The 260119-nt window shown below is 36.3% G+C and overlaps 2 protein-coding genes across 2 annotated transcripts; one reads left to right on the top strand and one right to left on the bottom strand.

Annotated features, from left to right (window-relative positions):
- The first annotated feature begins 50139 nt into the window (after positions 1–50139).
- Positions 50140–178068, top strand: CCDC73 (coiled-coil domain containing 73). The gene is made up of 17 exons (XM_047071203.1): positions 50140–50277; positions 79666–79737; positions 90427–90498; positions 92135–92170; positions 93047–93121; positions 108234–108272; positions 118612–118747; positions 119218–119297; positions 144819–144947; positions 145450–145509; positions 146648–146752; positions 155276–155386; positions 159786–159920; positions 169208–169385; positions 170897–172393; positions 174365–174498; positions 177847–178068. The coding sequence occupies exons 1-17, from the start codon at positions 50140–50142 to the stop codon at positions 178066–178068; spliced, it is 3219 nt and encodes a 1072-aa protein (XP_046927159.1).
- A 396-nt stretch (positions 178069–178464) lies between these two features.
- Positions 178465–201236, bottom strand: EIF3M (eukaryotic translation initiation factor 3 subunit M). Its single transcript, XM_047071204.1, has 11 exons — positions 201134–201236; positions 198517–198649; positions 197219–197357; positions 196814–196937; positions 196559–196653; positions 186427–186510; positions 185351–185450; positions 184666–184747; positions 180098–180241; positions 179122–179182; positions 178465–178661 (listed from the first exon to the last, which is right to left on the bottom strand). The coding sequence occupies exons 1-11, from the start codon at positions 201173–201175 to the stop codon at positions 178541–178543; spliced, it is 1125 nt and encodes a 374-aa protein (XP_046927160.1). The 5' UTR covers positions 201176–201236; the 3' UTR covers positions 178465–178540.
- Between the last annotated feature and the right edge of the window lie 58883 nt (positions 201237–260119).

Raw genomic sequence — 260119 nt, 5'->3', positions numbered from 1 at the left:
ATTGTGTTTAACTTTTTGTGTTTTCTGAAGTGGCTACACAATTTTTCATTCCCACTAACAATAGATACCAATTTTTCCACATTTTTGCTGACACTTGTTATTGTCTCTTTATTTTTATTTTTATTTTTATTATAGCCACTACAGTGGCTTGCTTTCCTTTCTGTTCTCACTTGCTGGCTAAAACTTGATATTTCATTTATTCTTAATTTTAAGTCATCTGAGGATGATTGAAAACGGCAGCCCACACAATGTTTTAAAAATCAGAAAACTTTCTAGCAAGACTAGAATATTTGGAAGTTTTGGTAATATTGGGCAATAATTGGCCATAGCTGTGTAGGGGCCCTGCAATCTTCACCATTTTCTATTGTCTTACACTTTGGTCTGCTTTTCACATTGATTTTTTTTTTTAAACTGGCTCCACAGATAATTGGATTTGCAGCTCCTAGTTAAAGCCATTTGGCATAATTTTTTTAAAAATTTAATTACGCTCCACATCCAACATGGTGGTTGAATTCATGACCCTGAGATCAAGAGTTGTGCACTCTACCGACTGAACCAGCAGCCAGGAGTCCCTGGCATAACTTAATTTTGAATGTTGACTTTCAGAGCAAGTATAATGTATTCCATATGAAAGTAGATTTAGAAATAAACCTAACCAGTGGGGTGCTTGGGTGGCTCAGTAGGTTAAATGTCTGACTCTTGATCTCAGCTGAGGTCTTGGTATCAGGGTTGTGAGTTCAAGCCTCACTGAGTTTGAACTCCATGCTGGGCATGGAGACTACTTAAAAAGGAAGAAAGAAAGAAAGAAAGAAAGAAAGAAAGAAAGAAAGAAAGAAAAGAAAAGAAAGAAGGAAAGAAAGAAATCTAACCAAAAAGGTACATAAACTTTATGGGGAAATTTATAAAATGTTACTGAGAGAATTCAAAGAAGGTTTAAATAAATGAGCAGAAATAACATATTCAAGGATAGAAAGATTGAATTCTCCCTAATATAATCAAATTCAGTACAATACAATAAGGATTCCAGCAGGATTATTTGTGGAAACTTGACAAAATAATTCTAAAATAGATTTGGAAAGGCAGAAGCCCAAGAATAACCAAGACATTCCTGAAGGAGAATATGTTAGAGGAGAATTTCCCTATCAGATTATCACATGACTTGTAAAGCTATAGTATTAAGATAGTGTGATATTAAACTAATAGATCAATGGAACAGAATCTAGAGGCCGGCAACAGAAAATGGGAAAGTTATGACTTAATATATTGGATATCATCCCAAATCATAAGGATAAAAAAGACCCTTCAGTAAATGGCCCAATTTCTCAGCCATATGAGGAAAAAATGCAGTTCTCATATAATACATGAAAATAAGTTTTAGGCTGTTTAAAGATTTACATATAAAAATCAATGTTTAAAACACTGAGAAATAGACATAGAATATCAAGGAGCAATCATTATCACATCAAGGAAGGGAAGGATTTCTTTTTTTAATTTCTTTTTCTTTTTTTTTTTTTAACATTTATTTATTATTGAGAGACAGAGAGACACAGAGCTTGAGCAGGGGAGGGGTAGAAAGAGGGAGAGACACAATATCTGAAGCAGGCACCAGGCTCTGAGCTGTCAGCACAGAGCCCAATGCGGGGCTCCAACCCACCAACTGTGACATCATGACCTGAGCCAAAGTCGGTTGCCTAACCAACTGAGCCACCCAGGCGCCCCAGAAGGGAAGGATTTCTTAAGCAAGACACAAAAAGCACACCCTCAGAAAATATTGATAAATAAAATAAAATAATGTTTTCAGAAAATATTGATAAATGAAATAAAATAATGTTTTTAGCAAAAGACATGATGAAAAAAATTGAAAAGATAACTCACAGGAAGAAATATTTTCAAAATAGATAACTGACAAACAAATGGTATTTTAAGAATTGTTTCAAATCAATAAGACAAAGACAAACAACCTAATAAAAACATGCAAAGGATGTCAGAATGGCCAATGAGTATATGACAACATGCTCAATATCATTATTAGCCAGATAAAAGTAAAATAAAACTACTATCTGATTGGAAGACATGAAAAAAATCTTATACTTCCAAGTGTAAGCAAGGGTATAGATCAATGGGAACTCATAATCACCGCTAGGTAGAGTAAAATTGGTAAAAATAACTCCAGAAAATTGGACATTATTTGAAATTTGAAGATGAACATAAACTCACCACTTAGTGACTCTACTACTGGAGTATTTTTGCCCCCATGCCACAGGATAGAGGTACAAAAATATTCTTGGCAGTTTTGTTTTTAATAGCAAAAAAATTGAGTTGGCTATCAATAGAATAATGGATAAATACATTTTGGTATATTCATTTAATGGCATCCAACATAGCACTGAAAACAAATACAGTTGACCCTGGATCAATGCAAACATTGGGGTGACACTCCCCTCTCCCCTGCAGTCAAAGATCTGCATATAACTTTTGACTCTCTAAAAACTTAACTACTAATAGCTTACTGTTGAAGCAGCTTTACCAACACATAAAGAATTAATATGTATTTTGTATGTTATATGTTTTACATATATAAAGTAAGCCAGAGAAAAGAAAAATGTTATTTAGGAAATCATAAGAGAAAATACATTTACAGGACTGTATTGTATTTATTTAAAAAATCTGCATATAAGTGGACCCACACAGTTTAAACCCATGTTGTTCAAGGGTCAACTGTACGTTAAGGTAACATAAAACAATTTTTAACCAATGAAATGTTGAATGAAAAAAGAGAGTTATAGGAATATATTTATGTTTATGTAAATTACATAAAATTTAAAATCATGCACAAACCAGACAATGTAATGATTAGGGGTACATTATGTAGTAAAATTATAAAAAAAACCAGAGAAATGATAGAAAAGGAAGAAATGACAGAAGAGTGGTTAGTTACCTCTGTGCATGGGAGACAAGATGAAATTAAGGAGGGATAAAGAGGCGGTGATATACTAGTGGTATGTTTTACTTCCTAAAATAAGTGACAGGGGCACCCAGGTGTGTGTGTGGGTGCGTGTGTGTGTGTGTGCGTGTGTGTGCATGCATGTGTGTTCATACACGCTGTTTATGTATGAAATAGTGAAATACACTCTCAGAGGAGTTTTCATAAAGAAGGATGGTGGGGAAAGGAAACAGTTGATTGGGAACTTGTTTTTGTAGGAGTATAAAATGGGGAAGGTGGGATCCAAGAAAGATCTCCAAAAGTGGACTTCAGAATTTTGCCCAAGGTTGGCCTTTTCCAAGATAGGGATTCTATTTCTTTCCACCTAAACCTCACAAAAAGAAAATTGGGAAAAGATACATATTTTCTTTTGTTATTTTGCACAGGAGATTACTACCCCTTGGGGCATAGGAACTGAAAACATTACATACAGTAACAATGTGAAAAGTAGATTAAAGGATTTTTCTTTCTCCTCTTTTAAATGGCTTGATGAATTTGAAAGAGCACTGGATTAAGAGTCAGAGACCCAAGTTTCTAGTTTTCCTCTGTCCTTAATTGATTGTGTGACCTTGGGTAACTAATTTAGTCTCACTGGATCTTAGTTTCCTTAACAAGATGATTTCTAAGTCTCAGCTTTAAGTTTAGTCATTCTAGGAGTTAGAGAGCCTCTCAACCAAAAAGAAAGTGGGCATGTACATTCATCATTTTAATAAAGATATATTCTATTAATTTGGGAAAGCTGAAGAGAGTATTAATTTTCCTCCCACAGTCTTAATGAAGAAATAAAGAAACTAATTTTCCATTACCATTCAAGGGGCAATCCACTCCTTCACAGATTGTGAAATTAATGTAACAGATCCAACCAACTGAACAGTCTATGCATCTTTCTTCCCCTCTCCAATTCCAAGCCCTAGAACTGTATTTTATATAAAGTTTAAAAAGTTAACTAAAAATTAGTGCAGTTTTAAGTTTATGTATATAGTAATGTAGTTAGAGCAAAATACTTGTAGACAGCTTCTAGTATCTTTGACTTCTTATTTATTGAGTGTTATCTATGTCTGAAGTACAGCAGATATTATGATCTCTACTAATTATAGTTTTCTTAATTAAAACCACTTGTATCTATAATGCATTCTTTTCCTAAGGTGTTCAGTGTAGTTAGCAGATATTAAATCATTTATCTTTACAACATACTAATGAAGCTAATAGGAACAAATATTACTGTCATAATTTAGAGGAGAATATTAAAAGTCAAAGAGTAGGTCATGATCAAATAGCCATTTTTTTTGGTCATGAATGTTAAGGTTAGATCTCAACTGATATATAATATTTCACATATTATATATGTATATAATATTCTGTCCTTCCTATATATCCCTCCCCCATCCACTTCCTATTAAGGTGCAATTTGCTATTTTGTGTAAACCTAGTGGGATACAGACACCTGCCTTCCACCATCAAAACCAAAGAAGGAAGATCTTCCCTTTCCCCAGCTTGGTGCACCAGGGTAAGGGCACTTTATCTAGGATCCAGAATTTGGCAATCAGCTCAGGGGGTTGAAAAAAAAATTTTTTTTTTGATGTTTATTTATTTTTGAGAGAGACAGAGTGTGAGTGGGGGAGGGGCAGAGAGCGAGAGAGGGAGACACAGAATCTGAAACAGGCTCCAGGCTCTGAGCTATCAGTACAGAGCCCAACAAGAGGCTCGAACCCATGAACCAGGAGATCATGACCTGATACGAAGTTGGATGCTTAACCAACTGAGCCATCCAGGCGCCCCTATATAGGGTTTTGAATCCTAAGGGAGATATGAGACACAGAGATGCAGAAACAATCTAGGAATTACTTATGATAGCAAAGACAGGAAGAGTCTATAATGGTGTTAAGTGTCTGATGTCAGTTGTGTCCTGTAGTGTGACTCTTCTCAGTGTCCTAAGTAATCTGCTTCTCTGGTTTTGTCTGGGTTGTGGCTCCTGCTGTTCAGGCTTCCTTAGCTTCTGTCTCTTTTGTGAATCTCCTTCAGGCTTCTCATAGATTTTGTGAGCTGCCCAACCCCCTTGCAACAAATTCTTTTATGCTTATGTTAGCCAGAGTTGATTTCAATCCCTTTCACACAAGAATATAGATTTCCTTAATCTAACTTCCTATTTATTTATTTATTTATTTATTTATTTATTTATTTATGTATTTATTTAGAGAGCAAGCAGGGGAGAGGGGCAGAGAGAGAGAGAGAGAGAGAGAGAGAGAGAGAGAGAATCCCAAACAGGCTCCCCTCTCTCTCAGCACAGAGCTTAACCAGGGTTGGATCCCACTACCCTGGGATCAGGGCCTGAGCCAAAATCAAGAGTCTGATGCCCAATTGACTGAGCTACTCTGGCGCCCCCCCTTAATCTTACTTCTATTGAAGATGCTGTACTTTTTAAAAAAATGTTTATTTATTTATTTTGAGAGAATGGGGGAGGAGGGACAAAGAGAGAGGAGAGAGAGAATCCCAAGTAGACTTTACAATGAGGGTGGAGCCCAACTCTGGGCTTGATCTCACAACCACAACATCACCACCTGAACTGAAGTCAAGAGTCTGATGCTTAACTGACTGAGCCACCCAGGCACCCCGAAGACACCATATTTTAATCACTGAGTTGTCCTATATACTTAAGATTTTTAAGTTTTGTATTCAATTAAAATTTTTCTTTACCATATTAGTCAAAGCCTAGCTGTAAGATCATAAGAAGCCTGTGTGTATGGCCTTTAGGATAATGCCAAACACATATTTTCTACTGGACCTAATTGATAACATTAAAAGGGAATTATAGATTGAAAATTTTTCTATTATATCAAGCAAAGAAAGGCAAGATACAAAGTAGTATATATGAAATGATCTTAATTTCATAAACATATATCTGAGTAGAAAAAAGTACTAAAGGATAGATAATGAAAATATTGATGGGGTAACATCTGGGCAGTGGGATTATAGGTTAGATTTCTTCTTTGTCCCTTATTTTGACAATTAAAAAATTAACATGCATTCTTATCATAATTATGAAAAACTCATAACTCAAAATTCTTTCTTTCTTTCTTTCTTTCTTTCTTTCTTTCTTTCTTTCTTTCTTTCTTTCTTTGTTTTTGTACACACGAAGGTTCTTAGTTTATTAATCCTCTCATGAAAAATCTACACAATCACCAGATAGTCACTGCAGAATCTTTACTCCTTCTGTCGTCTAATCTCCAGCTCACTTTTTGCTAGCACCAACATTGACTCAAAATTCTCTTATGGAAATTTACAAAAATGGGAAAAGTAGTTCTTATCCTACAAACATAGAAAGAAAAGTAGTCACTCTTCAGCTTCAACAATTTATCAGCACACGGCCATATCTAGTTTCACCTGTCCTACTCCCCACTAATGCTATATTATCAACTCAGAAAGTTTTTTCTTCTTTTAATTGATTATTCCTTCTCTCCCATATGTTACCTTTCCTTTTAGAAATTCTTATTTATTTTTATTTATTTTTTTTTAATTTTTTTAATGTTTATTTATTTTTGAGACAGAGAGAGACAGAGCATGAATGGGGGAGGGTCAGAGAGAGAGGGAGACACAGAATTGGAAGCAGGCTCCCAGCTCTGAGCTGTCAGCACAGAGCCCGACTCGGGGCTCGAACTCACAGACCGTGAGATCAGGACCTGAGCCGAAGTCGGAAGCTCAACCGACTGAGCCACCCAGGCGCCCCTAGGAATTCTTATTTAATATCTCTTTCTTCCATGTATGTATTCCTTGTTCTCAAATTTTTCTTTTCTCTTTCTTTTCTCTTTTTATTTTAGTTAAATTTCTAAGTTTTCTTCCTACTTTACTAATTCTGCTTCCAACTTTTGTTATGTACTGCTTTCAAGTGCAACTTTAAATTTGGTGAACATGTTTTAAATCCAATATTTTCTGTTCTCAAATTGTTTCATTTTTATCAATGCTTATTTTGATCTCATAAATACAATTTATTCTTAGACCTTATTGGGAATAAGAATCAGAAAATTTTCTAAACCTTTCTCTTGTTTTTGTAGAAAGTTTATCTTAAGTTTTTTAAATGTTTATTTTTGAGAGAGAGAGAAACAGCACACGTGGGGGAGGGGCAGAAGAGAAAGAGAGAGAGAGAGAGAGAGAGAGAGAGAGAGAGAGAGACAGAATCCAAAGCAGGCTCCAGGCTCTGAGCTATCAGCACAGAGCCCTACACAGGGCTTGAACCCACAAACTATGAGATCATGACCTGAACTGAAATCAAGAGTCCAGTGCTTAACTGACTGAGTCATCCAAGCACCCCTAAGTAGTAAATTTATTTTAGAGAGAACCATTTCTCTGATTATTCTAGGTCAAGGGTGGGCAAATTACAGTTCTCAGGGACTTGGTTTTGTAAATAAAATATTATTGCAATACAGCCACACCCCTTCATTTACATAGCATCTATGGCTGCATTTGCAGTATATAGGCTGCAGTAGTTGCTTTCCTGCTACAGTGCAACATTGTCTTATTGTCACAGACTGTATGGCTTGGGAAACCTGAGATATTTACTATCTGGCCCTTTATAGAAAAAGATGACCCTTTTTCTAGGTGGTTTCTTCTTTTTGAATTTTAGAATGTTTTCATAGGTCCAGAGATTTTACTTTATTGCACATCAATAAGTACTGTGAACAAAGTGTTAGTACCAGAATCACATGGGGGGTCCTTTTCAAATTTTGCTGGCCTTCAGTCCCACATTAGACCTACTGAACCAGAATTCTGTGTGGTGCCACCCTTCTTTCTCACACTGCCCTGGCTCTACTGTTCATACTGTTCTGAAGATGCCCTGACCATTCTGCCTGTCTGTCCAGTTCTGTGATTTGCACCTGGGGAGAGAGGGAGGGGGGCAGACTTCTGCCTGGAAAAAGTCTATTGGAAGACTAGTTTTTCTCTATGCTTCTTCCTATTTCTCCTCTCTGTTAACACAAACCGATAAATTTTAGGCTGTTATGGCTTGACATAAATAGCTATAATCAGTAACTGAAAAAAACTTGAATTTTTAACCTTCTTTAACTGGTTTTCTGTTCACAGCATAAATTATATACATATTCGGAAGCTCACACAGGGCAATGTGATTTAAACATTATTATCTTGTGTTAGATTGGCTTTCTATTTCATAACAAGATAAAAAGACTCTCTAAAAGGAGTCTGAGACCCTGAGTAGGCCACAGAATGAACCACAGATTTGGAATTAGTATTAGCCTATTTGACTGTGGGAAGAGTATTTGAATTTTCTGGCCTTACTATCAGAATTGTAATTGAAATTGAGAATTTTCTTTCCGTCTGGACCAAGATTCTTTAATGTTGTTCTTGAGCACGGTCTTAGAGGCTATAATAGTGGTCAGCTCCAGTGACTCTCCACACAGCAGCCTGTGGTGGCTCAGGGGGCTACTCACGAGCAGGGGAAAAAGGCAGAAATTAACTGAAAAATAGTGCCAGATTTTTCCCTAAGGCTGATCCAGGTCTCTCTTGCTAGGTCTTGTGAAATTGTTTCTTTTTTTTCTTAAATGTTTGTTTATTTATTTTTGAGAGAGAGAGAGAGAGAGAGAGAGAGAACAGCAGGGGAGGGACAGAGAGAGAGAGAGAGACAGAGACAGAGAGACAGAGAGAGAGACAGAGAATAGGAAGCAGGCTCCAAGCTCCAAGCTGTCAGCACAGAGCCTGACGCTGGGCTTGAACTCATGAACTGTGAGATAATGATCTGAGCCTAAGTCAGTTGCTTAACCAACTGAGCCACCCAGGCACCCCTTGTGAAATTGTTTCTAACTGACTTAATAAGGACATTTCAAGCCAGATTTGGCCAGAATATGAATTTGTATGTTAGATAAATTTGATCTAAAGAATCTTCTCCAGAAAATTACTTCAAGCTGGTCTTGTGTTTTATATTGTTATTTAACTTAGATCCATGTTTTAGATACAGTTTCATACATTTGATTTGACTTACTGAACTCTATGAATAAAGGGGCCCAACAAGCATTTTAGTATATTTTACAGCAGTATATATTTTAAGAGCTCTTTCATCCTTTTCCTACTTGTGTGGAATTCCTATTAATGTCATAAAGTTTTACTGTGATTGAAATGAAGTAAGTGTGTCCTTGAAAAGTTTGTAAGCAGTCTTTAGGTATATAAACGGTATTACCTATTTATGAACATCCTATAAAAGTTTAAGTAGCATTAACACGAACAGAATAAAACTGAAGAGAATGGGAGGGAAAATTGAATTATCTGGGTAACTGCCTCATTTTTTTGTTTCAAGGTTGGGACAGAGTATTAGAAGCATGCTACTCAGGCTGGGTAATGGAAATGCCTTCTTTTGGAAAAAAGTTTCTTTAAGTTTGAGGTGGTGTAGCCAGGTTTGCAAGAATAGAACCATTTCCTGATGAAAAACGTGTTTTGTTTTGTTTTGTTTTTCCTGTTCGGTTAAGACAATTTGTTTCTGCACCTACTCCTTTATCTCACAGTTGGAGTCAGGGAAAACCAGGTAAATGTCTTATCTACATTCTACAACTAATTCTGGAGGAAGAAGAGGGTGGGCAGAGGTAAACATTCCAAAGCATTATTTAGCAAAAGTGGGGGTCTCTTTTATCTCAATGTAAATACTTAGTGGGAAATATCGCTACTTCAGACATTAAAAGTATTCAATACAAATAGGGCTTAGGTAAACTTTTGCTTTGAAATTATGGACTAAATCTTTAACCACAGTATGAAAGAAAAAAGAGGAAAGAAGTGTGGAAGGCTCAGGGAAACCCATTCACACCATTCCTGGGAAAATATTTGGCTTATTGAAGAGACGAACAGTTTTTGTACTTGAAGCCCTAGGCAAAAAGTAACTCCGTTCTGCATCAGTTGACTATCAATGTGAACATGAAGCTAATCCAAATTCCCTGATCCTCTGTGGTGTTTTAAGCTGTTCTAGTTACAGAATTTATGACCATGAAGAGAAGAGACACCAGAAATGATATCAATTTGACAAGAATACCACATCTAGTGAATTACCCATATAATGATCACATAATGGACTTTTAGGTCATACTTGAATTAAAGAGAGTCAGTCATAACTAGAAGCTAATCTGCATATATAAAGATAAATCTATCGCATTATGTCACATGATAATATCTAGGAGAATCAATTAATGGATAGATACTATTTGAGTCATGGCAACACAGGATAGCTGCAACTTAATGACAACATACAAAGTTCAACGTCTAGTTAAGCTAAAGGTATACTAATTCAGCTTTATCTGTTCTCTCATGAAATTGATTTGACTAAAGAATTGACTTGGAGCACATGGGTGGCTCAGTCGGTTAAGCATGTGACTTCAGCCAAGGTCATGATCTCACTGACCGTGAGTTTGAGCCCTGCATCAGACTCTCTGTTGTCAGCATGAAGCCTGCTTTGGGTCCTCTGTCCCCCTCTTTCTCTGTCCCTCCCTTGCTTGTGCTCTCTCTCTCAAAAATAAATAAATATTAAAAAATAATTGAATCAAATGAATGAAATTAATAAGTGATTATTAATATTCGATAAGAGGTTCATGTGGTTTAATGTATGTCTATTGATGAAGACAGACTACAATCAGAAGTTGTTATGGTAAATAAGGTGTCAGAAAAAAGGGATGGTCTGAAGGTGTGATAGACAGGCATAAGAGTAGTTAGTAAATCAGTAATTATTAGAGAGTGGTTCACAAACTTTAGCATACTAATCACTAGGAATTTCTTTTCAGAACAATTTTATAAAGTAGAGTCAGTTTTTGGGGCACTGGGTGGCTCAGTTGGTTAAGCGTCTGACTCTTGGTTTTGGCTCAGGTCATGATCTCATGGTTTGTGAGTTTGAGCCCTGCATCAGGCTCTGTGCTGACAGCTCAGAGCCTGTTTGGGATTTTCTCTCCCTCCCTTTCTCTCTGCCCACCCCCCAAAATAAATAAACAGTAAAAAAAAAAAAAAAAGAAAAGAAAGTAGAATGAGTTTTTGTTAGCAGAATTCTGTATATACGTAAGCCTATTAACTACTTATTGATACTTGTCACTTACTTTTATATTTTGGTATAAAACTCTCCTTGATCTTTTATCATTTCTTTATAGTAATGATGATGTCATGTCACACTAACCAATATTATCACAGTTATACCAATAATATAATGAGTGCTATTAATGAAGACTGAGAGACATCAAGATGATGATAAATATTTTGAGTCATTAAACAAGATTAAATTATGGTTGATATGTTCTGATATTAAGCACATTTTACTGTGCTTGAAAACTGGTTGTACATTTATGATATTGGTGACTCTTCATAAATAGAATATTGAAATAAGCAGATATTCCATATAGCAATCATACTAGAGAAAGAGAGAATAATAAATGTTAGTAGAGTAGGCAATCATCCACAAACTATGATATTTAGGAGGCCTGCCTAATAGAAAATATCTTTCTATTGTGGTGTTACTGTGGCTCAAATGTGGTCATCAAAGATATTGGTTAACATATGATTAAAGATACTGAGTATTTGCTATGATCCAGTTCTTTTTTTTTTTTTTCAGGAATACAATTTAGTGATTCATCACTTACATATAACATCCAGTGCTCATCCCAACAAGTGCCCTCCTTAATGCCCATCACCCATTTACCCCATCCCCCCACCCAACACCCTGCCAGGAGCCCTCATTTCGTTCTCTGTACTTAAGAGTCTCTTTTGGTTTGTTTCCCTCTCAGTTGTTATCTTATTTTTGCTTTCCTTCCCTATGTTCATCTGTTTTGTTTCTTAAATTCCACATGTGAGTGAAGACATATATTTGTCTTTCTATGACTTATTTCGTTTAGCATAGTATACTTTAGTTTTATCCACGTTGTTGCAAATGGCAAGATTTCATTCTTTTTGATGTTATGATCTAGTTCCTTATGGTTATTATCTCAATTGACTCTTAAAATTATCCAAAAAGGTAGGTAATGTTATCGTCTATGCTTTAAAGATGACCAAATTAAGGCCCTCTTCTCTATATTCTGGGTGATATAATCTACTCTCAAGGATTAAACACGTTCTTTATGCTGTTGATTCCCAAATTTACATCTCCAGCTAAGATCCTTATCTGAGCTTCTGACTCATATTTCTAGTTGCCCTCTTGATCTTTTGCATGGATATCTGACAAATATCTTAAACTGAATTTTTGCAAAAAACAGAATCACTGTTTTTTTGTAACAGATGCTCTTGGTTGCTTATTCAAGTCTATTTCTTCCTTCTTTCTTATTGTCAGAGTCTCGAGTTTATTGGCTCTTCTATACCACTCCTCACCATGTGGCTCAGGAGAAGATGACCCTGTCCCTAGCTCTAGGAGTAGATCTTAATTAATCAAAGCCAATTGTGATGATCTCATTTCTCACATCAGTGACTGGTTTAAGATAGGCATGTGAGTTTGAGCGATGAGAGATGTATGCTGGCAGGATTTTTCTCCCTTCCAAGTAGTTACAAGACAATACGTCCCTTTTCTTCCTCTTTACATTGTTGTTCCTGGATATGATGCTCAGAACTGAAAGCTATCTTGCTACCAATGTGGGAATGGAGCCAACATTAGAGGAAGGCAAAACAAAGAGAACCACTGAAAAGTAGAGCAGAAGACTTAACAAACCAAATCTGGAGTCCTTCTCTTAACTTCCTGTTATCTAAGATTGACTTCCTGATATCTGTTGATTAACTCAATTGGGGTAGAAGATTTTTTTTTTTTTTTGTTTTTGTTTTTGGTTTTGGTTTTTGCCAAAGTTATCCTGATAACAATTTTCATCCCTAAAGTATTGACCCTCCTTTCTTCTCCGTTTTACTAAATGGCCACATGACCTACCTAGTTGCTTAAGTAGAAATTCCAGGATTCATTATTTTACTTCTCTTCATCTACTTCATCCAAAATCCACCACTAACTACTGCAAATTGGAGGAGAGGAGTAAGAGAGAGGGAAAGAGTAGAATACTGTTACTATGACATTTCTACTCTAATTAACTGGGAAAATGGTGCTGTAACATAACTAATGGTGTATGACATAAGTAAAGGATCAGGAAGAGGATCTGGTTGAGGGGACAGAGAAGGCAAATGTCATAAACTTGCTGAGTTTGTCTTGTTGCTTTTCATTAAGATTTGAATTAGAAGTTAAAAGAAAAACCTAGTATATTAGGAAAAAAGAGTAAAAGTCTTGGGAAGAATATGTTTAATGCAAATTGTCTAATATGAATAACTTTGATTTTTTTTCTCCGATGTAGTATATATATAAAATAAAGTCAAATCATAAGCTTGCAATCAATTTCTTCCACTGTATATGTAATACATGTAATACATCTTGTAGTTGATTAATTCATCATCCTGATATTGACACCTAAAATTTAACAACTAATTGACATGTTGCATTCATATATATTGTCAAAGTAAAAAGCCAGGGTGAAAACCCATATATCCAGCAAATTTTAGAGAGATTTCTATCACAATTTGTAGCACTACCAACTAAGACATGAAATTCTTTGAGGTATGAGATCTTTTACTTTAAATTATAGTGTAAATCCACAATCATTTATTATATGTATATCATTGACCAAGCCCTGTGCTGAGGTTGCAGATACAAAGATGAATAAGATACAGTCACTTCCCACAAGCATGGAAACAAATAACTGTAATGAAATGTGATAAGTACTGTAGCTGTAACAAGTTATAAGCACTTGTTTTCATTCTAGCATTTACTACCATAGGCTGTAGAAACCTGTTCATTTTCTCTGTGCATATAACATTATTCTTTGATGCAGATATTATCTCCTGTTATTCTCCCAGGGAGTCATTATGCTTATTCATGACAAATTCTAAGTAGCTCCAGGCCTATTAATATAAGATATGAAAACTCTGATTATAGAGAACCTAGTTTGGGAGACATGTAAATATGTTCACTCCCTTTACTACATCAAGTAAAAATGACATACATTCACTCTCTGACAATTATGGTTAGGGTTGGATTAGAGGCCTTAATCTAAGTCAAGTGTAAAAATTATTCTATGTTATAATAAAGATTCACATTCTATTCATAAAAAAGAACAGACTTTGTAGTGAGGAAAGCTTTTACTTTGCATATATGTAAAGTTATATTGGACTGACTGAGAGCACTGGGGACCGAGAGCTACAAAGGAGACTGCAGAAGAAAGAGAAAGATCTTACTACCAGCTGAACTTGGACTTAGATGCCTGATAGCCATTCATCTACTAATTCAATCAATCAGTAAATATTTACTGAGTTCTTAGAAACAATAGTCATGATAGCAATAGTAATGATAATAAAAATAATGTAAAGAAATAATGACAATAATAGTCATCACATATTGAATGCTTACTACTTGCCAGGCATGGTATGATGAACTTTATGCACCTTATCTATCATCTTTACACCTTAGAGGTAGGTACTATTCTTAGCTCCATTTTACTGATGTGGATTTTGAGGCATGGAGAGATTGAATGCCTTGCCCAAGGTCATGAGTATTAAATGGCAGAGTCAGGATTTGTATCAAGCCATTTGCTCTGAACCACTATGTATGTACCATTCACTGTGGTAGCTTTTAAAAGACTTAAAGGTAAATATAACCAGAGTTCTTGTCTTCGAGGAGTTCACAGTCTGTTAAGAGAAAGAAAGTGCAAATAATTGCAGTGCAGTGTGATAAATATTACAAAAAATATATGTGGAATGCAGTGATTGTACCAAGGGGGAATGATTAATTCTGCTTAGATGGGAGTGGAGCGTTGATAAAATTTCAAAGAGCTGAGACTTAAAGAATAATGAGGTGTTTTTACGCAGGCAGAGTGATAGAAAACAGTAGGGGGAGCAACATGTGCAAACACTAAGGGAACTTCAGGTTGGGGTGAGGTAGTGGGGAGGGAGAGCCAGGAGGAGAACTACAAGGATATGCCAGGCAAATGGCAGAAGTATGTGGAATTCTAAACATTTTAAATATGTGTGTTAATTTAATTTAATTTTTATTTTTAATATTTATTTTTGAAACAGAGAGAGAGAGACCACGTGTGCATGAGCGCAGGCGAGTGCAAGTGGGGGACGGGAGGGATGGGGGAGGGGCAGAGAGAGAGGGGCAGAGAGAGGGGGGGTGGGACAGAGGATCTGAAGTAGGCTCTGCCCTGACAACAGTGTGCCCATTGTGGGGCTTGAATCCATGAACCTTGAGATCAACTGACTGAGCTGTAGATGGATGCTCAACTGACTGACCCACCCAGGGGGGTGGGTGTTTGTTAACTTTTATATAGGACATGTCTCTTTCTCTCTCTTTTTTTAAAAGTTTATTTATTTTTGAAGGGGTGAGAGACAGAGCAGGAGCAGGGGAGAGGCAGAGAGAGAGAGAGACACAGAATCTGAAGCAGGCTCCAGTCTCAGAGCTGTTAGCACAGAGACAGATGTGGGGCTCGAACTCATGTGCCATGAGATCATGACCTGAGCCAAAGTCGGAGGCTTAACTGACTGAGCCACCCAGGTGCCCCTATGTAGGGCATGTCTCTATTAGCAACTTATTCAGAGACAAAAATCCTATTCATTAATAGAATTTGCTATAAAATGTAACAACTTTTTTAAAAATTTTAAAAATTAAAGGACTTTCCCCCACCATTATTTTCCCTCTGAGGATATCACTTTTAGACCATTGTATACATGGACATTTTTAAAAAACATAATTTCCATTTTATTATACTGTATTAAAATACCTTTGAGGTATTTTTATATAGATATCTGGACCAGGTAGTTTCTATCTGGTTACTAGAATGAAAATTCTGGTGTTCAGGGAAGTAAAAACAAAGTAGGCAACATATATTATAGAATGATATCTTAAGGCTTCTGTTTTTGAGGTAAGTGAAAGAAAATCTCTACTTGGGGAATGGTGTTTAGCTTAAAATGAGTTCTCACTTGGCTTTTCTGAGTTTCATAGGCCTTCCACAAAGAATCCTGGGCTGGGGTCAGATGCGTAGAGTAAAACCTCCTTTAGGGTTTTTCCCTTTTAGTCTCTAGGCTCTTCCTTTTACCCCTTCCCCACATAATTGACTAAAACCATGAATTAGATCACTGGCACACACAGAGGGGTAGCATTGTTCTACTATGAGTCTTTAAGTAATCATATGATAACTATGCAATTAGCAAATTATGTTAATCATATGATAAATACAAATTCTATATAATAACAATGTTATGGTTACAATAAAAAAGGGATTTGTTCCCTCACAATAGTTTCCTTATTATTTTTTGTGTAATCTTCACAATAGTTTCTTTATTATTTTTTGTGTAATCTTCAAAATACCATTTTAGTGAACTACAATTTATTCAATCATTCTTTTATTTTGATATTTAAGTTCTTTCCAATTTCATTCTATCATAGATAATGTGATAAATACCTTTGCATGGATATTTTTCCATATGTTATTTTCTTAGTAATTTTCTCAAATTCCCAGGCGTGAGAGAGAAAATAATATTTTCATAGCTTTTCTTGTGTATTACCATATGGCTTTCCAAAAAGATTGTATCATTTATAAAGGCACCAAAAGTATGAGTGACAAATTTAATCACATATTTCACCAGCAATCAGTATTATGAATTAGCAACAGCAAAAATTGCTAATATAGAGTAAAATAGTATCTCACCACAAAGATAGTCATTTTATATGGCTTCTATTACAGTGTCTAAAAGAAAATTTCAACTATGGCTTAATGCAAGTCTACATAGTTATAACTTGAAAGAATAAGGCTTTCGAATTTATTAAGTTTTGTTAAATACTTTAATAATTAAAAAAAATAATTCCATGAATTTAAATGATCAGTTACATTGTGCTAGAGTTTTCTCTGATCCCTTTCAGGTTCACAGATATATTTATAGGTTTATTCAGTGTACCCATTGCTGGATTCTGTCTTTCTAACTTGAGATTGCTCACGTTTTTGTGCATTGAAACAGCACACATATTTTTTATAGGTTGTGAAGTGTTTGAATGTATTGATATACTATGTATTTTTTAAAATATCCAATTCTTCTGAACATGGAGCCTCTTAAGAATGTCTCTCTTTCTCGACTCTTAAAAACAGAACAAACTGAGGGTTGATGGGGGGTGGGAGGGACGGGAGGGTGGGTGATGGGTATTGAAGAGGGCATCTTTTGGGATGAGCACTGGGTGTTATATGGAAACCAATTTGACAATAAATTTCATATATTAAAAAAAAAGAATCTCTCTCTTTCTCAAAAAGTAAAAAATAAAATAAAATATCCAACTCTTTCAGAATTATTTCAAAATTTTCATTACTATTAACACTTGTGCTATAAACACCTTTGTAAAAATTGTTATTCTTCCTTCTCCTGTCTCTATTTGATTATTCACCTTGGAATGTTATCTCAAAAGTGGAATTACTGGGTCGAAAGGTATGCCTAGTATTATTATTGTTCTTGTTAACATAATGCTGAAGTTATTTTTAAGTGATTAACTAAACTCTTATTTTAAAATAGGCACTTCAGTTGAAGTCAGGGTGTTTCCCATTGAAGTAGATATATCTATAGAGGATATTTTAAATATATACACATTTTAATTTTAGAGAGAGAGCGTGAGTAGGCTCTATGCTCAGTGTGGAGCCCAACATGGGGCTTGATCCCACAACCCTGGGATCAAGAGTCAAATGCCCAAGAGCCAAAATCAAGAGTCAGATGCCCACCAACTGAGTTATCCAGGTGCCCCTATAATGAATATTTTAGAAGAAGAGATATAGCAAAAAATTCCTGAAAATTATTTTAAATCTCTCTCCTAGAAACAAGTTAAATTTTGTACTTATCAGTCACTGAAAAATTTGCATAGAATTAGAAGGGGATCGGAGGTCATTAAGTTCAACTCCTTAACCTCTCTACACCTTATTGCCTAATGTGCAAAAAGAATAATCATATACAATATGATAATTTAATAATAGGATTGTTGTGGATACTAAAAAGAGATAATATATGTAAAACACTTAGCTCATTGTCACACATAATCAAATTATCAGTAAATATCAGTCATTGTTACAGTATAGCTGTTATACTATAATATGCATACAGTGTATCAAATGGTTATATTTATTGGTATTTATATGCCAGGAATTGTGCTAGAATTTTGTTTTTTTTTTTTATTTAATTTTTTTTTTTTCAACGTTTATTTATTTTTGGGACAGAGAGAGACAGAGCATGAACGGGGGAGGGGCAGAGAGAGAGGGAGACACAGAATCGGAAACAGGCTCCAGGCTCTGAGCCATCAGCCCAGAGCCCGACGCGGGGCTCGAACTCACGGACCGCGAGATCGTGACCTGGCTGAAGCCGGACGCTTAACCGACTGCGCCACCCAGGCGCCCCTGTGCTAGAATTTTGTATGCAGAACTGAACAAAAGTAGTTTCTGTTTTCATGGAGCTTATGTTTTAGGATATAGACAATAAACAAATATACTATGTTAGATGGTGATTGTGTTAGAGAAAATAAACTAAGGTGGGGGGGGTCAAGTATGTTGTATGGATGTTACTTCTTTAAATAGAGTATTTGGGGAAGTTCTCCCTCATATGGTGACATATGAGCAAAGTTTGGAAGGAAGGGAGGCAGGAAAATATGTTCCAGGCAGATTTATATTTGGAAATATGGTTAACATTTTGAGGACGGGGATCATTTCTTTCAGATTTTGGTAGCGCAGCAAAAACTATGTAGGAGGGCTGAAACATTTTGCATTCTGTACTAAGTGTGATCATCTGTTTATTTAATTTTTTTAATCACAATATGTGTAGAGCTCTAGTTTTTCTCTTTATTTCACTTAAAAAATAATCAACATTTAATTTTTGCACGAGAATACTTTCACATGATTCAACATAAAAAAGTATAAAAAAGTATTCAGCGAGGTCTCCCTCTCTTTTCTGGCCCTATCCACACAGTTCTCATTGCTTCCAACAGGTGACACATTAGATTTTTCTTTATCTTTCCAAAGATTTTTAAAAATATGTTTAGATAAGCTAATAAATATTTTAATTAAAGTGAACAAAGAAAAACCACAAACAATCAGAGAAACTTTCCAGGAGCTTGCTTTTTTTTTTTTTTTTTTAAATCAATCACGTTTTGCCCAGGTGCAGAAGATGCCCCACCCACTCCCAGCTAGGCAGCTTGTCAGAACCTGGAAACCGGAAGCAGCCAAAGGCGGGAAAGGTGAACCGGAAGCCAGGGGAATTAGAGGCGGTCAGCTGAGGTAATTCAGAGCAGTCTCCAGCTTGCAGGTGAGTTCTTTCGAAGCAGCCCTAATATTTTCAAACAGGGCCCATTTAAGGGTTTGACCTGCATTTCTGGCTACGTGACTTACCCCTTTTTCCCTCTGGTTGCCCTGGAAGTCTCCTGACTTGGGTTGGTGGTGTCTAGAATCTTCCACCCACCCGACCGGGGAGAAGTCTTTGCCCTTGGACCTCGCAGTCTTTGTCTTGGGCTTCTTACGGCTTTTCCTGAAGCGGAATACCGGTTAGTAATGTGATTCTTGTCTGTTAAAGAAATGCGCGGGAGCCGCCTCTACGTGCGCTTTCGGTTTTGTTTGTTTTGTTTTTAAACTTAAGGTTTGCATTATGATTGAAGGTAATGTTGGCCATTCTTGTGAAAATTTTCAAACAAATGTGGTGCGTAAATTTTGCATCATTTCGAACTGTTACCAGTGCATCTCGACTTTCTTTGGCGGATGTCACTTTGTAGAATGTTTGAAGCTTAGTGCCAAAATTCTGCGGTAGTAAGCAGTTGTGGAAGTGTTTAAATCCCCAAGGAAAATTTCTCCAGTTTTCGTTATTCCTATAGTAATGTTATTCTTAACGAGGTGCCTTGCACAATCAAACTGAAATGGAATTTCCCTGGGAATAAAATGTCCTGCCAATCCCCATATGGTAAAGTATAGATTTACATTATTTATGTTACTGTTTTATCTTCCACTTACCTTTGCTTTTGGAAATAATCAGTAGCTACTCTCAAGGCATTTGTGGGAACCTTTATAATCAGTACACTCATTTAGAAAGAAAATGTGAAGGTTCCATTAAGAATCTTCCACTTAGACTGTGAGATCCTTTTACTTTTGGTTATTTGCTATTTTGCCTTAGTTGTGAATACCTATGGCTGTCTTTGTTGTGTACCTTGAAGGAGAAACTCTTCTGAAGTTTTCCAGCTTGAAACTTCCATCATGTGGGTGGAATTTATTCTACAGTCCTTAACAACTTTCTTCTCGAGCCATTTTTTTTTCCAGCCAGTTTTTGTGTTTATAACCCTTTCTGGTTTCAGAGTTGACTTGAAGTGGTCCTTAAATTTTTAGGAATTAGATTACCCACTCGATTTATTAAGTGTGCTAATGTAACTGGAGAAAGTATTTTAATTTTTATACTGCTTCATACCATAGTATCAGGAAGGAACCTAGTATCAGTTTTTATATCATAGTCCCACTGGGTGGCAGCATAGCGTTTTTAGTTTCTTTGCTATGGATTTCGTAATTACTGGTGCGGTCATAGTGTTTTTCTGACAGTGATAGACATCTTTCATATGCTGAAAGTTTATTACATGCCAGGCACTGGACTAGATGCCTTATGAGCATTATCTTATTTAAAACTAAAACAAACAAACAAAAAAAAACTCCCCACACTCTAAATAATCTAAATATTTTCATTAGTCTCCTTGCACCATAGGGGGAAGCTGTGGGAAAGAGATTAAATAATAATCCAAGTCTGATAACTACATAGCCAATAACTAGTAGAGCCAGAATTGACAAACAGGTGCTTAAGTACTACTCTTCATGTAAATCAAATTAGGGTTGTTACGTTCGACTAAAATAGTGAAGAACTTGCAGTTAAGATGAGAAAACTGGATATTATGAAAGAGGTAAGAACTCAACATCAGTTTTATATGATGTGCCTCAAGACAGTTGGGGGTACATGGTTTCCAAAAAGAAGTATTTCCTAAATTGTGTTCCAAGGAACGCTAGTCCTGTGAGATGCTTCAGTAAAATGTTTAAATAAATTAAAAAGGTTTTTTTTTTTAACGTTTATTTATTATTGAGAGACAGAGAGAGACAGAGCATGAGCATTGGAGGGGCTGCAAGAGGAGACACAGAATCTGAAGCAGGCTTCAGGCTCTGAGCTGTTAGCACAGAGCCTGACGCAAGGGCTCGAACTCACAAACCACAGAGATTTCTTAAAGGTTCTCAAAAGTCCTGCAGTAAAAGAACCTGCTTAACTCAACATTTTTGGAACTTATAACATTCTTAAACTTTCTGATTACAGCCCACATTAAGAAATACATTTTACATACAGGCCAGTATAAATGTATATAAATGTATAAATGAAATACTCAAAACAAAAGAGGCAATATTTAACCTTTAGTATGAGCAATTTACTTTTTTTTTCTATTTTATTTTTTTGCTAGTCTATTAAAATTTTTTTTAATGTTTATTTTTGAGAGAGAGCACAAGTCGGGGAGGGGGTAAGGAGACAGAGAGAGAGGGAGACAGAATCTGAAGCAGGCTCCAGGCTCAGAGCTGTCAGCACAGAACCCAGTGTGGGGCTCAGACCCACCAACTGTAAGATCATGACCTGAGCTGAGGTCGGATGCTTAACCGACAGCCACCCAGCCACCATGTGCTCCTAGTCTATTTTTTTTTTTAATTTTTTTTTTTAACGTTTATTTATTTTTGAGACAGAGAGAGACAAAGCATGAACAGGGAAGGGTCAGAGAGAGAGAGGGAGACACAGAATCCGAAACAGGCTCTAGGCTCTGAGCTGTCAGCACAGAGCCCGACGCGGGGCTCGAACTCACGGACCGTGAGATCATGACCTGAGCCGAAGTCGGACGCTTAACCGACCGAGCCACCCAGGCGCCCCCTTTTTTTTTTTTTTTTAATTTTTTTAATTTTTAATTTTTTTTATTTTTTATTTTATTTTTTTCTAGTCTATTTTTAAATGATAAATATCTTTGTTGAAGATAATGTTCTATCAGTCCTGGTAATAGTTGAATGAACACATTTCTTATTGGGAAATTATCCTTTATAATCAACTCAGGCTACCAGCAAAGTAAGAACATAGAACAATTTCTTGTTAGAATTGTTAGAATTTCCCAAAATACATTCTTTGGGACACGTGTTCTCCAGAATGTTAGTTTGTATTTTGAATTATCAAAAAAAAAAGTGTTCCATAGTTAAGATAAACTTGGGAAATTGGGGTTAAACTTAAACAGGTTCTAAGTATGCTAACGGTACTGTTAATCTCTAAGATGGGGAGTTAGTATGCAGCTTTTTCCAGGTTTATTTGACAGTGGAACCTATTTTTACAGATGTATTTTGTGGACCTTGTAGATCCACAATGATCATGTAGATAATTAAGGAAAACTGTTTTTGTTGTAATATATTTTGGGTGAGAATTGTTACTATAAATTATTCATGTAATTTTCATAACTTATTCTATTTGCCAGTATTGTCGTGACAGAAGTGTGTTCAGCTTTCTTAGTTTTCTTATGACTCATGGAAACTTTCTGTTAATAATAAGAAAAGCCTTTATGAAATTGCCTGGCACTGATTAATATAAACTAAAACTTTTATTTTCAATTTAAATTCAATGAGCAATAAATTTCCAGCCATGTTAGAATCAATGTTATTAGGATATTTTGGAACTTTACTTTTATGTTTTCGTACTTGGAAAATTTTGGAGTTTAGTAAAATTAAAGGTTTTAAGTGGTTAAGAAATATTTAAAGAATTTTCCTACATCTTATTTATAAGGTGGCCAAAATTAGTATTTATGTATTTGATACAAAGATCTCTGTTGTGTTGCTTTAGATTAGTTGAATTTATAGTACTTTTAATAGTTTATTTCATGGTTGGTTTCATATAATGATCCTTATGGAGAGAATTTCCATTTCTCATTTCCTTCATATGTTACAGAGCATTCATTTTTAGAATTTAACTATTTTTAATTTTCTAAAATTTATATATGAAATCCCTAATTTTTCTTTAAACAAGGAGAAATTTGGCAAAGATTTTACTGTGAATAGAAAATGTTACTCATAATAGTGTAAAATATTTTCTTTCAAGAAACTCAAAGTGTTGGGGCGCCTGGGTGGCGCAGTCGGTTAAGCGTCCGACTTCAGCCAGGTCACGATCTCGCGGTCCGTGAGTTCGAGCCCCACGTCAGGCTCTGGGCTGATGGCTCGGAGCCTGGAGCCTGTTTCCGATTCTGTGTCTCCCTCTCTCTCTGCCCCTCCCCCGTTCATGCTCTGTCTCTCTCTGTCCCAAAAATAAATAAAAACGTTGAAAAAAAATGAAAAAAAAAATTAAAAAAAAAGAAACTCAAAGTGTTTTAATAATTATACGTGATTTATAGTAATTTAAGAAATTATCTATCAAGTGTTCCCAGATGCATTTCCCTCTGGAGCTTAATATACCTTCTAAAATTTCAAATACTTAATGAAAAAATACATTTATGGCAGCATTATAAATTGACATGATAAAGTGCACATATATGTGGAACAGACAATATAAGAATGGGTCAATAAATATAATAATCAGATGCTATGGGCAACAAGTACATTTCAAGAAAGGAGAAATGGTGTAAACTGGACTCATAAGAAAAGTTTCACAAAGGAGATGAAATTTGATTTGATTTTTTTATTTAGTTTAAATTATTTTATTTCATTTGTTATTAATTTTTGTTTTAGAGAGAGAGAGTGAGTGCATGTGAGCACGAGTGGGAGAGAGGGGCAGAGAGAGAGAATCTTAAGCAGGCTCCATGCTCAGCTCAGAGCCTGACATAGGGCTCCATCCCATGATCCATCATAACTTGAGCCTAAATCAAGGGTCAACCAGCTGACCCACCCAGGCGCCCCTGGTCTGATTTTTAAATTGCATTTAAACAGAAAAGATAGAGGAAGTCATTCTCTATGAGAGAGCAGGCTGTGAAGGTATTAATTAGTTCAAGCTTCTTAACATGGTATGAAAGACCTGAGACCTGTGTGCTTCTCATTTCTTATCTCATCTTCTCCTAGCCTTACATGTTAAACTCTAATCTTAAACCATTTTTAGTTCCTCATTTAAAATGATGTTGTGTCCATCTGTGGCTTTGCTTATGTGGTTTTTTCCTCTCTAAAAACACTCTTAACCTCATTATTTGCTTTGCTAACTTCATAACTTTTAGGATTTTTTAAACTTCAACCTAGAAGTCACCACCCCCAGGAAATCTCAGACCTTCTCAAGACTTCCTTTGTTTTTCCCTTCCTATGTTAGAAGGTTTCTGCTACCATAGTGCTTTCTAAGGATCTCTACTATTGCACATGACTATATTGTATTATAATTATTTTCTTATATCTGTATCTCTCTGCTAGAGTTCCTTGAGGACAAGGGCTCTGTATGGTTTTGTTTTGTTTTGTTTTGTTTTGTTTTGTTTTGTTTTTTTAATAATTACACTTTGAATATAGAACGGGCTCAATAAATGTTTCTTGAATGAATGAATTTTTTTCCCTTTGTTTACATTAATGTTTTCAGACTTCAAGATTCTCCTTAGGTTCTGGTATTTTGACATTCATTTAATAACACCAGGTTTACACCTGATTTTATTATGTTCTGTTTCTTTCTGGAACCTCAGTAATCTTTGTATCCTGGTCCTTTCAGTTTATTCTTCACTTGCTTTCTAAGAAAGAAAGGAATGTTGTACCTCCCCTGACCAACCAAGGCTAATCATTTATCAGTATATTTACTCTCAACTCAACTCTTAAATGTCACTTCTTCAATTATCCCCTCTCTTTTCTTATTTAATTACTTGATCTTTACTGACTTCTTTCTGTAAAATGTAAAATGTTCCAATTTCTCTCCTGTCCCCTACCTTTCCTTGATTACTTTTGACCTTAAACTGTCTTGTATCTCACTTCACACCTCATTTTGTGAAAACTGCTTATCAGTGACTTCCTACTTTCCAAATCAGTTTGTGTCAGTAAGAACTACCCTCCTATCCTTCAGCCAGATTTGATCTTCCTTTGCTCAGGGTCTATTTCAATATCCTCTTCTGAGAACTATTTCTTGAATTCCTCAATAGCCCAAAAATCTCTTCTTTATGGGGTAATTAAATCATAGTTATTACTGCTAGAAGTATTGCTAAACACTACTCCAATTTGCTGTTGCACTTATAACTATTTTGGTAATGATACATGCTATATTTACAAATTAACAAATAAAAAATTAAACTTAGTTTAGCATCTTTATTTTATAGATGAAGTAATTGAGGCTTGACTACTATGTACTTTGAATTCTTTGAACGTTTTAGAGCACCCCTTTTTTATCTGTCATGTCTAACATCATGTCTTGTATTATCATTTTTGGGGTTACACTTATTTGAATAAATGTTTTATCTACTTGTCTAGACTTTGAAGGTAAAGACCATTAACTCAATTTGTGTTACTTGCAGTTTCTTAAACAGATGTGGTAAATTATATAAGTCTTGATTCTTCACTGTGTCTGTATAACATGTCTAATTTAAAAAATCCATGCGTGGACACTTTTCCATTTTCCTTCATTACACAATTATTTTTCTGTAGGTCTTTTCTAGGTTTGTGACATATTTCTTATCACAGTTACAGGAAACACTGATCGTACATGCTACCTTATTTGACTCATGGTTTCCAAATAGTATCCTCTCCACCTTTTCCGAAGGATAGGAGTTGTCTATTCAATTCATTGCAACATGCAGTGCAGTAAATATCAAGTGCATGATTTTTGTAAATAATTGTATTAGGCAAGGTGAGGATACAGAAACGAGAGAGACTTTTCCACTAGTCAAGGAACTTACAGTAGAATGACTAACGTAACCATTGCTAATACAAGGTAGAATATGAGTGTATATGTACTCAGTTTTAATTTGGCACTGTCCTATACATAAAACACCTTTTGGTCCTTCACTTTTAGAGGGGATATGCTCTAGAAAATGTAATATTTATAATACCATTCTGTAATAAAGCGTCTTGATGCAGTTAAGGTTTCTCAATGAGTGTTGTAGCAATCCAAGAGCAGATAATTAAATAGTGTTTATATATTTTTAGATCATGTTCTGACATTTTTTTCTCAATCTTTTCCAATCTGTGTACACACCAGCTTGTGTATAATTAATGAATACAGTTTTTCACACAAACATTCACTTTTTTGTGACAAATGTGATCCATATTTTACATTTAAATATTAATAATTATGAAGGGGATAGGCTTATGAGACTGATTTAGCATTCAGTTCAAGTCATAAGAATGTTCCTAAGAATAAAAGGCAATATAATGAAACCAATTTAAGTGCCATTTAAGGAAAAAAGGAAACTTGGAAGTTCTAGCTCTTTAACAAGGAATTTTGGGGGGAAAATTTTTCCCATTTTAGTTACTGAAAAATCAAATTGTTTTTTATATTTGCAAAGCTGTTGTTGATGATTTTGCTTATACTCTTTGAATGTTTTAGCTAATGTCAAAGCCTACCAATTGTTATTATGTGAAATGATAGTGTGAAATTGATGCTGTTATAGTATAACAATAAGGACGTGACTCATGTATTTTATGTACACATGCATTCAACTGTAGTGACAAATGGCTTCATGCTGTGTGATTAAATGCATATTAGCGTTTGCCCTAGGCATTTGATTATTACCATCTTTACTTCATTACATTACCACACTGTATGGCCATATAATTTATAAGATAATACACACATCACTTTGTTGCTGATAGGAATTATTCTGTTTTATGGATGGTGTCCTTTAATTTTGCCTTTCATGGATTATAAAATTGGTTAATATCTGCTGAAGTGAATCACTGGAGAAGCAAATAAAGATGTTGGCCTCAGGTCACAGTGTCATTTGTGATACTGGCAAAATCTTAGAGGCTCATTTATCCCTGTACATGATTGATAACAGCATGGGTTAAATGGAGAAAGCTTTGCTTCTATTAAAGGATCATCATGAATGAAGACCTCCCACTTAAAAGTCAGGCATGATGAGAAGACAAGAGACTATCTACAGGTCAAATTAAATAACTTAAATAATTTAAGTAGAATGACAGTGTAATTTGTCCATTTTGTGTTATTACCCTGACCCCTATCAGGATTATAGGCTAACTTCCTTTCCTCTGTGAGTATTTAAGATGTAATTTTTAATAAATACTTTCACAGATATAAAAGCCTTTAGAGCTCCTAAATTGTGGTAAAATATAGATTTTTATTATGTGGTTTTAAAACTCTTTTTTTAAAAAAAATGGCAAAATATAAAATCAGTAATATGGTGAATGCTGAGGTAATGCTTCAAACATTTTATAATATTGGCTTTATTTTTAAGACTTCTAAATAATGAAATATTGTAAGTAACATTGTAAATATATTTATTATATTATAATCATATTTATTATGAATATAAATATTATAAATAATTTATTATAAATTACTATAAATAAATAAACTATAAGAATTTGTTAGTAATACTTTGAAGGTAATGTTAAAGATACAGTTAGCATTTTTTTAATGACTTCTTTCCTATTTGAGTTTATCCAAATTGTGTTTCAAAATAGGGAAAGGCATATGCATTTTTGGAGATTGCTGTAATAAAAGATTTTGAAGTGTGAGAGTATTTTGATCTGCAGAGGGAAATGTGAATGAAACGTGAAATTAAATATTTCATGTCTCCTTTAAATAACCAAAAAGGCATGTTTTGTCCATAGTAGCATCCTCATTTCTTGTTCATTGGCTTTTGAACCCTTACTATATGCCAGGAATTAAATATATTACCTCATTTAATCCTTGCACCCTATGAAGTATTATTACTGTTATATAGATGAGGAAACTGAAACCTAGAGAGGTCAAACAGCTAGTAAGAGAAGGCAGAATTTGAATCCACATCTTTGTGGATCCTTATAGGAATTGACAAAAATGCATGTCTTTTTCAAAAGCACATAGTAACAGAACACCTGCATTTCTCAATTTATCAACTGTCTGTAATACTATTGTAAGAACTATTTTTGGACTCTGACCCACAATACGAAATACATTTCACATCGTGATCCAGTACACACGCATGCATTTATATTTACATATAATTAGGATGAAAGTTACCACACGCAAAGATTGTGGATGTAGTCTAGTCTAATCTGTCCTGTTCTTTTCTCTTTTTCCTGATAATGAATGCTGCTTGCAGCTAACCTGATTTCATCTCTCTCCAAAGGTTTACAACTGAAGTAATTCTGTAGCAACTTAAAACAATGCAATTTTTTCTTCCATTACATATACTCTTTATAGAAAGAATTAAGGAGAAGAATATCACTGTGCTTTGATCACTGAAAGTTAATTACAGTTATCATTTTGTGTACTTCCTTTCAGTATTTTTCTGATGGCATTTATATGGGTATAGTTTTAACCATGATGCTTATGTAATTTTGAATCCCAATTTTTATTTGTTATTATTAACTTATTATTTATTTTATTTTATTTTTTAATGTTTATTCATTATTGAGAGACAGAGAGAGACAGAGCATGAGCATGGGAGGGGCAGAAAGAGGGGGAGACACAGAATCTGGAGCAGGCTCAGGCTCTGAGCTGTCATCACAGAGCCTGACGCGGGGCTGGAACTCACAAACTGCAAGATCATGACCTGAGCCGAAGTCGGAAGCTTAACCGACTGAGCCACCCAGGTGCCCCTGAATCCCAATTTTTAAAATTTAGTATGTATTTTCATTAGTTATGTGTGTACCCAATGTAAGTAATTAAAAATTTTTACAAGATTTTTTCAGAAAAGTAGAATTTACCCTGCCATTTTCTCCTCTTCAGAGCAGCTACTGTAAACTATTTTATTCTGTGGCCATTTACTTCCACATGGCTAAATAACACACTTACCATTGCAACTTTTTGGTTTTCCAGTTTTAGACATTATCTAATGACTATCCATAATCAGAGGTGAGGATTTAACTTTTATCTTGTATTCTAACTCCTCTCCCTTCATGTATTATCTATCTTCCCCATGTAGTTATATCATAATCTTGACTATTCAATATTTATAGTTGTATTATTAAGACTGCATGAATGCTGTTCATAACTAAACCATTGTAGTATGCTATGATTTTTTTTCCTTTCCTGTACAGCACCACCCCTAACCATTGTTTTGCTTCCTCCATTGCTTACTTTTTGATGTGTTCATTACTAATTCAACCCCAGACTTTTTTCATTTATGTAAAACTCTTATTAAGATTTAAAAACAGTTGGTAATCTGTTCATTTCATTCTACTGAGGAGCTTTTTACCAAAGTCTGCTAGACAACACCAATCTGGACTGGTTGCTGTGCAAGTGTCATCTTGGTATCTCACTTTACCATCCCAGACATTTGTTTCTTTTCTCTCTCACTTGGAATCCCCCGTTTCCTGGATTCCATGTCTTCCTCTTCCTTGGAGAAATCCTTAAATAGCTTCTTGAGAAAGGATGTATGGAAGGTAAATTGTTTTGGACATTGCTTGTCTGAAAATATCTTTTACCTCCACACTTAGCATGGCAATAAAATTCCAGTTTGGTAATAACTTTCCTTTATGTTTGAAGACTTAGTTTCTTTATTGTAGATTTTATTGTAGATATTGAAGACTAAATTTTCATTGTGTGGAAAAAATTTTTATTTTTTTCTGGAAGGTTATAGGACCTTTCCCTTTTCTCCAGTGTTCCATTATTTCACCACAATATGTCTTGTGCCAGCACTTAATGAGCTCTTTGCAAACTCATATTTTTTTGGTTCTGAGAAAATCAATCTTGACAACTTTTCATGATTTATTCTCTAATTTCTGTATTTCTCTGTTCTCTAATTTCTGTTAGACCTTCTGAATTAATCCTCTAGTACTTTTTTCTTCAGTTCTGTATTTCTTTGACTTTTGCTCTTCTTTTTGTAAGATTTCTTCAATTTTGTCTTTATATCTACTATTTCAGTGAATCTTCCTTTTATTGTAACATCTTCCTTTTTTCATAAGTGGAATATATGATCTTTTAATGAGAATATTAAAGATGTTTCTTTAAAAATTTTTTTTAGTGTTTATATTTGAGAGAGACAGAGCATGAGTGGGGGAGGGGCAGGGAGGGAGAGGGAGACACAGAATTTGAAGCAGGCCCCAGGCTCTGAGCTGTCAGCACAGAACCTGATGTGGGGCTTGAACCCAAGAGCTGTAAGATCATGACCTAAGCCGAAGTCTGAAGCTTAACCGACTGAGCCACCTAGGCACCCCATTTCTTTTGTTTTTCTTAAGTTTATTTGGGAGGGGGCAAAAGAGGAGGGAGAAAGAGAGAATCCTAAGTAGGCTCCTGTATCTGCCTGACAGAAAACAATATTTTTTGTTTTTGTTACATTCTCAGTCTCTTGGCCCAAGGTTTATTCTTAAATTGCCAACTGTTACTTTAGTGGGGGCTAAACTAAATACCTCTGTTGGACCTCCTGTCTTTTAACTGGAAGACTGAGTTCTGTTGTTGTTGTTGTTGATTGTTCACTTTTTATAAAACATTATAACATAAACATTTTATTATTATAAACTACACAGACACGATATTGAGAGGCAATATAATGCAGTGGTAAAGATTGCAAGCCTGGAACTGGATTATTTGGTTCATATCTAGAAGGTTCCATACCTTATGTGTAACCTTGGACAAGTTACTTAATCTCTTTATGCCTCAGTTTTTTCATTTCTGAAATGGGAATACTAATAGCAAATATTTCAGAAAGTGTCCTGGAGAACTGAATGTGGTTTTAAGAGACTGTCTTGTATATCATAAGTGCTCAACAAATATTAGCTATTATTTTCATTTTATTTTATTTAAAAAAAATTTTTTTAATGTTTATTTTTGAGACATACACACACACACACACACACACACACACACACACACACAGTGTGAGTGGGGGAGGGGCAGAGAGAGAGGGAGATAGAATCCAAAGCAGACTCCAGGCTCTGAGCTGTCAGCACGTGTGGCTCGAACCCACGGAGCCATGAGACCATGACCCATGCCAACGTCGGACACCCAACTGACTGAGCCACCCAGGCACCCCCTATTATTTTCATTTTAAGTGGCTGCATATATTTCACCAGGTAGTGATACCTTAAATTGATTATGATTTCTTATTCCTGGACATTTAGGTTGTTTGTTTTTATTCTGTCTTGTTTTTATTAACAAGTAGTAGTAAATATGTTAATGTGAAAATTTTTCTGCATTTAGGAGTTTTTTCTTTTGAATAGATTCTCAGAAGTGAAGTATATATCTGTATAGTTTATGACTCTTGAGACATTCTAAGTTGTTTTTCAAAGGATTGTTTCCATTTATATTTCTACCAGAACTGATTGAATGCCTGTTTCACCATTCCTTTACTAGTACTAAATAGTTTTTTTTAAACATGTGCTAATTTGATAGGTAAATATGTTATTTTAATATACTTTTTTTTTTTTTAGATTACTAGCATGTAAAGAAAAAAAAGCAATCAGTTTTATCGTGTATTTTAGCCCATTTAGAGATGTGTGGTAAGCTATTATGGAAAGCTGTTTCTATTGACCCACATAGATTCTTCCTTTTTTCTGCTAACAATACCTGATATTTCCCTATATAATCCTCACTTTCTCAGGCATGTGATGTTTGTCAGATTAACCTGGATTGACTTCACCTCCAGCTCCAGAGAGGGAGCTTGTTGAACTGTGCTTCCATCAATCCCCAGCTCAGTAATTGGTTCAGGGGTGGAAAGGTAACCCATGCAGTCCCAAATTGGTAACCTCCGGACTTTTATCAGGACACAGATTCTTTTTTTCTTGGGGGAAGAAGGAACAAGGAAGTATGTAGCTTTGGTAGCTGCTTACAACCGTTTGGGCATTATGAAGTGATAGCCTATTGAGAATGTAGCCAATATCAAGTTAACAGACAAAAATTAACAAGGTAATAACAATCTCAGTGCTGGTTACATTGCTTGCCTGCAGCCAAACCTAATTCTAGACCATTACATCAGAAAAGCCAGTAAATTTCCTTTTCTTTAAAATTTTTTTTTTACATTTATTTATTTTTGAGAGACAGAGTGAGACAGTGCGTGAATGGGGGAGGAGCAGACAGAGAAGGAGACCCAGAATCTGAAACAGGCTCCTGGCTCTGAGCTGTCAGCACGGAGCCTGACACAGGGCTCGAACCCACGAACCATGAGATCATGACCTGAGTTTAAGTCAGGATGCTCAACTGGCTGAGCCACCCAGGCACCCCTCCTTTTCTTTTTACAGCCAATTTGAGTAGTGTTTTCTGTAACTGCAACTGAAGTTATTTTACTCCCTGAGTTAGCAGAAATGGTTGGAAGTGTGCTTCCTACTTTTTTCAGCCCACATCATGGAGTAATTGGAAAATGATAGCACAGTATTTGTACAGTGTAGAGGAGCATGTGGACAAAATTAATCCTGGTTCTGGGTGTTTGGCTTTCCCATGCTGTGCCCAGCCTTCTGCACAACTGAGAAGAGTAATAATTACTCTCAAACCAGTAATTTATTCATAGGACACTGTCCTAGTGCACTAGTTGGAAATCTCTGGGTTAGAACAGAATATTTATAAACTTAGGACCCTGGGATTGATTCCCATATGCTTTCCTTATTTTGCTTCTTCTACAACACTTCTGACTCTGATCATAAATTTTAAGTGTACCAAATGGGGAAACAATTAAATCTTTTTAGTCATATGCCCTGGTTCAGATTTTGGGAATATTTGCATATTTTGGGTATTTAGCATTAATTTTCTCTGATTTTTAATGTAAAAGATTAGACTAGTCACCACATTTCTCCTTTTCATTGTTGAGGCCTGATTATGGCACTCAACATTTTTTATAGTCCTTTAAATCATCATTTGATAACTTAAAACAAGGAAGCAAAAAAAAATATTTTCCTAGATAGGACCTAAATTTCCTATCTATTTAGAAAATATTCAGTGACCAAGTAATTATGGCTTGCTTAGGTTAATTTATATCAGTGGTTCTCACACCTAGTGGACTTATTAAAGCAGGATTATTGGGTCCCGTCCTCAGTTCTTGATTCAATAGACCTGAGGCCCTGGATTTTGCATTTCTGAAAGTCCTCAGGTGTTGCTGATATGGTTGATCCAGGGACCACACTTTGAGAACCAGTGATTTATTTCACTACTCTTGTTGTTTAACACTAGTGATTATTAAACAGGTAATATAACTTTCTGCTTTTAACACAGAGATACTATTCCCAAATTTATAGATATTTGGCTAATGATTTTGAGCGTTGAGTATTTAAGATAAATAATGTTATGTTTAGCAATGAACTGAGTAACTAAAGTGTATTTCCAATAAATGAATAACATTTTGACATGGACTCCCCATGTAAAATAGAAGGAGTATTCTGATGAAAATAATTTAGCCTTCTCTAGTAATAAAAATCACAAATAAAAATGTAGCAAGCCTCTTTTTTTAAGTTAAAAATATTTTTTAAGTTCTTTATTTATTTTGAGAGAGAGCATGAGTGCAAGTGCATGAGGGGCAGAGAGAGAGGGAGAGAGAGAATCACAGGCAGGCTCCTCACTACTAGTGCAGAGCCTGATGTGGGGCTTGAACTTTTGAACCACTAGATCATGATGTGAGCTGAAGTTGGATTCTTAACTAGAGTGAGGCACACAGGCACTCCAGAGTGTAGCAAGCTTCTTGAAATCAGTACCTTAAATCTCTTGAGATGTGTTAGGATGTAAATAATAGATAAGATGTATTTAAAGAAGTACAGCTTTTTGGTAAAATGTTTATAGTATTTAAAACATATTATATATAATATGTTTAAAACTTTCAGTAGTGTAGAAATTGAAATCAGATAGTTATAGATTTTTCCTATATTCACATTTATTAATTTAACTGATTGGGGTTGTTAACTCATATAAAAATATGTTTCAAGCTTTCAACAGTGATGATCTCTTAAAATATGAGCTTATCTTTTTGGGATAAACTTGAAATTTATCATCAGATTAGGAAACTGCATCTCAGAAAAATTAGTCTTTTTCCTCCAAGGTTTCATAGTTGTCAGAGCGGTCAAGTTTTTACTTAAGTCTAGTCCTGAATACCTCAGAGAAGCAATTTAAGGATCAAGTGGAAAATACAGGTGAAATTGCTTTGTAATATGTAAGAAATTGTATAAAAATGAGCTCTTCTGATTGCCATTTAATTCACTGAGTTCTTACTTTGTGCCTAGAATTGTACTAAATGCTACAGAATAGTAAATGAAAGAAGTGTGGAATAATTCTTGCACTTAAAAAACATCCCATTTGAAGAGGCAGATTTGACACAGATAGAACAACTGGGGAATTCTTATTAAACTTTGTGGTGTTGAATTTAAGCACACAACAGGAACTTAGAGAATGGAGGGGTCAGAATGGTTCAGAGTGGTCAGGGAAGGATTCTTGGAGAAAAGGGGTTTTGAATTGGGCATAAAACATGGACACAATTGGGGTGCCTGGGTGGCTCAGTCAGTTAGGCATTGACTTTGGCTCAGGTCATGATCTTGTGGTTCATGGGTTCCAGCCCCATGTTGGGCTCTGTGGTGATAGCTCAGAGCCTGGAGCCTGCTTCAGATTCTGTGTCTCCCTCTCTCTCTGCCCCTTCCTGGCTTGTGCTCTGTCTCTCTCCCTCAAAAATAAGTAAACATTAAAAAAAAATTTAAAAAAACATGGATAGAGTTTAGATAAGGGGGGAGTTGAAAATTTATTCTAGGTTTAGAGGTGGGAATGAGCATGGATTAGGTAGGAGACAATAAGAAAATTATAGTAGAGAACATCTTGGTCCTCTGTTGGGACATCTACTGTGTGCAGAAGATGAAAGTTGAAAAGGAGAATGAAACAAGAAAGTGGAGAACTCTTAAAAATCAGGCAGGTGCATTTAGACTTAGTTTGTAGACAAGAGGAGCCCTCTTGAATTTGGAAATTAATGAAATTTAAGTGCTATTTTGAAAAATAATTTTGGAAAATTTCATACATTGAAAAAATAAAATAAAATAAAAAATTAAAAAATTAAAAAATAAAAATAAAAAGTAATATTGATCGGGAAAAAAAGAAAAATAATTTTGGAGAAAATACGCAGGTTAGATTGAAGTGGGGGAGAAGATTAAATAAAAGGATAACAGCAAAAAGTGATTATAACTCATGTCTGAGGTAATGAAGATCTGACTAGATTGATAGCAGTAGGAGTAGTGATGCAGAATGAATCTAAGGGCCAATTAGAAGGAAGAACAAGCAGGTCCATTTAGAGATTAGATTTAGGGAATGAAGGGGAGTGAAAGAGTGAGAGAGAAAGAGATCAAAGATTTTGTGAATGTTTATCATGGAGATTGATTTATTTATTTTAATTTTAATCTTTTTAATGTTTATTTTTGAGAGAGAGAGAGCAAGCAGGGGAGGAGCAGAGAGAGAGGGAGACACAGAATCTCTGAGCTGTCAGTACAGAGCCCGATGTGGGGCTTGAACTTATGTACTGTGAGATCATGACCTGAGCCAAATTCAGACACTTAACCAACTGAGCCACCCAGGCACCCCTATCATGGAGATTTCAATAAAATATGTGGTACTACTGACAGAATTGGAGTTTAAAATATTTGAGGGCGAAAAAGTACAAATTTTGATTTGTTAAATCAGAGGTTAAAAAAATGAGTACTTTTGAGATGACTGAAGATGTGTTGGAAATTGTTCACATGATAGTCACCACATAGAACTTTGTAGCTGGAAGTAAATTTAGAGATAAAGTAAGAAAGTAGATCCAGAAAGGTCAAGCAGTTTGTCCACAATCACATGACTACCTATGAATAGGTATGTTAATATCAACTGATTATCAGTCTGTTGCTCTTTGAATGATTATGTGCTTATAGCAAGTCACTAAATACCTTCAAGAACTAGGGAAATGAGTTAAGTTCATTCAGTATTCAATAAATATTTATGTAATCTTGGATATTACTTTATTATCAGGCCCTGTCCTAGGTGCTGAAGATATACCCTGGCCAGTACAGATGAGATTCTCACAAAGCTTACTTTTTAAAGGAGAAGATATAATAAAGTTAACAGATAATTAACAGATAATTTTGGTTAATGGTAAGTGATGTGAAGAAAATAAAACAGGATGATATACTGAAGAGTATTGGGATGTCATTATTGAAGAGGTAACATTTGACCTGAGACCTGAAAAACATGAAGGAAATTCTGTGTAAATGTGGATATAGAACATTCCTTCAAGAAGGAATAGCAAGTACATATGCATTAAAGCTGGAATAAATTTGCTATGTTTTTGACTGATAGAAGATTTGTTTAGTACCATTATGTGCCAGACATAGTGGGGGATAAGAATGAATAAAATAGCAATACTGGCTCCCAAAACTGAGTAGCAGATCATCTAGATTTGCACTATCTGATAGACATTTCTATTGGTAAGTTGATAAACAATGTAAACACATAATTATCATCTTACGTTATTTTCCCTCTGTAGTCTTTGCCAGACAATATTTAAGGTCTAGCATAGATACTATCTTTTCTGTAACATTCTTTCTAAGTCCTGTCAATAGAATCACTTGCATGGGTGTTTTGTATATGCTTCTGTTTTTGACACTGTTAGTTTCTGTGCCTGTCTTTCCAACCAGGTTGTAGGCTCATATCCTGAGAAACTTGCATCGTGCTCTGCAGTATGCTGGGAACCCAACTATAAAGTTTCTTTAATCATCTACTCTGTGCAATTCATCTTTTTTATTTCTGGGACTAACATTGTTCCATGCGCAGTAGAATTTATATAATTACATAGGAGGTGGGTTTTGAAATCTTGTTTAAGGCTTCTAAACATGATGGATTAACCACATACATTTGTTTTTCTCACTGTCATTAAAATGCATAAAAAGAGTATTGACTCACGGGAATAAGAGAATGGGAGATGATTCAGCCGTGTCTGTCAGAAAGCAAATAGAAGACTAGTGATTGACTTTAAAGTTTGGAAATATACTGAGCACTGGGAAATACCAAATAGTCTGAAAAACAGGAATAAGGCTTGGGCATAAAAAAGAAATTTGTATTACTTTTAAATGTGAACAGCCAGGGATCAGCAGACATTTGAGAAAAACATGAAAGAGACGAAAATGAAACAGAAAAAAGGAACTTGTAGAAAAGAGACAATGCAGAATTAAGATGTTAAAACAGGGGTGATTGGGTGGCTCAGTCAGTTAAGTGACTTCGGCTCAGGTTATGATCTCGTGATTCATGGGTTTGAGCCCCACATCGGGGCTAACAGCTAGGAGCCTGGAGCCTGCTTTGGATTCTGTGTCTCCCTCTGTCTCTGGTCCTCTCCTGCTCATACTCTTTCTCTCTCTCAAAAATAAATGAAATATTAAAAATTTTTAAGTGTTATAGCAAAAAATATTGAATATGTGGTTGCATAGCAAATCACCTCCAAAATTAATTGCTTAAAACAATGATTATTTCTTATAATTTTGTAGGTTTTATTTTGTTTTTTGTTTTTTGTTTTTTGGGTTTTTTTGCTGGTCTTGTCTAGGCTTACTCTTGCAGTTGCGTTCACCTTGTAGATTGTGGAGGATTGGGCCTCTCTGTTTCCGTGTAGGTTTTCGTTTTGTGCTTCTTCCTGGCATGGCAAGGCAAAGCAAGGCAGGTGCAGAGCAGCATTCTGAGAGAGCAAAGATTTCAAGGTCTGTTGGTTAAAGTGAATCCTAAGGCAATCCCTTGTGGGGAAATAGATTCCACCTCTGGAAGGAAGAAGTGACTGTATCACATTTCAAATGGGCATGATGGGAAGAATTTGTGTCCATTAAGCAGTTTAGCACAGTTTACCTGTTTTATATTTTTCACACAAGCAAAATATGCTCACCCCCTCCAGAGACCTGCAAAAATCTCACTCCAAAACAGTATCAGGCTCAGTGTCCAGAATCATTTTATCTTTACCAGGTATAAGTGTGGTTTGAGGCTCCTGGGCTGCAGCTTCTCAGATACAGCTCCTCTTGATTCAGAGACCTGCCGATTAAAAAACAAATCATCTGCCTCCCAATTCAATATATGGTGATGAGACAGGGATAGGATAACCATGATAGACTTTCATTTAAAAAGAGGAGAAAGAGCATTTAGTAGTCATTAGTACATAGCAATTCTGAAATGCATGTAGGCATGTTATGTTATGATGGGCATGGAATGTTCCCTGATTAGGTCTCTATGATATTGTGGTTTATAATAAGAATGTATTTATGGGCACCTGGGTGCTCAGCTGGTTGAGCATTCGACTTTGGCTCAGGTCATGATCTTGCGGTTCATGGGTTCAAGCCCTGCATCAGGCTCTGTGCTGACAGCTCAGAGCCTGGAGCCTGCTTCAGATTCTATGTCTCTCTCTCTCTGCCCCTCCCCCGCTTGCACTCTCTCTCTGTCTCTCAAAAATAGATAAATGTTAAAAAAAAATTTTTTTTTTTAAAAACTTGATCTTCATCTCATTTTTGGCACAGAACTCCTAAAACCTTTGGAATTTTCTAAGCAATAAGAACAATGGGAACATCTTTTGTTGGTATTTGGTCTTTTGTCTTCTGTTTCTGAAAATAGCTCTAGAGCCATAAAGGCAAAAGAAATGTCTTGTTATTCATAACAAGCCCTTCCAACCACAACTGAGTTTATGTTAATGAAGTGAATTTTGGAAAGCTCCTAAGAATGGGGGCTGGTTGCCAGGGGAGCCAACCATGTGATTAGACAGTTGGAACTTTCAGGTTCCCCCTCTTATCAGACCTCTAGGAAAGGAGAGGGACTGGAGCTTGACTTGGTCACTAATGGCCAATGATGTAATCAGTATGTCTATGTAATGAAGCCTCAAAAAAAAAAAAATCCCTGAACTTCAGGGGTTTGGAGAACTTCTGGGTTGGTGAACAAGAATGCCATGTCTGTGCCAAGAGGGTGGTGCACTCCAGTCTCTATAAGAACAGAAGTTCCTGTGCTTAGAACTCTTCTAGGTTTCTCCTTATGTATCTCTTCATCTGGCTGTTCATTTGTAACTTTTAATATCCTTTGTAATAAACTGGTAACCTAGTAAGTAAGCCGTTTTTCTGGGTTCTGTGAGCTGCTCTAGCAAATTAATCAAACCTGAGGAGGGGGTCATGGAAACCTCCAATTTGTAGCCAGTCATTTAGAGGTACAGGTGGCAATCTGGACTTGCATTTGGCATTTGAAGTCATGATGGGGGCAAGTCTTGTAGAACTGAACCCTTAACCTATGGGATCTGATCTGATATTATCTCCAGGTAGACAGTGTCAGAATTAAGTTGAAATGTAGGTCACCCAGCTGGTGTCACAGAAAAGCTTGGTGTGGGTTCTCCCTCACCCTCCATGCATTTGATGACTAGAAGTATCAGAAGTGAAGTATTGTGTGTAAAGGAAGGCAGTAGAGTTGTTCTTCATGGAGACAGTAGAGCATTCACCATTCTGCTCCCTCCAGGTGTTCTGCTAGTCCATTGTTTTCTTCTTGGCTCTACCTCTGGATTCTTAGCTCAGCTCTTATAAAGGTTCTTTATTTTCCTTAAGAAATGGTCTCTGATGGGGGCGCCTGGGTGGCGCAGTCGGTTAAGCGTCCGACTTCAGCCAGGTCACGATCTCGCGGTCCGTGAGTTTGAGCCCCGCGTCAGGCTCTGGGCTGATGGCTCAGAGCCTGGAGCCTGTTTCCGATTCTGTGTCTCCCTCTCTCTCTGCCCCTCCCCCGTTCATGCTCTGTCTCTCTCTGTCCCAAAAATAAACAAAAAGCGTTGAAAAAAAAAATTAAAAAAAAAAAAAAAAGAAAGAAATGGTCTCTGATGGGGCGCCTGGGTGACGGAGTTGGTTGAGCATCTGACTCCTGATTTCAGCTTGGGTCGTGATCTCGGTTCGTGAGTTTGAGCCCCGCATCTGGCTCTGCACTGACAGCACAGAGCTTGCTTCAGATTCTCTCTCTCTCTGCCTCTCTGCCCCTCCCCTGCTCATGCTCTGTCTCTCTCTCTCTCAAAAATAAACATTAAAAAAAATTAAATGAGTAAATAAATGTAAACAAGCAAACGAAATAAGGAATGATCTGCAACTGAGTAGTTGCTTCAGTCTTGTTTCCTACAAGTAGAACTTCGGTGGCCTAGAATCCTCTTCATTTTGAATTGTCTCAGTCCTTTTTAGTCTAAGCTGGCAGTGCTTCTACCAGTACCATTAGAACAAACAAGAATGAACAAAACAAAAAAAGCAGAAGCAAAGATATTGCAAGGAACAAACTAATATTGCTAGAGGAGAGGAACATGGAGGAATGGGCAGAATGGGTAAAGGGGAATGAGAGCTACAGGCTTCCAGTTATGGAATGAGTAAGTCATGGGGATGAAAGCCATGGTATTGGGAATAGAGTCAGTGGTATTGTAATAGCATTGTATGGTGACAGATGGTAAGTACACTTGTGGTGAATATAGCATAACATGCAGAACTATCAAATCACTGTTTGGCATCGTTCCATTTCCAATCTTGATTTCTGTTAGTTACCTCACCTATTGCCGAATAACAAACCAACCCAAACTTGGTAACTTAAAACAACAATAACTGATTATTCCTCATAATTTTGTGGATTGACTAGGGGTGTTTATCTACTTGTTTCATATAGGCTCTTTGATACACGTTTATCCATTTGGTGGGTTTGCATGGGGCTGAGCTCAGCTATTCTGGAAAAGCTGGAATTTCCTTTTTTTTTTTCACTACCAAGTCCATCTTATTAACATATCTTGAAATTAATATTGAGTTATATTTTTATAATGTTAAATGCTAAGATTTATTATTTCCTTATTTTTGTGGATAATTTAATATATTGCACTATATATTATTTATGGGTAAGTTAATCAGCAATGTTTATATTCCTTAGCAGTGTACCCATTAATCAACAGTGAAATCAATCATTTATATTATCATAATTCTCTAATAAAAAATATTCAGAAGAAAATCTTTTTTTTACTTTATTTTTTATTTTTTAAAGTTTACATCTGAATTAGTATATAGTGAAGCAATTATTTCAGTACATTCCTTAATGCCCCTTACCCGTTTAGCCCATTCCCCCTCCCACAACCCCTCCAGTAACCCTCTGTTTGTTCTCCATATTTAAGAGTCTCTTATATTTTTGTCCCCCTCCCTGTTTTTGTATTATTTTTGCTTTTCTTCCCTTATGTTCATCTGTTTTGTATCTTAAAGTCCTCATATGAATGAAGTCATATGATATTTGTCTTTCTCTGACTGACTAATTTACTTAGCATAATCTCCTCTAGTTCTATCCACATAGTTGCAAATGGCAAGATTTCATTCGTTTTGATTGCCGAGTAATACTCCATTGTATATATATACCACATTTTCTTTATCCATTCATCCATCGATGGATGTTTGGGCTCTTTCCATGCTTTGGCTATTGTTGATAGTGCTGCTATAAACATGGGAGTGCATGTGTCCCTTTGAAACAGCACACCTATATCCCTTGGATAAATGCCTAGTAGTGCAATTGCTGGGTCATAGGGTAGTTCTATTTTTAGTTTTTTGAGGAACCTCCATACTGTTTTCCAGAGTGGCTGCACCAGCTTGCATTCCCAAGTCTTAGCAACTTTCAAATAGATAACAACAGTATTATTAACTATAGTCACCATGCTGTATATGACATCCCTGTGATGTATTTATTTTATAACTGGAAGTTTATACCTTTCGTCCTCCTCCACCCGTTTCACCGACCCCCACCCCCATATCTGGCAGCCACCAATCTGTTCTTTGTATCTCTGTTTTTTGTTGTTTGTTGTTGGTTAGATACCACATATAAGTGAGATCATATGGTATTTGTCTTTCTATGTCTAATTTATTTCAGCTTAACCTAACATCCTCAAGGTCCATCCATGATATTGCAAATGACAAGATTTCCTTCTTTGTTTTATGGCTGAAAAACATACTGTTTTCTTTATCCATTCATCTGTTGATGGATACTTACAATGTTTTCATGTCTTGGGTGTTGTATATACTGCTGCAGTGAACATGGGATGCATACATCTTTTTGAGTTAGTGTTTTCATTTTCTTTGGATAAATACTCAAGTGAAATTGTTGGATCATTTCGTAGTTCTATTTTTAGTTTTTGAGGTCCCTCCATACTGTTTTCCATAGTGGCTGCACCAGTTTACATTCCTACTGATAGTGCCCAAAATTTCCCTTTTCTTCACATCCTCGTCAACACTTGTTATTTCTTGTTTTTTTGATTTTAGCTATCCTAACAAATGTGGGGTGATAATCTCATTTTGGTTTTGATACCCATTTCTCTGATGATTGGTGATATTGAGCATCTTTTCATGTACTTGTTGGCCATGTGTATGTCTTCTTTGGAATAATGTCCATTCAGATCCTTTGCCCATTTTTTAAAAATTGGATTGTTTCTGGGATGCCTGAGTGGCTCAGTCGGTTAAGCGTCTGACTTCAGCTCAGGTCATGATCTCACAGTTCATGAGTTCAAGCCCTGCATCAGGCTTTGTGCTGAAAGCTCAGAGTGTGGAGCCTGCTTTGGATTCTGTGTCTCCCTCTCTCTCTGCCCCTCCCCTGCTCATGCTCTGTCTTTCTCTCTGTGTCTCAAAAATAAACATTAAGGGGCGCCTGGGTGGCTCAGTCGGTTGAGTGTCCGACTTCGGCTCAGGTCATGATCTCGCGGTCCGTGAGTTCGAGCCCCGCGTCGGGCTCTGTGCTGACCACTCAGAGCCTGGAGCCTGTTTCAGATTCTGTGTCTCCCTCTCTCTCTGATCCTCCCCCGTTCATGCTCTGTCTCTCTCTGTCTCAAAAATTAATAAACGTTAAAAAAAATTAAAAACATTAAAAAAATTTTTTTAATTATATTGTTTTTTTCTAGTGAGTTGTATGAGTTTTTAAATATATTTTAGATAGTAACCCCTTATCAGATATTACTTGCAAATCTTTTCTCCCATTTGATAAATTGGCCTTTTCATTTTGTCGACGGTTTCCTTTGCTGTGCAGAAGCTTTTTAGTTTGATACATTCCCATTTGTTTTTATTTGCTTTTGGTGTCAAATCCAAAAATCATTATTGCCAAGACTCACATCAAGGAACTTACCACCTGTTTTCTTTAAGGAGTTTCATCATTTCAGATCTTATGTTCAAGTCTTTAATCTATTTTAATTTTTGTGTATGGTGTAAGATAGTGGTCCAGTTTCATTCCTTTGCATGTGGCTGTCCAGGTTTTCCAGCACCATTTAATAAAGAGACTGTTGTTATTGTAGTTTCTTGGTTCCTTTGTCATAAATTGACCGTATCTGAGTGGATTCTCTATTCTGTTCCATTGATCTATATGTCTGTTTAAAAAAAAAAAAAAGAGGGAGGCAAACTAAGAAACTGACTCAACTTTAGAGAGCTGTATGTCTGTTTTTATGCCAATACCATACTGTTTTATTATAGCTTTTAAAAAAATGTTCATTTGACACAGAGTGAGTATGAGCAGAGAGGGAGAGAGCAAGAGAATACCAAGCAAGCTCTGTGCTGTCAGCTCAGAGCCTGATTTGGGGCTCAGTCCCATGAACTGTGAGATCATGACCTGACCCAAAATCAAGAGTTGTACACTTAACCAACTGAGCCACCCAGGCACCCCAGTTATAACTTTTTGTGGTATAGTTTGAAATCAGGAAGTGTGATACCTCTAGCTTTGTTCTTTTTCTGGATTTCTCTGGCTATTTGGGGTCTCTGTGGTTCCACAGATTTTAGGGTTGTTTGTTCTATCTGTGAAAAATGCTACTGAAGTTTTGATAGGGGTTGCATTAAATCTGTAGATTGTTTTGGGTAGTATGGAAATTTTAATAATAATTCTTTCAATCCATGAGCATGGAGTATCTTTGCTTTTATTTGTGTGTTCTTCAGTTACTTTCATCAGTGTCATATAATTTTCAGTGTACAGATACACAGTGTACAGGTTTGCCTCCTTGGTTAAATTTATTCCTAAGTGTTTTATCCTTTTTGATGAAATGTAAATGAGATTTTTAAAATTTCTCTCTCTCTCTCTCTTTTTTTTTTTTTTGCTTATTTATTTTTGAGAGAGAGAGAGAGAGAGAGAGAGAGAGTGAGTGAGCCAGGAGGGGCAGAGAGAGAGGGAGACACAGAATCTGAAACAGGCTCAAGGCTCTGAGCTGTTAGAATAGAGCTTGACACGCGGCTCAAACTCATGAACTGTGAAATCATGACCTGAGTCGAAGTTGGACGCTTAACTGACTGAGCCACCCAGGTGCCCCCTAATTTCTCTTTCTAGTAGATGGTTATAGCATATAGAAATGCAACGGATTTTTGTACGTTGATTTTATATCCTACAAATTTACTGAATTATTAGTTCTAATGATGTTTTGGTCGTGTCTTTAGGGTTTTATATATATGTGTCATCTGCAAACAGTTACAGTTTTACTTCTTCCTTTCCTATCTGGATACCTTTTATTTCTTTTTCTTGCCTAATTGTTCTGGGTAGGACTTCCAATACTATGTTGAATAAAAGGTGAGAGTTGGCAACCTTGTCTTGTTCCTAATCTTAATGGAAAAACTTTCAGCTTTTCACCATTCAGTATTATGTAATTGAAATGCAACCTGTGAAATGCAACAGGAACCCAGACCCCTGGATGTATGTTCCTGTTGCATTTCATAGGTCTGTTTCCTTCTCCTGCATTATCTTCACACTGTCTTGATTGCTCTAGTGTTATAAATGCTATAGTGTTGCAAATGTTTTTTATTGATTGATTTGATTTTGAAAAAAATGTTTATTTGAGAAAGAGAGTGAGCAAGTACATGCGTGAGTAGGGGAAGGGGGAGAGGGAGAGAGAGAATCCCAAGCAGGCTCTGTGTTGGCAGCACACCGCTTGATGCGGAGCTCAATCTCATGAACCATGAGACCATGACCTGAGCTGAAATCAAAAGCCAGGTGCTCAGTTGACTGAGCCACCCAGGTGCCCCACAAATGTTATTTTAAATTTTATTTCCAAGCTTTTTTCTTAGTGTATATGAATATAGTTGACTTATTGTATATTGTTTCTGTTTCTGGTTTGTTAAATCCTCTTATTAATTCTAATACTTAATCCATAGTCTTATTTATTTTTTAAGTTTATTTATTTGAGAGAGATGTGAGCAGGGGAGGGGTAGAGAGGGAGAGGGAAAGAGAGAGAGAAAGAGAGAGAGAGAGATTGAGAATCCCAAGTAGACCCCACACTGCCAGCACAGAGTCCAATGTGGGGCTCAAACTCATGAACTATGAGATCATGACCCAAGCTGAAACCCAGAGTTGGGTGCTTAATTGACTGAGCCACCCAGGCACCCCTTAATCTGTAGTTTTAAAAAGATATCCTGTATTCTCAATTATTTCATTAGTTAATTATAGTTTTATTTCTTGCTTTTTGGTCTATGTATTTTTTATTTCTTTTTCTTATTGTGTTACCTTTAATAAAATGTTGAAAATTGCCTTATTCCTGATCTCAGGGTGAATGCTTTCAACTTTTCACTGTTAAGTATGATGTTGCTGAACATTTTTTTATAGATTCTGCTGACCAAATTAAGGAAGCTCTCTTTTGCTTATTGTTTTCTGAGAGCTTTTTATTTTTTGAAGTTTATTTCTTTAAGCAGTCTCTACACCCAGTGTGGGGCTGGAACTCATGACCCTGAAATCAAGAGCCATGTGCTCTACTGACTGAGCCAGGCAGGAACTCCCTGAGAGTTTTCTTTTTTAATATTTTGAGCAGTTGTGTATTTTCACATGCTTTTTCTTTATTATCATGTAATTGTTTTTCTTTTACCATCTTAATGTAGAGAATTATAATGATTGATTTTTAATGTTACACTTTAGATTTCTGCGAGAAACCCAACATGGTTATGATATATTATTTTTATCTGTTGTCACTTTCAGTATGCTATTATTTTGTGTAGAATTAGGATTTACTTTGTGAACTATATTGGCCTGTAATTTTTCATTCTCATATTTTCTTTGCTTCCTTGTTTTGGTAATATTTATATGCTTTAAGTCCTTTGAGATTTAGTTGTAATCTTTTAAGATTTTTTTCATATATTTTCTTTTTTTCATATTTTTTTCTGTCACTTGACTGTGATATGTGTAGATATGGGTTTTTAAAATACATTTTGGATTCACTACAATTCTTTTTTTTTTCCTGTGTAGCATAATAGAATTTATGTGAATTAAATACACACATAACACTATGTGTGTTAAAAGGATATTGAGGAGGGCACCTTTTGGGATGAGCACTGGGTGTTGTATGGAAACCAATTTGTCAATAAATCTCATATATATAAAAAAAATAAAAAATAAAAAAATAAAAAAAACCACAAAGTACTAGATAAAAAAAAAAAAAGGATAACTATAGATTTAAGGATGCATATCAAAAGCATTAGGGGTGATCTGTAAAGATTGGGAGTGAACTAGAAAGCAAGCATAAAAAAGAATAAAACGGTATTAAAGGATGGAGACTCGCATGAACCAAAGATGTTGGTGACTCCTTTCTCTTCAGTTTCTCAGTGCATCCCATATGCTGTTTTCTTTTCAGTCAGGATTAAATCAAATGAAGTATTTTTGGATTCACTGAGCTTCTTGATCTGAAACTTGGTGTTTACTTTAGTTCTGGAAAATTCTCAGCTGTTATTTCTTCAGAATATAGTTTATGTCTCTTTATTTCTCTCTTCTTCTTTCTGGAACTGTTACACCCTCTGACTTTATATTCTTTTTTAACCATTTTTTCTGTAGTTTCCATTTTTATATTTTCTTGCTGCATCCTTGATATTGTATTTAATCTTTTTTATAGTACACTAAATCTCTCTTCAGCTATGTACGGTCTTTGCCAAACATATTGAGTTATCAGTTGTCAATTATATACTTTTTCTACCTAGAGATTATACTGGGATATTTTAAAAATCTGCTCTTCTTCGCAAATAGTTTAAAGCTTGACTTTATTTCTTTAAACATAGTAACCATAGCTGTTTTAAAGTTCTTTTGTGTGATAATGGAAAAATCTGCAGTGTGTGTGTGTGTGTGTTTCTATTATCTATTTTTTTCTGCTTGTTCTCATAATGCAGTGTTGTGTCCTATGCCTGATTATCTTTATGTGCTGCTCATTGTCCTTGAAAAATAATTTTTAAAGATTTCTTGAGTACCTACAATAAAGTTACATTTCTCTAGAAAGAATTTTTATTTGCTTCTGCTAGATTCTTATGGGCACTACCAGTTTGAAAACATTTGCGATCCTATTCATAAGTTGAGGTTTCTTTCACAGTCCTATGAAACCACCTTTGTTAACAGACTTAACTGAAATTAAGTTAATGGCAACTTTCTGGGATGAGACAGTTTTTACTTTCTTCATATCTCCGCCTCCCTTTCTTCTCTTTTATGCTTTATCTACTTGGCACCTGGCCAGCTATCCTATAGAAGGTGGTTATTTTTGCTTCAACCTTAAGTTAGTTTAACTCTTCTGAATTCTGTTTACTATAATAGGTCTCTTATTAGACTTCATACTTTGTCAGACCCTAGGTTTGCACTCCCTGTCTCTCACACCAGAGGTCATCAGTGTTGTTATTTAATTTTACTCAATTTGGCAGATACCCACAGGATGAACATGGCTTTCTCTGTTTAGCTTAGTTCTTGGCCCATGGTCTTTTTAGAATTTAGAATTTGGATTTATAATTTTTTACTATTTTGCTAGGTCTTTGATACTTTTAGGAAGGTTTAAAAATATTTTATTCAAAATTGTAATTGTTTTTAGCTGGAGGGTTTATCCAACTAATGTAGCCCATCGTTTTCAGGAATGGAAATTTCCCTTTTAGAAAGTTTCTTGCATGCACACCTGTGATGGTTAATTTTATGTGTCAAGTTGGCTAGGCTATGAGGGTAAGCCAGTTTTATTTTATTTTATTTTATTTTATTATTTTTAAATGTTTATTTTGAGAGAGAGAGTAGGGGAGGGGCAGACAGAGAGAGAGAGAGAGAGAGAGAGAGAGAGAATCCCAAGCAGATTTTTCACTGTCAGCTTAGAGCCTGACACAAGGCTTGAACTCATGAACCATGAGAGCATCACCTGAGGTGAAATCAAGAGTCTGACGCTTATCCAACTGAGCCACCCAGGTGCCCTAGGGTAAGTTAATTTTAAAAAAATACAAAAAAATATATTGATCAAATGTATTTGGTCAAACACCTGTTTAGACATTGTTGTGAAGGTAATTTTTAGATGAGATCAACGTTTAAATCCGTAGACTTTCAGTAAAGCAGATTATCCTCCATAATGTGGGTGTTCCTATCCAAATAGTAGAAGTTCTTAAGAGGAAAAACTCATGTTCCTAAAGGAAGTCTGCTTTGAGACTGCCTTTGGTCAAGTTGAAATATCATCTCTTCTTTGGGTCTTCAGCCTACTGGTCCTGCCCAGAGGATTTCAGGTTTGCTGGACTCCCAATCACATGAACCAGTTCCTTAAAATGAATTTTTTTTTCTCTCTCTCTGTACATATACATCCTACTGGCTCTGTTTCTTTAGATAATGCTTACTAATATAATACCTATCAGAATGGCTAGGATAAAAAAAATAGTGATGACACCAAACACTGGTGGGGATTTGGAGAAGCTGGATCACTGATACATTGCCAGTGAGACTGTAAAACGGTATTACCATTCTGGAAAATAGTTTGGTAGTTTCTTTCACAACTAAAAGTGGACTGTATTCATTCAGCCCAGCAATTGTTCTCTTGGACATTTATCTCTAAGAAATGAAAACTTATGTAGAAACTTGTATATGAATGTTCATGGTAGCTTTATTCATAAAAGCCCAAAGTGAAAATGACTCAGATGCCTTTCAGTGAGTGCATGGTTAAACCATAGTATGTCCATACTATGGAATATTACTCAGCAATATAAGGAGTGAACTGTTGATACAACAGCTTGGATGAACCTCAAGGTAATTATCATGAGTGAACAAAATCTGGTCTTTTTTTTAAATTAGATGAGATTGATTGATTCATTGATTTTTCAAAGTAATCTTTACACCCAACGTAGGGCTTGAACTCACAACCCTGAGACCGAGTCACATACCCTACTGACTGAGCCAGTGAGCCACCCCTGAAAAAAATTCAATCTTAATAGGTTACGTGATGTAGGATTCCATTTTGTGTATAACGCTGTTGAAATAAACAATTATAGAAATAGAGAACAGAGTAGTGTAGTGGGTATGGAAACAAGCTGCATGAGGGAGCTACTGTTGATGATACAGTACTATATTTTGATTGTAGTGGTAGCTACATGAAGCTATACATAAAATAAACTTGCACAGAATTATACACACACCCACACACAAATGAGTGAATGTATAGGTGGAAGAATTTTATAAGTTCTGTGTATTGTACCAAAGTCAGATATACAGTTTTTATAGTGTACTATTATTATGCAAGATCTTAACATTGGAAGAGGCTGAGTGGTGTATGGACACCCTGTACATTTCTTTCCAACTACCTGTGAATTGATATTTATTATTATGAAAAGTTGAAAAGAGAAGTTTCTTGTAGCCTGACTCATACTGAGAAAGATATTTAAGTCTTGGCTTTTAGTAAAAGGCAGTTACTTCATTCTTTCTCTTTCAACTCTGTAGGGTTTAAAGATTGAAATACTATTAGTATTCATAGCATCCTTACAAAATGCGATACATCAAGGCAAAGTTAGGAAGCACATGGTCTGGCAGCCTTGGTATGAAGCAGTTACTGAAGGGTCACACCTTGCCTGCAATTTAGGAATCCAGCTTTTAAGATGTGGTGTTTAGGGGAAGAAAATTTAGTTTGTGCAGGTACTAAGGTAACATAAAAAGCCTCAGCCACAGAAACTATGGATGCATCACAAAACACAAGTGGTGTCAAGATTAGAATATTATTGATGACAAAACTGTTATTCAGTGCTAAACCTGAAGTATTATGGGATACAGGTGGTTATATCTTTATGGTAAATGTACTTTTACTTGAAAAACCTAGATAAATGATTTTTTTCAGTTAAAACCTTTTTATATTACAGGAAGTAAATGTTAATATGGAGAATCATTTTAAGACTGATTCATCATCCTCTACCTTTGCTCTTCAAAGTTCTTCAGAGACCATGTTTTCTATTCAGCTACTAGATTTCAAAACGAGTTTGCTGGAAGCATTAGAAGAATTACGTATGAGAAGGGTAAGATCATTTTTATAATGTTTAAAAAATTTTTAATTATTTATCTTTTAGTTAATATACAGTACACTGTTGGTTTCAGAAGTAGGATTGAGGCTCCTGGGTGGCTCAGTTGGTTAAGCATCTGACTCTTGATTTCTTCTTAGGTCATGATCTTACGGTTCTTTTTTTAAAGTTTACTTATTTATTTTGAGAGAGAGAGAGTGAGCACACACACAATCATGGGAGGGACAGAGGGAGGGAGATAGAATCCCAAGCAGGCTCTGCACCCACAGTGCAGAGCCCAGTGTGGGGTTCAAACTAATGAACTGTGAGATCATGACTTGAGCCAAAATCAAGATTTGGACCCTTAACCAACTGAGCCACCCAGGCACCCCAAGATCTCACAATACAACTCACGAAGATATTGGCAAAGGACATATCTGATAAAGGGTTAGTGTCCAAAATTTATAAAGAACTTACCAAACTTAACACCTGAAAAACAAACAACCCTGTTAAGAAATGGGCAGAAGACATGAATAAATACTTTTCCAAAGAAGACATCAGATGTCTACCAGACACATGAAAAGATGATCAACATTAGTCCTCATTAGGGAAATACAAATCAAAACCATGATGAGCTACCGCTGCACACCTGCCAGAATGGCTAAAATTAACAACACAAGAAACAACAGGTGCTGGCAAGGATGTGAAGAAAGGGGAACCCTCTTGCACTGCTGGTGGGAATGCAAACTTGTGAAGTCACTCTGGAGAACAGTATGGAGGTTCCTCAAAAAACTAAAAATAGAACTACTCTAGGATCCAGCAATTGCACTAGTAGGTATTTACCCAAAGGGTACAGGAGTGCTGTTTCCAAGGGACACATGCATATCTGCATAAAATTGTAAAAGATGTTTGGTTTCAGCAGATATGTATTGTTCAAAACTCCTTAAAAGCATTACACTTCTGAGACTCTTTGTGTCTAAATTTGAAGCATATGTTGTTAACTCTCTGTAAGATAGATTGGAGTTGGTACAATTTTGGAGAGAAGAAAATAAATTATAAAATTGTTATAATCTAGGGATGAGGTCATTAGGATTTATATATAACTGTGAAGATAGAACAGGAGAGACAGGAAGGAGAATCAATAGAATTTGGTGATTTCTTGAAAATGAGCTGTGAGAAAAGATCTGAAACAACATTTTTATTATGTGAACTTTGTTCTAGGATTTAAAAATATTGAAATTTGTTATATTAAGAAAATTTAATTACCATGATCATCCTATATAAAAGCTATTTATTATCTGTATAACAAAAGCCTATTTAATAAAGAAGAAATCCTGCTAAAAAAGGGTGTGTTGGATAAGCATTAAAAAGTGATTTTGTAAAAATAGCTTAAAGTGGTATCTTTTCTAAGTTAAAGCAACTCTAGGTAACAATTTAAAACCTCATATTCATGTTTTACTATGTTCTAAGCATTATATTTGGTCTGTTTCTATTTCCATTAAAAAAAAATAAACTTCCCTTAAAAATCTTTTGAAAATTTCAGGGTAGCAATAGAAATGGTGTTTTTAATAGCTAAATGCAGAACTAAATACTACTTTAAAAAATGTTTTATTTATTTTTGAGAGAGAGGGTGGGGGGGGGGGGAGCGTCAGAGATGGGGACAGAGGATCCAAAGCAGGCTCCATGCTGATAGCAGTGAGCCTGATGCGGAACTCAAACTCAGGAACCATGACAGCATGGAGCCTGATGTGGGGCTCTAACTCAGGAACTGTTAAGATCATGACCTGAGCCAAAGTTGATGCTCAACCAACTGAGCCACCCAGTAAATACGACTTTTAATAACGTTCTTTATTGAAAGAACTTGTATTTGTAAGAAGGGGAAAAATTCCTCCTTTTTATTGGAAGAAGATACATGTTGATTTAGTATGGTGGGAACACTTTATCCCTATTGCTGGATTTTAACTTTTCCCTCATATTTTATTAGGAAAATTTCAAAAATACATAAATGGTGAAAGAATTGCATAGTAAACACCCATATACCCACCATGGTAGGTAGAATAATGGTATCCCACTGATGTCCACATCCTAATCCTGAGAACCTTTGAATATGTGACCTTACATGGCAAAAGGGATTTTGCAGATGTGATAAAATTATGAATTTTGAGATGGAGGGATTGCGCTAGATTATTCAGGTGGACCCAATGTCTTCACAAAGGTTTAGAATAAGAAGCAGGATAATCAATATCAGAGAAAAGGATGTGATGACAGAAGTAGGGGCATGGTCAGAAAGAGATTTGAAGGTGTTATGCTGCTGCTTTGGAAGATGGCAGAAGGAAGCCATGAGTCAAGGAATGCAGGTGGAAGCTGGAAGAGGCAAGGAATTTTTCTGTGGAGACTTCAGAAGCTCCGCAGTCCAGACAATATCTTGATTTTAGTTAAGAACATATCAGACTTCTGATTTCCCAAACTGTAATAGAATCAATATGCGCTGTTTTAAGCCAAAAAATATGCTGTAGTTTGTTACAGCAGTAATGGGAATCTAATACACTCACTGCCCAGATTCTACTCTTGGTCTCATATATATTCTTCTATCATTGGTCTTATTTTTTTGATGCATTTCCATGCAAGTTTGAAATAAGTGTACTTTAGTATGTATATCATTAACTGAAGTTCAGCATTTATGTATTTTTCTTTTAATATAAGGTGTATATACAGTTGACCCTTGAACATGGGTTTGAACTGCACAAGTACACTTTTATATGCAGTTTTTTTTTCAATAAATACAGTACAATGCTGTAAACATATTTGTCTTATAAATTTCTTAACATTTTTTTCTCTAGCTAATTATTGGAAGAATACAGTATATAATACATGTTACAAACAAAATATGTGTTAATAAAGTGTTTATGTTATTGGTAAGGCTTTTGGTCAGTAGTAGACTATGAGTAGTCGTTTTGGGGTAGTGGAAAGTTATATGTAGATTTTCAACTGTGCTGGGGGTTGGTGCCCCTAACCTTCATGTTCAAAGGTCAACTGTGCAATGAAGTGTATAGTTCTTAACTGCACCATTTCATGAGTTTTAACAAATGTCATCCGATTCTTTGTCAAGATATAGAACATTGCTAACTCCCCCAGAAAGTTCCTTCATGTCCTTTGTCACTTATTCCTCATCCTTATCCATCCAGAGTCAACTGTTGTTCCAGTTTTTTCCACCGTGGATTAGTTTATCTCTGTTCCAGAAATTAATGTAAAAGGAATCATTATAATGTATGTTCTTATGTATAAGGCTTATTTTATGCAGTATAATATTTTATTTATTTTATTTTTTATTCACAGTATAATATTTTAAAGATGAATTTGTGTTGTACATATCAGTAGATTTTCCTTTTTATAGCAGAGTACTATTCCGTTGTATAAATGTAAAACAGTTGGTCCATATGTTGATGGTTACTTAAGTGGTTACTAGTTGTTGGCTATTATGAATAAAGCTATGGGAATATTTTTGTACAAAATGTTGGGCAGGCATGTATGACATACTAAGCAAGAAGAGATCTTATTTGGGAACTATTTATGGGATGTTGATTACCTCACATGCCCTCTCTGCTGTCTTCAGTCTTCATTGAAAAATTTTAATATTTCCCCATGGTAGTCTGAAGAAATATTTTTGTTTAGCATTTTAAAAAGCAAAAAATATGCAATTAAAGGTAATAATTGTATTTAATTTGTAAAGCTAAAAAAGGGAGAACTAAAATACTGAACTACAATTATTAATGCGCTTGGATGGAATTGATTGTTAGGTCCTTGTATTGTTTAGGAAGTAAGACATTGACCAGCTGTAGACTTTGTTTAGTTATGTAGGCATATTAAAGTTTTCAGGATAATCAGCAAATCAATAGAAATAGGGTTTGTATCATCCCAAATAGTAGAGAGAGAGTATGCAATCATAAATTATCTTCAATTTGATATTGCAAATAGCTGGAAAGAAAGAATAATTTTAGGTTTTAGCTGTCTCTGAAGCTTTATCCTGGTAAAAATGTTGATGCTGTCTTCTGTGTATTCCAGAAACTGGCCCAGCTAATTACATTTTTCTAATTAGTTTTAATACTGACAAGTCTGTTAATAGTAAACTCAAGGCTTTCTTTTCTCTTTCCTTTCTCCCTCAAATGTCTTTATTTTGCCATGGATTTGTAGATTGCCATTTATGTTCTGTCAGTATTTTAAAGAGATTATTGAATTCTTTTGTTGTAGCTGAGAAAGTTGATGTTCATTTAATTGCCCCTCTGTTTCTTTCTATTTGCTCATTAGAGCTTCTTTTCCCCTTTATTTGGCTCCAGGTTTAATGAGTCTAGGTGAGAATTTATTTACATTTTGTGAGACTCATTTTGGTTCCTGAATCTTAGGAAAATTTTCACCCATGATCTTTTTGAGTACTGCCTCTCCCCTATCTTCTGTTGTCTTCTTCTGGAACTCCCATTAGATAGCATATTGGACCACATCATTTTATCTTTTATGATTCTTAACTCTTTTATATTTTTTATCTATTTGCCTCTCTATTGCATTCTGTGTAATTCATTTTGTTGTTTCCTAATTATCTCTTCAGATGTTTTTACTTGCTAGCTAATTGCTTAGAGTTTTAAATTTCAATAACTATATTTTTCATTTCTGTGGTTCCTTCAAAGAATCTGCTATGGGAGCCTGGGTGTTCAGTTGGTTGAACGTCTGACGTCTGCTTAGGTCATGGTCTCATGGCTTGTGGGCTTGAGCTCTATGTCAGTCTCTGTGCTGATAGCTCAGAGCCCAGAGCCTGCTTCAGATTCTGTGTCTCCATCTCTCTCTGCCCCTACCCCCACTCTCAAAAATAAACAAACATTAAAAAAAAAAAAAAAGAATCTGCTATGGTCTGAATATTTGTGTCCTCCAAAATTCAAATGTTGAAACCTAATGTCCAGTATGAGGGTATTAGGAGGTGGGGTCTTTGTGAGGTGATTAAGTCAGGAGGGATAGAGCCTTCATAAATGGGGCTAGTGCCCTAACAGAGTTCCCTAGCCCCTTATACAATGTGAGGTTATGAACGGGGGAGCACCTCTCATCAGAAACAGAACCTGACCATGTGGGCACCCGGATCTCAGACTTCTAGGTTCCAGTACTGTGAGAAATAAATTTCTGTTTTTTATAAGCCACCCAGTCTGTGGTATTTTGTTTTAGCAGATTGAACAGATAAAGATAGCATCTAAAAATTTAAAGTAATGTCAATCAAAACCCAGTGGGATGTTTTACAGAATTTGACAGGATGATTCTAAAGTTATATACATAATAAAAATGTATGATTATATATGTAGATCATTGCCTTGTACACCTTAAGCTGATACATCATTATATGTCAGTTATATCTCAATGAAACTGGAAAAATAAAAAAGTGTGAGTATAGACAAGAACCTTTTCAAAAGATAAGAATGAAGTGCTACTTGCTTTATTAGATATTTAAAACATGCTCTACTATAATAATTAAAAATGTGATGCTGTTGTAGGAATAAGTAAATCAGTTAAAGAATAAATCAAGTGGGAGAAAAGAAGGATAGTCAGTCAATAAATGACATTTGGATAATTCATAATACTTCACATGCAAAAATAACTTTTGGAGAAAAAGTAAAATGCCAAGAAAAGTATATGTATGCTAGAAAATATAAGACATAAATTTTGTAGTCTAAGGAATAGAGATTAGCTTACCTGAAAGAAAAAATGGCTAGATAGGATGACATACAAATTATTAGCTTCTATGGGATAAAATCTGCCATAAACAAAGTTTAAAAATCAGTGGTTGAGAGAAGATATTAGCATCATGCAAAATTGAAGAAAGGATCAATATCTTACTTACAAACATACAAATCAAAAATACCACAATAGAAAAATAAAAAGTAAAAACATAAATAATAATAAAATATACAAAAATATGCTTAACTTTACTATTAATAAAATAAATGCAAATTATTGAAAATACATAAAAAAGATGAACAATCCCCAGTGTTGGCAAGATTTTTTAGGAGTATTATTCTATCCTTTCTTTACTGATATGAATTAGTACATATGATAAATAGAAATTGACTTCTCTCTAAATTTAAAATGTAGAATTTCCTGATTGTTAAGTATGAAGAATTTATACTTTTATCTAGGATAATATCTTCTTTGGGCTTAATTGGGTAAAGATTTTTTACAATGATAATATCCTATAGTGTTTTAATGGGAAAAATTATAAACAGTATAAATGTCTACTAACAGAGGGTAAATAAGTGATACTATTACATTAGTGACTTTCAATAAAGGATACTTCTTGGTATTCATACCCTTGAGTAGATTACTCCCATATTATCTTAGTCCTGGTCATGTGACTTGCTTTGGCAAACGATACATTCATAAGCATGAAACAAACCAGAGGCTCGATGAGTACATTAGAGCTTGTTCTCTTGGAAGATACCCTTTTGGAAGTCAGTTGCCATGCCGTAAAGTCAGAACAGATTATTTAATGATGGAAGGTACATGAGGAGAGACACTGGAGTGGGAGAACATTATGATCATTGCAGCCCCAGCCAAGCTACCAAGTAAATGCCTTTGCATGAGTAACCTGATCCATATTACGTGAAGCGGAAGAACTGTCTGAGCTCAATGTATAGAATTGTGAGGCTTAATAAATTGTTATTTAAAAAATTTTTTAAGTTTATGCATTTATTTTGAGATTGAGAGAGAGAATGAGTGAGCAGGGGAGGGGCAGAGAGGGAGGGAGAAAGAATCCCAAGCTGGCTCTGTACCGTGAGCACGGAGCCCGATGTAGGGCTCGAACTCACAAACTGCAAGATGATGACCTGAGCCAGAACCAAGAGTCAGATGCTTAACTGACTGAGCCACCCAGGCACCCCAATAAATTGTTATTTTAAATCACTAAGTTTTAGGGTTTGATATGCAGAATTAGTGACTGAATCAGATACGTAGAATATTATGTAGCTCTTAAAAAGAGTAAGGTAGGTACATATGCACTAACATGGGAGATGTAGATGGTACATGGTAGTGTAGGACCATAAAAATGACCCTGCAAGCAAAAATTTTTTTCTTAAAAAAAAATTAAAATTTGTGATTGTTCTGTGACTTAAAAATATTTTTGGAAACGGTATATACTCTCTTCTATTATAAATAAAGAAAAATGAAAAAAATATTTAGTATACTGTAATTTAAAGCATTAGATACATTGAGGATTAAAGTGTTTTATTTCTTTGTGAAAAACTGATCATGATAACTTGGACAGTGCTTACCTTATTGTTGTGTCACTCACAATATGGAGTTAGCATTATTTCTCTGCCTTTGCAAATTATAATACTCCTGTTCAGGTTTGGATCAGCTTCCCATCTTTTACCTTTTGCATTTTCAACATTGTCACATATCTTTGAGAACTCCTTCAATGTGCTATTTTTGCTGGCATTACTAATTCTGGGACCTCTTCATCCTTTTTATCACACTCAGTTTCCTTCCACAGTCACTTTTCATTTATGTTGATATGTCTATCTTTTTTCCTCTGGCTTCGTTTCTAGGGTCTCTCAAACGGCAGTAGTGTTAACATTATTATGGTCAGCTATTCTCCTTCTCCTCCTCCCCCTCCTCTTCCTCCTCCTCCTTCAATTCCTCCTTCTCCTCCCCCTCCTTTTATAGCAATCTGATTTTTATTCCAGTATTTAGAATATATAATATATATATTTGAATGGATATGCAATGATGTATGAAATAATTTTATAAAAAAAAGCTTTCCAGAGGAACATATTTAAACTTAAGAAAAATTCCACAAATGGTTGACACATATTCTACATTTAAATTTGAATATTTTTTCACATGAAATAATTACAGCTAATCATTCAGTAAAATATAAAAGCACAAAAATGGAATTCAGCTCAGGTATATATCAGATAGTCTTTCTCAATAAGACTGAAGTCAAAGTAAAAATAGAGAGGTATATGATCGTATTGAATTTTGTGTCTACCAAAAGGAAAGGAGCACGAAATTGCAAACTGGCCAATTGACCATAGAGATTTTCTAAAGGTACATATATAGTACCATAAAATTTCACCTTTCCATGGAGAAATAAAAGATAAATAAAATGTTAATTTTTAAAAATGTTTTAAACTGCTTTTTTTTGGAGAATATTACTGTGTTGACAAATCTAATTTTATTTTGAAAAATTAGTGAGAAATGAACGTTCACAACCCAAATGAAAAGTATTAAGAATAAACTATATGAAACCAAAGTAGTCTTACATAACCAAAGGTTAATAATTAATATATAAGATATCACTGCAGTCAGAATTAACTTATGTGTATTTTCCCCACTTCTACTTCATGTTTCTCTTTCAGAGTATTCTCTTCTATTGAAAGTATTAAGTGTGAATTTTACAGTATGTTTTAAAAATCTAAAACATACCATATTTTTGCTCAAATTATAATAAAATTTACAGGGTAATATGAATCACATTCCTTTATTATATATGTAACTATATTATAATTATTGTAAATTTATTAATATATCCCATTGATGGACTGACAATGTAGCTATTCTTTAACTCCATTTATATTTTATTTGAATTTTACTTCCAATGTTATTCTCTTTTTTCTTTTTCTGCACTTCCGTTTTTTGGGCTAATTCCCTTTTTGGATTATCTGTTTTTATAAAATGTTATGTGGATTTATCACTAGGAGACAAGAAAGGAAAACACCTTACATGCTTTACTGTCTTGGCATAGACTGAATAACAGACACACATGACTAGTCATTGACAGACTGTGAGATAAGTGACATGATTGATCACGGATCATGATCTGTTATTTAGAAGCAGTTTGTGGATTGAAGAGTTACCAGTGAAGTTTGTGCAATTACTCACAGTCTTGTTCAACTGAAATTTGAACCATGTTGCTGGGGAACTGGTGGTGTTTGACCAAATAAGCCAACTGAAATTTGTGTGTATTGGAATTTTGAGGGTTGCTTGTATATCATTAAGTGAAAAATGCAAGTTGTTTTTTAAAAATAAAAGTAAATGTATAGTCACAGAAAGCAGTTCTGGAAGGATATATATTTAACCATTAACTATGGTTATTTCAGAAGAGTAAAAGTTCTTTATAGTGTTCTTGTACCCATTGTGTAATTTGAGGCTGTTTTACAGTAAAAGATATAACATCATAGGGGTGCCTGGGTGGCTCAGTTGGTTAACCCGACTTCAGCTCAGGTCATGATCTCATGGTATGTGAGTTCAAATCCCACGTCGGGTTCTCTGCTGATAGCTCAGAGCCTGGAGCCTGCTTCAGGTTCTGTGTCTCCCTCTCTGTCTACTTCTCCTCACACACTCTCCCTCTCTCTCAAAAATAAATAAACATTAAAAATTTTTTTTTTTTTTTTAATCAGGGCGCCTGGGTAGCTCAGTCAGTTGAGCGTCTGACTTCAGTTCAAGTCATGATTTCATAGTTTGTGAGTTCGAGCCCCATGTCGGGCTCTGTGTTGACAGCTCAGAGCCTGGAGTCTGCTTCGGATTCTGTGTCCCTCTCTCACTGTGCCCCTCCCTCGCTCATGCTCTCTCTCTGTCTCTCAAGAATAAATAAAACATTAAAAAATTTTTAAATAAATAAAAAATAAATTTTTTTATCATTATATAAAGTATTTGGCATGCCATGAGATACTATGTTATCTGTTAACACCAATATAAAAACCAGACAATAAAAAACAATATGTGATTTGGATATTTGAATTTAAATAGAAAATGGGCATTTTAAGTAGAAAAGGAAATTTATATTATAATTAATACATTGAAGAAATTAGAATTGAGAAAAAAAGGTAAGAGATGGAGAATTTTATCTGAGGCTTGAAATCTTAAAAAAAATAACCAAATGGAAATTCTGTAAGTAAAATATACAATACTCCAAATTAAGAACCCCATAGATTTAACAGCTCCTTAGACACAGCAGAAGAGAAGATTAGAGAACTGGATGATAGTAGATAATAGTAAAATGCCACCTGCAGATTTAGAAAACTCTGTAAAACCCAAGTGTGATGAATACAAAGGAAATCACTCCCAGATGTATCATAGGACTACTGAAAAACCAAATGGAAAATCTTAAAGGCAGCCCAAAGTGGTAAAATATCCATTAGTTTCAAAGGCACAGTAATACAATTGGTAGTGGACTTCTCAATAAAAATCATTCTGCCCAAAAGACAAATGAGAATTTAAAGTGCTAAAAGAATAACTAACAACGTAGAATTCTATTCTTCCAAAATATCTTCAAAATGAAAGTGTGAATCTTAAGTGAATTACATTTTAAATGATTTTTTTCTAAGTGGAAGAAGCCAGATTCAAGAAGCTATTGTATTATCCAGTGCATTTATATGACATTCTGGAAGAGACAAAACTATAGGGATGAAAACAAATCAGTGGTTACCAGGTGTTGATAGGGATTGACTATAAATGGAATGCATAAGAGAATTTTTGGGAGTGATAGACCATTCTGTATGGTAAAGTGGTGGTGGAAACATTACTCCACACATCTGTCAAAACCTGTAAAACTAACACCACAAACAGTGATACTATACAGTATGCATAAATACTATACAGTATGCAAAAATTCAGTCAGGATTCAGAAGAATTCCAAGATGGAATGCAGACTGTGAAAATATACGTAGCTGTTTCACTAACATATGACATCACTTCAGGGAAAGAAATGGGTGAGAAAAGAAGTTGACTTAAGTAACTTTGAGAAACTGTATTTTGACTAGATACTACAAGGATAAAACCAAAAAGGTACATAAACACTGTCTCTAGTTGGTAAATTTGTTTCTTGTGGGAGTAAGACTGAAACTACAGGTATGCTAGGGTTGAACAAATTAGCAAACTGTAATGAGGGCTAGGTAGAATGTTTTTCTCTGTTGAAGGAAGAAGTTACACATAAGAGGAGAGGCTAGAATGAGCTCTGTGGTGCTAGATTAGAGTTGGAGGTCTCACTATGAACTTATGATTTCATTATATGCAGATAGAAACATACAGAATTATAGACATACATATGTACATGGGTTAGTATATTCTGCTGGAAAGGCCTAAAAATAGTGACAACTCAGTATCAGCAACTATATATAGTGCCCAGATCTTGGTTCTAAATATCATTATCTAATAAAAGCAACCAGGACTTCTTGGAGAAATGGTTATTCTAGGGTTGGGCATCTTGTAGTGCTGCAAAGTATGAAATAGCATGTCAGAAGGATACAGAGGCTAGCCTGAAAGAGCTCCCCATGGACAAAGCTGGAACAATTTGGGCAATGAAATAAATAAGAATAGTATTGGATTATAACCCAAAGAATAAACTAAATATCCATTATTTCCTACTAATAGAAATAAATGATTGAAATAAATGGGGGAGACAATAAGTCTTCTTTACGGGAGATTACAATTAACGTAGGAGAAAGGAGAGAAATAGAATATTGCCCTTAGAACATTACAGTAATAGCGGCACCTGGGTGGCTTAGTCGGTTAAGCATCCGACTTCAGCTCACAGTTCCTGAATTCAAGCCCCACATGGAGATCACTGCTGTTAGCACAAAGCCATCTTTGGATCCTCTGTCCCCCTCTCTTTCTGCCCCTCCCTCTCTTTCTCTATCTCTCTCTCAAAAGTAAGTAAACAATAAAAAAATAAGAAAAAGAACATTACAGTAATAATTGCTGCAGGCAGGATCCACTGATGAAGGCTAAAATTAGTGGATGAAACTTATAGGTGAAACAGAATAGTTGTATAGTCACACAATATCTTCCCCAAATGATTTGGTAAGTTAACTGTTTTTTTCCCCCAAGGTTTTATTTATTTTTTAGAGAGAGAGAGAGAGAGAGAGAAAAGGAGGGGCAGAGAGAGAGGGGGGCAGAGGATCCAAAGCGGGCTTTGTGCTGACAGCAGCCTTCTCCATGCAGGGCTTGAACTCAGGAACTGTGAGATCATGACCTGAGCTGAACGCTCAACCAATTGAGCCACCCAGGTGCCCCTACTGTTTTTTTTTTCCTTTTTTTAAATTGAAGTATAATTAACATACAATGTTATATTGGTTTCAGGTATACAACATACTGATTCAACAGTCTTGTATGTTACTCATTGCTCACCACAATCAAGTGTCCCCATCTGTCATCATACTATGTTATTACAATATTGTTGACTATCTTCCTCATGCTATACTTTTCATCTTCATGACTTATTTTATACCTGGAAGTTTATTTATTTATTTTATTTATTTATTTATTTTTCAATGTTTATTTATTTTTGGGACAGAGAGAGACAGAGCATGAACGGGGGAGGGGCAGAGAGAGAGGGAGACACAGAATGGGAAACAGGCTCCAGGCTCTGAGCCATCAGCCCAGAGCCCGACGCGGGGCTCGAACTCACGGACCGCGAGATCGTGACCTGGCTGAAGTCGGACGCTTAACCGACTGCGCCACCCAGGCGCCCCATATACCTGGAAGTTTAATACATCTTAATTCCCTTTATCTATTTCATCTATCCCTCCACCCACTTCCCCTGTGGAAAACACCAGTTTGTTCTCTGTATTTAAGAGTCTATTTGTTTATTTCTTTGTTCATTTGTTTTGTTTTTTAGATTCCACATATAACTGAAATTCTATGGTACTTGTCTTTTGGTATCTGAATTACTTCACTTAGCATAATACCCTCAAACCCATTCACATGGTCCCAAATGATCTCATTCTTTTTTTTTTATGGCTGAGTAGTAGTCTATTGTATATTCATATCACATCTTTATTTTTTTATTTTTATTTATTTATTTTTTAAATTTACATCTAAGCATATAATGCAACAAAGATTTCAGGAGTAGATTCCTTAATTCCCTTTACCCATTTAGCCCATCCACCCTCCCACAACCCCTCCAGTAACCCTCTGCTCTCCATATTTAAGAGTCTCTTATGTTTTGTCCCCCTCCATGTTTTTATATTATTTTTGCTTCCCTTCCCTTATGTTCATCTGTTTTGTGTCTTAAAGTCCTCATATGAGTGAAGTCATATGCTATCTGTCTTTCTCTGACTAATTTTGCTTAGTATAATACCCTCTAGTTCCATCCACATAGTTGCAAATGGCAAGATTTCATTCTTTTTGATTGCCGAGTAATACTCCATTACACACACACACACACACACACACACACACACACACACACACACACACATCTTCTTTATCCACTCATCCATTCATCCGTTCATCCATCGATGGACATTTGGGCTCTTTCCATACTTTGGCTATTGTTGATAGTGATGCTGTAAACACATGGTGCATGTGCCCCTTTGAAACAGCATCCCTTGGATAAATACCTACTAAAACAGTATCCCTTGGATAAATACCTACTAGTGCAATTGCTGGGTTGTAAGGTAGTTCTAGTTTTAATTTTTTGAGGAACCTCCATACTGTTTTCCAGAGTGGCTGTACCAGTTTGCAAAAGTGCAGAAGTGTTTCTCTTTCTCTGCATACTGGACAACATCTGTTGTTGCCTGAGTTGTTAATGTTAGCCATTCTGACCACGTGAGGTGGTATCTCATTGTGGTTTTGATTTGTGTTTCCCTGATGAAGAGTGATGTTGTGCATTTTTTCATGTGTTGGTTGGCCATCTGGATGTCTTCTTTGGAGAAGTGTCTGTTCATGTCTTTTGCCCATTTCTTCATTGGATGATTTGTTTTTTGGGTGTTGAGTTTGGTAAGTTCTTTATAGATTTTGTATACTAACCCTTTATCTGACATGTCATTTGCAAATACCTTTTCTCATTCTCTTGGTTGCCTTTTAGTTTTGCTGATTGTTTCCTTCGCTGTGCAGAACTTTATTCTGATGAGGTCCCAATAGTTCACTTTTGCTTTTGTTTCCCTTACCTCCGGAGATGTGTTGAGTAATAAGTTGTTGCTGTCTTTATTTATTTTTTAATTTTTTTTTTTTTACATCTTCTTTATCTTCCTATTAGTGGACACTTGGGTTGCTTCTATATCTTGGCTATTGTAAATATAGTGGTGCATCTGTCTTTTTGAATTAGTGGTTTTTTTTTTTCCTTTGGGTAAGTACCCAGTAATAGAATTACTAGATCTTATGGTATTTCTATTTTTAATTTTTTGAGGAATCTCCATACTGTTTACCATAGTGGCTGCACCAATTTACATTCCCACCAACAGTCCACAAGGGTTCCTTTTTCTCCACATCCTCACCAGTACTTGTTATTTCTTGTCTTTTTGATCCTAGGCATTCTGACAAGTGTAGGGTGATGTCTCATTGTGGTTTTGGATTGTGTTTCTCTGATGATTAGTGATGTTGAGCAGCTTTTCATGTATCTGTTGATCTTTTGCATGTCTTCTTTGGAAAAATGACTATTCAGGTCCTCTGCCCATTTTTTAGTTGAGTTATTTGTGTTCTTTTTGGCTTTGGGTTATATACTTTCTTTTAAAATAAATCTATAAATATATGGATTATATATGTAATTAATGTTACACTAGTTTCAGGTGTATAACAGTGATTTGACAAGTTTACTTTATGCTTTGCTCGCTACATGTATAGCTACTATCTGTCACTATACAACATAATATAAGTTCTTTATATCTTTTGAATATTAACCACTTATTAGATATATTATTTGCAGATATCATCTCTCATTCAGTAGGTTGCCTTTTAATATTGTTGATTTTCCTTTACTATGCAGAAGCGTATTATTGTAGTGCAGTCTCAATAGTTTAGTTTGCTTTTTTCCCTTATCTGAGGAGACATATCTAGAAAGATGTTGCTAAGACTTATATCAAAGAGATTATTGCCTATGTTTTCTTCTAAGAGTTTTTTGGTTTCATATCTCACATTTAGGTCTTCAATCCATTTTGGGTTTATTTTTGTGTATGGTGTTAGAAAGTGGTCCAGTTTCATTCTTTTGTGTATAGTTGTCCAGTTTTCCCAGCACTATTTGCTGGAGAGACTGTCTTTTCTCCATTGTATATTCTTGCCTCTTTTGTTGTAGGAATCAAGAGTCAGGCACTCAACCGACTGAGCCACCCAGGTGCCCCCAGATATTTTCTTATAATTGATTTCTAGTTTCATAATATTATGCTCGGAAAGGATGCTTGATATGATTTCAGTCTTTTTTAAATTATTGAGACTTGTGGCATAATGTGTGACTCCCTGCTACAGTCTTTGTTTTAAAGTCTATTTTGTCTGAGGGGCGCCTGGGTGGCTCAGTTGGTTGAGCATCCGACTTTGGCCCAGGTCATGATCCCACACTTTGTGGGTTCAAGTCCCACATCAGGCTCTCCTGACAGCTCAGAGCCTGGAGCCTGCTTCAGATTCTGTGTCTCCCTCGCTGTCTGCCCCTCCCCCACTCTGTCTTTCTGTGTCCCAAAAATAAACATAAAAAAAAGTCTATTTTTTCTGATACAGGTATTGCTACACTGACCCTTTTTCCCCCTCCATTTGCATGTACTATGCTTTTTCAGCGCTTCACTGTTGGTCTGTATGTATCTTTAGGTCTGAAGTGAGTCTCTTTTAGGCAGCATATAAGTGGGTCTTGTTTTTTAATCTGTTCGGTCACCTCTACATCTTTTGACTGGGTCATTTAGTCCAGTTACATTTAACGTAATTACTGATACTTGTGTATATATTGCTATTTTGGTCATTGTTTTCTGGTTGTTTTTTATAGTTCTTTGTTCCTTTCTTTTTCTCTTGCTCTCTTCCCATGTCATTTGATGGCTTTCCTTAGTGTTTTACTTGGATTACTTTCTTTTTGTGTGTGTGTGTATCTATTATAATTATAGATTTTTGATTTGTGGTTGCCATTAAGTTCATATATAGCATCTTATGTGTATAGCAGTTTATAGTAAGTTGATGGTCACTTAAGTTTGAACACACTCTAAAAGTATTAAATTTTACTACCTCCTCCACATTTTATGTATGTCATATTTTATGTCTTTTTATTCTTTGTATCCCTTTGATTTTTGTAGATATAATTGATTTTACTACTTTTGTGTTTTAACCTTCATACTAGTTTTATATGTGATTAATCCTACTACCTTATTATATGTTTGAAAATTTTTTCTTTTGTAATTTTCTTCTAAGCTATGACCTTTCTTTCCCCACTCTTAAGTATTTCTTAAACATTTCTTAGAAGGCTGGTTTCTCCTTCTATTCTGAATGACAATCTTGATGGGTAGAGAAATCTTGCTTGGAGGTTTTTTCCTTTCAGCATTTTGAATATATCATGCCACTTCCTTCTGGCCTGCTAAGTTTCTGCTAAAAAATCATTTGATAGCCTTGTGGGGTTTCTCTTTTATATATCTATTTTCTTTTCTCTTGCTGCTTTTAAAATTCTTTATCATTATCTTTTGCCATTTTAATTATTAACATATCTCTGTATGGACCTCTTTGGGTTAATCTTGTTAGAATCTGTCTGTAATTCCTGGATGTGGATGTCTGTTTCCTTCCCCAGTTCAGGAAGTTTTCAGCTATTATTTCTTCTCCTCATTCTCTCTCTTCTCTTTCTGGGATCCCTATAATGCAGATGTTCTTACACTTGATAATGTTGTGAGTTCTCTTAATCTATTCTCATTTTTTTATTTTTTCTTTTTGCTCTTCAGCCTGGTTGCTTTTTATTACCTTGTCTTCAGATTGCTGATTCTTTATTTTGCATCCTCTAATCGGTTGTTGATTCCCTGTAGTGTATTTTTTTTTAATTTCAGCTATTGAATTCTTCCTCTCTGATTCTTTTTTTTTTTTTATTTAAAAAAAAATTTTTTTTTTTAACGTTTATTTATTTTTGAGACAGAGAGAGAGAGCATGAACAGGGGAGGGTCAGAGAAAGAGGGAGACACAGAATCTGAAACAGGCTCCAGGCTCTGAGGAGACACAGAATCTGAAACAGGCTCCAGGCTCTGAGCAGTCAGCACAGAGCCCGACGTGGGGCTCGAACCCACGGACCACAAGATCATGACCTGAGCCGAAGTCGGATGCTTAACCGACTGAGCCACCCAGGCGCCCCTCTGATTCTTTTTATATTTTCTCTTTATTAAAGTTCTCAGTGAGTTTATCCACTCTTTTCTTAAGTCTAGTAATATCTTTAAGACCATTACTTTGAATTCTTTATCAGGGATATTGCTTATCTCAATTTCATTTAGCTCTTTTGCTGTCATTTTGTCCTTTCATTTGGGACATACTCTTCTGTTTCCTCATTTTGTCTAACTCTCTGTATTTGTTTCTGTGTATTAGGGGGTTCAGATACATCTCCAGGTCTTGAATTTAGTGGCCTTGTGTAGAAAAGGTCCTGTGGTATCCTCTAGCACAATGCCCACTGTTCACCAGAACAGTCATTCCTAGGGTGTGTCCTGTGTGGGCTACATTTGCCCTACTGTTGTGGCTGAGTTGCATTTGTCTTTAGTCCAGTTGGCTGTAGTGACCCGTTTTGCTCACTGTGAGTACACTGGGTAAGTTCGGTTCCTGCACTGTTTTTCATTTTTCATTTTTTTGTTTTTTAAGTAATTTCTATTCCCATTGTGGAGCTCAAACTCAAGACGTTGAGATCAAGAGTCAGATGCTGTACCGAGTGAACCAGCCAGGTGCTCCTGGTCCCTACACTATTGAGGGACATGTCTGAGGCTGTCCCAGGCTTGTAGGGGTGGCAGGGGCAGTAGTCAGGCTAGTTGTTGGCAATTAGTCTCTCTGCCACAGCTGTGGGCACTCAGAATGGCAGGACTTTCTCCCTGCACAGCCAGCTAAAAGGCTTAGCTGCTATAACTACAGATATAAAGGTGTGTGTAGTTGTCTTCCCATCTCTCCAGGGCAGGAGTCACTTTGGAGTGGTGCAAGTCCCTGCCAGGGCTGCTTTCAGGGTGTGGCAGGTCAGGAGCTGCTTTGGAGGGATGTCTCTTGAGTAGGGTGAGTTGGATTGGGTGAGTCCTCAGAGGAAGTGGGGGGGGGCATTCTAGCAAGATAGGTGGAGAGTGATAGTGCTGGTTTTCAAAAGTGACTGGCTATCTAGACTGAGGGAGGGAAAGGGAAATAGTGCCCATGAGCATTTTTGTTCTTGGAGAAGCTCCTGAAGATCTCTGTCCCTCAGTGTACATCCTGAGATTAGTAAATAAATCTTCTTCACTTATACGCCATGTGCTTTTTATGCTACTTCTGTGCTGTGTCTTGGGCAAGTTATTCATTACACTGGCTCTTTAAGGGTAGACACTCAGTTTCCTATTGCCCTCTGGCTTTCTTGGAGGTAAGCCTGCTGAGTTTAAAGTACCCAGAGTTAAGCCCCACTGATTTTAAAAGCTTCTGTAGTTAAGCACCTGCCTTGTTTTCAAAGCCAGGTGTTATGGGGACTCATCTTCCCAGTGCAGGTCCGCAGTGCTTGGGGTGCCTGGTATGAGGTCTGATCCTCTTGCTTCTCCATGCCTGTAGTGTCCCTTCCATTTGTGGTTAGTCTTGCTGAGGGTTTGTTCCCATCTTTGTCTCCACCTTTTCTACTTTTTAATGTGGCTTCTTTCTGTGATTAGCTGTGGAAGGTCTCTTCTGCCAGTCTTCAGGTTGTTATCAGAGTTAGTTGGTCAGATGTCGTTGTTATCATTGTGTGGATTGGGATGAAACGAGCTCAGGATCCTCCAACCTCACCATCTTCCTGACCTAATCCCTAGTGTGGTGGTTTTATACTTGTTCACAAATTGTTTGATAATTGTCCTTCAAGGAAGTGTAGTTTAATTTTCCCTGTTTTGCTTGCACTAAGTTCTAATGACTAGATGATACAAAGGGAAAATAAGTTACTGTGCAGAAACCTGACAGATACCACCTTAACTAAGTGATTAAAGTTAATGTCTTTAGAAATAATTCATGTGGTGTCAACAATTTGTGTGAATATCAAATATTCATGATATGATATGATGAGAAGGAAACTTTACCTCTATACTATTCTTCCCCCAAATGTATTCTAATAATGAGAAAAATATCAGAGAAACCCCATGTGTGGGACATTCTACAAGGTATCTCAATAATACTTGTCAAAAGTGTCAAAGTCTTAAAAAAAAAAAAAGGAACTGAGAAATTATCATAGACAAGAAAAGCTTAAGGAGACATGATGACTAAATGCAACATAGTGTCCCATATTGTCCTGGAACAATTGGTGGAAAAATGAATAAACTCTAGTGAAATCTGAATAAGCTCTGTAGTCTAATTAATGGTATTGTAACAATGTTATTTTCTTACCTTTACTTATGTAAGATTTTAATGTTATGGAAGCAGGGTAAAGGGTATATATAAACTCCACTTTCTTTATAAGTCTTCTGTAAATCTAAAATTATTTCAAAATAAAAATTTTGTAAAAAAATTCAGACTTTGAAACACTGAAAGTCAAGAAACACTGTAGTACAAATTAAGGGTTATTTTTTTATTTTAAAGAGATATTAAGCATGTAAGACTGTATTTGGTCATTATTTAATATTTACTATGAATTTACTGTGCCAGGTTTTAGAGATTATAAAACCTTATAAGCAAGGAGTGCACAATATACTATATGGAGAGTATGGATAAGGACATGGCTAACTTTACTAGGTGGGTAATGAGAAAAGCGTCATGGAAGGAGTAACTCATGTAGAGATTATGAATGAGTAGGAATTTGGGGTCAGTCTTTCTAAGGGTCTATCAGTTGTGTTAGTCTTTTGAAGGAATTAAATTTTGGCATTGCTGATTTTCTCTATTGCATATTTGTCTTTTATTAATATTTGCTCTTTCCTTATCTAATTTCTTTCTTTTTTTTTTTTTTAGAGAGCGAGAGCAAGTGGGGGAGAGGGGTGGGAGGGAGAGAGAGGGAAAGAGAGAGGGAATGAATGAATGAATGAATGAATCTTAAGCAGGCTTCACATTCAGCATGGAGCCCAATGTGGGACTTGATCCCATGACCCTGGGATTACGACCTGAACTGAAGAGTTGGGCGCTCAACCTACTAAGCCACTCAGGCTTAGTGGCTCTAATTTGGTGTCTCTAGACATTAGGTGTCTCTAATTTGCTATTCTTTTTGTTTTGAACTTTTGGAGATGGATATTTAGTTAATTAATTTAAACATTTTTTCTTTAACATAAAGCACTTAAGGCTAAAATCTGCTCTCTTGGCATATGGCTTTAGTTAAATCCCACATATTTTTATATATTTTATGTTCATTATCACTCAGTTCAAATTATTTTCTTATTTCCATTGTAATTTCTTCTTTGACTCATGATTTATTTAGAAATATACTACTTCTTTTACAAATATTTTCTTTTTTGTTAACTTTAAACAATTGATTCAAGCATAATTTTGTTATACCAGATAATATGTTCTTTATATAATCTCAGTCACTTAATATTTGTGGAGTTTTGCTTTCTAGCCAAGCATATAATCAATTTTTGTAAATATGCCAGCATAAATGAACTTGAAAACAACACATACTCTTTTTTTCTTTCATGCAGTGTTCTATGAATATGAATTTGGGCAACTTTGTCAATCTTGTTCAAATCTCCTATGTCATTATTGAGTGTTTTGTCTATCTTTTTCTTTTTCCTTTTCTGTCCATGTTTCAGTCTTTTTTTTTTTTTTTAGTGTTTTTATTTTTGAGAGAGACACAGTATGAGCGTGGGAGGGGCAGAGAGAGAGACACACACACACAGAATCTGAAGCAGGCTCCAGGCTCTGAGCTGTCAGCACAGAGCCTGATGCAGGGCTCAAACTCATGAACCACAAGATCACGACCTGAGCTGAAGTTGGATGCTTAACTGACTGAGCCACCCAGGTACCTTCAGTCTGGTTATTTTCTTCTGTCAATTTACTAATCTCTTCAGTTTATTTAATCTACTGATAAAGTCCGTTTATTGAGTTCTTAATTACACTTGTATTTTTCAATTCTGAAATTTCTATTTGGTTTTTCTTTTATAATTTTCATTCCTGTGCTGAAATTAATTTTGTCATATAATTTATTTAGCATATTAGTTTTATATATTTTAAAGTCTGTGTGTACTCCAATATCTGGACCTCTTACAGATCCATTTCTATTATGTCTTTTTTTTCTCTTGGTCATTTAGCTTACCTCCTGGGATGTAGGGTAAATTTTGATTGAATGACTTCATTTGTACATGAAATATTGCAAAGAAAATTTGAGGCTTTGGATGATGTCATCTTCATCTAGAGAGTTTCATTTTTGCTTTTGGAAATTAGGATGGGCCAGATCATTTTACCCATCAGAGACTGAGCTTATTGGAAGTTGTTTCCTTGTAAGGGATAGTTTATTTCTATCTTCTGTTCTAAGAGTGTAGTTCCTTGGGCTTCCAAGTAAAATCATAGGGTATTTTCCAGAATCACTCCTTCTTGGTGGGTCCTGAACACTAAGTCAGTCAGTCCCCATACGACTGCTGGTGAATCTGCCTCAATTTCTCAACCTCTAGTGATCTGATAAATGGTGATTGTCAGGGTCATCTTTCTGTACTTTCTTCTCTCTATGATCTTAGAGGTGTATTCTTAATGATTAGTCTTTTCTTCAGGATCATGAAATTATAGAATTTTAGAGGTGGAAGTGACTTGAGATAGCTTCTAGTCCAACCTAAAACCCAGAGCTTTTAAGAGACTAGTACTCTGACCTCTCTACTCCTTGTCTAAAGCTCTTTCTTTAATATATATAATAAATTAACTGGAGTGAATAATGCAGTGAACATAAAATTAGGCCATACCATAAAGGGTTAGATAGTAAAGTTTCTTTATTTTTTTAAGTTTATTTATTTATTTTGAGAAAGAGAAAGAGTGCCATGGGTGGGGGGCAGAAAGAGAGGGAGAATCCCAAGCAGAGATGCAGGGTTCGAACTCACAAAACTCTGTGTTCATGACCTAAGCCAAAATCAAGAGTGGGACGCTTAACTGACTGAGCCTCCCAGGTGCCACAGTAAAGTTTCTTTAAAGAAGCAAAATACAACAGATAATAAAATAAAGTCAAAGAAAGAGACTTTCTTACTCCACTAAACTGTATTTAAGTACCTAACTATACTGTAATTAACAAAGTTACTCATTTTTTTTTACATATGGATCTAAATTGGTGATGATATTTTTTAAAAGTTCGAATGTTTTAAATTAATGATCTTTTTTTTTAAGTTTATTTATTTTGGGGGTGGGGAGCAGAGAGAGAGGGAGAAAATCCCAAGCAGGCTTTATGTGGGGCTTGATCCCACAAACCATGAGATTATGACCTGAGCCAAAACCAAGAGTCAGACACTTAACTTACTTAGCCACCCAGGTGCCCATAAAATAATGATCTTTAAATAAATAATCTGAGTCAACAGATAAATTTATATTGAATCCATAATGTATGTTTTTTAGAAGTTAGACAACAATTCTTGTGATTCTCTTACCAGATTATAGAGATGAATCTATAGCAGAGGGGTCACAAATTCAGCTTCCTTTAGATAGTTGATATGTGATACCAATAGGACAGGAATTGTGTTGAAGTAGAGAAGCTCTGTCTTCAGTTTGACCTATATTTGTCGTTCAGCTCCCAAAATGTGTTGCCATATAGAAAAATGGGCTCTGTACTATCATTTCTTCTAATTATTGAAGAGAAACTAGAAATCTAGACTTTAATATGAAATCTATTCGATTCTAAAAATAGGAAGTGAGTTGAAAGTTTTTAAACAAAATTATTTCTTTTTTAAAATGTGTTTATTTTGAGAGAGAAAGAGAGAGAGAGTAGGGGAGGGGCAGAGAGAGAGGGGGAGAGAGAATCCCAAACAGGCTCTGCCTTATCAGTGTGGAGCCCAGTGTGGGGCTCCAACTCATGAACCATGAGATCTGACCTGAGCCAAAATCAAGAGCCAGATGCTTAGCCAACTGAGCCACTCAAGCGCCCCAGAACAAAATATATTTCTCAGCCAAATCATCTATACAATGAGGATAAACAGATCTCTATCTAGAACTTTCACTTTTAAAATATACATTCATTTGATAACCTTTGAAAAACCTCTACTCAGTCTTGCCCTAAGAGAATTTAGAATTTAATCATCATGACATACCATGCAAATTAATTACTATAGTTTCACATAGTATATATTATGTATGTAATAGAATTTTGAAGAAAGTATGGGAGTTGAGAGAAAGCACACATTAAATATATTAAATATCTGAACAGAAGGAAAGCTTAGAAGTTTAAATTAGCAATAAATAAAAGGCAGTGGAAATTTGGGTTTTCTAAAATAGCAGTGATTTGCTAAGGAAATTGTAAAGGAAAACTGGGTATAATTAATGGCATAGTGTGTGGTAAATAACATTAAGTAGCATTTTAGTGCCCCATAAAATTAGTTATGTTGTGAATAGAATCATACCTGTTTGTAATTATAATGATTTGTAGAATATATATCTCTACACCAGGAAAACTGATAAAATGGGTGTTATCTACAATACTGAAAGGTAACATTATAATACACTTTTACTCTATTAGGATTCTAACTTAACTTCATGATTTATAATTAAAAAGTATCTTTTTATTGGAACTTTTCATTTGTATCTTTCATTCTTTAAGCAGCTCTCAAAAGTTATTAATAAAAATTCTTACTGTCAATGAGAAAAATGTATTAAATTTGGTAAGAAAATCCCATCTGTAACTTCAATAAAGTATCCAAGAATATAGAACCTTAAAAGTGTTTATTTTTTATTATCTGCCTTAGGACTACAAGGATTTAAGTGTTTTTATAAAAACAATAAAAGAGGAGTAATTTGATGGTTTATTTACTCTTTATAACCTTTAGAAAGTGTCATGCTTTTTTTAAAGTGCTTGCTTCAGGCTGTAGTTTTACAAGATGTGCTCTGTATTGGTCAGGCCTCTTCAATTCTTGACCCTGAACAGATTTAGGGACATAGTACATACAGCAGGCACATGTCCAAGCAGCCCAAACTGTAACTGGGTACTTTTATTCTCGTTTTCAGACTCATAATCCACCTCCTACGAAATTGCCCTGTTCAGTTTCTCATGTTGTTTAATAAAATACTAATCTCTCTTTGATTAGCTACAAAGTATTCGAGATAAATATCACTAATAGGCATGGAATAGCTTAAAAGTTCATATTTTACAAAATTTCTTTCCTAATCAGAATTTAAGCTACTGTTTTCATATTATTCAACTTAGTCTATTACAAAGATTTCTATTACAAAGAAATAGAAAATATTTAATATGAGAATATTTGTAGGAATTCTTAAATTTTTTGCTTTTCCATTCAACAAATATCTCTGGTTGTTATTTTGAAATGTTCTACCAAATTAATAATGTTTTACCAAATAAAATAGGTAATATGGGGGTACCTGGGTGGCTCAGTTAAGCCACCTGACTCTTGTTTCAGCTCAGGTCATGATCTCACAGTTTGTGAGTTTGAGCCCTGTGTTGGGCTCTGCACTGCTGGTGTGGAGCCTGCTTGGGATTCTCTCTCTCTCTCTGTCTCTCTCTCTCTCTCTTTCCCTCCGTCCCTCTCCCTCTCCCTCTCCCCTCTGCCCTTCCTGCTTGTGTGTTCTCTCTCTCAAAATAAATAAACTTAAAAATAAAATACGTAATATGATCTTGAGTGTCTTGCTAACTTCTGTGTGACGTGAAGATTAAATTCTGCTGTCCAACAGTACCCACAGTCTCTTAAAGGTAATAAAGTGGTATGTTTAAGAGACTCTGGAGACAAATCATATAGGTTCAAATACTGACTCTGATGTTTACCTGCTATGTGAATTGAGGCAAATTACTTATTCTCTTGCTAACCCAGTTTCCTCTTCTATAAAATGGTGATAATAAGAGTACTTACTTCAGAAAATTATAACTAAGATTGAGTTAATTAATATATAAAAAGTGCTTAGAACAATATCTAAATTGTAAAGAGTAAGATGACAGAACCCATTTAGCCACTAAGAGAGAAGTGTATAACCAGGACCACATGAAGAAAGCAGTATCTTGCACATTTTCAATCCAGCTGCTTTGGGAAGATACACATGTAATAGGAACCCCATCTCCAAACAAATGTATATATACTTATTTTATTTTTCAGTATGTTCTGACCATAGATAACATATTTTGCAGGAGCTTCTATTTTCTCATCACTTTGTTTATTGCACTGCATACCCTATTGGTATATATTCCCTTGCTTATTCCATGTTGGAAGAACTGTGATTGTGTCTTAGGGTCCACCTTTCACCAATGTGAGTCAGGTAGATCCTGACTGATCTTAACTACACATAAAGGTCCAGTGTATTCCCCTTGCCAATGACTGGTTTAGGAGTGGGCACGTGACCAGGTTATGGCCAATGAGATATTAGAAGATGTGTTGAAAGTTTCTGGGAAAAGTTTATTTTTTATTTTTTTTAATGTTTATTTTTGAGAGACAGAGCACTAGTGGTGTAGGAGCAAAGAGAGAGAGGGAGACACAGAATTCAAAGCAGGCTCCAGGCTCTGAGCTGTTAGCACAGAGCCAGATGCAGGGCTTGAACTCATAAACCAGGAGATCATGCCCTGAGACGAAGTTGGATGTTTAACCAACTGAACCACCCAGGCGCCCCCGTTATTCTTTTTTTTTTTAATTTTTCTTTTTTACATTTATTTATTTTTGAGAGACAGAGAGAGACACAGCACAAGTGGGGGAGGGGCAGAGAGAGGAGACACAGAATCCAAAGTAGGATTCAGGCTCCGAGCTGACAGCACAGAGCCCAACGCAGGGCTCAAACCCACAAACCGTGAGATCATGACCCAAGCTGAAGTCGGACGCTCAACCGACTGAGCCACCCAGGTGCCCCGCCTGTTACTCTTTTATTAAGAGATTACACTTTTTCTACTGCGGGTTAATGTCCTTTCTGTCCATAATGCTTTCAGTTAAAGCAGCCACGGGATGTAAAGCCTAAGGAAAATCACTTAGATAATGGCAAGATGAAAAGATGAGCAGAATCGTAGTCCTAAATGATATTGTTGAACCACTGAAAGTCAGTTTTAGAAGCACTCTGCATTTAAAGTCATTGTCATATGAGGTAAGCCATTGTGAGTTGGGGTTTGTTGTTGCTCCTTGCTGCTGAAAGCATTTTAAATAAATGAGACAACTTTTGTGAAAGCCTATCTTTGAATACGATAGCATGAATAAGTGTGTTTGTGTAAAAAAAAAAAAAGTCATAAGGAAAATATTTCATAACAAAAACATGTATTTTATATGTTAACATTCTCTTTGATTTCTCTGAAACATTTCATTGTGGAAATTGTCCAGCATACAGCAAAACTGAAAGAATTTGACAGTGAACACTCAAACACCATTAACATATTACTTTACTTGCTTTGTCACCTATCTATCCATCAATTTATCCCTCTTTCAACTTCATTTTTTGTGATTTCAGAGTAAATTGCAGACATTGGTGTTCTTCCAAGTACTTCAGACTGCGTATCATTAAGTGGAGTTCAATATTTGTTTACAGCTTTTTCCCCCCCTTAAATTTACATACAATTAAAGACACAAATCTTAACTGTACGTTTGGTGAGATGCATACATCTGATAATGTAAACCCTTATGAAGATACAAAATGTTTCTATCCATTCAGAAAATTCCTTCATGCCCCTACTTAGGCCAGTTCTACCCTTACTTCCTCCCCAAGAGGCAACATTCTTTTGATTTTTTCCCACAATTAGTTTTTTTCCCCCCTAACATTTCATATGAATGGAATCATACAGTATGTACTCTTTTAGGTAAGGCTTCTCATTCATCCATGTTGTTGTATCTATCAGCATACAGATCCTGAACATGTTCTTTAAGTACACACCTATGTATTTCATTTTCTCTGGAGTGATTATAAGTTGTGTTTTAAATTTTGTTTTCTGTATTTTTATTGTTAGTGTATAGAAACGTGATTGATACTTTAGGTGTTGCTCTTGTATCCTGAGACCTTGTTGAATTCAGTTATAAGTTCTGGGAGATATTTTATGGATTCCTTGGTTTTCTTTGTATACAATTATGTTATTTATAAATAGAGACAATTTTACTTCTGATTGTTTCCTCCCTTCTTTCTTTTTTTTTCTCTCCTTCTCTCTTTGCCTCTCTTTCCTCTTTCCCTTTCCTTGTCTGTCTATCCATCCATCCAGTCTTTTATCATTGAATATGATGTTCAGTGTAATGTTTTTATGAATACTCTTTATCAAATTGAGATAATTCTCTCTGTTCCTAACTGAGAGTTTTTATTATGAATGAGTGTTGGGTTTCATCAGTTGCCTTTTCTGTGACAATTGATGTGGTCATGTGATTTTTCTTCTGTAGGATATTGATATGGTGAAAAACATGAACTTACTATTGATATTGAATCAGCCTTGTATATTTGGAACAAATTCTACTTGGTCTTGGTGTATAACATTTTATACATTGTTGGATTCTGTTTGCTAATATGTTACTGAGATTTTTTCATCAAAACTTGTGAGAAGTATTGGTTTTAGTTTTCTGTTTTTGTACTGTCTTTGTCTAGTTTTGGTGTCATAGTAAACAGGCATTATAAAATGAGTTGAGGTGTGTTTCTTCCTCTTTTATTTTTCTGGAAGACTGTGTAAAAGTGGTGTTAATTCTTTATGTATTTGGTGGAATTCTCTAGTAATGAAACCATGTGGGCCTGGACATTTATTTTTTGGGAGCTTTTTAACTAGTGGTTATAGGGCTATATAGATTGTCTATATTGAGGTTTGAAGAATTGATCCATTTCTGTAAGTTGTCAAATTTATGAGCATAAGCTTGTTTGTAGCATTTCCTTATTAACTTTTTAATGTTGCAGTATCTTTGTACGCGGTTTCTTTTAGCTCTTAGAGCGTATTTAAATTGTTGACATAAAGTCTTTGTCTTGCTCAGAGACCATTCTTTTTAACTTTTTATTTGCTTGTATAGGGATCACACTTTCCTGTTTCTTTGCATCCCTTGTATTTTTTGTTGAGAACCGGACATAGACATTTTGAATGTGTGGCAGCTCTGAAAATCAGATATTTTCCCCTCCCTACAGTTGCTGCTTATTGTTGGTTTAGTGACTTTTCTGAAATAATTTTGTAAAGTCTGCTGTTTCTGTCATGTGTGGCCATTGAGGCCATTCTGCTCCTAACTTAATGATCAGCTAGTGCTTTGATTGGTGGAGATTTCCTTAAATACCTGAAACCAAAAGTAAAAAACTCTGTTTTTACAGAAGTGCTTTCTCTCTGTGTTGGGGCATATCTTCAACACTACAGGCACTTTTTCTCTTGTGATACCTTGTGTTTATGGGGTAGGCTAATTCATGAGTATTACTACGTGATTTTAAACAAAATCAGAGAATTTTTCTAAATAACTACTTCCTGCTTGGCTTTGGGTCTTCCTTTTGTGCTGCTTCCCAGAGAGAATCTGTCTTTGCAGCCCTCCCAGCTGATCTCCCTGTTCTTTTTATTTGATGCTTGTTCTTCAGATGGTGGCTGCAGGTGGGGCAGTAGGGGAATTCTCTGATTTTATTAAGCTTCAGTTCTTAGGTTCTGCGTCTCAGGGTGAGGTCTTCACAGGGGTTCTGATCCCTCCTTTGTTTTTAATGCTGGACCTCCCACGTATTCCTGCTCCTACCCCAGTGATAGAGCTGTTTTCTTATTTTCCTAGCCTATTTCCAGCTACAATGGTTTTCCACAGGTGCTCTCCTACTGTAGTTTTTATTGTCCCTCCTTCTGTAAATTAGGCTTTTTTTCCTTATGGGAGATGAGGAAGACAGGGCTGTCTAGGTGGAGTTTTCAATGGTGGCTCTTACTCCCCTTTACCAGCTGCAGAGGGTTTCCACTAGTGTTCTTAGATATAGTTATTGTCTTTCCCTTGCAGATTAAGATTCTTGCTCTGTAGGGGAAATAGGGAAGATGGGTTGTGACTGCTCTTCTCTTCCCCAGCTAGTACCACAGGGCAGAGCTTCTCAGGTTGTTGGATTCTTCCCATCCTTCCTTGTAAGCACCTGGTGGGCTTCCTGGAACAAAAACCTGATAAAAGATATAACACCTCCTTATTTCTGGGGTCCCTGGGAATTCACATTCTTAAACTAGTACACATTTTGCCTTTAGCAATTTATGAAGAGCTTGTAGCTGAATTTTCTTATCACTACTCAGTGGTTTACATCCCAGGTAAGTAAATGCTTTAGTTCTGTTCTTCCTGCAGGAGAGAGTTATCCAGAGCTTGGATTAATTGAATGATCTGGAGCCTCAGTTCTCTGATAGGCTTGTCTATTTAATTTGCAGTTTGTCCAGACGTGGGAGGATATTTTAAGTGTGGGATGATGCTCTTTTTTTTTATCTCTCTAGAAAGAGCTGAAATGAAAAGTTTTAAAGTCCTAATTTTCCTAGCATTTTTCTTTTTGATTTAGGAAACAGAAACTCAGTATGAAGAACAGATTGGTAAAATTATTGTGGAGACACAAGAACTTAAATGGCAAAAGGTAAGTATTTTTAATTTTTATTTGAGATTAGTGTTTTTAACATCTATTTAAAAGTGTATTCTAATCCTTAATAGCAAAATTAATTTTTAAATTTCCTAAACATATTTGGGGGATTGTGCATCATTTTAAACAAAGTCTCAAGAGGGGTGCCTGGGTGGCTCAGTCAGTTAAGCATTCGACTCTTGATCTTGGCTCAGGTCATGATCTCACAGTTTGTGGGATTGAGCCCCATGTTGGGCTCTGTGCTGCCAGCTTGGGATTCTCTCTCTCTCCCTCCCTCTCAAAATTAAAAAAAAAAAAGTCTCAAGAGAATTCTCATTAAAATTGTTTTAATAATATTTGAGCCTCCAGAACACTGAGAATGAAAGTTATTTTCAGGCTTTCTGATGATATTGCTAAAATCTACTATGATCTATTTAATACCCGAGAAACACATGTGTTATAGAGGAGTCAAAATGTTTTTTAAGAAAACCTCAGAATAGTACTTTATTTTCACAGGCTGTCGTTACATGCTGTAACTAAATATTAAAAAACAGTATCAAATCTAATTCTCTTTTAGCCGATCTATATAGAAGCAGTTTTGATAGTGCTTCTCATGTGTTTCCACCAAAGTAATCTTAATAGCTAAAAATTGAAATCTTAATTTTGATGGCCCCCTCTTTTCACTGTTTGGCAATATTGAAACAGGAATTTAGAGGTAGCATATCAGAATCAGAATTCAAGTGACAGAGGATAGCTCAAATTGGAAATGATGGGAATTTGAAACCAGACAGACCCACAGGTGTGTAGAATTTGGGAGTAAAACTAGAGTTGGATTTTATGAGGGACAGGTCTGAATCCTGTCTGTGGAGAGAAAAAAACAGATAAACATCAAATACAAACAAACTCCATGCTGATTTCAAAATGTAAAGTCATATCTTGCTTTTGGGTAGAGAGAGTCAACAATATAAAGTTATCCAAGTCCTTGAGTTAGTAGGTTTAATACAATCCAATTTAAACATGCAAGAGTGTATTTGTGGTAGTTAAGTTGATTCTAAGGTTTATGTGGGAATAAACATATAGGAGTGTCTGGGAAGTTTTTAAAAGAGAACAGGATGAAGTAGCTACGCTAGATTCTTAAATATATTATTATAAACTATAATAATAATTAAAGGAGCTTGGTGCTACTTTAATTGTCTACATGGATAGATATTACTTGGCTACTTTAATTGTGTACTTGGATAGGTATTCCTTGGAACATAATAGAATCTCAGAATAGATCCAGATCATAAGATAAATTAGTGACTGATAAAGGTGACATTGCAAATTAGTGAGGGGAAAATAGATAATTCAAGAAATGGTATTAGAACTGCTTTTTTCTGAAGAAAAATAAAGCTAAATTCCTCCCTTACTTTACAAAGTTGTAGAAAATAGGAACTTTCATATATATATATATATTCTTGTTGGCAGTATAAATTAGAAATGCCTGAGTGGTTCAGTCAGTTCAGCATCCAACTTGATTTCGGCCGATCATCATGGTCTCACAGTTAGTTGGTTTGAGCCCCTGCTGTGAGCATGGGGGGTGGTGAGGGGAGGGCTGGGGGGGCTGCCTGGGAACTTCTCTTACCTTCTCTCTCTCTTCCAACCCCACTTGCGCTCTCTCTCTCTGTCAAAAATAATAAAAAAAGAAGTTCCTTGTTGTATTCCTAATAAAATAAAACTATTTTTATTAGAACTCATTGCAGTGAGAACATTACCTTGACAGTCTTAGTATGTCTCAAAAGGGGTAAGTCAGAATTGGGATATATAACAGGTTATTGGGGTGTAGGCTCAAGTGGCTTCAGGAAGAACTTTTTCTCCCAATATTTTTTATTGTGGTAAAATACACATAAAATTTGTCATCTTAACCATTTGGGGGTATACAGTTTAGTGGTATTAAATATATTTTTAATGTCCTGCCATCATCACCATTCATCTACAGATGACTCTTTTTACTTTGTAAAACTGAAACTCTATACTCATTCATTAAACTCCCCATCCTTCACTTCTCCCCAGTTCCTGGCAAACACCATTATACTCTGTATGATTTTGACTATTCTAAGTTTCTTAAGTAAGTGAAATCATACAATATTTATCTTTTTGTGACTAGCTTATTTCACTTAGCATTAATGTCCTCAAGGTTCATCCATGTTGTAGTATATGTCAAAATTTTCTTCCTTTTTTTTTTTTAATTTATTTATTTTGGGAGAGAGAGGGAGCACAAGCACACAGGAGGGGAAGAGAGAGTGAGAAAGAGAGAGAGAGAGAGAATGAGAATGAATCCCAAGCAAGCTCAGCACTGACAGTATGGTGCTCAAACCCAAGAACTGTGAGATCATGACCTGAGCCGAACCTAAGAGTCAGATGCTTAGCCAGCTGAGCCACCCAGGTGCCCCAGAATTTTCTTCCTTTTTAAGGCGGAAATAATATTCCGCCTTAGACATTTTGTCTATCCATTCTTCCATAGATGAACACTTGGTTTGTTTTCATGTTTTAGCTTTTGTGAATAATGCTGTTATGAACATGGATACAGAAATATTTGTTTGAGTCCCTACTTTAATTTCTTTTGGGTATATACTATGAAGTAGAATTGTTGGATCATATGGCAATAATATTTCTAGTTTTTTCAGGACCATCCATAATGTTTTCCACAGCAGCTGTACCATTTTAAATTCTCACAATTATGCCCAACGGTTCTAATTCCTCCCATTCTTGCCAGCACTTGTTGTTTCCTGTGTTTTGGTAATAGCCATCCTGATGGGTATGAGGTAGTATATTATTATGGTTTTGCTTTGCATTTCCTTAATAATTAGTGATGTTGAGCATATTTTCATGTGCTTTTGGCCATTCACATATTTTTTTTGAAGAAAGTCTATTCTTGTCTTTTGCCCATTTTGAATAGGGTTTGTTTTTTGTTGTTACATTCTAGGAGTTCTCTATATATTTTGAATATTAATATCTTATCAGAAATATGATTTGCACATCCTTTCTTCCATGGGTTGCCTTTTTACTTTGTTAATAGTATCTTTTGATGCACAAGATTTTAAATTTTTCATGGAGTCCAATTTGTCTTTTTTGTGTGTGTTGCTTGTGCCTTTGGTATCATGTCCAAAAGATTTTGCCCTATGTTTTTTTCTAAGAGTTTTATGGTTTTAGGTCTTACATTTAGGTCTTTGATCCATTTTGAGTTAATTTTTATGTGCAGTGTTAGGTAAGGGTCCAACTCCATTCTTTTACATGTGTATATCCAGTTTTCCCAGCCCCATTGTCCTTTCCAAGACTGAATAGTCATTTAACCATGTACATAAGGATTTATCTGTGGGCTCTTTATTCTCTTCTGTTGGTGGATGTGTCTGTCATTATGCCAGTACCACACTGTTTTGATTACTTGAGAATCCTAGAAAGTTTTAAAATCAGGAAGTTTGAGTGCCCCAGCTTTATTCTTTTCTGAGATTGACTATTTGGGGTCCCTTGAGATTTCGTATGAATTTTAGAATGGATTTTTCCATTTCTGCAAACAATGTCATTTGGACTTTGGTAGGGGTTGCACTGAATCTGTAGATAACTTTGGGTAATATTGACATCTTCACAGTATGAAGTTTTCTAATCCATGAGCATAGGATTTGTTTCCATATATTTGTGTCTTCTTTAGTTTCTTTCAGCAGTGTTTTGTAGCTTTCATTTTATAGATCTTTTATCTCTTTGGTTAATTCCTAAGGGTTTGTTTGTTTGTTTGTTTGTTTGTTTGTTTTTTGGTGCTATTGTAAATGGAATTATTTTCTTAATTTTGTTTTCAGCTCATTTATTGTTAGTATATAGAAATATAAGTGATTTCTGTGTAACTTTGTCTCTTAGTAGGTTTTGCTAGTTTGCTAAACCCATTTATTCTAGCATTTCTTTTTGTGGAATCTTTAGGGTTTTCTATGTTTAAGATCATATCATCAGCAAACAGATAATTTTAATTTTTCCTTTCCAATTTGGATGTCTTTTATTTCTTTTTCTTGCCTCATTGCTTTGGCTAGGACTTACAGTACTGTGTTGAACATAGTTGTGAAAGCAGGCATCCTTGCCTTGTTCCTGATCTTAAAGGAAAAGCTCTCAGTCTTTCACCATTGAGTATGATGTTTGCTATGGGTTTTTCATATATAGCTTATGTTGAGGTCATTACCTTCTGTTTGTAGTTTGTTGACTGTTTTTATCATGAAAGGGTGTTCAGTTTTGTGATGGTCATGTGCTACCCCCTTCATTCTGTTAATGTGGTGTGTATTACATTGATTGATTTTCATATGTTGAACCATCCTTGTATCCCATGGATAAGTCACTTGGTCATGGTGTATGATCCTTTTAATATGCTGCTGAATTTGTTTTGCTAGTGTTTTGTTGAGAATTTTTGCATCAATGTTCATCAGGGATATTGGTCTGTAGTATTCTTGATGTGTCTTCATCTGGCTTTGGTATCAAGGTAAGACTGGTCTCAAAGCATGAGTTAGGAAGTGTTCCCTCCTATTCAAATTTTGGAAAAGTTAGAGAATTCCTGTTAGTTCTTTTTAAAATGTTTGATAGAATTCACTGTGAAGTTATTAAGTACAGAACTTTTATTTCTTGGGATATTTTTGATGACTGAGTCACTCTCCATACTAGTTAAAGGCCTATACAGATTTTTTCTTTGTTATTTGGTGTTGGTAGGTTTTGCATTTCTATGAATTGTCCATATTATCTAGGTTATCCACTTTCTTGGTATACAGTTCGCAGCACTCTCATACACCTGCCTAGTTCTCCAGAATCAATAATGATGTCCCCACTTTCATTTCTGATTTTAGTAATTTGAGTCTTTTCTTGATCCATCTAGCTAAAGGCTTGTCAGTTTGATCTTTTCAAAGAACCAATTTTGGTTTTACTGCTTTTCTCTATTTCTCTATTCTTTTTTCTGTTTATCTCTGCTCTGATGTTTATTATTTTCTTCCTTCCACTACCTTTGAGTTTAATTTGTTCTTTCTGTGTAGTTCCTCAAGGTATAAAGTTAGATTGTTGATTTGAGATCTTTCCTTTTTTTTTTTTTTTTTTTTTTTCAACGTTTATTTATTTTTGGGACAGAGAGACAGAGCATGAACGGGGGAGGGGCAGAGAGAGAGGGAGACACAGAATCGGAAACAGGCTCCAGGCTCTGAGCCATCAGCCCAGAGCCCGACGCGGGGCTCGAACTCACGGACCGGGAGATCGTGACCTGGCTGAAGTCGGACGCTTAACCGACTGCGCCACCCAGGCGCCCCTCCTTTTTTTTTTTAATGTAAACATTTATAGCTATAAATTTCCCTGTAAGCACTGATTTTGCTGCATCCCATAACTTTTGGTATGTTGCATTTTTGTTTTCATTCATCTGTAAATATTTTCTAATTTCCTTTGTGATCTTTTCTTTAATCCATTGGTTAAGAGTTTATTGTTTAACTTCCACAAATTTACAGATTTTTCCAAGTTTCCTTCTTCTATTGATTTCTTCATCCCATTGTGGTCAGAGAAGACACTTTGCATGATATATATCTTTTCAAATGTGTTGAGACTTAATTTGTGGCCTAACATATGATCAATCCTGGAAAATGTCCCATGTGCCCTTGAGAAGAATATGTATTCTGTTGTTTTGGGGTAGGGTGTTTTTTATATCTGTTAGCTCTAGTTGGATTACTCTGTTGTTTAAGTCCTCTATTCCTTTACTTCTGTCTGTTTGTCCTATCCATTATTGAGAATGTGTTATTGACATTTCCAACTATTATTGTAGAATTGTCTGTCTCTCCCTTCAATTCTGTCCATTTTTGCCTATTTTTATAGGTTTATCATTAGGTGTGTGTTTGTAATTGTTATATCTTCTTGTTGTATTGAAGCTTTTATGAATATATAATATCCTTTGTCTTTTGTCACCTTTTGAAAAATTTTTTAATTTTTTTTTTTTTTTTTTTTTTGAGAGAGAACGTGTGTGTGTGCATGGAGGAGGGGCAGAAAAAGAGGGGGACAGAGAATCCAAAGAGGGCTCTGTGCTGACAACAGTGAGCCGGATGTGGGGCTCTAACTCATGAACCATGAGATCATGACCTGGGCTGAAGTCAGAGGATTAACCCACTGAGCCACCCAGGCACCCCACCCTTTTTTGAAGTCTATTTTCCATTGTGTCTTTTTGTTTTGTTGTTTGGTTATTTGCTTGGAATATCTTTTTGCATACTTTTACTTGTAACCTGTTTGTGTCTTTGGATATAAAGTGAATCTCTTATAGTTGAGTTATGTTGTTTATTCATTCTGCCAATATTTGGTTTCTGATTGGAGAATTTAATCTATGTACATTTAAGTAATTCCTGATAAGGAGTGACTGCTTTCTTTCGTTTTGGTATTTGTTTTTTAATTGCCTTACCGCTTTTTTGTCCCTCATTTCTTGCATTACTGTTACCTTTTGTGTTTAGTTGTTTGTTGTAGTAAAACATTTAAATTTAATTCTCATTTCCTTTTGTGTATATTCTGTCGCTGTTTCTTTTTGATTACCATGGGAATTATAGTTAGCATCTATCATCAACATTCTAATTTGAATTTATATCAGCTTAACTTCAACAACATAAAAGAACTCTGCTTCTTTACAGCTCTATCCAGTTGTTGATACTACATCTTTATATATTGTGTGCCTCATAGCATAAATTAAAAACAATTTTTTTTTCACACTAACAGAGACTTGTCTTTTTTGCCCTTATTTTAGGGGCTGACACTGGGCAGGCAGCAGGAAGAGGGCAGGGCTAGGACGGGGCCTGAGCAAGGACTCAGACCCCAGACTGCCCTGGGCACTACAGACAGGGCAGCTGCTGCGGGACAACTGTACCAGGGGCAGGGGTGCCCGGCTGGCTCTGTGCTTGCATGGCAGCCCTTGGTCAAGATGCTGGCTGCATGGTTACCATTGGCCTGCAGGAGGTGCAGCAGCTGGCCCTGAAGGTCCAGGGGCCCGACTGCCTCTTGCCCAGCGGTGTGGTTGCCCGTGCAGTGCAGCAGCTCCTGGAAGTGGCAGCTGGGTAGGGGCTGCGTGGCTGCATTGGATGACAGCAGCATGAGCCGAAGCAAGAACAGCAGCAGTGTCACCATAAATTAATAATCTTAAAAATGCATTCGTCACTTAAATTATGTAGAAAGCAAAGTGTGGACTTGCAAACCAAAGTTATAATAAAACTAGCTTTTTAAATTGCCCGTGTATTTACCTTTACTGAGATCTTTATTTCTTCTTATGCCTTTGACTTACTGTCTCCTGTCCATCCTTTCCCATTCCTAAGGGAGAGGTTCCATTATTGAGGACTTAAATTATATAGAGAGATGTCATTTTCAGAAATGTTTGGAACCCAGTATCTATAGTGGCTAATGAAATCCAGAAAACTTAATTGTCTGTTAGTAATCACCTTCTTATTTATCAGGAATGATAGATTTATCCCCACTGGATAAATCATACCCTAAATAATGTATTTTATTCTGACAAAATTCTAAACTTTCTTTGGAATTTGCATGTCCTTTTTGAGCTAAAGCAGTAAGTAGTTAAATGGAGTTAGTTTTAGAGCTCTTCTCATCTTTAGAATAATGAAAACTTGCCCATATATTGTATAAGAGTAGAGTTACAGAGAAATTTAACTTCCTTAAGCTTCTTCAGTAAACCCTTGAGGCATAGCTATCTAGATAAATTGTTGACTTTCCCAAGACAAAATAGTCACACCATCTTGATCTAAAGGGACACTATAGAAAGCAGAATGTGTATTTATAGTGGTAAAGTATGTAAAGTCGGGTAGCACTGAAGATAAAATAGTATTTGGGCTTAGTACTGCAAAGAATTGGGGCCACGGTTATTTTATTTATTTGTCTTGAACAGATCTTTATCTTCACCCTTTGAGTTTCTTGACTGGAAAACAACAATGTTCAAAGACTGGCATAAAGTGTGATTCATCCGTTCTCTATTAGGTTTTGGACTATTCATTTTAATTCTTAACTTCTGGTTTTAGAGATATTATGTAAAGTTAGGTGGAGGTTTGCTGCTAATATCAGTAAGACATTTTGCCCACAAAGAGTGCCACTTCATAGAGATCTTAATTTGGTTTGATCATGTCAAAGGTACCAGTAGTCAATATTCAAATATAGCTGTAATCTGATTACAAATAGAAAAATCCTCAGAGATCTAAAAAAAAAAAAAAAAAATCAGGCAAGAATTTAATTTTTCAATTCTAGTTTACATACTAGATTCCTTTCTCCGATGCTAATGGGTGTGGTGACATAAAGGAGAAAATAATATGTCTCACTTGAGAATCCAAGGATAACAGTTGTAGGCTAAAACAGTAGGGAATATCTCTGGATTATTAGAGATATTCACTATCTGAGTAGTTCATTGACTCTGAGGAAGAGATTATGTGATGATGGCAGGATTAATGGTATGAGTAAAATGTTTGCAAGGTTTCTTTTAATATTTAGAGAAATTTCTCTTTGCAAGTTTGAGGATAAAATGGGAAGTTGGATACATGATTTTCCCTCAGAGCAGTATCATTGATTTGTCCACTTGATTTTTTCCCCCTTCATTTTCTTAGTTAGTTCAGGAGAGTTTTTTCCCCAGTGGCCTTTCCGATTATAATAAATATCTACAAGTGTCTTTACCAAAAGGCTCACTCCTTCAGTGCTTGATGACTGAAGTGGGAACATTAAGCTGTTTTATCTGTAAGACTTCCAGTTCATTTTGCTTTTGTTGTAAGGCTTTTTGAACAGCTGGATTTGGAGATCTAGTGATGGGGCTATTTCCCATTCTAGTTTTGGTTGCGCATTAAATCTCCTATTTCCAGATTTAAGGCTGTTCACAAAAAAGTGAGGAGAAAGCTAGAGGTCACATGTACTTCAGAATGTACTCCTCAACGAACTGTCCCTGAGGTCTTCAATAAATTCTTTTCTTGCTTGCGGGAGTGCTTTAGAGTGTAAATTATTTTCACAGAAAACTGGCCAACAGCCTCTGAAAGATTTTGTCCAACATCTACAGCTTGTCTAAACCTGTCTGGTTTCCTGTGCGGTTTGTGATTTCCTAAGCCATTCTTGGGATCTTCTCACTTTGCTTTTTCCATTCAATTTATTTTTTCATTTGAGAATATGAATCATTGGTACACATCTGGGAACTGGCAGTATTATTTTTAAAATTTAGCCTGTAAGAATTAAAATATTTTTTTAATTTTAATTTTTTTTTTTTTTTTTTTTTTTTAGTAATCTCTATACCCAGTGTGGGGCCCAAACTCACGACCCCAAGGCTGAAGAGCTACTCAGATAGTGAATATCTCTAATAATCCAGAGATACTCCCTATTGTTTTAGCCTACAACTGTTACCCTTGGATTCTCAAGTGAGACATATTATTTTCTCCTGTAGGTCACCACTCCCATTAGCATTGGAGAAAGGAATCTAGTATGTAAACAGAAGTCACATGTTCTTCTGACTAAGCCGGCCAGGTGCCCCAATAATTAAAATATTTTAAAGTAATTGCTAACTTTAGAAAAAATAAAAAGCTGTGTTAGATAGAAATGTAATTATGGTATATTATATGGCTGAGCACTGAATAAAAATTGCACAGTCATGATAGTATAATTATTGAAAAGTGAAATCACAATTTTTAGTGACTGTTGGAAGAATAGAGGGAGCAGATGTTAGGTAATGGTTGTACAAGAAAGCTAACCTCCCACCTATCATAATAGGAAGTCAGTAGATAAAATTTTTAAGTAGATAAATCAACATATACTTAGAAACACGGAGTCAAATAACAGAAACATTTGAAGTGGTTCCCACTTTTAGATCTAATGGCTTTAAATTATGAGAATTATTCAGTAACATAGAAAAAGAAAGTTTGAAGTCATCTTGAATCTAAAGGACAGAACACAACTTCTATCAAAAAAGGAGGGAGAGAAGGAAAAAAAAGAAATGGAATCATATATGTGTATTTTTAAAAAAAGCCCTGTAGTGGTTTTGGTTTTTTTTTTTTTTTATAAATTTTTTTTTTTCAACGTTTATTTATTTTGGGGACAGAGAGAGACAGAGCATGAATGGGGGAGGGGCAGAGAGAGAGGGAGACACAGAATCGGAAACAGGCTCCAGGCTCTGAGCCATCAGCCCAGAGCCCGACGCGGGGCTCGAACTCACGGACCGGGAGATCGTGACCTGGCTGAAGTCGGACGCTTAACCGACTGCGCCACCCAGGCGCCCCGTGGTTTTGGTTTTATAAAAAATTATTTTGGTGAATTTAAAGAATTATGTCGTCATGTGAACATTTGTGCCTAGATAATAAAATGGGTTTCTTTGGGAACTCTAAAGGATTATAGGCTAATTGTATACTATTAATTTTAATAACTTTTGATGAAAGGTATTTTCTTGAAGAAAGCTTTGGAGTCAGGCATGTTTAGAGTTGTTTAAACAATTTTAAATCAATGCGTTTTATCATGAAAAGCAACTGGAAGCAAAATTATTGTATGCTGATTCCATGACAGGTAAAAAATCATAGACTTGGATTAAAGTTGCATTTCAAGAGCATACAATAATACATACAATAAATATGTTTAATTTTTATTTAAATTGTGAACTCATTAAAAGTTAAAACTTTCAGTCGCTCAAATTTATGTTTTAACTTTTCATGATTTTTAAAATAGGAAACTCTTCAGAATCAAAAGGAAACATTAGCAAAGCAACACAAAGAAGCAATGGCAGCTTTTAAAAAGCAGGTAAAGGATAGACAAACACCAGTTTCAAATATTTCATCTCCTGTGCTCCCATATGAATATTATGCTAAGTTCTGCATACTCACTGAAGACAAAAGAGTACTAATGGAAGCAGGAAATAAAGTCATTTTGAATCACAACCAACAATAAAGAGTAATGTAGTTAGAAAGAGCTAGTTAAGGAAACAAATTAGAAAATTGTTTTCTTTGGAGATATGTTTTCATCTGTCCTAAGTAAATTAGGTTAGTTTTTGTGTGCTCTTCTTTCTCTCCATTCTTCCCTTTCTCTTTGGTTAGAGTATCCTAGGATCTTACCTTTTTTGCTTTCTTCCTGTATCCAGGCCAGAAATAGAATGAGATGCACGTAGAGCGATGTGAAAGATGAGCAGATGTGACTATTATGCACCGAAATCTCCATAAATACTATCAGCATCTAAGAAAGAGCAGAGAAAAACATATACATACATACGTACATACATATGTACGTATGTATGTAAAAGATTTTTTAAAAATGAATAGCAACTCCTTCAGTTGTTTTGAGTTTTATAGCTCTACTACTTCAAATGTGCTCATGGAAAATATTCTCAGGAAGTGTTTTTCCTTATAGCCATTCTAGCATCACCATTTTCCCCCTTTTTCCTTCCCTCTCTTTTGTCTTTATTTAAGTGTGTGTGTGTGTGTGTTTAGAAAGAGAAATGCATAAAAAGAAATACATCCTGTATAAAGTAAGTCACTAGTTGACCAAAGTTATTTGTAATTCACACTGTAGTGTGGTTTTGTTTAAGCAGATGATAAACTTTCTTCCTTTTAGTCTGAGATGGCCTCACCAAAGTTATGGAAGTTTTATTTGAAGACTAAGCCAAATATACCACATAGTATTCTCTAGGAAAAGGCAAGTTTGTGTCTCTCTTACTTATCACAGGGGACTTTGGGCAAGATAAGAATATCCAGATATCTGAATGGTAGTTTAAAAGTGCTCTTGAGCTCTTTTTCTCCTATGTTTTTGTTTGTTTTTTCTCCTCTTCTCCCCTACCTACCACTCTCCATTTCTTGATTCTTGAATGAGCACTGTAAGGGATATGGAAAATGAGACGGAGAAATTCCAAGGAAAATTGTACTTCTTGACAGTCTTGCCTGGTATCCTTGTGTTGCTTGGGATATTTAATTAGTTTTCTTTGTCATGTTGACTTTGGTTCCTCTGTTTTAGAATATCCCTATTTATTTATTAGACTGCTACATGCATATTTTAAAAAATTTCAGAAAATATGTCAATGCCAATTCAAATGATAGTCATTTCATAAAAGTGTGCCTTCAGAAAATGTTGCATGTCATTATTTATGAGTAGATGGCAAAATATTGAAACATCGAAGAAAAAAAACTTCTGGAAGGAAAAACTAAATTTTCAAGGGTGATTGGTGTCTCTAATCAATTTGATTAAATTGTTCATTTCTTTTGGTGACTGGCTTTTTGCCCCCTTTTATATATTTCATTATTTTCTCATGTGTGAAAGTAGCACATTCACGTTGTATTAAGTTCAAACAATATAGATGTGTAAAATATTTTTGTAGTCTCGCTGACCAGTGTAAATCACTGTTAACTGTTTACTTACCTGTATTTTAATTTTTAAAATTGTTTATCAGTTGAAAATGAAGATGTGTGCCTTGGAAGAAGAAAAGGTACTTACTAATTTTTTAATAATTTAAACCATAGTTAAATGCATTCATTATTAGTTGTGCACCATAATGAAAAACATTAATAATAGACAAATGGAGAATGTTAATTGTTTGAAATCTTAGAAACGGAAAGACCCAAGGAACTCATGTTACCTGTTAGTTTACAGTTGATAATACTGAAACCTAGCAAGATTAAAGAACTTGCTGAAGCTCCCATTTTAAAGTGGCAGAGTTGAGACTAGAACCCATATCTCTTCAGCCTCCAAATTAATGCTCTTTATACTCTATTGCAATGTTTCTGTTAACCATATTTTTAGTGCTTTATCAATGTAATTACGTATTTAAAAAAATTAAAATGATTTTCATCTGGATGCAGACCAGATGCAACTGGAAAAGAAGATACAACCCTGAGCAATCCTAGAAATTCACCTGGCATTAAATATTTTCCCTACTTAATAGTTAATATATGTTTTTATTATATCAATGAACATACTATTTATAAACACCTTTTAAAAAATTCTCCTATATCTTTATAAGACAAATATACTTGTATGTATCTTATTAATTAGGATATATTTATTCTAGCTATATGAATTAAATAATTATATAGTGTCCATAAATTCTCAGGAATGCTCTACTGATAAAATGATTTGTTATGACTTTTCATTTCATGATATTTGTCATCTTGTAAAGGCCTTATGGTAATTTCATGATATTTTGAAGTCATTAGAAATGTAAGTTTTGGTGCAGATCCAGGTTTAAAGCCTGCAAGGTGTTAAAGTAGAGGTTTTGGTTCTTGAGCTTTTGTATTTTCCCCATTAATAATACTTCATTTACACTGGAAAATACTGAAATATAGGTTTTTTTTTTTACTTAAAGGGAAAATATCAACTTGCTACAGAAATAAAAGAGAAAGAAATAGAAGGATTGAAAGAAACATTAAAAGCATTACAGGTAAAGTAACTGAGCATTGCTTTAAAAAATAGTTTGGTAGTTTAGCATTGTATTAGTAAAATGTCCACTAAACATGTAAATTAGCAAAACAAAGCTGGTAAAAGTTCGTATACAATGGTAATTTTTTCCTGAAAGCCTTGAATTTCAAATTAGGATTTTTCCTCATCTTTTATTTTATAAAGAAATATTAGGGGCACCTGGGTGGCTCATGGGTTGAGTGTCTAACTCTTGATTTCTGCTCAGATCATGATCCTGGCCGGGGCTGTGGGATTGAGCCCATGTCAGGCTCCATGCAAAGTGTGGAGCCTGCTTAAGATCCATCTCTCTCTCTCTCTCTCTCTCTCTCTTTCTCTCTCTCCCCCCATCCCCAGTTGTGTTTGCTCTCTCTCAAATAAAAATGTAAAAAATGAAAAAGAAACTAAAATAACTTCATTATTTCTTACTATAATATAATTAAATAGACGTGTGTTATTTTTAACACTCTGTAGATGAAAAAACCAAGTCAGGCCTATATATTAAAACTGATTACCTGTGGTCCTTAAAAGTTAAAATAAAATAGCATTAAGCAAGTCATCATTACTTTCTCAGTACTGTGCGTATTTTCTGCCAATACCGAGATGACAAAAACATCACATTTGCCTTTAGGTTGTTCACAGCCTCATACAGAATATAGATGATATCAACTGATGATAATCAACTCATCAATTATCAACTAATGATGATTCATTAAATATACTTATTGAAGGTGTACAGTGTGCCAAGCAGTGTTCTAAGCCCTGGAGATATAACAATGATAAAAAGGGACAAAAATTTTGCTTTTATGGAGTTTCCATTCTAGGGGGGAAAGATAAGCAATAAAATGAGAGACAAGGAAAAACGAAGATTGTTGGGGGAGAAAATACCTGGTTTTGAAGTATCACCCTATAGGGCACTTGTACTCCAGTGTTTATAGCAGCACTCTCAACAATAGCCAAATTATGCGAAGAGCCTAAATGTCCATCAACTGATGAATGGATAAAGAAATTGTGGTATATATACACAATGGAATACTATGTGGCAATGAGAAAAAATGAAATATGGCCTTTTGTAGCAACGTGGATGGAACTGGAGAGTGTGATGCTAAGTGAAATAAGCCATACAGAGAAAGACAGATACCATATGGTTTCACTCTTATGTGGATCCTGAGAAACTTAACAGGAACCCATGGGGGAGGGGAAGGAAAAAAAAAAAAAAAAGAGGTTAGAGTGGGAGAGAGCCAAAGCATAAGAGACTGTTAAAAACTGAGAACAAACTGAGGGTTGATGGGGGGTGGGAGGGAGGGGAGGGTGGGTGATGGGTATTGAGGAGGGCACCTTTTGGGATGAGCACTGGGTGTTGTATGGAAACCAATTTGTCAATAAACTTCATATATTGAAAAAAAAAAGTATCACCTTATAGATAACATTAATCACAAAGAGTAAAATATGTTTTTATGATGGAAGGATCCTGATGGTCACTACCTTAATCAGGTAATTCACACCATAGTGTGGATTTGTTTAAACGTATGATACACTTTCTTTCTTTAGTTGATTAAGGTAGGACAAAGTTTCCCTTCACATTCTCACAAACCTTGTTATCTCTTGTCTTTCTGATCATGCCATTCTAATAGGTGTAAGGTGATACCTCATTGGGTTTGACCTTGTATTTCCCTGATGAGTAGTGATGTTGAGTAACTTTTCATATATGTGTTGGCCATTTGTATGTAGTCTTCCTAGAAAAATCTTTCATGTCCTTAGCCTGTCTTTTAAATTGGTTTTGTTTTGTTGCTGGGGAGTGTACAAGCTCCTGATACATTGTGGATGTTAACCCCAGTCAGATACATGGTTTGCAAATGTTTCTCCCATTCTGTAGGTTGAGTTTTCAGTCTGTTGATTATTTCCTTTGATTGCAGAAGCTTTTTAGTTTCATGTAATTCCAGTAGTCTGTTTTTGCTTTTGTTGTTTGTGCTTTTGGTGTCATATTCAAAAAATCACTGCTGGGGTGCCTGGGTGGCTCAGTCAGTTGGGCGTCCGACTTCGTCTCAGGTCATGATATCGCGGTCCGTGAGTTCGAGCCCCGCATCGGGCTCTGGGCTGACAGCTCAGAGCCTGGAGCCTGTTTCGGATTCTGTGTCTCCCTCTCTCTCTGACCCTCCCCTGCTCATGCTCTGCCTCTCTCTGTCTCAAAAATAAATAAATGTTAAAAAAAAATTTTTTTTAAAAATCACTGCCTAGACTAATGCCAAGAAGTTCTTCTCCTATGGTTTTTCTTCTGGTAGTTTTATGGTTTCAGGTCTTATGTTTAAGTCTTTAATCCATTTTGAGTTATTTTTGTATATAGTATGAAATTTTGTATATGATGCAAGATAAGGGTCTGATTTCATTTTTCTGCATGTGGATATCCAGTTTTTTCAGTACCATTTTTTGAAGAATATCTTTTCCCCATTATATATTCTTGGTACCCTTGTTGAAGATCAGTTAGCTGTAGTTGCATGGATTTCTATTCTCTCTATTCTGATCCATTAACCAGTATGTGTGTTTTTGTAGCAGTATCATACTGTTTGGATTACTATAACTTTGAAATGGATTTTGAAATCAGGAAGCATGATGCCTCTAGCTTTGTTCATCTTGCTCAGGATTGCTTCAGCTATGATTTTCTGGTTTTAGGGCCTTTCGTGGTTTGTATGAATTTTAGGATTATTCTTTGTAGAAATCAACGTTGTGATTTTGATGGGGATTCCATTGAATTGGTAGATCATTTTGGGTAATAGGGACATTTTAAATATTAATTCTTCTATCCATGAACATAGGATGTTTTTCTTCTTATCTGTCTTTTTAAATTTCTTTCATCAATGTTTTATAATATTCAATGTACAAACATTTTACTTCTTTGGTTAAATTTATTCCTGAAAAAAATTTTAATTACTGTGAATGAGATAGTTTTCTTAATTTCCTTTTTGGATAGTTTGTTGTTTGTGTTAGAAATATGGCTGATTTTTGTATGTTGATTTTGTGTCCTACAACTTTACTGTATTCATTTATTCTAAGAGCGTTTTTGTTGAGTCTTTAGGGTTTTCTATATATCTGATCATGTCATCTTCAAATGAATAATTTCACTTCTTTCCGATTTGGATGCCTTTTATTTCTTTTTCTTGTCTAATTGCTCTAGCTAGGACTTCAGCACTGTTTTGAATAGAAGTAGTAAGAGTGAGCATCCATGCCTTATACTGAATTGATTATGATGTTTACTGTGGACTTTTTGTAGGCTTTTATTGTGTTTAGGTGTTACCTTGTGTACCTATTTTATTGAGAGTTTTTATCATGGATGGGTGTTAAATTTTGTCAAATGCATTTTCTATATCATATTGAGATGAACATGTGGATTTTTTTTTATTTTGTTAATGTGATATATCACATTGAATGATTTGCATATGCTGGACCATCTGGCAGCTCAGGGATAAATCCCACTTGGTCATGGTGTATGAAACTTTAACATGCTGTTATTTGGTTTGCTAGAATTTTATTGAAGATTTTTGCATCTGTGTTCATCAGGTATATTGGCCTATAGTTTTCTTTTCTTGTGTTGTCTTTGACTTTGTTATAAGAGTGATGTGGACCTCATAAAATGAGTTAGGAAGTATTCCCTCCTTTTCTGTATTTTAGAAGAACTTAAGAAGGGTTGGTGTATTAATTCTTCAAATGTTTGGTAGAATTCATCCATGAAGCTATCTGGTTTGGGGATTTTCTTTCTTGGGAGATTTTTAATTACTGATTCAATTTCCTTCTTAGTTCCCACTATATTTACGCTTTCTGTTTCCTCTCTCTTCAGTTTTGTTAGACTGTGTGTTTCTAAGAATTTATCCATTTCTTCTAGGTTATCCAGTTTGTTGATGTGTGGTTGTTTCTTTTTATTTATGAGTCATCCATTGTTATGTCTCCTTCCATTTCTGATTTTATTGATTTGGATCTTCTCTCTTTTTGTTTAATTTATCCTTTCAAAAGAATAACTCTTAGTTTGGTGATTTTTTTTCTGATTGTTTTTCTATTTATTATTTATTTCTGTTCTAATATGTATTATTTTCTTTTGCTGGTTTTGGGATTCTTGCTTTTTCTAGTTCTTTGAGATGTAAAATTAGATTGTTTATTTGAAATATTTCTTTTTTCAAGGTAGGCATTTATATTATAAAAACACCCATTAGTACTGCTTTTGCTGCATCCCATAAGTTTTGGTATGTTGTGTTATTGTTTTTGTGTATCTTAAGATACTTTTTAAATTCTCTTTTTTTTTTTTTTGACATGATTGTTCAAGAGTGTTTAGTTTCCACATAGTTGTCAATTTCCTGTTTGCTTACTGTTGTTGATTCTTGTTTCATTCCACTGTGGGTAGAAAAGATATTTGGTATGATTTTGATCTTCTTAAATTTGTTAAGACTTATTTTGTGACCCAACATGATCTATCCTGAGAATGTTTCATGTGTACTTGAGAAGAATGTATATTCTGCTGTAGGGTGAAAAGTTCTGTGTATATCTGTTAGGTCCGTTTGACCCATAGTGAGGTTTAAGTCAACTGTTGCATGATAGATTTTCTGTCTGGATGTTCTGTACATTATTGTAAGTGAGGTAGTAAAGTCTCCTACTATTATTGTATTTCTGTCAATTTCTCCCTTCAGGTCTGTTGATATTTGCTTTATGTATTTAGGTGCTCTGATATTGAGTGCACATATAATTGTTACAGCTTCTTGTTGAATTGACTGATGATTTAGCATTATATAATGACCTTTTTTTGTCTCCAGAGACAGTTTTTGACTTAAAGTCTATTTTGTATGATGTAAATATAGCCACCCCTGCTTTATTTTTGGTTTCTGTCTGGTATCTCTTTCATCTCTGTACTGTCAGCTTATTAGTGTCCTTAAATCTAAAGTGAGTCTCTTGTAATAGTATAGTAGTCCCCCTTTATCTATGGAGGGTATGTTTCTAGACCCCCAGTGGAGTCCTGAAACCATGGAGAGTACTGAACCCTAAATATACGATGTTCTTTTTCTACACATAAATAGCTATAATCAAGTACATTAGGCACAGTAAGAGATTACCAAAAATAACTAATAATATAAAATAATTATAATAATATAAATGTTATGTGAATATGATTTCTTTCTTTCCCTTTTTTTTCCTCTCTCAAAATGTCTTCTTGTACTAAACTACTTTTCTTGTGATGATGTGAGATGATAAAATGCCTATGGGATGAGATGAAGTGAGGTGAATGATGTGAGAATCAGTGACATAGTGTTGGGCTCCTATTAACCTTCTGATGACACATCAGAAGGGAATCATCTGCTCCCAACTGCATTTGACTGTGGGTAATTGAAACCATGGGAAGTGAAATCACAGATAAGTGGGGACTGCCATATATCACTTGATCATGTTCATTTTTTGAAACCATTCAATCACTCTATGTCTTTTGGTTGGAAAGTTTAATCCATTGACATTTAAAGTAACTATTGCTAGGTGTAGAATTACTGATATCATTTTATAAATTGTTTTCTGTCTGTTTTGTAGTTGTTTTGTGTATCTCTTCTTGTCTTCCTTTGTTATGTGATGTTTCTGTAGTGATTTTGATTTTTTCTCTTTATATTTTGTCTATATATTGTAGGTTTTTATTCTTATGCTTATATGAAGACTTACATAAAATATTTTGTAGTTATAGTTGCTTTAAGTTGGTAACAACTTTAATTGCATATGAAAACACTACACTTTGACTACCCCTGAACTTTGTGTTCTTATAGACCAGGGTTTGCTTCTTTTTATATTGTGTATTCATGAACAAATTTCAATTTTTGTAACTTTTATATAAGGGTTTTATAAGTACATATAATTTATGTACTAACATATCAGTCTTCAATTATTCTGTATTTGTCTATATGTTTACCTTTACAAATGAGAATTATTCTTCCATATGCTTTTGCATTACTGCTTGGCATGTTTTTGTTTCAATTTGAAGAACTTCCTTAAGTATTTTTTTTATAAGGCAGGTCAAGTGGTAACTGATTCCTTAGTCTGTTTGGGAAAGACTTTATCTTTCCTTCAGTTTTTAAATGATAGTTTAAAAACTAGGTATAGTTTTCTTGCTAGGTATAATATTCTTGGTTGGCAGATTTTTGTTTTGGTGCTTAGAATATATCCTCCCACTCTCTCCTGGCCTGTAAGGTTTCTGCTGAGAAGTCTATAGATAATCTTATTGGAGTTCCCTTAAATGTGACAAGTTGCTTTTCTCTTGCTACTGTCAGAATTCTCTCTTTGACCTAGACAACATGATTATAATGTGTCTTATTGTATTCTTCTTTGGGTTCATTGTATATAGTCCTCTGAGTCTCATGAATCGGGATCCATTTCCCTCCCAAGATTTGGGAAGTTTTCAGCCATTTTTTTTTAATGTTCTTATTTATTTTTGAGACAGAGACAGAGCATGAACGGGGGAGGGTCAGAGAGAGGGAGACACAGAATCTGAAGCAGGCTCCAGGCTCTGAGCTGTCAGCACAGAGCCCGATGCGGGACTCGAGCTCACAGATCGTGAGATCGTGACCTGAGCCAAAGTCGGAAGCTCAACCAATAGCCACCCAGGTGCCCCAGCCATTATTTCTTTATATAAGCTTTCTGCTCCTTTCTCTTTTCTCCTTCTGGGACTCCAGTAATGCTTATATTGATTCCTTTGATGCTGTTTCGTAAATTTTGTTGGCTTTCTTCACCCTCTTTCAATTGGTTTTCTTCTCTGATTGAATAATTTCAAATGATGTCTTCAAGTTCAATGGTTCTTTCTTCTATTTGATTCAATGTGCCCTTGAAGCTCTCTGTTGCATTTTTTTTTCATTTCATTAATTGCATTTTCCATCTCTACAATTTTTTTAGTTCTTTTAAAAATGATTTCTGTGTCTATTGAACTTCGTTTTATACATATATTTTCCTGATTTTGTGGAATTTTCTATCTATAGATTTTAAGTAAATTATTTTTTCCTATTAATGACTTATTACATGATCCTGTGGTAAGACACTTTGTCTTTCTGAGCCTCAATTTTCCTTCAGGTAAAATGAAGAAATTGAAATACATCAGAATTTCTCAAATAAGTTCGCTTCATGAACCAGTAGCATATCTACATTATTTACTCTGGATGTCAGGAATAAGGAATTTTGGGAGAGGTATTCATTCATCCACCCAAAAGAGACATGAATAATAGAGCATAGATAGAAGGTGGTAAAAGTTGGGTTGGGAGTAATGACCTGTCACGTTTTCAGGTCTATAGCTCTATGATGTCATGTTATTTCACTAAATTTTAAACTTACTGAATTTTATAAATTAGGATAGTAATTATTCCTACAGAACTGAGGGCATATTTAACACATAATGTATTATTTGTACTATTGGAAACAATTTTATTAGGCCTTACCTAACCACAGTGACAAAAGGGAATTAAATTATAGTAGTGTGTACATTTATCCATAAGGATTTCTTAGACATTTGGGTACTTTTATAGTTTGGAGAGTCATAAACTTACAGAGGTGTTGAAAATACAATACAAAGAACTTTTTTTTTAAATTATTTAAGAGTATTTTGCCAATCTAATACCCTTTTGCCCCCAAAACTGTAGTTTATCTGTCCTACAATCAAGGACATTCTTTTAAAAAACCCTGACAACATCATCAAAATCAGCAAGTTAACATTAACACATAACTATAATCTCTCAGGCCCCAGTAAGGTTTTACTAGTTGTCCTAATAATGTGTTTTATAGCAAAAAGATCTAGTTTAGAATCTTGTGTTGCATTTATTTGTCATACCTCTTTAATCTCTTCTATCTAGACTAGTTCCTCAGTCTTTGTGTGATTTTTATGACTTTGATACTCTTGAAGATTAAAGACCAGTTGTTTTGTAGAGTGTCCCTCCGTTTCTGTTTATAATGATGTTTCCTCATGATTAGATCAGTTATATATCTTTGGTGGTAATATACAAAGAAATGTTTTGTTCTTATAATTGAATCCTATCAGTTCATAATTTTAATTTCCCTATTGATGATGTTAACTTTGTTTATTTGTTTAAGGTAGTATCTGACAAATTTCCTCACTGGAAAGGTACTCTTTTCCTCTTTGTAATCAGTATTTCATAGGGAGGTACTTTGAAATTATGTAAATATTCTCTTTCTCACCAAACTTTTAATATATTCATTTATTTATATCAGTATAGACTCATAGTTTTTGTTTTATTTAGTGGATTAAAATCTATGACTGTCATTTATTTCGTTGCTCAAATTACCCTTGATTTGGCTACTGGGAGTCTATAAAGCTGATTACTTAGTCTTTTGGATATGCCTTCATTCTTTCAGCATTTTCCTGCTTTTAGATAAAAACAAATATGCCAGGATCATTTTATAATTTATCTGACCTCACACTGGAATGAGCCATTTTTCCATTTTCTATGTTGCCATGGTTCCTTTTAGTGGAAAATAATATGTAGAAGCAAAGATCTGGGCACTATTACACTTGTTACTATTGATATGTCACTGCTTTCAGATTTTCTTGGTGGACAGAGATCTATGTATGTATTTACATACACACAGATATCATTTATATTTGTGTTTATTTATAACTTATAATGTTTATTTCTCTAACAACCTAGGTATATAAAAAAACATGAATTCACATTATCTCCAATTTTAATACAAAACCACAAGGTTAATTTTCATTTATTTTCTCCCTGTATGTGTACATTTATTTCCTCTTACAATGAGAAATATGACATTCTTTATCCTTAACATATTTACTTGTTCAATAAACTACCCTGTGTAAACCAGTTTACCATTTTGCCGTGCCTTCCTTCCTAAATGAATGCCTTCTTTTCCCTACTTGGACTCTGACCCCTTGAGCTTGGTTGCCCTTTTTCAGTGTTGCCCTCCTCACCCTCCTCAGCTTTTTAAATTTTATTTTATTTTCATTCCAGCTTAGTTAACATAAAGTGTTATATTAGTTTCAGGGGTATAATATTGTTATTCATCCATCCTGTACATCACTCAGTGCTCTTTACAACAAGTGCACTTCTTTTTTTTTTTTTTTTTTTTAATTTTTTTTCAACGCTTTTTATTTATTTATGGGACAGAGAGAGACAGAGCATGAACGGGGGAGGGGCAGAGAGAGAGGGAGACACAGAATCGGAAACAGGCTCCAGGCTCCGAGCCATCAGCCCAGAACCTGACGCGGGGCTCGAACTCACGGACCGCGAGATCGTGACCTGGCTGAAGTCGGACGCTTAACCGACTGCGCCACCCAGGCGCCCCAACAAGTGCACTTCTTAATCCCCATCACCTTTTTTGCCCATCTCTCCCTGCCCCCCCACCCCCGCATTTCCTCTCTGATAACCATCAGTTCTCTATAGTTAAGAGTCTGTTTCTTGGTTTCTTTCTCTCTCTATCTCTCTCTCTTTTGCCTTTGCTTATTTGTTTTGTTTATTAAATTCCACATGATTGAAATCATATAGTATTTGTCTTCCTCTGACTGACTCATTTTGCTTAGCATTATACTCTAGCTCCATCCATGCCATTGCAAACAGCAAGATTTCATTTTTTTTTTTTATGGTTGAATTATATCCCACTTACACATATATACAACACTTGGGTTGCTTTCATATCTTGGCTATTATATGTATCCCTTTGAATTAGTGTTTTTGTATTTTTTGGGTAAATACCCAGTAGTGTGATTGCTGGATCAAATAGTAGTTCTGTTTTTAACTTTTGAGGAACCTCCATACTATTTTCCACAGTGACCGCACCAGTTTGCATTCCCACCAATAGCGCATGAGTGTTCCTTTTTCGTCATATCCTCCCCAGCACTTGGTGTTTCTTGTGTTTTTGATTTTAGCCATTCTGACAGGTGTGAGTTGGTATCTCATTGTAATTTTGATTTGCATTTTCCTTATGATGAGTGATGGTGAACATCTTTTCACGTGTCTGTTGGCTATCTAAATATCCTCCTTGGAGAAATGTCTGTTCATGTCTTCTTTCCATTTTTAAATTGGATTATTTGGTTTTTGGGTGTTTTATAAGTTCTTTTTATGTTTTGGATACTCACCCTTTATCAGATGTGTCATTTGCAAATATCTTCTCCCATTCTGTAGGTTGCCTTTTAGTTTTGTTGATTGTTTCCTTTGCTGTGCAGAATCTTTTTATTTTGATGTAGTTCTAACAGTTTGTTTTTGCTTTTGTTTCACTTGTCTCAGGAGACATATCTAGAAAAATGTTGCTATAGCTGATGTCAGAGACATTAGTGCCTGTGGTCTCTTCTAGGATTTTTATGGCTTTAGGTCTCACATTTAAGTCTTTAATCCATTTTGAGTTTATTTTTGTATATTGGTGTAAGAAAGTGGTCCAGTTTTCTCAACACTGTTTGTTGAGGAGACTGTCCTTTTTCCATTGGATATTCTTTCCTGCTTTGTTGAAGATTAATTGGCCATGTAATTGTGGGTTTATTTCTGGGTTTTCTGTTTTGTTTTTCTGATGTATGTGTCTGTTTTTATGCCAGTACCATACTGCTTTGATTACTACAGCTGTGTAATATAACTTGAAGTCCAGAATTGTGATACTCCCAGTTTTGCTCTTCTTTTTCAAAATTGCTTTGGCTATCAGGGTCTTTTGTGGTTCAATATAAATTTTAGAATTGTTCTACTTCTGTGAAAAATGATTATGTTATTTTGATAGGGTGGCATTAAATGTGTAGGTTGCTTTGGGTAGTATAGGTATTTTAACAATATTTGTTTTTCCAATTCATAATCGTGGAATGTCTTTCTGTTTATTTGTGTCATTTTGAATTCATTTATCAGTTCTAGTAGTTTTTTGGCGGAGTGTTTTGGGATTTCTTTTATTTCTTTTTTTTTTTCTTCAGTAATCTCTGCACCCAACATGGGGCTCGAACTTGTGACCCCGAGATCAAGAGTCGCATGGTCTTTGGACTGAGCCAGCCAGGTGCCCTTAGGGCTTTCTGTATATAGTATCATGTCATCTACAAATAGTACCCTACTCAGCTTCTGATTCCTCACAATAGATTTCCCTCAGTTGGGATTGTCTTCCCCATTCAGGCCTGATACCATGTTCTGGACTGCTGCTACTACGACCTGTTCACCCCTTTCCCATGGATACCTACCTTGCCCTACTCTACCCCCATTGACTTAGGACTGAATTGTTCAGGAAAAGGGGAAAGGTTAAATACTTTTTAACATAATTTTGAGGGACTTTATTCCCAAGTAACATAAAGCCAGTTAATGGAAAATTAATGGGAAAATAAGGTGTGCTGTAAAGAAAGGTACTTTACAGTCAGTTTTTCATGATATTTTCTATAAAGTAAGGGATAACTATAATAGCAAAACATTTGCACTCTGTCTTTGAAATTGGCTTCTGTAGTTAATAATTAGTGTCAGTATAATTCCTGTATTAGAAAGGTGTCTGTATCTGATACTATAATCCAGTTCAGTGTAATTTAAAAAAAACTATTTTTAATGTTTATTTATTCTTGAGAGAGAGAGAGAGAGACAGAGCACAAGCGGGGGAAGGGCAGAGAGAGGGAGACACAGAATCTGAAGCAGGCTCCAGGCTCCGAGCTGTCAGCACAGACAGAGCCTGATGCGGGGCTCGAACTTGCAAACTGTGAGATCATGACCTGGGCTGAGGTTGGATGCTTAACTGGCTGAGCCACCCAGGCGCTCCCAATTCAGTGTAATTTTAACATGAAAAAAAAATCATATATATATGTAGCCTGCATAAAAAGATTTCATGTCAGCCTAATTATATTGCTTTCAAATTCTACTTATGTTTCATTGGAACACAACTATGTGGTAGCTTTTTAAGGTGGAAAGTGCTCTAGAAATGTTGATAAAATAGAGCTATGAATCATGATTCAGAAAGAATTAATGTTTGAAGAATAGTGACCAGAAAGAATTTTGTAAATTTGCTCTAGATGTATGGCTTTTATCTTTAGCAGATGGTAGCTGTGTTAGGGTTCTTCAGTGAAACAGAGCCAATAGCATATATATATTGGGAGAAATTTATTATGAGGAATTGAGTCACCCAATTATGGAAGCAGAGAATTGCGATAGTCTAATGATTCCATTGCTTCAAATGCTGATCTCATCCAGAAACACCCTCACAGATACACTCAGAAATAGTCTTTTGTTTCAGTTAAGTTGCCATATAAAATTATCACATTAGCAGATACGAAATTCAGGGTTAGAGTGAAAGTGTTTCTCTCTTATCTTTCCAGATGACTTCTATCCTTTTACTTTTCTTTTGTCGGAATGCCTTAAAAAATACTCTGATCTCATCCCATCTCATGTCTTTCAAATGGGACGTATGTTCAAGACTTTCAAATATGTATCTCCAGCCTAGATTGACATGAAACATGGTATGTTCAAAATCATAAACATGATTTTTTTTGTTTTAGAAAATATTCCCCTACCAGGGTGCCTGGGTGGCTCAGTCAGTTAAGCATCCAGCTTCGGCTCAGGTCATGATCTCCTTTTCTGTGAGTTCAAGCCCCATATCAGGTTCTGTGCTGACAGCTCAGAGCCTGGAGCCTGCTTTGGATTTTGTGTCTCCTCTCCCTCTGCCCCTCCCCTGCTCGCATTCTCTATCAAAAATAAACATTTAAAAATAAATAAATAAATGATAGAAAATATTCCACTCCTAAAAACTGACTTCTTTGTCTTTTCTTTCCTTAGTAATTTTTAATTTTTTTTATTTTTTTTTTAATTATTTTTTTTATTTTTTTTAATTTTTTTTTTATTTTTTTTAATTTTTTTTTTTTTTTTTTTTTTACTTTTTATTTTTGAGAGAGACAGAGACAGAATACGAGTGGGTTAGGGGCAGAGAGAGAGAGGGAGACACAGAATCCGAAGTGGGCTATAGGCTCCGAGCTGTCAGCACAGAGGCCGACTCAGGGCTCGAACTCACGAGCTGTGAGATCATAACCTGAGCCGAAGTTGGATGCTCAACCGACTGAGCCACCCAGGCGCCCCTTATGACTCCTTTTTTTTCCTGTTGCAGATTTGTCAACATTTCCCTCAGATTATATCCAGTTCTGGCGACTTCTTACTACATCCATTATTAAAACCCTAGTCCTCTTTCATTATCTTCTTTCATCTGGATTATCACAGTGGCTTATTAACTGGTTTTCCTGCTTCCACTTTTGTTCCCTGTTAGTGTTAACATAACACTCAGAGTGATCCTTTAAAAAAGTAAGTCAGGCTATGTTATACTTGTGCTTAGAACTTTTCAATGTCTTCCTGTCTCATTTAATATAAAAACCTAAGTCTATATCCTGCATTACAAGACCTACAATGAATTGGCCCTCTCCCCACTCCTACTTTTCTCTGAACTCCTCTATTGCTGTTCTTCTCTTTGCTTATTCACTTCCAGCCACACTTTCTTGTGGTTTGAACACACCAGATGTTTTCCCCACCTTAGGGCCTTTGCACTTGCCAAAATACTCTTCCTCATTCCTGTCAAATCTGGACTCAAAAGATGTCAACCTAGAAAGAATTTTCTTGCGTATCTCATGTAATCTCTTTCCTTGATTTATTATTTTTCTTTACTGCTTATCAATATTTAATAGACCTTATATTTTAACTTATTTATATTGCTTATTTTCTACAATATCCAGAATTTAAGCTGGGTGAGATTTTTTTGGGGGTTCAATATTATACCCCCTGTGTGTACATTAATTATTTACTTATAGTATGCATTCAATATTTGTTGAAGAAATAAATCACACATAACCTCTTCCAAAAAAATAAAAGAAATAAAATTACCAGCTTATTCAAGGCAGCATGCTAAAAAATTGATTTCATAGGAAATGTGAAGTAATTTATTTTTGCTAAAAATTTAACAAATATAAACAGAGTTTAAGAAAATGAGTACTCATACACAGCTGGTTGGAATTTAGCTTGGTCAGACATTCTGGAGGACTATGTAAGAATTGTTAAAAGTCTATAAAAAGGAACAAATATTAGGAATTCTGCTTATTGGAATTTATTGTGCTAAAATACATAACTACAGTTCTTAGTACAAGCATGTTTATCTTATAGTAGTGTCATAAAACTGTAAACTGGGTAAACCTACAAAAATGAGAGTGATTTGGTAAAGTGGAATACTATGTAACCATTAAAAAGTTGTGTTGTAGATTAATTCGTCATAGAAAGGTGTTTGTTATATATTAGGAAAAAATAGGCTACAAAATAGTTCATATATTCTTATTCCACTCCCCACTCACCCTCTTTTAAGGTGTAAATGCATAGCAAAATAACTGAAGTACCAAAGTATTAGTGATTGTTATTTCTGGTTTCTGAGATGATTTTTTTTAAAACAGCTTTTTCCCTATGCTTTTCCATTTTATCAGATTTTCAACAAAGATCTGATACTAAAAAGCAAACTCTCCTAGAAATGCTGTTCCTATCCTGCTTGCTTTATTTTTCTTCATAGTTGTCACTCTCTAACTTCTGTACTTTTTACTTATATTTTATTGACTATCTCACCATTACCCTCACTAGACAAATTCTAAAGGGTAGGGACTTTGTCTTGTTCAGTGCTGTATCCCAGAGTGCTAGGAAAGTGGCTTGTATATAGTAAGTGCTCCATAAATATGTGTTGAATAATTAATGAATGTATTGGTTTTGTTTTAAGGAAGAAAGCTATGGTAAATATCATCTTGAAAAAAATGTCCTAAGAAAAAAATACTGCATGGGAAATGAACACCACATTTTATAGCATATGGTTTTATTTATTTTATTTTTTTAAAGTTTACTTATTTATTTTGAGAGAGAGAGAGTGATGTATGAGTTGGGGAGGGACAGAGGGAGAGAGAGAATTCCAGGCAGGCTCTGCACTGTCAGTGTAGAGCCTGTCACGGGGCTTGATCTCACCAACTGTGAGATCATGACCTAAGCCAAAATCAAGAGTCAGACACTTAACTGACTGAGCCACCTAGGCACCCAATGGCATACAATTTTAATTTCAGGCAGAATTTATAATAGATAAAGATTTATAATAAATTTTCTCTTTGTTTTTTCAAGGTTTCTAAATATTCTTTACAGAAGAAAGTAAGTGAAATGGTAAGGAAATTATAGAATATACACCCACTCTCCAGATTGGCACATCATATGTGTTGTATTTTTGTCAATATAAATGTGGCATTTATAGTAAAAAAAAGTATTTGCAATTGGATATTAATATCCCATTTAAAGAACTGAATTACAGTTTCAAATATAGCTTAAATTAATGTATTTCACAAATTTATTTCCAGATTACATAAATTGTTTATATATCATAAAATAAATTTAACCCAGTCCCAGATTACTGATAGAGGTCTTATTTCAATATCAAACAACAAGGAAATAAGAATAACAAAACCTCTTATTTTATTATTTTTTCTAGATATTTATACAAACGTAATTATTAACGATTGCCTGAAAAAATAATATGAAGTAACATTTGAATACAAAACTTGGGCTATGGTACTCATTCTTTACTCTTCAACAAGTGTTTTTCACATATTTCTCTTCTATATATTAAAAATTCATATTTGTATTTTTATAGCATAGTATTTTATGGAATATTTAGTTGATACTCTCTCTATCCCTCTTTGATTCAGAAGGACTTTTTTCCTGTATTTTTGATTAAGCAAAATTCTCCCATATCCACTGAAATCTTCTGAGGGTTTTTGGGTAGGCTTATGCTATTTCAGTTGTCATCTTTGGAGCAGACCGTAAGGCAAGTAAAGTAATTTTTGAGTAAGGTTTATATATTATATATATGAGAAGTAAGAAATGAGATATCACTCCTTATTAAATACAGAAAAATAATGTAACTGTTTTGCTTCTTGAAAATGTTTTTGGTGTGTTAGAAAATAAAAAAACATTGAAAGATTGCTAAGCTTGATTGAATAAGAGATGTGAAAATTCTGTCGCTGTTCAACTGGAAAGAATAAAGATAATATTGTCAGACTATTTTAAACTATGATTTTAATTAAGAAGCTGAAAAACTAGATTCCAGTTTAGCTTTAAGTACCATGACATTTGTACTGAAAGTCATCTTCAACGCTACAGTGGTTTTACACAAAATATAGTGAAATTGAATAATGTGCACTCTGACCTGGGAGATAAGGCTACAAGTTAAAGATCAAAGGCAACATAAAATGTATTTATTTTATTCCACTTGAAAATTTCATCAGATACTTATAGTCTTAGAAAAAATGGAAACAAGTTTTTAGTAATTTCTGAGTATTTTGTTAATATGAATGACAACCTCTTAAGAACCTTTTAAAATGATATTTGAGTTATAGTTATAATCTTATTTTCTAACAGTTCAAAGCATTAAATAATTTTGCATTAAAGTAATTTTATATGTTGATATGTACATTTAATATTTTATGTCCATTCTGGCAGAGTAGTAAATGTATTTTAGATAATTGATTAAAGAGTTTAAAATAATCTTTTTTTATAAGCAGTCTTACATTATTCTTTTTACATTATTTTTATATGATTCAGATGACCTGTATTCAAAGTACTGTATTCGGTAATTAACTTAATCTTATTTTATTCAAATCATTTTTCTTTTATGTAACTTAACTCTGTGGTAATTTCTTTTAGGAATTCAATAAGTTGATTTGTGTATAGGTGGTAGAGGTGGTGATATGTCTCTAGATAAATTAACACAATTATGAATTGAAAGATTTACCTATCTCTACAAGTACCCTACCCTTCTATGGAGCAAATGATCACATTGATCATTACGAATAGAAAGAATGCAACAAAAAATAATAAAAGTAAACTGTAGAACATCAAATTAACTGTTATTGTAATTTGATCATTGGTGAAAATCTTTCCGGTTGTGTTCTTATCGTTAGGTGACTACGTTGTATAACGAGTAGCTAATAGGACTTAGTAAATGAAGTAAGAACTTATCTAGCTGGCTCTTATTTATGTTTTGTTTTTTTGTGTATTGCTTTCCTTTAAAGAAAAGACTTATAAGAAAGATTTCTTTTTCTTTATTAAATTATAGTTTAAATACTGAAGGTTTCATATGATTTAAAATTACTACATTTTTTTCTTTCATAGTAGAATGTTTTTAGAATGAAGACTTATCTGGAAAAATTATAAATATTATGTATATCTATACACACAAAGTATTGTAACTTTAAGTTAGTTTTTTTTTTCATGTTTATTTATTTTTGAGAGAGAGAGAGAGAGAGAGAGAGAGAGAGAGAGAGACAGCATGAGCAGAGGAGGGACAGAGAGAGGAGACACAGAATCTGAAGCAGGCTCCGGGCTCTGAGCTGTCAGCACAGAGCCCGACGCGGGGCTTGAACTCACAAACTGTGAAATCGTGACCTGAGCTGAAGTCAGACGCTCAACTGACTGAGCCACCCAGGCACCCCTAAGTTAGTTTTTTAAAGTAGTATATACCTTCTCTTTGTGACTAAAAAAGGTAAAAATATCTTTTAAAATGTTTAAAACATGAGTTTTATAATCCCAAATTGATTTATTTTGGGTTCATATTGAAGAAATTGAAAGGTAAGTTGCAAAATAGTTTTGAAGAATGTATGAAGTTTATTTTTGTGCTTTTATCTTTTTCCCTAAAATTAACTTAAAGTTAATTATTTTAAGGGAAATTGTTTTTATAAAGGTTTTCAAGTTGGTCTTCATAAGGAAATAAGAAAGGGGGAAAATGAACAATTATGCTTTTAATTAGTAAATATAGTTGTAAAAAGTTGTAATTAGTAAAGACAGTTGTATAAATACTATTTTTTAATTATTCCTATTTTAAATGTCTTGAGGCTTCAAAGTAATCTTTTAGACCACACACGCACACATGCTCTTAATTATGCAGGAGCTGTCTTTTTTTCCTCTAATCTTGATATTCATAGATTAAGTTTGTTAAAATTTAAGTTTGTATTTGGAAAGCAATGAATCCTAACATTTTCTTATGGACACAGTCCTTGCATTTAGTAGTAAAATTGTGTTAAGGAAGAAAATAGCTTGAATCAATTCACAGAGTTAAAAAAACCCAAAAAACAAAAACAGTATGTTCTTAACTATTTCTTAATCATCTCAATAAAATTATCTTTATTTATTATATCATGTGTAATATTAAAGTTTTTTTTTAATTTTTTTTTAATGCTTATTTATTTTTGAGACAGAGAGAGACAGAGCATGAATAGGGGAGGGTCAGAGAGAGAGGGAGACACAGAATCTGAAACAGGCTTCAGGTTCTGAGCTGTCAGCACAGAGCCTGACACAGGGCTTGAACTCACAAACCGCGAGATCATGACCTCAGCTGAAGTTGGATACTTAACCGACTGAGCCACCCAGGCGCCCCTAAAGTTTTAATAATAAGACTATAAAGTTATTTATATTAGTCTTTAAACAGAGTAATTCTATTCTTGGGTTTCTCATGCAAGTGTCACCAATCTGTTTTTGTTGTTGCTTCCCAAAGAATTTAAGCTATTTGCTGGCATGCAATTAGTGACAAACTTGACAACTGGTTTCTTCATCTGATTATCAAAACTAAATCAGAGCAGCCAACTAGGTTCATATGTGAACAGTCCCATATGGGCCTGTGTGGGCTAATGAGCTGTAGGTGCTCATGTAATTTGAAAGTCTTTATAGTATTTATCATGGCAACTGAATAGGCTAATATATTTGGAAATTATGTAATGCAAACAAATGAAACTGCATTTTACTTGAATTGACTTTGGCTTCAAGCAAAGCAAGTTGGATTAGAGTATATCACAAATTATTTTATGTAGAGAAAACCTATGAAATCACTTTAATCTTTGCTCTAGTTTTAGTTATCAGGATTGTTAATCTTTGCAGGCATTGACAGCCTATTATGACTTTTTAACTGAAAGATTGAGGAAACCTATATTAATATGTAGTGGACAGTAGTCATAAAGGCTATATAAAAATAGATCTAAACTGAAAAATTGAAAAATTCCTGGTCAACAATGCTATGAAACTAAAAGTCAACCACAAGAAAAAAATCTGGAAAGACCACAAATACATGGAGGTTAAATACCATGATACTAAACAATGAATGGGTCAATAAGAAATTAAAAAGTACATGGAAACAAATGAAAATGAAAATACAATGGTCAGAAACCTTTTGGATGCAGCAAAAGCAGTTCCAAGAGGGAAGTTTATAGCAATACAGGACTACCTCAAGAAACAAAAATCTCAAACAACCTAACCTCATACCTAAAGAAGCTAGAAAAAGAACAAACAAAACCTGAAACCAGCAGAATGAAGGAAATAATAAATTTTAGAACAGAAATAAATGATCTAGAAACTAAAAACAAAAAACAATAAAACAGATCAATGAAATCAGAAACTGGTTCTGTGAAAAGAATCAATAAAATTGATAGACCTCTAGCTAGACCTATCAAGAAAAAAAGAGAAAGGACTCATAAAACCACAAATGAGATGAGAAGTGACAACCAACACCGCAGAAATACAATTAGATATTATGAAAAACTATGTGCCACCCTAGAAGAAATGGGCAAATCATAGAAACATATAAACTACCAAAACATTTAAATCAGAAATAGAAAATTTGAACAGATTAATAACCAGCAAATGAATTGAATAAGTAATTAAACTCTGAACAAACAAAAGTCCAGCACTAGATGGCTTCACAGGTGAATTCTACCAAATATTTAGAGAAAAGTTAATACCTATTTTCAAACTATTTCAGAAAATAGAAAAGGAAGGAATACTTTCAGATTCATTCTATGAAGCCAGCCTTATTCTGATACCAAAACCAGATAAAGACACCACAAAAAAAGGTGACTACAGGTCAATATCCCTCATGAACACAGATGCAAAAATCAATGAAATATTAGCAAACTGAATTCAACAATACATTAAAAAAAATCATTCACCATGATCAAGTGGGATTTATTCCTGCATTGCAAGGGTGGTTTAATATTTGCAAATCAATCAACATGATACATCAGCAAGAGAAAGGTTAATGACCATTTCAATAGATGCAGAAAAAGCATTTGACAAAGTATAATATCCATTCATGATAAAAAAAAAACTTCAACAGTTAGGCTTAAAGAGATATCTAAACATATTAAAGACCATATATGAAAAACCCACAGCTAACATCATCCTCAGTGGGGAAAAACTGAGAGCTTTCCCCCTAAGGTCAAGAACAAGACAAGGATGTCCACTCTCACTACTTTGCTTCAACATAGTGTGGGATGTCCTAGCCACAACAGTCAGACAACAAAAAGAAAAGGCATCCAGATTGGTAAGGAAGGAGTAAAACCGTCACTATTTGCATATGACAGGGTACCATATGTAGAAACTTGAAAGACTCCACCAAAAATCTGCTAGAACTGATAAATGAATTCAGTAAAGTCACAAAATAGAAAATCAATGTGTGTTGCATTTCTATATACCAATAATGAAACAGCAGAAAGAAATTAAGAAAACAACCCCATTTACAATTGCACAAATAATAATAAGATCCCTAGGACAAACCCAACCAAAGAGATGAAAGACTTATACTCTGAAAACTATAAAACACTGATGAATGGAATTGAAGATGACACAAAGAAATGGAAAAACATTTCTGTGGTCATGGATTAGAAGAAGAAATACGTAACGTTTACTTATTTTTGAGGGAGGGAGGGTGGGAGACACAGAATAGAGAGCAGGCTCCAGGCTCTGAGCTGTCAGTGCAGAGTCCAATGCAGGGCTCGAATCCATGAACAATGAAATCATGACCTGAGCCAAAGTCAGATACTTAACCAACTGAGCCACCCAGGTACCCCAGAACAAATTTTATTAAAATGTCTATACTATCCAAAGAAGTCTACAGATTTAATGTAACCCTATCAAAATACCAACAGCATTTTTCACAGAACTAGAACAAATGATTATAAACGTGTATGGAACCACAGAAAACCCTGAATAGCCAAAGCAATTTTGAAAAAGAAAAAGCCGGAGGCATCACAATTCCAGACTTTAAGTTTTATTACAAAGCAGTAGTACTCAAAACAGTATGTTACTGGCATAAAAGCAGGGGAAATGGGAAAAGGACAGTTTCTTCAGAAAATGGTGTTCCGAAATCTGTACAACATGTAAAAGAAAGAAATGAATCACTTTCTTACACCATACACAAAAATAAATTCTAAATGGATTAAAGACTTGAATGTGAGACTTGAAACCATAAGAATCCTAGAGGAGACCACAGGCAGTAATTTCTCTGATACCAGCTGTAGCAACATTTTTTTTAGATCTGTCTCCTGAGGCAAGAGAAATAAAAGCAAAAATAAACTATTGGGACTACATCAAAATAAAAGTACTTCTGCACAACAAAGGAAACAATCAACAAAACTAAAAGGCATCCTACAGAATGGGAGAAGATATTTGCAAATGATACATCTGATAAAGGGTGAGTATCCAAAATTCAGAAAGAACTTCTAAATCTCAATACTCAAAAACCAAATAATCCAACTAAAAAATGGGCAGAAGACATGAACAGACATTTCTCCAAAGAGGATATTTAGAAGGCCAACAGACACATGAAAAGATGCTCAGCATCACTCATCATCAGAGAAATGCTAGTTACAATGATATCAACTCAGACCTGTCAGAATGGCTAAAATCAAAAACAAAGGAAACAAGTGTTGGTGAGGATGTGGTGAAAAGGGAACACTCATGCACTGTTGGTGGTAATGCAAACTGGTGCAGCCACTGTGGAAAAGAGTACAGAGGTTCCTCAAAAGTTAAAAAGAGAACTACTGTATGACCCAGCAATTGCACTACTGGCTATTTATCCCACAAAGTCAAAGGGAAATATGCACCTGTATATTTATAGCAGCATTATTTATAATAGCCAAATTATGGAAGTAACCCAAATGTCCACCAATAGGTGAATGGATAAAGAAAAAAATGTGGTGTGTGTGTATATATTTAGTATATGTGTCTGTGTGTATACACACAGTGGAATATTATTCAGTCGTAAGAAAGAATGAAATCTTACCATTTCCAACAACATGAATGGAGCTAGGGAATATAATGCTAAGCAAAATAAGCCAGAAAAAGACAAATACTATATGATTTCACTCATATGTGGAATTTAAGAAATAAAATGAACATAGGAAAAAGACAAACCAAAAAACTGACTCTTAACTATAGAGAACAAATTGATGGTTACAAGATGGGAGGTGGGTAGGGCGGATGGGTGAAATAGTGATATGGATTAAGGCATGCACTTGTTGTGATGAGCATCAGGTGATGTATGGAATTGTTGAGTGACTATTGTACACCTGAAACTAATGTTACACTGTATGTTAACTAACTGGAATTAAAGTAAAAACTTAAAGAAAAATTCCTTGAATTAAAATAATGCTTTTAGACTAATTTTAGTGAAATTGTATTAGGTTTCTACCCATCTTCTGAAAGCAAATATAATTCTCTACATTAGAGAATTAAGTGGTGTCTTTAAAAAAATTTTTTTTAATGTTTATTTTTATTTTTTATTATTTTTTTTAATTTTTTTTTCAACGTTTATTTATTTTTGGGACAGAGAGAGACAGCATGAACGGGGCAGGGGCAGAGAGAGAGGGAGACACAGAATCGGAAGCAGGCTCCAGGCTCTGAGCCATCAGCCCAGAGCCCGACGCGGGCTCGAACCCACGGACCGCGAGATCGTGACCTGGCTGAAGTCGGACGCTTAACCGACTGCGCCACCCAGGCGCCCCAATGTTTATTTTTTTTTGAGAGAGAGAGAGAGAAGAAACAGATCCCAAGTGGGGGAGGGGCAGAGAGAGAGGGATACACAGAATCTTTAGCAGGCTCCAGGCTCTGAGCTGTCAGCACAGAGCCCAATGCAGGGCTCGAACTCACAAACCATGAGATCATGACCTGAGCCGAAGTCAGATGCTTAACTGACTGAACCACCCAGGGGCCCCAATTAAGTGATATTTTAGAGGAATGGAATTTGGTTTATTATTGTTCATTATTTAGTTATTAATCATAGTAACTACCCAGATAGACATAAGATCTCTGGGGTAAGTATACTTGTCAGCTTTTTGAGTTAATAAATGCTATGTGATTAATTCAAATGACTCCACAGTGAATTTGAAGAGCCCATAGAAGTGCATAAGAAACTTTCAGTTGATCCGTTGTGATCATTACCAATGATATTATCACTTTGCTTAAAATCATTAAAAAGTGGGGTGCCTGGGTGGCTCAGTCGGTTGAGCGTCTGACTTCGGCTCAGGTCATGATCTCACAGCTCATGAGTTTGAGCCCCGCATTGGACTTGGTGCTGACAGCTCAGAGCCTGGAGCCTGCTTCAGATTCTGTGTCTCCCTCTCTCTCTGCCCCTAACCTACTTGCATTCTGTCTCTGTCTCTCTCAAAAATAAATAAACTTTAAAAAAAATTTTTTTTAAATCATTAAAAAGTATCTTTGAAAAAGTTAAGATTATTATCAAATTTGCCAAGATAATACAGTTAGGTACAACTTATGTATGTATTCTCTATTAATATGAGGGCTAATGTTATTCCAAATAAAACTATTGAAGGCACTTTTATTGGTTAAGGAGTAATAACAAAACATATTGTACTTATTCAGTGACAGGCGTTGTTCGTTGTGTTTTATTTGTATTATTTCATTTTATCCTCACAGCAACCCTCTCTGGGAGATACTTTTAGAATCTTTATTTTAAAGATAGGGTAGATTTCCCAAGGTCACACAGCAACTAAATTACAGAGGCAGGATTTAAACACAGGCCAACTAGCTTTTGACTAGTATACTGCCTGTACTTTGATTTTAAAGCAGTAGGAAATGGCTCTTTATTTTATGCGAAAGAGAATTTAGTGGAGGCATTCATAATCAATTAGAGAGTGAAGAATGGGTTTGAGAAAGAGCAGGGATCAGGGTAATTCCAGAGTTTGTGAAGCAGGATGTAGGAACCCGGGACAGAAGTCTTATCAGCTGGATAGGATCACTGCCAAACTTTAGTTTTATAGTCCTTTTTTGCTCGAGTTTCAGATTCCAAAAAGGTAGAAATCAGTTGGTTTATTTTGAGCAATATGCCCTTCACTTGACTAGGGGAGAAGAGAACCTGCAAATTTTAATCCTCCTAGATTATAATGAGGAAGAAATATTTGAAGTAAATACTTGAAATTGTGATAATATTGGATAGGGGAAACAGCTACTGGCCAGGTATATCTAACAAATTTTCACTGTTGGAGCCCCAGAGGACAACAACAATTCACTCATAAAACAATTACTGAGTGTCAGTCCATAGACATACACTGGTTTTTATCACTGCTTATCATCATAGGTGCTGAAGCATGTGACATAAATGAAGGAAAGTTGTGAAACCAATCAGTGAGTCTACTAGTACCAAGTCAAGATCAAAACCTTTAAAAAATGTTATTCTATTAACCTTATATTTCTTTTTAAAATTTATTAATGACTTTTTTTTTTTTTTAGTAGACTCCACACCCAATGTGGGGCTTGAACTCACAACTCTGAGATTAAGAGGCATATGCTCTACTGACTGAGCCAGCCAGCCAGGCAATCCCTCTTTTTAAAAGTTAAAGTCATATTTCTAAGTGTGACAAAACAATCTTCTTTAGCTGAAAGTAGTAAAGGCCCATATTATACCTTGGGTCCAATTTTTGCCAATTGTGTCTCTCAGCTAAGTAGACTTTCTACTATACTGTATTGCCTCCCTGCTTCTGATAGATATTATCCTCATCATTCAATTTTTTAAGTTTAGTTTTGAGAGAGAGAGAGAGAGAGAGAGAGGCAGATAGAGAATCCCAAGCAGGTCACATACCATCAGCACGAGCCCTACGTGGGACTCAAACTCATGAACTGTGAGATCATGACCTGAACCAAATCCAAGAGTCAGACACTCAACCAACTGAACCACCCAGACTCTGCTCATCATTCAATTTTTTAATGCAGTGAGAAGGTGCTATACTCATTAAAATTAAAAATACTTGAGTTTTGATAATGCACTCATAATTATGCCCCCAAACTTAGAAAAACAAATTATTTTCCTTAATTATAAAGAGTATTACTTTAATATTCTCGTGATTTTGCTTAGTGCTGGCTTGGACTGATTATCTTTTTTATAAGTGAAACCAGTTGCTTTTTTAAAAAGAAATTGTAAATAGGGGCAGCATAAATTTAAGTGACCATTTTGTTACAAGAAAAAAAAATGTGCTTTTATTTTACACAGGTTTAGAAATATCTCCTAACATTTCCTCCTTGTTGTGTTCTCAGCACTTTTTCATGGCCTATTTCATAACAATAGTTACTAAAAACAGTACAATTGTATGTATGTTTAAACATGTGTATGTGTATATATATGTGGGTATATTATAGGTTTATAACATTTAAAATAACTTCACAATAGGAACAAAAAGTCCAGTTACATCTTCTGGCTAAAGAAGATCATCAGAAGCAACTGAATGAAATTGAGAAATATTATGCCACAATAACAGGTCAATTTGGATTGGTAAAAGAGAATCATGGAAAATTAGAACAAAATGGTAGGTGTTACCTTATTTAAACTTATTTTTTTTTATTAAAAAAATTTTTTTTAATGTTTTATTTTATTTTTGAGACAGAGACAGAGCATGAGCAGGGGAGGGTTAGAGAGAGAGGGAGACACAGAATCCGAAGCGGGCTCCAGGCTCTGAGCTGTCAGCACAGCCCCCTCCAACGCGGGGCTCGAACTCACAGACGGTGAGATCGTGACCTGAGCCGAAGTAGGAAGCTCAACCGACTGAGCCCCTAAACTTATAGTTTTAATAGGAGTGATTAAATGGGCTTACTTATAATGAGGAAATTGAAATTATCTGCTACTGGTAATAGTAAATAACATTTTAATAAATATTATTTATGTTCAATAATAATTATATATATTGCATTGAGGCTGCTTTCACTGTCCATTGTAGTGATACTTTCCTTAAAATGTATGTTGAATATAATATTTTTCTAAATGTTTTTCATATTGCAGTACAGGAAGCAATACAATTAAACAACAGACTTTCAGCTTTAAATAAAAAACAAGAATCTGAAATATGCAGTTTAAAGAAGGTATGATTGATACAGTTTCATAGTATTAGAATTACAGTGTAAAATAATTAGTTTTATGAAATATTACTAGAAAAAGTTGGGTAGATATTTTTTGATGTAAGAAAAATAAAATGTTTTAAATATAGATTCATAAACTATGAGTTATGATTCCTGTAAATGTAATGAATGAGTTTGTTCTAAACCATTCAAAATATTGTTCCTTGGGGCGGCTGGGTGGCTCAGCTGATTAAGCATCAGTTGGTTTCATCTCAGGTCATGATCTCATGATTTGTGAACTCCAGTCCTGCAGTTTGTGAGTGAGTTCAAGGCCTGCATTGGGGCCGCACTGACAGTGCAGAGCCTGTTTGGGATTCTCTTGCCCTCTCTCTCTCTGCCCTTCCCCTGCTCATGCTCTCTCTCTCAAAGTAAATAAACTTAAAAAAATATTGTTTGACTCTCACCAGTTGCATGCATTTTTATGGTGACATGAGTAGCCAATAAACATTTACTATATGTCAATCTCAGCACCATTTATTCATTCATTCTTTAGTATTTGATTGTGTCAAGTCTATGTAATGTAGCACTACGGGTACAAGTCTGAAGAAAATAACACATTTTGCTGCTTTTTTGAGGTTTATAGTCCAATGGAGGAATTAGACACAAAATACATAATCACACAGATCAATTTAAAACTGTTATAAATGATATGAAGAAAAAGGATGTGATGACATTATAATAGGTGAATTTATTATGTTGGTGGTAAAGGGGTAGGGGAGAGAAAAGAAAAATGTTTCAGGCAAGGAGAATAGCATATGCAAAAGCCCTGAGACAGGGAAGATTTTTAGTAATAGCTTCTCAGACTTTTGGCTAGGATTAGGTATAGGAAAGAGTTTAGTATATGTGAAGGACTGGAGAAGTCTGGTATGGCTGGAGTATCGTGAGTGAAGGAGTACTTGAACATTGAACTCTAAATTGGCATAAAGCCATAAACATATTTTATTCCTCATATCACAGTCATTGGCTCAGAAGTGGACAGATGACCTTAGCTAGTGGCTATAAACCAATAAGAATGTAACCCTCACTGTGGCTCTCAGTCATTTCTCTACATGAGAAACCAAAAAGGAGGAACCTGAGAATGTGGATGTCAGATTGGTGTGAAGTAAAGAAACCTGTTCTTTGATGACATTTTTGAGTCCTTGGATCCACCAACCCTACCATTCTATACCTCTAGACTTTTCAGTTATGTGAATCAATAAATCCCCATTATTATTTAAGTTAGTTTGGTTTGGACCAGTTTAATTTTCCATTATTTGCAACTAAAAATACCTTCACTCATACAAGGTAAGAGGAGGGAGAAATAGGAAGGCCTTATTCTTATTTTCTCAGCAAATGACCTCTTGTTTCCTTTCCCTACTCCCTTCAAAGCCCCATCTGAAATAATGCCACTTTGGACCACCTCCCTATCCCTGAGAGTATTATATTTTGTGTGTGTGTGTGTGTGTGTGTGTGTGTGTGTGTGTGTGTGTGTGTAGAGAGAGACAGAGACAGAGACAGAGAGAGATGCCTATCTTTACTGACGCTCAGTAAATGCTCTAAACTAACATTTACTGAGTGCCACTTAAATATTTACTAGTAAGTTACACTTTGTAATTATTTATCAATGTGCAAAATACCTTCCATTTGTTCCTCCAGATTCAGATGTATCCATCCTTTTCTCCTTGTAAGGCTTACCTATGTGGATTCCATCAGTGTTCCCATATCTTCTGGCTTCCTGTTGAGTTGGGCCAGTGGAAAGCAGCCTGGACAGGAGATAGGAGGAAAGAGAGTGAATTAGAGGGAATTCCCTCTATGTGAGGTCACTTTAGTGTGGCCTTGTCCCTCAGTATATCACTAGTTCTCTCAAACTGGCCTACTCTGTGTAATGCTCTCTTTCTGGGTTCCAGTAACTTACCTTTTTGTTGTTTTTTGGGTCCAGTGTAGTGACATCTCCATTGCTGCTGGCCCCTAGAACTTGCACCATATTTTATGGTTCCTTTATATTGTGTCTACAGTTTTGTGAATAAATCATCTTCAAATTATCCTAATTTATGTGTACCATCTGTTTCTTGTTGGGATACTGATTATACACTTGGTCAGAGTGTTAACATTAGTGAGGCCAAGCTCCCCAATTCAGTTTCTGTATAAGCTGATTGGTTGATTTAGTACAAAGAAATTTCTTTTTTACAAGGATTATACCCCAAACCTCAATAAATCATTTTTGCAGTATGTATTTTGGACTCAATAAATAAATGAATATGGATGATATTATCCAGATACTTCATTACTTTTGAGGAAATTTTAAATTTTGGGTCAGTGTTGTTGCTTTTTTTTTTTTTTAAGTTTATTTATTTTTGACGGAGATAGAGTGTGAGCATGAGCTGGGGAGAGCCAGAGAGACAGGGGGATACAGAATGCGAAGCAAGCTCCAGGCTCCGAGCTGTCAGCACAGAGCCCAACGTGGGGCTTGAACTCACGAACCATGAGATCATTACCTGGGCAGAAGTCGGACGCTCAACCGACTGGTGCCCCTGGGTCAGTGTTTCATCTCGGTTTTAAATGGATTCTGCTTTTAAAAGGGAAGAAAAATACCCCAAGCATTTATAGCTATATGTATACATTGAATTTCACTATTTTTATTTATTGATTTAAATTAACAAACTTTATTTTTTAAAGGGGTGCCTGGGTGGCTCAGCCTGTTAAGCTTGACTCTTAATTTCAGATCAGGTCATGATTTCATGGTTGTAAGCTTGAGCCCTGCCCTGAGCTCCGTGCTGAGTGTGGAGCCTGCTTGCAATTCTCTCCCTCTCTCTCTGCTCTTCTGCTGGTGTGCACATGCTCTGTCTCTCTAAAAAGAATAAAATGAACTTTATTTTTTTTAGAGCATTTTTAGCTTCATAGCAAAATTTAATGGAAAGTATAGAGAGTTCTCATATACTCCTTGACCCACACATGTACAGTCTCTCTCACTGTCAACATCCTATACCAGAATGGTGCATTTGTTACAATTGATGCACCTACATTGACACATCAGTATCATCCAAATTCCATTATTTACATTAGGATTCACTCTTGGTTTTGTACTTTATCTGGATTTGGACAAATGTTTAATGACCTGTAACCACCATTGTAGTATCATACAGAGTAGTTTTACTGCCTTGAAAATCCTCTGTGCTCTGTTTTTTCATCTGTCCCTTCCTATAACCCTTCGCAACCACTAATCTTCCTACTATCACCATAGTGTTGCCTTTTCCAAACTGTTATAGAGTTGGAATCATATAGAATGTAGCCTTTTCAGATTGGCTTTATTAGTAGTGTGCATTAAGTTTTGTCTAATGTCTTTTCATGGCGTGGTAGCTCTTTTATTTTTTTAATTTTTATTTTTTTTTAGTACTGAATAATATTCCTTTGGCTGGATGTACCGCAAACTATCCATCCTCCTGTTGAAGGACATTTTGGTTGCTTGCAAGTTTTGACAGTTATGAATAAAGCTACTATAAATATCTGTGTACAGATTTTGTGTGCACGTGTTTAAAACTTTTTTGGATTAATACAAAGGAGCATGATTGTTTGGATTGTATGGTAAGAGTATGTTTCATTTTGTAGAAACTGCCAAACCTTATTCCAAAGTGGCGATATCATTTTGCATGTCCACCAGCAATTGCACATTCTACATGGTTGTGTGGTGGTATCTCTCTGTTGTTCTTATTTACAATTCCCTAATGACATATGATGTTGAGCATCTTTTTATATGTTTACCTCCCATCTGCATATCTTCTTTGGTGAGGTGGCTGTTCAGACCTTTTATCCATTTTTTAATTTGGTTGTTCATTTATTGTTGGCTTTTAAGAGTTCTGTGTATAATTTGGATAACAGTCTTTTATCAGATGTATCTTTTTAAAGTACTTTCTCCCAGGGACGCCTGGGTAGCTCAATTGTTAAACGTCTGAATCTCACAGTTCATGGGTTCAGACCCCACATGGGGCACTGTGGTGACCGCTTGGAGCCTGGACCCTGCTTCAGATTCTGTATCTCCCTCTCTTTCTCTGCCCATCCCGTTTGCACTGTTTCTCTCAAAAATAAACATTAAAAATAAATAAATAAATAAATAAATAAATAAATAAATAAATAAATAAAATATTTTCTCCCAGTCTGTGGTTTGACTTCTCATGTTCTTGATATTTTGGAGATAAATATCCAAAGCAGAAGAGAGAGCAGAAGGTTTTAATTTTAATGAAGTGCAGCTTATCAATTTTTTGAGTATGTGGATTTTAACTTTGGCATTGTACCTAAAAAGTCATTGCCATACACAGTGTCAGCTGGATTTTCTCTATCTGTCTTATCTTCTAGCAGCTTTATAGTTTTGCATTTTACATTTTGGTCTGTGATCCATTTGAGTTAATTTGTGAAGGATCTAAGGTCTTGGTCTATAGTTGTGGGGTTTTTTTTATTTTTTGTTTTTTGCATGTGAATGTCCAGTTGTTCCATCACTATTTGTTGAAAAGATTACTTTTGCTTCCATGTCAACTATCAGTGGGTTTTTTCCTGGGCTCTCATTTATGTTCCACTGATCTAATTGTCCATTCTTTCACCAATACCACACTGTATTGATTACTGTAGCTTTATAGTAAGTCTTAGAGTTGGGTACTGAAGGTCCTTGACTTTATTTTGAATTAGCTATTCTGGGTCTTTTGTCTCTCCATAGAATCACTTTGCTGACACTCACAAAATAACCTGCTGAGGTTTTGATTTAGATTGTAATGAATCTAAGATCAAGTTAGGAAGAACTGACATCTTGAAAATATTGGGTTTCCCTATTCATGAATGTGGAATATCTCTCCATTTGTTTAGTTCTTCTTTGATATCTTTCATCAGAGTTTTGTATTTCTTCTCACATAGATCTTATATATAGTTTGTTAGATTCTTACCTAAAGATTTAATTTGGGGGGGTACTAATGTAAATGGTAACATGTTTTTATTTTCAAATTATATTTGTTCATTGCTAGCGTATAGCAAATTGTGAGATCATAGAAAATATTATCTACTCCCATTTTCAATCACTTGTGATTTCCTAAGTGATAAAAGCACTTACAACATCTCTTGTTTTAAGATATATCTGTATCTATATCATCTATTTCTCTGTCTCTATCTATCTATCTATCTATCTATCTATCTATCTATCTATATAATTTAAGTTGGCTTCACACCCAGCATGGAACCCAGTGTGGGGCTAGAACTCATGACCCTGAGATCAACACCTGAGTTGAGATCAAGAGTTGAACACTTAACCAACTGAGCCATCCAGGTGCCCCAAAACATCTCTTGTTCTAATATTTGGTCTTTCACCCTGCCCCTGACACTGGGCTGCTAAAACCCTTATAAATTCCTAAGTGATAAAAGCACTAAGTGCATCATTTGTTCTGATAATGTTACTCTGGATGGGCTCCTGAATGGGGGCTGGTGACCAGAAAGAGCAAGCCATGATTAGAAGCTTAAAATTTTCAGCCCTGCTTCTTTCCCACCTCCCTCTACACCAAAAAGGGAAGAGGAGCTGGAAATGGCATTAGTAATTGATCAGGCCTTCATGAGGAAGTCTCCATAAAATCCCAGTAGTGCCCATCTCAGAGGGAGGGTGACACACCTCAACTCCACCAGGGCAGAATCCCCTGTGCTTGGGACCCTTCCAGATCTTGCACTTTGGATATCTTCATCTGGCTATTCATCTATATCCTTTATCACATCTGTTAATAAACTGGTAAACTTAAGTATTTCTCTGAGTTCTGTGAGCTGGTGTGGCAAATTAATGGAACCTAAGAGGGGATAGTGGGAACCTCTATTTATAGTCAATTAGTCAGAAACACCTGGCCTTGAGATTGGCATCTGAAGTGGGATGGGAGCTGTCTTATGGGACTGAGCTCTTCACTTACAGGATCTGACACAGCCTTCAAGTAGATAGTGTCAGAAGTGAATTAAATTGTAGGACACTCAATTGATGTTGCAGAGAATTGCCTGGGGCCGGGCAGGGGGGGGGGACACCCTCAAACCCTTGGTGACCAGAAGCATCAGAAGTGAAGTGTTCTGTGTAAAGGAGACACACAGGAAAAAAACACAGGAGGAAGAACTGGGTTTTTCCCTGCACCAGAGGGAAGAACTGTAGGTTTTTCCAGTACAGAAAGTGATTGACTTTTGTATATTAATGTTATATCCTACAACCTTATTATAATCACTTATTAGTTCCAGGAGGTTTTTGCTGATTCTTTCACATTTTCTACATAGTCAATTATGTCATCTGTGAACAAAGATAGTTTTATTTCTTCCTTCTTAAATCTGTGTATCTTTTTTTTTTTTTTAATTTCCTTTTCTTATTGCACTAGCTAGGGCTTCCAGTATGGTGTTGAAAAGTTTTAGTGAGAGGGGATATCCTTGGCTTATTCATAATCTTAGTGGGAAAGTGTGAAGTTTCTCATCATTAAGTATGATGTTATCTGTAGGATTTTTTTTAGATGTTCTTTAGCAAGTTGGTTCCCCTCTATTCCTAGTTCTTTATCAAGGAGGTTACCCTCTATTCCCAGTTTGTTAAGAGTTATTATCACAAGTAGGTGTTGGATTTTATCAAATGCTTTTTCCACATCTATTGATATCATGTGATTTTTTTCTTTTGCCTGTTGATATAGTGGATTACATTAATTTTTGAATGTTGAACCAGCCTTGCATAACTGTGATAAATCCCACTTGGTCATGGTATATAATTATTTTTATATATCGTTGGATTTAATTTACTGTTATTTTGTTGAGGATTTTTGTATCTGTGCTCATGAAAAATACTAGTCTGTAGTTTTCTTATAATGTCCTATTCTTGTTTTGTTATTAGAATAATGCTGGCCTTGTAGAATGAGTTCAAACTATTCTTTCTATATCCATATTTTGAAAGAGATTATACAGAATTGGTATAACTTCCTCCTTAAATGTTTGGTAGAATTCACCAGTGAACCCATTTGGGCATGGTCCTTTCTGTTGTAAGCTTCTTATTGATTCAATTTCTTTAATGGATTTAGGTCTATTTAGATTGTCTATTTCTTCTTGTGTGAGTTTTGGCAGATTGTGTCAAGGAATTAGTCCATTTCATCTAGGTTATCAAACTTGTGAGCATAGAGTTGTTTATAGTATTTAAAAAAAAATTTTCCCTTTAATGTCCATGGGATCTATAGTTACGTCCAATTTTTCATTTCTGATATTAGTAATTTGTGTCCCTTTTTTTTCTTAACCTGGTTAGAGGTTTATCAATTTTATTGATTGTTTCAAAGAATCAGCCTTTGGTTTCCTTGATTTTCTCTATTGATGTATTGTTTTCATTTTCATTTTCATTTATTTCTCTCTAATTTTTATTACTTCTTCTGTTTATTTTTATTTTACTTTGCTTTTTCTAGTTTCCTAAGTTTAAAGTTTAGATGTTTTAGATTTTTTTCTTTTTCTTTTTTAAATAAAATTGTATTTGACATATAATGTTACATTAGTTTCAGGTATAAAACATAGTGATTCAATAAGTCTATACACTGTGCTCTGCTCACCACAACTGTAGCTACTATCTGTCACCATACAATGCTACTACAAGACCATTGACTATATTCGCTATGCCGTATGTTTTATCCCTGTGACTTATTTATTCCAAAACTGGAAGTCTGCATCCCCTACTCCCCTTCATCTATTTTGTCCATACCCTAACCCGACTCCTCTGGTGACCATTAGTTTGTTCTCAGTATTTATGGGTCTGTTTCTGCTTTTTATTTATTTATTTTTTTAGATTCCACATATACGTGAAATCTTCTGGTATTTATCTTTCTCTTTTGACATATTTCTCTTAGCATAATACCTTCTCGGCCCATTGTGTTTTTGCACATGGCAAGGTGTTATCCTTTTTATGGCTGACTAATATTCCATTGTGTATATATATCACCTCTTTATCCATTCATCTGTCATTGGACACTTCGGTTGCTTCCACATTTTGGTATTTTTTCTTTTCTAACATCTGCATTCAATGCTATCGACTTCCCTGTAACCATTGCTTCCATTGCATTCCACAAATTTTGTTTAGTTGTATTTTCATTTAGCTCAAAATATTTTAAAATTTCTCCTGAGATTTCTCCTTGACCCATGTGTTATTCAGAAGTGTGCTGTTTAAGCTCCAAGTATTTTCAAGCTACCATTTATTGATTTCTAGTTTAATTTTATTGTAGTCTAAGAGCAGACATTATATAATTTTTGTCTTTTAAATTTTTTAAGGTGTGTTTTACAGTCCAGACTGGTGAATGTTCTATGTAAGCTTGAGAAGGATTTGTAATCTGCTGTTTTTGGATGCAGTGGTCTATACAGTTTACTGGACTGTGAACTTCACAGTACTTCTCAGTTTTTTCTCTCGAGTGGTACAGGATGGTTAGAGGGGGCTGGATTTGGGTATCACCCTTTCCCTAGGTAGTTTAGGCTCAGGTCCAGTAGCTTCTCCTGAGGTCAGCCCTTGTTAGAAGAACAGAATGCCCTGGCATACTTCACAATGGTTCCTTCTCCCCTCCTCCTCTTGGAAGCAGGAGGAAATATTTTTTTCTGATATTCACTGTGAGAAGACTTGGAAGTGAAATTCACAAAAGTGTTTGGGCGGGGGGTTCCCCCATGACTGTGTCCCCCTAAATTTTTTTTTTGTTTTAACTCTCAGGGTTTTCCACACTGGGCCTCTGGTAGTCAGTCAGTCACAGTTCAGCTTTTCCTGTACTGGCATTAGTTCTTGCAGAGGTTTCTGTTTGTGGATTTCTGCTCTGGTAGTTTATAATTCTCCATATTCACCCATCTGTCTCTCCAATCATTGAGGTAGCTGTTTCCTTTATGACCTCATTTCTCTGACAGATCTAAGAAGAGTTGTTGATTTTCAGTTTGTTCAGCTTTTATTTGTTGTCAGGATAAAGTTGTCGGGACGAAGTTTAAACTCCTTACTTGTTTGACTGGAAATAAGAAGCCCTCCGTTTTTACTGACAGACTTAGTTTTAATTTTACTGAAATTAAAACTAAGCCTAGAGTGACAGACCTAAGTTTCGAAGAGGAGTGTTTTGTGCTGTGAGATAAATAACATATAGTTTAAAGCATAACTCAAGAAATCAGGAAATTTTGTTATTTTCTGTTTTAGCATCATTTCAAGGAAAGCAGGATTACTTAAAATAAAGATTGAAGTGGATTCTAAATGCTAAGCCAGAGCCCAAAGGCCATTAATATTTGTAACACTATTGTATCTAGTTCTTTGGTCTTATAACTTTCTTATAAGCCAAGAAAATGGTTTTATATTCCCTGGATTCTATCCTTATACCTGAAGCATCAGAAAGGAAGCGCATAGTGTAGCTCAGTATAAAACATTAGAAGCATATGTTCCTAGCCCTTGAAAGTTTTAAGTCTATCTAGAAAACTAGACAGTTTTTATGTAAAGAACATTTATTTTCAGTCACATCCTAGAATATTAAAGATGGCTTTTTTAATATAAGGAGAAAATATGTAATTTAAAAATTTGTAGTCTCTAATCAGCGGATTGTTAAAAGGACCATTCATTTTTGTCAATATTAATTGCGAATGCAAATAAATATAAATAACTAAATACTGACTACTTGTGCATAAGCACATTTTTGGTGATGTCTCTTTGATTCATTTATATTTTAATATTTTTCTCAGTGAGTTAATCACATTAATTTAGTGATTATATTAAAATATTCATATGCTTTTGTTCAGTTTTTACATTATTTACATTACTACATTATACCTCATAAGTTTCTGTATTAAGTTATATGGGTTTTTTTCATTAAATAAGGACAAATGTTTCATTATAGCATAATAATAATATATTTCTAACATATAGTTTAAGACTGGCCTGTAGATGGAGACGAGGCTCTTGTAAAACCATTGGCGGATTAGGTTAAAGAGAATGTCTCTTTCTTTGCACAGGTAGAATAGTGTTGCTCATGAGCACACTTACCCATTTTTCCCAGGTCTTGGAGCCCTACCAGGGCTAACTAAATGTACTGATGTGTCCTGCAGTGGTGGCCTATCTCTCTAGAGAGCATTACAGTCAGTGACCATGCTATTGTACCTAGTAGTTCTTGGAAGAGAGAGTGTACAAACAGGTAAAGTGAGAGGATTTTTTTACATTGAGAGTTTTAAGTCTGAGTAGCTGAAAGAGTAAAAATTTAAAAATACATTTTAATAGCCATTTGTAATATTTCAGGCATTCTAGGTATAAGAATTTTGTATTTTTTATGTAGTCTTAATTTTTAACTTTCAGAAAAGCTTTTTCATTTTTTATTTTCTTTTTCAGAAGCTAATCAAGTCTGGTAACATTGGCTATATCACTCACTTAAAACTTTTAATCATTTTCCCAAAGATAATTTTTATTTTTTTATTCTGTTTTATGATTTTATTTAGAACAGTTAAGCTATTGGTTTGTGATGAGATGGATTTTTTTTTGGGGGGGGAAGCAAAGTTAAATACACCAAACTTAGCTGTTAGATTAAACTAGATATTACAGTTTTGAATGCTGGGTTCACTATTATGGCAATCATGAAGAATTCCTGATACTATCTATGAGCAGCATTCATAACCTCTGGTATTTGTCTGAGTAAACGTCAGAGCACTCAAGGAGATAGTGATATTTAACAGACTACCCTGTACCAGAAAAGGAGGGGTAAAGGAAAAAAGCACAATATTTATGACTCTAGGAACTATAAGTTGTAATTTAATGAGATCAAAGCTTGTGCTGTTTATTCGCTGTGCTAACAGCTTTGAATAAAATGGTTAGAAAACAGACAATGTACTAAAAGTTCAGGATATTTAAAAGCTATAAGGGCTATAAAATCAAAAGCATATTTTCAGTGGAAAATCATTTCGTGGAGGTCTCTGATTTTAATTTATTATGTTCTTAAGATTAAGTAATTAATATAAGAAAAAGAAAGACATAAGAAATGATTAGCTTTTACTTTTGTCAGCCATATACTGGATTTTCACTCTTACCCTCCCCTTTCCCACTTTCTTGTTTCAGAACAATTATTGTAATAGGAATTGATGCATTTTAGAGTATCTCCTATAAAACTTAGCTAATTACAACAGCTCTATGTTTTCAGTTGAAAAGCGTAGAAAGCCATAGGAGTTTGTTGCACTTTATAACCTTGACAGAAGAAATAATTTGTAGAAAAAGGATTTTCCTTTATTAATTCAGATAATTGTAAGCCACTTCATGTGAGTATAAGTTTTAGTGACATACACTTCAGTTTAATTATACTTTTATCAGTAGAACATTGTGTCTTAGGAGTAAAACTAGACTAGATCATTAGTGTGAAACTAGCATTAAAAGGCATCCAATAATTTACTTTCTAAGTTATTAGAATGTTTGTTTACTTCTTATAAGTGTATCTTGCTTTAGGAAAATACAATATAAAAAATTAAAAGTTAAAAAATTGTTGCAAATTTTAAAAATTATCATTTTAGTGCACCAAAAAAAGCAGCTTGAAAGCAAGTTTTTGAAAACACCATTTTGTAAAGATGTACCTTATTTTAAATCCAGTATTATTGGTGGCTTTTTTAAAAAGAATCAATTGAGCACAAAAGATTTGTTTTTATTTTGTATTTATTTAATTTTATTTAATTTTTATTTCAGAGGGAGAGGGAGGGCGCAAGCAGGGAGAGGGGCAGAGGGAGGGAGAGGGAATCTCAGGCAGGCTCCACACTTGGCAGGGAGCCTGACCTGGGGTTTGATCCCATGACCCTGGGATCATGACACGAGTGGAAATTAAGAGTTGGGTGCTTAACCGACTGAGCCACTTAGATGCCCCAAAAGATTTGCTTTTAACATTCAGATGATACTTGACTAAATACTGAGTAACAATATAAAAATTAGCCAAATATCCTGTAAATCTGAATTGAGATTAAAACTTTAAGGTCCTCTAACACATATTTTCCTTTGAATTAATCTCCTAATTTTTTTAAATGTTTATTTATTTTTGATAGAGAGTGAGCAAGCGAGCACAAGTGGGGGAGGGGCAGAGAGAGAGAAAGGAAGACACAGATTCTGAAGCAGGCTCCAGGCTGTGAGCTGTCAGTGCAGAGCCCGATGCGGGGCTTGAACTCACAAACTGTGAGATTATGACCTGAGCCGAAGTCAGATGCTTAACGCAGGCATCCCATAAATTTTTAAGAAATTAAATTAATTGCTGAAATTACTAGATTTTTTTTTTTAATACCCTTCAGTAACCATAGTCAGTTTAGCTCCCAACCCTTGTTTTTAAATGTTTATCCAGGGTGGAAATAATAAGAGCAATACATTGTTTTGTTCAATAAGTTTAAGTCAAAGACCCTCTAGTTCTAGAGTAATGTTTTATTATACCATCTTATTTCTGTAATTGTTGTTTTCTAGCATATTCTTGGATCTGTACTTATAGTGAAGAATTAACCTATTTTAAGGTCACAAATTTAGGGCTGTTGATTACAGCAGTCAAAGTTATCTAGCCAAAAAAATACACTGGGGCAGAGGGAGAGAGAACGAGAATCTTAAGCAGGCTACAGGCTCCAGGAGCCTGATGCAGGGCTCAATCCCATCTGATCCCATTTGATTTCATTAAATCTTATTTTAGGTAAAGATAAGTCACATTTTTTTCATAATCATGTTCATCACTTTTTTCTTATTAGAGTCATTATAATGTTTAGTTCCTTTTATTTATTTAAAAAAATTTTTTTAACATTTATTCATTTTTGAGAGAGCACAGTGGGGGAGGGGCAGAGAGAGAGAGAGAGGGAGACACAGAATCCAAAGCAGGCTCCAGGCTCTGAGCTGTCAGCACAGAGCCTGATGCAGGGCTTGAAATCATGGACCACGAGATAATGACCTGCGCTGAAGTCAGATAGTTAACTGACTGAGCCACCCAGGTGCCCCTGTTTAGTTCCCTTTAGATTCCTGAATGTATTAAGCTGCTATGGGATAAGTATAAAACATGGCACCTTTCCTTGAGGAGCTCATGGTCCACAGGAAAATTCTTATTGTTTTTAGTTGTGAAAGAAGGAATCTTAATTCTTTAAATAAATAAAAGGATATTTAATTATACCATTATTAAGACACAGAATCTGAAGCAGGCTCCAGGCTCTGAGCTATCAGCACAGGGCCCAATGTGGGGCTTGAACCCATAAACTGCAAGATCATTACCTGAAGTTGGATGCTCAACCAGCTGAGCCACCCAGATGCACTAGATGGGATTGTTTTCTTTATTTCACGTTCTGCTGCTTCATTATTAGTGTATAGGAATGCAGCAGATTTCTGTGTCTGTTTTTGTTTTGTATCCTGTGACCTTACTGAATTCATTTATCAGTTCTAGTAGTTTTTTGGTAGAGTCTTTAGGATTTTCTATGTATAGCATCATTTCATCTGCAAATGGTGAGAGTTTTATTTCTTCCTTACAAATTTGGATCCCTTTTATTTCTTTTTGTTGTATAATTGCTGGGACTAGGACTTCCAGTACTATGTTGAATAAAAGTGAAGAACCTGCTCAACTTTGGACTCCCTGTTATGTGGAAGAATAAATGTCCTTAGTATTTGATGGTTTAAATATGGTTTTCTGATACCTGTAACCAAAGCATCCTAATTGATACTGCTGACACTTTGTGTTTTAATTACAGAATATTGTGTTTTGCAAAATATTGGATGTCTAAAATGTAAAATGGGTTCATTTTATATCATCTGTGTGATAAACTCACTTTTTAAGTGTCTTTTTTAAAAGAATTATTTATTTTTATTTTAGAGAAAGTGCAAGCTGGGGAGAAGGGCAGAGGGAGAGAGAGAATTTTAAGCAGGCTCCATGCTCAGCTCAGAGCCCAATGTGGGGTTTAGTCTCATGACCCTGGGATTATGACCTGAGCTGAAATCAAGAGTTGGACAGTCAACCAACTGAGCCACCCAGGTGCCCTTTAAAGTTCTTTACAAATGCCTTTGGCTCCCTGATCATCATTTTTCTTCCATTCCTCCAAAGTTCTATCTTAAGGTCTCTGTTATTCTTTTCTCGTATTATCTCTTTCAGTTAGCTCATATTCTGTGATTCAGTGATTCACTTCATGCAGATGACTTTACGTTTCCAGCCTCACATTTCCCTTAATATCAGTTCTATATTTTCAGCTACCTGAAGGGTCGTCTCTTTCTATGACTTATTGTAAATTCAGGGTCAGCAGAGCACATATTGGATTGATTCTTCATTCTCAACATCCCTCCTCTCTCCCCCGGCCATCTCCCAAATTCATACAACTCTCCTTTCAAAGGAAATCTTCTTGCTGACAGTGAAGATGAACCATTGCTAGGACATTGGAACTTCATTTGGGGGAATTTATCATGGGTAGCCTTTTATAATTTGAAAAAAAAAACATGAATGAAAGACTTTTATATACATATATATATATATCTATATAAAGACATATATATCTATATCTAGATATAGATATAGATATAAAGATATAAATATAAATAATAACCTCTGGCTCAGGCTTAGTCATTTGTGCTTTTTTCGCTTGCTTGATAGTCTCAGATCGTTAACCTCTTGTCTCTTGTCTTAAATACATTTTCGGAGATACTAGGAAGATGGCGGCGTAGGAGGACGCTGGGCTCACCGCGCGTCCTGCTGATCACTTAGATTCCACCTACACCTGCCTAAATAACCCAGAAAACCGCCAGAGGATTAGCAGAACAGAGTCACCGGACCCAAGTGCAGACGAGAGGCCCACGGAAGAGGGTAGGAAGGGCGGCGAGGCGGTGCGTGCTCCACGGACTGGCGGGAGGGAGCCGGGGCGGAGGGGCGGCTCGCCGGCCAAGCAGAGCCCCCGAGTCCGGCTTGCAAAAGCGGAGGGGCCTGACGGACTGTGTTCCGACAGCAAGCGCGACTTAGCGTCTGGGAGGCCATAAGTTAACAGCTCTGCTCAGAAAGCGGGAAGGCTGGAGGACAAAGGGAGGGGGAGCTGCGGAGCCCCCGGACGACAGAGCTCAGTTTGGCGGGGAACAAAGGCGCTCTCCAGCGCCATCTCCCCCGCCCATCCCCCAGCCAAAATCCCAAAGGGAACCGGCTCCGGCCAGGGAAATTGCTCGCTCCGCGCGAACACCCAACTCTGTGCTTCTGCGGAGCCAAACCTCCGGCAGCGATCTGACTCCCTCCGGCTGCACAGGGCCCCTCCTGAAGTGGATCACCTAAGGAGAAGCGAGCTAAGCCTGCCCCCCCTGCCGCCGTGCACCTTGCCTTCCCACCCCAGCTAATACGCCAGATCCCCAGCATCACAAGCCTGGCAGTGTGCAAGTAGCCCAGACGGGCCACGCCACCCCACAGTGAATCCCGCCCCTAGGAGAGGGGAAGAGAAGGCACACACCAGTCTGACTGTGGCCCCAGCGGTGGGCTGGGGGCAGACATCAGGTCGGACTGCGGCCCCGCCCACCAACTCCAGTTATACACCACAGCACAGGGGAAGTGCCCTGCAGGCCCTCACCACACCAGGGACTATCCAAAATGACCAAGCGGAAGAATTCCCCCCAGAAGAATCTCCAGGAAATAACAACAGCTAATGAGCTGATCAAAAAGGATTTAAATAATATAACAGAAAGTGAATTTAGAATAATAGTCATAAAATTAATCGCTGGGCTGGAAAACAGCATACAGGACAGCAGAGAATCTCTTGCTACAGACATCAGGGGACTAATGAACAGTCACGAGGAGCTGAAAAACGCTTTAAAGGAAATGGAAAACAAAATGCAAACCGCCACAGCTCGGATGGAAGAGGCAGAGGAGAGAATAGGTGAACTAGAAGATAAAGTTATGGAAAAAGAGGAAGCTGAGAAAAAGAGAGATAAAAAAATCCAGGAGTATGAGGGGAAAATTAGAGAACTAAGTGATACACTAAAAAGAAATAATTTACGCATAATTGGTATCCCAGAGGAGGAAGAGAGAGGGAAAGGTGCTGAAGGGGTACTTGAAGAAATCATAGCTGAGAACTTCCCTGAACTGGGGAAGGAAAAAGGCATTGAAATCCAAGAGGCACAGAGAACTCCCTTCAGACGTAACTTGAATCGATCTTCTGCACGACATATCATAGTGAAACTGGCAAAATACAAGGATAAAGAGAAAATTCTGAAAGCAGCAAGGGGTAAACGTGCCCTCACATATAAAGGGAGACCTATAAGACTCGTGACTGATCTCTCTTTTGAAACTTGGCAGGCCAGAAAGAATTGGCACGAGATTTTCAGGGTGCTAGACAGCAAAAATATGCAGCCAAGAATCCTTTATCCAGCAAGTCTGTCATTTAGAATAGAAGGAGAGATAAAGGTCTTCCCAAACAAACAAAAACTGAAGGAATTTGTCACCACTAAACCAGCCCTACAAGAGATCCTAAGGGGGACCCTGTGAGACAAAGTACCAGAGACATCACTACAAGCATAAAACATACAGACATCACAATGACTCTAAACCCGTATCTTTCTATAATAACACTGAATGTAAATGGATTAAATGCGCCAACCAAAAGACATAGGGTATCAGAATGGATAAAAAAACAAGACCCATCTATTTGCTGTCTACAAGAGACTCATTTTAGACCTGAGGACACCTTTAGATTGAGAGTGAGGGGATGGAGAACTATTTATCATGCTACTGGAAGCCAGAAGAAAGCTGGAGTAGCCATACTTATATCAGACAAACTAGACTTTAAATTAAAGGCTGTAACAAGAGATGAAGAAGGACATTATATAATAGTTACAGGGTCTATCCATCAGGAAGAGCTAACAATTATAAATGTCTATGCGCCGAATACCGGAGCCCCCAAATATATAAAACAATTACTCATAAACATAAGCAACCTTATTGATAAGAATGTGGTAATTGCTGGGGACTTTAACACCCCACTTACAGAAATGGATAGATCATCTAGACACACGGTCAATAAAGAAACAAGGGCCCTGAATGAGACTCTGGATCAGATGGACTTGACAGATATATTTAGAACTCTGCATCCCAAAGCAACAGAATATACTTTCTTCTCGAGTGCACATGGAACATTCTCCAAGATAGATCATATACTGGGTCACAAATCAGCCCTTCATAAGTTTACAAGAATTGAAATTATACCATGCATACTTTCAGACCACAATGCTATGAAGCTTGAAGTCAACCACAGGAAAAAGTCTGGAAAACCTCCAAAAGCATGGAGGTTAAAGAACACCCTACTCACGAATGAGTGGGTCAACCAGGCAATTAGAGAAGAAATCAAAAAATATATGGAAACAAACGACAATGAAAATACAACAATCCAAACGCTTTGGGACGCAGCGAAGGCAGTCCTGAGAGGAAAATACATCGCAATCCAGGCCTATCTCAAGAAACAAGAAAAATCCCAAATACAAAATCTAACAGCACACCTAAAGGAAATAGAAGCAGAACAGCAAAGGCAGCCTAAACCCAGCAGAAGAAGAGAAATAATAAAGATCAGAGCAGAAATAAACAATATAGAATCTAAAAAAACTGTAGAGCAGATCAACGAAACCAAGAGTTGGTTTTTTGAAAAAATAAACAAAATTGACAAACCTCTAGCCAGGCTTCTCAAAAAGAAAAGGGAGATGACCCAAATAGATAAAATCATGAATGAAAATGGAATTATTACAACCAATCCCTCAGAGATACAAACAATTATCAGGGAATACTATGAAAAATTATATGCCAACAAATTGGACAACCTGGAAGAAATGGACAAATTCCTGAACACCCACACTCTTCCAAAACTCAATCAGGAGGAAATAGAAAGCTTGAACAGACCCATAACCAGCGAAGAAATTGAATCGGTTATCAAAAATCTCCCAACAAATAAGAGTCCAGGACCAGATGGCTTCCCAGGGGAGTTCTACCAGACGTTTAAAGCAGAGATAATACCTATCCTTCTCAAGCTATTCCAAGAAATAGAAAGGGAAGGAAAACTTCCAGACTCATTCTATGAAGCCAGTATTACTTTGATTCCTAAACCAGACAGAGACCCAGTAAAAAAAGAGAACTACAGGCCAATATCCCTGATGAATATGGATGCCAAAATTCTCAATAAGATACTAGCAAATCGAATTCAACAGCATATAAAAAGAATTATTCACCATGATCAAGTGGGACTCATTCCTGGGATGCAGGGCTGGTTCAACATTCGCAAATCAATCAACGTGATACATCACATTAACAAAAAAAAAGAGAAGAACCATATGATCCTGTCAATCGATGCAGAAAAGGCCTTTGATAAAATCCAGCACCCTTTCTTAATAAAAACCCTTGAGAAAGTCGGGATAGAAGGAACATACTTAAAGATCATAAAAGCCATTTATGAAAAGCCCACAGCTAACATCATCCTCAACGGGGAAAAACTGAGAGCTTTTTCCCTGAGATCAGGAACACGACAGGGATGCCCACTCTCACCGTTGTTATTTAACATAGTGCTGGAAGTTCTAGCATCAGCAATCAGACAACAAAAGGAAATCAAAGGCATCAAAATTGGCAAAGATGAAGTCAAGCTTTCGCTTTTTGCAGATGACATGATATTATACATGGAAAATCCGATAGACTCCACCAAAAGTCTGCTAGAACTGATACATGAATTCAGCAAAGTTGCAGGATACAAAATCAATGTACAGAAATCAGTTGCATTCTTATACACTAACAATGAAGCCACAGAAAGACAAATAAAGAAACTGATCCCATTCACAATTGCACCAAAAAGCATAAAATACCTAGGAATAAATCTAACCAAAGATGTAAAGGATCTGTATGCTGAAAATTATAGAAAGCTTATGAAGGTAATTGAAGAAGATTTAAAGAAATGGAAAGACATTCCCTGCTCATGGATTGGAAAAATAAATATTGTCAAAATGTCAATACTACCCAAAGCTATCTACACATTCAATGCAATCCCAATCAAAATTGCACCAGCATTCTTCTCGAAACTAGAACAAGCAATCCTAAAATTCATATGGAACCACAAAAGGCCCCGAATAGCCAAAGGAATTTTGAAGAAGAAGACCAAAGCAGGAGGCATCACAATCCCAGACTTCAGCCTCTACTACAAAGCTGTCATCATCAAGACAGCATGGTATTGGCACAAAAACAGACACACAGACCAATGGAATAGAATAGAAACCCCAGAACTAGACCCACAAACATATGGCCAACTCATCTTTGACAAAGCAGGAAAGAACATCCAATGGAAAAAAGACAGCCTCTTTAACAAATGGTGCTGGGAGAACTGGACAGCAACATGCAGAAGGTTGAAACTAGACCACTTTCTCACACCATTTACAAAAATAAACTCAAAATGGATAAAGGACCTAAATGTGAGACAGGAAACCATCAGAACCTTAGAGGAGAAAGCAGGAAAAGACCTCTCTGACCTCAGCCGTAGCAATCTCTTACTCGACACATCCCCAAAGGCAAGGGAATTAAAAGCAAAAGTGAATTACTGGGACCTTATGAAGATAAAAAGCTTCTGCACAGCAAAGGAAACAACCAACAAAACTAAAAGGCAACCAACGGAATGGGAAAAGATATTTGCAAATGACATATCGGACAAAGGGCTAGTATCTAAAATCTATAAAGAGCTCACCAAACTCCACACCCGAAAAACAAATAACCCAGTGAAGAAATGGGCAGAAAACATGAATAGACACTTCTCTAAAGAAGACATCCAGATGGCCAACAGGCACATGAAAAGATGTTCAGCGTCGCTCCTTATCAGGGAAATACAAATCAAAACCACACTCAGGTATCACCTCACGCCAGTCAGAGTGGCCAAAATGAACAAATCAGGAGACTATAGATGCTGGAGAGGATGTGGAGAAACGGGAACCCTCTTGCACTGTTGGTGGGAATGCAAATTGGTGCAGCCGCTCTGGAAAACAGTGTGGAGGTTCCTCAGAAAATTAAAAATAGACCTACCCTATGACCCAGCAATAGCACTGCTAGGAATCTACCCAAGGGATACAGGAGTACTGATGCATAGGGGCACTTGTACCCCAATGTTCATAGCAGCACTCTCAACAATAGCCAAATTATGGAAAGAGCCTAAATGTCCATCAACTGATGAATGGATAAAGAAATTGTGGTTTATATACACAATGGAATACTACGTGGCAATGAGAAAAAATGAAATATGGCCTTTTGTAGCAACGTGGATGGAACTGGAGAGTGTGATGCTAAGTGAAATAAGCCATACAGAGAAAGACAGATACCATATGGTTTCACTCTTATGTGGATCCTGAGAAACTCAACAGGAACCCATGGGGGAGGGGAAGGGAGAAAAAAAAAAAAAAAAAAAAAGACGTTAGAGTGGGAGAGAGCCAAAGCATAAGAGACTGTTAAAAACTGAGAACAAACTGAGGGTTGATGGGGGGTGGGAGGGAGGGGCGGGTGGGTGATGGGTATTGAGGAGGGCACCTTTTGGGATGAGCACTGGGTGTTGTATGGAAACCAATTTGTCAATAAACTTCATAAAAAAAAAAAAAAATACATTTTCATCTATTTCATCAGTGAAGTAGACTTCCCATTTCTTTTCCATTTTCATGCTTTCTCTTCCACATTTTATGGTTTTTATTTTCATTTCTCCTAGCTTCACCTAGATATTCTGGAATAATTTTTTTCCTTCATTCCCTTTGTCTACTCAATTATATCTTAAAATATCTCATATATTCCATTCTCCATTTTCAGTAATATAGACATTTATCATCTCATGCCTGGATTAATAAAACAGCCCCTTAGCCAAAGTTCTTTTATCTGTTTTTTATTCACTTTTGTTGCCAAACTAACTTTATTAGGTTACTAGTGTAATGCATTGCTTCTCTGTGCTGGACATGCTAGATATTTAGTATATATAGAAGGAACGATAGATTGAATAACTTCTCTTTTGCCTAATGAATCAAGTCCCAAATTTTTTCTACTTTATTGAGACAAATTGACATATAACATTATGTAAGTATAGGTGTACAACATATGATTTAGTCCCATACTTCTTTAATTGGCCTTCCAGAACTTCCAAAGTCTGGCCACATTCTACATCTTCAGCATTGTTTCCTACTATTTATTAAGCATCTTCTGTTCTATTTAATGCAAAATCTTTGTTGCAATTATTATAATTCTTCACTATGCCTTTCTTTTTTTGCCTTTGCTCCCCTCCATTTCTCCTGTCCACACTCAAAATGCCTTCTCTCAGTTTACTTGTATTAAACAGGATTGAGTCAGGAAACAGATGGCACATTGGAATAGGTAAAAGAGAAAAGTTTGATGAAGAAGCTGTTTACAAAGTTATGGGCAGGGTTCAGGGGAACTAACAGGGATAATGAATCACCACAGCGATAGAAGCAGTGGGGGAATGATTATACCACATAAACCCCAGGGGAAAGGGAAGGAAGCAGCTACTGGGAACCTGGAGACAGCTATAGGCACAGCTGTAGAAGAAAGCTGAATTCAGAAGCTGTGACCTTTGGCAAAGGTACAGAGCTATTGTCATTTCGTGGCCATATAGGGAGAAAACTGGGGAAATACCTCTATCTGTCTGTCTTCCCAGGATACTGATTTACTGGTGCCTTCCAGAGATTGAACCCAGCCAGAAGCAAGAAAAACTGCTACATCCACAGATATCAGCACACAGGGGACAGAGCAGTATGGAGAAAGGGTGGAGAGTGAGTCAGGAGAGACAAATGGAGAAAATCCAGTATATTACTCATTCTTCAAGGCCTGCCTTCTTTGTTCAGACTTCTTTCATTATTCAGTATATGCTGATTGTTCTCCTTGTACCAGCCATTAATTTGCCTGCTTTTCTAAGCATGAAGTCCTGTCTCTTGACCCATGTTTTAAAAAAATTTTTTTTTTATTTATTTATAAACATTTATTTATTTTTGAGACAGAGACAGAGCATGAACGGGGGAGGGTCAGAGAGAGGGAGACACAGAATCCGAAACAGGCTCCAGGCTCTGAGCTGTCAGCACAGAGCCCAACGCGGGGCTCGAACTCATGGACGGCGAGATCATGACCTGAGCCAAAGTCGGTCACCCAACCGACTGAGCCACCCAGGCGCCCCTCTTGACCCTTGTTTTACTTTAGCAGTCATTTTAGTCAGTGCACATATCTAAAAGGGACATGTGAACTAAGACCAGTTAATCCTTTCTTCTGGATTTTGAACTAGGTATTGAGTTATGATTGGGTGAAGTTTTCCCTGGGCAGCTGAAGCTATAACATGAAGAACTCTGGAAGTTTTGGCAGCACTATTTTCTGCTGTTCCTTTTTCAGCTTCCTTGATATTACACTCTTGATTTTCCACCTACCTCAGTTGACTGTACTTCCTTCTAATATTAGCTTCTTCTCTAATCCATGAGTGTTGGAGTTCTTTAGGACTCAGTCATTTGCCATCTTCTGTCTTCTAACTAATAACTCTAAGTGATTGCACCTGTTTCCATGGCTTTGTATTCTATTATATACTATATCATACTACATATGTGTATATACTGTACTCTGATATGTGAGAAATGTGTTTATTTTGAAAAAAATACTAATCAGTACAATGAAGAAAATAAAAATTTCCTGTAGTCTTACCACCCTAATGAACTTTTTTTTCCCTTCAGAAGAGTTGTTATTATTTATTCAGTTCTTACAGTCTTTTGTTTTTTAATTTTTTTAACAAATTCTTTTTTTTAATTTAAATCAAAGTTACTTAACATATAGTGTAGTAATGATTTCAGGCATAGAATTAGTGGTTCATCACTTACATACAACACTGACTGCTCATCCCAACAAGTGTCCTCCTTAATGCCCATCGCCTATTTAGCCCATCACCCCATCCAATACCCCTCCTGCAACCCTTAATTTGTTCTCTGTATTTAAGAGTCTCTTATGGTTTGTCTCCCTCTCTGTTTTTATCTTATTTTTGCTTCCCTTCCCCTATGTTCATTTGTTTTGTTTCTTAAATTCCACATATGAGTGAAATCATATATTTGTCTTTCTCTTACTTTGCTTAGTATAATACACTCTAGTTGCATCCATGTTGTTGCAAATGGCAAGATTTCATTTTTTTTGATAACCTAGTAACATTCCATTGTGTGTGTGTGTGTGTGTGTGTGTGTGTGTGTGTGTGTGTGTATGTATCATATCTTCTTTATCCATTCATCAGTCAATGGACATTTGGGATTTTCCATACTTTGGCTATTGTCAATAGTGCTGCTGTAAACATTGGGGTGCACGTACCCCTTTGAATCAGCGTTTTTGTGTCCTTTGGATAAATACCTAGTAGTGCAATTGCTGGGTCATAGGGCAGTCCTATTTTTATTTTTTTGAGTAACCTCCATACGGTTTTCCAGAGTGGCTGCACCAGTTTGCATTCCCACCAGCAGTGCAAAAGGTTCCTCTTTCTCTGCATCCTAGCCAACATCTGTTGTTGCCTGAGTTTAGCCATTCTGATAGGTGTGAGGTGATATCTCATTATGGTTTTGATTTGTATTTCCCTGATGATGAGTGATGGTGAGCATTTTTTCATTACATACCATCTTTTAAAAGTTGAAGTGTATTAAGATTCTTAACTGTAAGTTGATATTGTCAGCAAAAGAATTTAAAACTTTTTTAAATGGTTATTTTTGAGAGAGAGAGGAGAGAGAGAGAGCATGCACGTGCAAGTGAGTGGAGAAGGGGCAGAGAGAGAGGGAGACACAGAATCCAAAGCAGGCTCCAGGCTCTGAGTTGTCAGCACAGAGCCTGATGTGGGGCTCAAACCCACGAAGTGCAAGCTCATGACCTGAGCCAAAGTCAGCTGCTCAAGCGACTGAGCCACCCAGTTGCCCCAGCAAAGGAATTTAGATGTTGGTCATCTCAGACTTAGAAAATGGTCAGAAAGGGAACCTATGCAGTATTGAAGAGCATGCCATAAAATCAACTTCCAGTCCTGAGTATTGTATGTTGTCACTATTGACTGTAATGATGCTGCTACGCTACTGTGGTGTCATTGTTGCCCATGGAAACTTGATGTTACTAGCATCGCCCCTGCAGACTGTCAACAGATGGATTTGCAACAGTTCTTGTTCTTTGTGGTATTAGTTTCTGATCCAATATCCAGGACAGGTGTATCTGATTAGCAGAGTCTGGCCTCATGCTCATAAAGCTAGTATCTGCCATGTCTGGCTTCTCTAGTGGGCAGTGGACTCTTGTAGAATTCCTCCAGAATTCAAAGGGAGTTCAGATACTGTGTAGTTAAGAATGTGAAAATCACATTCTTGAGTGTTTAATATAGTGAGTATACACAGAACAGCAGTATAATAAATTATACACCAATTCAGAAGTTGGTATTTCAGAATTATAATGTGTTTGGATGATATCTGTTAAGCTCAATGGATATGTAACTTCACAAATGAAGACTTCTTTTATATCCCCTGCGATTCTAATAATCTGCAGTGATGCTAGAGTTATTTTTTTGAGTTACAAATCTTATGTCTTTCTCCTACTCAGAATCCTTCAATTTTTTTTTTTTTTGAGAGGGAGAGAGAGAATCTTAAGCAGGCTCCATGCCCAGCATGGAGCCCAACATGGGGCTAGATCTCATGACCCTGAGATCATAACCTGAGCCCAAATCAAGAGTCAGACACTTAACTGACTGAGCCACCCAGGTGCCCCCAAATCCTTCAATTATTACCTCATTCACTAGAGGATAAAATTAAAACTTTTTATCTTGGCCCACAAATCCCTTTCAAAATTTGTATCTTGTCAAATTTCTAGCCACAATCACAAATACTCTACCCCTCCCCCTTACCCATAACATATAAGCTCCAACTATATCCTATTCTGGTTCCCTGAAAAATACCATGCTCTTTTATGTTTCTGCATGTTTGTACGTGTAGAATCTTTTTGTCTGGAATGTGTACTCCTTTTTTGCCTTCTTTGCAAATTTATCTTTGAAGACTCCATTCAGAAACCGCTTTTCCTAATAGTGCCTTCTTGATGCCCTCAACCAAACTCCTTCTTTCTTTATGTTTCTGTGCATTCCTATACTTTAGCAGTCATCACATTATATTGTGATTATTTCTTACAGAAACTTTTATTAGATGCTAACAAACTTGGAAACTGATAATGTTTTATTTCCTTTTTTTTGTCTCAGAAGATTTTTGTTAAATAAGTAATAAATGAAAACACCCTACTTCCGGTTGGTTAGTTCATTTGGTTTGTGTGCTCTTTTTAAGAGGAAAAAATCCTGCATTCTATCCTTGTATCATTGTGTCTATGGTCATAGCCACAAATAGCATTCCCACCTTGGCTAATTATCTTGCAACAGAACTAGGGGAAATAGACCTTGATGGACCAGTAATATTGTCTTAAATGATAGGTTTAAAATGGTCTTTAAAACTGTCAGAAAAGTACCTTGCTGTGATGAAATGTTTATACTGAATTTTCTGTTTATATTTCTCATGTTAAGGAACTTAAAAAAGTTACCTCAGACTTGATAAAGTCCAAGGTCACATGTCAACAAGAGATAGGAGAAGAAAACATCCATTTAACAATTAAAGAACAAAAATTTCAAGAACTTCAAGAAAGATTCAACATGGTATTTAATTAAATGCATTCATGTTTGTATAATTGTTTTTGTAAAATTTATGGGAATTTCAGGATTATAATATAAAAGCATTACTTTGTAAAGTTAATATATCTAGTAAAAAAAAGGTATTATGAATTATTTTTCACTCTAGGTAATTTTTGCCATTATCAGCAAGAATTTAAGACAATAAAATTTGTCTATAACCATTTTATTTCCACTTTGATGTAGTGTCAGGTAATCTTATGGTACAATGGTGTCTCCAGAAAAGCTTTTGGAGATAAGAAATTTTGTAGTTTTTTTAACATTAATATTTATAAATTTGTACACCAGCCTGTATTGGGTGTCTAATACAGTCTTTATTTCACTAGAACCACTACTTCCCCAGCAAACAAAGGTTGGTACTCTGGGGTGGTAAGGGGTCATGGCACTCCTAAACTTGTTGAGCACTGAATTAAATGTAGAATTTTCTGAATTTTATGTCATAACTTTAAAATTACTCAATTTTTTAAAGGAATTGGAATTAAATAAGAAGATTAATGAAGAGATTACGCATATTCAAGAAGAAAAACAGGCAAGCAATCATAAGATATTTTGGAAGCCAGTGAATATTTTTAAAACTGATATAACGTGAGAAATAAACAAGTTCAGTAACAAATGGAATCATGTGTAGGTCAGTTGCTAGCACATAGTAAGCACTCAGGGTCATTTGAATGGATACATGTGAACCTTTATAATCACGTCTCACATATGCTCCCATTAAAAAACAAATCCGAGAAATGGGAAGATGTTTGTCATAGGGGACAAACTTCCAATTCTAGTATGAGCAAGTTCTTGGGGTTTAATGTACAGCATGATGATTTTAGTTAACAGTACTGTATTACATACTTGAAAGTTGTTAAGAGAGTAGATCTTAAATGTTCTCACCACACACACACAAATAGGAATTATGTGAAGTGGTAGAGATGTTAATTAATCTTATGGTAATTATTTAGCACTATATACTGTATCAAATCATCATGTTATACAACTTAAGTTTACACAATGTTATGTGTCAATTATATCTTAATAAAGTTGGGAAAATATTACAATATTTAATTAATAAAAAGGATAAAAATAAATCAGTTTTTTCCTTGATAGTTTAGACCATTGGTACCCTAGCAGGTAATTACTGAAATGTGTGTATGCTTAGAGCATACATTTACAGGATGTTATACTCTCATTTAAATCTATTTGATATTTATAATTTTTCTATTTAAAAAAAAGGTCCATGAAAGAAAAGTTCTGTTTCTTTTTTTTCTTTTCTGCTTTTCTTCCATTTCATTATGAATGCATATCATGACATTTTAGCCCGTTAGCAGTATGACATTTTAGTAGTGATATGTTTACCTTTTTTAAGACAAGCCAACAATAATTTTAGTTTTGAATTCTTCACATTTTTCAGTAGTGTCTCATAATCCATGGTCCATTTCAAAAAACTTTGTTAATTATTTGAAGAACTCTTGGAAATAGTACTTTGTAAGAAATTATACAAGTTATTTTAGATATTAAGTTAGTAAAATACGCTATTAGTTTATTTCAGTATCTTGTTATGGCATTTAAATTAAACTATAAAGATAATAAGTTAAGAAATTAGAGAAAGTACTTTAAGAATGAATTTAGAAACATACCTACAAAATTTTTTCAACTAATATATTTATACTCTTTTAAAGGATATCATCACTTCTTTCCAACATATGCAGCAGTTACTTCAGCATCAAACTGAAGTTAATACTGAACTGGAAGCAGAGTTGAAGGTGTTGAAAGAAAATAATGAGGTTGTATATAGATACATAGATATAGATATAGTGTATTTATATCTAATGAGCTTTACCTGTTTAGTTGCATTTATCTGCCCAACTTTATCTGGGATCATTTTGAATTTTAGGGGTAAGATACGGCCTTCTTCACCAACTTGGTATCAATGTCTAAAGTAATGAATATATGTGTGTATATATATATTTTTTTAATTTAAATTTAAGTCACTAGTTAAGTGTTAAGTTTTATCAAGTATCTGACTTAATTTTGTAACAGATTGGAGGAGATTTTTTTTCTTTGTCTTAGAATTGTGGCAAAGACCAAAACTGAAAATAGAAGGTGATAAGTGTCACCATATTCTAAGAGAACAGTCAGTGAACTCCCAGAAATTGAGGCAGACCCCTCTTCATGGGTTTAGGTAGAACTGGCCCTGTTATCACAGCAATCACACCATCATCTTATTTCCATATTTTCAAAAAAAATGGATAGAGGAAGAAATTATGGTCACTGATGTTTTGGGAGTAACAGTTCCATAAGAGAGGCTTTTCTATTACATCCCTAGTTGGGAGGGGTCATACATTTCCCCTAATAAGCTAAGTGAAGGAGTCTATATGAAAATCATGTAAAGATTGGGGTACAAAAAGGGGAAAGTGCCATCTTGTTTTGTGGATGGATGCTTGAGATGCTGTAAAAACTTGAAGGTTCACTCTGGTGTTGGCAGTAGAATAAAATGTGATAAGTTCATGTGGAAGAACTGGCATATGTTTTTTGAAGTTTGGAATTATACCAAGAGCATATAGACTAGTGCACAGTTATGTTCCAGAAATTTCAAGGGGGAAAGTTTTTGAAGTGATCTTTACCAATGGGGCTTGAAGTGTATTATGCTTGTTCCAATACTGTATGGCCCAGTAAGGGTGCAGAAGAGAGACATTTGGTGGTTTCTTGGTTCCACATGAAGGAACATGGAGGTTAGTGGAAGGGCAGAAATTGCTCTGTGTCCCCCTGGCCAAGTGATTGGATGTCTAAGTCAAGAGAAGGAGGTGGGGACATGTTCCACTGGGGTGGCCAGTGGAAGATATTTGTGTTCCTCTGAAGGAAATCTTGGAAATGAAGGTAAAGCTGAACATTTTTCAAGAAAATTACAATCACATGGTACCTGGGTGGCTCAGTCAGTTGGGCATCTGACTCGATTTGGGCTCAGGTCATGATCTCACGGTTTGTGGGTTCCAGCCCTGTGCAGAACCTACTTGGGATATTCTCTCTCTCTCTCTCTCTCTCTCTGTCCCTCCTCTCTCACTCTCTTTCTGTCTCTCTCTCTCTCAAAAATAAGATTAAAAAAAAAAAAGAGAGAAAACTACAATCACTTCCCATGGAAAGACCACCATCAGCAGAGGCCAAGGCCAACTTCCTGGGTATATAACCAGTGCAGTTGCATAGGGATCCATACTCAGAAGGGCTTTTTGCTTCAGGTTTAATGTTCTGTGTTCACTGTCTTGAAATTTTCATCTTTAAATTTATGTTTTGTAAATTAAGTCTGATGGGAAAATGGAGCATGCACTGGAGTCTTGGAGCCTCAGCTCAGGCTTTGCTGTGTCTCCTACTGCCTCTCAGGATGAATTTTTGGCTGCTGGTTCTGCCATACTTTGGTATGCTAGGCCCTGCCTGGCCTCATCCTCTCTGCTTCTGCTCCACCACTGTTGTGGTCACGTTCCTGGGGAGAGGTTTGTGTTCTACTGTTGCTCTTTATGTTTGGTGGAGGGCTAAATATAGCAGGGAGGGTCTGGGTCCATTGCATATGTCTGCAGCATCATCTGTCTCAGGTTGGCAATACCTTGGCACACTAGGTAGGTGACTTGGCAGGGGGTGAGTCCTCAATCCAGGTACTGAGATGTATCCCTGCCTGGCATTTGCAATCTGTTGGGGGTTATCCATCTGCCATGGGTTGGGGCAGAGGTCCCATGGGACAGGAAGATTGACTTCCTCACCCCCAGCCAGGACATACATGGGTCCAGCAGCTTGCAGGAGGTAGAACCCAGTAGTTGGTGGATCTACTAGTGTTGAGTTGTACGGTGAGGCGCCCAGGCATCTGTGAGGATCTGAATTTGCCCTATGAGTATCCCTTTGCCCAGGGGCCCATGACATTAAATAGAAAGTAAAAAGCTCGATGACATGATAAGCTCATAGGGAGAGAGAGAAAGGGGGAGTGACCATGAAGGAAGGAAAAAGTTTTGTATTTTCGTATCTTCAATAGCACCTTTTCCGTGCTTTTTAAATTTTGCACTGGGCCCCACAAAGTATGTTGAATTCATCATCATTGACTGGAGCCAGACTTAACCTGAACAATGCCAGAGTTGTCTCCTCATCATTGATATTCTATGACTAATTATGTAAAGAGAGTTTTGGCTTTTTTATTTCTCTTGCCTGCCCCTAATATTATAAAACTTAGACCTGGAGGGACGCCTGCGTGGCTCAGTCGGTTAAGCATCCAACTCTTAATTTTGGTTCAGGTCATGATCTCACAGTCATGAGATTGAGCCCCCTTGCAGGACTCTGAGATGACAGCACGGAGCCTGGTTGGGATTCTCTCTCTCTTTCTCTCTGCACCTCTCCCTCCTCAAAATAAATTAACTTAAAACAAAAAACAAAAACAATTTAGACCTGGAAGAGAGAGAGGGAAGAGGTATGCCAGAGTCAAACTCCTCCTTCCTCTTAACCTCTTCACCTCTTCCAGTAAGACTAGTGAAAAATCTCTGAAAGTCCAGCTATATGCAAGTATCCCCCACCTCCTTTACTTATCTACAGATAGATAGCTGGGACTTTCTCTAATATTTTAAACCTTATCGCAAGAAACATGGGATAGAATTTACCCAAATTCTTTATGAGTAGCAGTTACCAGGACACTTTTCTAGTCCATTTAGAGGAGTTGAAACAGATTTTTAGGGTGAACAAAATATTAGTAATCAGCCAATCCAATCATTTCATTTCATGATGAACTAGAGATCCGGAAAGTGTAAGCAATATAGTTCAAGGCTTCTTAATTAGTGGCAATCCTCAATTTAAATTTTTGTCCTTGTTCTACTCCAGCACTATCTCTACATTACATTGTTAATTTATTCTTCCTAGATCAATGAGAGCTGCCACTTTTGTTAGATCAGTTATTTGAAAACTACAACTTTTAAATTGCTATTCATGAGTTCTAAATGCAATGTTTTTGTGTTGCTTAATTTTGTTGGGTGTGAAGTGTGTATGTATGTGTGTGTGTGTGTGTGTATAAGAAACATGTGAATATATACTAATATATATTTATATATATACACTGAATTAATCATGACCTTAACTATAGTTCCAAGATCTTTTAACTATAAGTGCTAATATGTTAGATAATCCAGGTGCCTCTCTCTGTACTAGTACCATTATTATTTGAGCCTTGATAGTATGTAGAGAAACTAGATGTCATACAGAAATTTCATGCAAAGTATTGGCAAGAACAGGATAGAATTGTCAGCTTTTTATTTTTATAAGTAACAATATTAAAAATAAACACCATCTACCATCACTTTCATTTTATAAAAAAGAATATTTTTACACCACATATTAAGGATATGATCTCAGAATAAAGATAATCTTTTACAGGAAAAGACATTTGATGATTTATAAAGACTTTTTTTTTTTTTTTTTTTTTGCCATGAACTAGTGACATTTTGTCATGGATCAGTACTTGTTTGCAGACTGGTGTTGGAGAACCACTGATATATAGTATAACAAAATATTAATGTTGAACTGTTGCTGCAGACTATGCTGCATAGATATCTCAAGTGTTTTCTCAAGGAGCATTCTAATTCCACCTGTATTAAAAGGGATCATTACTCTTCATAATGGCCTACTGTTTTTCAGTGCTCTGCAATCATGCTGTCATCTGTCTCATTTTTTAATAGTAATTTGGAGCATAGAGACCTGAATTCCCATGATAGACAATATTTCCTACTATAATTTAATCATAGTTTAGTCTAGATATGAGTCTAGTTATACTGCTATAAGCCTAGCGTTAACAAGAATAGTTTACTTAGTTTGCTCCTATAGTCATAGTATTAACCAGAATAAGTTACTTAGTTTTTGGGATAGTAAAATATTAACAGATGGTTTATTTTGACTTTCCACAATATCAAGTTTTTCAAAATGTTTTTCAGATTTGTTAATCCAGGTGCAAATAATAACAAATAATTTTCTGAAAGAGTAAATTCCATGAGAACAGTAACATTTTCATCATTTAGCATAAGAGCTAAAAGAGTATCTGGCACAGAGTAGGAACTCATTAAACTTTATTAAATTAATGAATGATTAACAATGAATAAATTCAGAATCTTTGTAAGTTCAGATATTGCCAGATCCAGGCTTCTGGTTAAACATGTTGAATTGAACCCACACATTCACTTCTATTTCCTTCTAAAACTGAAATAAAATGACAGTAAATCCACAAGGACAAGTATATAAGGAAACAATAAAAATTAAGGTTTGAAAGTTGGAACCAGGGGCGCCTGGGTGGCTCAGTCGGTTAAGCGGCCGACTTCGGCTCAGGTCATGATCTCGTGGTCCGTGAGTTCGAGCCCCGCATCAGGCTCTGTGCTGACAGTTCAGAGCCTGGAGCCTGTTTCAGATTCCGTGTCTCCCTCTCTCTGACCCTCCCCCGTTCATGCTCTGTCTCTCTCTGTCTCAAAAATAAATAAACGTTAAAAAAAATTTTTTTAAAGAAAGTTGGAACCAGATGGAAAATTTGTAATTTACCTAGCAAATGAAAGAAAGTAGAAACCCAAGGCAAAGGTGCAAAAATGCTAAGGAATTGCAAGCATCGTGTGCCTCTAGAAACTGGTGTGCACCCAAAGCCAAAGGCTTCTATATAAGAAGCTAGAAGCTATCATACCTCCAAATTCTCTTTCCTACCTTGCCCAAAAAGGCACTGCCTGTCTCCTGCTTGACAGAAGATTGGAGATTTACACTGGAGAGTTTGAGGGACAACAGGTCGGGAAATCCAGTGGTTTGCTGGTGACCGCTTATAGTAGGGATTGCTGGTTGTCAGAGCTGTTGTCATTTGTGAGCTGCTTGTTAAACTAATGGTAGTTTTGAATCTGCCCATGGTGGGAATATTTAAAAGTGCCAAATGCTGTACCAATATGCTACTGAGACTGTTATATTGAGAACAGAGTGGGAAGTCTAAACACTGATATCTGAGCCCTCCCTGCTCTGTTTCCCCATTTAGAGGACAGCTAGCCTTATCACTTCCAGGCAGGAGAATGGAAGATTCCTTTCTTGGGAAACTAACTTGCTCAAGAGAAAAGACTGTAGCTACTGCAGTTAAGCTCTCCCAGTGAACTAGCTCGGCCAGATCAACCTACAGTGAAGCCCATCATTTGACAAAACTTTCAACCAGCTTTTTAGTACTTCATTCTTAATACAAACATGCAGTTAAGGATCACTAGGCATAGTGAAGAAAGTCTCCACCATGCAAATCAGGCAAAGCAAACAGGGAGATGGAAAAAAAAGAAAACAAAACAAAAGAAAAAAACTTGGAGAAACTAAGAAAATATACTCAGTAAAGAGAACATTTATTAATCCACAAAACAAGAATTAGGAGTCTATAAAGAAACACTGATAGAATAAAAGAGAACCCTTAAAATAAATATTTTAGGAGACATAAAAAGTATAGTGCAAAGTTTGGAGGATAATATTGAGATAATCTTCTAGAAAGTAGAACCAAAAGACAAGAAGATGGAAAACAGGAGGGAAAGAATATTAGGGGTTCAGTCCCTGAGATTTAGTGAGTTTGAGAGAGAACAGAGAAAATGAAGAAGGGATGACCAAAGAAGTAATTACTAGAATGTAACCTAGAACTGAAGAATTTGAGTTTGTTTTGCTCAACACCAATACCTATCATTATGAAATTGAATACACACTTAGAAGATTCTAAAACTCTTTGTGGAAAAAAGAAGTAGGTCATATACAAAGGATTAAGACTAGGAATAGCAACATAATGACTTTAGACTTCTCACTGGCGGTGCTGAAAGATAGAAGATAATAGAACCATGTCTTCAGTGGTTGGAGAGAAATTGATTTCTAAAGCAGAATTGTACTGTATTCAGCCAAACAAATCACTATGTATTGGTAGAATAAAGATATTTTCAGACATTTAAGTCCTCAACAAAAGAAGCATCCTGTATCTCCCTTATCAAGAAGTAATGGAAAGTTTCTTTACCAAGACAAGAGAATAAACCAGGAAAGAGGAATCAATAGGATCTAGGAAACTGGAGACCCATCCCAGAAGAGAGAAGGAAATCCTCAGTGATCACCTGATCAGTGTAGTGGACTGAAAGAGCAATGGGTCCAAATTGTAATGGAAGAACGGAATGTCTCCAAAGAGTGGAAACTGAGAAAATATCTGATATAGGTAGTTTCTTTTAGATGAGGGTATGGGTCGGGACAAGAAATGATTGACATATGTAATACACTGTTTTAAGAACATAATGCTCTTGGTCATTTATTATTATTAGGATAGATACTGTGGTATCTCCTCTCACATCTCTTCTAAACTTTGATTTGTATATCTTCTAAAATATCACTTTCTTCAAGTGCCCAGTGATCCTTAACTACATGTTCATATTAAGAATGAAGTATTAAAAAGCTGGTTGAAAGTTATCAATATCGGGGCGCCTGGGTGGCGCAGTCGGTTAAGCGTCCGACTTCAGCCAGGTCACGATCTCGCGGTCCGTGAGTTCGAGCCCCGCGTCGGGCTCTGGGCTGATGGCTCAGAGCCTGGAGCCTGTTTCCGATTCTGTGTCTCCCTCTCTCTCTGCCCCTCCCCCGTTCATGCTCTGTATCTCTCTGTCCCAAAAATAAATAAACGTTGAAAAAAAAATTAAAAAAAAAAAAAAGTTATCAATATAGATACTGTATTTGTCAGAATGTTAAAATAGTAAGCATCTATTAAATATATGCATTGTAAATATTCAGAAACTGTTCTATTATTATGTTCCATGTAAATTAAGAGGAACACATGACTTCTATAAAAATATTTACATTATCGGGGCTCCTGGGTGGCTCAGTCGGTTAAATGTCTGACTTTGGCTCAGGTCATGATCTCACCGTTTGTGACCTAGAACCCTGTATCGGGCTTTCCGCTGTCAGCACAGAGCCCATTTCAGATCCTCTGTACCCTCCTCTCTGCCCCTCCCCTGCATATAGGCACACACTCTCTTTCTCTCTGTCTCAAAAATAAAAAATAAACCTTTAAAAATATATATATATTTACATTATCCTGAGGTAGAGGCAGTCAAAATAGGTATTCATTGAAAGTTATTAAAGTGAAGTTATGCTCTTTATGTGCTAAAGGAGAATTTTGATGTTTAAACTGTAAAATGCTTTTTATTAGCTATTTCCATAATTTTGCATAATAATGTCATTGTGTATTGATATTCTAGATGCAACTGAGAACAGGTGGATACAATTTAAATAGAATACTGTGAAGCCTTTAAAATGAGATAGATCTGTACTTTATGGCATGGAAAGTAAGCAAGAAATATTCATTTTTTAAGAAAAAACAGATTGCAGAAGAACACAATATGTATGGTATGGTCTCATCTGTATTTGAAAAGACATATTTTATGTACTAGTATGCTTAGAGACAACTTCTGGAAGGCAATGCAAAAAACTGCTAGAGTGGTTACCTCTGGGGAGGAGAATTGGAGAGCTGATAGAGGAATACTTTACCTTTTCTTTCTATATCCTTTGTGTGGCTTGAAATGTTTACTTTGAACATACATAGCTTTCCTAATGATAAATAAACTTAAAAATTCCAGATGTATTAGACATGTAGGTAGAGTTCTTAACTATTTTTTTTTAACAGAAGTTTACTTGGATTATCAGCAGACATTGAAGAAACCTAATAATATTGGTGACAATAATTTAATATGTTTCAAATCCTTGTGTTAGAAAACAATATTTTTTAGTCTTAAAGGTTTTTTTGGAGGGGGTGTAGTGATTATATTAATGTTAATTTATGAAGTAATGAGTTCATATGGTAAATATTGAAGCTGTACTAAAAATGTGTTAATTTGAAATTAAAAATTAAAATTGTATTTAAGGGTTTTTTAGCTAGTTAATTTCTAAAATAAATAGATATGGAAAAAATGTTCTGTGGTAGTTAAAATTTTGTAGTAGAGTTGGGCTGGATTATGCTACATTTCATATTTTTCAGTGCTGTACTTTATATTACTTTTTCAGTACATTAAAACTTATGCAGTGAAACTGAATAATGGCAATGTTTTTATACCCTTTTATAGCCATTTCTTTTTCATAACCTCCCCCTATTTCCTGTTAACTAAACTATAAGCACCTTTCTGTTAATTTATGAAAATTATTGTTGAGATAGCACATTATCACTGATCTGTATGGCACTTTCAGCATGTTAGAAGCAAAGGTCCAAGCAACATAAAACACATCAAAATTCATTAATGTGGTATTGATTATTTTTTGGATAATTAATTTTATTGCAGACCCTTGAAAGAGATAATGAGCTGCAAAGGGAGAAGGTAAAAGAAAATGAAGAAAAGTTCCTTAATCTTCAAAATGAGCATGAGAAAGCACTGGGAACTTGGAAAAAGCATGTAGGTTTATTAAATAGTAAAATATTAAAATATTTTAAATAGTTGTAGACATTTAAAATAACTATTAAATGCAAAGAAAATATTGCAAAAATCATATAGGAATAAAATCAGACACATGTTCTTCTTGCACTTGTATTTCCAGGAAGTGAATGCTGTTGAAAAGCTAAATTTAATAAAATTTCCTGTAATGCTTTCATGCCTGAAAAACCACACATATACATGTGTGTATATTTATATTTATATAAATATTGATATATATAATTTGAATGACTTCCCATATGTGACAGAGAAAAATTAATTACCTTTTCATAAAATAATTGCATAGTATTTTAATAAATTATTAAAATAATTATATAGGTACTATTATTAGTAGCAGTTTTGTTGAGATGTATTAAAACCATGTTTAGAACGTGTACAGTATTTGAGTTCTATAGTATTAACATTTTATCATAAAGAATTGATATGTTATAGGGGCGCCTGGGTGGCTCGGTCAGTTAAGCGTCCGACTTCAGCCCGGTCACGATCTCACAGTCCGTGAGTTCGAGCCCCGCGTCAGGCTCTGGGCTGATGGCTCAGAGCCTGGAGCCTGCTTCTGATTCTGTGTCTCCCTCTCTCTCTGCCCCTCCCTCGTTCATGCTCTGTCTCTCTCACTGTCTCAAAAATAAATAAACGTTAAAAAAATTAAAAAAAAAAAGAATTGATATGTTATAAACATAGATATTTCCTTAAACCACATCCATTTATTTTACACTAAATTTTCATTTTAGTAAAGTAGATAATAAAAGTATGAAATGGTACAAATTAAAATTGTAAAATATAAAGGTTCACTTTAAATATTGGTGGGCCCCAAAACTGATGATTCTATTTTAATATGTATTTTCATTTCCATTCAATTCTTTCAAAAGAATTCACACAATAGAAAGTCATGATGAGTTTATGGAAACTATATTTTGGGAAAGAAAGATTATGTTTTGGACTATTATACTAATTACACTATACTTTTCTAATACTATAATAATGTAATATATTTTATACTAATATATATATCTGAGTACCAGGTTGACAAACATTTTATAGATTTTGATATAAATTGTTACATAAGTAACTCTTGATTTTTCAATTCATTTGCAGCTAACATGTTCTCTTAATTTGTATTTTGGAGAGATCAAGTCTTCACTGATGAATTTAATAAGGTTTATCCAAATCTCAAAAAGTATTTGTAGTTAGTTGTATCAGAATACTAAAAAATGCTTACTCTCTGTACAAGTAAAGTTTACTGTTAAGCAAGAAGCATAGTAACATTCATTTTAGCTTAAGCGAATTCACATTTCATCTTAACACTTCCTTATTATTCCTGATGTTTAGAAACCTTGGAAATGGTACTGTTGGGATAAGGAAAACTGTAAAGTGAAAAGAGAATATACTTAACTATGTCAACCATACCCCTCCCCCTGCAAAAAGATTAGTTGCCCTAAGAAAGTAAGACATTCCTTTTCCCTGAAACTATAACCATGCCCTTCTCATAGGGAAAAATCAATTGAATTCCAAAAAATAAGCAGTTTCAATAAGGTGAGGCCTCCATCTGTAAATTTGTATAAAATTGGTTTTGTCTTAAGATACTTTAGTTTCTACAATCATTTCACTTCCATATGCTTTAGTACTAAACAAAACAGTTAAATAAGAAAAAGCTGCTATGGTTCTATATAAGAGTTTTCTTGAGTGGGAGGTCAGATCTACTCTTTAATTGTATTTCTATCTCTTTGTAAGTTTTTCACCATTCTTGAGTGAAGGACAGTACAGGTGTTGCTAGAGGATTGTATCAAGATGGGTTTTTTAAAAACTTAAAAAGATACTGGCAAAAATAAGATGGAATCATATAAACTGCTATTTCCACCCCTCTCCAAAACAACAACAGTAAAAGAAATACCGTACAAATAAAACTTTGTGACTATTGTTAGATAGTACAGTTAAAATCCATTGAAATTTATAAAGAACATGTTGTATGCATCTGTTTGCATTTGACTAGTTATATAGTTAATGGATATACATAGACAAAAGATAATAAATGGTTGTTCAGAAAATACTTAGTGGAAGGGGTTGGTTATAAAAGGAATTCAATTCACAACATTTGTTGAGCATCTACTGTGTTAGGTACCATTCCAGGTACTGGATTTTCAGAAATGCCTAAAATAAATTTAGATTAATAACGAGCTCACACTCTAAAAGGGACAGATAACTATGAAATTAACCACAGTAACATGGAGTAGTTTAAGTAGTATTAACAAATTACTGTGAAAGTACAAAATAAATCATATCACTTAGCTAGGTTGGAGAAAGTTTTAGAGAAAAGATGACACTAGAGTTTGGTCTGGAAAGATAAATAGGGTTTCACCACACAATATGTGTCCATTTCCTACACTTCTCTTTCCATCCTGCTGGCATTCCACTTAGTAAAGAATGGGAAAAACCATGGAGGTGTGAAACTGCATCTTCAAGGGTGATGAGTAATCTGATTTGAATAAAGCATAGGATATGTGAAATGTGACATTGGAAAATAGGTTGAGATCATCTTTCAAAAGGCTCCTTACTAAGGAAGTTGAATTTTATAAGTAAAGGGAAGCCATTGAGAATATTAAAGCAGAGAAGCGACAGATCTTTTAGGAAAATAACTCTTGCAACAGAATGGAAGATGGCTTTATGGAAAGAGACCAGTAAGAGGAACACTGTAAATAATCTAACCTTGAGCCTATGATGGTGTCAGTGAGGACAACAGTAGTGAGAACAGAGAAGAGGAGTAGATGCGAAAAGCATTTAAAAGTGGAATTGGCAGAGTTAAGTGACATTTTACATAAAGTATTAGAAGGGGAAAGGAGTCAAACATGACTCTGTGATTAGTATAACTAGTAGAATGATAATGTCATTAAGTGATATAAGGAAGGTGGAAGGAGAAGATTTGTAGATGAAAATGAGTTTAATTTGGAAGCTGCTGAATTTATACTGCCTGCAGGACATCTAGCCTGAAATGCATACCATGCATTTAGAAAACTTGAATCTAAGGAGAGGGGTTGGGAGATGAGATACAGACTTAAGATTTATTAGCATGAAGATGAAATTTGAAGGTATGGTTCTAATCATCTATGGAAGGAGTGGAGGACTTGTGACGAATCCTATGGAAGAAAGAGTAGGGTGGGTGTGTGTTGGGGCAGGGTGGGACGGGGAGCCTGGTAAGAACAGTGAGCAACGTTGGAGGAGAGAGGAAGAATAGTACCATGAAAACAAAACAGGCTGTTCCAAGAACAAGTAGGCAACGTAGTCCTGCTACAGAGCTGTTAAATGGTATGAAACTTGGGAAAAATCCTTTTGCTAATTTGCAGGTGATATCTGCCAGCGGGGGCTGGGGGGAGGGATCTGTAGACCAATGAGGATAGAAGTCAGGTTGTTAAGGAGTATGGGAGGTTAGAATTTGAAACTAGCAAGTGTGGATTTTTATTTTAAGAAGTGAGAGAGACAGTAAATGGGTCAAGGATAAAAATAAATTAGGAATGTGAGAAGAGCATATTTGTGGGCTGAGGAGAACATGCTGGCATATTGGGAAGGATTGTAAATAAGCAGCAGAGAGGAGATTAGTGCTGGAGGTAGGCTCTGAGGGAGATTGGAAAGGATGGGATAAAGAACTCATGGAGAGTTGAGCCTTGGAAGAGAAGTACCTTGCACAGATAGATTTTTAAAAGGTTAAAAACAGATGAGACGAAGGGAAAGTAATAGGTGAGTTCATGTCTGTTAGCTTCTGTAGGGACTCAGTGGCACTTAGTTTGTCTTATATTTGAGGTTCCCGTGAAAGAGTATTCCCCCAAGAAAAAGATTATGACATTTTAAATAGCTAGTGAAAGCCCAGTTTATAGATGTAAATATTAGGCTGAAGTGTCAGTTATTGTTGTACTAATGCTCAGTACTCTTCATTCGGTAGAGTTAAAATCTGTATGTCTAATTTGCAACAATAAAATAAAACTTGGAAAAAGCAATAAAGGCATAACTTTTATAGAGCTTTTATGATTAAGAGTAATACTTTTTCATTTGTAACAAGAGGTAGTTTAATATAGTAGTTAAGAATACAAACCCTAGAAATAGCTTTGGGTTTGGATCCTGACTATATCCACTTGATCTAGGCAAATTACTTAAACATCTATGAGCTTTACATTTCTCACCTGTAAATGGGGATTTTCATAAGTATAAAATTATGTTTATTAAGTACTCAGCACAATTCAATAAATGGTAGCTCTTGATATTAATTACTTTTGTCATCTTTTTTATTTTTTACTTTTTCCAAAAACTTGTGTTAATAAAATATTCTCATATAAAACACACTTATACAACTATTTTTGGTTAAATTTTATATTAGGTTGAAGAACTTACTGGAGAAATTAATGAGATTAAAAATGAGTTATCATCACTTAAAGAAACTCATATTAAGTTACAAGAACATTACAATGAATTATGTCATCAGAAGAAGTTTGAGGAAAACGAGAACTTTCAGGTAAAATTCAAGTGTTTTGTGGTTACAAAACTGAAAGAAATTAGGACCATCACTAATGGTTTTCTTCCTGCTTTATATTTTAAGTGTCTCAAATTTTAAAATAGGAGTATAAGCATGTGGTCTATAATACATTTTCAGTTAATTTTTGTGTACAGTATGACATAAGGATTGAGGGTCATTTTTTTGGACATGGATTTCCAGTTCCAACATGCACATTTTTTGAAAAGACATTTTTTCTCTCATTTTACATTGGTATGTTCTTTGAAAGTTAATTGATCTAATATATGTATGGATCTATTTCTGAATGCTTTATTATGTTCCATTGATTATATGTTCATCATTAAGTCAATATGCAACCCTGCCTTTGTTAGTATAGCTTTGTAAGAAGTTTTAAAATGTGGTAGTGCAAATCCTTCAATTTTTTTTTTCAAAATTGTTTTGGCTCTTCTGAGTTCTTTGCTTTCCATATAATTTTTAGAATCAGTTTGTCAATTTCTGAAAAACAAGTCTGTGGGACTTTGTATTGTGTTGAATCTATAGATTAATTTGTGAAAAATTGACATCTTAACTATTGAGTCCTCCAATTCATGAACATGGCATATGTTTATATTTATTTAGACATTCTTTAATACCCCGCAGGAATGCTTTGTCATTTTCATTGTGTAGATCTTTAAAATGTTTGGTGAAATTTATCCCTGAATAATTCATGTTCTAGGATCCTATTATAAACAGTATTTTAAAAATTAATTTTCTAATTGTTTCTTGCTAGTATATAGAAGTAAAATTTGATTTTTATGCATTGACCTTGTATCCTATTACCTTTTAAATTTATTGTAATGGTAGTTTTTTTCACCTAACTTTTGGGTTTTCTGTGTACATTATGTCATCTGTGAATTTAAAGATATTTTTTTCCTTCCTTCTGCTTTGTATGAATTTTATTTTTTTCTCAATTTATTGCAGTAGTTAAGACCTTCTAGTACAATGTAGAATAAAAGTGGTGACAGTGGGGGTGCCTTGGTGACTCAGCCCATTAAGCGTCCAGCTCTTGATTTTGGCTCAGGTTTGTGGGATTGAGCCCTGTGTTGGGCTCTGTGCTGACAGCTTGGAGCCTGCTTGGGATTCTCTCTCTCCCTCTCTCTCTGCCCCTCCCCAACTCGTGCATTTGCTCTCTCTCTCTCTTCTTCTCTCTCTCAAAATAAGTAACATTAAAAAAAAAAAAAAGTCATGACAGTGGACTTGCTTTATCTCAGATGGAGAATTTTTAGTCTTTCACCATTTCATATGTTAGCTATAGGTTTTTTGTACGTGTTCTTTATCTGATTGAGGAAGTTTCCTTTTCTTCCTAGTTTGCTGAGTTTTTATAATGAATCAGTATTAAATTTTGAGAAATGCTTTTTCTGTATCTGTTGAGATAATCATATTTTTTCTTTATTCTGTCAATATGTTAATATTAACCAATTAATTATATTAATTGATTTCCAAATTTAATATAACCTTGCATTCCTGGGTCACCTGGTTGGCTCAGTCAGTTAAGCATTCCACTTCGGCTCAGGTCATGATCTCACTGTTCGTAAGTTCAAGCCCCTCATCAGGGTCTGTGCTGACAGCTCAAAGCCTAGAGCCTGCTTCAGATTCTGTGTCTCCCTCCCTCATATGCATTCCTGAAATATGTATTATCTTTTTATATATGGCTGGATGTGATTTGCTAATGGTATATTAAGGATTTTGCATTGATTAGGAATACTGATTTGTATGTTTTGCTTATTTTTTCTTTGTATTCTTTTGGTCTGGTTTTTGTATTAGAGTAATACTAGCTTCATGAGTTAGAATGTGTTCTCTCCTCCTGAAAGAGTATTGTATAGAGTTGGTTTTATTTCTTTACTAAATATTAGATAGAATTTGTTGGTTTGCTCCAGACTTCACGTTGATATTTCCTTGTGATGTTTTTTTGCTGTGTATTCTTTTGCTGTAGTAAGTCTTAGTCACTAGTACAATTGTAGCAGGATTCTCACACAGAGAGTTGTGACACTGAGGCTTTTCTTTCCAGGAAGCAACTTTATTCATGTGGGCACCTCTCAGTTTGGTTCATTCCCAAAGAACTGAGCCTTGAACGCCAAGTGGCGTAGTTTTTTATATATTTTTACTTCTTTGTCTCCCATATATGGTCACACATTAACCTGTAGTCTGATTAAGTGGTCTTAGGTTACAAGGTCGTGAGGGATATTGTCATGTATGCATACCTTGAGGTCTTTCTTTTTTTCTTTCTTTTCTTTCTTTCTTTCTTTCTTCCTTTCTCTCTCTCTTTTCTTTCTTTTCTCTCTTTTCTTTCTTTCTTTCTTCTCCCTCCCCTTCCCTCCCCTTCCCTCTCCTTTCCTTTCCTTAGGGAGGGGACCCTACTACACAACTGTATACTGAGTCCTGTGAGTCTTCCTAGCAAATCATGGAACCTGGGGGTAGTCTTGGAGACTTACAACACAATCATTTTTGGTAATTTTTGTCTTTCAAGGAACTTGTCCTTTTCATCTAAGTTGTCAAATTTATTGGCAAAGCGTTACTCATAATATTCCTTTACTGTTCCCTTTCTCTATCAGATCTATACTGATGTCCCCTTTCATTTGTGCGTCCCACCTTTCCCTTCCTCCCATTCCGTCTCCTCTTCTTCTTCCTCTCTCTCGTCAATTTAGCTAGACTCTCAGCTTTATTTGCCTTTCCAAAGAACGAGGTTTTGACTTCATTGATATCCGTCTCATGTTTGTTCATTTACTATTTCATTGGCTTTTGCTGTTAACTTTATTATGGAGCCTTACTTACATTCTACTTACTTTGGATTTGATGTGGTTTTTTCAGCTCTTTAACATGGACACTTAGATCATTGATTATTGGCCTTTCTTTCTTCTTTTCTAATATCAGCATTTAAAGCTATAAACTGTCCTCTAAACATTGTTACAGCTTCGTCCCACAAATTCTGATATGTAGTGGTTTCATTCTAACTTTTTTTAAGTTTATTGGTTTATTTTGAGAGAGACAAAGATAGCACAAGTTGGGGAGAGGCAGAGAGAGAGAGGGAGAGAGAGAATCCCAAGCAGGCTCTGGACTGCCAGCGCAGAACCCAACGCGGGGCTTGAACTCATGAAACCATGAGAGCTCATGACCTGAGTCGAAACCAAGAGTCGGACACTTAACCACCCAGGTGCTCCTGTAGTGGTATCATTCTTATTCATATTTTAAAATTCCTTTTGTGAGGTCTTCCTTGACCCATGGGAATGGGTATGAACCATGGTATGGGTATGACCTATAACTGTTGTTTAATTTCCAAGTATTTGAGAATGTTCCAAGTATCTTTCTGTTAATGTTTTCAAATATAATATAGTTGTAGTCAGAGAGCATTTTCTGTAAGACTTTTATCCTTTTCAATATAAATATATCCTTTTAAATATAAATATCCTTTCTCAAAAGACTTGCTAGCCAAGCATATTGCCTATCTTGGTGAATATTTCATGTGCTCTTGAAAAGAATGCATATTCTGTTATTTGTCAGTTGAATGTTTTATAAATGTCAGATCAGGCTGGTTGATGATGATGTTCAAGTCTTTTCTGTCCTGATCTTTTTTGTGTACTTCTATCAATTAGTGGGAGAAGACTATTGAAATTTTTGTGAATTTATCTTTCCGTTTTTAGTACTGTCAGTTTTTACTTTGTGTGTTTTTAAGCTCTATTATTAGGTGTATATACATTTATGATTGTTATTTCTTGATTAACTGATCCATCTTTATCCTAGTAATATTTCTTATCTTGAAGTCTATTTTGTATAATATTAATGCAGCTGTTCCATCTTTTATGGGTAGTGTTTGCATTATATATCCTTTTCATCCTGTTACTTTTTCAGTGGGGATATTCATAATTTCTTTATGTTGAGTAATAACATGAAAAAGTCTGGGGTGCCTGGGTGGCTCAGTTGGTTAAGCGTCCGACTTCGGCTCAGGTCATGATCTCACAGTTCGTGAGTTTAAGCCCACATCAGGCTCTGTGCTGACAGCTCAGAGCCTGGAGCCTGCTTCAGATTCTGTGTCTCCCTCTCTCTCTCTGCCCCTGCCCTGCTCACACTCTCTCTCAAAAAGTGAATAAACATTAAAAAAAAAAAATCAACATGAGGAATTTTTATATTTTCTTTTTGAGAACTGTTTCTTACATATATTTTTTTATTGTGGTAAAATATACATAAAATTTACTAAAACTATATGTGTGCAGTTCAGTGGCATTAAGTTCATTAATAAATGGGCATGGGCATGGTTGTGTACTAATAAGTTATATTTCCAAAAACAGTAGGCCAGATTTGGCCCACTGGCCATAGTTTGTCAACTACTTTTCTAGAGCTTAATTGAACATAGTCTGTTTTCAAAATTATGTTAAATTCTTTGGTTAGTAAGAAGTTTACAATACTATATTCTCATTTTCTTTTACTCAGTCTTTGTGTTATTTTTATAATACACTTTTACGTATGTTATCAACTCCACCATATATTATTTTTAGTTTAATTTTATTTTTTTAATTAAAAAAATGTTTTTTCATGTTTATTTACTTTTGAGAAAGAGACAGAGACAGAATGCGAGTTGGGGAGGGGCAGAGAGAGAAGGAGATGCAGAATCTGAAGCAGCAAGCTCCAGGCTCTGAGCTGTCAGCAGAGCCTGATGCGGGGCTTGAACTCACGGACCATGAGATCATGACCTGAGCCAAAGTCAGACGCTTAACCAACTGAGCCACTCAGGTGCCCCAATTTTTTTTTAATGTTTATTGTTGAGAGAGAGAGAGACAGAGTGTGAGCAGGGGAGGGGCAGAGAGAGAGAGAGAGAGAGAGACAGAATCTGAAGCAGGCTCCCAGCTCAGAGCTGTCAACACAGAGCCCCATGCGGGGCTTGAACCCATGAATAGCGAGATCATGACCTGAGCCAAAGTCAGTTGCTTAACTGACTGAGCCACACAGCCCTGTTATTTCATTTTAAATTGTTAATTACCTGGTTAAGAAAATTAAGAATTAGAAAATGTCTTTTTGGTTTTTTTAATTAAGTAGGCTCCACGACCCTGAGAGATCGAGTCACTGCCTCACTAAGCCAGCCAGGCACCCAAAAAATCAGAGAAAATATCTTTTATATTCACTCATATTTGCCATTCCTGGCCCTCTTTATTCACTTCTGTAGATCCAGGTTTCTACCTGGTATCCTATTAAGTTTGAAGAACTTCCTTTAATTGTGTGTGTGTGTGTGTGTGTGTGTGTGTACGTGTCTGTGTGTGCGTGCACAGGTGCATCTGGGTGAGGAATTTTCACAGCTTTTGTCTGGAAAAATGTTTATTTCTCCTTAATCTTTAAAGGGTATTTTCACTGGATATAAAATTCTAGATGGACAATACTTTTCTTTCATTAATTTGAAGATGCTGTTGCACTATTTTCTTGCTTATGTTGCATCTGGCAAGAAGTCTACAGTTATTATATTCACATCCTCTTTGTAAATGTTTTTGTTTGTTTTTTTTTTTTTTTTATCTCTGGTGTACCTTGGTTTGGTTATTTTGTTTGGGATTTGTGGAATGAATTCTTGAATCTGTAGATTTCTAGTTTTCATTAGATTTAGAGGATTTTTGGTCATTACTTCAGATTTTTTTTCTGTCCCCTTCCTTTCCTTTTATGGGACTTCAACTACACATGTTAAACTAGCAGGATAAACATCCCACAGGTTACCAGGTGCTGCACATCTTTTTGTCTTTTTTCTCTCACTTCTTCCATTGGGGTTTTCTATTTTTTCTGTGTCCTGAAGTCCAATTATCTTTTGTTCTATTTTGTTTAATCTGTTAAGCCTATCCAGTGAGTTTTTATTTCAGATACTGTATATATCATCTCTAGAATTTCCACTTCTTTTGTATGTGTGTGGGGGGTATATATTTTTTATTACATTCATGTTGTCCTTTAAATCCTTGAACATTTATAATAGTTTAAAATTTTGTTTGCTAAATCCATCATCTCTGTCATTTGTTTCTGTTGACATTTAAAATTACAACTCAGTGGCATTAATTAGAAGTATAGAGTTGTGCAATCTTCACCATTTCCAGGATTTTATCATCATCCCAAACCGAAACTGTGTAACCATTAACCAGTGACTCTGGACTTCCCTCTCTCCTCAGCTCCTAGTAACCTCTAGTTTACTTTCCAACTCTATGAATTTGCCTATTCTGTATATTTTATGTAAGTGTAATTGTGTTAATACTTTTCCTTTTTGTCTTATTTCACGTAGCATAAAGTTCTCAGAGTTGACCCGTGTTGCAGCATGTATTAGAACTTTATTCCTTTTAAGCAGAATAATATTCCCTTGTATGGATATACGATGTTTTGTTTATTCATTCATCTGTTAATGACACTTGGGTTTTCACCTTTTGGCTATTGTGAGTAACACTCTTTTGAACACTGACGTACAACCATCTGAGTCTCTGTTTTCAGTTTTGGGGGGTATATATCTAGGAGTGGATTTGCTGAGTCATATGGCAATTCTATAATAAACATTTTGAGGAACTGCCTTGTTTTAACTCAAAGAGTGGATGTCTAAGTCAGTTGAAATTGACATATCACAGTTCCTGTGCCATAATTTATACAGTCCTTCACTGTAGGACATCCTTGTACAAATTTTCTGTACTTTTGCAATTATTTCGTTAGGATAAATTTCCAGAAACAGTTTTGCTGGGTCAAAGAGCTTGTTTACTTATAGTTTTGACACATATTGCCTTCCAGAAAGATTGTACCAATTTATACTCCCACCAATCACATATAAAAGTACCTGTATACCCAAACTCAAATACTTTTATCAGTTAAAAAAAATTGTTTTTAATTTATTTGGGGAGGGGGGGAGAAGGGAGAGAGGGAGAGAGAGAGACAGAAAGAGGATCCCAAGCAGGCCCAATGCAGGGCTCAGACTCACAAACTGTCAGATCATGACCTAAGCCAAAATCAAGAGTCAGATGCTTAACCCACTGAGCAACCCAGGCGCCCCGTTACTTTTATCAGTTTTTATTTACATTTTTATTAAACATATTTTCATGTGTGTCAGTTACATTTGAGTTACGAGTGTATATATTCCCATTTACAAGTACACACAAAAAAACTTTTTGATCCTATGTCCATCTCTAAATACAAGTCTGTTTTCCCCTGCAGAGTCAAGTTTCTTCAAAGAGTGGTCTAAACTCATACCCTTTAGTTCCTTCCTTCCTATTTATTCATCCTTCAACATAGGGCAATCTGGCTTCACCCCTCCCACCCCATCCAATGGATGGACACTACTTCCAATGGACATTTTTCAGTCCTTTTGATAATACATTGATACTGTCTCCTTCTTGAATACCTGTTCTCCTTTTCTTCTACCATATTTTACTCATCTGTGTTTCTCCCTCTCAAGCTTCTCTTTAAAGTGGAAATAATAGTTATTCTTACCATTAATTAAGCAACCATGAGTTATATGCTTTATAAACAGAGTTGAATTTATTCTCCTAGAAACTACCATATTGTTTTTTGTTTATCTCCTTTGCTGATTTTTCCTGCAATGGTTTTCATTAGCATTTTATCCTATACCCTTTTCCCCCTTCAAAATATACTCTTATTAGTTTCATCAACTTGTACATCTTCTGTTGCCATCTATCTATCCCTGATTTTCAAATATACACTTCCAGGTAAATTTTCTCTCGTAAACTCCAGATACATGTATCTAAATGTTCATTAGACTTCTCTACTTTAATATCTTCCTAACTCTTCAAACTCAGCAGGTTCAAACAACCCATGATATTTTCCTCCAAATCTGCTACTAACTCCTGTTTTCTAGCTGAGTAAATAACATCCACCAGTCACCTATGGTGAATCTGAATTCTGTAACCTGAACTCTGTAAATCAATCTGGACTCTCCTTCTTATCATTCATCAAGTCCTATTGATTAGCTTGTAAATACTTCTTGTATCTATTCAGTTCTTCATCTTTACTGCTATCACATGGACTGTGACACTATGGCACTCTTTTGATGCATCTCTGTCTCATGTTGTCTCCCTTTAATTCAGTATTTTTCAGACTTCTATGCACAGCCTATTAGTGGTCATGGAAATTAGTGATTTGTGGGCCAGTATTCTTTAAAAAATGAAATAAAGTGCATATAAAACATAATGCATCACATTAAGAGTAGACATTACTTGGTGTGCTTGCTGTTGTAAAACATTTATTTCTCATTGCAGGTTTTAACGAGTTTGAAACATTATTCTTGATGCTGCAGCCAGAATGGTCTTTCCAGTCAGATGTTACTTGTCTAAAACCATTCAGTTGTCTTGCTGAAACTCCTGAGCATCCTATACTTGGCCCTTAATGACCTGGGCATAACATCCCAAGCCTCATTTCTCTCCATTCTCCCAGTGTCCAAGCTCTAGCTGAAGTAAATCATGAGTAGTTCCATGTAAAGACTATACTCTTGCTTGCTTTTAAGCATCTGTATATGCCACGTTTTCCCTGGAGTGCCTTCTTATCCCCATCTATATTATTTCTTTTCCTATCTTTCCCACTGGATTGTGAGTTTTTTGAAGCTAGGGACTATGTTCTTCATCATTGTATCCCAAAGCCTAGTGCAGTGCTTCCATGGAACAAGTGCTGAATACACAGGGGGTTGAATTGATTCATTATTTTAAAGATGCATAAAAATACCAAACACTCAAAACAATTTGCTTGCCATGACTACTTTGCTTTTAATAAGAGTGGTTCTTTTATTATATTTGTGAAATTACATAATAATGTGGAATGCATGTTTGAAAACATCAAAGGGTCTCAATTTTGTTTAAATATGATAGACCATACAAAATGTAGTTAAAGTGATCTTGTTACAAAGAGTATTATTGGGGCGTCTGGGTGGCTCAGTCAGTTAAGTGTCTGACTTCAGCTCAGGTCATGATCTCTAAGGCTGGTGAGTTCAAGCCCTGCGTCACGCACTGTGCTGACAATTCAGAGCCTGGAGCCTGCTTTAGATTCTGTGTCTCCCTGTTTGCCCCTCCCCCGCTTTCTTGCGCTCCCGCACACGTGCTCTCTCAAAAATAAACATTAAAAAAAATTAAAAAGTAGTATATTAAACTTAGTAAAAAATAATAATTTGGCTTTTAAATAGAAATTGCTGAATGGTTGACTTGAAACAGATTCCACTTTTACCAGCAAAATTTGTTCAAATGTCTTATACTTTTTAACAATATGTTTTTTACATTAGAGGTATTTTTTCCATGTTACTTTAGAATCTTCCAGAAGTAAATACTAAAAACAGTGAAATGTCAATGGAAAAACCAGAAAATACTATCATACAGAAATGTAATTCTGGACAAGAAATAAAGACGGACACTATGAGTTTTTGTTCAGATACTAACTACAGAGAAAAGGAGAAGAAAGAAGACCCATTTATAGAAATAATAGAAGGTAACCTAACACATTGATATTTTCTAATTTGATGTATTGAGAGCCCCACCCCCACCTTTTCTCCTACAAATAAAGGATCTGTCAAAGTGCTGTGCTAGGCCATCTATGGAATTTAGGGGAATATCAGTTATATATAGTCTTTGAGGATCTTGTACTGTATCTGAAGAAATACTTTTTCATTTGTGTAAGTCTTAAGACAGGCTTCTTTTGAGATGTCATTTAGAGTCAATATTTTGGGGGAAAATTACATTCCTGTCTTCCCTAATCACTTACTCCATGGCGTTTTGCATTATGGTTTCTGCCTTCACTGCCTTGGGGAGTGTGTTCTCTGGGCTACCCATAACCTTCTGATAATCAGACCTGGAGCACTTTCCTTAGTTCAAAAGACCTTTCTGTAACCATTGAAATAATTTACTAGTTTGTCTGTCTTGAAAAAGAGTTGTTTAAAGACCATAAACTTATTGTATGAACATGTTCAAACCTAGGCTGAACAACCACTTGGTGGAGATGTTGTAGAGAGAATGAATGGACTAAAGTCCTTCAAATCCTGAATTTTGTATTCTAGGTTATTTTAACTATACAGAAAATTTAAAATCTATGGTTAAAACCCAGATGAATAAAATAAGTATTCTAAACATTTGCCCAAAAGTATCCAAAAATTTTTAAATACTTAGAAGGTAATGATCAAGTGACAACTGTCAGTCTTGAAGAAATCAGCTAGCAATTCTGGATCGTAGATAGTGATAAAAAGAAAACCACAGGCCTAAAATGGAATCACCTGTATTAAGAACCCAATGTCAGCAAGCCTTCAGTACCTAAGCAAACTGTAGTTTCAACCCCCAGGAATATAACCTTTAACCAGTTAACCTGGAATTTCCTGGTCAGCAATAAGAAATCTGGTAGGCCCCTTTCCCATTAGGAGAGTGACCTTGCCTAAAACAATGGATTCTTTGCTAATAATTTTTTTTCCACTCATTCTCTTTTAAAACCTTTCCTTTTCTATAGCTTAGTGGGGTTTCTATTTGCTAGGTGGAATGCTGCCTGATTGAATGGATCATTTAATGAAGCCAGTTAGATCTTTAGATTTCCTTGGTTAAATTTTTGTTTGACAGTAGTAATAGAAATTAGAGTCTAACTTGTTAGCATAAATTCATTTTTATCGACTCAGCTGTGTGTACATGGAATTGTACTGTATGCTCAAAAGGAAGTGTAATAGACTAGAGAACTAAAAACCATTTTGTAATATCCTCAACCTACTTGCCCCTTTTTAAACCAAAAATGCTTTTGTTGTTATGAAATAAAAATTTAATATGAGGAGAGCCGAAAATATTTAGCATGCTAAATATATGACAAAGATAACTCAACATTTAAGTAAAACTGGTGTTTTGTGTAATGGCCAATGAAATATTTAAGACTAAATATGTTTTTATAAAAATAGGTCATACATTTTGTCTTATAAAAGCAGGCTTTAGTGTGTAATATAAAAATTTACTGTATTCTCATCATGACAGATTTACAGCTTTTTGAAAAAAGCTCCAAGAATGAAAGTGATCCTGCTATACCTCAGGATGAAAATCAAAGTGAAGTCTCCCTAAGCAAAACCCTCTGCATAGAAAAAGAACTAATCAGTCAAGGACAAACCTTAAATGTTACAGACCTTAGAAAAGCAGTTACTTCAGAAAAAAAAGACAAGGTGCATTTGGAAAAAGACAATGATTGTACAGAATTTAAGTCACCAAACAATTCATTTTTAATGGCAGATAGATCGACAGAAACAGAAAAGATACACCTAGAAAGAACTGAAAGATCTGATCTTCACCATGCAGATATCCACCTGGAGGTTGAAAATACCATAGCATCATCTAACAATATCTTAAATGAGATGTCTCACCATACAAATCAAAAGAAAGATGGTTGTGAAGATGAACCATTCAAACAATTCAGATTGCTTCCAGGGATTCAAGAAAGTGCCACAGAGAAGGAAATTCCAAATAGTGACCAAACCAGAGCAGATCTGGATTCATCTCTAAATGTAAAAAATCCTGTTCAGTGTCAGAAATACAGTTTGCAGGATTCAAGTAATGTTATGTTAGATGATAAGCAATGTAAAATAAACCAAATGCAACTGTTAAGTAAAAAAAGCGAGTGCAGTGTATTGCCATTTAAACAAACTTCAGTTTTTCAGCAAATCTGTAACGATACCTCAGAGAAACCAGAACTACCTATTTCCTCTGATACAGCAGTTAACCACCCCATTTCATCTGCTTTCAGTGATAATTTGAAAGTACTTAAGAATGCAAATAAAAATGTTAATATTATGCCTAAATTGGTGAAACCCAACTCAAGCCCTAGGGAAAGAACTATATGGAAAAATCTGAATGATATGGACACTAGTCAACTAAAGAACTGTTTGGGATATTTAGAAAACAGTGTCACCATTTCCCATCTCCAGATTAACAATGAGAACGTACATACTTCACAAGCCAAAGACATGAAAACGGCTGTTCCTACAAAAACTTCCACAGAAATACAGTTTTCCAATAAAGAGAGTCAGATTGATGAGAATCAGATAACTGAAGCCACAAAAAATGACCTCTTCCTTTTTGTGAATGTTAATGAAAGACAGCATACATTGTTAAATAATACAGAGAAAACAGAGTCATTAAATGACATCGTTTCAGGAGAAATTTACAGTGAAGGACAGCTGGAAGAATCATGTTCATTTCACATAAAGCCATCTGGAGATTTAGTAAACAGAAGTGGAAGGTCAGCCTTTGATCTTTCAACTTCAGATAAAAAAACTGAGAAAATTCCAGTATATGTGAATTTCTTAGACCCCAGTCCTTGGTCAAAAGTAAATCAAATTGAAAGTCAAACACTGAGCACTTCAACCTCTAGCATTCCTTTGTTGCTGCAGGAGAGACCAACAGGCCCATCAGAAAACAAAAATATGGTTTCAGTGACACTTTGCAAAAATGTTGATGATATCAGGAAGGATACTGGCCCAGGTAAAAAAAAAAAAAAAAAAAAAAAAAACTTTAGGTTTTCTTTTAAAATTTGAATTTCTACTCCTTATCCTTGATAGTCTCCAAACCGTTATGTTTCAAATGAAACCATTTCGTTTAAAAACTGCCTAACCCTAAAATACAGAATACTCCATATATGTATATAGGTAAAAGTGGGAAAGGTTTTCCTTAAACATAAGTGGGACTTTTCACCTACATCTGAGCCACTAGTATCAACAGGTACTGAGGTGCACATGCATATTGCAGATTAAAAAAAAAAATTCCTCAAGGAACTGGAAATAGCAGAAATGAACACAGGCCCTGGTCATTAATTTTAAATTAGGAACAACTACCTAATCGGAGTCAAGTTGTTCCTAAGGCTTCTGCCAGTGGGCATGTTTATTCCTTTTCATTCTATACTGAAAAAACTTCCTTCCCTCACTTCCTTCCCCGAATTTTCTACTGCTTTCCTTAATTTTTCTTTTAGCTGTCCCTTCACTAGTACTAGAATCCAGCTTTGTCTTCATTTTACAAGTATTGTTGAGGTATAACATTAATACATTTCAGATCATTGATATTTGTCACTGAAACACTTTAAATGGAATCCCTTAATTATGTACCAAATATTAAAACATTCAAACGTTATTTCAGAGAATAGTGTATTCTAACCACCACATGAAATAACATTATGTCCAAGTCTTGCTTTATAAAAATATTCTAGAACAAAAAAATAGGGGGGAGGCAGATGAACTACGTATGACTTAATAGTGATGGGTGTTGGGAGCCGGGTGATGGTACGAGGTTCATACTCTTTTTGTGTATCTGAAATTCTTCCCACTAAAAATACTTAAAAATAGAAATATACCACATATCATGTACAAGTGCTGTACAAATGTAATTTGAACGATAGTTTAAGATTATGAAAAAAAATCTTTTGCTAACAGCAATCTCATAATCAAAGTTATGGAGGTTGTTAGAGATATTCTCAGAATTATTTGTAAATAAATTATAAACTAATTTATTTGCTGGTTTAACAGTATGCATTTAGACCCATTAAAGTAATGCAGATTACAAGGAAAGCTCTGAATGGCCCTCAGAGCTAGCTAATAGGCTTCTTTTAAAAAGACAACTGATAGAACTTTGAAGAAAAATTGGGAATTAAAAGCAAAATGAAGTGTATCAGGTTTACTAGCATAAATGGAGAAGTAATGTAGGGAAAAACAGAAAACACCAAAAACTGTAAAAACTTCCTACTTTCCTAATAAAATGTAGTAACTTCAGATTCCATTAATTTTGAATCTGTTGAATGCTGCAATTAGTCAAGTGCTGTAAGTGAAGGGGCTAATCTTCAATCTCCGTGATATAAATAAGGATGGAATGGGAGAGATCTAAAATTCTGTAGAAATTCAGCTTGTAAAACGTCCACTCATAAAAGATACAAGTGTCTTTTAACCTTCAAAGCTGACATGTTTCTCTAAATCATTTTTACCTATTTATTAAATTCCAGTGATCCCTACTAGACAGCCCTTTGTTGGGCTTCTTACTGTGGCTCATTTCTTTAAATATATTTCATAAATATGACTTTTAGTTGATTCAGACTTTTCCCATTAATCTGAATTGTAAGATGCTCACTTCATATAAATGTTTACCTCTGTGGCAATGCAATAACCAGTGGAAGAAGGATAATGTTTTATGTGAGTTACGTTATTTTAGAAGGTATTTATGCCATTTCACACATTTTAACATGAAATCAGGTTTTAGAAAGCAGCAATAAAAAATGTTTTCTGAAATGCCTATGTGTATTAACAGCAAAGTCAATGTAAACTATAAAATGTTAAAAATAAAAACAAAATAGAAATAGTTACTTTTTAAATACAAAAGCATAGATAGGATCAGAGAAAAACAAGTTCAGTCACTAAAACGAGTGTCTGGAGAATAAAATTCAGTTGTTGCCATTTCCTCTTTGTCAACCAGATACTACCAGCATTAACAGAGTTGCTGACACTTTGAATAGCTCAAGTATCCATCCAGATCCCAAGGGAGAGCCCAGCAAAGAGAGGAATGCAATTGCAAAGACTTTTTACGATTCTTCTTTTCCCACAGAACACGTAAGTCAATTAAAAATACTGCTGAGCAGACCTTAGTGAGCTAATTCTACAGATATGTGTAGAACTGTATGCATCTGGATGCTTTAAGACCTAACTGATCTCCAAAATAATATCAAGAGGGCAACATGGCACCATTTTTCACAATTAAGGTTGATGGAAAACAGCAGGAAAAAGTCACAGTGCATAAATCAAATAGATATAATCCAGCCTGTTTGGGGAAGAACAGTGTGAGGTAGTGTATTATGTATCTACTTCTATTTTTTTAGTCACCTAAATTTAGGAGTAGTGGCATTTGAGCATTTAAAATTTTCTTAATAAAAGATGCCTTAAAATAATCCAATCAATTAAATTCCATTGTTCTTGACATTGCTTAAGTAATTACATCATTTTGAGAAACTACTGCACAGGAATTTCTTTTAAATTACTTCGGTTAGAAGACAGTATGAGAAAGGATCAAATATCCTTAATATATAATATCAAATAGGAATATGTATGTGTGTGTATGCATATACATTTGTAGACATTACATGGCTCCAAGAGTCCATTTGTCATATGAAAAGCAAGCACAGCTGACCAGTTTTGGGGCAAAATTTTTAAGTTACTATTATCTCAGAGTACAAAACTTTAGCATGAAAAAGGCTGTATTGTTCAAAATCTAAAAAAACAGGCAATTCTAGGTGTTAACTCCTAAAAAGTATAAAGTAAAAAGGTTTGGCAAGATCACTTACAGAAAAAAACCAACTACATGGGGACAGATTTTAAAACCATCGTGTATTTTTTTTAATTTTAGAGGTACATATTAAATAACTTTCTCTTTAGCACCTATAAACTAAAAATTGTAGTACTAACACAGCATTAACAAGTAACAACTTTTAACAATGTATTTTATTTTTTATTTTAAATAGGGAAAGTGCGCACACGAGGGGTAGAGGGAGAGAGAATCTTAAGCAGGCTCCATGCTCAGAGAGGAGCCCTACTCAGGGCTCAGTCCTGCAACCCTGGGATCATGACCTGAGTCAAAATCAAGAGGTGGATGCTCAACTGAGCAACCCAGGGGCCCCTTACTTTCCTTTTTAAATTAAATTATTTAAATTTTAAAATGTGAGCCCAGGCTGAAAAAGGCGGCTAGTAATCTGGCTCAGGGCAATTTTAGGCCTAAGAGTAGATCTTTTAGGCAGAAAGAGGAGGTAAAAAGGTAATGATTTTTTAGGAAAGGAAGGAGTAAAGATATGTAGCAACATCTCTGGAACTAGAATTACTGCTATAGGCTGCAAAACCTCTATAAGTCAAATTCAGACAAGTTTTGTTAAATGTGAACTTTATGCTCCATCTTGCTTCTCCAGCCTATCCCTGCTCCTGCCCCTCCCACCAAGTAGGCAGTTAAGGGGAAAGAAACTAAAGTAGTTATGTGTAAATGTCTTTTTCCTCTCCATCATCAAGATAAAAAGTCAAAGAATAATGAAAATCAGGTAATTTATACTTGATGACAAATGCACCAAACTGCATCACACTGTGGTGGCAAAAACAGGTTATAATTAGGTACCATCAGTGAGTTTATCTCAAAATCAGCAACTAAATTTAAATTTGATTGCTTTCTCGGCATCTATTCTCTGTATTGCATGGATGACCTACAGTCATTTTGGCCCTGTGAGCTAAATGACATATGTTGGGCACTTTTACATTCAAGACATTATCAGAAATACACATTTATGTACATTTTTTTTATCCATTACCAGTTACTCTACAGTAGCATTTTGCAACTAAATGGTGCTAAGAGTAAGGCCACAAAACTTAAATGACTTGCCTGTGGTCTCCTGGCAGTCCTGTGCTGACACTTTTGTTTTCATATGTTATTTCATAAGAACATAGGCAAACTATGACATAGCGTCACTGCAAGGAACAAAGGCTAAGATTACAAGGGGACTGGGTGGCTGACTGTAGAATTCTCAGGAGCCAAACAGACCCATCCAGAAGGAGCAACTCTTAGGAAAGGGAGGTTAAATGTAAACAGTTAAGCTCATTTAAGAATTATTACTCTGTAATCTCGCTTTGAAAACGTTATGCATATGCCACCTTTTCCAGTCAAAGTGGGAGATTTTAATGTAAGGCAGTACTCGAAGATCTTCACAAAGATCTATGAACAAATGACATTCATTATAGCCTAATTTATAACTGAACATTTCCCACCAACTTAAATGTTCAACATATTAAATTATGGAACATGGAATATAATGGAGCGATGTTGTTAACTTTTTAAGAGCAGAGGAAAATACTAAAAATATTTTTAACACAAAACAGAAAAAGACAGAAATATGATCCAGATTTTAAAAGTGTATATATACACAGAAGAGAGACCAGAATATTTACATCAAAATGTTTAATGGTACTTGGGATTTTAGGTAACTTTAATGTCATTCTTATCCTGTTCATTTCTAAAATATGTGACTTTTTATCAGAAGATTTTATCTGGAATCCAAGAAGACCATCAAAGATTTATTTTTCTTCAGGAAATTAACTCAAATTTATTTTTGTGCAGCCACTGACAATGGTTTATGAGAAATTTTAAAGACTGAGGAAATAGCCCACGAGGGAAAAACCAAGATCTAAAATTCTATAGAATGATCAAATACACTAAAAATAGAAAAAAGATAGTAGCAAACAATACCAAAATGTGTTGACTGGTTTCCCTGGATAGATTACTAATGAATTTGATTTCTTTATACTTTTTCCTCTATTTTCTAAACTTCCAATAATTATCAGAAAAAAAATCTTAAAAAACTTACATAATTTTTAAACACAGTATTAGAAGTATGATCCAATGCAGTGCCTTGGAAACATGCCAACTTCCAAATACCTCACTGTTCTTTCCTGTTTGTCCCAACAGTGGTGCTCTGAAGCATGAGAGGAAACATGAAGTAAAAGGCAGTTTTTATAAGGCAGTCTACCTCTGTTAGCATTTTTAATTTTCTCCTGGTTTTGATAGAAGATACAAAACATAGACATGTTTGGGAAGGGAAGGGGAGTAGCAGACAAAACAGATTTTTATCTGTAATTGTTTTAAGTATCTTTTCTTTCAGTGTAAGCTTAAGACCTTTTAGAAAAGGTTCATGGTAGTACTGGGCTCTATTAGGGATCTCAAGGAGCTACTACATAGACCTAAGCCTCCACATTCACATTTTATTGTTTTTTTTTGTGCCAAATTAAGGTAGTTGCTGAAAATTAGCCAAGAAAAATGATGGCTTTATCACATACTCGTAATTGCACAGCCTTAAGGATTTTAACTCTTGTTGATGACTTTAAAAAATGAGTAATTTCAACACTAAGTAAAATAAGTTTGGTCTTTCCTAGGTGAAAATAAAGCCTCTGAAATCAACTCTGCCACAAAGCCATTTTCAGGCAATCATGATTAAAGATACTACCAATGTGGCTGCATCATCTCCTGGTGAAGAGGACTGGCAGAGCCTGGAAACAAATGAAGTTAATGAAATCGAAAAGTTCCTAAGCTTAGAAAATGACAACCACCCTAAGAAAAGAAAAACAGAAGAGATGCTGGAAAAAATGACAGAGTAAAAGGACGTTGATAAATGCTTTCAAGTGGTGAATGGACTTAATTGAAATATCAATCATATGGTTTTGACTAGAACAGAATGTTACACTTCAAGCTTTACAGTTATACACACTTTTCCAATTTCTTTTCATGTGATGAAATTATTTTTTTTTGCAAATGCTTCATCTAAGGTAGCTAAGATTGCTTGGTAGCATCCAATTCCCCTTAAGAAAATGTGCTCTCCTCTGTACATCCTTTTACCAAAAAGCTCTTGTTGCACCTTCAACCCCCTTCCTTGCAGAACACAACTTCCGTATTATACAAGATAGGTGGTGACCCTTTGTAACTTATTACTTTGTATTCTCTGAAATTTGTGACTTTTTACATTTCTTTTAAGACAATAAATGTCCAGACTGTAGTCAAATTGAAGTTTATGTTTTACTATGATTTGGATTTTTTCCAAAAAGAACAAAATTTTCTATATAGCATAAAAATTCATGTATCAGAAAGACTCAAAAGGCTGTTTTTCACTTTGTTCAAGTTTTGTTTCCAGGCATTAAGTGTGTCATACAGTTGTTGCCACTGCTGTTTTCCAAATGTCCGATGTGTACTGTGACTAAAAATTGAAAAATTAAAACAAAGTTGTTAGTCAATCTTTAATCCTTCTGGCATTCTTTTACAATACTACACACTTGTATCTAGCCAAAAACAAGGTTAAATATACATAAAAGACATAAGCTTCTAATTCTCTTAGGCTTCTAAATTATTTTTTAAAAATCTTTACCATATTGATGCTAAACGTTCTATTTTCCTGAACTACATACACCAGACACAAAAGTCATTAGTATTCTAGCCAATGCTGAGCCATTAAATGAAATGTGCTGGAAAATAGGACTCTTTCATTAAATAAGCTAATCACATTCAGTCTGAACTTTAATAAAATTATGATAAATAGCAACTATTTAACTACAGTCAACTGGTAAGAACACCACCTTCATTCTCTAAACATTTAAGTTGAAATAATCAGAACAAACTAAATTGTTCCACAAAATGCTGCAAAATCTTAAGTGTCTTACCTCACAACTACTTTCCTCTGGGTCTGATCAATTTTGCAGTAAACCATTTTAGTTCTTACCGCTGAAAAAAGATGGTTTACATGATATGTTATATGGAAAATTCCCAAGAAAAACAGCTAAGATATAAAACTAAGTAAACCACAATAAAACCTTACAATTTTCAAATATTTTACAAAGTGACTCTTTCAATCTAATAACAAGTACAGCAATGTGATGGAACCAAGAGGAAGGTCATGCATTTGTCCTATGGTTGCTGGGCAGGCAAATCTACACTGAATATCACGTACAGTTTTTATTACAAATTCTAAGTGTTCTCCCCTACAATCACATATGGGGGGGGAATACTAATTTCCTACCTAATATTACTTCTTTTTGGACCATTTGAGACTTAGAGCATTAAAAAGAAACCATGTCAACACTTCTGTACGTTTTATTAATCCTGACCGTACAATTCCCCTAACTTTCAAATTTAAAAAGCCCAGAAAGAAATTTCTAACAATTAAATCACTTCATAATGCAATTATTTCTGGCCATTTGTAAAAAACTGATAATGATCAATATTTACAGATCATTTAATATGTGCCAAGCATTGGGCTAAGTGCTTTACCTGCATTCATTCATTTAATCCTCACAACTACGTAGTAACTCCTACTTTTCTGTTTCACAGAAGAAGACTTGGCCCTCAAACTAGGTCTGATACTTAAAATCTAGGCTCTTAACCACTGTAGTATACTGCCTAAAGGCCTTTATTCTGTATGATTTCAAGGGACAGAACACCAAAAATCACATAGCAATTTATATTTCCAGTGAATTTTCACCCTGCTGCAAAAATAGTCTGCAAATGTACTAAACATACACATCTGCTGTAAGAGACTCTAGCTTTGTTAGCATATGACTCAGTTTCAAGATACAAACTCTTCTATTCGGCAAGGTAGAAGAGAAATTCTAGGAAAAAAATGAAAATGTTCTGCCTTACCATCAATAACAAATGCTTCAACATCATCAGCTCCAATCTGAAGTTCTTGCTGCATTGTATCAAAAGAAATTTCTTTATTTTCCACTGCCATTCCCATAAAAGTAAGCAGTCTCATTTTTGCCATATTCTGTTCATGTAATAGACCTGAATAAACAGGGGTAAAGCCTGATAAATATCCACAATAGTTAAAGATCTGAAGAATCACAACTACTGTGTCAAACTCTTGTGGAAGTCACTGTTAGAGCACTTACAGAGTAATTCTGACAAAGCTGCTTATATCTGCAAACCATAAACTGACCCCATAAATGTGGAATATTACAATTATTTTTCTAGAACCACATTTCTTTACTACTACACTGCCACAGGTGATAGGTTCAAAATTAAGAACTTTGGGTAGGAACAAAGTTATGGGCTTACAGGGGCACCTGAGTGGCTCAGTCGGTTAAGCGCCTGACTTTGGCCAGGTCATGATCTCACGGCTCGTGAGTTCGAGCCCTGCGTTGGGCTCTGTGCTGACAGCCTGGAGCTGCTTAGGATTCTGTATCTCCTTCTCTCTCTGCCCCTGCCCCGCTCATGCTCTGTCTTCTCTCTCTCAAGAATAAAATAAACATTTAAAAAAAAAAAGAATGGGCTATAAAATGGTATTTTTTAAGCCCTTAAAGTTCTGCACATTTTACACGTTTTAGTTATACATTTTAGGAGATAAAATGTACAAAGTTCATTTCATAAGAACATTTTTACTTAAACTTTTTATTCTTTGTTCTCTATTTAAACACAGGATTCCTTATCTACTTTTTGTCAGTATTACTAGTAAACATGAAGCCTTAAAATATTTTCATATACACTCAGTTACAAAAACATTCCATTTCCCTTTAGGTCACTTTGGATTTAACACTTAAGTCAAAACTGCAAAAGTGTGTTTATCATTTAACAATTACAGGCTGGGGAGCCTGGGTGGCTCAGTCGGTTAAGCGTCCGGCTTTGGCTCAGGTCATGATCTCACAGTCCGTGAGTTCAAGCCCTGTGTCGGGCTCTGTGCTGATAGCGCAGAGCCTGGAGCCTGCTTCAGATTCTGTGTCTCCCTCTCTCTCTGCCCCTCCCCTGCTCATGCTCTGCCTCTCTCTGTCTCAAAAATAAATAAAAACATTAAAAAAAAAAAAACAATTACAGGCTACACTGATTAGTACTAGATGAAATGGAACAGTACCATTAACAAGGATACTTGAAGTAGAAAACTGTACAAATAATTCAAATTCTGCCTTATAATTTCTAATGAAACCTGCTGTTACAATTATTCAGATCACAAACAACTGCTAAACCCAAAAGGAAACTTAACAAATTACCTAGTCCTGATGCTTTCACTTTAAAAAACAAGAAAATGTGAAGAGCGAAGAGATTAAATGACTGACGTGTAGTCAAAGTGACAGTACTAGGCTTAAAAAATACATTCGCTTATAACATAAACTAATAAGCAAATAAATATTTACAAATCCTGAATATTCCAATTATTACCTGCTCCTAAGTGGAAAAAGCGGAATTATAACACAATATCCTACTTTCCTGATTTGATGCTAATTTATTATATAAAACAAGCTTCCTAAATTAATCTAAAATTACACATTCCTTTTCTCTAAAATTTCAAATAATGTAAACTGAGCAAATGACCAATTATGTACCCTCTAATAATTAAGAGCCTCAAGTTTCTATTGTTAAAAAGTTCTAAGCACTCCATAAATAAACTTGAAATTTATAACATATATTAGCAGAAGACAAGGGAAGCCCATTAATATAGGACATAATCGTCTGTTAATTAGCTGTAATTATGATGCAGGCTTTCTATTTGGCACAGATTCAACAAAAACATGATCATCATAACTCAAATGAATGAGGTATCCAAGTAAGTATTGCTAACCGGGTTTAATGGAAATCTACAAGCATCAAAAAATCAATTAGTGCACATTAACCCTAATTAACAAATGCAAATTAGATGCTGATTAACTTTCTGAAGCAAGAAGGTAGCAACTGTATAACACCAGATTACATGTAGACATGTTAGGGCAATTCAGTTGACACAAGATAATGCTTACTGTTGGCCCAAGTTGTCAGTGTTAATAAAACAAAGTGTTTTTGATAAACTGATGCCACCTGTAGAATCCAGATATTCGTAACCAGACTCTGAGTTGCAATAAATGTTAGTAATACATGTAAAACCAAAAATACACACATTTAATAAGATGTTTTGCCTAAAGTATCTTTTACAAATTTCTAATAAAAGATCGCTAATTTGCATACATGTTCAAGAAACTAACGGCAAAATGGAGAATTTGATTTCGAGTTGGCACCATAAATTAGAAATGTTACTCTATGTTCTTCCTATCACAGAGAACTACTACTAAATATTTTCAAGTACAAGAAAATTCTTTAACATTCCCAGTTCTCTGGGTACACACAGTTCTCTTTTAGTATGATAAAATGATAGATACTCCTAAAGTTTCTAAAATCTTTTCTGACATAAATATACATATAAATAACTCTTTTCTACTACCCTCTGTGTAGTTACAAGCTTGCCATATATTTAAAAATTTATCAGATAAATGAAGATTATTTCTAGAGTGAATTATGTAAAACCTGATCTGTCTTACACGTGGAAACTGGCATTTAAAAACATATCAAATTGATGATACTTTAAAACAAGACCCAAACTTAAAGCCATTAGAACTCTTGTTCTCAAAATCAAAACTATTAAGCCAGTGAAGTATGAGTTAAAGACTTGTAGAAAGCTGTGCTTTGTTTCATGAAACTAGAACATTACCTTTGAAGAGGAAGTCACAGTGTTCTGTGTCATATTTCAATTTTAAAGTTATAAAAAAATCTAATTTTATGGAAACATTTATTCATTACTAATATGTCAAAACCTTAATGCAGTAATAAAAAAATGTGCATCATTGAGCAATTTCTGCATTGTCACTGACCCTTGTCTTAAAATGCTGCAATATAGAAAACGTAATTTTAATGCATGCAATAGCTTATGAACCAGTGCTCCTTTGAAACAGTCAATTACACATCAATGGGGGAGTGTCAAAGTGTTAATTACTACTCCTTTTTCCTTGGTGCGTAAATAAAGAGGTTGCTGACATTAACATTCCATCACATAGCTTCATGCCACAAAACAAATTAACTGGGACAGAATGTGGTTTTCTGGGTCTAGTGCACCTGGCAAAGCATTCTACACAAACACACTTGCATCTACTTTATCTTGGTGTATTTCAAATGCCTTATTATGTTCAGAATAATTCAATCTTCCCCAATTCCAATGACTGCAGAAAAATGTACAAGGGATAGAAATTAATGATTACCAAATTGAGGACTAATAATATAATCAAAATAAATTATAAATATATTTTTCATCTATGTCCCAAACCAGGAAACTAACAATTCAATATTAACATGGAAACTATAACCAACCTCTAAAGTATTCTGATTATTGCCTAGTAGAAAAACAAAGTACCTTAGTTTCATAGTTGACTTCACTCTCCAAAAAATGGTCGTTTTAAAACAATTTAAATCTGTTCAACTACAGATTTTCTAATTTTTCTCTTTGAATTTTAGTATGTTAAAATCATGCTCCAGAAGGAAATAAAATACTGAATGTATATAGAATTTGCTCAGTGAGGGTAAGATTAAATTCAACTTAACAAACACTAAGCTCTGATTATCTAGAAAGAAAACTCAAAGATTAAAATCATATAAAGCTAAGACTATGCTGTCTTCAACAAGCTGTAGTTAAAGTTTCTCCCATCATGTAACTTCATTTCCAATTCCATCTACAGCTTCACTTAGATCTGCCTAACAATACCATACACTTCTAGAATTTGTTAATGGGTGGGGTGGGTGTGCACCAAGCATACAATATATTAGACAGGGGGGAAAAAACCCATTTGCTTCAATTATGTAACTATGGCTTCTTTTTAAAAAAGCCCCAAAATGTAAGGAAAAAAAGGTCATTTACAAACAAATAATTTGATTTTAAATAAAGCCGCTTTAGTCATCAAAATTTTGTGAGCTATTAAAATGAGTACATCTAAAAGTTGCCATTATGATCAAACTAATGGTGATCCCTGAAGTTGCTTTTCTGCTCCATCCCCATCCACCATTTACAAACACATATATCAATGGAACTACTTCTATTTGAATCTCCTCTAAGCACCTGCTTCTTGCTAGAACTTTATCTCAAAGCAGGCTGGTTAGTAGATCTAGAAGAAAGGCCTAAAGTCCAACAAGTTCTTACGGAGAGAAAAAAAGGCCCAGGTTCTCTGATTCCTAGTTTCATGTTCTTTCCAACACAAATGCTACCCTTTACACCTCCTTGGTTTCCAATTCCCAATTCATTCTGAGTAATCTTTTAAAGTGTCCACCTAGGTTTGTTGTTGTTCTATCATACATGGTTAGGATAATCTATACAAAAGGCCACAGTCATATCTGCTGGATCTCACCGTATATGTGAGCTCAAGAACAGCATGTTCCCATTTTTCTTTATACCCTTCCCAAGAATAAACTCCAAAACTTACCAAGTGAATCAATGAAGTCTTTATTATTCTGATAAAACTTGACATACGATGCCAACTTAGCACTCACAAAAATGGTTAAAAGCTACAGACAGAAAATTAAGATATAATATTCAATACAGAATCAAGATTTATACTCAAGATATTTTTAAGGCACTAAATCTCAGCAATAAAACTCTCTATGCTTCTTTTAGTGCAGAAATATCAATCTATTTGATAAAATTACCATTTAAACCATTTGCTTTCATTAAGACACACTTAGATGAAAGAATCAGTAAATTCAGTGAGCTCGAAGTGATTTACCCTGAGTAGTAAAGGCATAGTATAAATGGAAACTAACCCAAAATGTCTTTATTTATACTTGTACTTGAAAAGTGTGTTCATGTGTTTTTAAATATCAGATTTATGCTCCTAACGGGCTGGCTGACACCACATACAAGAAGAAATTTGTATTATTTAAGTTCATAACAGTCAGGCAAGTAAGGAGATGAAGGAAAGGGAGAAAGAACAGGTACATTCAGTGACTGGAAAAAAAGGCTGCTCCTAAATTTCATTCTGTTCCTGATATAAAAAGAATAAACAATTGTCTTCCCAGATCTAACAGTCATGCTCATGAATACAAGGAAAAAGAGCTCCGCTTTAGTATGTTACATTTAGAAAAGAATATTTTCCATATTAAAGTACTTACATCATGAATAAGCTCGCCTTCCAAAAATTTGACTGGTTTTAAAGTGAGAAGATGGTCAAAAAGAAATGCATTTGGATCTTTCAATGCTCGTACAATACACCTTAATTATAAAACAAAAATACAAGCTCAGTCCTGAGATTCAGGAACTTTTTTCCAACAGACTGCAAAATATATTTAATTCAGTAAAATATCTAAGAGTTCAATATATACACAGCATAAAAAAGTTACCGGATTGGGATTAAAACCGGCCAATAAATCTATTTGTCAGGTATATCTGTTTTAACAAAATAAAATAATAAAGTAGTTGCAGACAAAAATGTAGCTGGAGAGAAAGCATGGCCAAAGTAATCAAAGAGTAAGCAAAACAGCAGTGGCATCTTACCATGTGCCAGACACTGAGTTAAGTGCTTTACATGCATTACCTCACTTGATCCTCACAACACCCCAGCAGACAGTATTATCATGCCCATTTTATCAATGATGAAACAGGCTCAGAAAGAACTTACCCAATAAGTACTCATTAAGAGATGGAGTATTTGAATGTAGGCAGTCTTAACCTCAGTTAGAGATCTCATCCACAAACTATACTTTCCAGCAATACCTATCATGCACAGATCCCTGTGAAGCCACAACCTATAAAGAAGCTATTTCCGTTTTCTAGATTTAAGAAACTGATTCTATTATTATTGCTACTAAATAGACCTAGGATTGTTTGAAGCCCTTATTCTCATTAGCAATGGGCTAACTTTTAGCAAGCCACCAACTTTTCCTCATCTACAGACCTTAATATTAAGGTAAACCTTAGATTAAATTCTACTTCTCAGGTTGGGGTGATGACACCCATACCAGCCATACCCTAAACAGAAAACACCATGTGGCTATTCCACATGCGATCTACGGTTATTCCAATACCAAACCATGAATTTTGGTAGCTCTGGTGGAATCACCACAGAGCACACAGTACCAAATGGCTCTGGATCGCTGAGAGATGCAAACATGATTTCTGCTGTATGAGAAACACGGATGCTCAACCTCCAAGCTCCAGGCAGCCCCCATCAGAATGTGTTTAACATTACCTGTGGGCATCAACTCGAGCCTGGGAAGCGTTGTCCTCCGTGTAACTTCCCAGCAATTCCACCATGACTTTTGAAGCAGCATCACTAAAAAGAAATACTGCTTTAGGAATTTCAGAATATCTTACTGTCATCCATTCACTCAAAAATATTTACTATGTGCCAAGTACTATGCTGATGATAAATACAATGGTGCCCCAGAGACATGGTCCCTCTCTCTATGGGAAAAATCATGCAACTTTCCTTCTAGTAGGAAAGACCAAAAACTAAGGAAAAATTACAAGTGCCATGATGGTAACCACAAAACAAACAAACAACAAAGAAACAGTAACAGATATACATAGAGTAAAGTAAAAGGAATCCAAGTAGGTCACTAAAGAAAGCCAACAAACCATGAAAGAACAAGGACCAGAGAAAATCTGTAGAAACGACCAGAAAATAACAAATTGGCAATAAATACATATTCATCAATAATTACTTTGAATGTAAATGGACTAAATAAGCCAATCAAAAGACACAAGGTGACACAGTGGATTAAAAAAACAAACAAAACAGGACCCATCTATATGCTGCCTATAAGAGACTCATTTCAGATCACAAGGGCTTGCAGACTGAAAGGGGATGGAAAAACCTTTAACATGCAAATGGATGTCAAGAGAAAGCCAAGTAGCATCAGACAGAAGTCTTTAAAAACAAAGACTGGGGGCGCCTGGGTGGCTCAGTCAGCTGAACGTCCGACTACGGCTCAGGTCATGATCTCATGGTTTGTGAGTTTGAGCCCCACGTCAGACTCTGTGCTGACAGCTCAGAGCCTGGAGCCTACTTCGGATTCTGTTTCCCTCTCTCTCTGCCCCTCCCCTGCTCACGCTCTGTCTCTCCCTCTCTAAATAAATAAATAAATAAATAAACATAAAAAAAAAAATAAAAACAAAGACTGTACAAGACACAAAGGACACTACATAATCATAAATGGGACACTCCAAGAGGATATAATAATTATTAATATGTATGCACCCAACATGGGAGTAACCAAATATATGAAACCATTAATAACAAACATAAAAGAAAGAATCGATAGTAATACAATAATAATGATAGCAGGGGACTTCAACACTGCACTTACATCGAGGAAAAGATCATCCAAACAGAAAACCAACAAGGACACAGTGGCTTTGAATGACACACGGGACCAGATGGATTTAACAGACATATTCAGAACATTCCATCCTAAAACAGCAGAATACACATTCTTTTCAAGTGCACACAAAACATTCTCCAGAATAGATCACAGAATAGACCACAAAACAAGTCTCAACAAATTAAATTAAAAAGAAGTCGAAGCCATACCATGCATTTTTTTCTGACCACAACACTGTGAAACTAGAAATCAACCGTAAGAAAAAATCTGGGAAGAGCACAAATACATAGAGGCTAAATAACATGCTACTAAACAATGAATCGGTCAACCAAGAAATCAAAGAAATCAAAAATTACATGGAAACAATCGAAAATGAAAACACAACAGTCCAAAATCTCTGGGATACAGAAAAAGTGGTTTTAGAGAGAAGTTTATAGTAAAACAGACCTACCACCTCAAAAGCAAGAAAAATTTCAAACAAGCTAATTTTATAACTAAAGGAGCTAGAAAAAGAATAAAACCCAAACCCAGCAAAAGGAAGGAAATAATAAAGATCAGAGCAGAAATAAATGATATAGGGGCACCTGGTGGGCTCAGGTTAACCAAACTCTTGATTTTGGCTCAGGTCATGATCTCACGGTTCATGAGTTCAAGCCCCACATCAGGCTCTGCACAGACAGCATGGAGCCTGCTTGTGATTCTCTCTCTCCCTTTCTCTGCCCCTCCCCTACTTGCTCTCTCAAAATAAATAAATAAACTTAAAAAAAAAAAAGATACAGAAACTAAAAAAACAGATCAACGAAACCAGGAGTTGGTTCTCAGAAAAGATCAACAAAATTGATAAACATCTAGCAAGACACACTAAAAAAAAAAAAAAAAAGAGAGGATCCAAACAAAATCACTAAGAGGAGAAATAGCAACCAACACCACAGAAATAAACAACTGTAACAGAATAGTATAAAAACCTGCATGCCAACAAATTGAATAACTGAAGAAATGGATAAATTCCTAGAAACATATAACCTACCAAAACTAAACAAAATTTGAACAAGACCAATCACCAGAAATGAAACTGAACCAGTAATTTTAAAACTCCCAAAAAACCAAAAAATCCAGGCCCAGGTGAATTCTACTGAACATTTAAAGAAGTATTAATACCTATTCTTCTCAAGCTATTCCAAAAAACAGAAAAGGAAAACTTCCAAATTTATTCTATGGGCTTGATACCAAAACCAATAAAGACATCACATATACAAAAAAGAAAACTACAGGCCAATACTGCTCATGACTATAGATGCAAAAATCCTCAACAAAGTATTAGCAAACTGAATCCAACAATACATTTAAAAAAAAAATCACACTCCGGGGGTGCCTGGGTGGCTCAGTTAAGTGCCTGACTCTTGATTTCAGTGCAGGTCATGATTTCACAGTCGTGAGATTGAGCCCCACACAGGGCTCTATGCTGACAGTGCAGACCTTGCTTGAGCTTCTCACTCCTCTCTCTGCCCCTCCCCTGGTCACGTGTGCATGCATGCACATGCTCTTTCTCAAAATAAACAAACAAAAAACTCATACTCCGTGATCAAGTGGGATTCATTCCAGAAATGCAAGGGTGGTTCATATTTGCAAATCAATCTGATACATCACATCAATAAGAGAAAGGATAAGGACCATATGATCATTTCAACAGATGCAGAAAAAGCATTTAACAAAATACAACATCCATTCATCATGAAAACCCTCTGCAAAGCAGATCCAGAGGGAACGTAACTCAACATAATCAAGGCCTCATATGAAAAACCCACAGCCAACATCATACTTAAACTGAGAGATTTTCCCTTAAGGCCAGGAACAAGACAAGGATGTCCACTCTCACCACTTTTATTCAACATAGTACTAGAAGCCCTAGCCACAGTAATCAGACAACATAAAAAATAAAAGGGATCCAAATTGGTAAGGAAGGAATAAAACTAATTTGCAGGTGACAGACACTATATATAGAAAACACAAGACTCTGAAAAAACTATCAGATGGATAAATAAATTCAGGAAAGCCACAGGAAACAAAATCAATGAACAGATATCTGTTGCTTTCATATATACTAATAATGATGCAGCAGAAAGAGAAATTAAGAAAACAATTTACAATCATACAAAAAACACTAAAATATCTAGGAATAAAATTAGGTGAAAAATCTGTATTCTGAAAACTATAAAACACTGACAAAGAAATTCAAGATGATGCAAAGATACAGAAAAGACATTACATGCTCATGGGTTAGAAGAACAAACACTGTTAAAATGTATACAACCCAAACCAATCCCCACATTTAATGTAATCCCTATCAAAATACTAACATTTTTTACAGAAAAAAAATTTTTTTACAGAACTAGAACAATTCTACAATTTGTATGGAACCACAAAAAACCCTGAGTAACCAAAGCAATCTTTAAAAGGAAACTAGAAGTATCACAATTCCAGATTTCAAGTTATATTACAAGGTGGTAAGAATTAAAACAGTATGGTATTGGGAAAAAATGATAAAAAAAATAAAACCGTACGGTACTGGCATAGACACATAGATCAATGGAAACAGAAACTGACAAATAAACCCACAATTATATGGTCAATTAATCTTCAACAAAGGAGTAAAGAATAACCAATAGGGAAGAAGACAGTCTCTTCAACAAATGGTGTTGTGGAAAAGAGCTACATGCAAAAGAATGAAACTGGACCACTTTCTTAAAACCATACACAAAAATAAACTCAAACTGGATTAAAAGTCTAAATGTGAGACCTGAAACCCTAATACTAGAGGGGACCGCTGGAAGGAATTTCTGACAGTGACTGTAGCAACATTTTTTAAGATATGTCTCCTGAGGCAAGAGAAATAAAAACAAAAATAAACTGATGGGACTACATCAAAATAAAAAGCTTCTTACAGCAAAAGAAACAATCAACAAAACGAAAAGACAACCTATGGAATGGGAGAAGATACTTGCAAATGACATATCTTTTAAATGGTTAGTATCGAAAATATATAAAGAACTGATACAACTCGACAACCCAAAAAACAAATAATCCCATTAAAAAATGGTAAAAGGCTTTCTCCAAAGAAGACATACAGATGGCAACCAACACATGCTCAGTATCATACATCATCAGGGAAATGCAAATCAAAACTACAATGAAATGTTACCTCATACCCATCAGAATGGCTAAAATAAAAAGCCAAAAAACAAGTGTTGGCGAGGATGTGGAGAAAAAAGAACCCTTGTGCACTGCTGACGGGAATGCAAACTTGGTGCAGCCACTGTGGAAAAACGGTATGGAGGTTCCCCAAGAGGTGAAAAAGAGAACTACCCTATGTTCTAGCAATCGCACTACTGGGTATCTACCCAAAGAATACAAAAACATTAATTCAAAGGATACATGCACCTGTATATTTATAGCAGCATTATTTACAACAGACAAACTATGGAAGCAGCCCGTGTCCATCAACTGATGAATGGATAAAGAAGATAGATGTGTATGCATGTGTATGTATGATATATTACGTATACATATGTGTGTATAATAGAATACTGTTCGATTGTGTGTTATATAAATAATACACACAATCGAACATTATTCAGCCATAAAAAAGAATGAAATCTTGCCATCTGCAATGACATGGATAGAGCTAGAGTATAATAATACTATGTAAAATAAGTCAGAAAAAGACAAATACCATGTGATCTCATGTACATGCAGACTTTAAGACACAAAACAAATGAGCAAAGGGAAAGAGAGAGAGAAACCAAGAAACAGACTCTTAACTACAGACAAACTGATGATTACCAGAGGGGAGGTGGGTAGAAGGATGGGTGAAAATAGGGGGTGAGGATTAAAGAGTACACTTACCATGATGAAAAAGAAAAAAAATATAAATTGATAGAACACATACACACACACACACACACACACACACACACACACACACGTGCTATGAAGGAAATAAATGGCGATGTAAAAGTAACAACACAGCAGAGACAGGAAAGTACACAGGGAAAGTCTCTCTGAAGGATTGATACAGAAGCTGAAATCTAAAGGATATAAAATAATTGGCCATGAAAAGTGCTGGAGGTGGAGGGTTAGATAATTTTCCAGGCAAAGGGAAGACCAAGTACAGTATAAAGTCCCTAGGTGGAAAAAAAGTTTTGTGCCCTAAAAACCGTTAGGAAAGCATAGCTGTAGTAGAGCCAACACCATATATTCAAGTAACTTTACTAAAAATAGCCTTCCAATTAAATTATCCCTAAAACTGTGCAATTTTAACTGCAGTGAAAAGCACAAAATGCACTCATTCAATTTGAAGTCTTGGAAAATGTTTATCTTCACCCTTCATTTCTTCCTTTAAACCGATGAATTTTCAGACAGTTATAGAAAGCTAATTGGGAAAAGTCATTTTTTTTTCTTTGTTTTCTAAAAACACTTCCACACATCTGGATTCAACTTGGGTACAATCAGTAGGAGCTGTATCATTTATTTTAAAAAGTTAAATGGTATTTTTATTTTTTTGAAAGTTAAATGATATTTTAAAACTTCCTACAAACCTAAGGTTTATTAAATCATACAAATGTAAATATAAAAGTAGTTAAATGGTAACCAGCATCTTAAATATAGTGAAAGAACTGTAAGAGTTCCAAGAAAATTTTAAAGAAAAATTGCATTTTACTCATTGTTCATTATTTTGTGACACTCTATAAGCACATGTGCATTTCATTTTCCAGTTTTAGTAGTCACAGTATACTTCAATCTAATATATCTTACCAGCTAAAGAAATCTAATTTCACAAATATCAGATAAAATAATCCATTTAAAGTACATAGTATCTGACATATAAGGACTCAAGAAATGTTACACGATTTGCACTCATCAACCACCAATATAAATAAAAGGGCAAGGTGAATCTCAGAATTCTAATTCAGAAGCAGGAAAGAAAAATTACATTTTACGTGTATTGGGCAAAACCCAAATCTTAAAATTTAAAAGAGCAGTGTGACAGAAACTTTGTGTTTAAATAAAATGGCCATCCTCTTGTCCTTCCTTAGGGTGAGTACTAATTATCCACCCAATGCCCATAATGTGCCAAACACCTGGGGAATACACAATGGTTGACAAATAAGGTTCCTAGCCTTCAGTGAGTATACAACCTCACAAACCTTTCAACAAAGGGTGTTACATGCCATGATAAAAGTAGAGGGTGCTGTAGAAGAAAGGCACCTAACCTAAACATGACAGTAGTGTTTTAGGCAGAGAAACAGAGTGGAGTATAGGTCTAGACCAAGAGCAGGCAAACTTTCTGTGAAAGGACAGACCGTAAATATTTTTGGTTTTGTAGGCTATATGGTCTCTGCTGCAACTACTCAAGTCTTGGCAAAAGCAGCTGTAGAAATATGTAAATGAGTAAGTATGGCTATGTTCCATTAAAATTTTATGGACACTGGCATTTGAATTTTGTATAATGTTCATATGGTATAAAGTATTATTCTCCCTTTGGTTTTCTTTCTTAACCATTTTAAAACAATAAAAACCATTTTTAGCTTGGGGACCATAAAAAAAAAGGTGCCAGCCCCTGGTCCAGACTACGAAAGAGAAAGGTGCTTCTGCAGTTGACACAGGTTCACTAGGTCTCGGGTGTGATAACCAAGAAGAAGGCTGTGTTGGGGGGAAATGCAAGGAGGGAATATCCATATCAACAAAGCATAGTTTTTGTATGTCAATGCACCATACAAAAATAGCATGCCACCAGCCCCAAATTACCTCAGTAGATAGGAGCCCAGGTCAGAAAGGTTTTGCATGCCTATGAATTTTGTAATGTATCCTGAAGAAAATGTGCTGGAAGTTGTGTTTCACAAAATCATGGTTACAGACTGGAGAAAATAAAAAGATTACACTTCAAAATGTCTCACTTAGGAACATAAAGACTAATTTAGAAAGTAAATGAGGGGCGCCTGGGTGGCTCAGTCAGTTGAACGTCAGACTTCAGCTCAGGTCATGATCTCATGGTTTGTGGGTTTGAGCCCCGCATCGGGCTGTGTACTGACAGCACAGAGCCTGGAGCCTGCTTCTGACTCTGTGTCTCCCTCTCTCTCTGGCCCTCCCCTACTTGCACTGTGTGTGTGTGTGTCTCTCTCTCTCTCAAAAATAAATAAACATTAAAAAAAAATTTTTTTTTTTAAACAAAACTTTCTGGCAGCTGTATTAAGAAAAGGCTGTAGGGGGACAAGACCCCAAACAGAGACCATTTGAGAGGCTACTTCAATAATCTAAGTAAGAAATAATGGTAGCTTGGACCATAAGGTAACAATGGAAGTAGTGAGAAGTGGGTCTGACTTTAGATTTATCAGGGCTGACAGGATTTGATATTGGATCAGATATGGAGTATAAGACAAAAAGAAGAATCATGAAGAAATTCCAGCTTTGTGTTTTGAGCAACTGGAAGTACAGAAATGGCATTTCCTGAGTTGGAGAAAATAAAAACGGATTTAGAAAGAAAAATCAATAGCTCACTTTTGCAGATGTTGTTTGAGATGTCTTTTGGGTATCTAAATGAAGCTGTTAACAGGAATAGATATCTGGAGTTCAGAGAAGAAATAGAGGAGATAAATGTGAAAATCACCAGTATATATACAGTATTTAAAGGCATGTACGGGCACCTGGGCGGCTCAGTTGGTTAGGCATCCAGCTCCTGATTTCAGCTCAGGTCATGATCTCATAGTTTGTGGGATTGAGCCCCGCATCAGGCTCTGCGCTGAAGGCACAGAGCCTGCTTGGGATTCTCTCTCTCCCTCTCTCTCTCTGCCTCATCCCCACATTCTCTCTCTCAGGATAAACAAACTTAAAAAAAATAAAAATAAAGGCATGCAACTGAATGAGAGCACTCAGGCCACAGCTGCTTTCTCCACCAGGTGCCCTCCAAAGCATTTGCAAGTGCATGGGAGCTACTACAGCTGTTCTAAGGACTAGGAGACACCACTAGCATATTAGAAGGTGAGGCCAGGGTTGTGAAATGCCTTGCTCTGAATGTTAACAACCTAGCAACACAAAAACTGTTTCACTCAAAATACATTTGGCACTCAGCCTCCCCCAAAATCACAGCAAAATCAGAAACAACATGCACAGGGAATGAATGTAACTGAAAAGAAAAAGTCCCAGGAATAAGTTATCCTAATGTTTAGAGAAGAAGGAACCCATAAACAAGTTGTGAACGAAGAGAAGAATCAAGAGAGAGGAGCCCCTTGTAGATAAATGTAGAATCACTATGTTGTACACCTGAAATTAATATATGGTATGTCACCTACACTTCAATAAAGAGCGGGGAGGAAGAAGGAAGGAAGCCTCAAAAACCAACTGAAGACAGTGTTTCAAAAGGAAAGAATGATCATCTCTGACAAATGCTGCAGGTATTCTCTAGTATGTTAACACTGGGACAAGTCTAGTAGAGTGTATATGTCCTATTTCAATGTCTCTGAAAATTAAGTTTGGAATTCCTTAGAACCTTAGTCACTTCCCTTCTACATATAACAGACTAAAGACCTTCTGAACAGCAATCAGAGAAATCATCCAGTGAGTAGTCATCATCTCTGATAAGCGCTAGACATTCAGAGGGAAACTGTTAACACTCATCATTTTAAATTACTCTACCAGAAAAAAGACTACCTTCTTAAAGGTGAGCTTGAAAAAAGAAAAGGAGAGAAGAATAATATCCAACTTTTAATGAGTGTTGTCTCAATAAGCACTTTAGATATACGTTATTATCTTTTCAGCAACCCCACGAGACGTTAAGTACTTCTACTATTTCCACTTTGAAATTGGAAACTGAGATACAGAGATATTAAGTAATTTATTTAGAATCCTACAACAAGTAGAAAAGCCAAGACTTGAATCCTAGTAGTCTTGCTCCACAGCCCACACATTTGAAATGTGAATGAAAATAAAGACTCTTTCTCTAACAGCTTTTAATGTTCTCTCCATTTGAAATGGTGTTTGTTATTAACTATTTACTCTTAACATTTTACTGACTACAGGCTAGAATCCTGCCATAAGTGAGAACATATAACAGACAGTAGTCACTGATCAGAATGAAACAGGCTATTAATACAAGATCCCCTGCTTCTCTTCTTTTATACGACGTTCCAACTTTCACAACAAAAACTTCCTTCTATATTGTTAAATTTAACAAAAACTGCAAAAAGTTTACATTACTTAACATAAGAGAAACTTTGTTTACCCTCTCTAATATACTAAATACCCAGCACTAAAAGCCAGTATAGAAACTGGCAATAAAACTAAAGGGAAGGCTGTTTACTTTTTCTAAAAGTATTTAACCACTATGTGAAAAGAGAAATTGAAAAGCTAAGTCAAAAAAGTAAGATTATCTTTCAACATTAGTTCTGAAAACTGAGCCAAACCTATCATTTGGTAAGCATCCCAGAGCTGGGTATATAGAATAAGTACTTTGGGCATGAAATTAGCTAGGCTGAATTACAAGCCTTAGAAACCCAAGACCTTGCAGAAGCCATTTAAATAGGTACTCATTTAGTAGAGTCTATTGCAAAATTTGATCTCGGAAGTACTGTTTATATAAGAGACTTTGTGGAAACTTTGATAAACCCTCACTATCATTAAACAGAAGTGGGAGCACTACACCCCATACTAAGACATCAAAGCATCATTAAACACCTTAGTCTAAAGTTATATACAGCTTTCAGATGAACAGCTGTACCATTTTTTGGAACAAAAGCAAGTTTTGCTTTTTAAAAAGCTGAAAGACGGGAAAAACTTTTAAACTTTGCAGTTATGTTTAACTTAGTAGATGAAATTTACAGAAATACATTTACAGCAACTCTGTGAAGAATAAAATAGAGCAAAATCACCCTACTTGTTTTTAAAAACAGCCTCAACTGCTATATTGCCTGTGAAGTTTTAAGTTAGTACACCAATTCTGAGTACCTTTTCTTACAATCCACAAGTGCCTCATAAAGGAGCCTTAAAAGGGTATGTTTCTTTTCAGTGGTGAGGTTCCAATCAGAAATCCATTTTCTAACCTACAAGATTGACAAAAGCAGGAAATTTAGTGAACACAGCTGAACATAATTTCACCATTTAAAAGACACCTTCAGAACATACATATTTGCTATTTACTTTAGCCATAAATTAAATCTATACTTCATATACACAGAACAAGTATTCCACATAATAACTTACCTGATCCAGCTCAGTTGGAATATACTGGATGGCCCCACAAGATGCTGCCACTTTAATGAGGCTGCAATATACTGTATATCTTACAGGAGTATTCTTATCCATCCCATGGAAAAGGTTGCTTAGCCTGGTTAACAAACAAATAATAAAACAGTGTTTGAGATCAGCAATTATGATGATTAAGTTGAGATTATTTGCTCTCAGGACAAATCTAAGACAAATACTATTAATACTTCACATTACAAGGAGGGAAATGGGGCACAGAAGGTTAAATGACTTGTCCAAGGTTACACTAATAAGAGCCACAGCTGACAGCCAAGTTCCAGAATTCTTGCTTTCAACCATTAAATGATAGTGACATAAAAAGAGACCCTTGAAAAACCAACCCTCTTTCAGTTCTTAACTTACAATTGCAGTCTCAGAGACGGGCGTTCACCTTCCCGAAATTTGACCAGCTTTTCACATAGGCTTTCAATCAGAGCTTCTTGCTTGTCCGGTTCCAGGATCAATAGAAGTGATACCACGCTGTTCATCACGCTTTCAACATCTATACATGTATGGATAACACAGTAGCAATGCTATCATACTTAACATGTCTAATTAAATATATATTTCCAGTGTTTTAAAACACCAAAGACCATTAAACATAAGACACTTTAGGAAGATGGACCTGGCTACTGTTAAACAGTTCAATAATGTACATTATGCTAAAAATATATTATATGTGAATTCAAATGAAAACAATTCTGTTATATAACTAACATCCAGAAAGCAATTTGTACACTTTATTAGAGAAAAAAGAAATTATTATGTAAGGTTTGGTTTTCAACCAGAAGACTGATTTACATGTCAAATACATGGTGTCAATTTTTATTGACAAAATATTCAATAATTTAGAAGTTATTGGTTAGGTCTTAGGCTAGAATGCTTTCCCAACTGAAAAAAACTTTTACATATAAACAGAAAATTATTTAAATAATGAAACCTGTCAACTTCCTGAGTCATTGATTTTTGAGTGTAAGATACTGACTATATACCAAGTTTAATCTCAAACCTTAACTAAATAAAGATCACAAAATTCCCAACGTTCAAAATTTCCCATTTATGTCAATAAACAGGGAACTAGCCAATTAAGTAAATGTCTTTTAGATTACTTGAAATTATATCCCATTTGATATTTAAAATTTTCAACGTTTTATTTATTTTTGTGAGAGAGAGACAAGAGTACAAGTGGGGGAGGGGCAGACAGAAAGGGAGACCCAGAATCTGAAGAAGGCTCCAGGCTTTGAGCTGTCAGCACAGAGCCCAACGCAGGGCTTGAACTCACAAACCCTGAGATCATAACCCAAGCCAAAGTTGGATGCTTAACCGACAGAGCCACCCAGGTGCCCCTATCCGATTTGATATTAATATAAACCTATAAAAAGGAAAGAAGAGCTTCATTTTTCTTCAGTTCACCCTGAAATTATCAGTATTGAGTGTATGCACCTAACATTCAAAATACACAACTGATGTAAAAAAGATGTTTTATCAATATAGCTTACTTCATAAGTATACAGATTTAGAATAAACCGAAAGTATATGCAAAGAGAAGATTAAAAACAAACAAGGTTTAACAGTTCTACAACAAATACAACTTACGAGAAAAATTTAAAAGTAGATCCTTTATGATCAGTAAGAAATATTACAAAAAATTAAAAACAAACCTTTATCATCTTCCTTCAGACATACATCACAAGCCTCAATAATCTGAGCCAAATCTACATGAAGTCCACCTTCTGCGTTCTCTTCTGAAATTTCAGCTCCTTTAGATTTCAGATAAGCTCGAAGTTCAGCAGCCTATTGAATCAAGTAAGACTGATAAACATCTATAAAACCGGCAATGCCAAAATTCAAAATCCCAAACCATTCTTTTTCAGGGGGAGGGGGGGGGGCAGGGAGAAGGGAATGTAAATACTATACTTAACGATGACTTTAAATTATTATGCTGAAGTGCCTCTCCCCCACCTTAGGCCTCATCACAACCCCACAGGAGCCACAGATTTTCGACAAAACCAAGAGACTACACAAACCCACTATGGCCCACATGGATCACCTTCAGAATTTCTCTATCACCTATATGCTGTTGAACTTCCAGTGCATAAAAAACTTCTTTTTTGAGGAGCTTTTTTGAGGAGGGGGCTGTATGTGGAGGAGGATTAATTTGACCTGGTAAAAATTCAACTTGTTTTAAAGAAATGCAATTTTATTGCTACATAATATAGCTATCTTAAAAAGGTAGACATTTGCCATTACCTTGGCAAGTAGGTAATCATGTGTCAATAAAATGTCTGAGAACCTGAGACCAGCATTTTGGGAGACACAAAGATAAAAGCATGATGCCTTTGAATGGTGTCTTGAATATAATACTTTTCAAACTGGATCTACTTTATAACTAATCTTTTAGAATGCAAAATACATATCGGGATCAGAGAGCACCTCTGGACCTAAAAAAACATAACTACAGTTTAGCATTCAGGTATTCAGACATTTTCTATTCTAATGCATATATATAATATTTAGTAAGTTGTTCTTTTGAGGCCTTGGTATTTATGGCAGCCAAACATGAATGTAGATGGTATTTAAAATAATAAAATGAAAAACTGAAACAGGGAGATGAAAGAATACCATTAGTAAATGTATAGGTATCACATTTTCTAAGCCCACAAACATGTTTGGCTGCCTAAGAAAAGTACATTCTATCTGTAGGTCTGATGGTGTTACCCTTTCAGATAACAACATAGTAACTTCACCTGTGAGTTGCTATTATAAACAAGATTTCATGAAACAAATGTCACCACAGAACACAAAAACACCACTGGGGAACATGTTTTCTATGAAGGAAACTGTCCAAAAAAATACAAAAAAAAAAAGCATTCGTTCAGCTTCTGCTTTGTTGATACAAAGCAAATTCTAAGAATCATTCAATCAACAGTTTGTTTTTATCTGTCATGCTCACCGGCTCCAAGTGGCTGTAGAGAAGTACAAGTGAACGACAAAATTCTGAACTACATTTCTGAACTCTAATCAAACATAGGATTTGAAGTTAAATTTCTGAAGCAATCACATTAGCTACCTGAAAAGAATAGCTGGTGTCTAACTGTTGTATTACAAGAGTAGCATAACCTAAGTAGAAATGACACTTTAAAACTGAAATGTGGCCAATGACAAGAACTTCCTGTTCCCTGCTACAAATTCCCTATGTTAAAATCAAGTACTTTTTATGGGTAATCTAATAGCCAATTTGTTGCTAATATCACTCCATTAATATCCACATATGGTTTTTTTTCACGGTCTTCTACATTTTCCTTTCCAAGTGCTCAACTCCTTCCCTAGTCTTTTCTCCTCTCCCCCTTTCTTCGCTCTTCAGGGCTGAGAATGTGCACTTTTACCATGGGGGAGGGAGTGGGAATCCCATCTGTAATTCCACGAGATATCTTAGGGCAGTAATGGCGTTTTCTTCTATGGAAACGAAATTTCCATTTAAGTGGAGTAGCAAAAAATACAAAACAACACTTGCGATTTCACAGAATACGGTTTTCAGTTCTACAAAATCAACTTAGTGAAAACACGTTTCATGTATATTTTAACTCCCACCAACTAAAGTTTAACTTTTGTTATGGAAAAAAACTGAGAAATATTAAGCCATGCATACAAAAGACCAAGCCCGAAATAGGAAATTTTTAAATATTAGGATGGTTCACCAGATGTGAGGGTGAAACTGACGTTCTATTTTCAGTTTTCGTAACTCTCACTCCTGCACAAGAAAGAAGATACGGCCTATGTATAAAAGTAGGGTCACCTGTGCCTCTGTGATCGCATAATAAAACCATTTTCACCTTTAGTACAAAATTACTTTACCCTAGTCTGCTAACGCTGTCTAAAGATTCGCCACCTCCCACTCCGGATGTGGCTGCATTTGGGAGGCGGAAGCAGACACCATTCCCAGTCAGTCAAAAAGTAGTGTCGTCAGAAGTGAATCGGGTTGGAAAAGTCCCGACGCCAACCAGAAAGCTAGCTGGGTGTAAAGTCTCGGGCCAAGCGCTGGAACGGGCGGCCGGCGTGCTAATGCTACTCCAGGCCACAAATTAGCGCCTTGCCTCACGGCCTCCCTATTCGCGTGTGCGATGTGATGTGCGGCTCTCAGCTCCGCGGCGACTCCGCGGGGCGGCGTCCCACCCGCCTGGTCCTGGCTCAGCCCCGACTCAGCCCTGACTCAGCCCCTCACACCCTTGAGGACTCCCCCAACCCCACCCTGACGGCGGTCGCGGCCCGGGAGCACACCTGATCTTCCTCACTGATATCAATGAAGGCCGGGACGCTCATGGTGAAGGCCCAGGCACCGCGGTGGCTCCGCTCACAAAACCACGCCGACCGGAAAAGGGAGCTGCAGCGCGCGGAGGCGCCTCACAACCGCTTCCGGGTTACCCTGCGCTGATCTTGTGAGGCGGGATCACCGGAATGGGCGGGGCTACGGGGCCAATCCCACGGCACTCTGGGGGCGGAGCAGTCGCGTTGGGGCGGGTTTCATAGGCAAGCTCCCGCGGTCTTCGTCCGGGCGCCCTTGCTTCTAACCTCTAGGATGGTGTCGACTGTTACCCTTAGCGTCAACTCCCGTCTTGCGCCTTAGCGCACCTCCTTTTTGAAATCTATTCGGTCAATAAAACCTGTGCTCAAAATAGTCGTTCTTTTGCAGCCACTCCCCTCTGCCAGCCAGTCTCCCAGACCTCACTGAAGGGTGCCTCGCGTTTTGCTCCCTCCAGCCACCAAGACTTGGCTCTTGGCAGTCCTAAAGAGGCTTCAAGTTTTAAGTTTTTTTGCTGAGCCCGACAGTTTTTTTCGAGTTAAAATTTATCCCACTTTTCAGAGCGTATTGAGGGACTTGCTAGCAGGCTGTGTTCTCTAAGCTGGGGATAAACAGTAGCTTCCAAAAGAAGCGCCCTCATGCAGCTTACATTCCAGCGGGCGCCCAGAACGTAAACATTTCAAAGTAATTAGAAAGGCAGCCCTGGATGGCATCGTATTTTACCTCATGGCCTCCAGAGTAGAATTCCTAGGGATGGAATCCCCTGCTGCACCATTTCACATACGTATGATTTGGGGCAATTGCTTAACATCTGTGTTTTCAGATTCCTTTTGGAAAAATGAGAACAATTAAGCACTGCGGCTCCTGGATGGCTCAATAGGTTAAGCGTCTGACTTCTGATTTCAGCTCAGGTTCCTGAGTTAGAGCCCTACATCAGGCTCTGCACTGACAGTGTGGAACCTGCTTGGGATTCTCTCCGCCCCCCCCTCCCGCCTCTCCGCCTCTCCTCTGCTCGTGCTCTCTCTCTCTCAAAATAAACAAAACATTAAAACAATTAAAGAACAATTAAGTACTTATCTCATGGTGTTGTGAGGATTAAGTAACTTAATATATAAAGCACTTAAAACATAGCACTGAATGTATTAACTATTACTAAATACATAATTCCTGTAACACGTTAACTAGCACTACCAACAAGGTAAAAGTAGAAGGGGGAGGGGAAGAAAAAACAAAGCAGGGAAAAAGGGTGGTGTGTGTAACGAGGTGTGTGCATGCCTTTTTAGATAGAGTGATGGAAGAAAATTGCTCAATTCATATTGAGAACTGAAGGAAATGAGCAAAGTATGAATGAAGAAACTTTCCTGCAGGAAAGCGTTTCATTCATAAGAACGGCAAGGAAGGGATGCAAGGTAGGGGCAAGCAGGCAGGTGGGCTGGATCTTGGAGGAGAGGAGAGAACAAATGAAATAGCCATGGCCAGGTCATGGTCTCCTTGGCCATAACAAGAATTTTGGCTTTGACTCTTAGTGAATTGACAAGGCTTTGAGATGTTTTGAGCAAACTTAACGTTTTTTGTAAAGGATCACTCTGGCAGCTGTATGGCAATTTGAGGTAAGTTGGACCAGGGTCAAAGTAGTGATGCCAGTTAGGAAGTTATTACAGAAAGTGGAGTGAGAGAAAATGGTGAGGTGGTGGTGAGAAACTGAATTCTAAATGTTTTAGTGGTAAAACTGGTAAGATTTAATGACAGATCAGACGTGGGGTGTGAGAGAAAGAGAAATTCAAGGTGACCCCAAAGTTTTGTCCTGAATTCAAGCCAATGCCTTCCATTATTCTGGGGCAAATTATCCTCTTACTTGAAAATGCAAGAAAACACAAAGAGGCCACCCACCAGAGCTGGTTATTTTTTAGGAAACAAGGGAAAATTAATTTTTTTTTTAATGATGGGAGGATCAATAAGTAAAAGAACAACCCAATTTCAATGCAAATTAAAAACATGAGGAGATACTGCTACATACTTACTATAATAGCTAGTTAAAAGAAAAAACTGAAAATACCAAGCACTATAAGGATATGAAGCAGCAACTTGAACTCTAATGAATTGCTGATACGAATGCAGAATGGTAAGAGTAATCAAGACAGTGTAGTATTAACATCAAGATAGACAAATAGATGAAAGGAAAAGAATAGAGAACATAGAAACAGACTCACACATGGTCAATTGACTTTTGACAAAGATGCAAAGGCATTTTAGTCTTTTAAGCAAACGGTGCTGGAACAGTTGCCCTTGGCAACTACCACTCTATTCTCTGTCTCCGAATTTGTCTGTTTTGGGCATTTCATAAAAATGGAATCATGTGATATATGGCCTTCTGTGCCATATATCTGGCTTCTTTCTTTTAGCATAATTGCTTTCAAAGTGGTAGTATGTATCGGTCATTCATTGCTTTTTATTGCTTAACAATATGTCATTGTTATGAATATACCATATTTTGTTTCTCTGTTCATCAGGGGATGCATATTTAGGTTGTTTGCATTTTTTGGCCACTATGAATAATGCTTATATGAACACTCATGCACAAGAATATTTGTGGATGTATGTTTGTATCTGTCTTGGGCAAATACCTAGGAGTGGAACGCTGGGTTATATGGTAATTATATTTAGTTTAGGTTTTTTTGTTTTAATTTTTTAAATGTTTATTTTTGAGAGAGAGAGAGAGAGAGAGAGAGAGACAGAGTGCCAGTGGGGGAAGGACAGAGAGAGGGAGACACAGAACTCAAAACAGCTCCAGGCTCTAAGCTGTCAGCACAGAGCCCTCTGCAGGGCTTGAACCCACAAACCGTGAGATCACGACCTGAGCTGAAGCTGGATGCTGAACTGACTGAGCCACCTGGGCGCCCCTATGTTTAGCTTTTTGGGGAGTTAGTTTCCAAAAAGGCAGCAGTATTACATGTAACAACCAAAAATGGGGAACAACATAAATGTTCCTAAACAGCTGAATAGATTAAAAAAAATATTATATATTGACGTAACAGAAAACTACTCTGCAATTAGGAAAAAATGGACTATTGATATATACAACATGGATGAATCTAAGAATAAGTTTGCTACATGAAAGAAGCCAGACTATGTGATTTCATTTATATAAAATTCTAGATAACACAAACTAATCTAAAGTGGCAGCACTGTAGATTATTATTGCCTGGGTGTGGGGGACTAGGCAAGGAGAGGAAGAGAAGAATTACCAAAAGGCATAAGGAAGCTTTGGGGGATTATGGATATGTTCATTCTCTCAATTGTAGTGATTGTGTCATGGTTGTAAGCATATACAATATTTACCAAGTTGCACACTTGAAAAATGTGCAGTTTGCTGATATCATGATTATATCTCAATATTTTTTTTAAATTTTTTTAACGTTTATTTATTTTTGAGAGAGAGAGAGACAGAGCATGAACGGGGGAGGGTCAGAGAGAGGGAGACACAGAATCTGAAACAGGCTCCAGTCTCCGAGCCGTCAGCACAGAGACCGACGCGGGGCCCGAACCCACGGACTGCGAGATCATGACCCGAGCCGAAGTTGGCCGCCCAACCGACTGAGCCACCCAGGTGCCCCTATATCTCAATATTTTAAAAAGGCAGGTGAAGGAGAAAAAAAAAGGAGGGCTGAAGTGCAGAAAACATTTGGCTAGACCAAATTTAAAAGGATTCATTCTTGCATGGAATATCCTTGATGATGTAGACACTGAACCTGAAGGCAGGGAACTTATGTGTCATATATACCACATTTTCTTTACCCATTCATCCATCGATGGACATTTGGGCTCTTTCCATACTTTGGCTATTGTTGATAGTGCTGCTATAAACATGGGGGTGCATGTGTCCCTTCAAAACAGCACACCTGTATCCCTTGGATAAATACCTAGTAGTGCAATTGCTGGGTCATTGGGTAGTTCTATTTTTAGTTTTTTGAGGAACCTCCATACTGCTTTCCAGAGTGGCTTCCATATTCTTCAGAGTTTCTTAAAAACATACTTAAGAACTTTCAAAAAATGAATTGCCAAGAAGCTGAACAAGACTCCAATCTTCTGCAAGACAATATTCTCCTAGTTGATTTTTTTACTTAAAAAAATACAACCAATTATTTATAATTTTTCTTTATTGTTTATCTGCTTTCCCTCTAGTGCTATCTCTTTGTTCTTTCTGATTAAACATTCTGGAAAGCATGGTTTGAGTTATATTTTTAATTATTCTATTTGCAATAGCCATATTAGTATATTCACTTGAAATTTTACTATTGGACCAAAACTATACTTTTTCTGTAAGGAGAATGCTTTGCATATTGATACCTAAAATTTTTCTTCAAGTCTGTATCAGGAATCTCAACACTATGGAATTATTCATCTCATAAGGGAAAGTATATTTTTTATGTTAAAATAGTACATGTAGTTGATTACCTAAATAGTAATGATATATTATAAAGGGTAACCCATTTGAAATGGGCATCATTTAAATTAATAATCATCATCCTTTTACTGAATCAATGTACAATGACCTCTAAGGAGATGAGATGTGTTCATTTTTGCATCTCTTCACTTATCAAAGTGTCAGATACAAAGAAAATTCAATAAATATTTATTACATTAGTGAATGATACTATAAAAGGTAACTAAGCAGATTTAACTAAACTAATCTGATACTTGCTTTAAATTTTAGTCTTGAATGAAAAATAGATGATTATAACATTCTAGAAAGACAGGGAAAAGAGTTAAAAAAATAAAAAGAAGTGTGGCAGAGACTACTTATTGTCAACCTGCTATCCATTTTCTTATTCTTTGGTAGTAAAGGCCTCCCCTCTATAGCATAGGCGCTGCAATGTACCCTTTTATGCAACTAAGCGTATCAGCCTTATTATGGCTAGGGATAGCTAATAAGATATAAATGGGAATTTTGAGAGGACCTTTTTGGAAAGCCCTAATAAAGGAGCAAACTTGGCCTGGAAGCTGATTCTTTTACCCTTACCCCTTTCTCCTTCTCGCTGCCTAAAACATGAACTTGATGGTGGGAGCTGCAGTAACCAAACTAAAACCATGATGTGGCCTTAATGATGGAAGCCATGATGATGGAAAGTAAAGATGGAAGGAGTCCATATCCCCGATAACATCAGGAAGATGTGGTGCCTGCTCATGACTGCCTACCTCTGGACTTGTTTTACCTAAGAGAAAAATAAACCTCCAACTTATTTAATCCTCCATTATATTGGATTTCTCTTACATGCAGCTGAACCTAGTCCTGATTGACACAGAGAGAAAAATAAAAAATCTAAAGCCATAATTTTGTAACTAAAAAGTTTATATAAGTGCAAGTTAACAAATTTTTATAATGTGTATTTATGGTGGGAATCTTGGAATCTCTTCTAGTGCTGTTGTGGTGTAACACTGAATTTACAAAGCAACTATCAACTTAGGATCTCAGAGATTTACAGCTAATAATTAAATTTTATGCTAGTGATGCAATGTATGATTATAGTGACTTTATAGGTGAAACAATCTTTTAAGCCAGTTGAGTGGTGACTTGCTGGAACATATTGCACCTGAGCTGTAGATTGAGCAATAAAACAAATAAAATGCCTTAAATCTCAAACACTTTGACCATTAGAAAACATTAATCTTCCCATTAGTGTTTGTAGTAAGAGAAAACTCATGAGGTTAACTTCTTCACTTCACATGACATAGCCAATTATCGAAACTTTCATAAATCTGTTTCTAAGGAAGACACATTCATCATTTATGTTTCTTGATGACTTCAGAAAGACATGTCTATACCAGAGGGGGAAAAATGCACTCACTAGTCAAGAGGTTTATCAGCTACAAACAATGCAAATGTAAGATTAGCTTTATGAGCGATTAAGTCTTCTGTTTCCAGAAAAACCTTATTATTTTGAGCTCCTACATGAACCACACTAAACACAACCCTGTGGAGTATTATTATTAACAAAATTATTTAAAGATGAAGTAACAGAGGTCCAGAGGAGTTAGGAAGCTTTTCCAGGAGACACAGCATCAACCAGCATGGATTCCTATCCGAGTCTTTCTCACTTAAAACCCACTGCTCTTATCTCTTCTTTTTTGTTGGTTGGCTATGATTTCATTTTTAAAACAAAATGTAAGAAGTCCTTACCTGATGTGGAATATGTACTTTTAAATAAACTTTTGAATTGAAGTATATTATGCTCAGAAAAATATACCATTCATAAGTGCACATTGTGATGAATTATCCCAGTGAACATACACATGTAACCACCAACCAGGTGAACAAAAGAGCATTCATTATCCATCTGGTAAATGCAAATCAAAACCAAAATGAGATATCCTTGCACATCCACTAGAATGGCTAAGATAAAAAAGATAGTAACAAGGGTTGATGAGGATATAGAGAATTTGGAACTCTTATACACTGAGAATGTAAAATGGCACAGCCATTTTGGAAAACAGTCTGGCAATTTCATAAAAAAAAAAAAAGGCTAAACAAAGAGTTATCATAGGACTTAACAATTCCACTCCTAGGTGTGTATGCCAAGAATTGAAAATGTATGTCCATATGAAAACATGTCTACAAATGTTCATAGCAGCATTATTTGTAATACCAAAAACATTCATAATAGCCAAACAATCATCAGCTGATGAATGGATAAACCAAATGTGTTATACAACGGAACATTATTTGGCAGTAACAAGGAATGAATGACTGATTCATGCTCTGACATGAATATACATTGAAAATCTTATGCTAAGTGAAAGAAACCAGAAACAGCACATATTGTATGACTGCTTGGTAGGGGTAGGGGGAGAATGGGGAGTGATACCTAAAGGTAAATGTTTCTTTGTGGGGTGATGGAAGTGTTCCCAAATTATGATATTGGCTGCACAACTCTGTGAATATATATATGCTAAAACCCATTGAAATATATACTTTAAATGGGTGAATTATATGGTATGTGAATTATATCAACAGAGTTGTTTTTTAAAAAGAAATAAATAATGCACAGGAGAGGCAGATAGGGGACAAACAGCATCTTCATTCCTGATAGAGGCAGGTCCTATGGCTTTTGACCTGTTAACTAAATATTTTGGGTAAACCTTAACTCTAGAATTAGGCAGATTTACCCACCTGGCTGCAGGCAAGGCCACATAGGGAGGCCTCAGACATGCTAAGACTTACACCACGGGGGAGCATTGAACTTATGCTCTCGTGGCCAGCTTGCCCAAGAGGAAAAATAAGCAGTGATAGACTGGTTCCTTACTATGCAGGACCAGTGGGGAAAGAAACCTCCCATTTCCCAGCACAATGTTGCATGTCACAGGGGGCCCACACCCAAGTGGAAAACGGGAGATGTGAAATGAGCCTCTTGTTCTTTCCACATGCACTGATCAGAGAAAAATCACTCCACTCTTGTTTTCCAGCTACTATGTGCAGCTCGGGGTGAGGAGGGGGGCATGTGACATCTTTCGGCTGATAAGATGAGATGAAAGTTACTATGTGGGACTTTCTCAAAAGCTCTTTAAATGGAGGCATACCTAACTAGCAGGAGCCTTTATCTTTTTGTTTTTCCCTTCTTGCTACCTTGGTTATAGACATGTAGCTAAAGGCAGAGCAACCGCCTTGCAACCCCAAGGTGACAAGTCAAGGATGAATTCCACATGCCAAAAAGGCTGGGTGAGACAGCTAGAGGAAACCGGGGTTCTGATTCATTATGGAGCCACCGTTTCAGCCCTGGGAAAATTACCTCTAGATTTCTAGTTTCGTGAGTGAAATTCACCCTTTATGTGTCTAAGCCATTATATGGCCGTTTTAGTTTATTCCTTGGAGCCAATCTAACCCAACAGATACCAACAGATTTGGTATCAGAAGTAGAGTGTTTCAACTAAGAGAACCTAAAATATGGTAATGGCTTACAGAAAGAAGGCTTTGACAATGAGGACACAGATTTTGCAGGCTAGAAAGAGCAGGAGCCTTATTACATGATGTCAAAACATTCTTCATGGAGAACTCTCTCCTTTTGCTCCTTGGGACATAAACCCTGGTATTTTATGTTGTTGTTGTGTTAGAGAAAAGAGTAGCTATAATTCATGTTGACATATTCTGGTTACGTCTTGCCATTTTCAGCAGAGATCTAAAGGATAGGAGTGAATTTGTGGGACCCAAGGAATTTAACAAAAATCCCCTACCCCTGGACAAGCAGAGCAAGACTAACTCCATTTTGTGCTACACCCACCATCTCATGTATAACCCCCATATGACCTGCTTATTGCTTAAGGCGCTCCCCAGCCCTAGTCAAGCCGCTGAGCGCACCCTTACTGGAAACCGGCTCATTTAGGAATGCGGAACTCCTAACCGCCAAAGAATGTAAACCCCGCCTTTTGCCCGCCAAACTGGCGCGCCAATTCTGACCAGAGTGATAGGCTAGTTCAAACAGTTACTATAGGGTAAATTGTAATTCAATTGGCCACCTGCGTGTGGACTGACACGACTATGCAACTTTCTGTGTGTGTTACAATCTCATTGGCCACTGGCCCCTATAAAACTGCTATGCCTTTTAACCTAGGGGTCCAAGTCCCTGCTCCGCTGTGTCGGGTATACTTGGGCCCAAGCTCGAGCTTGCAAATAAACCCTCGTGCGTTTGCATCGGTATCGGCTCCTTGGTGGTCTCTCGGATTCGAAATCGGGGGCATTACAAATTCAGACTAATGGATGGGCCCAGGTCAGATGTGCATGTCACAGGAAAGGAGCCCCAAGCCTAAGGAACCCAAATATTTTATAGGGGACTGTAAGCATGCTTGAACTTAGTTCTGGAGGGAAACACTATTGCTTTCTTCCATGGCTGTTTTCTACACAAACATCCTTGAGGAGATAGTTGAAAAGTAAAGGCCATCGGTGCTTCTGCATACAAGACGCGTCAGATGCAAGGACCCCAAAGAAAACCGTTTCACAACAGTATATTGCCAAAGAAACTCCAGGCTTGTCTGGCAACAGCCTCTAATTGTTGAGCCCCTAAGGCCACCCCAGGCCCTTAAGCTCACACCTACTAGATAGAAGTGCGCTATGAAGTTCTGTGAAACCCCAAGGGAAGGTGTCCTTTCCAAAGCTCTTCTCACGTGATGTCATGGATAATAATGGGCTAGGATTTCTCCAGAAGGCAGAAACAGAGGCTATTAGATGTACTAACCAAGATCTTCTACCACCACCAAGGCAAAAAAGTCCTCCATCTCACTGCCAGATACAGTGTTTGATATTTGCTCTGACTGCCGTATGTTTCCCATTCCCATCTTTCCCGAAATGAAGTTGTTACCAAAATCCTGATCTTTCCCTATTGCATATTCAGTGCATTGGAGGCATTCACCCTATCTTTTAGTCCTAAGGTCACTAGGCCCTGAGGAGACACATCTGGAACTGAACTGTATGCAGTACTTTGATGAAATTTTGTTGTTGCTGTTTTGTTTTGTTTTGTTTTGTTTTTAAGATTCTATCCCTTTTGGACAGAGAGGTAGCATGTTTATTTGCATGAGAGATATTTGCATTATATTCCTTAGGAGAATTTTATTGTGATTGTTCATGTGTTGTTATTTAGTATAGAACAAGGATGTATCGATATTAAATAGCTAAGAAATATGTTGTAGTGGACTTTCTCATATTTTTTGGCTATTTATCACTTTTTGGACATCCTTGTGATTTCCAGCCTTCTGATTGCCATCTCCCCTGAGGGGGAATTCAGGAAACAAATTCCCCAACATTTGACCTTAGGCTCCATCAGTTAAATAGACCCACTTGAAGCTGATATTTGCAAACGAGCAACTTCAAGAAGAAAACTGTGCATAATCTGTTTGCTGGGCAAAGGTGGCGGCCGAGGGCTCTAGCTTTCAGGGCAGCTTGGCCAGTGGCATGTCCTCATATGTTCCCTGGGGCAGCAGCAGCAGTAATGGCTTTGATAGGCCAGGTGGGCCATGTAGTCTGGGGTGTCTCAAGCCCATTTGTCCAGTGCACTCAACATTTCTGTCAGCTGCCCCAGATATCCCTTTGATTTCTTTTTACCTTTTTATTGAAATGTAATATGCATAAGGAAAGGACACATATTTGGTGGCATACCAAGGGTGGGATAGTGGGAGCAATCTACCCCCAGGTGCAAACAGTAAAGAGGTGCATCGTCTGTAGATCATTTAAAAACAATAATAAAGCTGATTCTGCTTTTTGTTACCACCATGCACAATTACTTCTAAATAATGTCAAGGACAGAATAGTCCTTTCTTAAAAAATCTTTTGATGGTTAAGTTTTAAACAACAGTGCAGTTACTACTCAATTAAATATATATATAAATATTCTGCCTACAGAATATTTTTAAATATATAAAATATATATTTTACATGTAGTAGCCTGTGGAAACCAATGCTATCTTATATACTTATAACTAACTATTAATTTATATATAAATACATTCACATATTATTCTGATGCTAATATATTAAATAATATATATATATATCATATGTATATATCATATATATGAGAATCAAATTAGCACACTTTTCTTATCTTTTTAAATGTTTATTTATTTTGAGAGAGAGAGAGAGAGAGAGAGAGCACGAGCACGTGTGTGTGTGGGAGAAGGGAGAGGGGGAGAGAGAGAGAACCCCAAGCAGGCTCTGCACTGTCAGTACAGAGCCTGAAGCAGGACTTGATTTCACGAATCAAGATCACTACCTGAGTGAAATCAAGAGTCGGACACTTAATCGACTAAGTCACCCAGGCATCCCTATTTCTTATCTTTTAATAAGCATTATAGTCTATAAAGAATTTAATTGGGAGGTCATCCAATTATACAGTTGAGCCCTGACACATGTGAACTCAGCTATGTGTGTACAACTCAAAAGTAACTCTTAAAGTTCTGAAATCTTTTGAGCTGGCTGTCCACACAGATTGTGTTTTTAACCCCTGGGGTCCTACATATTTCTGTGTTTAAGTAAGGGGTTTGAAAAAAACCAACTGACAGTGTGGTGATAGTAAAGACAAAGAAACAGAACTTAAATCACTTCAATCTTGTCAATCTAGATGAATACTGCAAGTTTTATTTTGTATTCAAAATTTGAATTATAAAACCAAGGGAACTACAGGATACTTTCATAAAAATTTTTACTTTCCAAATATTACTTTATACATAATGTATTTTACTGAATTTGAATATCTTTAAAACTGAAATTTCTTTTGAAAAAATTACTAATTATTAATGGAATTCTGATAGCAATTTCCAGTGTGTGTGGTGTGGGGTGTGGTGTGGTGTGTGTGTGTGTGTGTGTGTGTGTGTGTGTGTAGGGTGTGGTTTCCCCATACCAACAAGCAATTCTTGGACACCAATCACCTACCCAGAGACAGCATCAGATTCCTCAGGTTAAGGGCTCAGTCCCATAGGACTGCCCTCTCCCCCCCACCCCCCAGATGCCAATTCCAAGTCCAAGTTGTCACCTACGCTGAGGAACCAGCCATAAGACTGGAGTTTCCAGGGGCCACCTCCTCAGGTTTGATCAATTTGCTACAGAGGTTCACAGAACTAGAGACACATTTTACTTACCAAATCACTGGTTTAGTATAAAAGAATATAACTCAGGAGCAGCCAGAGGAAGACATGCATAGGGCAAGGTACAGGGTAAGGTACACTCTCCAAGCATCACCGGGTGTTTATCAACCCGGAAGCTCTCTGAACACAGTCCTTTTGGGGTTTTTTGGAAGCTTCATTACAAAGTCAAGATTGATTACACCACTGGTCATTGGTAATTTAACTCAATCTCCAGCCCCTCTCCTCTCCCAGAAGGTGAGGGGGGTGGAGGCACTGAAGTTCCAATCTAATCACTTGGTTTGTTCTCTGAGCAACCAGCCCCTAGCCACTGGGCCACCTCATTAATGTAACAAGAGATACCTTTATCCCTCTAATCAAGGGAAATTCCTAGTTTTAGGAGCTCTGTGCCAGAAGGGAAGGTGAAGACCAAGACATATATTTCTTATTATAAATCACAGTATCACAATTATTTAAAAATTTATATAAAATGTGTATGTGCATATACACCCATATACCCCCCCCACAAACATACATAAAATTTAACTTCAAAAGATTTCATGGTCTATGTTTCTTTTATATACATTATTATTTTAGTTTTATTTCATGACCATTATTAAAAATTATTTTGTCATGCAGAGGAGGAAGGTGTTGGAAAATAAATATGCTAGGGACCCCCCTGCACATATCATACATGCATGGCCCAATAAATCTTCACAAACTGAACATACCAGTGTATCCAGAATCAGATAAAAAGACAATATTTTGAGAACCTCAACCTGTTGTGTTCCCTCCAATGACAACACTCTTTCCCAAGGGTAACCACTACTCTGACTTGAGGCAGCATGGATTAGTTTTGCCTGTTTCTGTGCTAAATATAAATGGAATCACACCATATGTACTCTTGGTTTCTGGCTTCTTTCCTCAACATTATGTTTGTAAGATTTATCCATATTGCTGCACGTGGTTGCAGATCATTCATTTTCACTGTACGTAGTATCCCATTGTGTAAACATATTACACTCTAATAGCCTTTCTAGTGTTAGTGGGCATTGGAGTAATATCCATCTTTTGTTAGATTCATAGAGCTACTATGAATATCCTAGTAGGTGTCTTTTGGGAAACATACCTACACATTTCAGTTAGGTATATATCTAGGGAAGAGGTTTGTTGGAACACAAGGTATTTTCCAAAGTGGCTTTACTGTGTTAAATATCTTTTTCAAAAAAACATTTCCTTCCTTTTCACCTAGAATCAGTTTCAGCTCCTTGCAGTTAAGGACCTTATTGATATAGTTGCCATTTAAATACTAGGGGATTTTACATTAAAATACAGGTGATCCAGTTTATTTGAAAAGTGAACAGTCTGACAGCATTGGGTTAAAATTCCTACTTGTCAACAACTGACTGAAACTGCACCTTGGCTGAACCTTTAACCAAGGTTTATGTTCCTAGGTTTGCCACAGGTCCTACTATTCCCTGTTGTTACAATTGGCCTGCTTGAGTCACTGATTTCACATGCTTAATACATGTAAGCACCTGTGTTTAGGATCTTCCATGATACTACTTAACAACAACAACAACAACAACAACAACAAAATCTTTCTGAAAACAAGTCTGATTGTCCTTTGTTTATAACCTTTGAATGTCTCCCACTGTATCATATGCCATGAGAATGAATGATCAACATACGTATAATAGCAGTCCTCAAACTTTATTGTACATAGGAATCACCTAGAGAGCTTTTCAGATTCTTGGGTCTTTCCAACATCAACCATCATTCTTCTTAAGATTCTGCATCATTAGAGCCCAGGGATTTGCATTTTAATGAGGAAGCTCAGAAAAGTCCAAGACTGGTGTTCCTTGGATCACAGTTTGAGAAACATTGGCCTAGTGAATGAAACCCCAAGTCCTTCCCAGGGCATATAAAGAATCATATGCCTCATTGACTATAAAACTTACACACACACACACACACACACACACACACACACACACAGCCCAGGTTCAGATATATTGAACTGTTTGTATTTCCCTGAACTTGCCAGCCTATTTCATATCCTCAAGCCTTTGTTTATGCTTCTCCATTTGCCGTGAATGTCCATTGTCCAATGTCCACTGATGAACACACACTAACTTTCAAAACTGATCAAGCATCATCTCTTCTGAGAAATCTTGTATGCTCACTTCCCCTCACTCTCTCCCTAGAGAAAAAAAGCCCTCTCTTCTTTGTCTGACCTCTGTATCTCACACAAACTTCCATATTTGATCTCTACAATATTGTAAGTCCACCTATCCCTACCAGTCTATGAATGCCTTAAAAGTTGTTACCCTACGTTATTAGCCTTTGTAGCAAAGGGCCTAGCACAGTGCTTGATACTCATTGGATGTTTTAAAACACTGAGCCACTCAAAGAATAAAAATATTACTCTCTTGAAATGAAGCCAAGCACCACAACTCATCTGTAACTAGATATACTCTAGCTACAAAAATTCTTTTCAAACTCTGACAGGGCAAAAGAAAAGACTTAATAAAGAAAAATATATCAAATTTCTGCTGATCCGGAAGCTCTGTGAATGAGCAGGATTAATATTTCAAGGTGTACACTCTAGAATTTTCTTCTAAAGTCTCAGGAGATGGAGGTGAAATGCCCAGACTCCAGGCTGTTTTCCTCTCTAAACTATTAACTTCAGAATTAATAATGTCTGGCAATTTTTCGCTGCAGAAAAAGGGTGCTTCTGAAACATAGTTGTTTTGAAGGTATAAACAACCTAGTTGCATTTGAATGTGAGGCAAAGATGGGGTTCTTTATGTTTGAGAGCTCTGTGTCTCTTCTCCACAATTATTACTTCTTTGGCCTTATATCCTACTCCTATATGCATCCTAAGATCAAGCTATAAAAAATGACTTGTAATTTCTCAACTGCAAAGATTCTCCCCACCTCCTTCTGAACTTGGTGAACTTGCATATGGCTGTCAAGGCTCTCTTTATGTATCACCCACTGGATGAAGCCTTTCCTAAGCCTTTCCTGTCTGCAGCTTTCATCTACACCTGCCAGGCCCCTGCTTCATTGGCTGCCCCTTATCTGTGTTCTCATCTCACCCAGCACATACCACCATCACTGCACTTCCCAGCCTGCACACTGTAATGCTGAAGTTCACTTTTCTTTCTCCTAGACTAGGGACTGTGTTTCATCTCTGTGGCCTCAGTGTCAGAACAATGTTCCCTTAATTAATGCTTTCAGAATCTCCTGTGCACTTATATGTGTCAGATTCTGTTCTGGGTGCTTGGGATACAGAACAGTGAAGAAAATCAGCAAAGGTCCCTGCCCTAGCGGAATGTGCATTCTAGCAGAGGCAGACAGAAAGACTTAATAAATAACCAAATCACATAGTATGCTGGAAGGTAACAAGTTCTTGAGGATAAAAAGAAAAAAAAATAGAGTAGGATAAAAGGAAGCAACCAGGTAGGGGCTGGTGACTCGTAAATGGGTGGCCAACTTACCCAACAGAAAGGAAGCCAGAAATAAGATTGTAAAAGAGGTCTCATTGGACGTACATGTAGGGGACTGAATAGGAATTTCTCAGGCTGGAAGGTGGTAGTGAGAGGTTTAAACCCAAAAGGGCAATCCAGGCAGCGGAAGCCACATGTCCAAAGGCATGCAGTCTTGAGTGCTGCTGATGTGTATGTGTGTGGGGGGCAGCTCTGGGTGGTTCGAGGAGTGTGGAGTGCCCGGCCCAAGCAGTGGAAGATGAAGCTGGTGAGGAGCATGGGGCCAGGATGTGAAGGGACTCGCATGCCCCGCTAAGGAGTTTGCACTTTACCCTGTAGACAGCCGGGGTCCTGTTGATGATTTTATGCAGGGGAATGTCATGTTTATATTTATTTTTAAAAAGATAATTCTGGCAGATGTACTGGAGTGGTGAGAGTCTGGGCAAGTCACTTAACCTCCCTCTTCCTCTGTTTTACCATCTATCAAGTGAGATGAGCCATATCTGCTCTTCTTACCTCCTAGGATTTGGGTGAGAAATAGATAAGAGATGTGAAAACACTTTGATAAGTATATGGTATTGTAAAAATGCAAGCTGATGCTGTTGTTATTTCAGCTGTGCTGTGTTTGGAAATGTGGTTTTAGAGAAGCCCAAAGAATTAAGGAGCAAAGCAGAGGGATGACCCCACTTCTGTCTCCCTTCAAGAATAAAATCCAATAATGCTCTAATTTGTTGAATGCCTATTTCAGCACTCCACTACAAAGGGCTAAGGGGGGTTATAGAATATAGAGAAAATCAACCCCGGAGAGCATATAATCTACCTGGAGGGACATAATACTTCTAGGAAATGAAAACAAGTACATGAAAATATGATCCAATCCAAAAGGAAAATGCTGAAAGGGAGCAGAGATTGAAGGAGTTGAGACTCCCTACAAGAAAAGGCAGTCATGAAATTTGTCTTAATGGAGATGATGATTTGCTAATAACATAGCACATCTGTCACTCCACTCCCTCTTATGAGGCAAAATGGGTAGAGGAAACAGGAAACTATTTACCAAGGTAGAAATTTTATTTCATATTTGGTTGCAGCATGCAACCTATTGTTCTAAACAGCAACACTAATAAAAAAATTATTACATTTTGACATTTTTAAAATTATGAGTTACTTGGTAACAAACAGAGTAAGCCTCGTTACAGAAATATCTTGGGTCAGTCTACCAAGTGCTTTTCCCTTCTCAGATATTTATTGGGTAAAAACAGATCCTAGGCATATTAAATTATTTCTTTAGGCTCCTTCTTTTTCTTTAAAAAAATTTTTGTTTAATGTTGATTTAGTTTTGAGAAAGAGAGACAGAACGTGAGTGCTGGAGGGGCAGACAGTGAGGGAGATACAGAATCTGAAGTAGGCTCTAGGCTCTGAGCTGTCAGCACAGAGCCTCAGGTGGGGCTTGAACTCACAAATCATGAGATCATGACCTGGGCAGAAGTTGGACGCTCAACTGACTGAGTCACCCAGGCACCCCTCTTTAGGCTCCTTCTTGAATGCAAGTTTGAGTTGGTTTCACCCATTTAGAGTGGTATCTTTTTTATCTCCAGCTAGCCTCCACTGTTCCATAAATATACAGCATTTAAAATTTTTATCTCCATCTGTATTTTCTTTTGTAGATTGTAAAATGACAATGTATATATCTTTGTAAGAGTGGCAGAAAGATTGGGACAGATTGAGATAGGATGATATAATAAATAGCTTAATAAGGGATTCATTGGTAAATTATCCTTTTACTCAAGGCTTTTAGTTAGGAATTATATAATCTTTAAGATACTATTTTTTTAAGATTTTATTTTCAAATAATTTCTACACCCAATGTGGGGCTCAAATTTACAACCCTGAGATCAAAAGTCACATGCTCTACTGACCGAGTCAGCCAGGAGCCCCAAGATACTATTTTGATAAAGCAAGCTTTCAACTGAAATGAAGTTCTTACCCTGTGAATTCTTAGTATGTACTTAGTATATGCTTAGCACATGGTCACCACCTCCTTAAAACAATGATCTGGTTAGGGAGACAAGATTTATACATAAAAAAAACAATTAGCATAGCGCCTGGGTGGCTCAGTCGGTTAAGCATCAGACTCTGGATTTCAGCTCAGGTCATGCTCTTGCAGTTCGTGAGATCAAGTCCCACGTTGGGCTTCATGCTAACAGACAGAGGCTGCTTGATATTCTCTCCCTCTCCTTCTGCCCCTCCCCTGCTCATGTGTGCACACTTTCTCTCTCAAAGTAAATAAACATTTAAAAAGAAACAATAAAAATACAGAATAAAATGTGCAAAATTATGAGCCACAAGCTAAAAGACCTACAGGAGTGAATTAGCTTGGCTAGAAACAATTTTTTTGTTCCACACCGATGTATCAATGTGTACAACTGGTAGTGGATGAAAGTATGACTAGTCCTCCTTGGCAAAGGCATGGTGTAATGGAAAGAGTGTAGCTTTGGCATCCAGCTGACCTGGGTCCTAACCAGTCTCTCATACCTTTTAGTCTATGACCATGGGCCAATTACTTAACCCCATCTATGAAATGCAGCTATTAATAGTAGCAATTAGGACTCTTGTAAACAGTAACAATTCCTAGAAAGAAGATATGCAGGCCAACATCTTTGTGTTTAGTTCTATTTCTTACCATCTACCCAAGAAAGGGTTGTTTGCCATTGTGAGGTATTTTCCTGAGAGCCCTCAGAAACGGGAAAAGCGATCATTTTCCTGCTGAAAGGTAGGATTATATCCTTGGGTGATGAGAGGGTGTAGTGGGGAAGTATATGAGGCAGGTAGGGTAGGATGAATTATGGACAATCTTGAAAGCCTTGCAGAGTTAAGTGGGCTTGAGGAGGAAGTAGGAGGAAGCCACTGTTAGGTCTTGAGCTGGGGAGAGCCTGGAGAAAAGTGACAGATCACGGAGCTGGTAGCAACAATGGAAAGGGAAAGCAAAAACCAGATATGAGATACCATTTTGTCCTGTTATACCAAATGCAACACATGCATTATAGCAATTTGGGAAGTATGCAAATATAAAGGAGAAAATAATTGCCCAAAGTCCTTCCCCCTGAGATACTCATTGCTTATGTCTTGCCATATTTCTTCTGAGTCCCTCCACATTCATTACCCATAGGTATTGGGGGAGAATACTGAGACAAAGATGATTTAAAGCTTACAGATCACCTCTTCTGGGAAACCCTTTTGGATTTCCATGCAGGATACATCCTCTGTGCTTATAATATTTTATACACATGCAGAATTCTTCTTTAAGGGAAGATTCCTTGTTTACTTGCAAGAAAAGGAACTTATGTTCCTTTTAAGTTTCACAAAAGCAAAAGCAAGTCCTGCTTTGTGGTAGAGCAGTTCAGGATGAGTAGCTTACTTTACAGAATAATATAAAATATAGTCTCACTGAGCAGGGAGCGTTGCTATAGAAATTATTATTTAAACAGGGCTTTTATTTGCTGGGGCCAAGGGAGAGATGTTGAGGTGCTTGACTTGGGTGGGGGCTGAGGACAGGCTATAGAGGACATCTGTCTTGAGGTTGAAGAGCTGCCTGCTATAACCTAACAACAGGCTGGCAACTGAGCAGAGAGATGTACTGTAAGTGACTTCCCAGAAAGGGGCATCATTAACAGACCCTAAGTTCTAGCAATGTTCTCATAAACACTAGATTACCTATTAGCAGTGTTTTGTGGAATTAAGGGAAGCAGTTATCACTGCTGGAAGTGCTATAGATGGATGGGAAAAACAATCTGAAGAGGTGGATAAGACACTTAAGTGGATATGGTGCTTATTATACCAGGTACTACTATTCTGAGACTTCTATAGACATTAACTCCTTTAATCCTTGCAACAACGTTATTACCCTTGTTTATGGATGAGGAAACAGAGGGACAGAGAAGCTTAATACCTCCAAAACTTCTAGGAAGCAGTGGAACTAGGACTCAAGCCCAGGCAGTTTGGCAGCTGGGTCTGCGCTCTTAACCATTGAACTCTAATGTCTCCTGAACATTAGAAAGGGACCAGGCCATCTACAGTCACACAGGATGCTGGTTCAGACACAGTACTTTGGGAACTGAAGGGAAAGAGGACACACAAAAGCTGGAGAACTTGAGGACTTCCATCAGAGCATTTACCAGATATGTTCATTCATGTTCATTCTCTCCCACCTACCAGGCTGATTTCTTCATGGACAGGAATGTGTTGTATTTCCCCTGAATCCTCAGTGCCAAGCATGGTTCCCTGCATATAGCATCCACCCAAAAGAGCACATGGGATACATCAATGATGACTCCAAGGTGTTGAGCCTGGTTTACCGAGAGAATTGTGTAGCTCCTGAGAGATCGCTAACTCTTTAGTTAGAAGATACTTACAGACTAATAAGCACTCTATTATTATTAAAAGTTTGTATATTTCTCATCCTTTCCCCCTAGAAAAGTCTGCCTTAGAAGATAGGCTGAATTTTGCTTGTAATTTTCTCTCAAGTGGCAAGGTGCAGTAGGGCAGAAACCAATATGAGATTTATAGCCTTGAATATTATCAAGATATTTGAGAACAAGTAATAAGAGCAATCTATGAACTTGGTAGGATTTATAGCATGTTTAAATCTTGTGTCTAGCCTTGATATATAACAAAACACAGTGGGACATTCAAGAAAAATTCATGTAGGATGCTAGGTGCATAGAATGGCTAGCCGGTGCCCCAGTGTCTGAACTTGGAACTTATGTTCCTTACTAACAAGTCCATGGGGAGTTTTGGACTACCAAGGAACTATAGCTGAAGACATTTGACTGTGTTTAACTTAAAATAAGATACCCTAAATAATCTGTGTTTAGTATTATTGCTATTGCTATTGTTGTTAGGTTAAAGCCAAGAGCAAAAGCAAGATTTTACCTCAAAACCAAAAGGCAATTATGGAACAAATTCACACCTACACAAAAGTGGAGAGAGGAGTATGATGAATTCTTATACACCCATCATTCAATTTCAACAGTTATTAATTTGTGACCAATCTTGTTTCATCCATTGGTCTTCACTCTACCCCAGATTATTTCAAAGCAAATCCCATTTGTCATTTGGCTATAAATATTTCAGTATATAGCTCTAAATGAGAACTTCTTTTTTATTTTTAATTAATTTATTTTGAAGTTCACTCATTTATTTTGAGAGAGACAGAGACTGTAAGCGGGGGAGGGGCAGAGAGACAGAGGGAGACAGGGAGAATCTCTCTGTCTCCTCGAGGTCAGTGCACAGAGCCCAATGCAGGGTTCCAATTCATGAAACCGTGAAATCATGACCGAAGCCAAAATTAAGAGTCAGTTGCTTAACTGACTGAGACACCCAGGCACCCCCAGAAGAACTTCGTTTTTAAACTTACCGCACCTAAAATATTAATCATCATTTTTTAACATCACCAAATATCTATTCAGAGTTCAAGCTTCCCTTATTATTGTCTGATTTTTGTAGTGTGCTTGAATAAGGATGCGACTAGGTTCTTATTGACCAACATGGCAGTCGAGTCCCTCAAGTTACAGGCTCCCCTCTATCGTTTTTTATCTTGTGATTTTGGTTTTGTAGAGTAGCTCACATGTAGATTTTATAAATTACATCTTACCTAGTATTGTTTAACATGGGGTTTTTTTTTGTCCTTCCATTTCCAGTGAATTGGTTATTAGAGCTAGAGTTTTGATTAGATTTATTTTGGCGGGATATAAGTAGTGGTTTATGAGTATGTTCTATCAGCAGGCATTTATACTTGGTTATTTTAGTCTTCGTGATGTTAGCAACCAAGGATCATCATTACATAGATCCATTAATTCTTTAGGGGGTGCACAATTCACTAACTCCTTAGGGGTTACCCTGATTTTTCTAATTCTAAAATTCCTTCATTATTTATCAGATGAAATAATCCTATAAAGGGAAAGTTTCTCTGATCAACTATTTGATTACCTTAGGATATAGCTCACATAAGAAAAGCAGGACAAATCCTTCTCTCCTTTTATTTACCAGATTTTAAAACAGAACGTTGATTCCCTAGATCCTCCAACGATGACAAGGGAGATCTTTTTTTAACAGTTTAAACTCATGGATTTATGTATCTTTGATATGTTTCAATCCATTGTGATTAGGGGCCAGTGGGATTGTTGGCAAAATGTCCCTTGACTCCTTTCCAGGAGTCTTTTCTAGCTTTTCTCTGAAATGTTTCAGGCTCATCTAGAAGATTTTGTCCCCTAGACCTGGCATCAACTATTTTTCCAAGGACCTCTAAGTCACTTCGCAGGGAAATGGTATTTAGAAACCACAGTCTGGGGAATAGGACTTCTTTGAATTTTGTTGTTGTTGTTATCTTTTTTTAAAATTTTTTTTGATGTTTTAATTTATTTTTGACACAGAGAGAGACAGAGCATGAGCAGGGGAGGGGCAGAGAGAGGGAGACACAGAATCTGAAGCAGGCTCCAGGCTCTGAGTTGTTGGCACAGAGCCTGACGTGGGGCTCGAACTCACGAAGTGTGAGATCATGACCTGAGCTGAAGTCGGACGCCCAACCGACTGAGCCACTCAGGTGTCCCAGGACTTCTTTGAATTTAAAAACAACAACAACAATTTTGTAGATCCAAATACCAAAACCCTTTGAATATTTAAAGTACCACCCATTTAAAGCAGCACAAGGTTCCTGAAGATTTTTCCCCTTAAAGAGTTATGACTTTGACAAGCACTGCATTGTCAGAACATCTAAATTTAGAAAGAAAACATACTACCTAGAAGCAAATAATAACAATGTCTTTAACTCACACTTGGGGTCTATGGTAAGTTGAATGGGTGTGCTTCCCCAAAGATGCCAGTGTCCTAATCCCTGGAACCTCTGCGTGTTACTTTATATGACAAAAGAAACTTTGTTGCTGTAATTAAAGATCTTGAGATGGGAGATTATTCCAGATTATCTAGGTAGGCCCTAACTGTAATCCCAAGTGTCCTTACAAGAGGGAGACAAAGGGAGATTTGACTACAGAAGAGAAAGCAGCTAAACGACAACAAAAGTGAGATGGGAGTGATGTGGCCATGGGCCAAAGAATGCCAGGAGCCACCAGAAGCTGGAAAAGGCAAGTAATAGATTCTTTCCTGGAGCCTCCAGAAAGAATTGGCCTTCCTGACACTGATCTTCCAGAATTGTAAGAGAATAATTTCTGTGTGTTTTGGTTTTTTTTTTTAGCCGCTAACTTTGCGGTTATTTGTTAGAGCAACAATAGGAAGGAAACAAACACAGAGCCTCGTCCGAAAATGAGATAGGAAGTAAGACCATATATTTTGAAGTGTAACAGAAAATCAAAAAAGTTGCAAGCCTTAGGGGGCCTCTAGGATCTGGGGAAGGGCTTGTGTTTAGATGAAAGTAAAAGGGCTAGTTAACAGGGCAGTTGTTAAACTTCACCTTCCACATCTGTTTCATCAACTCAAACATAACAGCTCTGGAGAGGTGTTTGGAGGCCCCAGGGCAGGAGGTCTAATTGCAGGTAGCCACTGGCCAGGTTTAAGGAGACTGTAGAACTCACAGGAGCAATTAGGTGCTAACATGATGGGATTTGGCAAACCCATGGTGTTCCTTGGGGCTGGCAGCAGGATGGGAGGCAGGGATAGCAAAGGCTTTCAGACTCATGGTTCTTGGTAATAACAGTGACTGTTAGCAAGCAATAAAAGAGCTTTTCATCACCCATCAGCAGTGGAATAATTCAAAACATATTTTTGTGAGGAAAGAAGAAGTAATAGGATTGTGCAGTAGTAGGAACTAAGAAGCTAAAACTATTGCTTTTGTTTTAATGGGCGTTCAGAGGCTGGTACTGCATGTGTGGTTTACGCGAGAAAGTGGGAATCACCCTGCTGACCAAACGCTTCGTAAACTCTTCCCTCTGACTTATGGTTTCTAGGACGGACATGGTGCATACTGGCTGCATTTTGCTTCATGCTTCAAAAGTTTAAATAGATAATGCTTCACTTCAATTCAGCAGCTATCAGGGAAAATGATATTGTTTTTACTCATCCTGGGGAGGGGAGGCACTTCTGAAGTACCCACGCTTTCAAGCAGAAAGAGAGCATTTCTGCCAATGAAGCGTGCAGCGAGTTCCCGAGTCACCAGCCTAACTTTTTATCACAAAGGGAAGATGAATGCCCCAATATAAACTTTGGCTGCCTGCTATTTTTCCTATATATGGTCAGTGGTTTCCAGAGAATCAAGTATGAGAAAGGCTTTTGATAATGATGTTTTCTTCTCTTGCCTAACTGAAAGTTTTTGATACTTAGGTGAAAAAGTCAGAACATTTTGTTGGATCGGTTGTGAAATTCATGAAAGAGCAGCAAATTCATGCTGGTGGTGAGTAGTCTCAAGGGGCCATCACAAGGTTACTGTATTTAGGAAGAAGGGAAATGGATGTCCTTTTAAAATTCCACAAAGTCCCTTTCATAAAAGTGTATCAATCCCCATTAAAAAACACAACTTGATGTGTTTGATTTGATGACTTTGACATCTTTGGCAAAATAACCATGAGAGTTTGCCATAAATGGGACATCAAAGAACCAATAAATTTAATGAGTAGTTTTCAACACTACAGACTCACTAGCTTGTTATGTTTCACTGCTACTGTGTCCATGTTTAAAAAACCACAAAAGAATCTCAATTCTAATTGACATACCCCCCCAAGCTTTAATACAAAGAATGTGCTCAAGATCTCTTTTATGAAAAGGTAAAATACTGATGTAAAGGCTTTGGCAAATCTATGCCTCATGGTGCCTAGAATATTGTGATTAAAGATGAATTGCTTTAGGGGTGCCTGGGTGGCTCACTTGGTTAAGCCTCCGACTTCAGCTCAGGTCATGATCTCACAGTCCGTGAGTTCAGGCCCCACGTCGGGCTCTGTGCTGACAGCTCAGAGACTGGATCCTGCTTCGGATTCTGTGTCTCCCTCTCTCTCTGCCCCTCCCCTATTCATGCCCTATCTCTCTCTGTCTCAAAAATAAATAAAAACATTAAAAAAAAAAGATGAACTGCTTTCAGTTAAAATCAGTCTTTTCTAGATTCTCTTCTCTGAAAATGCAAAGGGTGCTAGGTTAAGTCACACATCGTCAGATTACTTTTGTCTGGGAAAACAGGAGGCAGTTAGGAAGCCTTGCAAGTAGGGATGAAAAGAGGCTGAAAGATGGGGAAAAGTGTGGAAAGGGGAAATGAGGTTAGCTGAAAGGACAAACTTAATCCTGTTCACAGTATTTCAAAGGATTGCCCCCAATCTTTCCATTATCTCAGGAGTTGCAAACTCCGATGTCAGTGGGACATCTTACATCACAAGGTAGCATAAGTGAGTGGTGATGACCATGGGAAATGATAATAGGTCTGTGTAAAGAAGCTGGACATCTTCTTAGCTCCAGCCCATTGTCACCATGCACATGGTCAGATGCAAATATGGGCTTAGTCTTGCTAGAGCTCCTGAAGTTTTTTAAAAAGCCAGAAATCCATATTTTTATATGCAATCTTCTGATTTTGAAATGTACACAACTAATTCCAGTATTCTTAAAATATTGCACAGACTGAACAAAGTGTGTCTGTAGGCTGCATCTGGCCCTTGAGCCACCATTTTACATCTTTTGCATTATCTTAGAACAAATTTCACATTTTTGAGAATATGCAGGTTATTTATGAGAAAAAGCCGGGATTCTCTTGTATCTTCTATACAGAAGACCCTATTTTATGTAGATGAAGAAGGAAAATAATCACTTAAGTGATGTTTTTTAAAAAGGTCTTTTGGCCTTTAATCTTCTAGACCACTCACTTCCAGAGTTTACTGGGGTCAGCACGTTTCTCCCCAACTCCTTTGTTGAGGTTGTTTCATACAATTGTATTAGAGTTGATAATTTTCTCACATTCTTCAGAAGGATCCCCTAGCTTCCTAAATGAGTCTTAAAATTTGCATATATTAGGGTTCACTCTTTGTGTTGTGAAGTTCTATGGGGTTTCGCAAATGTATAGAATCAGTTATTCACAGGGCACCTGGGTGGCTCAGTCAGTTAAGCATCCAACTTCAGCTCAGGTCATGATTTCATGGTTCTTGGGTCCAAGCCCCACATTGGGCTATGTGCTGATAGCTCAGAGCCTGGAGCCTGCTTCAGATTCTGTGTCTCCCTCTCTCTCTACCCCTCTCCCACTTATGCTCTGTCTCTCACTGTCTCTCAAAAATAAATAAAACATTTAAAAAAATTTTTAAAAAAGAATCAGTTATTCACCACTACTATATCAAACAGACTAGTTCACTGCCCTAAAAAAAAACACCTTGTGCTTCACTGTTCAAATGACTTTGTAGTCTAGTTATCATGACCCAGACATTAAAGATAGTAGATAGTATGGGGCTCAATCTCAAATGGTACTGTTTTAAATATTAAAATTTTCTTTTCCAAAAGTTTGTAGGAATGTATTGACCAAACAGGAATGTATTGGTGGAGTTTAGTTGCCTAAATTACTATTTGAAGCAGAAAGTAATTTAATATAGGGTTATAGGTTGGACACCCAGAATTACTCCCAGAACAACCACCAAAAAGCTGACCCACCTGGAGCACTGTTACCTCTGCCCCAGTTGGGAAAGTGGGAATCACCTTCCTTCTTGTTGACTTCAAGAATACAATGCTGGAGCTGCTTGCTAGAGATCAGGAAGCCACTGTACAGCAACTGTCGTGATCTTCACAAATTTAAAGGCTGCCTCCTGTCAATTTGTTGCAGTAAATCCTAAGACGTTCATAACTGTCATTACCAACAGCGTCAGCCAAGGAAGTGGAAAGATGGCCCCTTCCTCACTTCTGCATTCCAACTTCCACAAAGTGCATCTAACCTAGTTCACATCCAGAAACTCTGGCATAATGGATTGACTGGGGGCTCCCCCAGAGATACGTCCACCCAGAACTTGAGGATGTTACATTATTAGGAAAAAGGGTTTTTGCAGAAATGATTATGTTAAGAATCTTGAGATTATCTTGGATGGGCCCTAAAATCAATGACAAGTCCTTATAAGAGACAAAGAGGAGAAGACACAGAGAGAAGAGATGGCCACATGAAGATGAAAGCAGAGATGGGAGTGAGTGATGCCACCACAAACCAAGGAAGGCCTGGAGCCATCAGAATCTGGAAGAGGGGTTCTCCCCTAAGCTTCAAGGAAGCACAGCTTTGCCAACTCCTTGAGTTTGGACTTCTGGCCTCCAGAACTGTGAGAAATACATTTCTGTGTTTTAAGCCATCTAATTTGTGGTAACTTGTTATGGCAACCCTAGGAAATAATATGCCTAGCTTCAAGTGACTCTAAGAAGTGTCCTTCTCCTCAGCTTTCCAGCCTCTGCCATATAAGAACACTACCAGAAGGAGGGTGGGTGGATGCCGAGTGCTAACTACCATGTTTACCACTTGGAAATAGAAATTACATGGATCACGGTAGAACAAAGATTTCTTCTGAGCATGTCTGTTTGGTGATACCTAAATTCAAATCAGTTTATTTACATTTAAAAGTCAGCGTGGAGCCCAATGCAGGGCCCAAACCCATGACCCTGAGATCAAGATCTGAACTGAGATCAAGAGTCAGATGTTTACCCAACTGAGCCACCCAAGTGCCCCTGGTTTCCTTATTTTTAGAGTGGATAATAAGAGTAAGTTCATCTTGGGGCGCCTGGGTGGCTCAGTCGGTTAAGTGTCCGACTTCAGCTCAGGTCATGATCTCGCGGTTCGTGAGCTCGAGCCCCGCGTCAGGGTCTGGGCTGATGGCTCAGAGCCTGGAGCCTGTTTCAGATTCTGTGTCTCCCTCTCTCTCTGCCCCTCCCCCATTCATGCTCTGTCTCTCTCTGTCTCAAAAATAAATAAACGTTAAAAAAAAAATTTAAAAAAAGAGTAAGTTCATCTTATGCTTCGCGTGTGGAATAAATAAATCAATATTTGTAAATTTAAAAAACCCCCAAAAAACAAAAAATACAAGTCTACAGATCCAGCTTTCATGTATATGTCTTTAAATAAATCCATACCAACTAAACACACATAAAGTACAATGCCAAGAGCAATGTCCTCCCTTTCAAAAAAAAATGTTGTGGGGCACCTGGGTGGCTCAGTTGGTTAAGCGTCTGACTTTGGCTCAGGTCATGATCTTGCAATCTGTGGGTTCAAACCCCGCATTGGGCTCTGTGCTGACAGCTCAGAGCCTGGAGCCTGTGTAAGATTCTGTGTCTCCCTCTCTCTCTGCCCCTTCCCTGCTCTTGCTCTGTCTCTCTCTGTCGCTCAACAATGAATAAATGTTAAAAAAAAATTTTAAGAAATCGAATATTTCTAAAAAAATAAATAAATAAAATTTAATTTAATTTTAAAAAATGTTGCCTGTTTAATGATTTTTGGGCCAAGTCTAAACTGGCCAAATTTATCTTGATTTATGAAGCATCAGAAGGTATCTTATTTTTGTAAAAACAGAAACAAAACAAAGCAAAACAAAAACTTGGGTAATTTTTATTTCTACTGTTGTATGCACAGCAACCTTTGATGGCACATGACAATATGGCTCCTGAAGTTAAGTGTGAGGCATAGAATACCATGCCATGGAAGAAACATTCTATTTAAGACATGCAAGAATATGTCATGTTTCTAGCATTATCTAAAGTTGGTTAAATGGGGTTTGTAGTCTTACAAAATAAGAGAATCATTTTCTCAGCTTGTCCCAGCAAAACTGAATCTAAGTAAGCCATTCTATAACAAATTATTATCTTACATAGCAATTACTAGTGTTGAAGTTATGAATTTAACCACCGCTTTGCTGGGAGACTGAACTGGTCCCTGTCAGATTCTGTGCAGGTGAAGGTTCTCATCTGAAATTAAGTGGGATACCAAAACTGGGAGAGGGAGCAGAGTCTAGAATGTAGTGAAAATTCAAAGTTCAAAAAGCCAGAAAAGAGCATGGTGGGTCTTCAAGAAAGGGGAGTAGCACATTCTGAAGTAAGGATGTGGAGCCAGGGATCTGAGACTGTAGAGAAATAACATAGTGATGAAAGAAACTGGTAAAAGGTCCTCATGGGGGTCCGGCAGGCTGTTTGTATCTTCTTTTCAGGAAGAGCTAAGGTGTGGTGCCTGGGGGGTTAGGCAACTTAAATGGCCAGAGTAGAAGGCACCCCCTGGGACAATGAACCTCCTGGTTAATGATAAGCTTTTGATAAACATAGAAACTCAGTGAAGTGAGTGATTCACATTTTCTCAGCCGTATGAATTGTAAACATACAATAAGAAATTTAGCATTAAAGATGTAAAGTTCAGTCTCTATTGAGAAATTCAGAAACCCTATATGTTTAGTAATATCACAGAGTAGATAACAGCTATACAATGTAATGGATGGATGGATGGATGAATGGATGAATGGATGGATGGATGAGAAACCTCTGTCTCCCAAAACATTCCTCCCATTTACCATTCTACCATTACCTTGCGCCAAAGTATCACCACAAGCAGCCTCTGTTAATATACAAATACACCATACTGAGTTATAATAACAAAGGCCTTTCTATAGTGCTCTGCAGTTTTCAAAGCATCATCTTGTGATATTCCATATAATTTTTCTAACATCTATGAGGAGAGATCAGGGAGGAAATAGGAGCTCTGATGGAGAGATATGGGAGGACTAATTTGGGAGCAGAGGGCATGGTCAGAGGTGACAGCTGGAGTGGAAAGATGCACCAGAGAGCTGCAGGCATCACAAGGGCCCTCAGGGCCAACAGGGGCCTGCGAAGCCCAGGAGAGGAGACACTGCCAAGGACAACATGCTCCAGATGACTTCACTGCTTGAGTGTCTTGCACCCCGCAACTCAGAGGGAGGTGTTTGCTGACGCTCTCTTTTCTGCTCTGCTAGGACTTTGATCTACTCTCTCTGTGCCCAATCAGCACAGTGGCTATTTTCGAGCCAAATCCATCATACTGATCTCCAGGAGCAAAAATCCAGGACAATATTTTTATTGCAGGAGAATATGGTGGGGGCTGTTGAATTATACCTGCAACCCTAGTATTTGGTGACTTCATGCAAGAATTTTTCTTTACCAATTTATACCTGAAATTTAAAAGACATTTTGTGTGTAGTATCTTAGTACTTTAGTACCACTGTCATGCTCACTAAGTACTAGTTATTGGCAAGTATTGTGGGTCCTTTTCTTAGAATAAAGGATCAAATGAAAACTGCATTTTTCACATAGTGTGAGCCTGAATAAGGGATAAAACCATTTAAGTGGAGAAGATGTCCATATTAAATAAACAAACAAACAAACAAACCCTCATAACCATGAGTAGCAATTTTCAGTTTGGTGGGGGTTTTTTGGTGCGTTGGCTTCAAATGAATTACAAAGTAAACATTACTTTGGATAGTTGATCAAATGGAGTGAGTTTACATATTGATTTGGTAGCCCTAATAGTCTTCTTAGAGCCAGGCTGAAAAGGATGGGTCACATTCTTTCCATGACATTTTAATGAGCAGTTTAGGGAGTGTGGCTGGTATGGTGATAGTAAGTGGGGACAAGTGGCAAAGATTAACTCACTATTCATTTTGCCTGCCTGCAGAATTTAATACACCACTGGGGCTGTCAACACAATGATAGGAAATATAAATTAGATTAGGCTCTACAATATCTTGTATACAATAACTTCACTTGCTAATTAAGGTTTTTTTTAAAGGTTTTCAGCTGTTGGGGCGCCTGGGTGGCGCAGTCGGTTAAGCGTCCGGCTTCAGCCAGGTCACGATCTCGCGGTCCGTGAGTTCGAGTCCCGCGTCGGGCTCTGGGCTGATGGCTCAGAGCCTGGAGCCTGTTTCCAATTCTGTGTCTCCCTCTCTCTCTGCCCCTCCCCCGTTCATGCTCTGTCTCTCTCTGTCCCAAAAATAAATAAACGTTGAAAAAAAAATTTTAAAGGTTTTCAGCTGTTAACAATATTCCTTTCCCTAATTTTTCTATAAGGATCATATATTGTTAGTAGTATATTTATATTTTTGTTGAAACACAATGCACATGCTGTAAAATTCACCCTTTTAAAATGTACAGTTCAGTGGGGGGTTTTCCCCCCCAAAAGTTTGTGCAACCATCACCACTACCCATTAGCAGTAATTCCCCAAGTGTAGTTATATTTAATTAACTTACAGATAAAAAGAGAGGTTGTTCAGGAATACATTATCCATTAGAATCAGGTGCTTAAGACATACCTTTAAAATGGTGTGAGGGTGAGGTGCCTGGGTGGCTCAGTTGGTTAAGCATCTGACCTTGGCTCAGGTCATGCTCTCATGGTTCGTGGGCTCGAGCCCTGCATGGGCTCTGTGCTGATAGCCTGGATCCTTCTTCAGATTCTGTGTCTCCCTCTCTCTCTGCCCCTCCTCTGCTCCAGCTCTGTCTCTCAAAAATGAATAAATGTTAAAAACAAAAATTAAATCCTGTGAGGGTGCCACTTTCTCTGATAAGTTAGCTTGTGCCAGGCCCTTAGTTTTTCAGATTCTTGCCAATTTAATTTTTTTTAACTGCATGCAGATCTCAGCTGTTGCCAATACAGAGAAAGTGTACAGCGAAGAACTAAAAGTGTGAGATAACGAGCAGCTTGAAAAAAGTTTTATATATCATTTTATATCACTCCCTGAAAAATATTTCCCTGGATTTTATTTATCTTATTAGTTACTACTACTAATAAAACTTTAATAATCTACTTACAAATTTGTGGGCAGCAATTTGGAAATTGTAGGTAAATGATCTAAAACATTATCTGGCGCAGAGCCACTAAATAAACTATGACTACTGTTACCATTAACTTTAAAAAATAAAACCGCTAATTATTTTACTAGCAAAAATTGGTTTCTTTGGGAATAGCACAGAAACACATTTCCTCACAAGCAAGCCACGACAAAATCATAGGCAAGACTGCAAAACAAAGGCGAGAACTCTCCTTTTATAGAGGAAAGGGGGAGGGACTATTATAAACAAAAGGTCCATTGGAGTAAACTGGCAGTTCAAAGTATAATGGCTTTTCATTGGCTGAGTTGTGACTGTCTCTCATTGGCTGGGCTGTTGCCAGGGCAAGGAGGAAAAGACTTTTCTTCTTCCTGCCGGGATAGTGAAGCAGTATTCAAGGCAAGGTCCCTTGCTTCTTGTGGGGTCTGCAATTGAGAGGCTGAGAGCTCCCCCTGTCAGCCTCCCATTCCAAACAAGATTTTCTTTTATTAATTTTCACATTACTACCAATAATAATTTATGTCCTCATATAATATTTAATTCATAGATATCAAAAGATTTTATCACAATGTATAGACTTATTGACACTATATTGTGTACCTGAATCTAATGTAACACTGTATGTCAACTATGCTTCAATTAGAAAAAAGAAGACTTTGCAAACCATTGATTATCTGGTTTTCAGAATTGAGTAAAACCCTAATGTGAAAAATACCTTATAATATACTGCTAGTGTATTATTATTATCAAGAGCTACAATTTAATTTTCTTGTAGTTGACAATGGATACCAATATCTGCATGCTTTTTACACAGTGAGGCAGCAATAGAATACAATACCAGTAATGGGTAATGTAAAAAATAGTAACTGGTGAGGCTCTTGGCTGGCTCACTTGGTAGAGCATGTGACTAGTGATCTCAGGATTGTGGAGTTCAAGCCCCTGAATGGGTGTAGAGGAAACTTAAAAGTAAAATATTTAAAAAAATAGCAACTGAGTTATTGCCAAAATGAGTAATAAAGTTTCAGAAGATTGACTTCATACACCTGAATATAATGTGAATAAGGAAATACAGCTTTCATTTCAAATGCATCCTTTTATACATACACTGAGAAAAAGGCACATTTGTTTGAGTTTGCATTCACTATGGTAACCAGTAGTTAAATACTGACCTCTACCATTTCTAGAAGTATTTCATGGATTTGAGGGTGTAGCAGTTTTTAAAGATGGTCACAAATTCTTTGACACTTCTCCTTCAAGAGTTAGGGCTTATGTTCCCTTTCTCTGAAAGTAGGCAGGCTTATGACTGTCTTGACAAAAAAAGTACACTTCCAAAACTGGGTCATAAAAGGCCATGCAGATTCCACCTTGTTCACTTGGACACTGGCTCTTGTAAGAAGTCTGACCCCTCAAACTGCCATGCTGGAGAAACCTCATGAAGTCATTCTGGTTAACAGTGCCAGCTGAGCCTAGCCTTACAGCCATTCCTATCAGTCACCAGATGTGGGAGTGAAGCCATCTTGGATCCTACAGATGAGCCCATCCACCAGATAAATACCCCTAAGTGACTTCTGTTGACACCACATGGAACAGTCAAATCTTTCTCAAAAGCCTGAGCACAAAATTACAAGATACATTAAGAAGAGCTATTGTTGTAAGCCACTAAATATCAGGATCACTTGTTACACAGCAATAAATAACTGAAACTGAAGATCATCTGTCTGCATCATCTGCTATACTGTTGATCCCTCGGGTTGATTATACTGGCTAAGCTGATATTTCCTTCCTCCCTCATAGATCTAAATGTTCTCCAAAGAGAAATCTTCCCAAGGAGAGACAGCCATTTCAGTTCTTGCCTGTTCTTCCCTTCCTTGTCCCTTGCCCCATCCTCCAACGTTTTGTTTGTTTGCTTTGCTCTTTTGATGAAAGCCTTTGAATTTATGTCAGATCTTAGTTGTTTTGGTCTCTGAATAGCTCAAACAACTGACCTCTAAGGTTTATCATACACAAATACATTTGGAAATTTTATAAAAGGTAATTTCTTGAAAGATTTAACAATTCTTTCCACTTAACATTTATCCAATATAGCATGAATGTTCCTAAAGTTTTTCCTTTCATTTAGATGGGTACTTATGTACAAAGTTAAGTGAAAAATTGAAGTTATCAGCCTTGATCTACAATTTTAAAAAATACAGAAAACAGAAACAAAGAAAACTGAGACACTTTCATTTTTCTAAATTAGTATATCTCTTACTCTAAAGAGTAGAGAAGAAAAATCCATGAAATCCAGTCCACAACAATAGATTCTAAGCTAGTCAATGACTTTTTAAGCTTGGGGTGAATTTTGATTTATATCTTGGCTGAAAGTTTAAGAATCATCCATCTCTAGCTACATATACAGTATGAATGATATAAAAATGAGCTGGTCTTGGAGAAAGAAGTCTCTTGGATTAGTGGCTAAAGCCTCAGGATATCTTAAGAGCATATATGATGAATCCACATTTCCTCCAATCCTTCCTTGAGAACACAACTATGCTTTGAGTAAATTTGTGTATATCTTAGCAGAGGCATACCTTGGTATCTTTTCTTCTTTTCTATTAACAGTATAGTTGTGAGTTTCCGGAGGATGGTTGATGAATGAAAGCAAATTTTATGTAAGTACAGGAGCTACCCAACTGAATGCATGTGTGGGAGGGAGGTCAAGGTTATTGGAAGAAAAGAGAGAGGGGAGGAGACAGAGATAGGAAGAGAACGAATAAAGTAATTTTCTCTTGACCCAAGACAAAGATTAGTTCAACATCACTCTTGCTGCTAATCTGCTAATGTAGGTTTATTTTTATTCTCTTGGTTGGATTTCTTGAAGAAGGGCAATATATGTGGCTTTCAAATTTTCAAAAATTTTCTGATCAGGATTTTGAGTCATTTCATAGACTCTTCAGTGACCTTCCAGGAACCCCACTGGAACTCCCAGGATATGGCATTAAAGTTGGAAGAGACCTTTAATATCATCTTTGCTACTCAAAGTGTGGATCAAGGGCCAGTAGCATTAGCATCATCTGGGGGGACTTGTCAGAGATGCCCCACTTTAGATCTACTAAGTGAGAACTACCTTTTTAAAGAAAGTAATTAATAAATTTTCATTTATTTTTTAAATTCCAGTATAATTAATATACAGTGTTATATTAGTTTCAGGCGTACAATATAGTGATTCAACAGTTCCATACACCCATTAGAATAAGTGCACTCTTAATCCCCTCTACTTATTTCATCCATTCCCCTACCCATCTCCCCTCTGGTAACCACCAGTTTGCAGAACTACCTTTCTAACAGAACACTTAAGTGACTTGTGTGTACACTAAAGCATGAGAGACATGGATCTAGTCCATCTCCTAACCCATGCAGGAACCAAATGGAGTGAGTGTTGGCAAATCCTAAAATGGTGAAATTATCATTATAATGACAGGTAAAGAGACTTCAAATTTCCATTTTTAAGTGGGAAAACAACAAAATTTTAAGCCAAAATCAACCAAACAAAACCAACAAAATGGTGGGAAATCAAAGAAGATAAATGTAATGTATGACTTTAATGGGAAGAATTAAGAGTAGCATCAAGGTAACACCAAAACCAACCAAACAAACAAAAACAACAACAGCAACAAAACCAACTGGGCAGTGGGGGCCATGATTTGGGACAGATTGGAACCACTGGTCCAAGGGAGCAGGCTGACCTAGGGATTACTCTAGACATTTAGTAAACAAGGGACACTTCTCTGATGATTTTCAAACAACCCTGGCCTTGTGGATTTGCTTGTGGAAATTCCTAACCTGTAATAGACCAGGAAGTCTACAAGAGAAGTCTCCAGTAGTACTGAAGTATTTGTTTATTTGTTTGTTTTAGCACAATTTTGTTTGAAGCAAGTAAGCCATGCTTTTAGGACTATTGTAGCAGGTGTTTTTCTTAATCTTTTTTTTTTTTTTTTTTTTTTTAAGGAGAACTGCTGAGTTCAGAGGAAATGAGCACTCTTTTATTTAAATTTCCTGAGATTAGAGGAAGAACATATTGCCAAACAATGCCTCTTCACTTCAAAACCTCTCCCCATAAATTATTTGAGGATATCTTATTAAAAGTCTGTAAAATTTCCTATTAAGAACGGTTGATTGCAGTCCAGACCATCATAGCTTTGGTGCTTTCCCTGAAATACCACAGCTGTCGGGAAGAAATATATTTGAGACAAAAGGTTTTGTTTCCCCTGCAATAAATTATTTTAGTGATATCTCAAGATAGATAAAACTTTCACTTATGTTTGAGTGAAGGAAGATTCTACTGATAACTTGTTAAAAATCTATAAAAAGAATATGAGAATGTAGATGTAGATAGCAAATTAAAATCAGACTTCCTTTAAGTTTAGCAAAGCAATTTTTTGTAAAGCTGGTGAAGATTATTATTATGGATAATGAAATGATTTACTGGAAAACGTGGAAATGACATTCAACATGGCCACATCTCTGTACAACCTCAAGTTGGTATTTTCAACTTTAACCTTGAAGCCATTAAGAAAAAAAAAAAACTTACCTCTAGTAATATTTTATGTAAATTGCTAACCCCAACCCCTACTGATAGTGATGTGGATCCTGAATAAGGTAAGAAATGTCTTGTTTGAAACTCCTAACTATAGAGAACAAACTGATGGTTACCAGAGGGGAGGTGGGGGGGGGATGGGTGATGGTGATTAAAGAGGGCACCTCTTGTGATGAGCACCGGGTGTCATATATAAGTGATAAGCACTAAATTCTACATCTGAAACTAATATTACACTGTATGTTAGCTAACTGGAATTTAAATAAAAACTTGAAAAAAGAAATGTCATGTTTGTAGTGCTGATGTAATAATCTATTGATTTCATGGTAGATGAATTCTTTAGAACATAGCTGCTCCCCTTAACAGGGTAACCCTCTCACTCTCCTTTATCCCTAAACAAGGAGGATCTTTATTACTGTAGTCATAAGAAAATGTATTTTAGAATTGCAAATATTTTTTACCCACTGGAAGTAATGATGTATGCCAAGCAAACTGCTAAAGACTTCTAATTTTATTTATTCCCTAAGAATCTTTTCAGGGAACATTGGGCTCATAAAACATTTTTTAAGTCAGAAGAACTTTTTTTTTTTTTTGCTTTTGTTTTCAATTTTGGTATAAAGCCAGTGAGAAAAATTTGTTATGTCTTCACCGTTTCCAGAGTGATGTTAATTAAGAAAGACCCAGTCCATTTTTTATCGAGTCTCTGAAAGTGAACTCTATTGATATCTGGCAAATGCAGATCTTTGATATTTAAGTGATGAATATTAACAGTGGATGGAGTTGAGGAGTTTGAGACTTCAGATAGCTCAGTAATGATATAACTCACCAACTTTGAGGATAATGGTAAGATGGCACAAAATTCTACTAAGCATTGATAACACAATGATATTTTTAAATGCATGATAAAATAATCTTAACTGTCCATTCACTTTTAGTTTGGGAATGATGAATAAATTATGTCAACATCGTGTTCATATTTTGGCCGGGAAATTTAAAAACTGAGGGGACCTCTGCAACTTTTTAAAATAAAAAATATGTATTAGAAAAATACATACTAGTAGGGCAACTGAAATAAAAAATGATGCAACTGCATCTAGAGTGCACACTGTGAGCACTTTTAGGTTTGAACAACTTGATTTTGCCTCGAATGAAGGATCTGCACACAGTAAGTGCATGCTGCCTCTTGCAGCCTGCAGTTGTTAAAAGAACATTAATCATTTAAACAAGGTCAGAAGCAACAAAGGCCAATGAGGGTTCAAAGTTTACAGGTCCAGGCATTTATCAGGTGGAAATGGGCTACATTTCAATATTTCATAAAATATCCTTTTATGAAAAAGCTATCAGTCATTGTATGGCCTGGCAAAACTCTGCTTATTCCAGTGAACAAAATGAATGACAACAATGAATCAAGAACCCCTTTATGGGTTTATATTTTTGTAGGACCACCATGGCTGGAACATACGTTTTCAATTTTTATAAGGATGTGATTATTATGTGGGAATGTCTTCCTCCCTCTGGCTAAAGCAAAAGATATATCAAAATTGTCCCTGCTTCTGATAGGCAGATTAGGATCAATTGGCTAAGGAAATCACAGAGCTAGTATCACTAAATACCATGCAAATCATGGTTTTCCACTGACTTTTGTGATAACTTAAATTATTTTTATGGGAGAGGTATAAAACAGAATGCTTTTGTTTATATTTAGCTTGTTTAATTGCATCAACGTTGTGATCCACCATTTGATGGTGTCTTAAAAATTAGTCTACATGTATTGCACTTCTGATCTAATTTTTAGATTGGATATTTCCCCAATTTGTTGGTGGCTTCAGATATACTTTTTCCTGTTTGCTTTGAATCTTAACTTTCAGGTATCTCAGACCTTTCAATACCCTACTTCCCAATGTGTGGGACCTTGCATCTAATCAGACAAGAGCCCTTTAGTATCTGAGTTTATTTTTTTAACAGCTTTATTGAGCTATAATTCACATACCTTACAATTTGTCCATTTATAGTAGGCAATTCAAGGGTTTTTAGGGTATTCACAGAGTTGTGTAACCATCACCATAATCTATATCAGAACATTTTACCCCTCTGAAAGGAAACTGTCCCCATTAGTGGTCAATCCCTATTCCCTGCCACCAAACACCCCCCCATCCTTAGGCAACCGCTACTCCACTTTCTGTCTCTATAAATTTGCCTATCATGGATGTTTCATATAAATGGAATCGTACACTATGTTGTCTTTTGTGACTAGCTTCCTTCTTTTAGCATAACGTTTTCAAGGTTCATCTATGTTGTAGCATGCATTGGTACTTCATTCCTTTCTATAGGTGAATAATATGCCATTGTATGGATATACTACATTTTGTCTATCCATTCACCAGTTTTTATTCAGATGGAAATTTGGACTGTTCCCCATTTGGGCTATGATGAATTAATGCTGCTATTAACATTCATGCACAAGTTTTTTGTCTGGACATACGTTTTAATTTTTGTAGGTATATACCTAGGAGTAGAATTTCTGGGTCACATTGTAACTCTATGTTTAACATTTTGACGAACTGCCAAACCGTTTTCCAAAATGGCCCACCACTTTACATTGCCCCAAGCAATGTTTGAGGGTTTCAATGTCTCCATATACTTTCTAAAACTGGTTATTACAGATTTGATCATAGCCTGTCTGCATTTATTTGTACTGTTGTTACAGGGCCAGAACAAGACACTGAAAAAGTATTCGGCTAGAAAAGTATGTACTTAGTAGAAAAAGTACTTAATTATTTAATTAGTCTGGAAAAAGTATTTAACAGAGATATAATCCTAAAATTTATGTAGCACTTTTCACTTTTCAAGAGTTTTGGCATCTTTCAGTATACTATAAAGAATTAAAACCCCACTTCTGGAGTTACACAACTACACCCATTGGAATCCCATTGGAACCTAGAAGTTTTCTGTTGTGGTTATAGTTAAGAGGCTACAGGACAGAGTAGATGATGCAATAATTATAAAACATTATAGAGGGATTTATATAAAATTTCACCCAGGCTGAGTCAATACTGTGCCAACATGAGTCAAAAATATAAATTAAATCACTTTTATAATTATCTGTATAAGATGCTTAGATTCTAAGAAAGCATAATTTCATTGGCTGCACAATATTCCTTCATACAAATAGACCATAATTCATTTAAACATTTCCCAATTTTTGAGCATGCAGGCGGTTTCCAACCCTCACTATGATAAATAATGTTGCAATAGACAATATAGCAGTTTCTTCCCTGCCAAATAAAGAGCTGATAGACTGAATTTCCTATTGCTGCCTTTGGTTTCATGGAGATCTAGTCTGAGATTATCTTGAGACTGTGCAAAGTTGATGCAAAGCAGACGGTGCCTCACTTAGCAAGGGGCTCATCCAAAGACCCCTGCAAGCCCACTAAACAGGGACATTCCAAGAACTCAATTTATCTGTCTTAAAAGGTTAAGCTCACATGTTGACCCTGCCAAGATTCAAACCTGTGCCCCCAAGCTGGTTACATATTTTCAGGCTGCTGTTGGCCCTTACTAGCCATTCCTTCAGCTATACCAGTGTGATTTCTTCCACAACTGGAAGGCAAGGACTCTGTGATCTGACAGACATTTCTCTTCCCATTTGAGACTATGCAATATAGATCTCTCTCTTACTTCCACAGAAATAGATTTCACTATAGTGGAAATAATTTGAAAAAACACATATGATATAGCAGAAAAAGTATGTTACACTTCAACACATAAATCGAATGCAAGAAGTCACATACTGAGGAAAGCTTGAGTCAAATTCTCATCCTGTCTCTTACCAGCTGTGTGACCTTGGATGAGTTATTAAACTTCTCCGAGCATGTTTCTTATCAACAAAATCAGAGTTTGATCAGATAATCATGATAGACCTTTCCAGCTTCAAAATTCTAAGCTCTCCAAAACAAAAATATTATTGGACTAACAAGTGCATAGAATTTTCAAGAGTGGAATTTATGTATGTGAGTCAGTTCAAATTTGCATGTTTGTTATGGATGTTACATAATATTATTTGTTTGGCTCTTTAAAGTTTATAAAATAGTTACATACATTTTGTGACTTGATTATTCAACAGTTCTTCCCTCCCCCCCCCCCACAATTGTTATTATCCCCATTTTACATAAAAGAAACGCGAGGCTTGAAGATATTAAGGACTTGCCCAAAAGTCATACATCAACTCAGGAGCAGAGCCCAGGGCCCAATTCTTCCATATCTAAACTCCATGCTCTTTCCCTTCATTGACTATTGTTCAACAATGTTCAGGAACATTGGGAACCTATTATAGATGGACTTTAAGAATCTTATGTGTACGGGAGAGAGGAGAAACTCTGGACATATATAGAATGTTCCATTGGTGATACCTTCTCTTAATCCAATCACTCAACCTGGTTACCATCTCCCATACTCTGTCCCATCATGGCCAAGTTCTTAAAAGCCTACTTTCTTATTTCCCATTCACTCCTTGAGCCCTGCAGTCTGACTTCTGCTCTCACCACTTCTCTGGTGGAGGCAATGTGTGGCAGACCCCAGCTGGAGTGGCTTCCTGCTCACAGTGGTTCCTGCTTCTCTAACTCAGTCCCACCAGCCATTTCTGTGCTATGTTATCATATACCATGGCAGTGGCTGATTATTTAAGAGGAGAAACCTGACCCTAGCTAGACCAGTCTCACAGAAGTTTGAAACTTGAATAGAAATCTAGATATGGAGTAGGGGGAGTGCGCTTGGGTGGCTCAGTTGGTTAAGTGTTGGACTCTTGATTTCAGCTCATTAGTCACGATCTCATGGTTCGTGGGTTCTGACAGCACAGAGCCTGCTTGGGATTCTCTCTCTGCCCCTTCCCCTGCTCCTATGAACTCTTTCTCAAAATAAATGAATAAACATTTAAAAATATATAAAAAATCTAGAGATAGGGAATGACTGGAGCTGAAGTGTTGAGTGGCTTCCCCCTGAAGAGTCCAGCCGGTGCTCCAGGGCAAGTTCCTTCAGCTGCCTTGATTCCTGCTTGGGTGTTCACCTCTTCCTTGGACTTTTCACACCATCACTTTTCTTGCTTAAACTACTTTCTCAGGCTTGCTACCCAGAGACTCATAACTAAAACATTCATCAGCAAACCTTTTTACCTTTTTTTTTTTTTTTTTGAGAGAGAGAGAGACAGCAAGAGTGTGAGAGAGGGAGCATGCCCAGGCGAGAGAGAGGATCAGAGGGAGGGAGAGAGAGAATCCCAAGCAGGCTCCACTCCCTTTGCAGAGCCCGACTAGGGTCTTGATCCCATACCTGAGAAATCATGACCTGAGCTAAAATCAAGAGTCAGATACTTAACCAACAGAGTCACCCAGGTGCCCCTAAATTATATTTTCTAGCATGAAAATTATTTTTAATTTTCTCTTGGTTGCCAGCTATATTATACCCTCCTTTAATGTTGTAAAAGGATTTGTTCAGCTATCAGAATAATTTGTTTTCTAAATAAATCACAAGGACATAAACCTTAAAGCTTTAACCAGAAATTATTAAATGGCTATTAATTGTATCTGTTCCTCTTTCACTTAGATGTATCTTACTTAGCCCATTATATTAAAAAAAAGATTTGGGAATATCACGCTTTTTAAATTGATGCTTTGTGGATGCTTTTTTTTTTTTTTGGCTGAAGTTATTTTATATTGCCACATGCTTTAAGTGTATCTTTTATCAAATCCTGGGAGCTTCTGATTATACTCATTCAATTTACGGAAAATATCTAATATACAACTCAATTGGCATATACAGTCCTCATTCTTGAGATAGATGCATTTGGTCTTTCTGTGTGGAAAGGAATCAGCTGTTTTATGGTCTATTTGGCTTCTGCTTATGTGAGTGTGTGTTTTATTTAATGACATCATAACTGACCCGGCTGTTCGGTTAATGGTCACATTTCTCTGCCTTTACAGCTTCTTGTGTCTTGCTGGCATTTCTGAAGGGCAATTATTGTCTGAAAATTGAATATCAGAATGAATTCATTTAATCTACAAACTATTTTAAAGGCTATTTTCTTCATAAATTTTTGCTACATGTTTATCTGATTCACTTAAGATTGGTTAAAGAATTAGATGCAACAATAGAATGGTATTAATCATATGTTGGCATGATTAAATTATATTGGTTATATGACAGGCACCCTCAAAAAATCAGAATAGTTACAATGACCAGGTGATGAACAAATGCTTTGCTGAATAAATGAATAATGAATGGGAAAATCCTAAACAGATGTCTCAAAAGTTGCTTGAAAATTTTTCAGTAGACTGTCTACTTCTGAAATTTTTCCTGTTTCTAATTCTCCCCCAAAGAAAATTAATACCAGCATCTTACATTTATTGTCTCTACCAGGTGTCAGGCACTGTTCTAAATGTTTTGCATGTATTAATTAATTTAATTACCACAATGTCATGGGGTTGCTATAAAGATTTAAAGTGTATAAAGTTCTTACACAAGTATAGAAATCTGTATCTGATATTAAGTTAAGAGGTTTAGTTGACATCTTTCTAAATTAAACTTAACTGGAAAATGACTCTACACTCCAATCTTTCAAGAGTAGAAGTTAGATATTTCTACAGTTACTACAGAGGCCTCTACTTTTAAATAACCAATTCGAAGCCTAGTGGAGAGGCCCAGAACCTGTGTTGATAAAGCAAACTCTGCTTGATTTTTTGGCCCTTTGAAATATTTCCTTTTTTCCTAATCCAAATAGAATTCAACTAGGCACATTTTTTTTTTTCAACATTTATTTATTTTTGGGACAGAGAGAGACAGAGCATGAACGGGGGAGGGGCAGAGAGAGAGGGAGACACAGAATCGGAAACAGGCTCCAGGCTCTGAGCCATCAGCCCAGAGCCCGACGCGGGGCTCGAACGCACGGACCGCGAGATCGTGACCTGGCTGAAGTCGGACGCTTAACCGACTGCGCCACCCAGGCGCCCCGCGGCACATTTAAACTGTTCAATGAAATCTACCTTGTCTAAAATGGCTGTTTTACATCTCTAACCCTCTGATTCTGCTCACATTAGCCATGGATGCCATCACCCTCAACCTGCACTGGAAGAAATTTTCACATGTACAAATTGTGGAAACTCTGGAAATTGGCTGTTGAGTCTTGGCAGTTTGCATTTGTTGATATTCGTCATTAAGCCTTTGGTTATCTTACATCCTGTATCGATAGAAATCTCTACCCACAAAATATTTATCAAGACCATGCTAATGGGTTATCACTAACTTCTGTGACATCTCCCAAGGGTATATTACAGAGTAAAGAATTTTAGTTTTCTTCTGAGCTTTTTTGGTTCTATTGGTATTGCCAGAGGACAGTCCTGCATCCATTCAAGGTTATAGGGTGTGAAATAATATTCTTGAGCACACAGATTCAGCAGCATTCTGTTACCTATGAATTAGGTAACATACCTATAAATTAAGATGAGCACGTAGGTTGGTTTACCGCAGACACTCTGAGTTTATGCCTGTTTTCCTAACTCCCATCCAGCATTTGCACCAGGTGTTTCATTTTTTGATGGTATAGTTTTATTAATGGTGGAATGAAAAGATGGAATGGTTTTGACAGACCTCCACTCTGGACATCCAGATTCTGTCATGATCTCCACTGTATGTGAAATGGATGTGTAATGGATGGGATTCTCACTTTAACACGTGGTTTCATCTGGAGACTAATCCTCCTCTCTTTATTGGACCCTTTCAAGGTGCAAAACAATTGCCACCTTCCTTCCTTTCTTTTTTTTTTTCCCCACCTTCCTTTCAAGGAAAGTGTGCAGAGTGCTTGTCGATAAAAACCAAAGTGGTCCTCAGATAGGATCAGTAATGACAGCTAGTTCCTTCTATCTCCAGTGACTGTGGGAGAGACAGTCAATGATACTGCTCCTGCTGGCCTCTTGGTACACCTGCCAGACCATCAGTGGGCTGAGTCAGAGAGAAATGGGGAGATTATGGGTTAGGTATACATGAAACATGTGCAGGAAATACAGGCTGAGCAGTCATACCAAAAAGTGAATACAGAATAGACTGAACACTCAGTACAGAGGTTTTATTATTTATTGCATGATGAAAATAGTATGTATTTCATTGTTTGGTAATGCTTTTTTAAAATGTTGCAAAAAAAAAAAAAACAACCTTTTGGCAGCTTAGGCTGGATTTTTGAAGAATAGACTCTGAAATGTAGGTTTGCCTCCAGGGGGTTAGTGGGAACAGCACCTGTGAGGGAGCAAGGGAAGCAGGATTGGGCAGTAGGAAAATTGAATTGTGATGCAGGTGCAGCAGAAGCCTCAACTGATCCCATGGGAGTCCTGGAACTGGGTGATCTCTTGGGGGTGTCCTGAAATGAGGCAAGTGGGCCAAGTATTTATACTTCACCACCACCTCCCATCCCCCTGCCATTTACCAATTTTATGGGGTGGGAACTTCCCCTGCCCACCCCCAGGGAGATAACACGACATTGAATAAAGCAGCATATTTCAGCAAGAGCAACTCTTGGATATGGAATTAACTGTGAGCTGTCAACAGCCAGCATTCCCAGCAGCTGGGGGAACCTTGTCACAGTCTTGCAGGGGGAATCTGGGCAGCACACCACAGTATTCACTACAGCAGCAATGAAGAGGGGCTGAGAAGAGGAAGGAAGGAAGGAAGGAAGGAAGGAAGGAAGGAAGGAAGGAAGGAAGGAAGGAAACAAGGCAGGGAGTTAGGTAGTAGGTTTGTTTTATAAAAATTAAATACTGAATTTCTATGTTCCAAGAAAGTTGATGAACTTGCACATAATATTTGCACACATCTGTCATCTATTACAGGATCCATAGTGATATCATTGACTGATGAAAATCAGAAGACATAAATATTCTGAAGAAGTATTAGATTAGCAGTTTTTTTTAAGAAGATAACACATGCAAAAAAAATAACACATGCAGCTTCTGAAGTTATATTTAGGTGTCACTCATTCAAGTGTGATTTCTCCTTTTTACAAATTAATTTGGCTATTTAAAAAAATTTTTTTCACGGTTATTCATTTTTGAGAGAGAGACAGAATGCAAGTGGGGGAAGGACAGAGAGAGAGGGAGACACAGAATCCGAAGCAGGCTCCAGGCTCTGACCTGTCAACACAGAGCCCAATGTGGGGCTCGAACCCGTGAACCGCAAGATCATTCGACCTGAGCTGACGTCTGGAAGACCAACCGCCTGAGCCACCCAGGCGCCCCTAATTTGGCTATTTTAATTTGAGATATCTTTTCCTGGGTTCCCCAGAAAGTAGCAAGCTAAGATAAATCTTTATATTCAAGTATTTTATTGGTGAATGAGATTTGGGTAGCAGGAATGAGGGTCAGGAAGAGCAAAGCAGGGAAGGAGGCACAGTCAACATAAAGAAGTGCTATCAAAGTTGGCCACTACTCCATGTGACTTACTGTTCGATCCATCCAGCTGCCTGAAGAGCCATATTAAACACATTCCAAGACAGTCCTTCAGATGAAGAAAGGGGTAGCATTCAACAGCCGACCCATTGGTTACAAGTTCCTTCCAGGAGCCATTACCTTACTTCTAGGTTGTATATGTATGTGAAATATTCTGCAAGGTGTCTTGCAATGAAGCTCTGGAACACAAAGAAATCCAAACTGAAGATACAGAGCTGAGGTGAAAGACTTTTAGGATGCACCAGTGGGAAAACCAAGTGGAACCGGGGAGGCTGAGATAATGTGAAGTGGTACACAACAGATACCCAATATATATTTTTTTCTTGTGCATTTACAAGAAATAAAGCCAAAGCTGTTAATGTATTGTCTCCATTAGCAGCAGCAGAAGTTTGCAAATAGTTAAATGATGCCTGATTTATATGCATTATATCAGATATTTCAAATAGAAACTCAATTCAATTGATTTCAATAGTGGTTCCACTTTTACATTCAATTCATAAAATAAAAGAGCAAACTATTTGAAAGTTCATTCGGTCAAAGGTGAAACATCTGCCATTTCTTCCATTATTGTGAATGTTATCATAGATTTAGTTAAAAAGTTGATCACTATAGGTAAAATAATTCATGTTTCTGGTGATAATACAAATATAAATTTTGGCAGAGCACCGTATTGAAGTAGAAGTAATGCTTACATTGAATGAAGAAACTTAATTTGGGGTAGAAAAGTATTTGAAATTGGTGGTAGTGTGAGTATCATTCAGAATTGTATCTATCTGTGAGGTTGTTGTTGGCCAACAGGTTGTTCTGAAATCAAATCAAATTGGCTTTCTTCATTTGTAAAAGATGAAAAAGTTGGAGAAATTACTTTATCTGATTTAAAGACTTGCCGTGAAGCTACATAAATTGGGCAGTGTAGATTTGGTATAAGAATGGATACATAGATGAATGGAATAGAATATGTGACCCAGAAACAGACCAACATATATAATGTCAGGAGATTTTGACAAAGGTGTCACAGTAATCCAACAGTGAAAAAGTTTTCTTTCCCCCAGTAAGTGGAAGTGTTCCAACTGGATATTCATACAGAAAAACAAAACAAAACAAAACAAAACAATAAACCTTGTCCCTTACCTCAAACTTTGTGTAAAAATTAATCATAATCACAATGAAAACAAATCATATGCTGAAATGTCAAAGCTAAACAATTAATCTTCTAGAAGAAAACATAACAAGAAACTCTTTATGACTTTGGGAAAGCAAAGATTTCTTAGGACACAAAATACAAACCATAAATGAAAAAACTGATAAATTGAATTTCATCAAAATTTAAAACTTCTGCCCTTCTAAAGTACCATTACAGTAAGGAAAAGTAAACCACTGACTAGGAGGCAAGATTTACAATACATAAACCTGATAAGGGACTTGTACCTAAAATATATAATGAGCACTTACAACTCAATAATAAGACAAAAACCAATTAAAAATAGGCAGGAGATTAAACAGACACTTCACTAAAGCAAATATAAAGGCTAACAAGCATATGAAAAAATGCTTAACACCTTTAGTCATCAGGGAAAAGCAAATTAAAACCACAGTGAGATTGCACTACACACCTATTAAAATGGCTAAAATTAGAAAGAATCACAGCACCAAGTATGAGTGAATGTGGAGTAGTTGGAACTCTCATACACTGCTGGTGGGAGTGTAAAATGGTACAGCTACTTTGGAAGCCAGTCTGGCAGTTGTTTATATACAGTTAAGCACTCACTTTTTACATAATCCAGAAATTCCTCTCCTATGTATTATCCACGAGAAATGAAAGCATAAGTCCACACAGAGACTTGTACATGAATGTTCATAGCAGCTTTATGCATAATCTTTTTAAAATATTTATTTATTTATTTATTTATTTATTTATTTATTTTATTTTTATTTTGAGAGAGAGAGAGAGAGGAAGGAAGGGGCAGAGAGAGAGGGAGAGAGAGAGAGAGAGAGAGAGAGAGAGAGAGAGAATCCCAAGCAGGCTCCATGCTGTCAGTACAGAGCTTGACACGGGGCTCCATGCCACAAACTGTAGGATCATAACCTGAGCCAAAATCAAGAGTTGGACCCTTAACAAATGAGCCACCCAGGTGCTCCCATAATCTTATTTTCATTTATTTGTTTGTTTATTTATTTATTTACTAAGTTTATTTTGATAGAGTGTGAGCGCAAGTGAGCTGGGGAGGGGCAGAGAGAAGGAGAGAGGGAGAAAATCCCAAGCATGCTCCATACTGTCAGTGCAAAGCCTGACCCACAATACTCACCAAGGGGCTCAAACCCACAAATCATGAGATGATGACCTGAGCCTAAGTCAGGAGTTGGATAACTAACCAACTGAGCCAGCCAGGTGCCCCCAATAGTCTTTTAAAACTGGAAAACAGGTGAATAGATAAAGAAATTGTGGCATATCCATACAGTAGAATACAACTCTGCAATTAGAACAAACTACTGTAATGAACACCTTCATGAAAGCATCTCAAAACGTTATGGTGGGTGAAAAAAGCCACATCCATAAGACTGCATACTGTATGATTCCACCTGGTAAAACTCTAGGACAGGCAAAAGTTAGTTACACGAAGAGAAAGAAAATCACTGGCTCTGTGGGACGAAGGTGCATGGGGCAGTGGCACTTACTACAGGAGGTGCAAAGGAACTTAGTGATGTGATATAAATATTCTATAGCTTAATTGTGTTGGTGGCGATAATTCCCCATCCTCAACCTCATTCCCATTTCTACATACTTGTCTCCTACCTTTCTCCTAGGCCCCAGCTACCTCCTCTATGAAGCCCTTTTCCCAAGCCAGATCTCTGTTCCCCTAGCACTTTAATTCTCTTGGGTGATTTATCACATTTTTTATCCATAGTTTAAGTGTATGTTTTATCTCCTCCTTTTTCCTCTGAGTGCTTTAAGGCCAAAAGGTAGTATCTTATTCATCTTTATATCACTTGTAGATCCTAGCACAGTGCCTGGCACACGGTATGCACTGAGTAAACATTTGTTAAATAAATGAATATGTAAAGGAAAGAACAAACAACCCAGTGAATGAATGAATTAATGAATTAATGAAACCTCTGTTTAGCACAGATACTAAGCATAACAGCATCAGTAGGCATGGCGTAGTGAAAGAGATTTTTAAGTCCTTTTTTTCCCATTACACTTGTGCTCATTGATAAAATTTACGAGTCCATTTTAGTATAAGGTCTGTGCACAGGAAGCAGTTAAAATCTTTCTTTTTTGCTCACATCAGAAAATCTTGCGGTGAATGCATCTGACATCCTGCTGCAAAAAGAAGAGGGAAGTTCTGAAGTGTGGAGGTCTGGATTCAAAAGGTCTTGATCCATGGTTTTGCTTTCCACCCGGACAGCACGTTCCAGCAGAGACAGGAGTCCAGCCAGCAGCCCAGATACTGACGTGTGATACCCATTGTTTGCAGATTTCTGCCCCCAATGTTCCTCTGTGAGGAAGAGCCAAGATTTTATCTGATTGTAATTCAGGCTGAGCTAGGGCACCTCAGACATCATGGTTCAGAATTTTTTTTTTTGCGTCCTCCATGATTGTACTGCATATTGTACATAGCATAACCCACACATAGTACATGAGCATAACTCTAAGAATAATAATATTCACTGAATTAACAAATGCGTGAACAATCTAATTATCGCATGAAGCAGGAAGGGCTGCCCTTTTGTCCTGATTTGTGAAACCGTGGACCTTCCGGGGATGTGGGAGTGTCGTATTGCGCAGCCTCGCAGGCTCTAACTTTAGCCAGCATTTAGAGGTAGCATTTAGCTCCAATAACACAGGAGGGACTACACTTTCCATCACCTCTGTTCCAGTGCCCAAAACTCCTAGCTGAATTAAGACAATGAAGTATCAATCAGCCAGTATTTACTAGGCACTCACTGTATGGATGAACAACACTACTAAGGCATACAAAATTTACAGATGAAATGCAGGGCATGGTTCTTGCTTTTCAAGAACTGCATAGTTTGTTAGGATTCAATATTCAAATATTCACAAAACAAAAAATAATGCAGAACTATCACACAATATCAAGTTGTATGGCTTGGAAAATAAGGAGGTATTGAGTTCAGAGAAGAAATTGAGTTACAGAAACTTTTGCCATTGAGGTGGTGAGTGTTTGCCAGCAAATTCTGTGTAGGTTGTTTCTGAGATGTTGCAGCCCAAACTCCTTATGTGATGCCAGCAGTGTTTATAAGCCAACATTGGTTCTTTAATTTTTTTTAATGTTTATTTATTTTGCGAGAGGGAGAGAGAGAGAGAGAGAGAGAGAGAGAGAGAGAGAGAGACCAAGTTGGGGAGGGGCAGAGGGAGAGGAAGACACAGAATCCGAAGCAGGCTCCAGGCTCTGAGCTGTCAGCACAGAGCACAATGCAGGGCTCGAACTCATGAGCCCTGACATCATGACCGGAGCCAAAGTCAGATGCTCAACCAACTGAGCCACCCAGGTGCCCCAACACTGGTTCTTTAAATGTTGCCATCTGACTGGGGAAGTGAGCTCCTGGCACAAAGCCTCCATCAAAGTGTAGAGTAGCAAGAAGCAGTCTGGACCTGACAGAGTATTGATGTTGGGCTGCCAGAGGTGTGAACCAGACACAGAGAAGGCAGAAGTGGAAGCTAGACAAAGGGTGAAAACTAGCAGATATCAGGGAAGGGAGAGGCAACAGTCAGGAAGCTGACTTGCTAGGCGATAAGTCGAGAAGCTCTGACAGGTCAGGAAGAGAGGTGTGAATGGGCCCAGGTGATCCTGGACTATGGACATTATGTAGCTGTGTTGGAAGTCAAGGTGGTCAAGGGTGGAAACAGAAGAGGAGGGCTTAGAATCAAAGTAGTTAGATCAGAGGTAGAGAAACTTTATGTAAACAACCACCAGTTAAACATTAGTCAGTCTAAGAAGTCCAGAAGTAGGATTTTGATCCAATCTCTGTCTTGGGGAGCCCCAAGCTGAGTGCAAAATTTCAGTCCTATCAGCCTTTCCAGGGCTGCCATTTAGACCAAACTTTGAAGGAGAAACTTGGGAATTAAGAATAAAACTTACTTAGATTGGTTTGTTCCATGTGACTGCTCAGTTACCCTATATCAGTCTCACTAGTATTTTCTTATTTTTTTGTACATGCGAAGCATATTTGTACCTCAAGAACTTTGCACATGCTATTCCCTCTCCAGAGAATTCCTTTGCCTTGAGTCTTCAAATGTCATCTCCTCAACCATCTAACATTGGTTCCTATCAATTTCCAGCGAGGCTGAGTCTCTACTGAAGACCTCACTGGGGTGGATTCAATTTATGATGGGTCACCCTGTGTGAGGGAACTTGCCCATATCCTGAGGAAACTGCTATATTTGGTGGCATATCATGGGACAGACTTGATGATTTGGAGGAGCCAGGGTATGCTGGTCACTATTAAGCAAGGACCATTCACACCTAGCCTTTTCTGTATTAGAATGAATTTAAACGTAGAAAACAAAATGCAGTCAGCTTCAGAATATTTTAATGCCACTTTATCTATTGAGAACATAGGATCAATAAAAGCATGGGTATTCCTAGCCCACACACACAAAAAAAAAACTGGTAGGTTTGGGAGTACAGAATAATCAAAGACAAATGTTTGTAATGAGTTTTTAAAGCAGTGAGAACATTACAATACAGACTAAGGATAGAAATATATGAAGGCATCTTATTACATGCTGTATTAATTATGCCATTTCTTACAGCTGCCATGAAAACTTATAATAGTTTAGTTCATGATTTCAAGAGGTATTGGTAGATCACATGGGCTTTACCAGTATCAAGAGATGAGTCAGTTTCTTCTATCCCATTTACATGTCTCAACCCCCTAAGACTGTCTAAAATGTCTATTGGGAACACTATTACAGCAAACAATTTTCAAGAGCACACATCTTAGTAACCATACTTGATTGGACTTCTAAAAGTGAATAAAAAGAAATGGGTGAAGTGGTGTGAGAGATACAGGCCTCCAGTTATGGAGTAAGTCATGGGAATGAAAGACACAGCATAAGGAATGTAGTCAATGATGTTGTAAAAGCGATGTAATGGGACAGATGGTAGCTATACTTGTGGTGAGGATAGCATTATGTATAAACTTGTCAAATCATTAAGTTGGACCCCTGAAACTAGTGTAACATTGTGTGTCAACTATACTCAAAAAATAAATAAATAAACTGGATAAGAAGAGAAGAATGAGGGCATAGGTCCAATGGACTCCAAAGACTAGACAGGACCTTACTGTTGCTCTGGCCCAATCCCATCATTGTCTATATGGAGAAGCTGAGGCCAGCAAGTCAAAAAATTTTCCCAAAGTTAATGAGAATCTGTGGCTCTTTGTTCCCATTTCAGTATCCTCAGAAAGATTATCAGAATGGTTTAATTCTTTCATTCAGTAAGTGATTGTTGAAGGCCTATTTGTGTACCTAGGATTATGCCAGGTGTTGGGAGTATTTACTGGGTGAAATAAATACCATTTCTGCTTGCACGGAGCTTTAAATCCATGAAGGAAAATGTAATTACATAAACAATTGCAGTGAAGAAGTTTAGGGTCATGATAAAGCACGTGCAGGATAATTCATTCATTTATTCACCCAAAAACTATTAAAAACCTACTGTGCACCGGGCACTGTTCCTATATTAGTGATAGCACAGCAGAAAACACAAAAGCCCATTCTCAGGGAGTTTATGTTGTATCAGGGGAGTCATATAGTAAACACAATAAATAAGTTAATTGTATACCAAGTTAGAAGACAATAACCATGGCAAAGAGGAAACATGGAGATGGGCAGGGAAGTTGGGGGAAGTAGAGGCCTGAGGGAAGGCCTCATTGAGTGCATTTGACCAGGACAGGGAGGAATCCATGCAGATAGCTGAAGGAAGACTGTTCCTAAGGCAGGGCGTGCCTACCAGCTTGCAGACGTCCCCCAAGGCCAGTGTGGTTAGGGGATGCGAGTGAATGGAAAGGAGGCTCCTTGGGGCTGCATGTCAGGGCCCCAAGCCAGGGTGGAGGGGGTGTGCGCTGTTGTGCGCAGCGCCCGTGAAGTTCAAGGGCAGGCCTGGCTCTCTTTTCTAAACTTGCTCAGATCTCCAGCCAGCTTACACACTTAGGAAGTCACCCTGCCCTTGTGAAGAACAAACATTTACAAAAGATGGCCCAGAATTTTGGTCCAGTTTCATTTGGAGAAGCCAACTATTCCAAAGACAAACCCCACAACTCGAGAGAGAACTAGACACTGCATTCCCTCAGCAAGAAAGCAACGTGCTGCTGGACCCTCCACGTAGGCTCATAATTACATAGTTAAGAGTATAAATGAGGTTGATCTTTTTTCTCCCTCTCTCTTCTTTCCTTCCATTGAAAACAAGATTCACAGTGTTTTCCTTAATTTTACCTTCATTAATCTTATTAGAGTTTGGCAAAGCATGTTCCGTGAGAGCCCCGATGGGGAATGTTTTCTTTACCAAAGTTCACGATTCTCCTATTCAAATCACTAATTTCCATGGTTTCACTTCAGTGCTTTTGTGCTCTTCAGGCCCTTCAGGAATGAGCTCAATTATCAACCCTGAGTGAATCTGAAACCTGATTCAGTCTTCTTATGATCTGATTAAAGCAATGGGGTTTTATAAATGTCACTAAAGAAATAGTCAGACCTAGACTGCTAGAGGCTGGCCAGGCAATAATTTCCTCCTGTGAACTTGTGGCTTATTATCTTTCGAATATTTGAAGCAGATCAGTGGTCTGATGGTCATTGTGTGTCTTAGGGGGTTAAGATTTTACCGTGAAAAACATTCTTTATAATACTTGGCATGCACATTCCAAAAAAAAAATCCTATCAAGAGACTGGCAGTTTTTAAATTAATTATTTGAGCTTGAACAATTCAAAAGCATCATCAAATTAAAACAAGGTAATTTGGCACAGAGGTTATTGCCCATCATGTCTTCTAATTACTTTTCTGTATTTTGAAAAAACAAAAACAAAACATTAAATGCTGAGATAATGAACTTTGGGGGCGGCGTTCCGCAGCAATCCCCTTGGTGATGGAAAAAACAGCTCTGACTTCTAAACAGACCCATCTGATCTTTCCCAGAAAGATCTTTTTGTAGAAAGTGGCAAGAGTAAGACTCAGTCTCCTTAGAATGTCTTTAGAGCACACTAGCCATAAACTGCACACATGGTTAGGGAGCAAGGAAAATGAAAAGTAAAATCGAAGGGCACTCTCATAGAGTAAGATTGCTGGGTCAAAGGGTAAATGCACGTGTAATTTTGATAGCTATGGCCAAATTCTCCTCCATAAGAATGTACCCTTATATTCTACCTGTAATGTCTGAGAGGTCTGTTCCCCCACAGCCTCAGTGTTATCAAGCTTGTGGGTTTCTGCCAGCTAATAGGTAAGAAATGGTATCTCCGTGTGGTTTTAATTTGCAGTCCTCTTATTATGAAACAAGTTGAGCATCAACTTATGTTGAGCATCAACACAGTCATTTGTCTTTTTTTCTGTAAACTGCATGGTCACGTTTTATGCCCATTTTTCTATCAGGTTTTGCTGTTTTTCTTCTCAATTTTAAGAGTCCTTTATACAATAGGGAAATTAGCTCTTTATATTAAGAATTGCGAATACCCCCACCATTCGTCTTTTGTTGTTATTGTTTGCTTGTTTTTTTTTTTTGTTTCTCCTTAAAAAGTTTTCATGCATTCAAATTTATGGTTTTTTTTTTCTTTTTATTGCTTCTAGGATTTGAGACATAGTTAGAAAGGCTTTTCTCACTGCAGATTATGAAAAAATTTGTCCACATTTCCTTTTAGATCAGACGAGATCGGGAGCATTCAGGGTGGTATTAGGTTTCCTTTTAGTAATTCTCTGGCTTTATTTTTTACATTTAGATCTTGGGTCCATTCAGCAATTATTCTGGTAGTACTGTAAGATTTTAAATAAATTTTATTTTGGCATTTGACTTTTTCCTTATTTCACAGTACTTTTAAGATCAATCAATCAAATATTTTAAAATTTTATCATTAACATCTCTGATTTTAAAAGTAGTACACGTTAATGAAAAGTAACGTACAGAGAAGCAGAGGGGGGAGGTAGAAATTCCAAAGTGTTTACACATGTGCGTATTTCCACTTTTTAAAATTATATTGTATATTATTGTGATAATACTGTCTGTACAATTTTGTATACTCTTCTTTTTCACTTAACATTCTAGGACAAACACTTTTCCATGGTACTAAAAGCAATTCATAAACATGCATTTTAATGCCTGCAAAATAATCCATAATTTGAATATATTGTTATGTACTTACTCATTTTTGCATTATTGATATGCTTTTTTGGTCAGCTTTTCATTTCTTAACTATCTCTTAATTCATAACTAACTCTGTGATGACTATATCTATACAGTTCAATTTGCAAGATAGATTCCAGAAAAGGAGTTGCTTTGTGAAAACCTAAGCACATTTATTTTTTTAGAATATTGATACATAATGCCTAATTTCTTTCTAGAAATCTAGAAATTAGGCAGCAACTAATATTGCACCCAGCAATATGTAACACCATCACTCTTAGTACAGCATTTTTAAGAAATACCTTTTCTCTCTAACAAATTTAGGGTTTGAATCCAAAAGAAAGTAAAATGTTTAGTATGGAGCAGATAAAAGTATTATCCAGAATATCTTTGACCAGTAAACTTAGTTTATTCCTTCTTTTGTGTTGTATAAGTCAAGATAGTCATAGTTATTATACAATCAAAACACTACTAAAATTCCAGACAAATAATTTGCACCCAATTAAAAAATCTTACATTAATTTTTCTAGAAAACGTTGATTAAGTGTACCAGGCCCCATTTGTGCCACACAACATTATACATTAGTGAACAAAACAGACACCCCTTCATATATTTAAGTTACCTGGCCAACCCTTGTAGGCATCTGAGTTTGTAGCATGTACTTAATATATGCTGTCTTGCATTTATTCTTTTGCAAATTTTTGCCCATAACAAAGACCCTCCCTCCCATCTTCTGCAGGGGAAGATGCTATACACACTAACTATAATAAGTAAGTAAATTATATACGATGGTAGAAGGTGGTAAGTGCTACAGGAAAGCAGAGTAGGGAGAAGTCAGAAATGGTAATGCACTACTATGTAGGTGGGGCATCCTAGCCTTCAATTTCCTCTACTAGTTTTTCCTATTAAATTCTCTTTGAGGACTAAAATATTTTTAAATCTTTTTTTAACTGTTATTTTGAGCTAATTTTAAACTTATAACAACAAGCGGCAAAAATAGTGCAGAGGGTTCCTGGATACCCGTCACCCCGCTTCCCTGAGTGTTAACATCTTACATAACCCTAGCATAATTATCAAACCCAGGAAATTAACATTGATACAGTTTGAATTTCAACACTTTCTCCACTAATGTTCTTTGTCTGTCCCGGGATCCTATGCAGCTTCCCCATTACATCTACTTGTTAATTCTGTCTCCTTTCATCTGTAACAGTTTCCTAGGCTTTTCATGTCTCTTGACAGTTTTGAAGCTTACTTCTCACTTTGTAGATTTTCCCTCAATTTGGATTTTTGATGTTTTCTCACAATTGAAGTAAGGTTATAAACTTTCGGCAGGAACACAACAGAAATGATGTTGTGTCCTTCTCAAATCAAGTTTTATGATGTCAAGATGTTTTATTATTGGTGGTTTTAACTTTGGTCCCTTGGTGAAGGTGGCGTCTGCAACTTTATCCATTATAAAGTTACTGTTGTTCCCTTTGTAGTTAACAAATATCTTGAAGGAGATACTTTGAGACTTTGCAAGTCTTCAATATTTTTCCCACTGATTTTTTCTAACATCCGTCTGTAGATCTTGTCTACTACAAGAATTACTGTAATATTTACCTAATGGTGATTTTCTACCTCCTTCTTTCCTTCTATACCTATTCATTGGAATTCTCCTGTAGGAAAAAGCTGTCTCTTTTTAGCTATTTATTTATCTATCTACTCAATTATATACTTTTTTTTAATCTGGACTCATGAATATTCATTTTGTTCTATGGGCAAAATCCAATGGTTTCATTACTTATTGTGTTGCTCAAAGTGTCCCAACTTGTTCACTAGGAACATCCATAGGTAGACTTTTGTTTTCTTTTGGCATGCCCTCATCTTATTTACAGCACTTCCCTCCTTTCTGGCTCCACAACACTCTCCAGATTCATCCTAACATTTTCCCTGCCCTTGCCCCTGCCCTTCCATTTCTCCAAGAAGCCCTGGTTCCTTTTATTAGAGAACAGTGCTTAGAAACCAAGATCAGGGCACTGGTTGTGCCCACTGCAACTGAGGACCATTGCTTCTAGGCTATTTTAGCAGAGCTAGAAAATTACATATCTATAAACTATGCATATGTACCTATCAGTACCAACTATACCCATCTATACATCTGTATGTATCTTTCTATGCATATATATCTGTGTGCGTGCATGTATACATATATATGAACATACATATATTCATGTGTATATATGTGTGTGTATGTATATAATAATGAGCTTACATTGATACCTTGAATTCTAATCCACAGTGTTCATTTTAACCTTTCCCCTTTCCTTATTTGTAACTTCTTTCTCTGACAGTGAGAAACCAGGCTGTGATTATCTACAACTTATTTACTTACTATTAAATGTTCTAGTAAACATTTAATGAGAAATGCATTTCTAAATAGAAGACAGCATTTATGGGTGGTTCTCTTTGTCTTTTGCATGACAATATCTAGTCAAGATAACTGTTTCCCACAGTTACTTAAGTCGATTCTTTTCATCCCCCCTTTTTAGTGTAGTTATGTTAGTCATTTGTTGGTGTTTGCTAATGTTAGTGTTTGTAAGTTCCCTCTATATTCTGGTTGGTTTTGTTTGTTTACTTTTTAGGGCATATGAAAGGTATATTGAAATATTACTATGTTTTTAATAAGAAGGGCTAATGAAAATATAGACTTAGAGATGTTATTAGTCTTTTTAAACTCAGTTCTTGGTACAATGTTGGCAATTCTTTTTTTTTTTATTTTTTTTTAACATTTATTTGTTTTTGAGAGACAGAGTGTGAGTGGGGGAGGGGCAGAAAGAGAGGGGGACACAGAGTCCGAAGCAGGCTCCAGGCTCTGAGCTGTCAGCACAGAGCCTTACGCAGGGCTGGAACTCACAAACCGTGAGATCATGACCCAGGATGAAGTCAGACGCTTAACTGACTGAGCTGCCCAGGCACCCCCAATGTTGGCAATTCAATCAGTATTTATTGATTAAAAGATTTTGCTTATATGTAAATACAAAATTATGATGAACTAGAAGTATAGTTACAATAGTATTTGAAGCTAAAATTATGGCATTAGAAAAACATAGCTGGGAAAGAAAAAAATTTAGAAAAGAAACTATCAAAATCAGAGAGAAAAATAGCCTCAGAGTCTCACTTTGACTTTTTTGACTGAATTCTATAACTTTTCAATCAGGACTTATAAGGAGTTTCACACAAATTTAAGAAATATGGAATTTTTCTAATTTTTCTCAAAAATTGGGTTATGCCCATATCAGAGTTTAAGTTAGCTAGAAAGCAGAGGTACCCATAATGTTATTTTCATATCTTCACATATATATGTTTTTTCTATAGAACCTGGTGTCTTCTTTCCACCTCCTGTGCCTCACAAGGAATTTAAAGAACTTTCAAACAAAAGGACACAGTTAATCATTTTCATATTATAAACCTAAATGCTTCCTTTAAGTAAATGCCATAACAGGCCACAACAAATTTAAATTCCCAAATAATTTAAATTTCAGGGGGATGGGGTTAGGGGACTGGGGGAAGTTTTCACCTCCTTCTACTATTAGTTGTTGTACGATACCTTCCACTGTCATTTTTTTTTTTTTTCTGGGTCATGTTCAAAAGAAAGTAAACACAAGGTTCTTCATAAAGTATGTAAACATATTTTCTTTTTTTTTCTTTTTTTAAGGTTTTTGTACTTATTTTTTGAGAGACAGAGAGACAGAGCGCGAGCAGGGGAGGGGCAGAGAATAAGGAGATACAGAATCTGAAGCAGGCTCCAGGCTCTGAGCTGTCAGCACAGAGCCCAGCATGGGGCCCGAACCCACAAACCTTGAGATCATGACCTGAGCTGAAGTCGGACACTTAACCGACTGAGCCACCCAGGTGCCCCACATATTTTCTTTATTAAAGTGGGGAGATGAGGAACAAGATACCTTATAGCAAGAACAGCCTAGAATATAGAACGTGTTTTCTGAGCAGTCTGAGTAAGATTCCTGCCAGCTGGGTTTCTCCCGCGTGTGTTCAGCCTGGCTGTTAAGCATCCAGCGGCCTTGATGTCGCAGATAATCCCACACATACTTTTTTACTAGCAAACTGTAGTGTTCACCAAGACAGCACCTTTCCCTGAGTTCCTCACTGACACGTTTGCTTGGCCCTCGTCCTCCTTTTTCCTGCCAAATTGTGCTTTCAGGAAAGAATCTGCATCAGGTTACTCCAACTTCCGTGAATTAAAGCCCCCAGGACAGGGAAGATGAGAAGGAAACCAGCATCTGGGGGAATATTCCAGGCACTGTGTGAGAGGATCTACATACACTCCTTTAAAAAAATATATTTTAAGCCTTATGTCTAACATGAGGAATGGTGGGGATTTGACTGCCATGTTCCAAAAATTTTAGCGAGAAACTTAAAAAAAATTATTTTCACAGGTGGAGTCACCCATTTTGGGAAGGCTGATGTTGCTGTCCTCACCCCACTGGGAGGGGTGGGAGCAGCGTCTCTGCTGCTCCACTCTTCATTCTGCCCTGGCGAATCGAGTTCCTCGTATACTAGATTCTGAATAGTATTAGCTGAAGATTAAGTTGTTTTTACTGACAATCAGAACAGATTCTGTTCTCTGAGTTCATTTCACAAATATTTATTGAGCTCCTGCTTCATAAGTCTCATTTCCTGTAAAG

Source organism: Lynx rufus, unplaced genomic scaffold (genome assembly GCF_022079265.1).
Source record: "Lynx rufus isolate CCGP_SWC_20201006 ecotype Redwood Valley unplaced genomic scaffold, mLynRuf1.p SCAF_9, whole genome shotgun sequence".
Taxonomy (NCBI): domain Eukaryota; kingdom Metazoa; phylum Chordata; class Mammalia; order Carnivora; family Felidae; genus Lynx; species Lynx rufus.
This window is presented reverse-complemented; position numbering and strand designations above follow the sequence as displayed.

Coding starts and splice junctions, on each gene's coding strand:
- CCDC73 (XM_047071203.1), top strand. CDS start 50,140: ATGGAGAATCATTTTAAGACTGATTCATCATCCTCTACCTTTGCTCTT. Junction 50,278..79,665: donor AAGAATTACGTATGAGAAGG/GTAAGATCATTT, acceptor TTTTTGATTTAG/GAAACAGAAACTCAGTATGA. Junction 108,273..118,611: donor AGAAGAAAGTAAGTGAAATG/GTAAGGAAATTA, acceptor ACTTCACAATAG/GAACAAAAAGTCCAGTTACA.
- EIF3M (XM_047071204.1), bottom strand. CDS start 201,175: ATGAGCGTCCCGGCCTTCATTGATATCAGTGAGGAAGATCAG. Junction 184,748..185,350: donor AAGGCGAGCTTATTCATGAT/GTAAGTACTTTA, acceptor TTCTGTCTGTAG/CTTTTAACCATTTTTGTGAG. Junction 179,183..180,097: donor TGAAGCATTTGTTATTGATG/GTAAGGCAGAAC, acceptor ATCTTTTTTCAG/CGGTAAGAACTAAAATGGTT.